Consider the following 222,614-nt stretch of genomic DNA (forward strand, 5'->3'; position numbering starts at 1 on the left):
TCTTCAACTAGAAATGGAAATATTATATAATTCACAGGATTCAAAGTCAAATAAGACTGTATGTAAAAGCAATTTTAACATTATGATGAATTAATATAGATGTTAGTGTTCATTATTATCATCTTTATCAGGTCTGGGCAGCCTTCAACCAATGATAAACCATACATAATACGGCTGGAGAGAAAATTTAATTAAATTTAATAGCGTGAGATGTTGGGGTGCCTGGGTGGCTCAGTCGGTTGAGCGTCCTACCCTTGATTTCAGCTCAGGTCATGATCTCAGGGTTGTGGAATCGAGCTCGTCCTCAGGCTCCACGTTCAACATGGAGTCTGCTTATCCCTCTCCCTCTGCTCCTCCCCCCTCCCCTCTCACTCTCCCTCCCTCTCTCTCTCTCAAATAAATAAATGAATAAAATCTTTTTAAAAATAGTGTGAGATGTCATGAAATATGCTAACCTGGATCCCATATTTAAATTGTTATTTATAGTACAATATATCCCTAGTGTAAATAGGCTTTTGAAAACAAGGATAATGTCTCCATAATAAGCTTAAGAGTTTTAAGAGTGCATATATGTGAAACATTTTTTTTTTCATGGTATTCCAAGATTTATGATATGAAAAAAACACAACAGAGCTATTTCTTATAATGAAGTAGGCTAACTCTATAGTAGTTATCTTAAAACGTGTTCATTCATAGCTGCCCAGGTTTTTAGCTAAAATTACTGACAATAATCTATAACATTTGTAATCTGAAGCTTAACGTTTAGAAAAGCAAATAACAGGGTGCCTGGGTGGCTCAGTCCGTTGGGCTTCTGCCTTCGGCTCAGGTCATGATCCCAGGGTCCTGGGATCGAGCCCTGCATCGGGCTCCCTGCTCTGCGGGAGGCCTGCTCCTCCCTCTCCCACTCCCCCTGCTTGTGTTCCCTCTCTCGCTATCTCTCTGTCAAATAAATAAATAAATAAAATTTAAAAAAAACACAACACTCTCCATTATGTTCATTTGTCATTGCTAACAGACCAATTGCTAATTGGTGATAATGCAAATAAAAAAATAACATCTACTATGTACTTCTTCCTTAGCACTGTGCTAAGTGCTTTCACCTGTATTTAACCTAAGTACTTTTATCTGTATTATCTCATTTAATCCTCAGAGCAACTTTATTTGCTAGATACAGTTTTAATCTCCATTTTTCAGATAAGGAAAGTGAAGCTTGGAGAAGCTAAATAACTTTCCTGAGTTCCATGTAACAGTCAGGATAGGCTAGATTATGTTGCAAGAATAAATAACTCCCAAATCTCAAAAGGTTTATTTCTTGCTCATGTTACGGGTTCATCATGGGTCAGGAAAAGGATTTAACACATAGTAATCACTCAAGAATCCAGTGGAGCTGTTGGGAAGAAGTAATGAAGGAGTCTTGAAAGATAGGCTTTTGACAGGTGGAGAGAAAGGGAGGAAGTATGTGTGTTCAAAGCAACAACAAAGTTGTAGAGACAGAAATTGTTCTGGGAACAGTGAGGGGATCACCTTAATTGGAGTAAAGCATTTGTGTTATACATTAGTGAGAGAGAAGTGAGACAGCCAAACACATAAGGCAGCAGAAGTTAGGAAGTATTAACAGCAAGAGAAGCAAGGAGAAAAGCTTTAGGACCTCAAACACGTCAGAGAGCCCAACAAAATAACTGGATTGCTAGAATATTAGTGTATTCTGCTTTCAAAATAGACAGTAAGACTCCATGAAACAGTCTCCTGTGCTTCTTTATTTTCTGTATATCTTCATAATAGTCTTCTAAAAGTCCTTATTTTCTGTTATACTCAACTTGGAAAAGCCCAACTCATTCAAAGCCTTTGGCTTCAGATCTGGGTTTGGTCCCCACTCTGCCACTCAACTAACTGTAATATAGGCAGTGTATTTAAGCTGTGCCTTGATTTTTCTGATCTATAAAATAAGGATAAAAATAGCTGCTTCACAAGGTGTTTTAAAGATCAAATGACAGAATGAATACAAAGTCTTTAGCCCAGAACTGCAACGTTCATAAATGGTAGCAGTTGTTAAAAAATAATCATCATTACACTGAAGGAATATCATAATGGGATTGAAAAGAAAAGTGATTCCAAGAACTATTTCACAGAAAGAGCTGGGAGAACCTGATAGTTTGATTCCTAGATAGTCAAGGAAACAGATTAGTCAAATACAGTTACAAGATTTTTAACCTCAGAAACTGAGATTAGATTATCTGCTAAAAGTTTTCTTATTCCCTGTTTCATTTAATTTTCAGGTATTCATACAAAAAGGTGTTTTGACATATAGGAAAAGAGTTTTAGAGAGATTTACTAATTTGTTCAAAGTCTCACAGTAATGGAGCTGGAATTTGAAAATAGGTTGTTATTTAACTCTGAAGCTTAGGCCATTTTCAATATGGTAACTATCTCCAAATTAGAAAGGAAAAAAAAAGCATATTCACTCTGGCACTTAAAAAATATAAAGCACTTTCTTATGTATTTGGTTTTCATCACCAGTCATTAATCCCATCTTATAGATGGGAAAATCAAAACTTAACAAGATTATTTACGGTCACAGAGTAAGTAAATGGCAGATTGGGAATGCAACCCAAGCTTTCTGACTCCAAAACCTAAGGTCTTTCCAACATCCTTTTAAGGAGTCTGGAGTTTCTTCTGTAGACAGTGGAAAGAGCCAGTGAGCATTTTTGAGAAGAGGCATGACATAAATGTTTAAAAATATTAGTTTGGGATATCATGTGGGATGGACTGGAATGGAGAGAGACAGGACACTAGTCACTAGGCTATTTCAAAAACAAGCTAATAATGATGTAGACCTGAACAAAGAGATTCAGTGATAATAAGATAGAGGAAACAAATCAGAGGCATTTGGAAACAGAATTTATAGGACTGCATCTGCAGTGAGGTAGGAGAAGTAAATAGTACAGTCAGCGAGTATCTGGTTTGTTCATTTCTGCATCCCCAGGGCCAGCATAGTTCCCAGCACATGTTAGGCACTAAATAAGTATTTGTTAACTCTAGAAGTAGGCAAAGTCTTTTAAGGGTGGTAGAGTAAAAAAGGTGTCCAAAACCAAAAAGCCGAAAAAAGACAATTATCTCAGGGAATTCTTGATAGAAATACAAAAAGCATACTGCAAAAGAAACCATGAAGGGGATGCCTGGATGGCTCAGTCAGTTAAGTGTCTGACTCTTGATTTCAGCTCAAGTCATGATCTCAGGGTTGTGAGATAGAGCCCAGCATTGGGCTCTGTCCTGGGTGTGGAGCCCGCTTAAGATTTGCATTTCGGGGCTCCTGGGTGGCTCAGTCGTTGAGTGTCTGCCTTTGGCTCAGGTCATGATCGTAGGGTCCTGGGATTGAGCCCTGCATTGGGCTCCCTGCTCAGCGGGAAGCCTGCTTCTCCCTCTCCCACTCTCCCTGCTTGTGTTCCCTCTCTCGCTATGTCTCTCTCTGTCAAATAAATAAAATCTTAAAAAAAAAAAAAAGATTCGCTGTCTCTTCCTCTCCCTCCGCCCTCCTCTCGCTCTCTCTCTCTCTTTCTCTAAAAAATAAATCAGTTAATAAATTTAAAAAAAAAATTTTTTTTTAAGATTTTATTTTATTTATTTGACACACACACACACACACAGAGACAGCTAGAGAGGGAACACAAGCAGGGGGAGTGAGAGAGGGAGAAGCAGGCTTCCCACGGAGCGGGGAGCCCGATGCGGGGCTCGATCCCAGGACCCCGGGATCATGACCTGAGCTGAAGGCAGACACCCAACGACTGAGCCACCCAGGCGCCCCTAAAAAAATTTTTTAAAGAAACCACGAGGGAAGAGTTCCAAGAGTGTGAAATGCCAGAGAGGCATTGTTGGAAGGGGATCAAACGTAGCGTCATTGAAATAAAAGGCCAATAGGAGAGAGCAGAAGTCAACACGTAAACAGTTAAAGAGAGGAATGAGGTGAAGAACTGGAGCCAAGGAGCATAGAGCACACCTTCTAAATTTGTTGGTAAAGGGAAAGAGGGCAATGGGATGACAGCTTGAGGGAGAAGCAAGGTCAAGGAAGAATCACAAAGGCTAGAAGACACATGAGGTTCAAGGGAAAAGAGCCAGTGGAGAGGGGTAGATGGAAAATACAAGCAAAATAAGGTGTTAGGAAATGGAGGTGGATGAGCTTCAAAAAGCTCCAGTGGAGAGGTCAAGATTAGATACACATCTCTGGCACGTTTCACAGAGAAGAGAAATTGAATACAAGATTATAGGCGAGTGAAAATAGACAGTGATTGCAAAAGGAGATGAGCAGAAGACTAAGGAAATCTTTAGAGAATGATCACAGGCAAGGGCAAAGGAGTGGTCAGAAACATCGCAAGAAAGTTGTATAAATTCACGGTCACATAAACCAGTAGACAACTGACCGAATTTGACAAAAGTAAGAAGTAGCCAAAAGTGTCTAGTGTTGGGCGCCTGGGTGGCTCAGTCGGTTAAGTGACTGCCTTCGGCTCAGGTCATGATCCTGGAGTTCCTGGATCGAGTCCCGCATCGGGCTCCCTGCTTGGCAGGGAGCCTGCTTATGCCTCTGACCCTCCCCCCTCTCATGTGCTCTCTCTCTCTCTCTCATTCTCTCTGTCTCAAATAAATAAATAAATAAAATCTTAAAAAAAAAAGTGTCTAGTGTTGCAGAGTAAGGAATGAAGACTGGGAATAGATGGTGTTCATCTAGTGATATTTGTACAAGCAGTTCATGAACAGAAACCTTGGAAGTCCTTTTTGTCTATTCAGTTAAAGCTGATAAATTTCCATGGGTCAACTTTGCAACTAACTCAAACTTTTTAGGGTGAATAACAAATCCCTTTGTTTATAAGTGATACATTTAAAACATGATGCAAATAACTTTTTCTTTCAAAATGATGTGAATTTTGAAACTAATTTAATCGTGATGATTCAATTTAAAAAACTTTTGAAGCAAGTGAAACTAGGAAGCCTATTTCTGTAAATCCCATTTGTTCATTCATACATTGCTTTTATCCAACAAATGTTTATTAGGTGTCCACCGTATACTTTGCTAAGTACTAGGAACCTGGGCAATAAACAAGAAAGACACCATCCTAGCCTTCATACTGAAAATAAAAATACCAAAGAAAAAAAAGCTGTATTTGTCCCAATGTTGGTAACAGCAGCAACAACAAAATAACCTAATAATAGAGAAACTATTAATTATAGTATAACTGTTTGAAGAGCTATTACATAATCATTAAAATAATTAAGTATGAGGGCGCCTGGGTGGCTCAGTCGTTAAGCGTCTGCCTTCGGCTCAGGTCATGATCCCAGGGTCCTGGGATCGAGCCCCACATCGGGCTCCCTGCTCCGCGGGAAGCCTGCTTCTCCCTCTCCCTCTCCCCCTACTTGTGATCCTGCTCTCACTGTGTCTCTCTCTGTCAAATAAATAAATAAAATCTTTAAAAATAATAATAATTAAGTATGAATATGGTATTTCCTTCTAATATTAAAACAAAATCCAACATTGTTGTTACTAGAACTCTATGAAAATACATATGCATGTGGGTAAAGGCTGAAAAGAAACATGAAAAATTAACATAGGCATGTTGGAATAGAGAGGTTATTGGTAATTTTACTTTTGATTTTCCTTTAAAGTATTTTAAAAATGCTAAATTAGTTTTTAAAGTGTTTTATAGCAAGTAGTGAGAAATTTCATTTCTACTGATTTATAAATTTATCCAATCTTCGCATTCACAGTGGGACTCGTAAAAGCAGTCCTTGGATTTTAAATCCCTTGTTTAGCTAGCAAAGCTCTCAAGTTGGTAATCCCCAGGTGAAATTTAACTCACAAATATCGTACCAGTTATTTATTGCTACAAAAATGCGGCCTAACAACCATTTATTATTTCTTAGGAGTCAATGCGCTGTTAGTTGGGTAGCTCTTCTAGAATTAGCTGGGCTCACTCATTTTCTGAGTCAGCTGTGGGTTTGGTAGGTAGATTTTGGCTGAATGCTCATGTTTGGGGACCAGCTGTCTGTCCTTAGGTCTAGAAAGGCCTTGACTCTTTTCCATCTTTTCTCACATTCTTCAAGTAGGTGAGCCTGAACATGTTCTCATGATGAAACAGAAATTTTTACTCATTTATCCATTTACTTACTGGGTCTCCTATGTGTCAGGCACTGTAACAAGGAACCAAAGAAATAAAGTCAAATGAGAACTTGCCCCTTCAATGAAGGAGCTTGCCATCTAATGGGAGAGACAGGCAAGTAAACCAGGGACTACAGTGCAGAATGGTAAGTGCATGACTGTGGCATAATAGGCTGCATGGGCACAGTGGAGGGCCTTCCAAGTCAAAACAGATTTAAGTATGGAGTGATATGATTGAAAGTATCACAGAGGGTTGGGGCGCCTGGGTGGCTCAGTTGGTTGAGCACCTGCCTTCGGCTCAGGTCATGATCTCGGGGCCCTGGAGTGGAGCCCCTCTTTGGCTCCCTGATCAGCGGGGAGTCTGCTTCTTCCTGTCCCTCTGCCCTTCTCCCCACTCCTGCACTCATGCTCTCTCTCTCTCAAATACATAGAATCTTAAGAGAAAGAAAGCAGGAAAGAAAGAAAGAAAAGAAAGAAAGAAGAAAGAAAGAAAGAAAGAAAGAAAGAAAGAAAGAAAGAAAGAAAGAAAGAAAGAAAGAAAGAAAGAAAAAGAAAGGAAAGAAAAGTAAAGAAAGAAAGGTATCACAGAGGGGTAATCCTTGAGCAGGTTTTCAGGGAAATAGGATAAGCTCAGTGAACTAAAACATTGTGGCATTCTTGGTGAACTTTGACATTTTGGTTGAGGGTGTAGGGAAAGGAACATATGAAGAAGTAGCATGAGAGAAAGCTATTCAGGGAAGTATAGTAGTTAAGGTTCTTCTGATTACAAATAACGAATTCAGCTAGTTGACATTACCAGAATGATATCAGGGTATCGTACAGACTTTTGGGGATCGTATAACCAGGGTAATTCAGTAGTAGGAATCCAAAAACTCTTCCTGGTGGATTGTAAACAACTCCCTGTCTCTTTGCATTCTCAGCTCAAAATTTCAGTTTTCCGGGAGAGCAAGTCTGTTTGGCCAGTTTGGGTCAGATTTCTAGCCCCCATCCCTCAGCCATGACTAGACTCAAGTTATGTGTGGGGATGCTGGGAGGGAGGTGTCCCTATGAGCTGTTGTGGCTGGCCTAAGGGGAATCTGTTGTGTTTTATTATTTCTTTGCCTTTCCCCACATGTGCAATGAAAAAAAAATGCCTCCAACTTCTGTGATCTAGCCATTCTAGTACAAAAGCTTTGGGCAAGTTCTTTCCAAGCCCAAAGATACCTCCAAATGGTGGAAGGAATGTCTTGGGGTTATTGTTTTCCTGGTCCTGATCTCTGGGTGTAAAATGCCCATTCTTTCAGTTCTAGCACAGTCTCATTCAGGTGTGGTTCCTCATGGTCTTGCAATACAACAACTAAATGGTCAGTATAATTATGCCAGTATACTCTGTAAATAATTGCTGGGGACAGGGGTAGCAATGGTTGCTACAGAAAGAAAGGAAGAAGAAAACAAGGATAGTTCTTCATTTAAAAGGGAAAAAATAGAGTAATATTTTCGTCTCAGACATTCCAGCAATATATGGGCAGACTACTCATTCCTGCTACTGTTAATGAGAGTATAACTGGCCCATTCCAAGTTTCCTTGCTTGCAGCTAATGTCTCAGCTGACTGAGGATTTTGCCTACTAGGGTGATTTAAGCCTTCATTTCTGGAGGTCTAAGTCCTTGGTGATCATCAGCGTGGATTGTGTCAAACCAAACAAAGACAATGCAGCAGACTGGAGACAAGGCTGAGGTGGAAGGACAGGGAACCAATGTATATTTAGTTCCATAAATAGTCTCCGTTTTACAGATGATGAAGCCGAAGCATAGAGAGTTTAGATTAACTCTGTCTGGCTCTAGAACGACCCTTCTCCATAGTTACATTATATTGCCTCTGCACTCGGTGTGCACATTGAGTCTGGGCGCTCAGCCTTTTATACCCAGGATTAAGTCATGTCTTGGCTCTTCAACTTTAGCTAGCCTTGTGACCAAGAACAAGTTGCTTAATTTTTCTAAGTCTTTTCATCTGTAAAATGAAGATAGCCTTGTGCAGGGCACAATACTTATCATTTGATAAGTAGATTTGTAAAATGGTGGCCATTATTATTATTATTACTATTTCTTTTTAGAGAGGGAGAGAAGGGGGGAGGGGCAGAGAGAGAGGGAGAGAGAAAGAACCATAAGCAGTCTCCACACCCAGTGCTAAGCCCGATGTGGGGCTCTATCTAACGACACTGAGATCATGACCTGACCCAAAATCAAGAGTCGAATGCTTAAGGGGCTGAGCCGCCCAGGCGCCCCAGTGGCCATTATTATTAATTCAATAAAAATGTATTGAGCATACCATGGTAGGCACTGGATGTACAGTGGTGCATAAGATGGGCATAATTCCTGTGTTCCTGGATCTTTCAATAAAAAGGATCTGAACTAAGCCATTAAATGAAAATAGCAATGTGTGGTCTACAGATCTGCCTCCCTCACTTTGGATTATGAACACCAGGAGTGACATAAGGGAACATAACGAAGATTGTGAACTGAAGAGGACAGGTCAGGAAAGATTGTTCCAAGCCTGGAACAATCCAAAGGAAAGGGAGAAAGACAAGGAACAGGGGTGAAATCAGGAAAACTCCCAAGGGAAAGCATCATCACCTACTTAAGACTGGCAGGTAAATCTGGATTTTTTTTTTAAGATTTTATTTATTTTTTTGAGAGAGAGTGAGGGCAGGAGGGTGAGCACAAGTGGGGCGGGGGGAGGAGAGAAGGCGGGAGGAAGAAGCAGACTCCTTGCTGAGCAGGGAGCCCCATGTGGGCTCAATGGGGGGCTGGATCCCAGACCCTGAGATCATGACCTGAGCAGCTGCTTAACCAACTGAGCCACCCAGGCACCCCGGAAATCTGGATTTTATATGAAAAGTGGAGCGATTCTTGTCATGGAACAGAAAGTTAGAGTAGGTAAAATAGAAACGATCTGTGAGAGACCTGTGGAGCTGGAGTGGTAGATATTCTCAATACTCCATAGAAAGCATGATTAAAGGGAAGGAAATGAGAAACATTCATTAAAAAAAATAATAATAATCCTCAAGTCCTGATTTGGAGAACAGCCACAATTTGTAATTTGAGCCAACAGATAAAATCAAATTTGTCTCTCAGGGAGCGCAAAATAAGCCTTTTTCAGGCTAAATTCCCCTGGCACCTGGCTTGTTTTCTTCACTGTAAATGAGCACTGGGAAAAGAACAGGCTTTAGACATTCTGCCCGAACAATTCACAGACCATTTTCTTGGTAATCACTATGTAGCTCTTTTTTCAGTCAGGCTCACACACAGGATTTAATCTTGGTGTTTGATAGCAAGTATCATTTTTAACATTTATCAAATGTATGAAAATATCTCTAAAAGTGCCTTAGAATATACGTAAGGGAAGAAAAGTGATATATATATATATATATATATATCTCCATCTTTGAAGTGACCTAATATAAAATTATATAATATATAAAATATATAATATAAATATATAAAATATATAATATAAAATTCTGCAGATTTATCCTTATGATTGTGGTTATGTAATATGACCTAAATCACTGTCATGTTTAAAGCCAACATTTACCCAATGAGATCCTACATGGATTAAATGACCAGTTACAGTATTTTCAGGAGCACCTGATCATAACTGACTTAATTGTGGCTATATGACAGGCAAAGTAGTTGAAAAAGTCATTGTTTCCAAGTAAATCCCAGTTGACAGTGTTTACCATCAAACCTGTCATCTTTACCAAAACTAAAAGTAGGTTCATTGGTTCAATCAGAAATATGTATTGTGATTTGTGTGTGTGTGCATGTGAATTTTTTTGTTCAGACCAAAGGAACATCTATAGCACAAAAATAGATCCAACTTTTACACAGATGCTTCTCTATGTGTTTGCAACTTCAATTTAAAAGGTAGCAAAGTTGATTTCAATTTCCACGGTATAATTATGTTGATTGTATTGGAAAAACATGAACCAATACATTTAAGATCTGTGAACACCTTATAGAAAGTTACCCATGTATATGAAATTTGTTGAGCACTTGACATTCATAAATAATATTTAGCTTCTGAATGATGATGATAAATATATACATTTATGCACTTACCATGCATATACATTAAGAATATCTTATTGGCTTATTGAGCAAAATATGATCATAAAATATGTCATTACAGCCCAGATAGATAGCAATAAAAAATTTAAGATATTTAGATAAGTTTTTAGGTAAGATATTTAGATTTTTTTAAAAAGACATTTAAATTAAAATACTCAACAGCATAAATTGATTTTAGCAATGATATTGTTTTATTTTATTTTATTTTATTTTTTTTTAAAGATTTTATTTATTTATTTGAGACAGAGAGAGCACATGAGAAGGGGGAGGGTCAGAGGCAGAAGCAGGCTCCCTGCTGAGCAGGGAGCCCGATGCGGGACTCGATCCAGGGACTCCAGGATTATGACCTGAGCCGAAGGCAGTCGCTTAACCAACTGAGCCACCCAGGCGCCCCTTAGCAATGATATTGTTATAAAATACTTTGAACATTCTCTGATTAAAAAAAAAAGAAGCCAGAGATTCATTCAGTATCTTTCTGGCATTTGAAATACCATCTCTTCGTTTTCCATACAATTGCTGGTTGAGAGGGAAAATGATTAGATCTGTCAAGAAGCTCTATATTTTCACATTAAAATTCAAAGTTATTCTGACCCAAGTAGATAGATAAGCGGCATTCCTTTTTTTAAAAAGATTTTATTTATTTATTTATTTATTTATTTATTTATTTATTTATTTATTTATTTAAGAGAAGGAGAGAGTATGAGCTGTGGGAGGGGCAGAGGGAGAGGGAGAAGCAGACTCCCCACTGAGGAGGGAGCCCCCATACGGGGCTTGATCCCAGGACATGGGGCTCGATCCCAGGACACGGGGCTCGATCCCAGGACATGCTCCAACCAAGGACCCCAGGATCATGACCTGCACTGAAGTCAGCCGCTTAACCGACTGAGCCACCCAGGCACCCCAATAAGTGGCATTCTTAATCAGTAAGGAAAGTATAAATTATACAATAAGTTAAGGAGCCAGTGCCCAATTGTTTGAAGGAAAGAAAACATATACCTTGTGCCAAAATAAATTCCTGGTGGATTAAAGATTTTAATATAAAAATATAATCATAATATTATTAAAAGAAAATATAAAAATACTTATATAATCTTGGAAATGGGAATTATATTGCATTAAATATAAAGCAAAAGATTGATTTTTAAAATACCTCAAAAAAAATGGAGCGCCTGGCTGGCTTAGTTGGTAGAGCATGCGACACTTCATTTCGGGGTTGTAAGCTCAAGCCCACGTTGGGTGTAGATAGTCCATAAAAATAAAATCTTATAAAAAAATAAATAAAATACGTAAAAAACTAAAAACTATTTCAGAAGTCACCAACAAATAAAAAGACAAATCCCAAACTGGAAGAGAAAAAAATTACCCCCAAATTAAAGGACAAATGCCAAACTAGAAAGAGGAAAATGTGGGGTGCCTGCCTGGCTGGCTCAGTAGGTAGAACATGCAACTCTTGATCTTGGGATCGTGAGTCTGAGCCTGCATTGTGGGTAGAGATTACATTAAAGGGGCGGGGAGGGACAAAGGGCTAAGAAGTCTTACAAATCAACAAGAAAAAGTTAAATAGAAAAATGGGTAAAGAACTTCTGCAGGTAAAATAGAAAAGAAAGACTAAAAAGGGTCACTAAAGATGAATATTTTTCGTTTTCATCAGTAATAAAAAATGTCTATTATAATGCTAACTTTGCCTATCTAATTGATAAGGATTATTTTAAAAGATAATATCCAGGGTTAGAGAGGACACTACATCTGTTCTCAATTGCTCTTTGACAAAATGTCTGAAAAATGCATACCTATTAACCAGCAAGTCAACTTCAAAATAATGCTAAGGAAATATACACTCGGGAAGTAACTAATGATATATTCCACAAGATGTTTATTGCAGTTTCCTTCCTTGCTTCTCCCCTCCCTCTCTCCTCCCCTATCTCTCTCTTTCTATCTCCTTTTTCTTTTGGGGTTTATGTTTGATATTGGTGAAAAACTGAAGAAATTAAAATGTCCAACAAAAGGGGTATTGGTTAAATAAAATATGCTAAATTCATTCAACAAAACATCTACACTAGTCAACCAATAAAAATGACAGTGTAGTAAATACAGTTAACCCTTGAACAATGAGAGAGTTAGGGGTGCTGACCCCATGCAGTTAAAAATCCATGTATAACTTTTGATTTCCCTCAAACTTAACTACTAATAGCCTACTGTTGACCAAAAGCCAATACCATAAACAGTCAATTAACACATATTTTGTATGTTATACGTATTATATACGGTATTCTTACAATAAAGTAAGCTAGAGAAAAGGAAATGTTATTAAAATCACAAGGAAAAGAAAATATATTTATATTACTGTACTTACTGAAAAAAAATCCACATATAAGTAGGCTCTCACAGTTCAAACCTGTCTTATTCAAGGGCCAACCGTATATTTAAAAAGTGTTCACCAATATATTGGTTATTTTTTTTTGCTTTTGTGATTTTTAAATTTTATTTTATTTTAATTCCAGCATAGTTAATATATAGTGTTTTATTAGTTTGAGGTGTACCATGTAGTGATTTAACAATTCCATACCACAATATACTGTTAAATAAAAAACTTGGGATACAGAGCAAAATGTATTGGCTGGGGAGTGGAGAGTTAGGGGAGTGGGAGTGCATCTTTCTATCTCTCTATCCTTCTCTCTCCGCCACCACCACACCCACAGATATACTTAATGGAAAGGTATTGGAAAGACATAATAAACTATGGGGAAGGGAGATTACTACATTATTAAATGTTCTTTTTGCCTGTCATTATTTTCTAATTTAACTACAAAGAACAGGAATTATTTTTTATAAGCAAACGTATTTTCTGCTTTTAAAGATTTTATTTTTGGGGCACCTGGGTGGCTCAGTCGTTAAGTGTCTGCCTTCGGCTCAGGTCATGATCTTGGGGTCCTGGGATCAAGCCCCGCATCAGGCTCCCTGCTCAGCGGGAGGCCTGCTTCTCCCTCTCCCCCTCCCCCTGCTTGTGTTCCCCTCTCGCTGTGTCTCTCTCTGTCAAATAAATAAATAAAATAAATAAAAATAAATAAATAAAATAAAGATTTTATTTTTTATTTATTTTAGAGATAGCACAGGAGTGAAGGGAGGGGAGCAGAGGGAGAGAGACAAGCAGACTCCCTGCTGAGCACGGAGCCCAGCACAGGGCTCAAAACAAGGCTTGACATAGGGCTTGACCCCAGGACCCTGAGATCATGAGATCATGACCTGAGCTGAAATCAAGAGTCAGACGCTCAACTGACTGAGCCACCCAGGCGCCCTTAAACATATTTTCAAATTAAACATATAATGCTACTTAGTGGTTGCCTTTACATAATGTGTAAGAATCATCAATTAGCCAGTTAGTTAAGTATAGTTTCATTCCAATATCTTCGTAATTGGGATGCAAAATTGAGAAAAAAGCATTGAATCTTAAAATGCTATAGAATTGGCAGATCATTTTTCATTTCATAAGGTATTACTTATAATCACTATTTTTATTGTTGCTATGGGAATGTTTTATACACAACGATGCTGAAGTTAGGAATTTGTGTCCTGAAAAACATCAGAACATCAAATCTAAAGTAAATAATGATTTCCTCCTTTAAATATAACAAAGATGTGGGAAGAAGTAGTGGGCAAGAAGGCTCCGTGTTACCATGGAGATGATTACGCTCTCTCCGTGGTACAAACCACCCCCACTGTAGCTTCAGGGTCAATGACTCACAGAAAATGAGCTCACAGAAAAGTCAACAAATAAAGGCATGCCTGCTATCTGCACAAAAGAATTTTCATTATGCAGAGAAGTGCTGTAAAATAATATTCCGACAAATTAAGGAAAACCAATCTAAATTAGTGTTTTTAAAATTTTAATTGGGGAGTATTTAAGATGCATGAGAAGACAAATTCTTATCCCAGGTCACTCCAAAACAGATTAAAAATTGATTTGAACACGAATTAAAATCATTAAAGCAAAATCACAAAACCCTTCTATTAGTACTTCAATTATTTTTTAAAATCAGCATTTATTAAAACAATCCCCAGGGTAGTCTTGTAATTTATTAATTTTAAGGTTCTGTGTTAAACTCTGGGGCCAATCAAGGGAGCCAACAGTCTGGCTGAGGAACCAAGATAGCCATTCATCAATTCATTCATTTGTTCAGTAAAATTTATTGAGAACCTACTATGTGCCAAGCAATGTGCGAGGCATTGAGCATTAAAGAATACCTAAAACATGCCTCCTACCCTCAAAAAGTCACATTTAGAAGGAGAGAGATTTGTGAATAAATCACCACTATAGGGCCTATCTCAGTGACTGCCATACTGACCACTCCTTCTAGCAGAACTTTTCCCATGTCTCCTGATGAATAAGTCCGGGGTGGCCATGTTCCGCACAGAGTGACCAGTCCACTTCTCTTTTTCAGCAGCTTTCCCTGCCATAGCTAGGAAAAAGGCCTTGGCCCAAAAAATTCCGCCAGACTGGGGCAGGGTAGTGATCAGATGATTTAAGAGTTCCAGTGTGAGATACAGAGGGCAGGTTAGTAGTTGGTAGGAGGAGCAGAAGTGGGAGCGGAAAAGATTCTTAGAGAGAGACTGTTATAAGCCTTCAAGGGACCAAAGTAATGAGAAGCAGAAGCTCTGCAGTACAGAAGAGATGAAAAGGGAGTTAGAAGCAGCAGCAGATGAGGGAGGAGAATGGAAAAATGGAGAGAACCGTGGTTACCTCATGGTGAAGGATCAGTGAACTACAATTGAAGAACGGCCAACGATATAACCCAGTTCTTCGGACTATGTTGATTCCTGAATGTTTACTTAATATAAGACAACCTTCATCATATGGCATTAAGGTAGAAAAGGAGGATTCAAAATTTCATAGTGATATCTGGGTGCAGCCACAACAGAATAAAGGATTTACCTCCCACAGTAAAAAACCATAAAACTGGATAAAATAAATGAAGCAACTGTTTTCAGACAGGAGCAGTAGACAGCACAGAGCTGTGATCCTTGAGAGAAAGGGAGCAAAGAAGGTGTTAATCACAGAGTGATTTGATGTTTACTTAATGAGCAAAGAAAATATTAAACATCTCTTTAGGAATAGTTTGCATGAATCCCCTTAATGTTCACTTTATTTCTAGAATCCCCCCCACATAATCTAGAAGCTCTCATATGTAATCCAACAAATGTATGATGATAGAGCATCAGTGTAACATGTTACACACTTCCACAAGCTTCCACAGGAGAGAGGTAGTTAACATCTGGCCAGTGCAACAGCAAGGGAGTTCCTTTCATAAAAATTAGAATATGGTCACTACGGTCCACTGTGGATTGTACAACTAACTTAATTCTCTTAGTCAAGCCCTATGTCAAGCCTTGTTTTGAGCCCTGTGTTGGGCTCCGTGCTCAGCAGGGAGTCTGCTTGTCTCTCTCCCTCTGCTCCCCTCCCTTCACTCCTGTGCTATCTCTAAATAAATAATTCTCTAGAAGTCTAACCTGTAATTCTCTAGAAGTCTAACCTGTAATTCTACAAAATATTTATAGATGATCAACAGTGAGTTCATACTTGGAAATAAACAAGGAACTCCACAGTATATGCTTTAATCTGCTTGGGTCAATAATATACCTGAGGGGCGCCTGGGTGGCTCAGCTGGTTAAGCAACTGCCTTCGGCTCAGGTCATGATCCTGGAGTCCCTGGATCGAGTCCCGCATCGGGCTCCCTGCTCAGCAGGGAGTCTGCTTCTCCCTCTCCCGCTCCCCCCTCTTGTGCTCTGTCTCTAAAATAAATAAATAAAATCTTTAAAAAAAAAATAATATACCTGAAATTCAGTAGCTCACTGTAAGGAAAGGCACACTATGCATTAACACTGAAGAAACCTTGTGAAAACAACGGGTAGAGTGATTGGCACTAAAACCTAATGCACTTTTGTAATAATGGAAATTTTTCTTAAAGCAGATATAAATAATCCTTATTTAAAAATGAAATACTGAAACATGTAAGTAGGGCTGTTACAGATAATAGTCATACATAACCTGCTAATTGTAGAAAATTGATTAGTGTTCCAATGTGTCTATTACTAATAAAAATGTATTAACCCCCTCTATGCTATTGAGATACAGGCTAAGGGGCGCCTGGGTGGCTCAGATGGTTGGGCAACTGCCTTCAGCTCAGGTCATGATCTCCAGGTCCTGGGACCATGCCTGCTCTATGGAGAGCCCGCTTCCCGCTCTCCCTCTGCCTGTCCCCCTGCTTGTACTCTTTCTGTCTCTCTCTCTCTCTCAAATGAATAAATAAAATCTTAAAAAAAAAGATACAGGCTGAGATTTTTGTAGGAAAGAGACACTCGTGTAACAAATTGGAGGTGAGCGCTCCAGGCTACTAAAGGGATGGGTTTCTGCTCCATGAAGTCGTGTCGGATCCCAAGGTCCTTCAGTGTTTTTGCTCTGCCATCCCCTAGGGTGTTGTCCTCATTTACATGTCTAAGGTGGGGTTGAGTTTCAGCCTGGGAGAAGGGAGTAAGAGAAGCCCTGGAGGGCAAGCAGTTTCCTTTTAAGTAAAAGGTATGGAAGTTGCAAATCTCATGATCCAATGGTTAAGAACTTAGTTTCAGGGCCACACGTGGTGGCAAGGGGAGCTGGGAAATGCAGTCAGCCTAGGCAACCATGTACTCTACTCAAGCTCAATTATTATGGAAGAAAGGGTGGATGGATTTGGGGGACAGCTAATTGTCTACTACACTGCTACCTGGGCATCCACCACTGGCGGAGGTGTAACTAGGTTCAGGTTTTTGGAAGGAATTTTGGCAATATGCATCAAGAACCAGAACAACATACCTGTGCTTCCACTTAAGAGGAATTTGTCCTAAGAAAATAAAAAACTATGTGCCTGAAGATTTAGTTGTGAGGATGCTCATCACAAAGTAATGTTAATATCAGAAAAATTGAAAACCATCTAAGTATCTCAGTGCTTACTGTGAAGGAGCCACTTAAACATGTCCCTGGATTCCAAGTGACAGCATCGCCTCAGCTACTGGGCCAAGAGCCAGAATATTTATAGGTCACCATGCCATGATTCCATCTGTAGCCGTCAGACACAGAGTGCATACTGTGTGCTTATCCTCTCCTAGAATCTTTACATACATTATTTCATTTAATCAACCCTGCAAAGCGGGTGTTAATATATAGATAAATGGAGGTTCAGACGGCTTAAGGAATTTATAAGGTCCAACAGGGAATAAATGATGTGTTAGATCCGAATTCAGTTCTGTCCGGTTCTTCTCATTCTACTTCATGCATATTTTCTCATCTGATTTGCCCAACAGGATTGATAAGGAGCGAGGAAAGAGCAGTGTGCCCACCACAGGATGCCTGGAGGAACAACGCCTCACCATGGGGTTTGTAGGGCAGAACACTCAGCCCTCAGGATTCCTCAGGATGTGTTCTGTGTTTGGGGGTTTATTTTTAAGATTTTATTTGTCAGTCATCTCTACACCCAATGTGGTGCCCACACTTAAAACCCTGAGTTCAAGAGTCACATGCTCCACTGACTGAGCCCCCCAGGCACCATATGACTCCTCAGGATGTTTATGTTTACAAATAGTAGAAACCAACTTGAACTACTCTAAGTAGAAAAAGAGGAAACTATAAGAAAGTACAGGCGTCACTGAGCTAAGGAATATAAGCAGCCAGGTGTCAGGACTGGAATTGGAACAGGAAGGTCAGCAGAGCTCAGAGAACTCACTGTTTTTCACTTCCCTGTTTTTCTCAGCATCTAGTTTTCTCAGGTATTCGAGGCATATGGTAGCTGGCAAATGGCAGCCACAGCTCCCAAATTTACTTTTACAGATCCAGCCACGTGGAAAGACTCATTCTCTCTCTCCCACCCCTACTTCCAAATTCCCTGCGAAGGGGCTCTGCTCAGCATGAGTCAGCAGCCTAGTCCCAGTCCAGTTACTGTGGCCAGACGCTGCCATGGGTGAGGGAAAGTTAAAGGTTCATTGTGAGCCACCAAGATGTTCCAAAATGTGTCCACTACACAAGGGCCGTGCTATAGTCTTGTGGATCCTGGCAGGACTGATCTCCTCCCTTAGGGAAAGCAAATGAGCTGAGGGGCAGCCAGGGATATGATGGTCTGCAGTTACATAGATGGGCCTTCTTGATGCATGTCTTGATCTTGAAGATCAGACTAAAAGAGAACTGAGAGAGGTATTGGTAATTTTTTTTTTTGGTCTGTGACAACTTTCCCTAAAAATGTAAACAGTTACCTTTTCTACAGGTGACAATGATTGAGTTTATTCAAAAGAATTGATTTCACCACCTTCACATCTTGCCCAACTGATTTGGTGGTTAACAAGTTTGAATGCTTATAAATGGGCTGATTGAAATAATCTAGTCACTGACAAACATAGAAGTATATTCTAGTATTTTCAGTACCACTTATTGGGAAGTAGTAAGGGTTGGTTTGCTTGTTGTTTTCCCCAGAAACAGCCAGTATTCTTACACTGCACATTAGTCAGAAATAGCCCTGAAGACACATAGAGAATGACAGAACAGACTCAGGCCAGGAAAAACCTGGGATAGCATTTCTCGTATAAATAGTATGTGTAAGGGGGTAACTGGGTGACTCAGTCATTAAGCGTCTGCCTTAGGCTCAGGTCATGAGCCCAGGGTCCTGGGATTGAGCCCCGCATCGGGCTCCCTGCTCAGCGGGAAGCCTGCTTCTCCCTCTCCCTCTCCCACTTCCCCTGCTTGTGTTCCCTCTCTCTCTGTCAAATAAATAAATAAAATCTTTAAAAAAATATATGTGTGTGTCTATACACACACATATATATTTTATTTATTTATTTATTTATTTATTTATTCAGAGAGAGAGAGAGGGAGAGCAGGGGTAGGGAGAGGCAGAGGGAGAGGGAGAGAGAGAATCCTTTTTTTTTTTTTTTTAATTTAAGCTTTTTTTTTTTTTTTTTTAAGATTTTATTTATTTATTCATGAGAGAGAGAGAGGCAGAGGGAGAAGCAGGCTCCCAAGGAGCAGGGAGCCCGATGAGGGACTTGATCCCAGGACCCTGAGATCATGATCTGAGCCAAAGGCAGACGCTTAACCATCTGAGCCACCCAGGCGCCCGAGAGAATCCTTTATTTTTTGAGAGAGAGAGAATCCTAAGCAGGCTCCACACCCAGCTCGGAGACTGATGCTGGGCTCAATCTCATGACCTGATACCATGACCTGAGCTGAAATCAAGAATTAGACGCTCAACTGACCAAGCCACGCAGGCTCACCTATATATATTTTTTTCCCATTATATATATATATATGTTTTTTTAAAGTCCTCTTTATTTAAATCCAAAAAGTACTCTATTTGAAGAATATACATAAATAATTCATTTTGAAAATTATACCATCAATAAATAGGTTGTGTTTCCTAAATGGGTATGGGAATAAGTGATAAAACCTTAAGACCTTGAGCCACTATAACCCAGAAGAGTACTTAATAGCATCACACAGGAAGTTACAGGGCAGCCATTTTCTGTCAAATGAGGACAAAGAATTTTCAACTTAGACTCCAATTTGAAAGTTGTTCTTTTTACATAAAAGAGAAGAGTTTAAAAGACCTTCTCCTCACATTATGGGAAAAACACTTTGGAGAGAGAGAGAGAGACAATGGCCACACCCCAAGAATTGGCAAGGCATTTTGCGGAGAGAAATGGATCCTACTTTAGCACTGATAAGGACTTGGTACATAAAATACAAGTTAGGTTCCAGTTTAAATGTCCCTTTCTTCAGGAAGCATTTTCTCATCCCCTTAGACTAGGTTAAAAACTTCTGTCCTGAACTTCTATAGGGTTGCAGATTCCATGGGATATACTTACACCAATACATTATTATCTCTCTGAAATTCATATTTAACTGAACATCTGTATTTTATCTGACAACTCTATATTTCATCACAACCCACTGTGACTGCTTCTTTAAGAGAGAAAGCTCTGGAAGGGCTGAGACAATTTTACCTGGTTTACTTTTCATCTCCAGGGCCAGATACAGTCTGGTCGTATAACATACGTTTGATAAGGATTCGTTGAATGAAAGACAAAAGTTATTGTAAATGAATACGAAGTAGAGACTGAGCATTTTTTGTAGATGGTTATAAAGACAGATTCAACAAGGTACACATCTTAAGGTGGGATGTCTTAAGATAAAAACAGAGGGGATTACACAGAAGAGGATTAATTGAGTCTGGATTTGATTAATGCAAGAAAAGAAGACATCATATTAGACTAGAGATAAATCCATAGCTTTACTGCCTTCTCACTGCAGAGAAATAGAAATCCCCCACTGAATATTAATTATGGTTTGTTGACATATTCTGGAATTTTGCTGAAATTAACTGTCTAGTGAACTGTTTATGGTTCTCACTTCATAGTGGGGACTCAGTCTTTTTCAGCTACTTCTGGCCATGGTGGTAATAAAAGGCCCTCCTGACATTGTAAAACATGAAAACAGGTGGCTCAATTAGATACCGGAATGATCCTTGTAGTGGAGATTCACAGCTAAGTCAGAAGACCTGGGGAGACCTCCAGTAAGCCTCTTTAATTCAGTGTGGGGTGCTACCTGTTTCATTTGCAGGAAGAGAGTGCCAGGCTGTTTCTCAGCTTTCTGGGTGGACATTGGAGCCAAATGAATTGCTACTGATTCCTAGAAGCTTTTTTTTTTTTAAGTATATTTACACATCATATAATTCTAGGCACTCAAACTTTGTTTATGCTATTCAATCTCCCTAAACAAAACTTAATCTTTCATCCGTGGTTAAATTCAACTCTCTGACTGCCTCATGCTTGCATCCCCCAGCTGAACATGTACTGTCCTCGCTAGACCCACTTTAATTTTTTTAAAGATTTATTTATTTATTTGAGAGAGAAAGAGAGCGGGGTGGGGTGGGGGGACAGAGGGAGAGGGAGAGAGAGAATCCAAGCAGACCACCCGCTGGTGCAGAGCCTGACACAGAGCTGGATCTCACCACCCTGAGATCATGACCTGAGCCAAAACCAAGAGTCAGAAGCGTAACTGACTGAGCCACCCAGGCGCCCCTAGACCCACTTTAAATACACATCCCTTAGTGCTGCTCATAATCATGTTATGTTTCTTTAATGCATTCATGGTCCCACTGCTTTCTGCCTTCTCCTCTCCTCTAACCTCCATCCTCATTCTCAGTGGATGATCTTGCTTCCTGCTTCTTTGTAAAAGGAGAAACCATCAGAAGAAAATTGGCACAAAAAGGAGAACTCACAATGTTCTTTTGAGGCCTAACTCCTGAGTCTCTTCATTCATTTCCCTCCCAACCCAACTCTTACCAGATTTCTGGCCATTTTTGCCATAATCTGTTAAGACAAAGTTATGCTGATACAGGAATACAGAAGAAAAGTACTGAAGAACTAATAAGGAAAATAGTACTGTATTTGTTGTATTTATAGTTTATTTCAAATAGCTGATGTGGTCCCCGCATTGCTATGACATTTTTCTGTTTCCAGGCTATAAGGTAGTGCTTTCATTTAGAAGTAGGGCAGAATTATCACTCTCATCCCCCTCAGTCCTGAACAGCCTCAATGCTCTGGCGGAAGAGGGCCCAGAAGGTCAACCTAAATGCCATCCTAGGACTGCCAGATAGCTCCCTTTCCTACCATAAGACACTGAGTGTTCATGTCAGCAGTGGCCTTCAGGCTTTGTTGTTGCTGTTTATTTCCCACGATAAGAAATCTCTTTTACTTCAAGACGTAGTACACACACGTATACACGATCATATGTATGATTGAAACAAAAGTTTCACCAGTCAGTACTTATCTTAACAATATGCCAAGCACGCCTGTATTTTTTTTTTTTTAAAGATTTTATTTATTTGACAGAGAGAGACAGTGAGAGAGGGAACACAAGCAGGGGGAGTGGGAGAGGGAGAAGCAGGTTTCCCGCAGAGCAGGGAGCCCGATGCGGGGCTCGATCCCAGGACCCTGGGCTCATGACCTGAGCCAAAGGCAGACGCTTAAAGACTGAGTCACCCAGGCGCCCCATCACTCCTGTATTTTTTATTTTATTTTTCAAGTGCCAGTTGTGATGTAATAAATAGGTATCATTACTCACTAATGAGTCTAAGCCCATGGTTTGGAAAATATTTCATTAAGGGCTAATTAGAGATATTTTTTTTTAATAGACAAACTCTTTAAGATTCCATGAACAACTAGATGACAATTAGTCTAGGACCCATTCGAGTATAACAACCCCCGCCCCCCCAACAAAGGAGTGGCCACATGATTAGCTGTTTAGCTAAGAATAAATGACTCATATGACTATTTGTCTATGTGGTAAAAAGCACCAAGCTGATGTCAGAACAAGTAAGGTAAAATCAATTAGGGAAAGGGAAACAGTTCCTCCCTGTTCTCTTTTTGTTCTCCCCTGGCGTAAACACCACAATTAAAGTAACTTCTGCATGACAGAGGGCTGAAAATAAAGCCCTGGACTAGGGTTAGGGACTAGATGGATAAAATGACTTCTAAATTACTTTCTTTCTTTCTTTCTTTTTTTTTTAAAGATTTATTTATTTATTTGAGAGAGTGAGAATGAGAGAGAGAGAGAGAGTACATGACGGGGGGAGGGTTAGAGGGAGAAGCAGGCTCCTCGCTGAGCAGGGAGCCCGATGCGGGACTCGAACCAGGGACTCCAGGATCATGACCTGAGCGAAGGCAATCGCTTAACCAACTGAGCCACCCAGGCGCCCCCTAAATTACTTTCTAATCCTCAAACTTCATTGCTTCAACACGTATTTACTAATCGCCTAGTATATATGCCCGTCACTCTACCAGGAGATAGGGACCTAGCAGTGAACAAGGCAAACAATGCTGATCCTGTTGAGAAGCCAACAAACAAATAGAAAGTCATGAAGGACAAGAAAGTCTTGAAGGAAATAACAAAGGTCAATGATAGAGAATAATAAGGACGACGTACTATTCTTCTTATCTATTGTCAGTGTTAATCACACTACGGCTGCTATGACCACAGAAGTAGTAGCAATATAATAATTATCATTATCATAATAGGATGGGCAGGGAAGGCCCATCCGGGAAGGTGACATTTAATCTGAAACCTAAAGAGTGGGAAGGAGCCAGCTGTGGACTGAACCAGGAAAGTAGCCTTTCCAGGCAGTGGAGCTGCAAGTACAAGGTCCTAATTCAGGAAAGAGCTTGTTGGGGGCATTGGAAGGGAGAGAGCATTGTATGACTGGAGCAGAGTGGGGCCGGGGGTGGGATGGGGAGTGCAGGAGGTGAGTTTGGAGAGGTAGGCCCCTCAGGGCCCTGGAGGCCAGCGTTTGGAGTTTGGATTCTATTCTTTGTCAAATGGGCAGCATCAAAGGGATTTAAACAAGGAAGTGACAGGACCTGCTTTTAAAACAGCACTGGAGATTGTGTGGAGAATGTTGGAGGGGGGGAACAGCGGAAGTAGGGAAATTGTTTTGGGAGTCCAGGCAAGAGATGATGGTGGCTTGGATTATGGTGGTGGCAAACTCTAAAAGCCTGTTTTGTATGCAGTTCATACACAATAGGAAAGTAGTTCTGAACATTGACTTGAAAGTGTTGCCTATTTTGTCTCCAAAGCAAACATGCAAACATTTTCCCATCTTTGGAATAATTTAAATCCAAGAGCTCAAAACCTGTGTGTGTGTGTGTGTGTGTTTTCAGTGAAGTGGTGGTGGTTCTTTTTAATATCTCAGAGCTTTGTAATCACGATGTGTAGGAGTTGCTTGGAGGATGGAAGGACTGGAGTAAGTTGAAACTGGTGGAAAGGAGAAGCTGGTGCCAAGCATCACTGTGTGGAATGAGGCAGAGGCATATACCGTAGCTCCCTGGGAATTCCATCACACTTGGGAAGTGTTGGAGATGCTGTGTAGACAAGGCCCACCTTGGTCAAATAGGGGATAGAAAGATGTGTAATTTATAAGTTCACTTGGTAAAGTCTAAGATGTCAGAGTAAGAGTATTATTTGCATAAGCGTCTCAAAGCCTCAAAGCCTTCCGGAGGAAACGATACAAGAATTTGGGATCGATGGCCAGTCCCCAAAATACCCTCATTCTATTTCCTAAACCAAATAAGAAGAAAGAGGCCTTTTCTAACAATCTTTGGGGGGGAAAGGATGGGGTTGCTTCAGAAGGCAGGAAATTCTCCTTAAGATTCATCAGGAACCCAAGAGATATAGCTGTCTGCCTGTGAATTGCTTATTATGACACAAATTAATGCTTTTCTGGCCTAGTGTCTGAGAAAACTTGTTTCAAGTCCTTAACAAAAAGAACAGCGAGTCTGAAGAGAAAGCTGCCTCTGAGGGGCTTAAACTGCATTAGCCCGAGGGCTAGTTTTGTGCTGAAAGATCTGCATTGATCACCAGAAGGAAAGGGGTAGGAGTCCCCACCCCTCCCCCATCAGGGTTGAGCGGACCCCAGCAGGGGTAGGGAAAGACTGGCAGAGTTCTGGCTGCAGCCTTGGCAGGAGGCTGATCCTGGAGCAGCAAGGAAAAAGCTCCCAGGGCCCAAGAGACCACTTGAGGGCCAAGAAAATGAGAGGAAGTCAGGTGTTCTTATAAGAACACCAGAGTGGGAACTTAGAGCCAAACACCACCCATCTTGTCATCAACATACTCAAAAGCCCCCAAGTATGGCCTGGGAAAATGAAGGTTATATTTGGCAGGTTGGAGTAAGAACTGCTACAAACCACGGAATCTTCTTTGGAGATTCGCAAGAATTAGTTAAACTATTATTTATTTAATCTAGGAATAGTTTACATCCAGATCTGCTTGGAGGTAAGGAAGTAGATCAGGGAAAGTCCCAGCCCCCACCTGCTGTTCAGCAAGAGAGAACAATCACAGACCCGCATGCAGAGTGATTTTGTGTTCTTTCCTCCTGCACACGTGGTTGACCAAATATGGACAACTCTAAAAATAAGCTTTCCCTAATCAAGATTCCAGATCAGGCAGAGGCTAAAAGACGTTTGAGCAATGATTCATTTCTTAGAGCTCTTGGTCTGGAGACACACAGATGAGTAGAGGCTTGTTCCTGAAAGGCCTTGTCTGGGCTAGGTGCGAGGCGCCCTTCGAGGGCCCTGCAGGGCGCCTGGCCGCTGACTGGTGCTTGTCCGTGTCTGTTCTGGTTTTTTCGCCACACGCGTGAACCACAAAAAGGCAAGGAATTCACAAACCAGAATGAAGTAATTGACATGCGATATCACATGGAACACATTTGGCTTTCTGAAAGGTCTCAGAAATGAATCACACATGTTGCTTTCCACTTGGGGAATAGTCTAGAACTAGTTCAGCGTGTCCAGCAGGTTGATCTGGTTTCCAAAAGCTGTAGTGCTGTGTATGGATGTGCATTTCTCTAAGGAAAATAATGAACAGTGCTTTCATCCGTCAGAAGTAGTTCTTTGTTTAATTACTCTTTTCGTCACCTTCATAAATTCAGCTCTAGTTCACCACAACATTCTAGAGGAGTGGTATATGGGCGCTAACAAAAATGAACTAACGAGGGCCGCCTGGGTGGCTCAGTCGTTAAGCGTCTGCCTTCAGCTCAGGTCATGGTCCCAGGGTCCTGGGATTGAGCCCCACATCGGGCTCCCTGCTCCGCGGGAAGCCTGCTTCTCCCTCCCACTCCCTCTGCTTGTGTTCCCTCTCTCGCTGTGTCTCTCTCTGTGAAATTAAAAAAAAAAAAATGAACTAATGAAAAAGTGTCATAAAAGCCATTTTAAGGAAACATCATTAAAAAGTTGAGTAAGAAAATAAATTTTGCAGCCCAGATATACCTCGAATAGAACTTTTTGTTCAAATATAGAAAATTACAAAGACATATTTATCTATTTATTTATTTTAAAAGATTTTATTTATTAGAGAGAGAGAGTGAGCGCGCACGAGTGGGGGTAGGAGCAGAGGGAGAGGGACAAGCGGACTCCATGCTGAGCAGGGAACCAGACACAGGATCCTGAAATCATGACCTAAGTGAAATCAACCGACTGAACCACCCTGGCGCCCCTGACAAGCACATATTTAATTCTTGCAAAAGATATAGACTGCTGATGGGAAGGGCAGATAGAAGCATATTATTATTATTATTTTTTAAAGATTTATTTATTTTTTTGAGAGAGAGAGAGGCAGAGTTTTGTTTTTTTTTTTAAGATTTTATTTATTTATTTGACAGAATGAGAGAGAGAGCACATGAGAGGGGGGAGGGTCAGAGGGAGAAGCAGACTCCCTGCCGAGCAGGGAGCCAGATGTGGGACTCGATCCAGGGACTCCAGGATCATGACCTGAGCCGAAGGCAGTCGCTTAACCAACTGAGCCACCCAGGCGCCCCTGGATAGAAGCATATTAAACTATGTATTTAATTCTTGCAGAACACCTAGACTTTATTGACAGGAAATAGAGATAGAAGTGTGGGTATGGGTGCATGAATGGAATCACTTAAGGCTATAATGAAAGGCCATAAGGAAAAGAAAGCATTGACCCTGAGTTTGATCTTCTGTTGTCAGGACCAGATATAGCAGATCCTGTAAAGAGAGGAAGGAAAACAAAAACAGAAACAAAAGCAAAACAAAAACAATGGATTAAAGGAAATCAGTTCTAGGCCAGAATTGTAAAAGATGTGGGATTGATGCGGGATAAGCCAGTGTTGTCTTAAAGGGTAAAAAATCAAATTCTTTTCTCCATAGAATTAGTTTTAAAGAAGTGTTCATTAGAATTGAAACAACAGAACTTTCAACTACTGATTTAAAAAAAAAAAAACAGCACTACATTTGAGGAGCACCTGGCTGGCTCAGTCCGAGAACCCTGTGACTTTTGATCTCAGGGTTGTGGGTTTGAGCCCCACATTGTGTGTAGAGATTACTTAAAAAATAAGATATTTTAAAAAATAAAAATAAAAATTACTACATTTGAACAGTGAGAGAAGAGTCTAAAATGATTCATTTCCCTTCTGAAATCCCTGCCTGACCTGTTTCTAACAGCCAAATATTTTACGTCCCATATTACAGAGGAAAGAAGGTTTTCCTTTCTCCCCCCACTTCTCTCAACCTGCTTGCAGAGTAAAGAAATAACCAATTTATTTTTTTAAAGATTTTATTTTTTTATTTGAGAGAGAGAACAGGAGCAGGGGGAGGAGCAGAGGGAGAGGGAGAAGCAGACTCCCTGCTGAGCAGGGAGCCCAATGCGATGGGGGCTGGATCTCTGGACTCCGGGATCTTGACCTGAGCTGAAGGCAGATGCTTAACCGACTAAGCCATCCAGGTGCCCCAAGAAATAACCAATTTAAATGAACATTCACTGTATATCTATTTTGGGGCCTACAGTGTTCTGAGTACTGGAAAATCAGCTGTGAATAAAACGGACAGTAATAGCACCCCCTATTTATGTTTCTAGTTAATGTTCTAGTGAGGGAGGACAAGCAATAAACCTATTAAGAAGAAATGAATAAGAACTTCAGGCACTGATAAATGTTACGAAGAAGGTACACAGGATACTGAGCCACAGGGGGCTGGGGAGGTGTGGTACTACTTTGGCTACAGTGGTCAGGGAAGGCCTCTCTGAGAAAGTGACATTTGAGTCACTTATTACCACCTAAATGATAAAAAGGAGAAACCACCTGAAGATGCAGAGGAGCTCTCCAAGCAGAATGAGCAACAGGTGGACGGCCTGAGCCAGAAAAAAGCCTTGTGTGTTCATGGAACAGAAAGAAGATCCATGGGAACAAGGGGAAGGGTGGACACCAGAGCAGAGAAAGATGGAACAAGATTGGGGGGGGACTCATGGATCCTGATGATAAATTTGTAGGTTGTCCTGATTGCAATGGGAAGTCTTTAGAGGGTTTTAAAGAGGGAAATTGTATTATGGATGACCTTGACCAACACAGGTTTGAACTGCGTGGGTCCACTTATACATGGAGTTTTTATAGTAGGGTACTGTAAATGTATTTTCTTTCTTATATTTTCTGACTAGCACTTTCTTCTCTCTAGCTTACTTATTGTAAGAATACAGTATATAATATGTATAACATACAAGATATGTGTTAATTGTGTATATTATCAGCAAGGCTTAGGGTCAACAATAGGCTATTAGCAGTTAAGTTTAGAGGAGTCAAAAATTATATATAGATTTTCAGCTGCACAAAGGATGAGTGCCCCTAACAACAATGGCCTTCAAGGGTCAACTGTATTTGGCTTACATCTTATAGAGATTACTCTGGCTGCTATGTGGATGGAGGGACAATGGGGGATCAAGAATGGAACAGAGAGACCAGTGAGAAATGATGATGGCACTGACTTAAACAAAAAGAGTAGAGATGGAGAGAAGTGGTTGGGTTCAGGATATATGTTGGAAGTTGGAGCCAATAGGACCTATTGATGAATTTGTAGTAGATACTGATGGACTGAGTGTGCTGTGTAAGGAAAAGAGAAGAGCCGAGTAGGGCTCCTAGGTATGCGTCCTGAACAACTTAGTATATATTTGTATTATTTATTAAGATGAGGAAAGCTGGAGAAAGCAGACTTGGGTGGGGTAGAAATCAATAGCTTTGTTTTGGCCATGTTAAATTTGAGATGCTCATTAGACATCCTAGTGGATATGTTAAATAAGGAGTTGGATATACACATCTGGACTCAGGTGAGAGTTTTGGGTCTAGAGGTATAAACTTGAAAGTTATCAGCATACAAAGGTCTTTGAAGCAACAAGACTAGATGAAATCACCTAAGGACCAGTATGTAGAGAGAGCTGGGGTCAGATCTCTGGATACTCCAACATTTTGAAGTCCAGTAGAGGTGGCCTCTCTTCATATCCAAGGCAAGTCTTTTATGTGTTCTCTGATTTTATCCAACTCACCCTTTTTGTAGCAGTTTTAAAATGGCTGTAAGATCTTTGAACCACAAAGAAGTGCAGTCTAATTCCCCTCCCCTGAATCTGGGCTGAGTCTCTAAGGATAGTGACTTGTTTGACCAATAAAATTAATCAGAAGTGATTTTGGCACTTAAAAGACTAGGTCATGAGGCACCTGGGTGGCTCAGGCAGTTAAGCATCCAACTCTTGGTTTCAGCTCGGGTTATGATCTCAAGGCCATGAGATCAAGCCCCATGTCAGGCTCCATGCTCAGCGGGGAGTCTACTTGAGATTCTCTCTCTCCCTCTCCTTCTGCCCACCCCCCCTCCCCAATCTCCCTCAAATAAATAAATAAATCTTAAAAAAAAAAAAAAAAAGACTAGGTCATAAGAAGTCATGCAGCTTCTGTCCAGGACATTTGTAATATTCTTTTTGGAAGCCTGAGCTATCATGTAAGAAGGCCATCACCCTGAGACTGCTCTGGGAAAGGCCACCTGTAGGTGCCTTGTGGTTGATATTCTCAGCTGAGTCCAGCCTTCTAGGCACTCCTTCCAAGGCATTGGACATGTGAATGAAGCCATCTTGGACCTTTCAGACTAACCCATCCACCAGCAGATCCGGCAAATAACCTCACCTGACATTAGGCAAGGCAAAAAAAACTGCCCAGCTGAGCTCTGCCTGAATCCCTGACCCACAAATCATGAGATATGATAAAATAGTTGGGATAATTGTTTTGTAGCAATAGAAAACTGTAACACCTTCCCTCTTTCTCTAGGACCTTATTTTATAATCAATTCCCATCCCTTCTAGATCACCCTTCTCAACACACACATTATTGTGTTAACTTTTTCTTCCTTACTGGTTCTTTCTCCTCCACATGTAAGATGCTTAGTCTTTCCTATCTTCATAAAAATATTCATTAACCTCTAGCTGCCATTTTTCAACCTACTGCAAAATCTGGCTTTTGTCTTCACCACACCCCTGCAAGTGATCTCACTGAGTTCACTATGTCAACTCCTCATTGACAAAGCCACTGTATATTTTTCTATATTTAACTATGTATTGAAATATGTCTAAACACTCTCATCATGAATTTTTAAGGATGCGGAGAGTTGATGCGGCTAGCTGAGAAATAAGATGGGAATCAGAACCAGTTTGCAGAGCCAAGGACTTCAGGTCTTCAAAGGCATAAGTTTCTTTAGCTGGAATATGAGAAGCAACTCAAAACAAACCAGGAGGGATCCTGAAGACAAGATGGGTGCAGTGTGAGTGAACCAGGCAGAACCACATTGGATAGATGAGAGGAAAATACCAACCTTGAGAAATTATTTGACCTAGAATGCTGGTCGAGCATTTGAGCAACCAGCAGGTTCAAACTCCTGACAGTAGAGCAGTAGATTGTTAAAAAAAAGAGGGTAGGCTTAGAACAGTGTGGAGAACAGGCAGGAAAAAGCCTTTAAGCAAGTGCTTGGACTTTATTGTGTCTGTGAATAAAGTGGGGAAGTGTTATTTAAGATGCTGATTCCCCTGTCTTGCCCAAGAGATTCTGGGGTTGGATCAAAAATTTCCCTTTCAAATAAACACCCCATGTCATTCTGATACGTGTGGGCTTTAAGCCAGACTTTGAGAAACACTCCCTAAAGCAAGAGGAAGGTCTTGGTGAGGGTGTTCCAGGATGAGGCCATTTTGTTATTTCTCTTTTATTTAATTAGTTAACTCATTAATTTTCTCACGATTGCATAATCAATGCCAGGCTCAGCTGAAACAGCTGAGCTGGTTTCTTTCTCTCTTTCCATGTAATTTCATGGCCTCTTCCTTTCGACATGGCCTCTCTGTGTGGCTTCTTTCCATGTGGTCTCTGCAGCAAGGTAGCCAGACTTCTTACGTGGTGGTTCAAGACTCCCAGCAGCCCAAATGGATGCTGCTGGGTCTCCTTAAAGTTGAGGCCTGGAACTGGCACAGTGTCACTTTTGCTACATGATGTTGGTTGAAGCAAGTCACAGGTTTAATCCAGTGTAAGGGCAAGGGGCTATACATGTGTGTGAACACTGGGAGATGTGGTTCACTAGGGGCCATAATGTAACAGATTAACAGGGAAAAAGCAGGAAAAAAGAAGATAAAGCTGGGGATGTTTGCAACAGAGATGTGTAAGGTTAGGATATAATATGCACATCACAAGGCGTGCTCACTTTCTAAGGTGACGAGAAGACCAGCTGGGATTTAATGAGTTAATAAAGAATTTCAAGCAGCACAGATACACAATAAGGTATCTTTATTAATATAATAAATCACAATTATAATTATTATTATTATTATTGCAGTAGTCTAAAACAGAAATAATACACATGGGAATAAGATACCAAATACGAGGAGGCAGATTTGATTTCTAATTAGATGTGGAAAGTAAGAAAGAGAGAGAATTATCATTAATTTTATTAGGTATAGAATGGCATTGAAATTATATAGAAATCTGTCCTTATTTTTTTAGAGATGTATATTGAAGCATTAGGGATTAGCCATCATATCTATAATTTACTTGAAATGCTTTAGCAAAAATTAGAACAAATAAATATAGTAAAATACTAATAATTGTTAAATCCCAATGATTGATAGCTTTGGTTTATTATACTGTCTTCTCTGCTTTTCTGATGTTTGAGGTGCTTACTCATAAAAAGTGAAACAAACAAATAAATCCAAAATTCATGAATTGTCTTCCATATTCTAGGTTATGTTTTATGGGCTTGTGAGCATCAGCAAATAGAATAGACCAAACTCACTGCCCTCGAGGAGCTTACACTATAGCAGAGGGAGATAGACAATACATAAACAAATAAACAAGAACAGCATGCATGTACAAGGTGCTAAGTGCTATGGACAAGTAGAGCAGGGTTAGAAAAACTGGAAGTGCAAGATGGGAAGCATAGTGGTCAAGGTTAGCCTCATTGAGAAGGAGACAGTTGAACAAAGACTTGAAGGATATGAAGGAATTTTTCACTTATATATCTGCAAAGAGCCCTTGAGGCAGAGGAAACGCAAATGCTAAGGCATGGGTTTATCTGGTGGGTTCACATTCTGTGAAAGGCAAGGAGGCCAATGTGACTGAAGCAGAGTGAGCCAGCATGGAATCAGTGAAGATACTCAGGAAAATAATAAGGGGTCAGGTCACACAGGGTCTGGTGGGCCACTGTGAGGAGTTCGGGTTTTACTGTGAAATGGGGAGCTACCAGTTTTTGATCAGAGGAATGACATGATCTGAATGATGTTTTTTGTTTTGCTTTGTTTTAAAAGCAAGCTTTTATTAATCTTTTTTTTTTTTTTTTTTTTTTGCGAGAGAGAATGAGATAGAGCATGAGAGGGGGGAGGGTCAGAGGGAGAAGCAGACTCCCCGCCGAGCAGGGAGCCCGATGTGGGACTCGATCCCAGGACTCCAGGATCATGACCTGAGCCGAAGGCAGTCACTTAACCAACTGAGCCACCCAGGCGCCCTTTTATTATTCTTTTTTTTAAAAAAAGATTTTTATTTATTTATTTGAGAGAGAGAGAGACAGTGCGAGCAGGGGGAGAGGCAGAGGGAGAAGCAGACTCCCTGCTGAGGAGGGAGCTGCTGTGGGGCTCGATCCCAAGACCCTGGGATCATGACCTGAGCCAAAGGCAGAAGATTAACTGACTGAGCCACCTAGGCGTCCCTGAATGATGTTTTTAAAGGGTCATTATGGCTGCTGCCTTGGGAAGGGGCAGCAAGGAGGGCAAGGATGGAAGCAAGGAGAAGAGTTGACAACTGTAGTCACCCTGATAAGGAAAATCTGTGTCCTAAGATGGCCGACAGGGCCAGCGTGAGAGTCCCAGTCCTTGCCCCCGGGGCTCTTCCGGGTTCTTCTCCCTGCTCTGCTTCCCACGCGCACCAGTCCGGGTCCTTCCCCCTGCCCCGCTTGCGCACACACCAAAAGTGCCAAGTATGCAGAAGTAGAAGTGCAGAAATTGCCCCCTTTGTTTGTGCTCGGGGCTCAGACCTTTGGAGGTCACTCTCCTCTGAGCCCACCGACGTTAAATAAACCTCCCATCCTCCAAGATCTGCGAGCGCCACTTGGTTCTTCCGTCGGGCAATCCAGTCCAGGTTCTGTAACAATCCAAGTGACTGATGGTGGCCTTTTGAGTCAACATTGTAAAGCTGAATATGAAAACTGAAACTGTAAATGTTCAAAGAGAGAAAACGTAGAGGAAAAACTTCACTGCCTTGGCATAGGCAAAGTTTTCTTATACAGGACATAAAAGTAATTATCATCAAAATTTAAAATTTCAGTTCATCAAAATATGTCACTGAGAAAATAAAAAGACAGACTACAAACTGGAAGAAAATATTCACAGTACGTATATCTGATGAAGGATTCAGAGTCCTACAAGTCAACAATAGTAAGTCAAACAAAACTATAATTATAGGCAAAAAGCTTAAACCGTTATTTCACAAGGAAGATATTCAAATGGCCAATGAACTTATGAAAATGTGCTTGCTCAACATCATTTGTCATCAGAAAAATTAAAATTGAAACCGCAATGAGATACCACTACACACCCACCAGAATGACTCATTTAAAAGACTGACTCCACCATTCCCTTTTAAAGTTGTCCAGCCCTTCAGTTCAGGAGTTCACAGGGGGACCTAGGGGCACTGAGGGGACAGGTGGTAAAGCAGAGGGAGGCCTGGCCTCGCTCCATTCATATGTATTGGCAAGAATGTGGAGCAATCAGAATTGCCACACAACACTAGTGGTTAAATGCTTTGGAGAATTGGCAATTTTTTAAAAATAAAGTTAGACATTCATCTACCTTATTATCCAGCAATTCCATTCCAGAGATATACCCCAAGAGAAATACAGAGTTCAGCAAAAAGTCAGGTGTTATTAGCAGCTTTATTCACAGTAGCCCATATCAGGAAACAACCTGCTGTCCATCAACAGAATGAGCAAACAACTGTAGTATATTCATAGAATGGACCACTACTTGGCAATAAAAAAGAACAAACCCCTTATATATGAATGAATCTAAAAACCATGTGGGTGAAAGAAGAACATGACAGTAACACTACATACTATATTATTCCCTTTATATGAAATTCGAGAATAGGCAAAACTAATCTCTGATTGATGAAAGAAAGTAGAAAATTGGTTGCCTTTGGGTTGGGGTGAGTGGAAAGGGGCACCAGAGAACTTTCTGGGGTGATATATCTTGATATGAGTCTTAGTTACACTGGTACATACACTTGTCAAAATCAGGTTTGTGTATTTTGCTATTTACAAATTATACCTTAATAAAGCACTGGAAACATAAAGAGAGATGCTTCCATAATTCCCTTTTAAGCTTGTTCAGCATGTCAGTCAGGTGACTTGCACGTACCTGTTCGAGCTGGCACAGCTGTCTTACGGGAGTTGGGGGACAGCCCTGCTCCATCTAGGAAAGAAAACCAAGAGGGTGTAATATCTCTGAAGCCAAGTGAAGAGAACATTTCAAGGAGGAGGGAGTGAGCAACTATGAAACGCTTCTGGTACATGAGGTCGAAGAGGACCGAGGACTGACTATTGGATTTGACAATGAAAAGGTCAGTAACTGGTGACCTGGACAAAAATGGTGTCAGAGGGATGGTGGAGGTGAAAAGCCTTCCTAGAGTAGGTTTAAAAGAGAATGGGAGGAGAGGAATTAGATATGGTGAACATAGACAAGGCTTCTCAATTGTCTGGCTGTGTTCTCCGTGTCTAGCAGAATTCCTGACATATATTTAAGAGATGTTCACAAATATTTGATATTGAATGGTGTGCTTACCTTGAATAACCCTGAATCCACTCTAATTAATTTAAAATCTCCCTCTCACACATGTGATTTAGTTATTGATAGTAATAAGTTCCCCATGGCACACCTCATAAGTGAGCATTTTTTTTTTAAAGATTTTACTTATTTATTTATTTATTTATTTAAGAGAGAGAGAGCATGTATGAGCCACGGGGCTGAGGGAGAGGGAGAAGCAGGGTTCTCAATTCCAGGAGCCTGAGATCATGACCCAAGCTGAAGGCAGATGCCCAACCAACTGAGCCATCCTGGTGTCCCATAAGGGAGCATTTTTAGTAGTCACTAAAACATTTGTGTAGTCACAACTTCCATAACTAGTGACACCATTATCCTAGCCATTATTGTTGGACCCAGAATATTTGTCTTATTAGAACCTTGCTAAGAAGATTAAGGATTGAGTGAAATAATTAATAGTTTCAGGAAGAGAATTCTGTAGATCAGATTACATAGGTCAATCTGGTGATCCCCTACAGGAAAAAAAAATGCTTGATATTTGTCTCAGCTGCTCTTAAGAATGCTTTTGGTTTTCTGATAAGCAGGAAAGAAACGCCTTTCTCCAGGGCAAATACAGAGTGACTCTTCCTTTCACCCTTGACCCAGACTTCACAAAATGGTTAAGGATGAGGTCTGCAAAAATTTCAGCAAAAAGTCAAGTCCTATAAGTGAGGATTGAGGAAGAGAACAAAACCAGTAGGACATAAGTGACAGTCCTTGTCACAAATGAAGAGAGTAAGCTTTATCAGGAGAGAGACTATGTCTATTTCATTGTCCAATGTATCCTTAGTAACTATCTCCCATCCAAGTACTATCTCGATGCCTGGCACTCAAAAGAAAACATGGTAGGCACTCAAAACAAAAGAAAACAAAACAACCATCTGAGACAAAATGGTTAAGAGTTTGGTCAGTTGGGAATGCTAAGGCTGAGACATCTTTTTTTTTTTTTAAATTTTGCTGGGTAAGTGAAGATCTGAAGGAATTTTTATTTTATTTTATTTTAAAGATTTTATTTATTTATTTGACAGAGAGACACACAGCAAGAGAGGGAACACAAGCAGGGGGAGTGGGAGAGGGAGAAGCAGGCTTCCCGTGGAGCAGGGAGCCCGATGCGGGGCTCAATCCCAGGACCCGGAACCATGACTTGAGCCATCCAGGCGCCCCTTCAGTTTCCTTAATGAAATGGTCCTAAAACATGTGCTAATGACCAAATTTTGACACCTCATTAGAGTATTCCCAACAAACACTGATAAAAGATGTAATCAGATGCCAAATTTGGGAGGCAGGATTTTAAATGCCTACTTGACCCACAGCTCCTGCTTATTGGTACTAGATCGTGTGACCTCTTAACTTTCACCTCTGCCATTACTGATTGGACCCAGATTAACACCTGCCCTAAACTGGGCTGATTAGATTCCCTCTCCCAGGAATATGGAATTGGTAGTGGGAAAATCTCTGAGGACAAGGCACAAACTGAATGCACTATTTTTTGGGATAAGAAATGTTTTAAGCACTTTATAGAAGCTGGTCAATAATTTTCCATGTAAGATGAAATGCTTTTTAACATCATAAATTGACATAGATCTAGGATACTTACAGGCTATGCTTCAATTCTCGCTCTTTTTTTTTTAGATTTTATTTATTTATTTGTTAGAGAGAGAAAGAGAGAGAGAGAAGGAATAGAGGGAGAGGGACAAGCAAGACTCCACATTGAGCATGGAGCCTGACATGGGGCTTGATCTCAGGACCCTGAGATCATAACCTGAGCTGAAATCAAGAGTTGGACGCTTAACCGCGTGAGCCACCCAGGTGCCCTGCTTCAAATTTAGGTAATTGTCACAACTGTGAAATCTAGTAAATACCATTATTTATGGTTTAGTTGAGCTATAGAAAGAAGAAAAGGAAGATCTATAGGATAAAACAGGACATTCCAAAGAGGAAGACTCTTTAAGAGAGCCATTCTTAAACTCTTTTAACCATCACTCACAGTAAGAAATATATTTTACATTGTAACACATATACACACAATTGAAACAAATGTTTCACAAAATTAATCTTTAATATGTATAATATACCCAGATATTTTCAATTCTATCTTCCGTTGTTTTTTTTTTTTTTAAGATTTTATTTATTTATTTGACAGAGAGACACAGTGAGAGAGGGAACACAAGCAGGGGGAGTGGGAGAGGGAGAAGCAGGCTTCCCGTGGAGCAGGGAGCCCGATGCGGGGCTCAATCCCAGGACCCTGGGATCATGACCTGAGCCGAAGGCAGACGCTTAACGACTGAGCCACCCAGGCACCCCCTCTATTTTCTGTTTCAAAAATACTGGTGACATTCCATTAAATTGATTTCATAACTCACTAGTGAGTTGTGTCCTAGAGTTTGAATGTCACTGCTATAGGTATATGTCTTAGTCCATTTGGGCAGCTATAACAAAATACCATGAATTGAGTAGTTTATAAACAGTAGAAATTTATTTCTCACAGTTCTGGAGGCTGGGAAGCCTAAGATCAAGGTGCTGGCAGATTAGCTCCATGAGGGCCCACTTCCCATAGATGGTCATCTTTTCACTCTAACTTTACATGGTGGAAGGAGCAAGGGATCTTTCTTAGAGGAGCACTAATCCCATTCATGAGGGCTAATCACCTCACAAAGCCCCCACCTTCTAATGCCATCACCTTGCGGGTTAAGGTTTCAAAATATGAATTTGGGGGACATAAACTTTTAGTCCATTGTAGTGTAATAGGCAGGATAAAATAGTTCAGCAGATCTGTCCCAACAAACTTAAGCTTATACAAAAAGAAGCATCCAAAAGACTAAACAAAATGAAAAAAAAATTAACCCAGTTTCATTGAAAAAAATATTGCAGTTCCAAGGAGAAGTAACAAAGCATTAAGTACCTGGAGAGAACATCTACAATAGGGGAAACTAAGAAACCCCCAAATCACAGACAGGTAAGATTAGAGTGATCATGTCTATTTTGAAAGAGATAAATGTCATATTGAAGGCCCTCCAAGGCTATGATAACAAGGCTGAGGCACTCTGGTAAACACTGAAGGATGTAAAAATAGTAGTGAAAACTACCCAGTATTTAACAAGACTCACGGAATCCATGATGCCAGTAAAGCTAAAGTACAGTGGAGGTAAAACAAGACATTGAGTACTCCTCCACCCACCCCTAGCACAGGAGACCGGAAGCCACACTGGACATGTCCTGGGTGAGGAGTGAGGTTTTGGCTTCTGAGACCCACATTTTGTGACTGTGAGCAAGGGCTTTGAAGGGGGCTGCTCCCACCTCCTATCCCTGTGGCTTTTATACACATCTCTAAACATCTGTTTTCTCATGTGAAAAATAGGGATAGTAACTGTCACTGCATCATGACTCATTGGGGTTGTCACAATTAAATGAGATAATGCATTAAAAGGATTAGCAAAGTTCCTAGCATTAAAAAAAAAAAAACCAAAAAACTAACTCTGTTATTTTTGAATCAGTCACAAAACAGATGGTGAGGGATCTGGTGTCCAGACGAAAATGTGGTGGGAAAAGAAGAGCCAAGATAGGAAACCAAGAGGATTTAGCACTCAAGGAGTCATTGCCTAAGGGATGGCAGCTTCCATGAGAATCACAGCTTGAGGGAGCATTTTCTAAAACAGGGATTGCTGTTCTGGAAAGACAAAACAACAAATGTCTACGACACTGAAAAAACAACAGACACAGTAATTGAATCCATGTTACTGTGGGTCTAAAGCATGTGTTCTTAATTACTGTATTAGCCCATCTTAAGATTTTAATTGGGACATTACAATCAATAAAGTTGAACACACACAATAAAGAGAATTAAATAGATTTGCTGAAATAATTCCATAATTAAATACTGTATGTACTTATGTTTAAAAGAGTTTTCACAGTCTTAACAAAACTTGCCCTCTAGTAGGGCCTTTATTTTATTTTATTTTATTTATTTATTTATTTTTTTAAAAGATTTTTATTTATTTATTTGACAGAGAGAGATAGCGAGAGCAGGAACACAAGCAGGGGGAGTGGGAGAGGGAGAAGCAGGCTTCCCGCCAAGCAGGGAGCCCATGTGGGACCCGATCCCAGGACCCTGGGATCATGACCTGAGCCGAAGGCAGACGCTTAACGACTGAGCCACCCAGGCACCCAGTAGGGCCTTTATAAAAATAATAAAAAGCTCATGTCCTGTTCTTTCACCTGCTCTGTTATTTCCCCTTCTAAATAAAACTGCCCCACACAGTCACCTTAGAATCCATAGGCATTGAGGCTCAATAAATGTTTATTTAGTAAACCCAAAATGTCTTCCAGAAAACCATATTTCTGGATATAATACCTCAAAATGCAGCTAGCACTGAAAGATATAAAGAGATAAACAAATAGTATAGTCATAGAATCTAATACTACTTAGCAATAAAAAGGAAAGACTAGTCATGCATGTAACATGAATGAATCACAAAAACATTGTCAAAAAATTATGATTCCATTCTGGAAAAGATACAATTGTAGGGTCAGAATCAGTGGTAGACATGGGATGGAAGAAGGTAACTAAAAAGAGATGTGAGGAAACTTTGGGAAGATGGAAATGTTCTATATCTTTTTTAAATTAAGTTTTAAATTTTATTCTAGTATACTTAACATGCAGTGATATATTAGTTTCAAGTGTACAATATAGTGATTCATCAAATCTATATATTACACAGTGCTCATCATGGTAAATGTACTCTTTAATTCCCATTACCTGTTTCACCCACCCTCCTCCCACCTCCACTCTGGTAACCATCAGTTTTTCTTGGCCTCTCTCTCTCTGAAAATGTTCTATATCTTGACTATGGTGGTGGTTACATGCCTATATACCTTTGTCAAAATTCATAGAACTGTGTATGTAAAAGGATGAATTTTACCTTATACAAATTTTGCCTCAATAAACCTGACTAAAAAATTAAAAAAACAAAAAAACAAGACCAATCTATATGCTGCCTACATGAGATTCACTTCAGATATAAGGACACACACAGACTGGAAATATATTTCATATATATGGGAGCCAAAAGAAAACTGGGTACTTACATCAGACAAAATAGACTTTAAAACAAAGACTGTAATAAGAGGAAAAGAAGGCATCACATAATGATAAAAGGGTCAATCCAACAAGGGAATAAAACATTTGTAAATATCTATGCACCCAGTATAGGAGCCCTGAATATATAAAGCAAATATTAACAGATCTAAAGGGAGAAATAGATAGCAATACAATAATAGTAAGGTACTTTAATACCCCACATTATCAATGGATAAATCATCCAGACAGAAAATCAATAAGGAAACATTGGCCTTAAATGACAGTTCAGACCAGATGACGTGACTAAAAAAACAATGGAACAGGTCAATGAAACTATGAGCTGGTTCTTTGAAAAGATAAACAAAATCAACAAACTTTTAGCTAGATTCACACAAAAAAGAAAGAAAGAAAAAAGAGTACTCAAAAAAATATCATTTATGAAAGAGGAGATGTTACAACACAAACCACAGAAGCACAAAGGATCATAAGAAGACCAAAAGATCATAATAATGAACAATTTTACACCAACAAATTAGATAACCCAGAAGAAATGGATAAATTCATAAAAATACACAACCATCCAACACTGAATCATGAAGAAATAGAAAATCTGAACAGACTGTAAGGAGATTGAATCAATGATCAAAAACCTCTCGACAAACAAAAGTCCAGGATCAGAGAGCTCCCTGGTGAATTCTACCAAACAATGAAAAAGAAGAACTGATACTAATTTTTCTCAAACTCTTCCAAAAAATAGAAGAGGAAGGAACACTTCCAAACTCATTTTATGAAGTCAGCATTACCCTGATACTAAAACTAGATGAGGGTACCACAAGACAAGAAAATTACAGGCCATCAGCAAAAGTCAAATACTATATGATTTCACTCATATGTGGAATTTAAGAAACAAAACAAATGAGCAAAAGGAAAAGAGAGAGAGAGAGGCAAACCAAGAAACAGACTCTTTTTTTTTAAAGATTTTATTTATTTATTTGAGAGAGAGAGAGAAATCGAGAGACAGAGCACGAGTGGAGGGGAGGGGGAAAGGGAAAAGGAGGGGAGGAGGAAAGGGAGAGAGAGAAAAGTAAGAAGGGGAAAGGAGGAGAGGGAAGGGGAGGGGAAGAAGGAGGGGGAGAGGGAGGAGCAGACTCCCCACTGTACAGGGAGCATGATGTGGGGCTCAATCCCAGGACCCTGGGATCGTGACCTGAGCCAAAGGCAGACACTTAATTCACTGAGCCACCCAGGCGCCCTGAAACAGACTCTTAGTTATAGAGAACAAACTGATGGTTACCAGGAGGGAGGGGGTTGGGGGATGGGTTAAATAGGTGATGGAGATTATGAAATTCACTTGTCATGAGCATTGGGTGATAATGGAATTGTTAAATCACTATATTGTACACCTGAACCTAATATAACACTATATGTTAACTAACTGGAATTAAAAAAAAAAACTTAAAAAAAAAATTACCAGCCAATCTCCCTAATGAACATAGATGCAAAATCCTCAACAAAATATTGGTAAACCAAATTCAAGAATACATTAAGAGGATTATACATCATAATCAAGTGGGATTTATTCCAGGGATGCAAGTGTGGTTCAACATCAACAAATCAATCAATGTGATACACCACATTAACAAAATGAAGGATTAAAAATCATGTGATCATCTCAGTAGATATAGAAACAGCATTTGACAAAATTCAACATCCATTAATGGTGAAAAAAAACCTCTCAACAAAGTAGATATAGTAGGAACGTACCTCAACATAATAAAGACCATATATGACAAGCCCACAGCTAACATCATACCCAAAGGTAAAAAGCAGAGAACTTTTCCTCTAAGATCAGGAACAAGACAAGAATGCCCATTCTTGCCATTTTATTCAATATAGTATTGGAAGTCCTAGCCAGAGCAATTAGGCAAGAAAAAGAAATAGAAGGCATTTCAATTGGAAAGGAAGAAAGTACAATTGTCACTATTTGAAGATGAGATGACATTATACATAGAAAACCATAAAGAATCTACCAAAAAACTGTTAAAACTAGTAAATTCACTAAATTTGCAGGATGCGAAGTTAGTATACAGAAACCTCTTTCATTTTTATATATGGGTAATGAATTATCAGAAAGAAAAATTAAGAAAACAATCTCATTTGTAATTGATTCAAAAATATTAAAATACTGATGAATAAATTTAACCAAGGAGGGGAAAGACCTGTACACTGAGAACTATGAGACATTGATGATAGAAATTGAAGGAGACACAAATAAATGGAAAGATATTCTATGCTCAAGGATTAGAAGAATTAATATTGTTAAAATGTCCATACTACCTAAATCATTCTACACATTCAACTCAAATTCCTATCAATTTTCCAATGGCATTTTTCACATAAATAGAACAATCCTAAAATTTGTATGGGACCACAAAAGACCCCAAATAGCCAAAGCAATCTTGAGAAAGAAGAAGAAAGCATTATGCTCCCTGAATCCATAGTAATCCAAATAGTATTGTATTGGCACAAAGCCAGACACAGATCAATAGAACAGAATAGCCCAGAAATAAATCCACACATATATGGTAAATTAATTGTTGAAAAGGGAGCCAAGAATATACAGTGGGGAAAGAACAGTCTCTTCAATAAATCGTTTTGGGAAAACTGGACAGCCACATGGAAAAGTGTGAACTGGACCACTATCTTACATCATAAACAAAAATAAACTCAAAGTGGATTAAAAACTTGAATGTAAGACCTGAAACAATAGAACTGCTAGAAGAAAACATAAGGTAAGGTCTCTGACATCAGTCTTACAGATGATTTTTTGGATTCGACACCAAGGCAAAAGCAACAGAAGTGGAAAAAAACAAACAAAAAAGCAAGTGAGCTGACTACATCAAATTAAAAAACTTTTCCACAGTAAAGGAAAACATCAACAAAATGAAAAGACAATTTATGAAATGAGAGAAAATATTTTCAAATCATGTATCTGATAAGGGGTTAATATTCAAAATATGTAAAGAACTCCTACAACTCAATAGCAGAAAAACAATCTGATTTAAAAATTGGCAGAGGATCAAAAAAATGAGCAGAGGATCTGAATAGACATTTTCTAGAAGACATACAGATGTCTAACAGGTACACGAAAAGGTGCTCAACATCACCAGTTATCAGTGAAATGCAAATTAAAACCACCTGTTAGAATAGCTGGGATCAAAAAGACAAGAAATGACAAGGGTTGATGAGGATGTGGAGAAAAGTGAACCCTCATGCACTGTTGGTAGGAATATAAATTGGTTCAGCCACTATGGAAAAGACAGTAGGGAGTTTCCTCAAAAATTAAAAATAGAACTACCATATAATCTAGGAATCCCACCTCTGGGTATTTATTGGAAGAAAATGAAAACATTAACTCAAAAACATTAACTCAAAAATGAAAACATTAACTCAAAAAGTATCCCCATGTTCACTGCAGCATGATTTGTAATAGTCAAGATACGAAAACAACTTAAGTGTCCATTAATGGATGAATGGATAAAGAAATTGTGATATATATATTAAAATATATATATAAAATGGAATATTATTCAGACATAAAAAAGAATAAAATCTTGCCATTTGCAACAACATGAATGGACCTTGAGGGCATTGTGCTAGGTAAAGTAAGTCAGACAGAGAAAGACAAATAGTATACAATCTCGCTTATATATGGAATCTAAAAAACGACAAAACAAAACAAAAGACGTGAGCTCATAGATACAAAAAACAGATTGATGGTTCCCAGAGGCAGGGGGTGAGGAGTGGGCAAAATGGGTAAAGGAGTCAAAACTCCCATTTATAAAATAAATAAGTTATGGAGTACAGCACGGTGACTATAGTTAATAATGTGTTTCATATTTGAAAGCGGCTGAGAGTAAGTCTTAAAAGTTCTCATCATAAGAAAAAAAATTCTGTAACTATGTGTGGTGATGGATGTTGACTAGATATTGTGGTGATTATTTCATAATATATAATTATCTGTTCATTATGTTGTATTGCTGAAACTAATATAATACTGTATCAGTTATACCTCAATAAAAAAGTGCAAAAAATAAAGACCTAAAGCTCATAATATAAGACACTCTTTGATCATTTATTTTAAATACACCTATTAATTTTGATTATCAGAGTATTTCACAGAAGTCTTGAAAGCAATTTTCCTGCTCTTAGCAAAGTCCAATATATCATTCAACTATAGCATCTCAAAAATATGAAAACTATTCTACTAATTTGCTATTGTTTTTGTGAAGAACATGTCGTGTAAGCCTGAAAAGAAAGTGAGAAATAAGACATAAACCTTAATTTGGAAGAACCACCTGGAGCTGAAAAGTGAAGGGGGTAAAACGTGAGATTTCCTGTATGAAAGGTGTTTAGTTTAACTATTTTAAATATTCAAGATCTGAATGATAAAAATGTAATCACATTTTCAAAGTATACAGAAGTATCCAGCAATTGGATAGCTGCTTATCTTCATGGGCCATTTCCTTGGTTGGTTATCTCTGTCACAGTTCATACCACTGAGGGTTGTTATTATGCTGTCTTTCATGTCTTCTTATTCATTCATTCATTCATTCAATATATCATTTATTTAAAAAATGTTTATTGAACGTCTCTCTACACCAAACACTGGGGATGCAGGGCTGAGTAAGACGCATGATAGCCATGCCCTTTACCTTAACATCCTAGGGAGGAGAGAGACCAAAAAATGTGAACAAGTAAATACCTTCAGGTGATAGTAAGTCTTCTGAAAAAATAAAACAGGGTAATGGGTTATAGAATGACTTTGGGGGTGGGTAGTGGGTGGGAGCACAGTTTGGGCAGAGTGGTGAGGGGATCTGAGGAGCCAACATTTGCACAAGCAGCTCTGGGAAGTGAATGATGGGAGGGAGTCCGCCTGGGAGCGAGATCTGTGGGAAGAGTATTTCTAGCATAGGGAATAGTAAGAACAAATCCTAAGGCAGAAATGCGTTTGGCATTCAGTGAGGGCTGTAAAGCTGGCCCGTGTGCTCAGAGTACAGTGAAGAGGAGGAGAGGGGTAACAGATGAGGCTAGAAAGCTATGCAGATCTCCGAGGCTTGGACAGGAGCTGCAGTTTTATTCTAATGGAACGGGACGGGAAATCATCAGAGGGTTTTAGGGAGGTCAGTCCTGTGAGTTTCTTTTAAAATGTCTCTGGCTTCTTTAGCGGTAGGCAAGAAGATAAACATAGAGAATGTTCAGATGGCCATTGCTGCCATCCAGACCAGAGGTGAGGGTGGTTTGGACAAAGGTCGTAGCAGGTATGGTGGTGAGCAGAGGTTTGATTAGGTTCCAGTTTGCAGAAGGGCTGACAGGACTCTGATGGATTGGGTGGGGTGGCAAAAGGAAGCCGGGGTGACCAGGGATGCTTTATCCAAGCTGGAGAAGCCTGGGGATAGGAAAACACTCTGTTTTTGTCTTGTTACATTTGAGATGCACTAAGGGATACAAGTAGAGAAGGCAATTAAATATTCAAGTGTGTAGATCTGGGGAGAGATCAGAGTTAAACACATAATTTTGTAATTCATCAGCATATACATTGTATTTAAAGCAACAAGACCAGACATAATCACCTATGAAGTGAGAAGTGACTTTAACTGCAGAAGAAAAGAGGTCCTAGAAGAGAGACCTAGGATGCCTAATATTTAGAGGCAGAGTAAAGGAAGAGGTGACCCAGAAGTAATTCCCGTGATGTAGGAGGACAATTGAGAGCATACAGTAATGGAAGCCAACAATGGAATGTGTTCTAAGGAGGAGGAAATGGCCATCTCTGCCAAATCCTGCAGTGTGGTCAAATTAGAGAGGACTGAAAATTGACATTGTATTTGGCAAGGTGGAGTCACTGGTGACAGATTTGATTTGAAAGTCATTTCAGCAAATTCTATGAAAGTCTAATTGCAGTGGGTTGAACGGAGACAGAGGAGTGAGAAAGAAGAGAGTAAGTGCTGACAATTGTTGGTAAGCTTCCCAGTGAAAGGATGCTGAGAGCCGGGGCAGAAGCTGGCAAGGACGTGGACTCTAGAGAGAGTTTGCTTACAGACAACACTTAAGGTATGATGCAGAAAGGGGCAGATAATGGCCAGGGTAAAGCTTGACAGGCATGGGATCCAGAGCCCTGGAGAGAGGGGATGCTTCTTCCTTGTGAAAAGAGACAGTCCATGTATTCAGAGTTAGGTGGGTTGTAGATTGGATGGTGAGAAGATGAGGTAATTCTTGCCCATTGGCTTCTATTCCTTCAACGAAGTGTAAAGTGTGATCACCAACTGAGAGTGAGGGGAGAGGAAGTATTAGAGTTTAAGGACACAGGAGATGTGACACAAACAACGTGGAGAGTCAGGGGCAATGTCATATTCATCGTTGTATCCCAGCTCAGTGCCTGGCACCTTGTAGACACTGAAAAAAATGTGTACAGGGTGACTGAAGGTAAGAACCAGAAAAGGAAGAACCGTGATGTGCACGAACAACTTACATCTTAATAACAAGAGTGATATATTTGTTTTACAAATGGCGTAGGGTCTACTTGAATCTATTCAATAAATTCTAGAATACTAGAGGAAGGAGGTATCATTGCAAGAGGTAGTTAAGACAAGATTACTATTTGACACTTTATGTACAAGGCCACTTTTCCCACTATGCTAAACTTTTCAAGGGTAAGGGATTCTGTCTTTTTATCTTTGTATTTTCAGGACGTACATCAAACAGTTCCTGGAACAACGTGAGTGTACAATGATGCCTTTTTAAAAATAAATAAATGACTATCAACAGGAGGAGCTTTTAATCTCAAGAGGACTTACAGGCTGAAATAGAAGAGTCACCAAAAGAATTTAAATATTACACAGATGAAGAGCTGTAGTGGATTGATCATAAAGACAAACAGATGTTTTAGGGACATTTTGAGGAGGTCACAATATGCGACTACACATTCCCACAAAACTTCCTTTGTGACATTATTTCAAGAATGAAAAATGATCTAAATGGATTTTTGCTCTCACCAGTATGGCAACTCTTATATTCGCTTGAGTTTACAGACTCTTTGATCTTTTCTGTACAATAGTAACAGATTTTGTCTTGTTCAGCTAACACTGCACGTTATTGTGAACTACATTCCCAGATGCTTCAGAACCATGCATCTTGCTGACTCTCCTCTTCTAGAAAGACTTGGAGAGATGTCTTTTCTATCTGCTGATGAAGCACCACATTCACCCACTCCTGCTGTGGAAGACCAACCCCAGGGAAGTTTGGACCAAGGAGGCAGATCATGGCTCCCCTGGACCCCTATGTTAGGCTTTTCTTACTTAGAGCTTTGTATAGAATGGCTTCCCCATTTATTGTAACATCACTTTCAGGAGTCAAGTATTTGGAAAAAAAGAAATAGAGGGAAAAATGCTTGGGAATATATAAGGGCAGATAGCAAAACAGAAACAGAAAGGAAGGAAAAGAGAAATCCACCACTTTAAAGTCAGTTAATATAATTACAGCCATTCAATAAAAATACAACAGAAAATACAATAAAAGAATATAATAAACTTCACAGCCGATTTTAAAACATGACAAGAGGGCAAGGAAAGAAAAGTTGAGAAAGAAATGTAACTCTGATCTGGTCCTTTTGCCCTGTAATGAAGACCACCGAAGCTATTTTTATGATAGGGAGAAATATGGTGTGGCCATAGCTATCTCTGGTTTCATGTGTACATATCACAACAAATCACAAGGGAGAGAGAACATAAACTATTTACTAAGGCTTTTACTAAGCACACTTGGCTTTTCTGATCCAGAAATTGTTCAAAAGAAGGTGAGGAACCGTTACTCAGTCATTGTGTAAGTGGCTGGCACCCTCTAGCGGCTACTTAGAGTCCCTGCCTGTGGATCCTAAATGGCACTTCAGAGAAAAAGACCTTTGGGCAAAAAATTACTGAAATTTTTTAGGAGGGAAATAAACTACTCGAGTTTTAATGTCCTGACATAGAGGGTTCCCCCCCCCCGCCCCCGCACAGTGTTCTCTGGCAGCAAAGTTAAAATTTTTAATTGGGGAAAATACAATATTTGTCTGTTACATAATTAAAAATAAGTTGTCTTAACAAAAAGAAAAAAAAGAAGCTGTCTTTGACAAAATGAAATGGCAGTCAAAGAGACAATAGCAATTATTTCATCAAGGAAAGCTTTCTCCTACCCATTTGCCAATATCTCCATCCAACTCTAGAGAATTTGCCCAAGGGAATTTAACTCTGCAAATGGGTCAATATGATGCTATTAATTACTATTTACATATTAATGAATGTACTTGTAAAAACATTACTCAACTAGAATTCTTTTCCTTACAGTTTATATGTAAAGACTATCCTTTTATTTATGAAAATTTAGTTCTTTAAAGAGCTTGATATGAATTTTTTCTGTGCATTTGCAGCTTAATCCAGTGTTAAAGAAGATAGAAAAAAATCTTCATTTTGATTCTTTACTATGTTTTCAGTGATCAACAAAGAGTGTATGTTTGTTACAGCTGTAACAAACATGTCATAAGTTGGTTGCAAGCCTAAGTACTTTGGGCATTATTTGATAGGCAAAAGCAAGCTGTGGTATTGACAAAATTCTTTCATTGACAGATTACACTGTTGGCACCGAAGAGGATGGACCCAATCAGCGGGAGTAAGAAAAGAGGCTTGTTCTTTTTCTCTTTTCAAGTTTTTATTTAAATTCCAGTTAGTTAACATACAGTATAAATTTAGCTTCAGGTGTATAATTTAGTGATTCAACATTTCCATACAACACCCTGTGCTCGGGGCGCCTGGGTGGCATTTGCCTTCAGCTCAGGTCATGGGATCGAGCCCCGCGTCAGGCTCCCTGCTCTGCGGGAAGCCTGCTTCTCCCTCTCCCACTCCCCCTGCTTGTGTTCCCTCTCTCAATGTGTCTCTCTGTCAAATAAATAAATCGAATCTTAAAAAAAAACACCCTGTCCTCCTCACAAGTGCCCTGTTTAATCCCCATCACCCATTTAACCAATCACCCTGCCCACCTCCCCTCTGGTAACCATCAGTTTGTTCTCTATAATTAAGAGTCTGTTTCTTTGTTTTCCTCTCTTTTCTTCCCCCCTATGTTTGTTTTGTTTCTTAAATTCCATATATGAGTGAAATCGTATGGTATTTGTCTTTCTCTGACTTATTTAAAAAAATTTTTTTTAAATTTTATTTTGTTATGTTATGTTAGTCACCATACAGTAGTACATCATTAGTTTTTGATGTAGTGTTCCATGATTCATTGTTTGCATATAACACCCAGTGCTCCATGCAATACATGCCCTCCTTAATACCCATCACTGGATTAACCCATCCCGCCACTCCCCTCCCCTCTAAAACCCTCAGTTTGTTTCTCAGAGTCCATAGTCTCTCATGATTCATCTCCCCCTCCGATTTCCTCCCCTTCATTTTTCCCTTCCTACTATCTTTTTTTTTTTTTTTAAACATATAATGTATTATTTGTTTCAGAGGTACAGGTCTCTGATTCATCAGTCTTACACAATTCACAGCGCTCACCATAGCACATACCCTCCCCAGTGTTCATTACCCAGCCACCTCATCCCTCCCACCCCCTGGCATTCCAGCAACCCTCAGTTTGTTTCCTGAGATTAAGAGTCTCTTATGGTTTGTCTCCCTCTCTGGTTTCGTCTTGTTTCATTTTTTCCTTCCTTCCCCTATGATCCTCTGTCTTGTTTCTCAAATTCCTCATATTAGTGAGATCATATGATACTTGTCTTTCTCTGATGGACTTATTTCGCTTAGCATAATACCGTCTAGTTCCAGCTATGTCGTTGCAAATGGCAAGATTTCAGGTTTTTGATGGCTGCTTAATATTCCTCTGTGTGTGTGTGTGTGTGTGTGTGTATCTTACATCTTCTTTATCCATTCATCTGTTGATGGACATCTTGGCTCTTTCCATAGTTTGGCTATTGTGGACATTGCTGCTATAAACATTGGGGTGCACGTACCCCTTTGGATCACTACATTTGTATCTTTGGGGTAAATACCCAGTAGTGCAATTGCTGGGCCATAGGGTAGCTCTATTTTCAACTTTTTGAGGAACCTCCATACTGTTTTCCAGAGTGGCTGCACCAGCTTGCATTCCCACCAACAGTGTAGGAGAGTTCCCCTTTCTCCTCATCCTTACCAACATTTGTTGTTTCCTGTCTTGTTAATTTCAGCTGACTGGTGTGAGGTGGTAACTCACTGAGGTTTTGATTTGGATTTCCCTGATGCCAAGTGATGTTGAACACTTTTTCATGTGTCTGTTGGCCATTTGGATGTCTTCTTTGGAAAAATGTCTGTTCATGTCTTCTGCCCGTTTCTTGATTAGATCATTTGTTCTTTGGGTGTTGAGTTTGATAAGTTCTTAACCATCTGAGCCACCCAGGTGCCCGAGTTTGATAAGTTCTTTATAGATTTTGGATACTAGCCCTTTATCTGATATGTCATTTGCAAATATCTTCTCCCCTTCTGTCGGTTGTCTTTTGGTTTTGTTGACTGTTTCTTTTGCTGTGGAAAAGCTTTTTATCTTGATGAAGTCCCAATAGTTCATTTTTGCCCTTGCTTCCCTTGCCTTTGACAATGTTCCTAGGAAGAAATTGCTGCGGCTGAGGTCGAAGAGGTTGCTGCCTGTGTTCTCCTCAAGGATTTTGATGGATTCCTGTCTCACATTAGGTCTTTCATCCATTTTGAGTCTGTCTTTGTGTGTGGTGTAAGGAAATGGTCCAGTTTCACTCTTCTGCATGTGGCTGTCCAATTTTCCCAACACCATTTGTTTTTTGTTTGTTTGTTTGTTTGTTTTAAAGATTTTATTTTGACAGAGAGAGAGACACAGCGAGAGAGGGAACACAAGCAGGGGGAGTGGGAGAGGAAGAAGCAGGCTCACCACTGAGCAAGGAGCCTGATGTAGGGCTTGATCCTAGGACCGCAGGATCATTACCTGAGCTGAAGGCAGATGCTTAATGACTGAGCCACCCAAGCACTGCCCCCCAACACCATTTGTTGAAGAGACTGTCTTTTTTCCATTGGACATTCTTTCCTGCTTTGTCAAAGATTAGTGGACCATAGAGTTGAGGGTCCATTTCTGGGGTCTCTATTCTGTTCCATTGATCTATGTGTCTGTTTTTGTGTGAGTACCATACTGTCTTGATGATTACAGCTTTGTAATAGAGCTGGAAGTCCGGAATTGTGATGCCACCAGCTTTGCTTTTCAACGTTCCTCTGGCTATTAGGGGTCTTTTCTGGTTTATACAAATTTTAGGATTATTTGTTCCATTTCTTTGAAAAAAGTTGATGGTATTTTGATAGGGATTGCATTAAATGTGTATGTAGCATAGACATTTTCATATTTGTTCTTCCAATCCATGCGCATGGAATGTTTTTCCATTTCTTTGTGTCTTCCTCAATTTCTTTCATGAGTATTTTATAGTTTTCTGAGTACAGATTCTTTGCCTCTTTGGTTAGATTTATTCCTAGGTATCTTATGGTTTTGGGTGCAATTGTAAATGGGATCAAATCCTTAATTTCTCTTCCTTCTGTCTTGTTGGTGTATAGAAATGCAACTGATTTCTGTGCATTGATTTTATATCCTGCCACTTTACCGAATTCCTGTATGAGTTCTAGTTGTTTTGGGGTGGAGTCTTTTGGGTTTTCCACATAAAGTATCATATCATCTGCAAAGAGGGAGAGTTTGACTTCTTCTTTGCTGATTCAGATGACTTTTATTTCTTTTTGTTGTCTGATTGCTGAGGCTAGGACTTCTAATACTATGTTGAATAGCAGTGGTGATAGTGGACATCCCTGCCGTGTTCCTGACCTTAGGGGAAAAACTCTCAGTTTTTCCCCATTGAGAATGATATTCGCTGTGGGTTCTTCATAGATGGCTTTTATGATATTGAGGTATGGACCCTCTATCCCTACACTCTGAAGAGTTTTGATCAAGAAAGGATGCTGTACTTTGTCAAATGCTTTTTCTGCATCTATTGAGAGGATCATACGGTTCTTGTTCTTTCTTTTATTAATGTATTGTATCACATTGATTGATTTGCGGATGTTGAACCAACCTGGCAGCCCAGGAATAAATCCCACTTGGTTATGGTGAATAATCCTTTTAATGTACTGTTGGATCCTATTGGCTAGTATTTTGGTGAGAATTTTTGCATCCATGTTCATCCTGGATATTGGTCTGTAATTCTTTTTGGTGGGGTCTTTGGTTTTGGGATCAAGGTAATGCTGGCCTCATAAAATGAGTTTGGAAGTTTTCCTTCCATTTCTATTTTTTGGAACAGTTTCCAAAGAATAGGTATTAATTCTTCTTTAAATGTTTGGTAGAATTCTCCTGGGAAGCCATCTGGCCCTGGGCTCTTGTTTGATGGGAGATTATTGATTACTGCTTCAATTTCCTTACTGGTTATGGGTCTGTTCAGGTTTTCTATTTCCTCCTGGTTCAGTTTTGGTAGTTTATAGGTCTCTAGGAATGCATCCATTTCTTCCAGATTGTCTAATTTGCTGGCATATAGTTGCTCATAATATGTTCTTATAATTGTTTGTATTTCTTCAGTGTTGGTTGTGATCTCTCCTCTTTCATTCATGATTTTGTTGATTTGGGTCATTTCTCTTTTCTTTTTGATAAGTCAGGCCAGGGGTTTATTAATCTTATTAATTCTTTCAAAGAACCAGCTCCTAGTTTCGTTGATCTGTTCTACTGTTCTTATGGTTTCTATTTCACTGATTTCTGCTCTGATCTTTCTTATTTCTCTTCTCCTGCTGGGTTTAGGCTTTATTTGCTGTTTTTTCTCTAGATCCTTTAGGTGTAGGGTTAGGCTGTGTATTTGAGACCTTTCTTGTTTCTTGAGAAAGGCTTGCCTTGCAATATACTTTCCTCTTAGGACTGCCTTTGCTGCAACCCAAAGATTTTGAACAGTTGTGTTTTCATTTTCATTTGTTTCCATGAATTTTTTAAATTCTTCTTTAATTTTCTCATTGACCCATTCATTCTTTAGTAGGATGCTCTTTAGCCTCCATGTATTTGAGTTCTTTCCAACTTTCCTCTTGTGATTGAGTTCTAGTTTCAAAGCATTGTGGTCTAAAAATATGCAGGGAATCATCCTAATCTTTTGGTACCAGTGGAGACCTGATTTGTGACCTAGGATGTGATCTATTCTGGAGAATGTTCCATGGGCACTAGAGAGGAATGTGTATTCTGTTGCTTTGGGATGGAATGTTCTGAATATGTCTGTGAAGTCCATTTGGTCCAGTGTGTCAGTTAAAGTCTTTATTTCCTTGTTGATCTTTTGCTTAGATGATCTGTCCATTTCAATGAGGGGGGTGTTAAAGTCCCCTAATATTATTGTATTGTTGTTGATGTTGTTCTTTGATTTTGTTATTAATTGGCTTATATAATTGGCTGCTCCCAAGTTAAGGGCATAGATATTTACAATTATTAGATCTTCTTGTTGAATGGACCCTTTAAGTAGGATACAGTGTCCTTCATCATCTCTTATTATAGTCTTTGGTTTAAAATCTAATTTGTCTGATATAAGGATTGCCACCCCAGCTTTCTTTTGGTGTCCATTAGCATGGTAAATGGTTTTCCACCCCCTCACTTTCAATCTGGAGGTGTCTTTGGGTCTAAAATGAGTCTCTTGCAGACAGCATATCGATGGATCTTGTTTTTTTATCCAATCTGATAGCCTGTGTCTTTTGATTGGGGCATTTAGCCCATTTACATTTAGGGTAACTATCGAAAGATATGAATTTAGTGCCATTGTATTGCCTGTAAGGTGACTGTTACTGTATATTGTCTGTGTTCCTTTCTGGTCTATGTTACTTTTAGGCTCTCTCTTTGCTTAGAGGACCCCTTTCAGTATTTCTTGTAGGGCTGGTTTGGTGTTTGCAAATTCTTTTAGTTTTTGTCCTGGCAGCTTTTTATCTCTCCTTCTATTTTCAATGACAGTCTAGCTGGATATAGTATTCTTGGCTGCGTATTTTTCTTATTTAGCGCTCTGAATATATCATGCCAGTCCTTTCTGGCCTGCCAGGTCTCTGTGGATAGGTCTGCTGCCAATCTAATGTTTCTACCATTGTAGGTTACAGACTTCTTGTCCCGAGCTGCTTTCAGGATTTTCTCTTTGTCTCTGAGACTTGAAAGTTTTACTATTAGATGTTGGGGTGTTGACCTATTTTTATTGATTTTGAGGGGGTTTCTCTGTGCCTCCTGGATTCTGATGCCTGTTTCCTTCTCCAAATTAGGGAAGTCCTCAGCTATAATTTGCTCCAATATACCTCCTGCCCCACTCTCTCTCTTTCTTCTTCATCTGGGATCCCAATTATTCTAATATTGTTTCTTCTTATGGTATCACTTATCTCTCCAATTCTCCCCTCCTGATCCAGTAGTTGTTTATCTCTTTTTCTCAGATTCTTTATTCTCCATCATTTGGTCTTCTATATCACTAATTCTTTCTTCTGCTTCATTTATCCTAGCAGTTAGAGCCTCCATTTTTTATTGCACTTCATTAATAGCCTTTTTGATTTTGACCTGGTTAGATTTTAGCTCTTTTATTTCTCCAGAAAGGGATACTCTAGTATCTTCCATGGTTGTTTCAAACCCAGCTAGTATCTTTATAATCGTCATTCTGAACTCTAGTTCTGACATCCTACTAATGTCTGTATTGATTAGGTCCCTGGCAGTTAGTACTGCCTCTTGTTCTTTTTTTTTGAGGTGAGTTTTTCCATCTTGTCATTTTGTCCAGAGCGGAATAGACGAATGAGAGAAAAAAATGCTAACAGGGTAACAATGACCCCAGAAAAATATACACTAAACAAATCAGAAGAGACCCCAAACCGGGGGTGGGGGGAAGAAAGGGAAAGAAAAAAAAGAAGAAGAATATGATCAGGCTGGTGAATAGATCAGAGCCACACACTAGATTTTGGGTGTATTTTGGTCTGTTAGAAGAAACTGCCTCCCAAAATTTTAAAGAGAAAAACTTATATATGTACAAAAATAAGGGTAAATATGATGAAGGGATGGAATATGATTGTAAAGATGAAAATTATAAGATTTTATAAAAGGAATTGAAAAGAAGTTGGTTGAAAAAAGAAAGAAGAAAAATTAAAAAAAAAAAAGGAGAGAATGTGATCAGGCAGGAGACTAGAACAAAGCCATACACTAGAGATTTAGGGTATAATTTGGTCTGTTAGAAGAAACTGTATCCCAAAATTTTAAAGAGAGAAAAACTTATATATAAACAAAAAATAAGGTTAACTACAATGAAGGGATAGAATATGACTCTAAAAATGAAAATTTAAAAAGATTTTAAAAAGGGAATTGATAAGATGTTGGTTGAAAAAGGAAAGAAGAAAAATTCAACTAAAAAAATAGAAAAAGAAAAAAATAAAATTCAAAAAATTAACTTTGAAAGACTAAAGCATCATGGGAAAAAAGCCATGAATTCTATGTGCTGTATTCCCCTGGTGCTGGAGTTCTGCCATTCTCATTGATGGGTAAACTTGGTCTTGGCTGGCTGTTCTTGCTGATCTTCTGGGGGAGGGGCCTGTTGCCATGTTTCCCAAATGTCTTTGCCAGAGGTGGAATTGCCCTGCCCTTGCTGGCCTGGGCTAAATAATCTGCTTGGGTTTGCTCTCGGGAGCTTTTGTTCCCTGCAAGCTTTCCGTTCAGTTTTGGAGGACGAGAGTGAAAATGGCGGCCTCCCAATCTCCGCCCCGAGGAGCTGAGAACTCAGGGCCCCACTCCTCAGTGCGCCCCCAGAGAAAAGCAGTCAGTCACTCCCGTCTCCCCAGTCTCCAGCCGCACTCCGTGCTCACCCGGCCTGTGACCGAGCGTTTCTATCTCTGGCTCATGACCCTGTGTGGAGTCTCCAAACCCAGCAGATCCCTGTGGTGCGCTCCCGCGCTGCTCCTCCCAGGGGAGGAAGGGGAGTCTCCCTGGATCTGCCGCTTGTTGGGTCCCTGATGGAAGAGCAGTGGCCCGACTGTGCCATGGATCACGGTTTATGGCAACCCCAAGTCCCTCCTCAGTTCTGTCTTTGTAGCCAGCTTCCCTGCTCCGATACCTGGGAGCTCTGCCACACTCAGGCACCCCGGTCTTCCTGTGACCCTGAGAGTCCTGAGACCACACTGTCCCAGCGAGGGTTCCACCCCCCGCTTAGCCACTGGAGCGATGTCCCTCAGCGGAGCCGACTTCTAAAAGTTCCGATTTTGTGCTCTGCTGCTCCATCACTTGCTGGTATTGGCTGATGGAGGGCCCCTTCCCCCGCTGTCTATCTTCCCGAATATCACCTCAGATTCACTTCTCCGCATGTCCTACCTTCCAGAAAGTGGTCGCTTATCTGTTCAGAGAGTTGCTGCTATTCTTTTCTTCAATCTGTTGAGTTTGTAGGTGTTCAGAATGGTTTGAGCCCTATCTAGCTGAATTCCTGGGACCAGACGAAATTTAGGTCCCTACTCCTCTGCCATCTTGCTCTTCCTCTCTGATTTATTTTGCTTAGCATAATACTCTCAATCCATCCATGTCATTGCAAATGACAAGATCTCATTCCTTTTTATGGCTGAGTAATATTCCATTGTGTATATATACACTGCATCTTCTTTACCCATTCATCAGCCAATGGACATTTGGGCTCTTTACATAATTTGGCTATTGTTGATAATGCTGCTATAACCATTGGGGCACATGTATCCCTTTAGATTGGTATTTTTTTATCCTTTGGGTAAATGGAATTAATGGATCATATGGTAGTTCTATTTTTAACTTTTTGAAGAACCTCCATACTGTTTTCCACAGTGGCTGCACCAGTTTGCATTCCCACCAACAGTGCGAGAGGGTTCCCCCTTCTCCACATCCTTGCCAACACCTGTTGTTTCTTGTGTTTGGGTGTTGAGTTTGATAAGTTCTTTATAGTTTTAGATACTAACCCTTTCTCTGATATGTCATTTACAAATATCTCCCATTCCATAGGTTGCCTTTTAGTTTTGTTGATTGTTTCCTTCACTGGCAGAAGCTTTTTATTTTGATGAAGTCCCAATAGTTTGTTTTTGTTTGTGTTTCCCTTGCCTCAGGAGACATATCTAGTAAGAAATTACTATGGCCGATGTCAAAAAGGTTACTGCCTACATTCACCTCTAGAATTTTGATGGTTTCCTGTCTCACATTTAGGTCTCTTATCCATTTTGAATTTATTTTTGTGTATGGTGTAAGACACTGGTCCAGTTTCATTCTTCTGCATGTCACTGTCCAGTTTTCCTAACACCATTTGTTGAAGAGACTGTCTTTTTTCCATTGCATATTCTTTCCTACTTTGTCAAATATTAGTTGACCATAGAGTTGACAGTCCATTTCTGGGTTTTCTATTCTGTTCCATTGATCTATGTGTCTGTTTCTGTGCCACTACCATACTGTCTTGATGATTACAGCCTTAGTAATAGAGCTTGAAGTCTGGAATTGTGATGCCTCCAGCTTTGCTTTTCTTTTTCTATGTTGCTTTGGCTACATCAGGGTCTTTTCTGGTTCCAAACAAATTTTAGGATTGTTTGTTCTAGTTCTGTGAAAAATGCTGTTGGTATTTTGATTGGGATTACATTAAATGCATAGATTGCTTTGGGTAGTATAGACATTTTAACAATATTCTTCCAATCCGTGAGCATGAAATGTTTTTCCATTTCTTTGTGTCTTGCTCAATTTATTTCATAAGTGTTCTATCGTTTTCATAGTACAGATCTTTTACCTCTTTGGTTAGGTTTATTCCTAGATGTCTTATGGTTTTTGGTGCAATTGTAAATGAGATCATTCCTTGATTTCTCTTTCTGCTGCTTCATTATTGGCATATAGAAATGCAAGAGATTTCTGTCTGTTGATTTTGTATCCTGTAACTTTACTGAATTCATATGTAAGTTTTAGCAGTTTTTGGGTGGAGTCTTTTGGATTTTCTACATAGAGTATCATGTTATCTGTGAATAGTGAAAGTTTGACTTCTTCCTTGCCAATTTGGATGTCTTTTATTTCTTTTTGTTGTCTCATTGCTGATGCTAGGACTTCTAGTACTATATTGAACAACAGTGGTGAGAGTGGGCATCCTTGTCTTATTCCTAACCTTAGGGAAAAGATTTCAGTTTTTCCCCATTGAGGAAATATTAGCTGTGGGTTTTTCATATATGGCCTTTATTATGTTGAGGTATGTTCCCTCTAAACCTAGTTTGTTGAGGGTTTTTTTTTTTTATCATAAATGGATGTTGTACTTTGTCAAACGCTTTTTCTGCATCTATTGAAATGATCATATGGCTCTTATCCTTTCTTTTATTAATGTGGTGCATCACCTTGATTGATTTGCGAATATCAAACCACCCTTGCATCCCTGGAATAAATCCCACTTGATCGTGGAGAATGATTCATTTAATGTACTATTGGATTGGATTTGCTAGTATTTTATTGAGAATTTTTGCATCCCTGTTCTTCAGGGATGTTGGCCTGTAGTTCTCTTTTTTAGTGGAGTTTTTTGTTTGGTTTTGGTATCAGGGTAATGCTGGCCTCATAGAATGAATTTGGAAGTTTTCCTTCTATTTTTTTGAATAGTTTGAGAAGAATAGGTATTAACTCTTATTTAAATGATTGGTAGAATACCCTGGGAAGCCATCTGACCCTGGACTTTCGTTGGGAGATTTTTGATTACTGACTCAATTTCTTTGCTGGTTATCAGTCTGTTCAAGTTTTCTGTTTCTTTCTGTTTCAGTTTTGGTAGTTTATATGTTTCTAGGAATTTATCCATTTCTTCCAGGTAGTCCAATTTGTTGGCATATAGTTTTTCATAATATTCTCTTATAATTGTTTGTATTTCTGTGGTGTTGGTTTTTATTTCTCCTCTCTCATTCGTGATTTTATTTATTGGATCCTTTCTCTTTTCTTTTTTTCCTTAAAGATTTATTTATTTATTTATTTATTTATTTATTTATTTATTTATTTAAGTAGTTTCTACACCCAGTGCGGGGCTAGAGATCAAGAGTCTCATGCTTTACCAACTGAGCCAGCCAGGTGCCCATTTTTTCTTTTCTTTTTGGTAAGTCTGGCTAGGGATTTATCAATTTTATTAATTTTTTAAAGAACCAGCCCCTGGTTTCAATGATCTTGTCCATTGTTTTTTTAGTTTCTATATCAACTATTTCTGCTCTTATCTTTATTATTTCCCTTCTTCTGCTGGCTTTAGGCTTTGTTTGTTGTTCTTTTTCTATCTCCTTTAAGTGTAAGGTTAGGTTCTTTATTTGAGAATTTTCTTGCTTCTTGAGGTAGGCCTGTACTGCAATATACTTCCCTCTGAGGACCACTTTTGCTGCATCCCAAAGGTTTTGGACCATTGTGTTTCCATTTCCATTTGTTTTTATGTATTTTTTAATTTCCTCTGTGACTTCCTGGTTGATCCATTCATTGTTTAGTAGCATGTTCTTTAACTTCCATGTGTTTGTGGTCTTTCCAAATTTTTTCTTGTGGCTGACTTCAAGTTTCATAGCATTGTGGTCAGAAACTATGTATGGTATGATTTCAGTCTTTTTGTCCTTGTTGAGGCCTGACTTGTGACCTAAGTATGGGATCTGTTCTGGAGAATGTCTCATGTGCACTTGAAAAGAATATGTATTCTGCTACATTAGGATGAAATGTTCTGAATATATCTGTTAAGTCCATCTGGTCAGTGTGTCATTCAAAGTCATTGTTTCCTTGTTGAGTTTCTGCTTAGATGATCTGTCCATTGCTACAAGTGGGGTGTTACAGTCCCCTACTATTACTGTGTTATTATCAATGAGTTTCTTTGTTTGTTATTAATTATTTGATATATTTGGGCGCTCCCATGTTGGGGGCATAAATATTTACAATTGTTAGATCTTCCTGTTGGATAGACCCCTTTATTATATATGGTGCCCTTGTTCATCTTTTGTTACATTCTTTGGTTTAAAATCTAGTTTGTCTGATAAAAGTTGCTATATGGCCTTTTTTTTTTTTTTTGACATCTATTTGCATGATAAATGTTTCTCCAACACCTCACTTTCAATCTGCAGGTGTCTTTTGGTCGAAAATGAGTCTCTTGTAGGCAGCATCTAGATGGGTCTTGTTTTTTTATCCATTCTGACACCCTAAGTCTTTTGATTGGAGCATTTAGTCCATTTGCATTCAGAGTAATTATTGATAGATATGTATTTAGTGCCATTTTATTACTTGTTCTGTCATTGTTTCTGGAGATTTTCCCTCTTCCTTTCTTGTCTTTGTCATTTATGGTCTTCCCTTTCCATTCAAAGGATCCCCTTTAATATTTCTTGCAGGGCTGGTTTAGTGGTCATGAACTCCTTTACTTTTTGTTTGTTTGGGAAACATTTTATCTCTCCTATTCTGAATGATAGTCTTGCTGGATAGAGTATTCTTGGCTGCAGATATTTCCATTCAGCAGTTGACTATATCATGCCACTCCCCTCTGGCTTACCAAGTTTCATTGAGAGATCTGCAGCTGCTACATTATGGGTTTTCCCTTGTAAGTTAGGGACTTCTCTTGTCTTCCTGCTTTTAGGAATTTTTTCTTTATCACTGTATTTTGCAAATTTAATTACAATGTGTCTTGGTGTTGGCCTGCTTTTGTTGATTTTGATGGGAGTTCTCTGTGCCAAAAGGAGACCAATTCTGAGGTTGTTTGGATAGTCCAAGTGAAAGATGATGCAAGCCTACAAGAGGGCAAAGGCAGAGAATGAAAAAGGTGGGCTAGATTAAAGATTTTTCTGAAAGGGAGTATTCAGTATTACTGACTGAACATGAGAGGGGTAAAAAAGGGAGGAATTGAGAATAACTGAGATTTCCAGCTTGGGAAAAAGGATGGATGGAGACATTATGCACTAAGAACAGGAATCTAGGAAGAGGACCAGTGTTCTGTGCATCCAGGTAGGTAATAAATGATAATGAAAAAAATATTTTATATATCCACATAAAGGTGTCCAGAATACCATTAAAAATGCAAGTCTGGAATTCAAGGTTAAGGTTGGCATTTAAGAGACAGATTTGAGAGTTAATATCTATGAATGAAGCATTAAGAACAGTTAAGGACATCAGGTAAGCACACCAGAGAGAAAAGAAGGGGTCCATGGGAAAACACAACAGCTAAGGCAGTGAGAGAGCCCAAGATAAGAAGAATGATCAGAGTTAGGAGGACCTCAGATGGTGGTATTTGAGAAGATCAGAGAGGAGAGACCACGAAGCCATGGTAATGGACAATATCAAATGGGGCAGAGAAGTCTAGTAGACTGTACTTTTTTAAAAACCAGCCATTGGGCAATGAATTCAACAAATAGAATAACTACAGTTCAAAAACAGGCAAACAAATAAGCATACTGATCAGGGTCATACAGAGTAAGCCAAAATGAATCCTGAGAGCTTGTCAAAATTCTTTTATTGAACTAGAATTTAGATATATCAAATATTGTTTGCCTGGGCTCATTACAGACACACACACACTTCTCTAGTTACAGAATTTGATCTGCATTCTCATTAAACAACTTTTATTTCAACATGAGGAAATAGCTTATTGAGCTCTCGATTCAAGGGAAAATGATGTGAACTAAAAGCTTTCTGTCTTCCTAATTGCACAGAGTGACTGTTGTAAAATGCTGAGGCTATTAACCTCTCAGTGAATCACAATATATGAAGGTATCCAAACTTAATGAAGTAAATGTTTTTGTGGCCAGACAACACAAATATTATTTAGAAATACATTTAAATCACTAAACATTTAGCTGATCTGGTTATTAGATTCAAATGGTAGAAGCCTGGGGCCCCATAATGCAGCTGGTACAAATGGGGACTGGCTGTGGCCAATTTAAAGTTGCTTCCTGTCAGGGCTGTGTAGGTGGTTGGGGATAGGCCCCACCTGCCCAAGATCAGCTGACCCATTTCTCCTGCGCCTGTGTGACACAGATCAGGTTAGCCAGGGACCTGTTACAGGAAGTGTCAGGAGACGCCTGGTGGGGGGAGCAAGCTACTGGGGGTACCTGGCATTTGCCTAATTCCAAACCCTAATCTACGCAATGCACATATTCCCCCTAAAGGCAGAGCCGGAGGAAACTGGACTGCCTGGTCAGGGTGGGGCCAGGCCTAATAGCGTGGGTATTCCGCAATTAGAAACACCTGAGTTCCTTGATGACTAGGCTCCATGGGCTGGGAGGTCTCGGCTGCCCAAGGTGGGATGAGGGGGTGCATACTGCGCATGCACGAGCCGCGCAGTTCAGCGTAGCCAAGAGCCTGGAACAGGGCAAGTGTATGGAGAGGTCAGATCACAATAGTGAGCTGTAACCTTCACAAATGCAGATATTTCTCCTGGAGTCGAAGTTAGGGGAGAGGACTGCCTCGTCTGGATGGAGTCTGGCTGGCTACCTGGTATCCTTTACCGAGAGACACGTGGGAGCCTTGATTACTGGTAAGCCTGGGACCCCATCAGGCAACCCCTCAAATGGGGACTGACTGATGCCACTATAAAGCTGCTGCCTCAGAAAGAATTTTGGGGGGTGGGTTCCCTCCACCCTGGAGGCTATACGGGTGGTTTGGAGCCAAACCGAACTCCAGCAGCCAGGAGGGCCTGGGCTGCCCTGGGAGGGCTGGCTGTGCACAGGCGGGGAGCCAGGGACCTGGAACAGGGCAAGCGTCTGGAGAGGCCAAGTCATGGAAATGGGCTGTGGAGGGTACAAGTCAGCTGCCTTATTCCAAGCCCTAATCTACACCAGTGTGCACATTCCCCCTGAAGGCAGAGCCGGGGGGAGCTGCACTGTCTTGCCAGTGTCGGGGCCCAGAAAGCCAGCCAAATATCTTCCAGTGAGAGGTACTGGGAGGGGCGCCTGGGTGGCACAGTCTGGTAAGCAGCTGACTCTTGGTTTCAGCTCCGGTCTCGCGGTTGTGAGATTGAGCCCCTGGAGGGTTCTGCACTTTGCACAGAGCCTGCTTGGGACTCTCTTTCTCTCTGCCTCCCCCCCACCCCCAGGCTTGCGCGTGCACACTTGTGCTCGCTCGCTGTCTCTCTCAAAATAAACCTTTAAAAAAGAGATACCTGGGAGCTTTGACTGCTGGAGAAGCGAGGGGACCCCATCAGGCAGCCAATCCAAATGAGGACTGACTGTCACCAGTTTGAAGTTGCTACCTCAGAAATATTTTCAGGGGGGTAGCATAGCTCTGCCCAGGAGGCTATCCACGCAAGTGGTTGGCGGCAGGCCTGAGCTCACAGGCTTAGAAGGCCCTGGCTGCCCTCGGTGGGCTGCATACTGTGCATGTGCAAGATGGGTAGCCAGGGCTCTGGAACAGGGCACATGTTTGGAGAGGATGGGTCATGAGATCAGGCTGTAGGGGGTACAAGGCATCCGCATAATTCTAGGCCCTAAACAACACCAGTGTGCATATTCTCCCTGAAGGTGAAGCTTCAGGAGTCTGGACTTCATTGTGAAGACGAGTTCTGGCCATGTGCTGGGGTATGCTTTACTGAGAGACGCTTGGGAGCCTTGATTCCTGGTAGGCCCAGGACCCCATCAGGCAGCCAGTCCAAATGGGGACTGATAGCCCCCAGTTTAAAATGGAGCCTCAGAAATATTTCCAGGGTGTGGGCTCTCTGCACCCTGAAGCCGTTAGCGGTTGGGGTCTTGCCAGAGCTCCGTGGGCCTGGAGTGCGCCCTGCAGCCCTAGGCGAGCTGACGGTGTGGGTGCTGCCCATGCATCGGCAGCACAGGTCGGGGTGGCCAGGGTCCTGACGCTGGACAACGTCAGGGGAGGTCGGCTGACAGGAGGAGGCCATTGAGGGTACCTGGCATCTGCCTGATTCCAAGCCTTAACCTACACAAATGCATGTATTCCCCCTGAACACAGAAGTGGGGAAATCTGGGCTGCTTTGCCAGGGTGGGTAGTATGGGACACCTGGGAATCTTGGTTGCTAGAGAAGCCGGGGGTGGCATCAGGCAGCCAGTCCAAGCGGGGACTGTCTGTCACCAATTTAAAGCTATTGCCTCAGGAAGACTTTCGGCGAGTGGGCACTTTCCACCCCAGAGGCTCTGCGGGTGGAGACCGGCCTGAGCCCAGCAGACCCACAGGGCCTCAGCAGCCAGAGGCTGGCTGATGGGGGGCCAACTGTGCACGAGGCAGCAGCGCAGGTCTGGGGAACCAGGGACCTGAGACAGGGCGCTGTAGGGAGAGGCCAGGTCACCGGAGCGGGCTTTTGGGGGTAGCTGACGTCTGCCTAATCCCACACCCTAACCTACACAAATGTACATATTCCCCCTAACTCTGCTTTGTTTGGGGAGGCAAATCATGCTCAGATGGATTTTTGTCTTTGCCAGCAATGTATTTAACACTAATTCACGGTGTGAATTTCACAAGCCATTAGCATATGGGATAATGTCTTTTAATTTACCAATACAGAAATAGCATACTCCAAACCAATGTTAGGTTAATCATACCATTGTTCCAGGCAAGGGGAGATGAAAGGAATAAAGCTCAAATTTAGCTGCCATTCTTCCTCTTTACAGGAGCTAGTACTCAGGTGAGACCGCTTAGCTACTCACCAGCTCAAAAGTCCAAGTCCTGTGTTGCTGGAGCGTGTTGCTGGGGCAGGAGGGTGCTGGGCTTGCTAGGCAAGGGGCCACTGCTAGTAAAAGAGTCACCTTTACCCTGGCAGGAACTAATTGCCCCAAGGTCTTTGGAAAGCTCTTTTAGATCAACAAAGAGTAACCTTATCCAGACCGAACACCTTTGGGTAGTAATTACAAAATCTCTGTATTTATAGTCAAAATGTCCCCTTGCCATAGTTGCTTCTTCGTATGTGTTTATTGATAAGCCCCCAGCAGTGCCCCTCAGCTGCTGAGCTACTGAGTTCTTAGGGGTGAGGACAGATGAGATGGTGCCATCCTGATACCACTTAATTTATTCTTGTATCAAAACAACTTTACAACTAAAAAACACAAAACCACCTTTTTTTGTCTTTGCCATAAACAAGTGGATTTGAAAGCATATCAAACAAATACACAATAATCCATCCTGTGATTTCAAATCACTCTCACTCTAATTAATACTAAGGGCCTAATGGGGCACCTGCGGTGGTGTAGTCAGTCAAGCCTCCAACTCTTGGTTTCCACTCAGGTCATGAGCTCAGGGTCCTGGGATCGAGCCCCACATGGAGCCCATTTCAGGCTCAGTGCTCAGCATGGAGTCTGTTTGAGGTTCTCTCTTCCTCTTCCTCTGCCCCCTTGCTTGTGCTCTCTCCCTCTGTCCCTCTCCCTCCCTCCCTTAACGACTGAGCCACCCAGGGGCCCCACAAGATTTTTTTAAGTAATCTCTACACCCAATGTGGGGCTTGAACTTACAACCCCAAGATCAAGAGTCACATGCTCCACCAACTGAGCCAGCCGGGTGCCCCTCCAAGTAAAGATCTTTTTTATAAAGCTCCATGGGGTATGGCTTAGTACTGTCAAGTTCAGTTGCCATAACATCAGAATTCAAGGCTGTCATTATTTTAGGAAATGCATGTTTTTGTTCTCTTTTCAGTTCCTGCAAACTATTTTGACTTTATTAGTCACATCTTCCAAATGTTCCTTTACTTGTCTTAAGTTTTCTAATGCCTGATTTACATTTATTAGATTAATTTTAGGCAGGTCAATGTGAAACATTTCTCTGGTTATTTTAATAGTTCCTTCATCTTCTGTTGAGCTCAAATAATACCCTTTTCCTTCTATTGTCACATTCATTACCTGTTCTAGTTTTACACATGCCATCATGCTGTGTTCCTTATTTTTCCCTTGACTCCAGTAGGTTAGGGTGAGGTTGGCTTAGCGCATGCTCTCATGGTCCGATTTCCTATATTAACTTGCTGAGCAGGCAACAAGGCCATAGTCATAGGTACTTGTACTATAGGCAAAGTCAAAAGTCTGGCAGTAATAAAGGTATTTGGTTCAATTCCACCAACATATCCTTAGGAACATGTTTTCCTTCTATCATAAGGAGGCTTTCTGTTGCCTATAGGCTTCACTCTGAGTTTTAATATTGGGGAACTACACAAGTGTGATAACCCAATGTCATGCTCCTCCTGGAAATGCCAATATTCTAATTTCACATTGGCTCAAAGCACAGCCATTAGGCTGTGAGGCACCCACTTGACTTACGGTTGGGCTGTTTGTTATCTCAGGCAACCAGTATTGTCTCAAGAATACCGCTTTTTTTTTTTATTTTTAAGATTTATTTATTTGAGAGAGAGAAAGCACGGCAGGGGCAGAGGGGCAGAGGGGCAGAGGGGCAGAGGGAGAAGCGGTTTGCCTGCTGAGCAGGGAACCTGAAGTGGGCTCGATCCCAGGACCCTGAGATCATGACCTGAGCTGAAGGCAGACGCTTAACCGACTGAGCCACCCAGGCGCCCGGAGAGTATCTCTGTTCTAAGAGTATTCCACACATCAGTCAATCTTAATGGCAACAATTGACAGTCTACAGGCAAAGAAACATCTTTTATGTCTTTTCTTAGTATTGTGTTATTTTTAGCATTTCCTCCAACTTAATATCAAATTTTCATTGCTCTATTTACATCCTTATGAAATTAATTGATGTTCTGTAATATATTGCTAATTTTATCCATCTGTGTACCCAACCATGACAAAGCTGCCATGGTATATATGCGAAATTGTGATTGTTTGGTTTTACATTTTTTTTTAATTACATCAATTTGGATTAAGAAAAAGCAACTGCCATTTATCCTCCAATTAAACCTCCTACCAGTCCAACAAGCATCTTTTTCTTTAGCAAATCTACTTTTGGCATAAGTTGTAAATTTGGCACAAATGAAGATGGATAAAACTGAGCACAATTAAGGGATCTATATCTGGCTTGAAAATGCTGTGTATTAAATGTCAAAGTATAGGCTACTATTTTAGGTTCTAATATGAGCAAGAGAGGTTTTATTATCAGAAGATCCTATATTCTTGGGTAGAAATCTTTGGTGTGAGGCAGAAGCCTGATGTATATCACCACAGATACTGATATGTGTGATATGCTAAGTTTTCTATGTGCCCACTATCCACCTTACAAGGTGTCCCTCTTCTTTTACTGACCAGACATAGTGTCCATAGATCTATTGTTAATTTTCTAATAGGTGAACATGGATTAAACAGTGTAACTTGGAGTATAGTAAAGAATCTTTTTTTTTTGCTTATTTATATTAAAAGATATGATTGCCCATTGTGCATACTCAGCAGCTGCTCTTATACAATGAAATGCTAGCACACAAAGCAAATCAGGAATTAAAGTGTGGTTACTTTTAGGGAGTCTGCCATGTGTCCAATGGTGCACTCAATTCAGTAAGATAAGGGAAAAGTACAAAAGTCAGTACTTGGGTCATCATATGCTCTGGGTTGTAATGCCAAGAGCCAGTTGGTACTTCAGGCCAATTTTCATCCTCTAAATCAGTGTCTAATAGGGTTGTTCAGGATTCTCATTGATTCTTATGGAGGTTGAAGTGGAGGGTTTCCACTGCTTCATCAGCTTCCCTAAGTATTCAGTTTCTCCATTGATTGAAGGTTTCCCAGTGAATAGATCATGCTGATAGCAAAAGATGGCGTCGGGAGGTTCAGCTTGGTGATGCTGGTGATGCTAACTTGTAATAAGGTGACGAGGATGGTGATCCACGGAGGAAGTAGAGGATGTCACAGACAGTGGAGTTGTATCTGGACCAAAAGTTGTCATTCCAGTTCGGACTGTGGCACAACCATGGCTGGAGCTATCGGAAGAGTATCCAAAGCTGCAATGAGAGTGCTGTTCATAGTAAGCAATAGGCAAAATAGTATGGTCAGCTAGTGCCACGCGGCACTGACCCATTTAGTAACATTGATAGGGTTAAAGATGCATACCACATTCATTCCTGCAAAATAAAGACAGTGTCCTATAAATTTTTAATTTTTTGTTGTTCTTGCTACTCAAGTTATTATGGCCATTATTCCCAATATTGTCTCAAGCACCATCACCCTGCATCATGCTAGGATAAACATTAGGCATCTAGTGATGACAGAATAAAAGATGTTCTTCAGGCCTGAAATTTCTATAGAGGCAGTATGTCATTTAAAAAAATTTTATGTAATAGGTCTTTTCCTTCGGTTACCCAGTAGGTTTCATTAGTAGCAGGTGCAATAATTTTCCCAGTACTGTTTATATCATTGTTTTTTAAATTAATACTTTCCCTTTTAATTTAGATTCTGGGGTGTTGCTAGTGCTAATTCTGATCTCTGTTGGTGCCTGCAATATTAATTCAATAGGAGTTTTTTCCATCCTTTCTATATCTATGGTTTAGAAATCTTGCTGCCTCCCAGATTGTTCTAGTTGAAGCTTTCATATATCGTTTGTTAGTAAGCAACCTTATTTTTGCTTGAGCAAGCCATTATACCTTTCAGTTGAATCAGAGATGATGGAGGTGTAGGGCAGGTGGAAGTTCCACATTATGCCTTGCTCCTTAGCCCATTCTTATACTAGGTTTCTTGTGAAGTGGTTTCCCTAATCTGATAGTATGATGATTGTGATACCAGAACAAGCAATCCAGATTTCTAACACTCTGATGGCGGGTTTTTGATCATTCTTCCTGCACCAATAGGGTGATCCTCTTCCTGACCATGTGTCTATAAGGGCACGCATATGGTTTATTCTCTGGCATAGGCAAGGATCCTATATAATCAATTTGTGTAATTCGGAAGGATCTGTCAGGTTTGATCTTATCTGAAGTACTCATCAATGGCCTCCAAGCTTTACACTTACAGCCATTCTCATATATCTTAATTTGAAATTGGAGGTATTTGGTAGGTATCCATATGTTTCTGTTTTCTAACCATGTTCTAGTGCCGTGTACCAGTGTTTGGTGAATGTGACCTATCAATTGGCATATCTGTGTATTCAGATTTTATGTTCCACTGTCTTTCTTGTTTATTTAAGGTTATGATTTGAATTGATTCCTCATTAGCCATTAATCTGTTATTTTAAAATAAATTTTAGGCATCTTTGCCTCATTAGTTTTCTTGGTAAGTTTGTCTACCTGGTTATTAAATTTGATTATTTCAGAGTTGTCCTTCTGATGGGCAGAAACCCGTGTGATGAATATGGATATATCAGCTAGTGATATTTTCTGACACATGCCCTTACCCTGTATGTTCATATTTCCTACTTTCCAGTCATTTTTCTGCCATGTTCCTGATGAAAGAGCTACTCCATTAGCTGCTGCCCATGAGTCTGAGAAAAGATAGAACTCATTCTGATTTTTCTTAACTGATTGTTCATGGTCAATTTTATGGCTATTGGTTCAGCTTATTGTGCTGCTTCTCCTGAGCTGGATTCTGTCAGGATTAGACCATCATTAGTCCTCGAGACCAGTTGGCCAGCATACTCCAGATGGTGTTATAGAGGCTGATTCATCTGTAAGCCATGCATTTTTGAATGCTGTGAACTGGGGTGGTGTCCATTGCCTGACTGCTCAAGTTTGGATGGCTCATTCTTTGGAAGTTCTGTAAAGTTCACTCTTGGCATTGCTGAGATTTCCTTAGTTAATGCAGAGGGTTGACTCTCCATCCATATGTCCTGCTTGGAAATATACCAATTGCATGTTAGGACTTTTTGGGCAGGAGTAGTTCCTCTCTGTTGGTCAGAGGTCTGCTTTACTGACTCCAGAATAGGCTTTTGGATTTTAAGTGTAATTAGTTTGTTTTCTACTAGTATATTTTGTAGGGCCTCAGAGAGTGCCTGAGTGAGCCTTTCAGTTGGTTGGTATCTGTTCTCGACCATGAGAAATTCTTTTTTTTTTTTTTTTTTTTTTTAGGGTCCATGCAATAAAATCCTGTGCTTTATTACTCAATTAGAAAGTATCAAGCATACATCATTTTAATATAGAACATAGAATTCTGATTGAATTAGTTTTGCTTTTAACCTAAATTAGTAAATGTCACAAGAAGCCAAGGCATGAGAAAGCATATCAGAATAAATATGCTCCTGGAGGGGAAAACAGTTTGACCAGGGAATCCATTTGGAGGGGGAAACACACTGTGAGGGGCAAGGGTAGTTGGAGGGGGAAACATCCTTGTTGGTTCTTCATCTTCCACTGATTCACAAGTCTCTGCTTTTTCTTTTTTTCTTTAATTTTTTTTTTAAGATTTTTTTTTTTTAAAGGTTTTATTTATTTGACAGAGAGAAGGACAGCCAGAGAGGGAACACAAGCAGGGGGAGTGGGAGAGGGAGAAGCAGGCTTCCTGCGGAGCAGGGAGCCCAATGCGGGGCTTGATCCCAGGACCCTGCGATCATGACCTGAGCTGAAGGCAGACGCTTAACGACTGAGACACCCAGGTGCCCCAAGATTTTATTTATTTATTTGACAGAGACACAGCGATAGAGGGAACACCGCAGGGGGAGAGGGAGAAGCAAGCTTCCCGCGGAGCAGGGATCCCGATGTGGGGTTCGATCCCGGGACCCTGGGATCATGACCTGAGCCCAAGGCAGATGCTTAACAACTGAGCCACTCACGCGTCCCTCTGCTTTTTCATTAGACTCAGAGGATAAGGCTTCTTCCCCATCCTTCATTTCACAAGTCTTTCTCTCAGATAGAGTGACTCCCTCTTTCTCTTCTTTCATTTCACGAGTCTCCCCCCTCCTCAAGTGGAGTGACTTTTTTTTTTTTTAAGATTTTATTTATTTATTCATGAGAGACAGAGAAAGAGAGAGGCAGAGGCAGAGGGAGAAGCAGACTCCCTGTGGAGCAGGGAGCCCAATGCGGGACTCGATCCCAGGACCCTGGGATCATGACCTGAGCCAAAGGCAGACGCTTAACCGATGAGCCACCCAGGCATCCCTGGAGTGACTTCTTCCTTTTTCATTTCATGAGTCTCTCTCCCCTCAGTTACAATGGCTTCCTCCTCCTCTTTCATTTCACATGTCTCCCTCTCCTCAGGTACAGGGATTTCCTCCTTGTCTACCTTCTGACCAGTGACCTCCCTCTCCTCGGGTAGGCACTTATTAAATGTTTGATCCTCCATGTTGTTCAGTCCCTGGTGTTGATGGGGGAAGACACTTCAGACGCAGGGCTGAACTAAGTAAGTCTCATAGGCCACATCTCCTTGGACTTGACCATGAGAAATTTTTAGTCCGAAATCCAATTGGGTAAAATTTGGCGTCCTGCAGTGGTTTAGTCCACAGTGACCATGTTGCAAACCCTTGTGATTATAGATATTCTAAATATAGCTTATATTTAGAGTCCTCATTAGCTGGTGATCATGTACTAGAAGTTCTGACATTTTTCAAATAAGTAAAGGCTGCCTCTTGAGTCTCTGTCCATCTAAATTCCCTATTCTTCCTAGTTATTTTATAAATGTGTTTTAATATATCCCCATATGTGATATGTTTGTTTCCAATATCCATGCATCATCTATCAGTTTCTGAGCTGCTGCTTTTGTGGTAGGAGTTGGTATGTAATCTGTTTGGGTTATGACTTGGTCTGGTATTTTTCTGCCTTCAGAGGACTAAATCATGCCTAAAAATTCTATAGTAGTGTGGGGTCTTTGGACCTTACTTGGGTTGATTGTCCATCCCTTGAGTGTAAAGAATTTAATTAACTCCATTTTTGATGCTAGTTTGTTCTTCCAAGTTATCACCAGAAATAGAAGTATCATCAAAAAAGGAAATACTGGTTTCTGTGTATGTTGAATTTCCTGAACAGCCTGGATGTCTTGTGTTAGAGTGTTGTGGGATATTACTAGTCTGCTAAGGTATCCTTGTGGTAACCTAGTGAACTTATATTGTCTGCCTCCCATGTACATGCAGTCATGGTTTGACTTTCCTCATCGACTGGAATAGCAAAGAACATGTCAGATAAGTCTGTCACTGTATAATAAGTTCTGGATCCAGTGGTGATATTGTTTAAGATAGCGCTTGTATCTGGGAGTGCTCCCTCAATTTTGGGGGAGTGTTTGTTTAAATTCCTAGAATCTATCTTTTTAAGGGCAGATTGGATTATTATATGGTGAAATAGTAGGCGCAATACTTAGTTCCTTTAGTGGTTCCTGAATTTTTTCCTTAATTTGAGAATATCCTATGACATCCATTCCAAGCATGTTTTCTAAATTGAGACTTATGAAACATTTAGCCTTATTTTTATTTATTTTTTTAAAGTAGACTCCATGCCCATCATGCAGCTGAACATGGGGCTTGAACTCAGACCCTATGATCAAGACCTGAATTAAAAATCAAGAGTCAGATGCTTAACTGACTGACTTATTTAAATTATTTATTGAAACCTTTAGCCTTAGTGAGTGGTCTGTCACCAGTCTATGTGCTCACATCCCTTGGGTTGATTTTTCTCCAGATCCTTCATTAGTCCCTTTTTATTGTTAAAGTTTTCCAAATTACTAGAATATCCTTGTATCGTTGTTACTTGGGGCGCTATATCTAACAACATAGTGGTATATGTATTTTTATATACACAAGGGTTTCTACTGATATAGTTAGTGTAACATATGGGCACTTGTCTCTGGCTTGGGCCGAGGGTTTATAATGAAGTTATTATATTACATACAGTGAGTGAGTTAGTGGGTCTACAAATGGGTCTCTTTTCGTAGGTCTATTTACTCTAAAAGGTTGTTTATCTCTGTTTCTCTGCCATTATAAGTAGTTTCTGGGTTTTCTTTACCTTTTTCTAAAGATTTTATTTGTTTGTTTGTTTGTTTGTTTGTTTGAAAGAGAGGCACCAAGGAAGAGGCATGGAGCCCAATGCAGGGGCTTGATCCCAGGACCCTGAGATCATGACCTGAGCTGAAATCAAGAGTTGGACACTCAACCAACTGAGCGACCCAGGCACCCCTCTTTCTGGAGTTTCTATTTTTATAAATTGCTTTACAGTGTAGTGGTCTAAATAGTTTAGGTGGCCAATAGGGCCTTGAAGATTTAGGCTTTTATGGTCCATTTTTTTTATTATGTTAATCACCATACATCATTAGTTTTTGATGTAGTGTTCCATGATTCATTGTTTGTGTATAACACCCAGTGCTCCATGTGGAAGTGCCCTCCTTAATACCCATCACTAGGCTAACCCATCCCCCCATCCCCCCTCCCCTCTAGAACCCTCAGTTTGTTTTATGGTCTATTTTGATTGGGTCCATTTACATTAGGTAAAGGCCTATTCTACCCATATATGTGAGCGTTAAAACTATAGCCTTTATCTTAGTTCCTCAGCTGTTCTTATCAAGTCAATCAGTTCTCCTGTGTTTCTGGCACCTGCAAATAACTGTCTGTTCTGTCTTGTTCTGTCCTATGGGGTATAGCTTTAAGAATGACCTTTTTATTTTATGTAAGTTTTTACGTAAAGTCCAGTTAACACAGTGTAATATTAGTTTCAGATGTACAATATAGTGATTCAACACTTCCATACAACACCTGGTGCTCATCACAAGTGCCCTCCTTAATCCCCGTCACCTATTTAATCCATCCTCCCACCAATCTCCCCTCTGGTAACCATCAGTTTGTTCTCTATAGTTAAGGGTCTGTTTCTTGGTTTATCTGTCTCTCTCTCTTCTTTTCCCCCTTTGCTCTTTTGTTTTGTTTTTAAATTCCACATGAGTGAAATGCTATGGTATTTGTTTTTCTCTGACTTATTTCGCTTAGCATAATACTCTCTAGCTCCATCCAGGTCATTGCAAATGGAAGAAGGACCTTTTTAATTTGTTCTGTCGCTTTTGCATGTAATGATGAGGGTGTCTGTCCCCTATCATAATTCATAGTTAGTAGTCCTAATTTCATTATTATATTAGTATCTTCCCCAGATATTTTCCATGGAGATGTCTTAAGGGACATCTTAGGAACATATTAGATATAAGCCATCTTAATCTCCAGGTTGCTACTATCCTGTCAAACAAAGATCTTTGTAAGTTAGTACTATTTTCTCCAGATGCTCTAAGATGTTGATTAAATTTAGCATCTGGGGTAATGGTCCAAGTTGTGCAGTCTCTATTCCTGTGAGGATCAGGTTAGTCCTACTTTGGACTACTAATAGCCACTGGGTTTTTGTGTCCAAATCAGTCTCTTGGAATTCCATTCTAATTTTTGTCATTTCTTGTCTGGAAAAAGCTCTCTCCAGTGACTGATTGTAGTTCTGTGTGTTTTCATGGCCTTCGCATCTAGTAAGTTAAAGTTACTGGGGCCAAAAGGATTTAAAAAATCATCATCCTCAGTGTGTGGATTGTTGTCCTTAAGAGCAAAAGGCTCTGGGGCGCCTGGGTGGCTCAGTTGGTTAAGCGACTGCCTTCGGCTCAGGTCATGATCCTGGAGTCCCTGGATCGAGTCCCGCATCGGGCTCCCTGCTCGGCAGGGAGTCTGCTTCTCCCTCTGACCCTCTCCCCTCTCATGTGCTCTCTCTCATTCTCTCTCTCTCAAATAAATAAATAAAATCTTAAAAAAAAAAAAAAGAGCAAAAGGCTCTGGGTTTCCTCCTACTCTGGAGATCACTTTTGAGAAAGTGAGAGCATGTGCGGAGGGGCAGAGGGAGAGGGAGAAGTAGACTCACTGCTGAGCAGGGAGCCTGACAAGGGGCTCAATCCCAGGACCCTGGGATCATGACCTGAGTGAAGGCAGACGCTTAACCGACTGAGCCACCCAAGCGCCCCTGGAGATCACTTTTTGTGCTAGTACTTTTCCTTTCTTCCTATCAGCATCTATGTTACTGAATGCACCTAATAAGAGCACTAGAATGTTTTCCTTTGTTGCTCTTTTTTTTCTTTTTTTTTTTTTTTTTAAGTTAAACTCTACCCTCAGTGTGAGGATTGAATTCACGACCCTGAGATCAAGAGTCATAAGCTCCACCGACTGAGCCAGCCAGCTCCCACTTCACTGCTTTTTTTAAATATAGGATATAACTTACTGGGTTGAGTGATCAGGCCAACATTTTGAGTTATCTTCATTTTAAGATTTGTCCAGACTAAGTCTTCAGTGGGTCTTCAGGGATCCTAAGAAGTTAACATATAATCCATCCTACCCCTAAACCACTTCTTGAGTAATTTTGGTAGGGTTAATGACTGAGGCATATTTGCTATTGTCCTCCTGCCTTTCACAACAGTGTTCAAAATATGTTTTATTACAGAGGCGTGTTAATGAGGTTCATACATTGTTGGAAGAAGCCTGGTTATTAGAGCTAATTTGGGGGTAACTGGCATCTGCCTAATTCCAAGCTCCAACGTACACAAATGCAGATAATCCCCGTGAAGGCAGATCTGGAGGAAACTGGACAGCCTTGCTAGGGTGGGGGTCAGGCAGATGGTCCCGGGCCTGTATCTTCCTGGGATTTCCTGGGAGCCTTGACTGCTGGAGGACCCCATCAGGCAGTTAGTCCAATTGGAGACTGATTATCTCCCGTTTAAAGCTGCGATATTTAGGGGTGGGCTCCCTTTATTCTGGAGGGTATGCAGGTGGTTGGGGACCAGACAGAGCTCTCCAGGCTTGGAAGGCCCCAGGTGCTTAAGGGTAGCTGACAGGGGGCATACTGGTATTTCCAAGGGGCTTATTGGCTCCATAGAGTTAACCTTAGTTCCTAAAAGCTGTCTGGTTATATCAGAATCTACGCATGTCTCTCAAATACAATATTCCAGTCTAAGCCTTGTTATATAACCAGTGTTTCTAGTTGTGTCCTGTCACTAGGAGAACAGATTCTTGTTGAAGTTATGCAAATAAATATATTGCCATGAAAATGTAAGAATACTCATTGAGAATTTCCAAATGCTGGAGGGATTAGATAGGGAGGAAAAGCTAAATTATTCAGTTCTGCTTATAAAGGTGTAATTTGCCAAATTTCTGTAAGTCATAGCTGAAGAGAAAAGGTTTTCTTATATCAGGAAAACAAAAGATTAAAAACCAGCAGTATTTCAAACAAAAAGTCATACAAATTATAACCATACTCCTCAGTTTATTCAGTCCTACATAATTAATTTTTGTTGATCTTTTGTTAGTAGTTTTATGAAGCCATCAGTTTCTCTGTTAGAGTTCTGTAAATTCTTATACAGTTGAATGGTATAATTTTTAAGTTATCAGAGACCTGTATTTTAGAGTACTTGCCAGAGTTTTTTCCCTGAATCTCCTTGAAGATGAAGCCATCTTGCCAAAATATTAGAGTAAAATAATAACTGTGTAAATGACAAAAAGACTTAAAAATGTCTGTGCTTAATGATCTGATTAGAGTTTGTTACAATGCAATTAATAAGGAAATTTGGTTATTTCTGTGACACACAGTACTTCAGGATAATAACTAGAATTATAAGTGATAACATAGCAAGACACATCAGATTTTTAAGAGTTTCATATAATTTCTAGAACACTTATATTTTAATAACATATATCTCCCCAAATATAATCTAAGATGATTTAGCATCACTTTTTTGACAATGCTTCCCATGTAACTTAACATACCAAATAAACCTAATTAATTTATTATCTCTTTTATGAGAACAAATCCTTTTAAATATTCCAGGGATCTGCTGAAAATTTCAGTTAGTTTGTGGTCAAAAGACTTCATTCCAGGGGCGCCCAGGTGGCTCAGTTGTTAAGCGTCTGCCTTTGGCTTGGGTCATGATCCCGGAGTCCAGGGATCGAGCCCTGTGTTGGGCTCCCTGCTCTGCGGGGAGCCTGTTTCTCCCTTCTCCCCTGCTCCTGCTCTTTCTCTCTCTCTCTCACTCTCTCTCTCAAATAAATAAATCTTAAAAAAAAAAAAAAAGACTTCATTTCAGAATGTGATTTGGGGAAGTTTGTTGAAAAATGTAAAAAAACTTGGACATTTGATCAAATAGGATCACAGGTCATTATGAAACAATATTTGGTTATCCATTTAACCAAAGTGGCATTTAAAGACTTCACAGGCAAATACAGACAAACACTTATAAAAAGCCTTAGCTCTTTTAATATTGAATAGAGGTATCTTAAGTAATCAAAGACCTGATAAAGACAAAATGTATGGGGTGCCTGACTGGCTCAGTCAGTGGACCATGCAATTCTTTATCTTGGGGTTGTAAGTTTGAGCCTCACACTGGGTGTAGAGATCACTTAAAAATAAAATCTTAAGGAAAAAAAAAGACAAAATGTAGACTCTTTGTTTTTCTAGGTAGATTACATTAAAGGTAGAGAAAAACATTTTTTTTATTAAAACATGATTAAAGAAAACTTTTAACAGAAAAGACAAGTTTTAATTTTGTACCAGCTTACTTTGATATTCAAACTCATTTTTAATAAGTTTATTTTAATCTTAGCTTGACCATACATTAAAATTTCTTTAAAAAATTTTTTTTAAGATTTTATTTATTTATTAGAGAAAGAGAGCACAAAGTGGGGGAGCAAAAGGCAGAGGGAGAAGGAGAAGCAGGCTCCCCATGGAGAAGGGAGCCCAATGCGGGGCTCGATCTCAGGATGTGGGGCTCAATCCCAGGATGTGGGGCTCAATCCCAGGACCCTGGGATCATGACCTGAGCCAAAGGCAGATGCTTTAACCGACTGAGCCACCCAGGAGCCCCTAAAATGCCTTTTTAAAAGTTCCTTTAAAAAAAATTCCTTTTTCACAAACGTTTTACAACTTTCTTTTCTTTTTTTTTTTAAATAGAGTTTGTCCTAAGTCTTTCCTCTTTAAGTAAACAGTCTCAGCCTCACATTAGGACAAAAGTACTCACTTTGTTTCAACAAAAATGCATCTCATTCCTCAGACCTTCTTTTACCAAAAGCACTCCCCTTAGGTTTCTTGCATAAGGAATTTACTTTTTTAAAGCCTATTTTTTTTGTCTCTTTTTTCTCCTGGGAGCTTTATGGTTTCAGATCTTACATTTAAGTCTTTAATCCATTTTGAGTTTTTGTTTTATTTTAATTCCAGTATAGATAACAGTGTTATATTAGTTTCAGGTGTACAATATAGTGATTCAACTATTCTATAGATCATTCAGTGCTCCTCAAATTAAGTGTACTCTTAATCCTCTTCACCTGTTTTACCCATCCCCCTCCCCTCCCCCTCTGGTAACCATCAGTTTGTTCTCTATAATTAAGAGTTGGTTTTTTGGTTTGTCTCTTTTTTTTTTCCCCCTTTGTTCACTTGTTTTGTTTCTTCAAATCTACATATGAGGGAAATCATATGGTACTTGTCTTTCTCTGACTTCACAACATTATACTCTCTAGCTCCATCCACATTGTTGCAAATGGCAAGATCTCATTCTTTTTATGGCATGAATAATATGCCAAAGATGTGGTATATATATATACCACATCTTTGTGCATTCATCGAACAGTGGACACTCAGGCTGCTGCCACATCTTGGCTATTGTAGATATGCTGCTATAAACATAGGGGTGCATGTATCCCTTTGGATTAGCATTTTTGTATTTTGGGGGTAAATACCTAGTAGTGCCGTTGCTGGGTCATAGGGTAATTCTATTTTTACGTTTTTGAGGAAACTCCATACTGTTTCCACAGTGACCATACCAGTTTGCATTCCCACCAACAGTGCAAAAGTATCTCTTTTTCTCCATATCCTTGCCAACACCTGTTGTTTCTTATGTTGATTTTAGCCATTCTGACAGGTGCAAGGTGATATCTCATTGTAGTTTCAATCTGCATTCCCCTGATGATGAGCATCTATCTTTTCATGTGTCTGTTGGCCATCTGTATGTCTTTGGAGAAATGTCTGTTCACTTCTGCCCATTTTTTTAACTATTTGGTTTCTTGGCATTGAGTTTGGTTAGTTCTTTATATATTTTGGATACTAACCCTTTATCAGATATTTCATTTGCAAATATCTTCTACCACTCTGTAGGCTGTCTTTTAGTTTTATTGATTGTTTCCTTTGCTGTGAAGAAGCTTTTTATTTTGATGTCCTGATCATTTATTTTTTCTTTTATTTCCCTTGCCTTAGGAGACATATCTAGAAAAATGTTGATACAGCTGATGTCAGAGAAATTATTGCCTGTGCTCTGCTCTAAGATTTTTATGGTTTCAGGTCTCATACTTAGGCCTTTAATCCATTTTGAGTTTATTTTTGTGTATAGTGTTAAAAGGGGCCCAGTTTCATTCTTGTGCATGTAGCTGTCCAGTTTTCCCAATACCGTTTGTTGAAGAGACTGTCTTTTTCCCATTGCATATACTTGCCTCTTTTGTCAAAGATTAATTGACCATGTAATTGTGAGTTTATTTCTGGGCTCTCTATTCTGTTCCATTGATCTGTGTATCTATTTTTGTGCCAGTACCATACTGTTTTGATTACTACAGCTTTGTAGTATAACTTGAAATCTGAAATAGTGATACCTCGCACTTTGTTTTTCTTTTTCAATGTTGCTTTGGCGATTCAAGGCCTTTTGTGGTTCCATACAAATTTTAGGATTGTTTGTGAAAATTGCTTTTGGTTCTTTGATAGGGATTATATTAAATGAGAAGATTTCTTTGGGTAGTATGGACATTTTAACAATATTTGTTCTTTCAGTCCATGAGCATGTAATGTTTTTCCATTTCTTTGTGTCTTCCTCAATTTCTTTCATAAGTGTTTTATAGTTTTCAGAGTACAGATCCTTTACCTCTTTGGTTAGGTTTATTCCTAGGTATCTTATGGGTTTTGGTGCAGTTGTAAATGGGATCAATTCCTTGATTTCTCTTTTTTTCTGCCTCATTGTTAATGTATAGAAATGCAACTATACATTGCATTTCTATAGTGCATTGATTTTATATCCTGTGCATTGATTTTTATATCCTGCCACGTTGCTGAATTCCTGTATGAGTTCTAGCAATTTTGGGGTGAAGTCTTTGGGGTTTTCTACATAGAGTATCATGTCATCTGCAAAGAGTGAGAATTTGATGATAACTATGCTGATTCGGATGCCTTTTATTTCTTTTTGTTGTCTGATTGCTGAGGCTAGGACTTCTAGTACTATGTTGAACAACAGTGGTGAGAGTGGACATCTCTGCTGTGTTCCTGACCTTAGGGGAAAAGCTCTCAGTTTTTCCCCACTGAGAATGATATTCACTGTGGGTTTTTTGGTATATGGCTTTTATGATATTGAGGTGTGTTCCTTCTATTCGTAAACTACAGAGCTTTAATCAAGAAAGGATGCTGTATTTTGTCAAATACTTTTTCTGCATCTATTGAGAGGATCATATAGTTCTTGTCCTTTCTTTTATTAATGTAGTATACCACATTGATTTGAGGATGTTGAACCACCCTTGCAGCCCAGGAATAAAACCCACTTGGTCGTGGTGAATAATCCTTTTAATGTACTGTTGGATCCTATTAGCTAGTATCTTGGTGAGAATTTTTACATCCATGTTCATCAGGGATATTGGTCTGTAATTCTCCTTTCTTTTAGGGCCCCTGTCTGGTTTTCGGATCAAGGTAATGCTGGCCTCATAGAAAGAGTTTGGAAGTTTTCCTTCCATTTCTATTGTTTGAAACAGGTTCAGAAGAATAGGCATTAATTCTTCTTTAAATGTTTGGTAGAATTCCCCTAGAAGGCCATCCAGCCCTGGACTCTTGTTTGTTGGGAGATTTTTGATTACTGACTCAATTTCTTTGCTGGTTATGGGTCTGTTCAGGTTTTCTATTTCTTCCTGTTTCAGTTTTGGTGGTTTATATGTTTCTGGGAATGCATCCATTTCTTCCAGATTGCCTAAATTGTTGGCATATACTTGCTTTATAATATTCTCTTATAATTGTATTTCTTCAGTGTTGGTTGTGGTCTCTCCTCTTTCATTCATGATTTTATTTATTTGGGTTGTTTCTCTTTTCTTTTTGATAAGTCTGGCTAGGGGTTTATAGATCTTATTAATTCTTTCAAGGAACAAGCTCCTGGTTTCGTTGATCTGTTCTCTTCTTTTGATTTCTGTATCATTGCTATCTGCTCTAATCTCTATTTCTCTTCTCCTGCTGGATTTAGGCCTTATTTGCTGTTCTTTTTCCAGCTCCTTTAGGTGTAAGGTTAGGTTATGTATTTGAGACTTTGCTTGTTTCTTGAGAAAGGCGTGTATTGCTATGTACTTCCCTCTCAAGACCACCTTTGCTGTATCCCAAAGGTTCTGAACTGTTGTGTTTTCATTTCATTTGTTTCCATGTATTTTTAAAAATTCTTCTTTAATTTTCTGATTGATCCATTCATTTTTTAGTAGGATGCTCTTTAATCTCCATGTATTTGTGTTCCTTCGAATTTTCTCTTGTGATTGAGTTCAAGTTTTAAAGCATTATGGTCTGAAAATATGCATGGTTAATCTCAGTCTTTTGATACTGGTTGAGATCTGATTTGTGACCCAGTATGTGATCTATTCTGGAGAATGTTCCATGTGCACTCAAGAAGAATGTGTATTCTGTTGCTTTAGGATGGAATGTTCTGAATATATCTGTGAAGTCCATCTGGTCCTGTGTGTCATTCAAAGCCCTTGTTCCCTTGTTGATCTTCTGCTTAGATGTCCTGTCCATTGTTGTGAGTGGGGTGTTAAAGTCCCCTACTATTATTGTACTATTATCAATAAGTTCCTTTATGTTTGTTGTTAATTGTTTTATATATTTTGGTGCTCCCAAGTTAGGGGCATAAATATTTACAATTGTTAGATCTTCTTGTTGAATAGACATTTTAATTATGATATATTGTCCATCTTCATTTCTTATTTCAGTCTTTGGTTTAAAATCTAGTTTGTCTGGGGGTACCTTGGTGGCTCAGTCTGTAAAACGTCTGCCTTCAGCTCAGGTCATGATCCCAGGGTCCTGGGATCGAGCCCCGCATCGGGCTTCCTGCTCAGCGGGAAGCCTGCTTCTCCCTCTCCCACTCCCTCTGCTTGTGTTTGCTCTCTTGCTGTCTCTCTCTGTCTCTCAAATAAATAAATAAAATCTTTAAAAATAAAAAATAAAAAAAATAAAATCTAGTTGGTCTGATAGAAGGATTGCTACTCCAGTTTTCTTTTGATGTCCATTAGCATGATAAATGGTTCTCCACCCCCTCACTTTCTATTTGGAGATGTCTTTGGGTCTAAAATGAATCTCTTGTGCTCACTTTGGTAGCACATATACTAAAATTGGAACAACACAGAGAAGATTAGCATGGCCCCTGCTCAAGGATGACATGCAAATTTGTGAAGTGTTCCATATTTTTATTACAGCAAAAAAAATAAATAAAATAAAATGAATCTCTTGCAGACAGCATATTGATGTTGTAGACAGCATATTGATGGGTCCTGTTTTTTTTTTTATCCAATCTGATACCCAGTGTCTTTTGGTTGGAGCATTTAGTCCAGTTACATTCAGAGTAAGTATTGAAAGATAAGAATTTAGAGCCATTGTATTACCTGTCAAGTCACTGTTTCTGTAGATTGTCTCTGTTCCTGTCTGGTCTTTGATACTTTTGGGCTCTCTCTTTGTTCAAAGGATCCCCTTTAATATTTCTTGCAGGGCTGGTTTATTGTTCACAAATTCCTTTAGTTTTTGTTTGTCCTGGAAACTTTTTCTCTCTCCTATTCTGAATGACGGCCTTGCTGGATAAAGTATTCTTGGCTGCATATTTTTCCCATTTAGCACATTGCATATATCATGCCAATCCTTTCTGGCCTGCCAGGTCTCTGTGAACAGGTCTGTTGCCAGCCTTATGTTTCTACCCCTATAGGTTAAGGACCTCTTGTACCAAGCTGCTTTCAGGATTTTCTCTTTATCTCTGAAATTTGCAAGCTTCACTATTATATGTTGAGGTGTTGACCTATTTTTATTGATTCTGAGGGGGGTTCTCTGTGCCTCCTGCACTTGAACGCCTGTTTCCTTCCCCAGATTAGGGAAGTTATCAGCTATAACTTATTCAAATAAACCTTCTGCCCCTTTCTCTCTCTTCATCATCTGGAACCCTTATTTTGCTTTATGGTATCACTGATTTCTAGAAGTCTCCCTACATGATCCAATAGTTGTTTTTCTCATCTTCCCTATTCTCCATTATTTTGTCTTCTATATTACTCACTCACTCTTCAGCCTCATTTATTTTAGCTGTTAGAACCTCCATTTTTTTTTTTATGGCATCTCAGTGACAGCATTTTTAATTTCAGCCTGATTAGATTTTAGTTCTTTTATTTCTACAGTAAAGGATTCTCTAGTGTCTTCTATGCTTTTTTTTAAAGCCCAGCTAGTATCTTTTTTTTTTTTTTAAAGATTTTATTTATTTATTTGACAGAGACAGAGACAGCGAGAGCAGGAACACAAGCAGGGGGAGTGGGAGAGGGAGAAGCAGGCTTCCTGCTGAGCCGGGAGCCCGATGTGGGACTCGATCCCAGGACACTGGGATCATGACCTGAGCCGAAGGCAGTCGCTTAACCAACTGAGCCACCCAGGCGCCCCCAGCTAGTATCTTTATACTTGTTTTGAATTCTAGTTCCAATGTCTTATCTCCATATTGGTTAAATCCCTGGCAGGGAGTACTTCCTCCTGTTCTTTCTTTTGGGGTGAGTTTCTTTGTCTTGTCATTATGTCCAGAAAAGAATAGAAGAAAGAGAGAGAAAGGACAAAAATAATAACAAGACAAGCCAGAAGAAAAAAGAAACAAAACAAAATAAAAATTCAAACAAGTAAAACAGAAGAAAACGATAAAATTGATCCTGTGTGTATTTTGGTCTGTTTGTTAAAAAAAAACTAGATCCCAAAATAGGAAAGAAAGATGTATATATACACACACACAAATACAATAAAACACAATGAAAGGAAACCAAAAATAAAAAATATGTATAATGTATATATAAAAATAAAAATTAAAAGAGAATTTAAAAAGAATTGAGGGACACCTGGGTGGCTCAGTCAGTTGGGCATCTGCCTTTAGCTTGGGTCATGATCCCAGGGTCCTGGGATCAAGTCCTTCATCAGTCTCCTTGCTCAGCGGGGAGTCTGCTGCTCCCTTTCTCACTCCATCTGTGCTCTCTCTCCCTCTCTCTCTCAAATAAATAAATAAAATCTTTTAAAAAATAAGAAAATAGCTGAAAAAAAAAATAAAACTGAAAGATTAAAGAATTAAAAAAAGAAAACCACAAATGCTATATACTGTTTTCCCCAAGAGCTGAAGGTGTGCAGCCCTCTATGATCAGAAACTTGGTCTGAGCAAGCTGTTCTTGCTGGTTCTGGGGGAGAGGCCTGTTGCTCTGATTCTCAGGTGCCTTTGCACTTGTGAAGATGCGCCGCCCTTGCCAGGGGGCTGGGCTCAGTGTAGCGGCTCCAGATTGCATTATGTGGCACTATTTTGTTCCCTGAAGGTTTTCAGCACTGAAGGGGGGATGAAAATGGCGGCGCCCTCCTCTCTAGCCCTGGAACTGAAAGTTCACATCCCCCACTCTTCAGTGAGTTCTCACAGAAAATCAGTCACTTTTGTCTCCTTGGTTTCTGGCCGATCTCTGTGTTCACCCAGTCTGTGACCTATCCTTTTTTATTTCAGGCACATGACCCAGTTTCAAGTCTCCAAATTTTACCGACTCATGCGGCACAGGAAGAGGGAGAGGGAGAGGGGAAGGGAGAGGGGTCTCACCGTGCTCTTCCTTTTGCTGGACCCGTGCCTGCGGAGAGGTTGCCTGACTGTTCAGGGGTTCCCAGTTTATGGCAACACTGAGCAGGAAGCCAGCACCTAGACTTGCTGGTTTCAGCTGGCTTCCCTGCTCTGATGCTTGGGAACTCTGCCGCACTCAGGCACCCCCATCCTTTTTGTGACCCCAGGGATCCTGAGACCAGGCTGTCCCACCTGGGATTCTGCCCTGCTTCGCCACCTGAGCACCTTTAAGCCAGGGACTTCCCCCATCATAACAGACTTCTAAAAGTTCTGATTTTGTGCTCTGCTGTGTATTACTTTGCAGTAGCTTCCTTAAGCAGGCTCCCTCCCCATGTGGTATTCTCAGGTATATCGCCCCGGATTCATGTCTCCACACCTCCTGTCTTCCAAAAAGTGGTCACTTTTCTATTTGTAGAATTGCAGCATTTCTTAGATCTCTGATTGACTTCGCAGGTGTTCAGAATGATTTGATAACTAGCTGAATTCCAGGGACTGTACTAACTTAGGGTCCCCTACTCCTCTACCATCTTAACTCCTCCCCCTATTAGATCTTCTTGTTGAATAGTCCCCATTGTTGTGAGATAGTGTCATTCTTCATCTCTTGTTACATTCTTTGGTTTAAAATCGAGTTTGATATAAGCATGGCTACTCTGGCTTTCTTTTGATGTCCATTTACATGATAAATGTTTCTCTATCCCCTCACTTTCAATCTGCAGGTGTCTTTAGGTCTAAAATGAGTCTCTTGTAGGCAGTATCTAGATGGGCCTTTTTTTTTTTTTTTAAAGATTTTATTTACTTATTTGACAGAGAGAGACATAGCGAGAGCAGGAACACAAGCAGGGGGAGTGGGAGAGGGAGAAGCAGGCTTCCCGCTGAGCAGGGAGCCCGATGTGGGACTCGATCCCAGGACCCTGGGATCACGACCCGAGCCGAAGGCAGATGCCCAATGACTGAGCCACCCAGGCGCCCCTAGATGGGCCTTTTTTTTTTAAATACATTCTGACACCTTATGTCATTTGATTGGAGCATTTAGTCCATTTACATTCAGAGTAATTATTGGTAGATATGAATTTAGTGCCATTTTATTACTTGTTTTGTCATTGTATCCAGAGATTTTCCCTGTTCTTTTCTTGTCTTTGTCAATTTTGGTCTTTACTTTCCTCTCAAAGAGTCCCCTTTAATATTTCTTGCAGGGCTGGTTTAGTGGTCATGAACTCCTTCAGTTTTTGTTTTTCTGGGAAACTCTTTGTCTCTCCTTCTATTCTGAATGAAAGTCTTGAGGGATAGAGTATTCTTGGCCACAGATTTTTTTCCATTCAGTACATTGACTATATCATGCCATTGCCTTCTGGCTTGCCAAAAGTTTCTGTGGAGAGATAGCAGTTGACCTGCTATTGTTGATTTTGATGGGAGTTCTCTGTGCCTCCTGATTTGGATGTCTGTTCCTTCCCCCAATTAAGGAAGTTTTCAGCTATAATTTCCTCAAATAAACCTTCTGCCCCCTTTTCCTGCTCTTCTTCTGGAACTCCTATGAATACGAATGTTACTATGTTTGATGGTGTCACTGAGTTCCCTAAGTCTACTTTTGTGATCCAAATTGTTCTTTTTTTCAGCTTCATTATTTTCCATAATTCTATCTTCTAAGCATATTCCTGAAGCACATTCCTGTCCTTCTCCCATCCTTGTAGTCATTACATCTTTTTTTTTTTTTTTTTGGTATTTTACTGGACTGATGTACATTTCACCATTTCTGAAAACGTAAAGTTAACATAGGACTAAGAATATAGAATAAGAAAGGGGGAGAAGCCATCCACAAATCTGAGTAAACCAGAAAGGTATGTAAAACATTAGGTTGGAATCGAGGGAAAAACCTGTTCGGAGGTGAAGGGAAGTCCTTGGTTTCTAACAAAAATCTCCTAAAGGCTCTGGTAATACAAGGGTCAGTTTATGGAAAAACTCCGAATTGCACAAAACACCATTAGGCAGGAGAAATGGGCAGGATAGAAGGACGTGGGCTGTGGGGGCAGCCGGTCTGCAGCAGGGATGGCTGGGCTGGAGGCTGAGGCTCAGGCCCAGGCCCTGTAGGTAGGAACAGGCTGGAAGACCAGAGGCATGTTCGTGCATTCACCCAAAGCTCAGCCTTTCCAGCTGATCTCTAGGATGCTAATGCTTTCCTCAGACAAGAGTCATTACATCCTTGTAGTCATTACATCCCGTTGGTTTTGAATTGTAGTTACTGCATTTTTCATTTTGGCCTGATTATTTATCCTTTTTAATCTCTGTAGTAAGGGTTTTGCATGCTTTTCTGCAGCCCAGTTAGTATCGTTATGGTCATTGTTTTAAATATTACTTATATCTGTTTCAATTAGATCCCTGGTTGTGACATTTTCTTTTTCTTTTGCGTTCTTTCTTTTGGGATGAATTCCTCCATCTTGGCATTTTGTCCGGGTCTCTGTCTTCTTGTTAGGAAGAATGTATGTTAGGAAAGCCTGTTACGTGTCCCACTCCTGAGAGTAATGGCTTTATGAAGAAGAGATCATGCACAGTCCAGGGCCTGGCACTTCAGGAAGTGTCTCTGTGCATAAATGCTGTGTGCCCTCTGCGGCTGTGTTTTGGCTGCTCTGTCCCTCAGGTCAGTGGTCTGTAGAGTTTCTTCCAGCCTGCGGTGGGGAGTGTTCGGACCTTGGCCAGAGTGTGGCAAGTTTTAACTAGGTGTGCTCTGACCTGCTTGTTAAATGAGACCTGATGGTATTTCCATTAGAGCTGAAGCTTTGTAGAGTTCTGTGGTCAGTAGACATGGTGTGGGGTTTGTGCTGGTCTTCTGGGGGCGGGGCCTGCTGCGCTGGTCCGCACACACACTTGCCCTAGAAAGGCAGCACCTGCGGGGCGCAGGGGCACGGTCATGGGGTAAGCAGGTTAGGCAGCCAGTGTTGGTGCTCGGCTGCTTCCTCAAGTTGGTTTATGCCGAGGGGCAGGAGACGGAAAGGCGCCAGCCTGCTCTGTGGAGGAGAGTGCATGTCTGCTGCTCTCAGGGAAGCAGGTTTTTTGTTTTTGTTTTTTTTAAGATTTTATTTATTTATTTGACAGAGCACACAGCAGAGGGAGCAGCAGGTAGAGGGAGAAGCAGACTCCCCAGGGGGCAGGGAGCCCGAGGCGGGGCTCGGTCCCAGGACCCTGAGCTCATGACCTGAGCCGAAGGCAGACGCTCAACCATCTGAGCCACCCAGGTGCCCCTGGGGAGCGATTAATGTCCCCTCGTGCGTCACAGGCAGTTTTCAGGTCACGGATTTCACACGGTGTCTGGGTTGCCTGCCTGCCTGGCGCGGCACCGAACACCCTGGGCTCTACCTCAGCCAGGCCTGCTGACTTCTAAAATTCCAAACTTCGGGGACCTGGTGTGGTGGGGACTTTAGTCCTCTGGGAAAGGGTTTCAGCATGCTGGAACTGCCGCAGGTTTGACCCCGGAGGGCTGTCTCGCCAGAGCGCAGGGGCCTGGGATTGGGAGCAAGCCGGCTGAAGAGCCAGCCTCCTGGTTAGGGGCCCTCAGCAGGTGTGTCTACACCTATGACAACGAGCAGGGAAGGGAAATGGTGCCCGCTGCTTTTTGGTCTCCAGAGAGGCAGTGCCATCTCTCACAGATGTGTTCCAAAACGTAGTTTCTCCCCGTGCCCCGTAGGTGACCCTCAGATTGTGCAGTCCGCCCTGAGGTGGTTTGCTGGCCTCCACTCCAGCAGGGGGACTGTGTCCTCCGGTCTCTATCCCAGCCAAGCCCAGGGCCCTCTCAAACTCCTTCTTGAGCCCCCCTGGTTGCAAACCCCACAAAATTCAGCCCCTCTCATTTTCTCAGCCAGTGGCTTCGGGGAAGTGTTCTCCTTGAGCATTCCCCTGTGCACTCCCCCCTCTCTCTTGCCTTTGTCCATGACCAGGGCTCCCTCCCCTCTGCAGCACCCACAATCAGTTTCTCCCCCAAACACATCCCTTGAAGTGGCCTCTTCTCTCCCTCTAGTTGTGCGGTTCGTTCTATCAGTCCTCAGGTTGACTTCTTGAGTATTCAGAATGATTTGATGGTATTTGAGGGCTGGGGCAAGCCCAGGGCCCTCCTACTATGCCACTATCTTAGCTCTGGAACTCTTTCCCTTTTTAGTAGGTTGTTTATGAATAACTGTCACTCTGTAATGTACTCTTTCCATTTTCTTAATGGTAACTTTGAGATAAGTTTCAAATTTTGATCAAGTCCGGTTTATTAACTTTTTCTTTTATAATTAGTGCCATTTTGGATCCTAAGAAATCTCTACCTACTCCATGGTCATAAAGTTACTCTCTTATGTTTCTTCTAAAATCTTTATAGTTTTAGTTTTTACATTTTACATTAGTCACCCTGACTTAATTTTAAGATATATGAGGTAGAGAGTGAGGCTCCTCTTTTCCCTCCTTAGATTTCTTTTATCAGGATGAGGATATTTCCTGTATCCCTTAATTTGTTAAGTCTTTATCATATATGGGTTTTGCATTTTGTTAAAAGCCTTTTCTGCATCTTTTGATACAATTGTGGTTTTTACCTCCTTTATTTCTCTTATTCTGACTTTTTTTTTTTTTAATATCAAGCCAAGCCAGACTTATGGGCTTAAGAGTCATTGGTAATTATGTAACCTTTTTATATCTCTGGATTTTGCTTGCTAATATTTTGTTGAGAATTTCTGTGTCTGTGTCAGAGGTTGACAAACTTTTTCTGTTGAAAGTCTAAATAGTAAATATTTTAGACTTTGTGGCCATATAATCTTTGTGACAACTATTCAGTTCTGCTGCTATAATGCAAAAGCAGTCATAGACAATATAGAATCAAACTTTATTTTTTTAAAGATTTTATTTTATTTGAGAGAAAGAGAGAGAATGCAATTGGGGTGAGGGATAGAGGGAGAGAGAGAATCTCAAGCAGACTCCACACCAAGTACAGAGCCCCATGGGGGGCTTGGTCTCATGACCTTGAGATCATGACCTCAACTGAAATCAAGAGTCCGTGGCTTAACCTATTGAGCAACGCAGGCACCCTTCAAACTTTATTTTCAAAAACAGGGACAGGAGTGCCACATTTGGCTTGAGGTTTTCTGACCTACAGTGGATGTTCACAAGGATATCTTCTTTTCATGTACTATTCTTGTTAAACTTTGGTATCATTGTTACAGTGGCCTCATAAAGTAATCTGGGAATTTTCCCCTCCACCATTCTCAGAGTTTCAGGTGTTCTTTTTTTTTTTTTTTATTTGACAGAGAGAGACACAGCGAGAGAGGGAACACAAGCAGGGGGAGTGGGAGAGGGAGAAGCAGGCTTCCCGTTGAGCAGGGAGCCCGACGCAGGGCTCGATCCCAGGACCCTGGGATCATGACCGGAGCCGAAGGCAGACGCTTAACGACTGAGCCACCCAGGCGCCCTCAGGTGTTCTTAATATTCCCCAATTATATTTAAAAATGTCTGTAGGATCTCTTGTCATAGCCAGCCCCTCTTTCATTCTAATTATTGGTTATTTGTATTCTCTCTCTTGGTCAACCTTCCTAGATCAGATAATTTGATTAATATTTTTAATGAACCAACTTTTAACTGTATTAATTTTCTCTATTGTTTTCTGTATCACTGATTTTTGTTCATTTTTCCCCCTTTCTATTTACTTTAGGTTTATTTTGTTCTTTTTCTCTTCTAGCTTCTTTTTTTTTTTTTTTTAAAGATTTTATTTATTTGACAGAGACACCAGCTAGAGAGGGAACACAAGCAGGGGGAGTGGGAGAGGCAGAAGCAGACTTCCTGCAGAGCAGGGAGCCCAATGTGGGGCTCGATCCCAGGACCCTGGGATCATGACCTGAGCCAAAGGCAGATGCTTAATGACTGAGCCACCCAGGCGCCCCTTCCCTTGTAGCTTCTTAAGGTGGAAATTTAGACCACTGATTTTAAACCTTTTTTCTTTATAGATTATTTATAAATTAATTACAAAGGTCATAAATTTCCCTCTACTGCTTTAGCTGTATCTCACACATTTTTACTTTTGTGTCTTTATTACCAATTAAAGATAATATCTAAATTCCCTTTTTATACATTCTTTGACCCAAAGGTTATGTGCACAATTAATTTCCAAATATTTTTCTAGGTTTTCTAGATATGTTGTTATTGAAATTTAAGGATACTGTGGTCAGAGATCATACTCTGTAGAATTTCAGTCTTTGGAAGTTTATTGAGACCTAAACTGTGGCCCAGCATATGAGCTATCAATATTCCATGTACACTTGAAAGGGATGTGTATTTTGCAGTTGCTAGGAGTGGCGGTCTATTTTTATTTTTTAAAAAGATTTATTTTATGTTAGAGAGCAGAGGGGCGGGCAGAGGGAGAACAACAGACCCCCCCCTGACCATGGAGCCAGATGCTCAACCAACTGAGCCACCCAGGTGACCCAGGAGTGGTATTCTTTAAATGTCAATTAAGTCAAATCAGTTGATGGTTATGTCCATATCTATATCCTTATTCTTTTTTTTTTGTCTCTTATTCTTTAAACTGCTAGGAAATGGAAGTTAAACTCCCACTATGATTGTGGATTTTTCTATTTCTCTCCTTAGTTTTTACTTTGTATTTTCTGAAGTCTGTTATTTGGTTATTTAGGAGTATGTCTTTCTACTGAAAAGGCCATTTTACCATCATGAAACATCATTCTTTATCTTTACTAATACTTGTTTTTGAAGTCTGCTTTGTCAGAAATTGCTTGCTGTTTGCCTGGTGCATCTTTTTCTATCCTTTTATTTCCAACCAGTATTGTCTTTATATGTAAAGTGTGTCTCACTGTTTCTGGTCAGAAATCAGCCTTCTTTTGATTCATTGTTCCCTATGTGAGACTTCTTTCTCTGTTGCTTTTATGATTTTCTATCTTTAGTTTTCACTACTATATGCCTAAGTATGATGCTCTTTGTATTTATCTTGCTTAGGGTTTGCTGAACTTAGAGGATCTGTAGATTATTTTTTTTTCTCACACCAAATTTGGTATATTTTCAGTCATAATTTTAAAAAACTTTTTTTTCCTGTCCCATTTTCTTGACTCACATGGTCTTGGTTGCTCTGTTCATATTTATCCAACCATTTTTCTCTGTCTTTCAGAGTTGACATTTTCTATTAATTAGTTTTCAGGTTAACTGACTTTTATTTCCATTATGCAGTTAAGGCCACACTGGGAATTCTTTATTTTAGATATAGTAACTTTTGGTTCTAGAATTTCCATTTGGTTCATTTATATTTTCTGTTTGTCTGCTGAGATTCCTACCCCTCTGTTCATTCATTGTGTACATCTTTTTTCTTTAAACCTTCAAAAGTATTTACAGTAGTTGCTTTACAGATCTTGTATGCTAATTTCAACATCTGGGTTATCTTGAGTTGGTTTCTACTGACTAACTTTTCTCTAGGTATGGGTCATAGTTTTTCTATTTCATTTTTTAAGATTTTACTTAGAAAGAGAGAGGGAGAGTGTGAGAGAGAGCAGGGGGAGAGGCAGAGGGAGAAGCAGACTCCCCACTGAGCAGGGAGCCCAAAGCGGGGCTTGATCCCGGGACTCCAGGATTATGACCTGAGCTGAAGGCAGACGCTTAACAGACTGAGCCACCCAGGTGCCCCAATTTTTCCATTTCTTAGGTGTAGTAATTTTTATTATATGCTGGACATTGTGATATATACCTAAAAATTATTCTGGATTTCTGAATTATTTTGCTTTCCTTTAAAGAACGTCAAGTTAAATTATTGGCAGATGCTGTTGATCCTCTCAGGCTTGGTTTCATCCTTTGGTAGGGTGTGTCTATTTTGGTTTTGCCTTAGTTCTATGGTATATGTTTATTCTAGGGCTTGGTCCTTATACTCAATGTGTGACCTTATGTGCCCAAGTTGTTCAACAGGTATCCTCCTCTGTGGGTAGGCTGAAACTCCAACAGTATGTACACATATGCAATTTCTGCTCTCTCCTTTCCACTCAGCCTCGTAGCAGCCACTATTCTGCAGATTTTCATCCTGTACATGTAAAGCCACCCTTTGCAGGGCCTTGAGGCAAACTCTGTGTCTTCTGTGCCTGCCCTCTGTACAAAGCTTCCTCAGCTCTGGTATTCTGCTCCACAAATTCCAGCCATCATAGCAACTCCCCACTCCATTATCTGCCTCAGCTCAGCACAAACACCACTTACTCAGGCTTCTTTCCCTGTATCAGAGTTGTAACTGGGGAAGTCCGTGCCCAGTGTGAGAGCCTGGGCAAATAGTAGGGTTAACTTGAATGTTTCCCTTCTTTTAAGGAGGATAGTCTTGTGCCGCCTGTTGTTCGATGCCTAAAAAGAACTGCCTTGCATGTTTTGTTCAGTTTTATAATTGTGTAGCACCTGAGGGCAAGACCAATACCAATAATTCTATTATGGCTGGATGTAGAAGGTTCCTACTCAAAGTCCATATTCTTCACCACATTAGTAAATTATCTCTGTGATGGGATTCCACATTATAGAAAAAAATGTTAAATGGGAATTTTTTTTTTAAGATTTACCTATTTGAGAGAGAGAGAAAGAGAGAGAGGGCATAAGTGGGGGAGTGGAGGGGCAGAGGGAGAGTCAGAGAATCTCAGACTCCCCGCTGAGCATGAATCCTGACTTGGGGCCCAATCCCATGACCCTGAGATCATGACCTGAGCCGAAATCAAGAGTTGGATGCCCAACCGAGTCACCCAGGTGCCCTGGAAATACGTTCTTAATAATGTGGAAAAATATCAACAGGGATAGAGAATGAGAGAGATGAAAGGGTAAGAGATTGTTGTCAGAGAGTGCGGATGCTGGAATGTAAGATTTCATAGATGAAACACATGGTAACAAGATCTTACAGGCACAGATGGCTTAAACAGAACAGTGTAATCTCTATGTTTTGCATAAAGAGAAAACAGTGATCTGTTAGCCACCAGATTATGGCCTTTGATGGCAAGAACTGGGTGAATGATGATGGAAAATAAGCAACCATCTAAACAAAAGGAAAACAGGAAAGCAGGACAGGTAAAATTTGAGAGAATACCAGAGTTCAGTTTTGGATAAATTTAAGTTTTTCTTAAAAAAAAAAAAAAAAAAATCTACAGGATATCCAAGGAACTGTCTGGGTAGGCAACTGAAAATACAGATCTGTTGCAAGGAAAATATGGTATAAATCTGAAAGTTACTACCATAAAGATTATTATTGAAGCAACAGGACTGGATGAGATGATGTAAGAGGAACATATATCTTTAGAATAGGGGTCTAAGGTAAAAACCTAGGGAATCCCAATATTTTATAGTAGGCAGGTAAGACTACTAAGAATGGATGTTCAAAGGGGCGCCTGGGTGGCTCAGTCGTTAAACGTCTGCCTTCATCTCGGGTCATGATCCCGGGGTTCCGGGATCGAGCCCCACATTGGGCTCCCTGCTCAGCAGGGAGTCTGTTTCTCCCTCTCCAACTCCCCCTGCTTGTGTTCCCTCTCTCGCTGTGTCTCTCCCTGTCAAATAAATAAATAAAATCTTAAAAAAAAAAAGAATGGATGTTCAAAGAAGTAAAAGGCGATATAAAGAGGCAATGGGCTTTAGTAGTTAAGATCATGGACTTTGGAGTCAGTTCAAATCCCAGCTGTTAAACTTATAAAACTACATGACCATGAGAAAAATTACTTAACCTTTTTGTGCCTGTTTTCTCTTCTGTAAAACACAGTGAAAAATACTAGCACTTGCCTAATGAGAGACTATCCAATAGCTCTGGAGGCTCATTCAGCCCCAATCTCCTGTCCTCTCAAACGTTTAGTAGCAAAGAAGACAGCTGGATCAACAAATTTGAGTTAGCTCAACAGAGGAACAGGAAGGTTCCCCCTCTCTAACAAGGCCACTTCATCTACAAAGAAGTTTCCATTAGTACATAACTACACAGATATTCCCTTCCCCACCTCAGTAATAAATATATAGAATATTATGGAGGCAGGGGTTCTTTCCACTGGAACTTTGAACACAGTGCAAGCAGACTATGCCAAAGCTATAGGATAAGAGTTTGAGAGATTGTGTGTACTCTCCTACTACTGTCTCTGTAAACTTTTCCTCAGTAAACTATTTTACATCTATATCATATGGTACTATGGTGCTGTGTTGCATGACCTCCTTGAAAGATATTTCCTCATAGTTGTTCCTCTATTTGTTCCTCATTACAAATATAATACTACTAGTAAAGAGTTTACAAACCTGCCTGGCACAGAGTAAGCGTTATGTAAAGGTTAGTTATTTGTTTTTAAAAGGAGAATCAGGAAAGACTAGCAGTGTTCTAGAGTCAAATCAAGAGATAACAAAGGAGAGCTGGTCAACAATGTCAAATGCTACTAAAAACTCAAAGAATGAAAATAGGACACTGGGTGTGGCAACAGAGTGGTAGAAGTCAGATTGTATTAGGTTAGGATTGGGTTGGAAGTAGAGTAAAACAGGGCATATAGAATGGTTTTTCTAAGAAATTTGGTGGCAAAAAAAAAAGACAAAGTACAAAGGTTAGTGTTTTTTTGCTTGCAAGTGACAGGAATCCAATTTGAAGGAGCTTTATAAAAGGGCTTACTATAAGAATATTGTGATGTCTCAGAAGGCAAGGTCAGTAATGTGGCAGAGTCTCAAAAGCATGTGGAACCAGGATCTTCAGCTATTCTTTTTCTTCTTCTGTGTAGGTTTGTTTCATTTTCTCTCCTCCTTTCTCCAGACTAGTTGCATTGCTGCTTTGGCCAACATGGCAGGAAAGAGCTATCAAGAGCTCTGGCGTCCTGCATTTTACAGTCTAAGCATGCAAAAAGATAGTGGAGTTTGTTTGCAGTTTGAGTTTCATAATTCCTGAGAAAAGACTCTGGCCCTTAAACTAAGTGTCTAACCCTGGATGAATCAGCAGTAGCCAGGGATGATAGAGGTGAATGGATTGGAGCATAACATGACTATTCCTATTGCAAATATATATGAAATGCAATACGATGTGGAAAAAGTTCAAACAAAGTAAGTGTGCACTATAAGGATACACAGAGTATTTTCTTGAGGAGTAGGTATTATAAAGATGGGGTTTTAGTTTTTGTTGTTTAGGCTAGGGAAGGGATTTGAACATATTTTTATGAATGGGAGAAATCAAAGGGATAGGATTAAAGATAAAGGACATGAGGAATTTTTAATCTCAGGAAACAAACTGAGGGTTGCTGGAGTGGTGGGGGGTGGGAGGCACAGGGTGGTTGGGTGATAGACACTGGGGAGGGTATGTGCTATGGTGAGTGCTGTGAATTGTGCAAGACTATTGAATCACAGATCTGTACCTCTGAAACAAATAATGCAATATATGTTAAGAAAAAAAAAAAGCAGGAGGGGAAGAATGAAGGGGGGGAAATCAGAGGGGGAGACGAACCGTGAGAGACGATGGACTCTGAAAAACAAACTGAGGGTTCTAGAGGGGAGGGGGGTAGGAGGATGGGTTAGCCCAGTGATGGGTATTAAAGAGGGCACATACTGAATGGAGCACTGGGTGTTATGCACAAACAATGAATCATGGAACACTGCATCAAAAACTAATGATGTAATGTATGGTGATTAACATAACAATAAAAAATTTTTTAAAAAGGGGAAGAATGGAATTTAGTGCACAAGTACAAACACTGGCCTTTTAGAGAAATAGGACTTTCTAAGGTAGGAAGAAAATAGGAATGCATGCTGGCATATAGGCAGGTCTAGAAAGATGAAGGAAATTGGGGGAGATTGGACCTGAAGATCTATGAAGTATGTGGATAAGTTATCTCTTGAAAGTATGGGATATGCAGTAAAGGGGGTAGTTGAAAAGAATAACAAATATTAACATTCCTGTCAAGAGGAAGAGGTTAAAGTTTGTCAAAATTAAGAGTCCAGCTCAGACTGGAAACTAAATTAATGAAGGTGTCAGAAGTACAATGTGACTAAGTAATGTTCACTAGTCTGTGAACAAGAGCTCATAAGGCAGATGGTAGAAAGTCAGGAGAAAGGGAAAAAAGGGTGCTGGCCAAGAGGACTGAATCAGTAATTCAACTCTTAGAGTCAAGTCACTAGTGAGTAGCAGTAAAAAAGATAAACTTTATTCCACTCCTGATAAGTAATTACACATTCTGAATTAGTGTTATTGAAATGGGACTGTCAACATTAATGGCTTTACTGTTTACATATTAGAAAAAATTAACTCCTAAGGACACATTTATATACACTTTAAATATTTGGTCTAAAGAAACAAATTGAACTCTTTAGAGATTTTTAAATTTGAAGATTTAAATATGTCACCTTAATTTTGCTGCATTATTTTTATTCTACCATAAAGTTAGCCATGTATAAATGGGGCCACTAGCCCAAAGTCCATCTCCTGATACTTAGAACAAATCAGTTTCTTTGGAACACATACTTCTGTCATTATGTTAAATAATTCCACCTGTAAAACAGGAATAATAATAGTATATACCTCACAAAATAGATTATGTGAGGGGTGCCCGGGTGGCTTAGTCTGTTAAGCATCTGCCTTTGGCTCAGGTCATGATCTCAGGTCCTGGGATTGAGTCCCACATCAGGCTCCCTGCTCAGCGGGGAGTCTGCTTCTCCCTTTCCCTCTGCCACTCCCATCTCGTGCTCTCTCTTCCCCCTCTCAAATAAATAAAATAAAATAAAAATAGGTTAAGTGAATTTAGTGAGTTAATATAAAGGGCTTAGAATAGTGACTGATAAATGGTAAACACTCAACAAAAGCCAGCCATTATTAGTACAATTGTGAACCTGTGGCAGAATGACTTCTAAATTCATATTACTCATTTTAAAAGTAAAGTATTACTAGAACAGTAAGCAAATAACGTTATTCTAATTGAAAATATACTCAACGTACTTATTATTCATTTTAAGTGATTTTTATATAAAAAACAAAGACAAAGCAGCAAGTTTAAACCAAAAATGAGTAATGAATTAACTTTCACAACTTTTTAAAAATATACTGAAATAAAAATTTATTCAAAAGCAATAAAACAACAGCTTCTATGAAGTATGAGCTACATGTAATAAACACTGTACCAAAAATCTCATTTTTCATCATATCAACATCTTCATTTAATTACAAATTTTCTCCCTGGAATAATGCAAAAAAAAAAAAAGATTAGCTTTTGAAATATGCTTATATTAATTCAGCATTAATGTCCACTATAATGATCAGGAGCATAACTTAAAGCAAGAGTGGGAAATATTTACTCAATTAAGAAATATGAATCAGAAAAAGTCAATAATGGACCACATGGAATAAAAAAAAGCAAGTAATTCTGGTTGGGGACATTGGGAGGGGGTGCAAAGTTAAACTAAATTGATATAAAAAACAAAAACAGAAGACATAAATATTTAGACACTGGTGTCACACTATAGTTTGAGGGCACAGTTAAGGAAGACAGATGAAGGGCTACCTGAAGATAGTGAAAAAGAAGAGAAATAAGAACAGGAAAGGGAAATGACAAGAGAGAAATGTTTAAACAAAGAAATAGCACAACATAGAGAAGTAGAAAAATATATGAAAAAGGCCCAGGAGATTTTTTTTTTTTTTTTTTAAGAGGGAGAAAAAGAGAGCAGGGGGAGAGGGAGAGAATGAGAATCTCAAGCAGGCTCCACGCCCAGCACAGAGGGGTCTCACAACCCTGAAATCATGACCCGAGCTAAAATCAAGAGTTGGACATTCAACTCACATTCAAGCCACCCAGGCGCCCCTGGCCCAGGAGATTATAAAAATACAGGTCAAATACTCTTGTTATACCCTGGTCTTTACTTGCTAGGGATTTGAAAATGTTACCATGTCCTTAGGTATTACCTGTGGTCTTGCTTCACCTTGTTTCTTTCCATCTCTGTTTTCCCTATAGCCTACTTTCTCAATTCTTATTTTTCATCTTATTGCATGGCATATGGACCACATTTGTAAACTATTTTTTCTTTTTGGAAATAAGATGGATATAAACAATACTTCTTATAACTTCCTAATAAACTGTGAAATAGCTAATTAGTATTCGCGGCACAGTATTACACCGTTCAAATCTAAAACAGGAGTTTTTAACTTGCTGTCTCTGAACTCCTTTGATAATGTGTTCAAAATTTTGTGCATGTGTAATTTTTTGTGACTTCTGAAGCTTTTGTCAGCGGCTTTATTGTGAATGGAACAGGCAACATAGTTAACTGTTAGGAAAATCATTTGGGCTACAACACAAGTAAAAGAGCTAACACTTATTAAGCACTTCTCACACAATAATTTCTAGGTTTTCTTCTGCTGTATCCGTGGACTTTAAAACTGCACATTTTGGGGGCTCCTGGATGGCTCAGTCAGTTAAGCATCTGCCTTTGGCTCAGGTCATGATCTCAGGGTCCTGGGATCAAGCCCAGCGTCGGGCTCTCTTCTCAGCGGGGAGTCTGCTTCTCCCTCTGCCCCCAGCCCCCATTCTCTCTCTCTGTCTCTCAGATAAATAAAATCTTAAAAAAAAATAAATAAATAAAACTGCACACTCTGGAGCAGGGCTAGATTAAAGCCAACTAATGCCCTCAACACAGCCTAACAATGATGCCCCATCACCCATCCATTGCTTAAAATAAAGAGCTTAAGGGTTCTTTGCACAAATCAGTGTATGACTTCAATGCCAGCTTGAGGACACTTTCAAATCAAACCTGAGTCATTCACAGATTACAATCTGTCACTGTACTAATCAAGTTTATCCTATATAAAGTTTTTTTTTTTTTTAAGATTTTATTTATTTATTTGTCAGACAGAAAAAGAGCAAGGTGCAAGCAGAGGGAGAAGCAGGCTCCCGGCTGAGGAAGGAGCCCAATACGGAACGTGATCCCAGGACCTGGGGATCATGACCTGAGCCGAAGGCAGATGCTTAACTGACTGAGCCACCCAGGCGTCCCAAAATGAATTCTATTTACCAGAAATAGACTGTTACATATCTAGGACTCTAGGGCCATTGGAATAGAGCAGATGTTCTCAAAGAAAGCAGTACTCCCCTCCTGGGGATGATTCTGAAAATTGGTGATAGTTCTTTTTGGTTGTCACTATGATGGGGAGATCCTGTTGCTGGCATATAAGAGGGACAAAAGATGCCAGATATATTTGCAGGGCCATTTCACCCAACAAAACTATCTACCTGGTAATCCTACTACACTTCCCTAGTCCTTTTATATTTTCTCATTTTCCAAGATAACTATTTCATATACCTTTCCCATTCTTAATCCTCTAGCACCTTACCCTGCCATAGCTAATAACCTTGCTAAGAAAACCTTCACTAAGAAAATAAAGGCAATCAATAAAGAAATTGCTCCCTTCTCACCAAATCTTCTACTCCATGTGTTTCTGTACCCATATGTTGTACTTTCTCTCTACAGTAGATGAACTGTCTCTTTTATCCAAGGCCAATTCTACTTCTCTGCTGGATTCTATCTGTTTCAGCCTACCTTAGGAACTTTATTTCTTCTACTCTGTCTTGAATTATCAGTTTCCCTGTCTACCACTAATCATATGCTGTTTTATCTCTTATTCTAAAAAACAAAACTCTCCCTTGACATTTCATCTCCCTCATTTCTTTACATCAAAAGAGTTGCCTGTTTTTGGTGTTTCCTTTTCTTCTCCTATTCTCTGCTGATCACACTCTAACCAGGCTTTATCCTATTACCCTGAAGCCATTCTCATAAATGTCATCAATAGCTTGCATAATACCAAATACATCAATTATTAATCCTCACTTTATTTAGCAACATTTAATCTCTTTTCTGAAACATGTGATATATTACGTTTTCCTTATTTTTTCTATCACACTGTTTAAATCTTACAGTTAGCTTTATTGGAGCCTCACTTCTTGCATGCTAAAAATAATTTAGCCTTACTAGTAAATTAGGCTTAATTTTGGGGCTGCTTTTTTCTACCTCCACTAATTCCCTGGACTTAATCCAGCATTATGGCTTTAGCAATGATCTATATGCTGATACCTAAATTTATAACTTCAGCCTCATTAACCCAGTCATTCGTTTGTCATCCTCACTTGGACATCTAATAGAAATCTCAAATTTAATATATCTAAAGTCAATCTTTTGAACTCTCCATGCTTCCAAATCTGTTCATCTCCTAGTATTCCCCAACTGAGTAAAAGCCCAACTACTCTTGCCAAAATCTTTGGAGTCTTCCTTGACTACTTCACTCAAGACCTACATTAAATCCTGTTGGCTCTATCTTCAAAATATATCCAGAAATGGAACTATTCTCAACACTTCCACATCTATCCTCCTGCCTACCCCAAATCATCTCTTGCCTGGATTATTACAAGTAGCCTCCTGGATAGTCTCTGCTCTTATTCCTTTGTCATTCATTCTTCCTAAAACAGCCAGAGTGATCCTTTAAAAACATAAATCAGATAAATGTCATTTCCCTAAGCAGAATCTTCCAATGCCTTCCCATCACACTTCAAAAAAAATCCAAAGTTCTTATAGGAGTTACAACACTGCTAGAGCACCCCCAGCCCCACCTTACAACCCAACACCTAGCATCATCTCTTATCTCCTAGTCCTCTCCCTCTTGTTTATACCAAACCATCAGTACCCCTCCTAGCTGTTTTTTGTACATACCAGGCAGGCTACCACCCCAGGACTTTAGTACCTGTTGTTCGCTTTCCTCCAATGCTCTTCCTTTAGCTATTGGGATAGCTTGCTTACTTCCTACAAGACTGATCAAATGTCACCTTCTTGAGACACCTTCCCTGACCACCCTATCTAAAACAGCACCCCCATCACACAGCATGCTCTTACATATTTCCACCTAGCATTAGAGCATATGTCTTTTACTGATGGTCTCCCAACTAAAATGTAAGCTCTGTTCGGACAGGGTCTTAGTCATTTTTGTTTATTTCTATGATTCCAGTGCCTGGTGTATAGTAGATGCTCAATAAATAAAGGCTAGATGAAAACTAATTTTATCAGGCATTATATACAATCTTATCAGGCATTATACACAATTGCCTAGTTTACTGTTTCATCTGACTTGCTATACTCTTGAAATTTCATTTGAAAATTTTATTTAGCAATAAGAATATTACATAGTTTTTTGCTTATAAGTAGTAAATTAAGCTCTTTTCAATGTGGAGAAATGAAAAGAAGGTCTATCAGTCTTTGTCTTGGATCCAATCTAAAAATGCTTTTTAAATTTTTTAGGCCACCAATGTTATTTTGAAAATGAAACAAATGAACATTTGAAAAATGTTCTATATGCAAATTAATAGATTAAATGCTTATGAAAAATGTTGAGGGGCACCTGGATGGCTCAGTTGGTTAAGTGTCTGCCTTTGGCTCAGGTCATGATCTCAGAGTCCTGGGATCAAGTTCCTCCCTGCTCATCAGGGAGTCTGCTTGTCCCTCTGCCTCTGCCCCCCCCCCCCCCCCAGTTCCTGCACACAGGTTCTCTCTTTGTCTCTCTCTCTCTTCTCTCAAATAAAATCTTTGTAAAAAATGCTGAGTGTCTGTAAGGTATGTGTAATAGGGACAGAACTGCCTATTCAGTATGATATGCTCAAGGAATAATGGAAGTAGATAAATCATGTAAATGAGATACCCTGCACTGTGGAAGTCTACAAAACAAAGGTCATCTTAATTTTTTACTAGAATGGTTTCCAGGAAGTCTAGAAACACAACTGATTTTGGAGCTCCGAAAACGTTTTCCAATTAAGCTGACCCTTGAATAACATGGGTTGACCTTTGAATAACACAGGTTTGAACTACACAGGTCTACTTATATGCTAATTTTTTTCAATAAATATATTGGAAATTTTTTTGGAGATTTGCAACAATTTGAAAAAACTCACAGAAGGCCCTCACAGCCTAGAAATACTGAAAAATTAAGAAAAAGGTATGTCATGTGCATAAAATATACACAAATCTATTATAAAAAGTTAAGATTCATCAAAATTTATACACAGACTATATATGGCGCCATCTGCAGTCGAAATGTAAACAAATGTAAAGACGGAGGATTAAATAACTGCGTAAAATTAAATATAGTACTATTGTAATAATCTTGTAGCCACCACCTGTTGTTTTGGGGTGAGCTCAAGTATTGTATTGCTTAAAACACTGTGTGACATTAATCCTCTCCACATGAGTAGTTCGTCTCTCCAGTAAATTATGTATTGCAATAAAAAAGTGACCTCTTGCAGTTCTCACATATTTTTCTGGTGTTTAGTGAAATACCATAAACTTTTGAAAAACATCAAGGGACCCATACAAAGTGCTGCTAGTAATGTTGGGAGTGCTCCCAAGAAGCAATGTAATGACATTACAAGAAAAAATTGAATTGCTTGGTATGTACTGTAGATTGAGGTGTGCAGCTGTGGATGCCCATCATTTCAAGATAAGTGAATCCAGTGTAAGGGCCATTGTAAAAAAAAGAAAAGGAAATTTGTGAAGTCATCACTGCAGTTAGGCTAGCAGGTATGAAAACCTTGAACTTTTTATCTTGTGTTGAAAATGCAACTTTTACGTGACTGTAAGAATGCTGTAAGAAAGGCATGCCTATAGACTCTAATACAATTCAAGAAAAAGCAAAATCATTGTATGACAATTTAGAGCGAAGGAAAGGTAAAGGGTCCAAAGCTGGAGAATTTAATGCCAACAAAGGATGGCTTGATAATTTTAGAAATAGGTTTGTACTAAAAAATGTCAAGGTAACCAAGAAGCAGCAGACAGTTCAGGGACACCATTAAGAAAATCACTAAGGAGAAAGGATTATCTGCCTGGACAGGTTTTTAATACAACAAAAATGTCCTATTCTGGACAAAAATACCCCAAAGCAATTTATTTTTATGACATGGACCATTCTATGATATGGGCACTGAACCTAAAACAAATGGTGGAAGAAGGATTGGTACCATATTAAAACATTTTTAAAGAAATACAAAAGCAAAAAAAAAAAAAAAATCACAGAAATTGTGATGTATTTTCCTAAAATTATACCAAATGTACCTGCCTCTCCTGTCTCCCCTTCCACCTCCTCCAGCCTTTCTGCCTCTGCCACCCTTCAGACAGCAAGACCAACACCTCCTCTTTCTCAGCCTACTCAGTGAGAAGACAAGGATGAAGACCTTTATGACAATCCACTTCCACTTAACAAATAATCATGCCGTACAGTTAATAAACTTATCTTTTGAGTGTTTCCATGTGAAAATCTAGTAATGTATGACAAGAACTGGATGAGACATTTATGTGTCACCATCATCACCTAAGTACCGATCATATAGAACATCACGTGCAAGATCTGTATGGAAGTGGACAGACCATCCTAACATGGGTGTAAGGTAATATTTAATATAAACTTCATAATGTGTTAGTTTTCTGTTTTATAACTTTGCTTTCAAAGAATAACATCACCATACAGTGTGCCCTTCTCTCTAGTAAATGAAGAAGGTGCACAGCAGCCCATCACAGGTAAGTGGTTTTTAAAAAAATATAACACTGTTTCCAATACTGTATTGTGAATATGACTAGAATATTGTTTGCCATAAAAATTTTTATAATGATTCATTCATTAGCGTTTAGGCAAAGCTACCATAAAGCATTCATCTTGCTACTGCTTCCTTTTCGATGCATGAATTATTATACCTGTAAATGAATAGGAATTTTTCACATTATCTTTTCATTTTTGATATCTGGTATTAGTTATGCATATAACATATACAGTATTTTGTGTAAGACAATATTGATGTAGGTACTGACAGACAATTCATCTTAAACAGATGATACAGACTGACAGTATCAATAAAATCTGGTACTGTAAATATACTTTCTCTTACGATTTTCTTCACATTTTCTTTTCTCTAGTTTATTGTAAGAATACAGTATATAGTATATATAACATACAAAATATGTGTTAAGTTTACTGCTTAGCTTATCAGTAAGCCTTCCAGTCGACAGGCTATTTCTAGTTAAGTTTTGGGAAAGTCAAAAGTTATATATGGATTTTTAGCTGCACTGGAGTGGGGGAGGGAGTTGGGGTCAGTGCCCCTAACCCCTGCATTATTCAAGGGTCAACTTTATTCTAGAGTTCAAACTACTTTCCTAATATGAGGCAGACTTAGTTCTGTATAGGCTATTTTAATCAAAGTTAATTTTCAAAGCTAAATTCTCAACCCTACTTACAATGGATTTTTTGAACTTTCAATATTTGCACATCACTTAATGGCATGCTTCATTTCAATATATGGATTTTCCTACAAATTATTATAACTTCAAGTGTATGACATACATACCTGAGGTAAACCAGCACCTGTTTGCATAGAAGACTTTTTTAACAGTCTCACTTCTTTGTTTATGTATCTTAGCATTCCACTGAGAGTACTGAAGTCATTACTCTCAGAACTATCATCTTCTGGGTCATACGTGAGCGGTTTAAATGAGTCTGACTGGGTGTAAGTCAGATCCTTCTGGCTTTCTTCTAATGTTGAAGGCTGTTCTAACTGCATTTTTTTTAAGTCCTGTAGCAATTCTTCAGAAAGATCTTCATCACTACGTGTCTTGACACTAAGGTCACTGGCACTAATAGAGCGACGTAGCTTTCTACACTTGAAAAAGGCTGTGTGAGAATGTTTAGCAAATTTTGGATCTTGAATGTCAGGCATAATTTCTGTTGCAGATGTAAGCAGGGCTGGTAGAAACTTGATGTCTTCTGTCCTTTCACACCCAGAAATTTTGGCTTGTAATCTGGTTAATTCTGATTCCTATAGAAAAATAGGCACATAGTAGGTGTTCAGTACATTTTTGTTAAATGAATAAGTTACTTAAATGTCATCCAAGAGTCCATGATTTTCTAAGTCAACCTTCTGCCCAGAACACAAATTCCTTTTAAAACATCCCATGAGACTCCAAGCTCTGTTTAAATCCTTCATTTTGGGACAATTACATATGTTCACTGGAAATATGTTAAAACTATGCTAAGGAATCCCATGAAAACTAGATTTACCTCACACCAATTTTTTCTTTTTAAGTGCTAATGATAGCACTTTCTAGTAATTTATATTTAAGACTGAAATCTTGGGGCACCTGGGTGGCTCAGATGGTTAAGCGTCTGCCTTCGGCTCAGGTCATGATCCCAGGGTCCTGGGATCGAGCCCCGCATCAGGCTCCCTGCTCGGCAGGGGGCCTGCTTCTCCCCCTCCCTCTGCTTCTCCCCCTACTCATGTTCTGTCTCTCTCTCTGTATCTCTGTGTCTGGAATGAATAAATAAAAAAATTAAAAAAAAAAAACTGAAATCTTACATCTAAAAATTTCTTTTCAAAGTATAATGGTACACTGTCTTTTGCTAATCTAACGTATATGTACATACAAAAAAACTACTCCCTTCAGAATCTTTTTTTTTTCAAGACTTTATCTATTTACCCGAGAGAGAGAGAGAATGAGAGAGAGCACATGAGAGGGGGGAGGGTCAGAGGGAGAAGCAGACCGCCCGCCGAGCAGGGAGCCCGATGCGGGACTCGATCCAGGGACTCCAGGATCATGACCTGAGCCGAAGGCAGTCGCTTAACCAACTGAGCCACCCAGGCGCCCTCCCTTCAGAATTTCTAATAGGAAATAAATTTATATTAACTATTATGCTTCACATGTCCTCTTTACAAGAAAGCTTCATTACACCAGAAATTTTTCAAAGAAAAACCTTTCAAAAAGTGATTTAGTAAGGACTGACTTATTAAATGTTAAACTTTTCATTCCTACTCTTTTTCCATGTCCTTCATATGGGTCCTCTGACCCAACTTTGGGATCATAAGAATGAGACTGCATATACTGAAAAACCATAAAGCCTAAAAAAATGAAGACATACGTTAAATAATGTGTAATAGTCTTCTGTTCAAATACATTTTCTGTTTCTTATAGGTATCCATAAAATATATATTTCTAGATCACCTTTAATCTAATAATATCTATTCTTTCTAAAAATACTGTGCTTACTAAAACTGTCATAACCACAGAATACATTACAAAATGAAAGTTTAACATGCTTATTTCACTTCTTTGATATCTACTACTTTATCTAAATGTTATTTACAAGCAGCTAGAGTGCCAACTTTTGTAGTAAATCTTGTATTTACATTCTGATAATCACAATAAAGTAGCTACAGAGTTAACACACACAAGGTTATGTGCAGTTGAAATATTTTTTAACTCTAGCCACAGAGTTATCTAGCCATAATTGAGAATTGTGGTATCTTAGATAAATAGGAGTCCATGTAACTTTCAGTTTAACACTTAGCTTTTATAATGAAATGTAGTATACTGAATACGTTAAACAGAATTCAACTTTTTCTTAAGACTTGAAGAATTTCACTGTTGTGGTCACTATTATAATAGTGTGCCATAATATAGTAATGCCTTTAGGGCTCTCAGCAACTGGTCTAAGCTTTGCCCTTGCTCTAGTTAACCTCAAATAACAGGGTATTTGTGAGGGTACTAAAGGAAGTGAGCTGGAAAGATCAGTTGCCTCAAACACTGTTCTTTCTTCTCCCTCACTTCTGTTTCTGTTCTCTGTCATTTACTGCTGCTGTCAATGGAATTGCTGTCCATCATTTATAGCTACTTCTAATTGTTATAGTTATGCCAACTTCTGCTCTTCTGTTAGCTTTTTTTTCTTCTATCCTCCTTAACTCTTCTTCAGTCTAGACTTTAGAGCCAGTTAGTACTGACTTTGAGAATCACTGTCAAAAACTTCTGAATAATTAAGTGCAATCCAATTCTATTTATTTCATTAGTAATAATTAACAAGTGAGCAGAGATAACTATAACAAGGAATATACAATGCAGAGTCTTTAAAATTTTAGTCAATTTTTCACAGTGAAGTTCTATAATTTTATATAAATGTTGTAAATCTCCAGAACACTAGGTATATTTATGTCTCTAAAAAAGCATATAGTGTTTGTTTGATCTAATTCTAGATTATGTCCAGCGGCGCCTGGCTGGCTCAGACAGTGTAGCACGTGATTCTTGATGTCAGGGTTGCCAGTTTGAGCCCCATGTTGGGTGGAGAGATTACTTAAAAATAAAATCTTAAAAAAAAAAGATTCTGTATATTCAGCTTTCCTTACTGTGAATAACAGGTATATTATAAAAGGAATTTGAGTGCTCAGCTTAGTAACTAGAAATATTTCTAAAATATTATTTGAATTTTTTTGCTTTTTAATTTCCATTTTGTAATAAAATCATTTATTGCTTCATAGCTAACAGTGAACTTTTTTGTAAGGTCTTAGCTAGCAATGTTAATCTCATACATATTGGTAGTTTTGAACTAATATTAAAACTTTTTATCTCTATGCATCAGTACTGATATTAATTCCAAATTCTACATTAAACTGCCATAATCAATAGGAGTGAATCAGTAGCAATGGGCTATTTGAAAAATGATGTACAGTAAATTTTTTAAAATACAAAGGAACTTTGTTCAATGAAAAATGCTCCTACTTGTAGGTACATTAAGTGTGGAACCCTCTAAAGTAAACATAATTAAGTCTGTATTTGAATAAGTTCTAGTCTGAGATGGTGACAGAGGTGATTCCTCCCATGACACACTGAATCTACAGCTACACATGGAGCAATTCCCTCTCAAAGAAGCTAGTTGAGCAACACCGACACATTGGGTTAATAATACCTACAAAAGGGCCATTCAGTGGGAGAAACACTTGACTCCCAGCTTCTCCCTGAGGAGTGAAGGGTTTGGGTCCCACATCAAACACTCCAACTTTTAAATACTGCCACTTGAGGGATGGGTGCCAAAAACCTCCCTCTAGAAAGCTAAGAGGACTTGTATTCATGAGACCTACAAGACTAAACAAAAAAACCCAGTTCTTAATGGGCTCACAACAATGTGGTATACAGGGGAATATGTTCCATACAAAAGAATAAGCTGAAACCCTAAAAAACAGAAATTCATGAGACACAGTGTGATTTACCTGACAAAGAGTTCAAAATAACAGTTATAAAGATGCTCAACAAAGTTAGGAGAATAATGCATGAACAAAGTGAGAATTTCAACAAAGAGACAGAAAATACAAGTACCAAAGAGAAATCACAGAGTGAAAATACAATAACTAAACTGGAAAATTCAACAAAGAGCTTCAACAGCAGACTAGATCAAAGAGAAGAAAGGATCAGAGGACTCAAAGGGCAGTAGAATTCAATCAGAGAAGCAGAAAGAAAAAAATGAAAAAGGGTGAAACTAGCCTAAGGGACTAATGGGACACCATCAAGAGGACAAACATACAGGGGTGCCTGGGTGGCTCAGTTGGTTAAGCGACTGCCTTCGGCTCAGGTCATGATCCTGGAGTCCCGGGATCGAGTCCTGCATCGGGCTCCCTGCTCGGCAGGGAGTCTGCTTCTCTCTCTGACCCTCCTCCCTCTCATGCTCTCTGTCTCTCATTCTCTGTCTCAAATAAATAAATAAAATCTTTAAAAAAAAAAAAAAAAAGGACAAACATACACATTATAGGGGTCCCAGAAGGAGAAGAGAGAAAGGAGCACAAAGTTTATTTAAAGAAATAATGGCCAAAAACTTCTTTAACTTGAGAAAAGAAATAAACATCCAGATCCAGGAAGCCCAGTGAATTCCAGATATGATGAATCCAGAGACCCAAACTGAAACACTTTATAATTAAATTGTCAAAAATCAAAGACAAAGAGAAAATCTTAAAAGCAGCAAGAGAAAAACTACTTCTTATGTATAAGGAAACCCTTATGGACGATCAACAGAAAATTTGCAGGCAAGAAGAGAGTGGCATGATATATTAAAAGTGCTGAAAGGAAAAAACAAAAACAAAACAAACCTGCCAACCAAGAATACTCTTCCTGGCAAAGTCCTTCAGAATTAAAGGATGAAGAGTTTTCCAGACAAGGAAAAGTTGAAGGAATTCATCTCCACTAAACTGGCCTTACACTAAATTTTAAAGGGAATTCTTCAAGCTGAAATAAAAAAAAAAAATGCTAAATAGTAACAGGAAAACATATGAAAGTTTCAACCTCATTGGTAAAAGTAAATATATAGTTAAATTGAGAACACTCTAATGTTCGAATTATAGTGGGTAAATCACTATAACTCTAATATAAATGGTTAAAAGACATAGGGGGGAGTTCCCAGGAAGATGAAGGAGGAGGATCCTAAGCTCACCTCATCGCATGGATACAACTGGATAACACACACATCAGTGTAACTAATCCAGAAAATGATCTAAGACTAGCGGAACAGACTCTCCAGTGCTAAATGTAGAGAAGAGGCCATATAGAAGAGGGCAGGAAAGAGGGAGACGCAGTTGGGAGCCAAAAGGACTAGAGGGATTGTCTGCAGGAGGGAAGGACACTGTGGGCATGGAGAAGGGAAAAGAACACACCCCATGCTAGAACTCCAGGCATGAGGACCTGCACTGGGAAGATAAATTCCTTTAATATTTGGCTTTAAAAACCTTAGGGATCCAACTCCATGAGTTCTTACAATCAGTGGGGCTTACAACCTGGAACTTTAAAAATCAGCAGGCTGGGCTCTGGGCGAGCTGGAAGGGTGGAGTCCCCACCCTTAGAGCAACAAACAGCCCCATGGAGATACAGCTTGCTAACAATGTGCCCTGTCCCTCTCCTCTGTCCTCCTGTGGACTCGCCCTATCCAACCTAGCCTGGGCAAGAGTTTTCAAAGTGGATCCAAGTCCCTTGCCGTAGCAGACTAGCAAATACCTTGCTAACACCGTGCACCCTACTGCTGTGTTCTCCTGCAGACCTGCCTTTGACAGGAGTCCATCCAAAGTGGTGGCACAGGTTAGCTGTCTGAAAGCAGCCATGATAAGGGGTCACCATCACTCCAAAGTGACTCCTGGCCCAGGAAGAGGGGAAGATAACCACACACACCAGTACAATTGTGGTCCCAGCAGTGGGGTGGGGGCAGACATCTGGTCTGACTGCAGGCCTCGCCCACCAACAAAAGCTTCTCAGGGGGACAACACAGGGAGAACACCCTGCAAATCAGGGCTACCACAGCTCTGGCAAATGCCTCGTCTGACTGGCCGACTAACAACACAGGGACCAAATTCTGCCCACAAGAGGCAAAGAGAGCCATTGCAGATGATTGGACTGAAGGCAAACGCAGCTCAGCCACAATAGTAGGGCACATATAACACACTTAAGAGACACCCCTGAAGCATGAGGTTCTGGTGAATAGGGGATATTGCAGTGCAGGGCACTACAGAATCTCTTTTCATTAGGCTGTGACTTTCAAGATCAGAAGACATAGCTGACATTCCTTTTTTTTTTTTTTTTTTAAAGATTTTATTTATTTATTTGAGAGAGAGAATGAGATAGAGAGCATGAAAGGGGGGAGGGTCAGAGAGAGAAGCGGACTCCCCGCTGAGCAGGGAGCCCGATGCGGGACTTGATCCCGGGACTCCAGGATCATGACCTGAGCCGAAGGCAGTCGCTTAACCAACTGAGCCACCCAGGCGCCCCTTTAGCTGACATTCCTAACAGAGACAGAGACAGACAAAATGAGGTGGCAGAGGACTTTATCTCAAATGAAAGAACAGGACAAAATCACAGCAAGAGAGCTTAATGAAACAGATAATATGCCTGGTGGAGAATTTAAAGTAATAGTCATACATAAAGATACTCAATGGACTTGAGAAAAGAGTTACATACAAGGGACCCTATAAGGCTATTAGCTGATTTTTCAGCAGAAACATTGCAGGCCAGAAGATAGTAGCATGATATATTCAAAGTACTGAAAGAAAAAAACATGCAACCAAGAAATAGAAAATTCTTATTTTTTTTTTTTAACTTCAATTAGCCAACATACGATGTATCATTAGTTTTTGATAAAGTGTTCAATGATTCATTAGTTGCATATAACACCCAGTGCTCATCACATCACATGCCCTCCTTAATGCCCATCACCCAGTTACCCCATTCCCCCACCCACCTCCCTATCTGCAACCCTCAGTTTGTTTCCTGGAGTCAAGAGTCTCTCATGGTTTGTCTTCCTCTGATTTCTTCCCATTCAGTAAAAGAAAATTTGAACATGCCAATTACCAACAATCAAATTGATTCAGTAATCAAATAACTCCCAACAAACAAAAGTCCAGGACCAGATTGCTTCAAAGGTGAATTCTACCAAACATTTAAAGAAGAGTTAATACCTATTCTTCTCAAACTATTCCAAAAAATAGAAGGAAAACTTCCAAATTCATTCTATGAGGCCAGCATTACCCTGATACCAAAACCAGACAAAGACACTACAAAAAAAGAACTACAGTCCAATATCACTGATGAACACAGATGCACTCATATGTGGAATATAAGAAACAGTACAGAGGATCATAGGGGAAGGGAGGGAAAACTGAATGGGAAGTCATCAGAGAGAAAATCCATGAGAGACTCTTAACAATAGGAATTGTTAAGGGAAACAAACTGAGGGTTACTGGAGGGGAAGTGGATGGGGGCTGGGTAATTGGGTGATGGGCATTAAGGAGGGCATGTGATAAGCACTGCGTGTTAAACACAACAATGAATTACTGAACTCTACATATGAAACTAATGATGTACTAGGTGTTGGCTAATTGAATTTAAATTTAAAAAATCCTCAACAAAATATTAGCAAACTGAATCCAACAATACATTAAAAAAAACATTCACCACGATCAAGTGGGATTTATTCTGGGGATGCAAGGGTGGTTTGCTATTCAACATTAGAAAGGATAAGAACCATATGATCATTTCAACAGGCTCAGAACAAGCATTTGACAAAGTACAACATCTATTCGTGATAGAAACTCTCAACAAACTTTTATAGGGAATATACCTCAACATAATAAAGGCCATATGTCAAAAACCTATGGCTAACATCATACTCAATGGTGAAAAACTGAGAGCTTTTCCCCTAAGACCAGGAATAAGACAAGGATGTCCACTCTCACTACTTTTATTCAACACAGTATTAGAAGTCCTAGCCATAGTCCTACCCATGTCCTAGCCGTGGTAATCAGACAAGGAATAAAATGCATCCAAATTAGTAAGAAGTAAAACATTCACTATTTGCAGATGACATGATACTATATATAGAACCCTAAAGACTCCACCAAAAAACTACTGGAATTGATAAAGGAATTCAATAAGGTTGCAGAATACCAAAATCAATATTCAGAAATCCATTGCATTTCCATATACTACTAATGAAGTAGCAGAAAGAGAAATTAAGAAGAAGAAATTAAGAGTCCCACTTACAATTGTACCAAAAATAATAAAATACCTAGGAATAAACTTAACCAAGGAGTTAAAAGACCTATACTCTGAAAACTATAAACACTGATGAAAGGAACTGAAAATGACACAAATGGAAAGATTCCATGCTCATGGATTGGAAGAATATTGTGGAAAAGTCCATACTACCCAAAGCAATCCACAGACTTAATGCAATCCCTGTCAAAATACCAACAGCATTTTTCACTGAACTATAACAAAGAAACCTAAAGTTCGTATAGAACCATGAAAGACCCTAATAGCCAAAGAAATCTTCAAAAAGAACAAAACTGGAGGTATCATAATCCCAGATTTCAAGATGTACCACAAAGCTGTAATAATCAAAAGAGTATAGTACTGGCATAAAAACCGACCCACAGATCCAGAGAACAGAACAGAGAGCCCAGAAATATACCCACAATTATATGGTCAATTAATCTTTGACAAAAGAGGCAAGAATATACAATGGGAAAAAGTCTCTTCAACCAATGTTGTTGGGAAAATTGGACAGCTGCATGCAAAAAAAATGAAATTGGACCACTTTCTTACACCATACACAAATATAAACTCAAAATGGCCTAAAGGCCTAAATGTGAGACCTGAAACCATAAAAATCTTAGAGCAGAGCACAGACAGTATTTTCTCTGACATCAGCTATAGCAACATTTTTCTAAATATGTCTTCTGAGGCAAGGGAAACAAAAGAAATGATAAACTATTGGGACTTCATCAAAATCAAAAGCTTCTGCTTTTCTGAGCTTCTGGCTCAGTCAGTGAAGCATCTGCCTTCAGCTCAGGTCATGATCCCGGGGTGCTGGGATGGGGCCCGTGTTCCTCCTGAGAGGGAGCCTGCTTCTCCCTCTCCCTCTGCCCTTCCCCGACTTGTGCTTGGTCTCTCTCTATTTGAGAGAGAGAGATAGTGAAAGAAATAAATAAAATCTTAAAAAAAAAGCTTCTGCACAGCAAAGTAAACAACAAAACTAATGGAATGGGAGAAGATATTTGTAAATGACATATCTGACAAAGGGCTAGTATCCAAAATATATAAAGAACTTATACACCTCAACTCCAAAAAACCAAATAATCCAGTTTAAAAATGGGTGGAAGACATGAACAGACATCTCTCCAAAGAAGACATATAGAGATGGCAAACCGACAAAATGACAGATGCTCAATGTAAATAACCATCAGGGCAATGCAAATCAAAACCACCATGAGATATCACCTCACACCTGTGTAAATGGCTAAAAATCAACAACACAAGAAACAAAAAGTGTTGGCAAAGATGTGGAGAAAAAGGAACCCTCTTGCACTGCTGGTAGGAATGCAAACTGGTGCAGTCACTGTGGAAACAGTATGGAGGTTCCTCAAAAAGCTAAAAATATAACTACCACATGACCCAGCAATTGCACTACTGGGTATTTACCCCCAAAATACAAAAACAGTAATTAAAAGGGACACATGTACCCCTATGTTTATTGCAGCATTATTTACAACAGCTAAGATATGGAAGCAGCCTGTGTCCACTGAAAGATGAATGAATAAAGATGTGATATACACACACACACACACACAATGGAATATTATTCATCCATAAAAAAGAATGAAATCTTGCCATTTGCAATGACATGGATGGAGCTAGGGAGTATAATGCTAAGTGAATTAAGTCAGTTAGACAAAGACAAATACCCTATATGATTTCACTCATATGTGGAATTTAAGAATCCAATAAAACAAGCAAAGGAAAAAGAGAGAGAGATAAACAACAAACGGACTCTTAACTACAGAGAACAAACTGATGGTTACCAGAGGGAGGTGGGTGGGAGGATGGGTAAAATAGGTGATGGGGATTAAGGAGAGCACTTGTCATGATGAGCACAGGGTGACGTATAGAATTGTTGAATCACTATATCGTACACTGAAAACTAATATAACACTGTATGTTAACTATATTGGAATTTAAAATAAAATAAACTTTAAAAAATTTAAAAAATAGATTAAAAAAATATATTCCATGTAAATGGAAATCAAACTAATACTGGAGTAGCTATACTGATATCAGAAAAAACAATATTCAAGCCAAAACTGTAAGAAGAGACAAAGAATGTCATTATATAATGATAAAAGGGTCAATCTAATAAGAGTATATTACATAAATATTTATGGGCCAAAAAACATAGAAGCACCTAAATATATAAAACAAATATTAACAGACCAGAAGGGAGAAAAAGACAGAAACATAATAGTGGTGGGGGACTCAAATACCCCATTTTCATCAATGGCTAGATCAAGGCAGAAAAATCAATAAGGAAAAATTGGACTTAAACCACACGTAATATCAAATGGACTTAACAGACATTTGCAGAACATTCCATATAGCATAAGGCCTATATACATTCTTCTCAAACATACAAGGAACATTCTCCAAGGTAAACCATGTGTTAGGTCAGAAACCAAGTCTTAATAAATTTTAGAAGACTGAAATATTAATATATTCCAACCACAATGGTATAAAACTAGAAATAAATTACAAGAAAACTGACAATTCACAAATACATGGGGATTTAAAAATATGCTAATGAACAGCCAACAGGCTAAAGTAATTTAAAAAAATTACCTCAAGACAAATGAGAATGGAAATACAAAATGCCAAAAACTATGAGATATAGCAAAAACATTTTTAAGAAGGAAGTTCATAGTGATAAACATCTACATTAGAAAACAAGAAAGATCGCAAATAACCTAACTTCACACTTTAAGGACCTAAAAAAAGAACAACAAACTAAGCCCAAAGTTAGGAGAAGGGGAAATAACAAAGATCAGAGCAGAAATAGAGACTAAAAAGACAACAGAAAAGATCGATGAAACTAGGGCGCCTGGGTGGCTCAGTTGGTTAAGCGTCTTCATGATCTCAAGGTTCTGAGATCCAGCCCTGCATCGGGCTCTCTGCTCAACATCGAGTCGGCTTCTCCCTCTCCCTCTGCCTATGTGATCTCTTTCTTTCAAATAAATAAATAAAATCTTTTTAAAAAAAAAAGATCAATGAAACTGAGAAGGGGGCTTTTAAAAAGCTAAACAAAATACACAAATATTTAGCTAGATTTACCAAAGGAAAAAAGGGCCCAAATAAATAAAATCAGAAATGAAGGAGAAGACATTTCAACTACTACCAAAGAAATACAAAGAATCATTACAGACTGATGCAAAGACTTATATGCCAACAAAGTGGACTAGAAGAAACAGATAAATTCCTAGAAACATAAAATCTACTGAGACAATCATGAAAAAATAGAGTATCTGAACAAACCAATTAATAGTAAGGAAATTGGATCAGTAATCAAAAACTTCCAAAGAAACAAAAGTCCAGGACCAGATGACTTCATTACAAATTCTACCGAACATTTAAAGAAGAATTACTATCAACCCTTCTCAAACTCTTCCAAAAAAAAAACAGAAGAGAAGGGAACCCTTCCAAACTCATTTTATGAGGCCAGTGTCATCCTGATACCAAACTAGACAGGGAAGCCACAAGAAAAGTAAAGGCCAGTATCCTTGATGAATACAGATGCAAAATTCCTCAACAAAATAGCAGAAAAGCTGAATTCAATAATACATTAAAAGGATCATACACCATGATGAAGTAGGATTAATTCCATAGATGTAAGGATGGTAGGTTCACTATCTGCAAAAAAATCAGTGTGACACACCACATTTACAAAATGAAGGATAAAAATCTTATGATCATCTCAGTAGATGCCGAAAAAACATTTGAAAAAAATCAACATCCTGTAAGACCAGGAACACTCTTGCCACTTTTTTTTTTTAATGTTTTATTTATTTATTCATGAAAGTCAGAGAGAGAGAGAGAGGCAGAGGCAGAGGGAGAAGCAGGCTCCCCGCCTAGCAGGGACCCTGATGCGGGACTCGATCCCAGGACCCTGGGATTCATGACCTGAGCCGAAGGCAGACGCTTAACCATCTGAGCCACCCAGGTGCCCCACTCTTGCCACTTTTATTCAACATAGTACTGGAAGTCCTACCCAGAGCAATTAGTCAAGAAAAAGAAATAAAAGAGGCACCTGAGTTGCTTAGTTGGTTAAGCGTCTGACTCTTGATTTCGGCTCAGGTTATGATCTCAGGGTTGTGAGATCAAGCCCTGTGCAGGCTCCACACTGGGCATCGAGCCTGCTTAGGATTCTCTCTCTCTTTCCTTCTGCGGAAGGGAGGGAGGGAGGGAGGGAGGGAGAAAAAGAAAAAAAAAAGTATCCAAATTGGAAAGAAGCTGTATTTGCAGATCACATATTATAGATAGAAAACACTAAAAACTCCATTAAAAATCGTTAGAATAAATGAATTCAGTAAAGTTGTAGGATACAAAATCAATATACTACCCAAAGCAATCTACAGATTCATTCAATCCCCAACCAAATTCCAATGGCATTTTTCAAAGAAATAGAACAATCCTAAAAATCTATATGGAACTAGAAAAGACCCCGAATATCTAAAGTAATCTTAAGAAAAAAGAAGAAAGCTGAAGGCATCACACTTCTTCATTTCAATCCATATTACAAAGCTATAGTAATAAAAACAATATGGTCTGGTATAGAAATGTATACACAGATCAATGGAACAGAACAGATAGTCCAGGAATAAGCCCATGCATACAGAGCAAGTTAATTTATGACAAAGGAACCAAGAATACACAATGGGAAAATGATAGTATCTATATAAATGGTGCTGGGAAAACTGGACAGTCAGATACAAAAGAATGAAACTGCATCACTATCTTACAGCATATACAAAAATCAACTCCAAATGGACGAAACACTTAAGTGTAACCATAAATCTCCTAGAAGAAAAAATAGGGGGTAAGCTACTTGACATCAAGCTTGGCAATAATTTTTTGGATTTGACACAAAAGCTAGGGCAATGAAAGCAAATATAAACAAATGGGACTATATTCAACTAAAAAGCTTCTATACAGCAGTGTAAACTATCAATAATAAAATGAAAAGGCAACCTACAGAATGGGAGAAAATATTTGCAAATCATATATTCGATAAAGGGTGAATATCTGAAATATATAAAGAATTCATTCAACTCAAAACCCTAACAATCCAATTAAAAATCAGCAGAGGAACTGAACAGCTATTTTTCCAAATAAGACGTACAAATGGGCAAGATACAGGAAAAGGGAAAAGGTGCTCAACATCACTCATCATCAGGGAAATGCAAATCAAAACCACAATGAGATATTACCTCACACCTGTGAGAACAGCTAGTATCAAAAAAAACCCACAGGGGCGCCTGGGTGGCTCAGTTGGTTAAGCGACTGCCTTCGGCTCAGGTCATGATCCTGGAGTCCCGGGATCGGGTCCGGGATCGGGTCCCGCATCGGGCTCCCTGCTCGGCGGGGAGCCTGCTTCTCCCTCTGACCCTCCCCCCCTCATGTGCTCTCTGTCTCTCTCATTCTCTCTGTCTCAAATAAATAAATAAAATAAAATCTTAAAAAAAAAAAAAAAAACCCACAAAAAAACAAAACAAAAAACAAAAACCCAGAGATAACAAGTATTGGTGTGGGTGTGGATACAAGGGAACCTCTGTGCACTATTGGTGGAATGTAAATTGGGACAGCCACTGTGGAAAACAGTATGGAGGTTCTGCAAAAAATTAAAATTAGAACTACCATATGATCCTGCAACACCAGTTTTGGGTATATACACAAAGGGAATTAATACAGGATATCAAAGAGATATAAGTATTCCCAAGTTCATTCCTGGCAGCAGTATAGCCAAAATAAGCAAACAACTAAAGTGTTCATCAGCAGATGAATGGATAAAGATGTGGTGTGTACATACACACAATGGAATATTATTCAGCCATGAGAAAGGACATCTTGCAATTTGTGACAACATGGATGGACCTTGAGGGCATTATGCTAAATTAAATAAAAGAGAGAAAGACAAATAGTTCATGGTATCATTTATATGTGGAGTCTTAAAAAGAAAAGAGAGAGAATCAAACTCAGAAACAGCAGATAGAAAAGGGGTTGCTAGGCAGTAGGGGAAATAGTGAGAGGTTTGTACAACCTTTTAGCTAGAAGATGAATAAGGTCTGAGGATCTAATATATAACATGGTGACTACAGTTGGTAATACAGGTATTGTATAACTGAAATTTGCTAAGAGAGTAGAACTTAAATGTTCCTACCAAAAAAATAGAAATAAATTTAAAAAATTTTAAGTTTGTGTTCAAACATTTATATAAATTATTTCTCCTATGGTAATATGATATATACATCATACTTATAATCCCTACATCCAGTGTCTTCTAAATAAAATGCTTTTTATTCAAACTGGTCGACATTTGGTCATATTTTCCTTTATGAACTATAAGGATGGGGAAAAAAGTCATAAATGTACTTTTTCATTGATGTATTTTATGTACTTTTGTATGTTTACTTACTTTAATAAGTAATGCTTCATTTGTAGCTTCAATTACTTCATTCCTATCTTGGACTTGTTGATGCAAATTGCTTACGGTGTCCTGAGCTTCTTCTAATTCCAGTTTTGCCTTCTCTAACTGTTCATTTAGTTGCTGAACAGAACTCTTTTGAGAGTCAGCAGAAATCTTCCACTTTGCATGGTTCTCTTGATGTGAAATCATCTACACAGCCCCAGAATTGAAAAAGAAAAGAAAAAAATAGGGTGGGGTTGGTTTCAAAAACATTCTAATACTTTTCACTTCCATTTATACTGAAGTAAATTCTGTTTTTAGCTACAAACATCTGATTTCTCAACAAATAACCTATTAGAGGAAAAAAAGGAGAAGAAGAAACCTATGGTCTTAAATTACCTAATAACAGTTAACCAAATACAATGGGCTGTTTTTTTTTTATCCTAATTTGCACTTAACTATATAGACATTTTTGTGATAATTGGGAAAATGTGAACAAATGATGGGGAATTGATAATATTAAGGAATTACTGTCAATTTTTAATTGTAGTAATAGTATTGTGGTTATGTTTTTAAAAAACACCTCTTATCTTTTAGAGATACTTATTGAAATGTTTACTGATGAAATAATGATGTCTGGGATTTGCTTCAAAATACAATGAGATATGTGGGGGAAGGGAAGTGAGTGAGGTTAAAGATATGGTGGACTGGCCAGGTTTTATGCCTCGTGTCCTGGTGTAGTTATGAACAGCACCCTTTTTCATTCTCAAAAGTATTTATTCCCTTTTAAAAAGAAATGGTCAACATAAGTATAGATGAAATCACATTGGCCACAAATTGATAATTACTAAAGTTGAATAATAAATCTAGGAGGATTCATACCATTCTTTCAAAATTTTCCATAATAAAAACTTTTTTTCTTTTTTAAGATTTTATTTATTTATTTGATAGAGGGAGACAGTGAGAGAAGGAACACAAGCAGGGGGTAGTGGGAGAGGGAGAAGCAGGCTTCCTGCAGAGCAGGGAGCCCAATGTGGGGCTTGATCCTCCCACCCTGAGATCATGACCTGAGCCGAAGGCAGACGCTTAACAACTGAGCCACCCAGGCGAAAAAAAATAGATTTTTAATCAAAAATATCAGGGGAGGTGCCTGGATGGCTCAGTCAGTTGGGCGTCTGCCTTCAGCTCAGATCATGATCCTAGGGTCCTGGGATCAAGTCCTGCATTGGGTTCACTGCTCAGCGTGGAGTCTGCTTCTCCCTCTCCCTCTGCCTGCCACTCCCCCTGCTTGTGTTCTCTCTCTCTCTCGTAAAAATAAATAAAATCTTTAAAAAAATATCAGGGCTTTTGCAATTATTATTAAGTGACTTTTCTGACAATTCTGAAACCTGTAATTTTTTAAATGCTGTTAAAAATTATTGATCCTTTTTACTAACTGTTACTTTAATGACTTATTTCTTCATTTTTATATTCAAACAACATACATGCTTTAAAAATAAATCTTTGTCAAGTACCAAAGAGGATAAAAACATATTACAAATTTTTATATCTTACATATAAAACAATACCAAATATTAAACAGTAAAACCTATTTTTACAATTCATTTTATGTACTATCTGCTTATAATTTCAGAGGGCTTACAAAGCTTAAAGTAAAAAATTAGATAATAAGAAATAAAAGTAGAACAGAGACCACATTATTAAAAGTGCAAAGAATACTTGCTGGTAAACACTTGAGCTGGACTAGTTATTACTGATGGTCACCTGGGTTGAGTAGCTAATATTTATTTATTAAATAATTATGCTGAATCCAACAGCATTCCATTTGTCTTTAAAGACCAAGGATTTAAATCTCTTAGCCTGCTAACTGGATTCAGCTTGCAAACACGTTTTGTTTGGCAGACACAACGTTTTCAAAGAGATCAGAATCTAAACGCACTTAACCAAGACATGGTGACTACAAGCCCTACCAATCCCTCACAAAGATAGTCCCAAACTCCTTTGAAAGGAGTTTAATATAAATATAGTTGTAATCCTTGTCATATAGAAAAATGTTTTATTAGAAGTCCCTAAGTAGTTTAAGTCTAATACATACATTTTAGATATCTTTAGATGTAATTTTTAAAAAGACAAAAAGACAAGAAATGTAGCCGCACTGGGAAATGTGAACCATGGGAATATCAGTGACACTGATGAGAATAAACTAAACGCCTTTGTAACAACAACAAAAAAGACAAGAAATGCTATTCTAATTGCTAACACTGCTCATTTCTATAAAGGCTCAGGACCTGCAAGTAGATAAAAAGCATCAGGTTCTAATTTTGCCTCTCTAACTTACTATCAGAACAAATATTGTAAATTGCAAAGCATTATAAATTCATATCACATGAAACTACTTATGTTGTTTACAAAATATCTCCAGTTAGTTTTGACAAGCGCTATTTAATAACTGATGATGATGATGATGAGCCAACCTCAGGTCTAAGAACTTTAACTATATTCATTTAATCCATTTAATTCATTTAATCCAGTTCTATGAGGTACATATGATTATTATGCCCATTTTAGACAGAGATGTTAATTGCTCAAGGTCACATAAGTGCTAAATGGTAAGCTGAGATTTGGAACCAGACTGCCTGCCTCAAGAATTTAAGCTCTTAACTCCACAGTGTATTAGCTCACTGGATATGAAGTGAAAGTTATATTAAGCTACCAGAAATGAAGACCACAATGAGTTATTCTCTAATGAACATTTAGAAGCTAGACTTATACTTTTGTTCAGATAGTCCACTTTAGCAGGGAGTACTGGAACAAATTACATTTTTCTTTACCTCCAGATGATAAGCTTCTTTGAGAGATTCTACTTCTGCTGACAATTTCTTGATTTCTGCTTGCATTCTTGCTTCTAAATGAGCTTCACGTACTTGAGAAGCCCCCAATTCTTCAGCTAAATGGTGTCCATGAGCTTCCTTAAAAATGACATAGTAAGGAAAGGTTGTTTGTTTGGTTATTATAGCTAAACCAATCAAGTGCATTTATGGAAGTATTTTCATCTTTTTTTTTTTTTTTTAATTTATTTGCCAGAGAGAGAGTGAGCACAAGCAGGGGGAGCGGCAGGCAGAGGGAGAGGGAGAAGCAGGCTCCCCGCTGAGCTAGGAGCCCAATGTGGGGCTTGATCCCAGGACCCTGGGATCATGACCTGAGCCGAAGGCAGCTGCTTAACTGACTGAGCCACCCAGGCACCCCTGTATTTTAATCTTTTATAATACTATATAAGTGTTCATATACAAAGTTAACTTATTAAATGGTACACTTTAAAATCTAGACATTTAAGAGACTACAAATGGGACTGTATTAGTATATTGTTTATCATAATATAATACTTCACTAACCAATGCATTCTGTAAAACAACCACAGCATGTTGAACTTTGGTTGAACTTAGTCTACTCTAAGGTTTGCCTGTGCATTTTGTTCGCCAGATGCACTGTTTGCTTATCAAGAGTCAGTTGTGGGGTGCCTGGGTGGCTCAGTCAGTTAAGCATCTGCCTTTAATGATCCCAGGGTCCTGGGATTGAGCTCTGTGTTGCCAGGCTCCCCGCTCAGAAGGGAGTCTGCTTTCCCCTCTGCCCTTCTCTCCACTGGTGAGTGCACGCACACTCTCTCTCAAATAAATACATAAAATCTTTAAAAAAAAAAGAGTAAGTTTTGTATTTGTCCAAACCTATTTATGCTAGTTGTGCTTGTGATTATAATTATGCAATTCTAATATACATTATGTATGAACATTGAGGAAATATACATGCAAAAAGAAAGTTTTTATATGAAAAGAAAGTTATATGCTTTGAGACAGCTTAATGAATGAGTCATAAACATTTTTTACCCAATTAGAAGCAGCCAAATAGTTGTAAAATATTGTGGGAAACCCCATGTAAAATATAAGAGATGTTGAATTCTAACTGATTTACAAATGTCTTTTAATTCTTCTTCTACTTTAAAGAAACCAAAATTGGAAACAATAGATGAGGGAACAGGAGTATGGTTAATGCGAAAAGATTAGGTGGAATTCTAATCAAAGACCCTGCCCATACACACAAAAAGCAAGATTTGGTCCTAAATTAAAAGATTTACACATGAATATATATTTAGAGTTTTGAGTTGAAATATTTTGTTTTAAACTATCATTTTAACAAATCAGAACTACAGTGAGATACTACCTTGAAATGGCCAAAGATAACACAAGAAACAAGGATGCAGAAAAAGGTGTTGGCAAGGATGCAGAGAAAGGGGAATCCTCTTACACTGTTGGTGGGACTGCAAGCTGGTGCAGCCACTCTGGAAAACAGTATGGAGGTTCCTCAAAAAGTTGAAAATAGAGCTACCCTGTGACCCAGCAATTGCACTACTGAGTACCCCAAAGATACAAACGTAGTGATCCGAAGGGGCACCTGCACCCCAGTGTTTACAGCAGCAGTGTCCACGATTGCCAAACTATGGAAAGAGCCCAGATGTCCATCGACAGATGAATGGGTAAAGAAAATGTGGTATTTATATACAATGGAATACTACTCGGCCATCAAAAAAAATGAAATCTTGCCATTTGCAATGATGTGGATGGAACTAGAGGGTATTATGCTAACTAAGGGAAATAAGTCAATCAGAGAAAGACAGTTCTCATATGGTCTCACTGATATGTGGAATTTAAGAAACAAAACAGGATCATAGGGGAAGAGAGGGAAAAATAAAACAAGATGAAACCAGAGAGGGAGACAAACCGTTAAGAGACTCTTAATCATAGGAAATAGAGGGCTGCTGGAGGGGAGGGAGGTGGGGGGATGGGGTAACTGGGTGATAGACATTAAGGGCACATGATATAATAAGCACTGGGTATTATATAAGACTGATGAATCACTGACCTCTACCTCTGAAACCAGTAATACATTATATGTTAATTAATTGAATTTAAATTAAAAAATGGAGAAAAAAGTAACTTTATTTTCTTTTTCAAGTTTCATTTAAATTCAAGCTAGTTTCAGATGTAGAATTTAGTGATTCAGCACTTACAACACCCAGTGCCCATCACAAGTGCCCTCTTAATCCCCATGACCCGTTTAACCCATCCTCCCATGTACCTCCCCCTCTGGTAACCATCAGTTCTCTGTAGTTAAGTGTCTGTTAATTGGTTTTCCTCTCTTCCTCCCCAACCCATGTTCATTTATTTTGTTTCTTAAATTATACATATGAGTGAAATCATATGGTATTTGTTTTTCTCTGACTTATTTCACTTAGCATAGTTCTCTCTAGCCCTAGCCATGTCATTGCAAATGGCAAGATTTCATTCTTTTTTATGGCTGCATAATGTTCCATTTTATCTATATACTATATCTTCTTTATCCATTTATCAGTCGATGAACATTTAGGCTCTTTCCATAATTTGGCTATTGTAGGTATATTGGTATAAACATCAGGGTGCCTGTATCCCTTTGAATTAGAATTTTTGTATCCTTTGAGTTAATACCAAGTAGTGCAATTGCTGGATCCTCAGATAGTTCTATTTTTACCTTTTTGAGGAACCTCCATACTGTTTTCCAGAGTGGCTGCACCAGCTTGCATTCCCACCAACAGTGTAAGAGGATTCCCCTTTCTCTACATCCTCGCCAACATCTGTCGTTTCCTGACTTGTTAAATTTAGCCATTCTGACTGGTGTGAGGTGGTATCTCATTATGGTTTTGATTTGTATTTCCCTGATGCTGAGTGCTGTTGAGCATTTTTTCATGTTAAACTGTCACTTTAAATAATTCCCCACTTTCATTCACTTTTTTGATTAATTGAGCTTACCTTATCCACATAAAATCAATTGTACTATACTTAGATACTACTGATAAGGACAGAGATGAGATAAAAGTAGATAGCTTCCTAGGAGCTTTTCCTAGGAGACTTCCAAATGCCAACATATTCTAATAAAAATTCCTTATATATTCTTTTTTTAAAAAAAAGATTTTAGAAGGGCCTGGGTTACTTAGTTGGTTGGGCGTCTGCCTTTGGCCCGTGTTCCCAGGGTCCTGGGATTGGGTCCTGTGTCAGGCTCCCTGCTCAGTGGGGAGTCTGCCTCTCCCTCTGCCTATCCCCCTGCCCATGCTCGCTCTCTCTCTCTTAAATAAATAAGATCTTTCAAAAAAAGATGTAATTTATGAACCTATTAAAAAAAAGATTTTATTTATTTGAGAGAGAGAGCACGAGCATGAGTGGGGGAGGGGCAGAGGTAGAGAGAGAGCAGCAGACCCCCCGCTGAGCAGGGAGCCTGATGCAGGGCTCGATCCCAGGTCATGACCTAGTCCAGGGCAGACGCTCAACCAACTGAGCCACCAAGGCACCCCCCCTTATATATTCTTTTTTTTTTTTTAAGATTTTTATTTATTTATTTGAGACAGAGAGAATGAGAGAGAGAGCACATGAGAGGGGGGAGGGTCAGAGGGAGAAGCAGGCTCCCCGCCGAGCAGGGAGCCTGATGCGGGACTCGATCCAGGAACTCCAGGATCATGACCTGAGCCGAAGGCAGTCGCTTAACCAACTGAGCCACCCAAACGCCCTATATTCTTTATTAGTCTAACCAACCAGATGTGTGAATAAAAGCATTGTTTACCAAAATTAAATGTAAAGATACTTTAATGCAATTCCTATACTATATTAGTAAGCATAATAAAAAGCAGAAGACTCACAGGCACTTTTCTAAAACTCAATAAATACATTTTTCTCAAAGTCTAAGTAATTAACCCAAGGATATCAATCTAAGTATTTTTAAGCAAAATTGTTAACCTTCTACCAAATACTGGGGAAATACAATTTATATTATTGTTCTTGCTATTAAAAGCACTTTCTCTCCCTAAGGGTTCTGGACTACAGATTTCATAACAGTTATAAATTTAGATTTCACTTTTAACAGTAGCTACAAATGTAAAAATTTTACTCAAAAAAGATTAGCTTTGGGGCTCCTGGGTGGCTCAGTCGTTAAGCGTCTGCCTTTGGCTCAGGTCATGATCCCAGAGTCCTGGGATCCAGCCCCACGTAGGGCTCCCTGCTCTGCGGGAAGCCTGCTTCTCCCTCTAAAAGTACTTTGTAACTTAATTTATTGAAAACTAATTAGTTTGGCCAAAACTCATTTCTGAAGGTCTTCCTACTTATATTACTAGGCTACACTAAATATAACATTTTTCTTCGTAAAATTTTAGTAAAATATACATAACATAAAATTTACCACTTTAACCAGTTTTAAGTGTAAAATTCAGTAGTATTAAATACATTCACTGTGTGTAACAGTTAATATAATCTACAATTTAAAAAAGTAAATGCTAAAATTTTAAAGATTTTTAGTAAGGTAAAATTATTTAGAATAGGGATTACTTTTTCTTTAGAGAGTTGTTTTATTTCCTCCAGTTCACTTGACAGCCTTTCTACCTCTCTCTGTGCTTGGACTTGTTGACGACGAGCCTCCAACAATTCTGCATGAGAGTTCTGCATCTGCTCTCGAGTTAGCCTCAATTCTTGCTCCATATCTATGGCCTCCTTGTACTGAGTTGCAATGTACTGTTCCTGTTCTTTCATAACCTGAAATACACAAGATATTTGTAAGTTTTCAAAATGAAATGATATAGATAACCTATTTCTTATTCTGATTTCTTTTAATTAATTTCCCCAACCCAACTCGATCTCTATAAAATTTAACACACAATATCATCCACTGTGAAACTGATACTCAGAAAATGTTTTTTTTTTCCTTTTTAATGATAAGAAAATGTACTATAATAAATCTGGGACTAACTGGTATATTTTGCATGACTTATGTGCAAGCTGTATAAACCTTTATCATTATGACTATAACGTGGCAGAATACATAATAATATAAAGAGACAAAAGAAGCTAATAACTGATTATCCATTTCACAGATGGAGAATATATTGGCACGAATAACCAAAACCCACCATTAATCCACAAGTTTGGGTTAAGGTCATGAGCTTATTCTCTGTAAAAGTAAAATCTGCCACTGGGACTGCTACTCCTTCTGAAACATTTCTACATTACTCAGTTAAATCCCTAGTAAAGTACTGTGTTCTTAGAGAAAAAAAAAAATCAGTGAAAAGTTAGTTCTAAATTAGCTCGGTGAGGGATATTAGAAGATAGGTAATTGACTTTAGGGCTGATAAGAAGGAAAGAAATGAGTACAAATCATTAGGACCCTGATGTCTGGAATGGGGACATTGGGTCCAACTGTATTATATATCAGTATAAATCTCATGTAAATATTTTTAGTTGGCCTTTGTTAGGGAACATGAAATGACTGGGCCAGTAATCATTTTCTTTTCCTTGGGGCCCAAACTTGCTCGCACAGACCCTGCTTAATTTATGTATATAATTCAACAAATATTTATTCATGATTACTATGTGATATGTGCTGTTTTAGGTATTGAGGACTTAGGAGTGAGCAAATGAGACAAAGTGGCTACCCTTAAGGATTTTATATCCTACTGGAGGAGACAGATAATGAAACACAATAAAGAGCTATATGTGAAGTTTTAAAGTTGAGTATAGTATTTAAAAACAAAAAAGTTACATATATGAGAGCTCTTGGAAGCAAATTCACTTTTTAAAAAGGCAAGTGGGTAGAATGGGTTCACCAGTCAACACACATGCAAACTGATAACACGAAGTCATCAAACTTCATCTGGCAACTAACTCAATGTATTTGGTCTCAATAATGTACAATTATTATCTGTTCATTCATTCTCTGAGTTCCTTGAGTTCCTCAAGGACAAACGAGTGTATCTTATTAATATCTGTATCTCCAGCTCTATTACATAGTAGGTTCTCAATAAATAACTGTTGACCAAGTAAGCACATATCGTGGGTTTACTATGTGAGAGATACCATGCCAATGCCTGTAGGCAGTATAAAGTAAGATGATGTCCTTGCCTATAACTGGAACATCAGAGTAAAATATTTAAAAAGATCAAAGAAACCAATAATTATCTGACACAAATAATTAGCCTAAAAATACTTATGGCACAGTTTCTATATTTTAAAACCAACCAGTTTAAAACAAAGATTTATATCACTTTTTAGATAATATTACTCTGTTCCTTAGGCAGAAAATAATGTGCTTACATTTTCCATTTCTTTCATCTTTTGTTGTGTTCGTTCATTTTCTTTTTTCAGTTGACTTATCTCCTGTTCATTTTGTAGTATTATAAACTCTTTTTCTCGAAGCTGTTCTTTGGAATTTTGCAATTTTTCATTCAGACTTTCTATCTGAATTTTAAACAGAGCAATATCAATGTAACTAAGGAAAAATAGCTGTTTAATCATAAATGCAGTCCAAGTAAGTCAAACACATATACAATAGCAAAATATAAAAATGTGTTTTTCTTAAGACCACCATAACTCAAGACATTAATATCAGAATTCTTATGCTTAATAAGATATACCTTGTATACCTAAAATATACTAAAAGAGATGAAAATCTCAATCACATTTGTATAAGAAAGGAAAATTAGAGTACATTAAAACAACAGATGTTACATGACCTCACAAGTAATTTTACAGGTAATATGTACAAGAGGTGAAAAATATAGTTAGTGAAAACAAAGTCCTCTTCCCACTGGGTTTCTTCCTTAGGGGCAACCACAGTTAAGAGAATTACAAATCCTTCCAGAGATACTTTATACATATTCAAACATGCACACATGATGATAAATATGTGGACACACTGAGACAAGAAAAACTACATTCAAAATAACATGAAGAGGGTAATCATCAGGGGCTAGGGAGTGAGGAAAATGAGGAAATGTTGTTCAAAGCATATAAGGTTTTGGTTATACAGGCTGAGTAAATTCTGGAAATCTAATGTACAGCATATGACTATAGTTAGTAATACTGTATTGTATACTTGAAATTTGCTAAGAGAATAGACCTTAAGCATTCTCAGCAAAAATAAATAATTAAAATAATTGAAGTGACGGATATGTTAATTAGCTTGATTGTGATAACTACTTCACAGTGTAAATATATATCAAACATGTTGTACACCTCAAATATATGCAATTTCCGTCATTTATATGTCAATAAAACTGGGGAAAATTAAGAGGAGAAAAATGAATTTACTTATTTATTTTTTAAAGATTTTATTTTTTTTTGACGGGAGAGAGAGAGACAGTGAGAGAGGGAACACAAGCAGGGGGACTAGGAGAGGGAGAAGCAGGCTTCCCGCTCAGCAGGGAGCCCTACGCAGGGCTCAATCCCAGGACCCTGGGATCATGACCTGAGCTGAAGGCAGACGCTTAATGACTGAGCCAGCCACCCAGGTGCCCGAGAAAAATGAATTTAAAATAGCATGTACAAGGTGATTAAAATTATGTAGTATTGGGGTGCCTGGGTGGCTCAGTCATTAAGCGTCTGCCTTCGGCTCAGGTCATGATCCCAGGATCCTGGGATCGAGCCCCGCATCGGGCTCTCTGCTCCGCGGGAAGCCAGCTTCTCCCTCTCCCACTCCACCTGCTTGTGTTCCCTCTCTCGCTGTCTCTCTCTGTCAAATAAATAAATAAAATCTTTAAAAAAAAAAAAGTATTTTTATTGTATGTATTCTATTTAAAAAAGCCGTATTATGTGAATAATAGATGCTTACAGTTGAGTTATTTTCCAAAACAATATAAAATATGTAATTTTAAATAATTTACCTGTTTGTTGCATTCTTTAAGTTCCAATTCTGATTTCTCCAGAGTACCCTCTAATTTAATTATTTTCTGTTCCATTTCTCCCCTGTGTTCACGAATAGTCATATCCAAATGTGTAACCTAAATACAAAAGTAACATTTTTTTTTTATTAACATAAAATGCATTATTTGTTTCAGGAGTACAGGTCTGTGATTCATCAGTCTTACACAATTCACAGTGCTCATCATAGCACATACCCTCCCCAATGTCCATCACCCAGCCACCGCATATCTCCCACCCTCCTCCACTCCAGCAACCCTCAGTTTGTTTCCTGAGATTAAGAGTCTCTGATGGTTAATACAAAAGTAACATTAAGGGGTGCCTGGGTGGCTCAGTCATTAAGCGTCTGCCTTCAGCTCAGGTCATGATCCCAGGGCCCTGGGATCGAGCCCTCCATCGGGCTCCCTGCTTGGCAGGAAGCCTGATTCTCCTCTCCCACTCCCCGCTTGTGTTCCCTCTCTCACTGTGTCTCTCTCTGTCAAATAAATAAATAAAATCTTAAAAAAAAAAAAAGTAACATTAAGCTATTACTCGACTTTATTCTAATGTGAAAAACTGTGTGCTTAGAATGTGTCTTAAAATTGTTTACAGTAGGTATAACTGAAACATAAACTCACCTCAAATTATTTTACAAAATGAAAAAAATATTCATTGCTTATTAATACTGAATCTTCAGGCTCATATGTATTACAGAAACTTAAAGAAAAGATACAACTATGTTCATAAATAACAAATAAATGATTTAGACTCCATTTTATGCTAAATAAAAGCTGCTAAATACAATGCAACATAACAAAAATTGTGGAATGCAGAAAAAGCAGTGTTTGGAGGAAGATGTACATCACTGAATGCATGTATTAGAAAAGAAGAAAGACCTGAAATCAATCACTTAAGCTACTACTTTGGGAAACTAGAAAAAGAAGAAGAAATTAAATCCAAAGTAAGCAGAAGAAAAGAAATAATAAAAATTAAAGCAGAAATCAGTAAAATTAAAATTAGGAAATCAACAGAGAAAATTAACAAAACCAAAAGCTGATTCTTGAAAAGATCAATAAAATCAATATGCCTCTAGCCAGGCTAAGAAAAAAAGAGAGAGGACACAAATTACTAATATCAGAAATGAAAGAGAAGACATTACTAAAACTCTCATAGACATTAAAAGGATAATAAGGGGGCGCCTGGGTGGCTCAGTTGGTTAAGCGACTGCCTTCGGCTCAGGTCCTGATCCTAGAGTCCCGGGATCAAGTCCCATATCAGGCTCCTTGCTCAGCAGGGGGTCTGCTTCTCCCTCTGACCCTCCCCCCTTTCATGTGCTCTCTCTCATTCTCTCTCTCAAATAAATAAATAAAATCTTTAAAAAACGATAATAAGGAATACTATAACAACTCTCTGACCACAAATTTAATAAAACTAATGAAACGGACCAATTACTTAAAAGATAGAATCTACCAAAACTCACACAGGAAGAGACAATCTAAATAAGCTTATATATATATATTAAAGAAAGTAACGATTAATAACTTTCCCAAACAGAAAGCAGCAGGTCCAGATGGGCTCACTGGTGAATTCTACCAAAATCTAAGAAAGAAATTATACCAATTCTCTGCAATCCAATTCAGAAGACAGAAGCAGAGGAAATACTTCTAACTCATTCTATGAGGCCAGTATTACCCTAATACCAAAACCAGACAAAGACATTTCAACACACCTTCATGATAAAAACTCTCAGTAAACAAGGAATAGAAGGGAACTTCCTCAACTTAATAAAGAGTATCTATAGAAAAACAACAGGCTAGCATCATACTTAATGGTGAGAAACTCAAAACGTTCCCACTAAGATCAGATACAACGCAAGGATATTCTCTCTTACTACTGCTTTTCAACACTGTTCTAGCAGTCCTAGCTAATGCAATAAGACAAGAAAAAGAAATAAAAGATACACATATTAGAAAGGAATACAAAACTATGTTTGTTTATAGATGACATAATCATCTAGGTAGAAAATCCAAAAGATTTGACAAAATAATTCCTAGAACTAATAAGTGATTATAGCAGGATTGAAGGATACAAGGAGTACACAAAATCAGTCACTTTCCTATATACCAGCAATAAACGAGGAATTTGAAATTTAAAACATAATATGATTTACATTAGCACTCCCCAAAACAAAATACTTAGGTATAAATCAAGCTAAATATATCAAGATCTATAAAGAAACTACAAAACTCTAATGAAAGAAATCAAAGAATTAAATAGAGAGAGAGTCCTTATTCATGGATAGAAAGACTCAATATTTTCAAGATTCAAGATGTCAGGGCGCCTGGGTGGCTCAGTCATTAAGCGTCTGCCTTCGGCTCAGGTCATGATCCCAGGGTCCTGGGATCGAGTCCCACATCGGGCTCCCTGCTCGGCAGGAAGCCTGCTTCTCCCTCTCCCACTCCCCCTGCTTGTTTCCTGCTCTCACTATCTCTCTCTCTGTCAAATAAATAAATAAAATCTTAAAAAAAAAAAAAAAAGATTCAAGATGTCAGTTCTTCCCAACTAAATCTAAACATTCGAGGCAATTCCAATCAGAATTCCAGCAAGTTAATTTGTGGATATTGACAAACTGATCCTAAAATTTACATGGAGAGGCAAAACACCCAAAATATCCAACATGATAACTGAAGAAGAACCAAGTTGGAAGAGTGACATTACCTGACTTCAAGACACTAAAAAGCTACAGTAAACAGACCTTGGTACTGGCAAAACACAGGTGAATAAATAATTGTACAGAATAGAATCCAGAAACTAAATATGTTAATTAACCTTTGACAAAGGAGCAAAGGCAATACAATGGAGAAAAAATAGTTTTTTCAACAAATGGTGCTGGAATAAGTGGACAACGACATGGAAAAAAATGAGTCTACACCACACCCTTCACAAAAATTAACTCAAAATGGATCACAGACCTAGATGTAACTTGCAAAACTATAAAACTTCTATAAGATAACATAGAGGAAAGCCTTGGATGACCTTGGGTGATGACTTTTTAGATGCAAAGCCAAAGGCATAATTCATGAAAGAAATAATAAGTTGGATGTCATTAAAATTAAAAACTTCTGCTCTGTGAAAGCCAATGTCAAAAGATTGTGAATTAAAGCCACAAACTGGAATAAAATATTTGCAAAAGACACATTTGAAAAAGGACTTGTATCCAAAATATACAAAGAACTCTTAAAATTCAACAGTAAGAAAACAAACAACTCAATTAAAAAATGAGCCAAAGACTGTAACAGACACCTCACCAAAAAAGATATAAAGAGAGAAAATAAGCACAGGAAAATACCCTCCATATCATATGCTGTCATCTAAGAAGTGCAAATTAACCAGGAGATACCACTACACACTAATGAGAATGGCCAAATCCAAAACATTGACAACACCAAATGCTAGCCAGGATGTGGAGCAACAGGAATTCACATTCATTGCTGGTAGGAATGCAAAATGGTACAAGGCACTTGGGAACACAGTTTGGAAGTGTCTTATAAAACTAAACATACTCTTACCATATGATCCAGCAATCATGCCCCTTGGTAATTACCAAAAGGAGTCAAAAACTTATGTCCACACAAAAACCTGCACACAGATGTTTATAGCAGCTTTATTCATTTAATTGTCAAAACTTGGAAGCAACCAAGATGCCCTTCAGTAGGTGAATGGATAAGTAAACTGTAGTACATCTAGACAATGGAATATTATTCAGTGCTAAAAGAAATGAGCTATCAAGTAACAAAAAGATGTGGAGAAAACTTAAACGAATATTATTAAGTGAAAGAAGCCAATATGAAAAGACTATGTACTATATGATTTCAACTATATGACATTCTGGAAAAGGCAAAATGATGGAGACAATAAAAAAGATCAGTGGTTGCTAGGGATGGGGGAAGAGGAAGAAGGATAAAGGTGGAGCAAAGAAAATTTTTAGGGCTTGAAAATACCCTGGACGATACCATAATGATGGATACATGTCATTAAACATTTGTCCAAACCCACAGAATGTACGCACCAAGAGTGAATTGTAATGTAAGTTATGGAGTTTGGATGATTATAATGTGTAGGTTCCTCAACTATTATCAAACGTACCACCTGGGTGGGGAATGTTGATAATGGGGAAGGCTGTGCATTTATTTATTTATTTATTTATTTATTTATTTTTTGGAGTAAAACAAGATTTCATTGTTGACAAAGTTACTTTTGATTTGCAGATATTCTTTTGGTTTTTCCCTGCACTCCCCCATTCAATCTTGACTGCCACAATGAGACAGACAGAAAGTGTGAGGACACTTTTTTCTTGCGTCTCTAGTGGAAACCTTAGCAGCAGATAGGAACTGCTCCAAGGGCTGTGCATTTATGGTAGCAAGGTGTATATGGGAAATCTCTGTACCTTCTGCTCAATTTCACTGTGAACCTAAAACTGATCTAAGAAAGTCTTTAAAAAAGATGCCTTTTGAATAGTTTTGTTCCTCCAACAAACACACTATTAAAGGAGTTACAATAACTCCTTTAATCCCGTTGTCTTGGGATATGCAATAATGTAAGAGATCAAAAAGTTCAGATACTAAGCTAACCTTCATTCTCAAAAATTGACTTTCTATAAAAATAGCAAGATGGGGGCACCTGGGTGGCTCAGTTGTTAAGCATCTGCCTTCAGCTCAGATCATGATCCCAGGGTCCTGGAATGGAGCCCCGCATACGGCTCCCTGCTCAGCAGGAAGCCTGCTTCTCCCTCTCCCACTCCCCCTGCTGGTGTTCCCTCTCTCACTGTCTCTCTCTGTCAAATAAATAAATAAAAATCTTAAAAAAAAAATAGCAAGATGAAGAAAGATGACATATTTATAATTTTTTATATATTAATGTGCACAGAAAAACATATATGCTTTAAAAAGGTCCATTTTACCAAAAAGTGGCGATCTCTAAAACCCTGCATGATTGTACTGTAAAAGAAAATTTCATTAAATATAATTAAGAAAACCAACTTGAGCTGCTCTTTGCTTTAGTTCCCAATTTCTCTCCTTAAGTGCCTGATCCATTTCAAGGAGTTCTTGCTTTTTATCTTCATTCTCCATCTTGCATTCTCTGCAATTTATCAAAGGAAAAAGATCAAAGCAAATAGTAGGAATATTATAGTTTTAAAAAATTAAGTCGATTGGGATAGCGTCCTGTAAGCTAAAAGTGATAAAATATATGCCATTATTTCTGACCTTTGAAAGGGCTCAAATTAAAGAAATACTGAATAAAGAAAATGGTATCAACAGTTACTTTAATAAAGTATTCTCAAAAGGCAAAAGTTAACTCAAACACTACTACTGTAGACAATTTAAGCTAAATGTTAAAGTACTCCCAAGATATAAAACTGAATCAGTATAAGAATTTTTAAAATATGTCCATATTTTTCATTTACAGATCAGGGGAGCATTTGAAAGTCGTTTCCATATACTAGCTGTGAGTTTATTACATTTGAATGAGGCATTTATCTCATGGTTGGTATCTCTGATATCCACAGCTCAGTCAATGACCACTGTGTTTCTCATGGGGATTTTACTCAAATGACGCCTTACATATAGTGAAGTATTGAAGTCTAATATAGAAACATTTTTTTTTGTAAACTCTAGCTCTCCTAAAACCTTATTTATAATTTTATATTATAAAAATGCTTAATACTGACACAACTTTAAGACTTCTACTACTCAGATCAGAGAATGCAATCAAAGAATTTTAATTTGGAACTCTATGTTTTGATATGACAAAGGCTAAAAATGTTGATCTCAAAAATCTTTCATATAGTTTTCCAGACTTAAATATGAACAATATTGAACAAAGGTACTGATTTTAAAAAGTAGATTGTGAATTTCTTTAATGAACTATTTACTATTCTCTTAAAAGTCTCAACAGTTAGGGGGTGCCTGGGTGGCTCAGTCAGTTGAGTGACCAACTCTTGATTTAGGCTCAGGTCATGATGTCCAGGGTCATGGGATCAAGCCCCTCATCAGGCTCTGCGCTCAGTGCAGAGTCTGCTTGTCCCTCTCTCTCTGCTTCTCCCCCCTGCTCACAGGCTCTCTCTAAAATAAATAAATAAATTAATTAAAAAAATCTTTTTAAAAAAGTTTCAGCAGTTATAAAATACAAGGCTACATTAATAAGTTATTATGAAATGAATTCTAAAGATAATTGTATAAGTGAATAGCTGAGTTTCCAAAAATTCAGCTATCAGCTAGAATTTAAGATTTCATTTTTACTTCTTTCATCTACTCATTCACTTAACCATTTAGCAAATATTTATTGGATGCTTCCTATACATCAGGCCTCTATGTACTGTGAGTTTAATAGCCAACAAGATGTCCTTCATCACATGGAGCATACATACTAATAGGTCCAATAGAGAAGACAGACTATAAATAATAAACAAAAAAAATAAATAAATTGCTATGTTAGAGCATTAAAGACAGTGATGAGATAGTGCCTGGGTGGCTACTTGAGAGTAGGCGGTCAGAAAAGGGCCCTCTGAGGTAATATGAAGGGCAAGAAGTTGGCCATTCAACCATTATTTCAGGCCAAAGAAACAGCTACAGCAAAGTCAAAAGGTAGGAAAAATTTACTAAGTTTTAAGTACCAACAAAAAGGCCAGGAGAAAAGGGAACAATATGAAATGAGGCCAGAGAAACAGGCAGAAACCCTATCATCTAGGGCTTTGTATTCCATGATAAGGAGCTTGGCTTTTTTTTTTTAATCGTGGTAAAATACATATAATATTTACCATTTTAATCACTTTAAAGTGTACAGTTCAGTTACGTTAAGTAAATTCACAATGTTGTGTAACCATCACCACTATTTCCAGTACTTATTCATTACTCCAAATGAAAATTTCACACCCATCTGCAGTTATTTTCCATTGTCCCACCCCCTAGTTCTCAGCAACCATTAATCTGCTTTCTATCTCTATGTATTTGCTAATTCTGGATATTTCATATAAATGGAATTATATAAACATATCTGGTTTATTTCATTTAGCCTAATATTTTCAAGGTTCATCTATGTTGTAGCAGATATCAGTACTTTATTCCTTTTCATGGCTGAATAATATTCCCTATATGGATATATTACATTGTGTTTATCCATTCAACTACTGATGAATATTTGGGTTGTTTCCATTTAGTGGCTACTGTGAACAGAGTTGCTATGAACATTTATACATCATTTTTTTTTAACAGGATGTTTTTAATTCTTTTGGGTAAATAACTAGGAGTAGAATTAATGAGTTACATGGTAATTCTATATTTGACTTATTAACTATGCCAAACTGTTTTCCACAGGCAACTGTATCATTTTAGTTTTCCAACATCAATGTAGGAGGGTTCCAATTTCTCTAAACACTTGCTAACACTTGTTATTTTCAGTTTTGGGGTTTTTTGTTTATTTTTATCATGGTCATCTGAGAGGGTGTGAAGTAGTATCTCACTGCAGTTCTGATTTACATTTCCCAAGAAGCTTGGATTTTATTCTGAGTATTTTGGGAAGCCATTGTAAGGGTTAAGTAGGGACACAATATAATCTGATTTATGTGTTAAATAATAAACTTAAGTCCATTTCTGTTATGTTTTAAATCATAAACTTACTCCATAAACTGAAATGGACTTTGGGGAGGGTCTGGCATTTAAGCTGGGAGACCATTAGGGAAACCACAGCAACAGACCAGGTGAGAGATGATGATGGCTTATGCTAAGGTGGTAACAGAAAAGAGGCCAAGAAATCAATGGATTTCAGAATATGTTTTGGAAATAAAGTTGACATGAATTTCTAATAGGTTGGAAGAAAAAAAGAGACAGGCAAAGAGATAAGACTAATCTTTCAGATTTCTGGTTGTGCTCCAACTGCATGATTCTGAGATGGAGGAAGGGTAGGGTTATGGAGAAAAAAAAAACAGTCGTGTTTTGGCCAAGTTTAAGATGCCATTACTAGAGGTCATTACTAGAGATGTGGGTCTGGAAGTCTGACACACAGTATTTAAACTTATATGAAATTCACTAAGAATGAATTTGTGGGTAGAAAAGAGACGGGGTCCTGCACTGAGTCATGGGATACATCTAAGTTCCTGGGTCCTCTTGCTGCTCTCTGTCCTGTCATCCCACATTTCACATCCTGGTTTGTAATTCTGTTTTCCTTTCTGGAATCTATTTCCCACACCTTGGTTCTCGTCTGGCTCTCCACCCCCACTCACCATAGATGTGTGCTGGAACAGCATTTTATGCTATCATTGCTAATCTAAGAACCCAGATTTTAGAGTTGGACAAACTTGTGTTTAACTCCCTTCTCCGGACCTGATTATGTGACCTTGGGTATTTTACTTAATTTTTCAAGCCTCAGTTTTCTCAAGTATAAAAAGGTGGTAATATGTATATGATAGGTTTATTGTAAAGAAATGAGTCAGATCATATAGGAAGCCCCTGGCATAATCCTGGCACAAAATAAGGTCTTAATACAAAGAAAACATTGTCATTACTAACATTATTTTGCTATTAACCACTGCTGTATGCTGTTCCAATCATTTTTTACCACTATATAATATAGGAGAGGGTGAAATATATAATGTCCAAAGACCAAGGATAGAAATATTAGTCATGAGGAATGGCTGAATTAGTTAGATGGAGCATGGGACAGGCTGACTGGGATGAACAACACAGAGCCAAAGACAGTTGAGAAATTTAGACATCTAGGATTAAACAGTAAACTTTACTGTATGACCCAAGAAGTCAGAGTAATAAAGTGAAATACCTGTAATTGTGATATCATTTCTTACTATTTAACGCACCTAAGTTCAGCTGTGAGATCCTTTATAGTAGTGTATTTTTCCTCTAATGATAATTGAGCCTTCTGTAGTACATCTCTCAATTCCTGAAGTTGTCTTAAAGTACTTTTTAACTCTCCATGCGCATTTTGGAGTTCAGACTCTAATGCTTCCTGTTTCTGCAAAGCTTCTGTTAGTTCAGTTTCAGTGTGGTGCTGTAATTTTTCTAATTCCTTCACTGTTAAAAGGAAAAAATAATTTTAGAACTACATAAAAACAATCTGTTATTAAAAATTTGTAAATAATTATAATTAAGAATATCCAATTTTATTCATCTACAAGAGGCAAAAACTGACCACTCATTGTCCCTTCCAGTCCTACTAACCCAAATTCTCACTTTATTATTCTACTTTTTAAATATAAATATACAGGCAGATAAGCTCAGCTAACATGTTGCTTACCAGAATTTGTCTTCTTATCTAGTTCTGTCTTTGTCTGTTCTAAGATCATGTCTAACTGAGAGAGATGCATTGCTTTATTTTCTCCATCTCTTTTTAGGTACATTATTTCTTTTTCCATTTTAGAGAGTTCTTCTCTGTACTGATCCATCTCAAGTTTTACTTGCCTAGTTAAAAACAAAAAATAAAACAATTAATAAACGATAATTTGGAAACCTAAAAGCCAACTGACTTGTCTCTGACTAAACAAAATCTGCAAGTTATATAAGGGCAAATATCAGCAAAACATCTAGTCAGAATACTAGGTCACACTTAGGTCATATTATTAAAAATGCTCCAACTAAAAGATTGTAATTCTGCACCAATTATGTACCACTAGGTACGACTGTGCTACCTGGTAATATTTAGCAAGGCTAGCCGTCTTTTCAATCTAACTACAGTTAGCTTGTGAAAAGCTTTGTATACTGAGAACATCCATGGATAGGTATCTCATTCATCTGGAATTTCTGTTATCTGCAACACAGAAACTAAGGAAGCCAAGCAATCAAAATATTCACCATAATGACAATACTACTCATAGGAGAATCAAGTCAGTTATTTTTATTCAGACCTTTATTATTTATGTTATCCTTTTTAGCTTTACAAGGGACTAGAGATTTCCAGAACTAGTGCAACTTTCTTGCTTTACAGATGAGGTAACTGGAAGGTTAGTGACTCGTCTGGGATAAGACAAATAGTTATTAACAGTGAGAGAATCAGGTTTACTAACTTTCAGTCAGTCCTGAGCTTATTCCAACATGGAAGATCCTCTACCTATAGACAAATCAACATAGTGAAAGAAAGTTTTAGGTCCATTTGTTGGTAACTCCAAAGTGATATTCACTAAGTAAACAAGTGCTAATATTAGCCTCAATAGAACTGATTCTCTTTGAATCAACATTTTTTGTTGATGTTGAAATAGGAAGAAAAAGAAAAAGTAACATATTCATTTTACCTGGCAGTACCAGTAAGCTCAATAACTTTTTGCCTTTTCAAATCGGCTTCATGTGTGGCTGCTTCACATTTCTCCTCCATTTTTCTCAACTTTTCAGCTGAACTTTCCCTTTGTTTTTGAAGCTCTTGTTCCAGTTTCGATACCTTGTAAAAATAAGTTTAAGTATTTTAAGTTCAGTCACATTTTTTGGAATGTGTCACATAATAGTCTTTGGAAGAAAAAAATATATATAAATATGTAGTCTAGCCTATCATTCAGTTTCAAGATGTATTATAAAACTCAAAGTACAGACCAGAAAGCAAATGTTTTGGAAATAAAAAAGCAAAACTTAACTTCGTGGAAGATATTTCATTCATATACCTATTTATAGAAGTAGCCACATCGTAACACTAAAATAGGATTTACAAGAATTGAACAAAATAATGGTTAATGTTTCCCCTTTCATTATCCCCATGTGAAATGTTTTCTTCGCCTGTCAAACTATGTTGCTTTCCTTCTTCACAAACTGGCTCATTCACTGAAGGATTTCTCAATTCCCAACTGCCCTCAAATGTTACCACTTGCATTTGCTCCTATTCATTATTTCCTCTGTTTGCCTATAGTGAGGGAGGTATTTTTCCTCCTATATAAGTCAAATTGCTTCACTGGTGTCCTGGGTTCATTTTCTCAGGAACCTATCCACTTTCTCAGGAACTCATACTACTGACTATCACTACTCTCTCCTTCTGGCTTCTTTATATTAGCATTTAAACATGTTCAAGACATTTCCATCATAAAAAACTACCCAAACCTCTACCTCCTCCAACTACCACCACCACCCTTTCTTTCCTCCTCTTCAAAGCCCAATTTCTCAGTTTTCTATGCTTGTTGTATCATCTTCTCACTTTTCATTCATTCCTCAACCCAAAGCAATGTAGCCATTTTCTAAAGAAACTGAGCAATGTCACTAATGACCTTCATGTTGGTAATTCTAGTGGACATTTCTCAACCCTCATTCTACTTGATATTGATCTCAGCAGCCCATGACACCAATGACCATTCTTAATTTCATGAAATACTTACTTTGGCTTCTATGTACCGTATCTCACAGACATCTGCCCAAGTCAATCTTCTCACCTCTCATTCTGTATTTTCTCCCTAGTTAATCTCAGCCACTCCATGTTTTCAATGAACATTTACATGACTGCTCTTCAAGTTAATCTCTGCCTAATGACTTTAATATCCTCTCTGCTCTTCTAAAACCTCTCACTAGAGAACTAAATACAGATTATAAGTTATTAATATCCACACCTCTAACTCAAGTTTCAAGAATAAAATTAAAATAGTACCCAGTGTTAAAACTAAAGGGAATCACCAAAACCCATCTACTCTGTGTTTTATTAAATAGCACACTCATAAGCAGAAAGAATCTAAAGATGAGTAATAATCTGAAAGAATCTAACATGGAATCTATGCACAGAGGAATATGAATGAAAGGCACAAAGAGAATACTGTATACAATGGAAAACTTACTCCAAATACTACAGAAATTTTTAGATATAAACTTCTTTAGACCCTCAAAGAAGTTAAAGAACATACAAAAATCTCTTAAAACAAAGATCAAGAAGAAAAAGAATTTACCAAATGAAAAATATAAATGAACTGGTAGATTTAAGGGGGGAAAAAAAGAGAGAGAACCATAAAATCATTATGGAAATGAAAATGACTTCAGAAAGAACAAGAATTTTAATCAATTCTACAAGCCAGAGACAACAACAAGGGACTTAGGAAGTGGGAATCAAACACAGATATGAAGAAATGCTTCCAGATGAAGCTGAACAACAAGCATAGCAAGCAAGAGGTCTAGACTTTAACAAAAGGGATGGAGAGCCACAGAACAGCTGTCTCTAAAAAAAAAAAGAAAATAGAGAATACCTGCCTGATATGTTTGAATGTATTGAGGGATTCTTTAGTTGCACTGGAGAGGCTGAGGATGAATTCAGAATATGTAGATAAAAAGCCATCCAAATGACAAAAGGTGAGGTGTTGTGAGATTACAGGGAACTATCATTTCCTAATTTATACATTTTTGTAAAGTTTGAAAAAGAAAAACAACTCAAAAAATAGGAATTATCTGTCTGAAGATTTCAGATGAACTGGTAATGAATGAAAGAGGAAAGATTCGATTCTAGTATAAAATTCCTAGGATTCTTTCACTGGAGTAATAACATTTTTAGAAGTAAGTAGTTTCCTTTGGGATTTTTCTTGTAGTGCACTGCTTTAGCATATCCTTAAGGATTATCATGCATCCTGATCCAAAAACATGATGGAATGAAAAAGTCTAAATTATAACTAAGTTCTATGGATGACAAAAATGTGCCCATGGTATTAGAGATGCAGGTTAGAACACACTCAAATAGAACTTCACCCATTTTTCAATGTTAACACAGAATATTTCTTATAATATGAAACCTGTGAGGTAAATAGCAATATAACAAAATACTTATTATCGATTTTTAAAATTTCTATTTCATATAAGTGAAACTATGTTGACCAATAAGATATACCTGTTTTTCAAGTTTAGTTTGAATGTCTTCTAGCTCTCCGTTCCTAATTGTCTCTTGTTGTAACATTTGCTGCTGTTGCTGAAGAGTATGCTGTAGAATAAGATTCTGCTCAGCAGTCTCTTGAAGACTATGATTTTTTATCTTTAGTTCTTTCTGTAAACAATATACCTAACAAATACATACATTTCTCATTAAAATGACATTTCAAAAAAAAAGTCATAAAATGTCAATGTTGTCTTCCTTATTATCTTCATTTGTCATGTGGGATAATTGTATTTATGGCTATTGTTTGTTATATGGAAGGGCAGGTTCACTTTTATGATGGAAGGGTGTGTTAGAAGGGCCTGCTTATAAGGCTGACTCTCGGGGCACCTGGGTGGCTCAGTCATTAAGCATCTGTCTTTGGCTCAGGTCATGATCTCAGGGTCCTAGGATTGACCCCACATCAGGCTCCTTGCTTGGCGGGGAGCCTGCTTCTCCCTCTCCCACTCCCACCCAGGTGGCCTCAAATCCAATTTTCTAAACCCTAGCTATATATGATGGAAACCTCACAAGTCTGATATAAGATAATACAGTTGACTCTTGAACAATAAGGGTTTGAACTGCATAGGTCCACTCGTGCAGATTTTTTACAGTACAGTACTGTAAATGTATTTTCTCTCCCTTATGATTTGCTTAATCACATTTTCTTTTCTCTAGCTCACTTTATTGTAAGAAAACAGTATATAATACATATAACATAGAAAATATGTGTTAATCATCTATGTTATGGTAAGGCGTCTAGTCAACAGTAGGCTATTCCATAGTTAAGTTTTTGGGAAATCAAAGGTTATATGGGGATTTTCAACTACATGGCAGGGAGGGGGTCGGCACTCCTAACCACTGCATTGTTCAAGGATCAACCTTAATTATATTAACCAGCATTGATACTAAAATTTGCTCTAAAGACAAATAATTCAAAAGTAAATAAATGTATGGGGTGGTACTTAAGAAAACAAAGTAAACAGTAATTGAATTTTTCTCCATTTCTTATCGATATATGTGAAAGAGTGAAAGATAACCTGTTAAGTAAGCCAAATACATGTGCACTGAGATAATAATTCAGCAGCGAAAAATGCAAATCTTTCTAATTTACTTACTTATTCCCTAGTACAGTTTACATACTTGACTACTACTTCTATTTTCTAATTCAGTTTGGAGCCTAGGTTTTTATTTCCAGTCGTTTTGGAAATGATTCTAAGTTCATTTTAGGTAAATGCCTACTATCCACCCTAGTCTCTGATGCGGTTTCTGAGAGCACAAAGTGTAAAGCTCAACAAACTCTCTTGTTACGAACACTGCTTGTCTCCAGATTCCATCTCTGCCAAGTCCATCTACACTGAAGGATAGTGAGGGCTATCAAAGAAATGTTTAAGTAATGTTTGAAGAAGTTCATAGTAAAATAAAAATAACATTTCTATTTTAAAAAGTCAAAGTATCCATAGTTGAGGTAATTTAAATTCCATATACTGCAGTAGAGAAATATATGCCTGTCTGTCAAAGATGCTATAAAAGCCTTCATGAAGACACATGGAAGGAAGAAGACAGGACCAATAAAATGTGAAGAGTTCCTTTTCTCAATCTCTAAACTTATATAATTATGTGATACACCTAAGTCTGAAGTGCTAGTCAACTATATATTTGCTTTTAGATCTATGCCTGCCTTCCCCCTGCTCTGCTCCAGGTATTGCAAGAAATTCCCTTTTGGATAACAGAAAGATTTAGCCAGTGGGAGGGACCTGGAGCAGTTCTCCTCCTCTACGGCCTCAGTTTCAATTAGACAGATTCCTTTGTGGACTTCATTCCACTAGGCAGCCCTGCTTCTGGACTATAATCATCACATCTCTTCCTGATATTCCTCTATCCCTGATGATGGTAGTAGGTCCTTGCTTATGATATCTGAGTCACCTTACCATGCTTTGTTTGCTTCTCCCCTCTTCCATCACCTGTGTATCTAATTCTCTGCATAAAATTCTCTCCATTTTAAAGATATAGAAAGGATTCTATTTTTTGGTTGGGACTTTCTGATGCATTCAAGTCAACTTTGATGAACATTTTTGGGGGACTATTTCTAAACATGAATTTAAGGTTTAAAGCTTATATTTAATTTTTAAAATAGAATTTATTTTAAATTTGTATTATAAATTCTAACAAAGAAATAAAGGAACTCTTCACTAAGGTTATACCTTTGAGCAAAGTGAATACCTATTATGTTGAAAGCAAAGTGGTAGACACTGAGATATAGAATAAGATATGAATAAGATAACTTGAGTCATCCATCCAGTATCTCAGAAACTCATCTCAATAGAGAAAGTTGAATTTCCAAACCTAATTCTCAATCCTTCAGACAACTAGAAGGAGCAAAAATAAAATGAAAAAATTTGAAGATGGGGCGGCTGGGTGGCTCAGTTGTTAAGTGTCTGCCTTTGGCTCAGGTCATGATCCCAGGGTCCTGGGATCGAGCCCCGCATCGGGCTCCCTGCTCCATGGGGAGCCTGCTTCTCCCTCTCCCACTCCCCCTGCTTGTGTTCCCTCGCTAGCTGTGTTTCTGTCAAATAAATAAATAAAACCTTAAAAAAAAAAAAGAAAAAGAAAAAAATTTGAAGAATTTTACGCCTCTAAATCTAAAACAATATTCTAAGTCTTAATCATTTTATATTAGAATTACTTTCTGTGATATTAACAATAATCTTCCGATTTCTTAGAAATAGATAAAAGAATCAGAATTTTAAGGTGTCATATTTTGTATTGCACAGAATTAGTTTGTTATAAACAAAGAATATAAAACTGGAATTCACATTTTAATGGAAAGTTTTTTTTAAAAGATTTTATTTATTTGAGAAAGAGAGAGTGCGCACAAGTGGGGGAGGAGGGGCAGAGGGAGAAGCAGGCTCCCCGCTTAGCAGGGAGCCTGATGGGGGGCTTGACCCCAAGACCCTGGGATCATGACCTGAGCCCAAGGCAGAAGCTTTAACCGACTGAGCCACCCAGGCACCCCTTAATGGAAAGTTTATCAGCTACATAAAGATGTACTTTTAAAGAATCTTAAAAATAAGATCTCAAAAAGAAATCATGTGAAAAATGTTTTTTAATAAAAATGCTAATTTACCTCTTCAGATTTCTTCTTTAGCTGTTTTTCAAACTTTTCCTTATTTCCTTCTAATTGATTCAAGTGCAAGGCAAGTTCTTCCTTACAAATTTCCAGTGCTGAATCTAGTTGTCTGACCTAAGCAGGAGAAAAGCAAAAAAAGAAAAATCAACTAATATTAATGAGTGCTTATTATATGTTCAATATTTTACAGGTTTATCTCCTAATGTTACCTAACTGCTTAAAACTGAATACACAGCCCAACTTAGGACACAAAATGCTATTACAGAAAAAATTTATTTAGAAAACTGATTTTTTTTTTTTAAGATTTTATTTATTTATTTGAGAGAGAGAGAATGAGAGACAGAGAGCATGAGAGGGGGTAGGGTCAGAGGGAGAAGCAGGCTCCCCGCTGAGTGGGGAGCCCGATGCGGGACTCAATCCCGGGACTCCAGGATCATGACCTGAGCCGAAGGCAGTCGTTTAACCAACTGAGCCACCCAGGTGCCCCTGATTTTTTATTGCAAATTAGGAAATCAGAGTCTGGCGTCCTAAAGAATAAACCGAACATGAACAAGTGAAGAAGGGCATTCCAGGAAGAGGGAGTATGTCCAGAGACAAGACAATGTGAAAAGGAATGGTGCGAAGTTGGCAGTTTAGGGTACGAAGAGTATTAATTTACAGGAGATGGGTATTTGGGAGATTAGACTGGAAAGACAGACTGGGGCCAACCATCAAGAACCCGTAGACCAAACGCCCTAAGACATTTACCTAAAATAGTAAGCAACATTTAAGCCTATTTCTTAAGTTCCCTTGATCAAGAAAAATAGTAAAGTGAGTACACACTAGTGTACTGTGCTAATAATGCCATGGTGTGAATATTCTGAATGTGCTCAAGTCACAAAGAAAATGAAAATACTTTTGTTAGCTAGAAAAAAAACTTAACAGGCTGCATTTGCTTTGAATCCAGGAAAACATTTTCAGAAAGGCAGCACTGTAACTTGGTCCAAGTGTTCACAGAGCTGCAAATGCTTTACACCACCTTAATATTAAACAGCAAACGAGCAAAGAGCAACACAAATTCAGTAAATTTTTTCACAAAAATTAGTTCAAGGGCCACAATTTGCACACATGCTCCATATCCCATCTGTCAAAAAGATGCTTGTCTTGCTTCTTTCTTAGTGTAATTTTGAGCTTCTCAGGAGTGGTTCCCCCCCCCCTTAATCAAGTAGCATTCTCGTAAGTCATCTTGAAGGTGTAAAAGAAATCTCAAGATAAGAAAAAGAGAAAAATGCTCCCTGTTGCAGATACTATTTATTCTATATCATGAGATTATCTTTGCAACTCATATTTCTAAATAGAGAATCCTGAAATACAGTTTTCAAAGACTGTCCTTATAGCCTGTGAATATAACCATTAACAGCTAAAAAGCTGGTAATTTTGAATTATGCTTGTTAATAAATTCACATTAAATTAACACAAATTAACATTTGTTTTATGAAAGGCATAAATACTTGAGTTTTCTTTCCTTCTTTTTTTTCTGAGGGTTGTATTTTTTTAGTTTTCTTTCTTAACCATGAGAATGAGCACTGCTGCTTGTATCATCTCCCACACACAGAGAAAAAATGAAATCTGTGACTGTCAGAATATCGCACCTGATAATTAATAATGTAAAAACGAATTCAGGCAAGCTTTATCATGAGATGTTAAAACCATCGGTTATAGGTGGTTGAGGAGCAGTACATTCACATGGCCTGAAAGAATCACCGCACGTTTTATTAATTATAAAGGAAAAAAATGTGCCCTTCACATGGAGAGATCTGGCAGTAATCGGCTTACATAAGGTGCCAATATTGGCAGTGACAGTAACGGGGTAGTCTGACATGTGCTTCCTGATGGGAAGCAGAAGAACACAGTATAACTCATGTGGTGTTCTAGCTGACCTAGACTTTCAGAAGATTCACTATCAGAAGAACAGAAGGAAAGAGTGAGTTTAGGGAAACCGAAAGTGCCAAATGCAGCATGTACTTATAAATGAATCCTAGATTGTAAAAAGAACAAGAACAAGCTGAAGTAGTGTTTCTGAAGGTTTTAATGGGCATACAAATCAGCTGGGCACCCTATTAAAATACAGATTCTGATTCAGTAGAAGGGCAAAAAGGTAAGACAGGAGACATGGGCTCAAAATTTAAGGAGGCACTCACTCGCAGGGTCATGCCAAGTGCCAACGCTATACTTATACAACCCCAAGAGTAAGCATCTCCCTAAATTTTGCACCAGAAGCAATTCACTTCCTTCACCTTAATTCCAATTCTGTTCAGTAGGTCCGGGGTATAGCCGAAATTCTCCAAGTCAAACACGTTTCTAGGTGATGTTGATGTTGCTAGTCCACAGACCATGCTTTGAGTAGCAAGGCTATATAGAACGATTTTAAATAATTGGAAAAATTTTAGTATGGACTGTGTGTTGAATGATGTCACTGAATTAACTTTTACTTTCTCTGGTGTGTAGAGTGGTGAGGTCATGTAGGAGAAAGTTTCTGTTCACAGGAGATGCAAGTTTAAATATTAAAGGTGTAAAGTGTTACGACATCTGCAACCTTCTCTCAGGTGGTCTGGCAAAAAGGAAATGTGTACGTTATGAGATTGGGTGGGTGCGTGCACAAGTGGGTATGTATGTGTAGGGAGAGATGAAATGAATGTAGCTAAACAGACAGTAAATCGAGGCAGAGGGTTCACAAATGTTCTCTGTACTATTCTTTCCATTTTTTTGCAGGTTTGGAATTTTTCAAAATAAAATTTAAAGTTTTTTTTTTTTTTTAATAGAGACACAGCAAGAGAGGGACCACAAGCAAGGGGAGTGGGAGAGGGAGAAGCAGGCTTCCTGCGGAGCAGGGAGCCCCATGTGGGGCTCGATCCCAGGACCCTGGGATCATGACCTGAGCTGAAGGCAGACGCTTAACGACTAAGCCACCCAGGCGCCCCCAAAATAAAATTTAATTAAAATTAATAAATCAATTTAAAAAATAATAAAACCCCAAACATTTACTACTCTGTTGGATTCATTATTTGAACAGGAGTTTGAGAGTCTAAATCTCATATGGATAAGCATCATTCACCTCATACAAACCACCTATAAATACACACGTATATATATGGACATAAATGAATGAAATGAAAACAAAGACACTGCTTTGTTGAACCAAAGAACTTCCTCAGCAGTACAGTCTGGGGGTAACCAAGTATGGGCTCTACTCTACCTATTTTCAACAAAAGCAGCTAAGTTCTTTTTTGTTGTTGCTTTTTTCTACTTATGACTTTCTTTGGGAAAAGAAAAAAATCCAGAGTGGAATATAAAAGCAAAACAAAAGAAAGTAAGTAAACAAAATCTCTAAATCTAACAGGCACCTTCTCAATATTCTATTTAACAACACGTAATATAATTGCTTTAATTTATTGGTTTCTTATTCCTGTTCAGAATTTCCCATCAATCTTCTAGTTCTCATTAATCATACTTTCATAAATGGTATCTTTAAATTGATTCTTATAACTCTCCTGCAGATAGAAAATTCAGAATTTTTGTGATTTCATTCTTTTTTTTAAATATTTTTTTTTTTTAAAGATTTTATTTATTTATCTGAGACAGAGAGAATGAGAGAGACAGAGAGCACATGAGAGGGGGGAGGGTCACAGGGAGAAGCAGGCTCCCCGCCGAGCAGGGAGCCCGATGCGGGACTTGATCCAGGGACTCCAGGATCATGACCTGAGCCGAAGGCAGTCGCTTAACCAACTGAGCCACCCAGGAGCCCTGTGATTTCATTCTTAACTATATTTGTATCTCCTTTGTTAATGGTTGAATTGACTGCATTTTCCAAGACTTTACCAATTGTAAGAATATATTCTTTGACTGGTTACTTTAAAAAAATTCATTATTTTTTATGCAAAGAACAAATAGAAGTACCTACATAGAGGGACATAGCCAAAGTCAAGAGGGGAAGGTGGTAATGACGTATCAGGAAGAAACTAGGTTTCAAACTTCAATTTTGTTGCTACAAATATCCTGTATGTTAGGTTTGGTATAGCTTGAGTCATAGGAATGTTGTTTCTATATTTCTTCCTCATTTTGGTGTTTGCCCCAATAACATCAAACCTAAAGCCATTAAGGGAATAAAACCCAGTAACATAATTTCTTCTCTTACTGATTTTAATATCTGGTTATTAACATATGGAAATAAACTACTAGATGTGTTAGGCAGTTTAATAAAAAACAGGAGGTAAGTGGCAATATAGATTTTATTTAATGAAATTATTTCATGCCTACAACTTTTATAATGATTTTTTCATGTTAATGATCTTAGAGGTTATTGTTACACGAGGAAATGAACTGACATGGCATTAAATGTTAAAAGTTTTGGGGAAACTTTTATAACACTGAATTAACACTGAAAATTTACTGAATTAACATATTCCTTATATTCAAGCCATATATGACAGAATAAACATGCTGTTACCTATTTTTAACACTAAAAATGCAAAGGAGAAATATCGAAATAATAACAAAATAACACTGAATTAACATATTCCTTATATTCAAGCCATATATGACAGAATAAACATGCTGTTACCTATTTTTAACACTAAAAATGCAAAGGAGAAATATCGAATATACAGTAAGTACTTATGAAACTTTGAGTAACTGAGTATGTGCCAAGCATTATAGGTACCTCATTTCATCTCCTCCTCATACTGACCCTCCTCCAGAGTATTGTTATCTGTATTTTACTGATGAAAAAGTTAAAGTTCAGAGACTTAAAATAACCTAGCCAGGGTTAAAGCTAACTAGTAAGCACTCTGAAATCAGAACTGAACCTCAAGTCAACTTAGCTCCAAAACCCATTCTTTTAACCATGAAGACAGAGTAGCCATAAAACAAAAGTATTTTTGTATTTTATCTGAAAATTCTGATTTTCTCCCCTAATTAATCTTATCGTAGAACTGGTAAAAAGAAGTAAAATTCGACTGCTTGTAGATTCATCTCCTTTTACTTCCTCTGTTAATTCTTTACTGGTAATGTTAGTAAGTAGCTACAATTAAAAAAACATTTTTTGTTAAAAAAGAAGCCTTTCTTTTTTTTTTTTTAAAGATTTTATTTATTCATTTATTTGAGAGAGTGAGAGAGAGAGAGCACATGAAAGGGGGGAAGGTCACAGGGAGAAGCAGACTCCCCACCGAGCGGGGAGCCCGATGCGGGACTCGATCCCGGGACTCCAGGATCATGACCTGAGCTGAAGGCATTCGCTTAACCAACTGAGCCACCCAGGCGCCCAAAAAAGAAGCCTTTCTTAAGGCAAAAAAAAAAGGTTAGACAATCCACAAACCAGATTATCAACAATCAAATAATTAAGATTATAATTCACAATGAAGAAAAAATACTTATAGAAACTAAGTTCACTGACTCAGGTAAAATCTTTACCTGTGAGTTTTTATCTAAATAATTTTTATAATTTTTAGAGAAAAGTATAAAAGCTACAGAATGTCTCTATTAAAAAAAAAAGTTTTAAAAAATTAGCATACTAGCCTTGATTGTTTCTTCAGATACTTGGTTCTGTAATGTTCTCAAAGCTTCATCTTTCTTCATGTTTTCCTTTTCCATCTCCTAAAAACACACAGATTGGTAGCAAAAATATGAGTACATGTATAAATATTTTAATTTTAGCATTACTAATAGGCTGTTAAGTAACTGATTTAATTAGAATTAAAGGTAGGTTATAGAAATGTAAGTATTAGTCAGCTGTTAAACAGCACTTTCAGGGGCGCCTGGGTGGCTCAGTCAGTTAAATGTCTGCCTTTGGCTCAGGTCATGATCCTGGGGTCCTGGGATCGAGCCCCGCATCGGGCTCCCTGCTCAGCGGGAGTCTGCTTCTCCCACTCCCTCCCCGCTTGTGCTCTCTGTTGCTATCTCTGTCTCTCTCAAATGAATAAGTAAAATCTTTTTTAAAAATGAATAAATAGATAAAATAAACACTTTCACAAAGATGATTTTACCCCTTTGCTTTCCGTCAGGAGTCTGTCTAGTGATTCAAGATGATGTTGTTTACATATTATATCTTGCTGCAAAATGGACATAGTCTTTTCTTGTTCTTTAAACTGTTGGTCTTTTTTCTCTAGTTGAGATTCAAGCTAAACATAAAAACATGATTTATTAACTTGCATATAATTTTTAAAAAATCATGAAACATGTTAAATATACATAAAAGAATATAATACTCCTATGTTAAATTACTATTAAAATTACATAGATTTTTCATTTTGCCAAATTTCCTTCAGTTTCTCTCTCTTGAGAGAAGAAATGAAATCACATGGCCAGGTCTTACCTGTCACCAATACAGTTGATTTCCTCCCTCATCAATACAGCTGACCCTTGACCAACACAGGTTTGAATTGCACAGATCCACTTATATGAGGATTTTTTACAGTATGGTACTGTAAATGTATTTTTTCTCTTCGTTATGATTTTCTTAATCACATTTTCTTTTCTCAGGATTTATTGTAAGAATACACTATATGATGCATGTAACATACAAAATATGTATTAGCTGACTGTTTTGTTATCAGCAAGGCTTCTGGTCATGAGTAGGGTGTTCAGTTTTGGGGGAGTCAAAAGTTAGATGAGAATTTTCAACTGTGCAGGGGGACCGTGCCCCTAACCCCTAAGTTGTTCAAAGGTCAAATGTACTATGCTGAAATTGGTCTGCATCATTCTCTGGTATGTTTCTCACACGTTTTTTGTGTTTACTACATATGTAGATCTATGAATAATATGTAATGTATTTTTGTTTTGAAATTTTACACAGACAATATCAAAACATCTGCAAGTTGTAGCGACTTGGTTTTTTTACTCAATATTGTTTTCGATATTTATCCCTGGATATTTATCCATGTAACCATATGTAGATCTAATTCATTACTTTTTCTAACAGTACAGTATTCCATTGTAACAACAAATTACAGTTGTCTTCTCTTCTACTCAAGAACAGTTTAATATTCTATTTTTCACCATCACAACAATGTTACAATACATCCTGTGTGCACTTCTCTTTGTGTTAGAGTTTCTTTAGAATAGATCACCTAGAAGTGGACTTTCTGTTTGTAGGATATGCACATTTCCAATTTCATTAGGTATTTCTCTTCAAAGTGCATCAAAATTTATGCTTATATTAGAAATGTATAAGATTCTCATTCCCACAACTTCAACAATAATTGGTGTTATCAAAATTTCAAAATACCTTTGTGAAGACAAAATAGGAAATTACTGATATGTGTATATGCATATATGTGCATATTACATACAAATGTGCAAAATTATATGATATATATAACACACATACATATATAATAAAAATATGACAGAACAAGGTTAACTAGAAAATATTAAAACTAAGTAACTCTGAAAACACTCAAATGAAAATAATCAAATAACAAATTAGAGGAACAGAACAAATAAAGATGGAAGAAAAGTGAACAGAGCCTAAAAGACTTGTTGGACGCCATCCAGCAGACCAAAACGCAGATCATGGGAGGAGAGGAGAGGGAAAAAGGGACACTGAGAATATCTGAAGAAATAATGATTGAAAATGTCTAAATTTGGGGCACCTGGCTGGCTCAGTTGGAAAAGCATGCAACTCCTGATCTCAGGGTCATGAGTTTGAGTCCCAAGAAAATGTCTAAATTTAATGAAAGACATGGAAATAAACATCCAAGAATCTCAACTCCAAGAAAGATGAACTCAAAAAGGAATCACACAAAGACACAGATATAATCAAAACTTTCAAAAGACAGAGAAATCAGCAAGAGATAAATGAGTAATCACATACAAGGATCCACAATAATATTACAAGCAGATTCTCATCAGATACTTTGGAAGCCAAAAGACAAATGTGTTGATTTACTGAAAAGAAAAAAATGTCCACCAAGAATCCTACTATCTGGCAAAACTGTCCTTCCGAAGTGAGGCAGAAATTAAGACATTCCCAGATAAATAAATGCTGAGGGGGTTGTGACCACCAGATATGCCCCACCAGAAATGCTCAAGGGAGTTCTACAAAGCGAAATGAAAGGACACTAGACAATAATTCAAAGCCATATGGAGTATTAAAACTCTCAAAGATAACAGCAAGGATAATTATAAAAGCTAGTATTATTCTAACAATGGTTTATAATTACTTTTTGTTTTCTATAGGATTTAATATATTTAATGAAGAAAAAACCAGTTAGTGTAATTTATTAGTATAAATTTGGTTTGTAATTCCAAGTCTTCTTTTCTAAATAGTTTGAGAGACTAATACATTTGAACGAATTATTAGCTTATGTTTTAGGGCACACAAGGTATAAAGAAATAATTTTGTGACATTAACATTAGAAAGGAGTAAAAATGGAGCTGTAAAAGGACACAATTTTTGTATATTACTGAAGTTAGGTTGGTACAAATTCAAATTAGAATGATAAAACTTTAGGGGTGCCTGGGTGGCTCAGTCGTTAAGCATCTACCTTCAGCTCGGGTCATGATCCCAGGATCCTGGGATCAAGCCCCACACCGGGCTCTCTGCTCGGCGGGAAGCCTGCTTCTCCCTCTCCCACTCCCCCTGCTTGTGTTCTCTCTCTTGCTCTCTCTCTCTGTCAAATAAATAAATAAAATCTTAAAAAAAAAAAAGAATAAAACTTTAGAATGTTAAATGTAATACCCATGACAACCACACGAAAAATAACAATACAATATTCACAAAAGAGAATGGAAACAAGAAAAGAATTTCAAAATTTCACTACAAAAAAAAAACAAAACCTGAATTCAAAAGAAGACAGTAATGTAGGAAAGGAGGGACAAAAAAGCTGTAAGGCATATAGAAAACAAACAGCATCATGACAAAAAGACAGTCTCTATCAGTATTTACTTTAAATATAAATGGATTAAACTCTCCAATCAAAAGATAGAGACTGGCAGAAGATAAAAACACATGATCCAAATACAGTTGACCCTTGAACAATGCAGAGGTTAAGGTGGCTGACCCCATGTGCAGTTGAAAATCTGTATAACTTTTGACTCCACAGAAACTGAACTACTAATAGCCTATTGCTGACCAAAGCCTTACCAATAACATAAACAGTTGATTAACACATATTTTGTATCTTACATGTATCATATTCTTATAATAAAGTAAGCTAGAGAAAAAAATATTAATAAAATCATAAGAGAAGATACATATACAGTACTGTTGTAAAAAATCCACAAATAAGTGGACCCATGTTGTTCAAGGGTCAACTGTATATGCTGTCTACAAGAGACTCACTTGAGATCCAAAGACACAAGCGTGTTAAAAGTGAAATAAGTAACCAAATAAGTAACCAAAAGAGAGCAGGGGTACCTACACAAATATCAGAAAAAACACTTTATATCAAAAAAGGTTTTAAGAGACAAAGAAGGACATTATTTACTATAAGGTTCAAAATAGTAGTGAGATATAATAATTATGAAGTTTACTCATGTAATGACAGACCATCAAAATATATGAGGCAAAAATTGACAGAACTGAAGGGAAAAATAAACAGTTCTACAAAAATAGTTGGAAACTTCAATACCCCATTCATAATAATGGACAGAAGACTAGACAGAATATAAGTAAGGAAACAGAGGACTTAACAGAATAAATCAACTAGATCTGACAGACATATACAGAACACTCTACCCAACAACAAAATACACATTCTTCTCAAGTGTGAAGGGGACATTTTGCAGGATAGACCATGTTAGGCCACAAATTGAAGTCTCAACAAATTTAAAAGGACAGAAATCATTCAAAGTATCTTCTCCAACCACAACCAGATGAAATTAGAAATGAATAATGAAAGGAAAATTAAAAAATTCATAAGATTGTGGCATTAATTAAACAACAGATTTTTAAACAATCAATGAATCAAAGAAGAATTCACAAGGGAAATTAGAAGATAATTAGGAGACAAATGAAAACAAAAACACCACTTACCAAAACTTAAGAGACACAGCCAAAGTGGGGCTAAGGGGTAATTTACAGCTATAAATGCTTACATTAAAAAACAAAAAAGATCTCAAGTCAATAATTTAATTTCAAAACATAAGGAACTAGAAAAAGAAGAACAAACTAAACCCAAAGCTAGTTGAGGGAAGGAAATAATAAATATTACAGTAAAAATCAACAAAACGGAGAACAGAAAACAATAAAGTAAATCAATGAAATGAAAAGTTAGCTCTTAGAAAAAATAAACAAAAGTGACAAATCTTTAGCCGAATAGATTAAAAAAACAGAGAAAAAATTAACAAAATCAGAAATGAAAGTGGGGATAGTACTGCCAATTATACAGAAACAAAAAAGATCATAAGAAAGCCTAATGAATAATTGTATGCCCACAAATTGAATAATCTAAATGAAATGGACAAATTCCTAGAAATACAAAGCCTACAAAGACTATATAATGAAGAAATAGATCATATGAATGACCTAAAACTAGTAAGAAGTTAAATCAGTAATCAAAAAGCTCCCAACAACTCTGAAAAACAAACTGAGGGTTCTAGAGGGGAGGGGGTTGGGAGGATGGGTTAGCCTGGTGATGGGTATTAAAGAGGGCACGTTCTACATGGAGCACTGGGTGTTATGCACAAACAATGAATCATGGAACACTACATCTAAAACTAATGATGTAATGTATGGGGATTAACATAATAAAAAAATTAAAAAAAAAAAAAAGCTCCCAACAAAGAAAAGCCCTGAACCTGATAGCTTCACTAGTGAATTCTATCAAACATTTAAAGAATACCAATGTTTAGGGGTGCCTGGGTCAGCTGAGCGTCTGAATCATGATTTCTGCTTAGGTCATGATCTCACAGGTCATGGGATCAAGCAACACATCAGGTTCTGTGCTCAGCACAGAGTCTGCTTGAGATTCACTCCCTCTGCCCCTCCCCCCCCACTCTCTCCCTCTCTCAAATAAAATCTAAAAAAAAAAAAAAAAAAAGAATACCAATCTTTCTCAAACTTTTCCAAAAAAGTTAAGAGAGAACACTTTTTTTTTTTTTAAAGATTTTATTTATTTGACCGAGAGAGACACAGTGAGAGAGGGAACACAGTAGAGGGAGTGGGAGAGGGAGAAGCAGGCTTCCTGCTGAGCAGGGAGCCCGATGCGGGGCTGGATTCCAGGACCCTAGGATCATGACCTGAGCCAAGCGCAGATGCTTAATGAATGAGCCACCCAGGCGCCCCAAGAGAACACTTCTTAACTAATTCTGAGACCAGTTTTAACCTGATACTAAAACCAGACAAAAACACTAATGGAAAACTACAGATCAATATCCCTTACGAACATTAAAGCCAAAATCAATATAATACTAATAATCCAAATTCAGCAGCGTGGTAAAAGGATTATATACTATGACCAAGTGGGATTTATTCCTGGAATGCAAGGGTGGTTCAACATGTAAAACTCAATCAATGTAATACGCCATATCAACAGAATGAAGAAAAAAAAAAGTATGATCATCTCAATTGATGCAGAAAAGTTGACAAAACTCAACACCCTTTCATGATAAAAACACTCAACAAACTAGGAATAAAATAAAACTACCTTAACATAATAAAAGCCATATATGGAAAACCTACAGCTAACATCATACTGAAAATGGTGAAAGACTGAAAACTTTTCCTCTAAGATCAGGAACAAAACAAGGATGCCCCCTTTCATTTCTATTCAACACAGTACTAGAAGTTCTGGCCAGAGCAATCAGTGTCCATTGATAGATAAATGGATAAGCAAAATGTGGTATATACAGACAACAGAATATTCATTCTTATAAAAGAAGTAAATTCCGCAATATGCCACAACATGGATGAACCTCAAGGACATTATGCTAAGTGAATTAAGCCAGTCACAAAAAGACAAATACTGTATGATTCCACTTACATGAGATACTTAGGGTAGTCAAAATCACTGGGACAGAAGAAAGTAGAATGATGGTAGCTAGGGGATGGGGGGAGGGCATAATGGGAGGTATTGTTTAATGGGTATAGAGTTTCAGTTCTGATATTATCCCACACGTCCCTTAGGCTCTGTTCTTTTTCTAAATCTTTTTTTCTCTCTGTTGTGCAGTTTGAATAATGTTATTGCTCTATATTTCAAGCTCTTATTTTTATACACACACACACACACACACACACACACACCCGGTAGAGTATTATTCAGCCACAAAAAAGAAAAACATAATATCTTACTCTTTCAATCTGCTTTTCCATTTCTTTATGCTGTTCAAGATGAATTTTCTTAGCCTTTTCAAAAGCTAAACAAATTTTCTCATGTTCTGTATTGATATTGGTTTCTAGACTTCTTATCTTTTCATTCTTTTCCTAGAAATACAAAAAGACTTTAAAAGAACATAATTGAGAACTAGTTTTACATAAAAGTACATAAGTAAAGCATTAAATTTGTCATACTCTATTCTTTGAAGAATCACAGTAGGTAATATGTAAAACTTCAAAAATTAAACATTTACTGAAGAGACAAAATGGTTATTTTAAAAAACCACATCAAAATGAAAGATTTAACTATTTTAAAATACTGAAAAGCCTATCAAAGAAGTATACTATTTCCTTCAATTCTACTAGAATAAAAATCAGAAATTGCAGATAACAACTTGCCATATAAGCCTATAAACTTAAAAATACAGAAGCAAAAAAATGAATCATCAGGAAAGTTTAGTATAATTTATACTTTCCTATTCGGTATACTGTACAACAATGATACTAAAACAAACACGCTGTCACAAATCAAGTGCCTTAAAGTCACAGTGAATTTGTAGCCAAACAGTAATTTTTACCATAAGCTCCTGCTCTAGTTCTGCATTTTTTGCAGCAATAGAGGAATAAGCAACTATTTTTTCTTCTAGCTGTTTCTCGAGAGTTAAAAGTTGAGAACACTTCTTTGTCATCTGAAAACATATTGAAAGAAATTAAAAATTATTTTTTAAAAAATTACTTTTAAAGATAAGTGACAATTTAGAAGAAAAATAGTGAAGGGAAGGCCAGGTATATGACAGATTGTTCCATCTATGTAATACATAAGTAGTTTAACTCTGACCCCTATGTCCAAATATGATTGCATCCTAACCCATTTCTTAAAAGTAGCTGTTTAAGACTGAAATTAGTATAATAAAATGTTAACAGTAGCTATTTCTGGTGGTGGAATTATCAATGGTTTATTTTCTTCTTTGTCCTTTGTGTATTTTCAACAAGACTGTAATAATTTTGTAATTTGAAAAGTTATTAATCTCAGTACTAGATAATTTTCTAAGTAAGCTGATGGCTATAATTTAGATTTAGACTGACTAAATCTCCTTTTCCATTACTTACATAATGTAAGTTTTTCCTTGGTGTAGGCTACAGATTTTAAAATGAGAAATCAGACCTTTTAAAAGTACTCCTACAGACAGCATCAGCCTCAGTTTTAAAGTGAGTATAACATATACACATGTGGTCCTGGTCTATAATTACCTAAAAAGGCATCCTTATTCTATCCTCAATAGAAATGAAGATCAAATACTCACAAAACACACATTATGCACTTTTCAAAATGTAATCCAAGCATATCTGCATCATAATCACATGCAGTTGTTCACAAATGCAGATTTCTGAGCATGACTCCATACCTACTGGATCAGAATCATTAGAACAGTACCCAGAAATCTACATGTTTAACAGGCTTCCCAGCCGGTTCTGCTGTTAGCTAACATTCAAAATCCTCTATTATCACTCCTTTTCTTCCAATTACATAATCCAAATTCTTGACTTGTAAATGTGTATTAGCCATATTAACTTATACTTGGAAGAAATAACAGACTGCAATACATTAGAAGGTCCACCATATTTGAGACCTGTTAGCCACTAGAGAGTAATTTCTCACTTTCAACATAGGTTAAAACCCAAAGGTTTCCAAATATAATTTTAAAAGAATTTATAACTGATGTATAAATCTGGACTTACACATACAACTTTTACACAACTATAGTGCCTTTTTTCTTGTCTCCAAAGTTAGTACATATAAACAGCTAATTCAAGCTTACTTCACTTTCTAGTTTGCTAGAGTTTGAAGCTTTCTCCAGCAGCTCCTCTTGTATCAGCTGAAACTGACTAGTTCTGTGGGCCATGTTAACCTTCAAATCAGAATTCTCAGCTTCTATTTGCACCAACTTAGCACGTAGTTCTTCTATTCCAGAAGCAAGTCTCTGCCTTTCTCTTTCATATTGCTTATTCACAGTATGTTGATTTTGGTCTTTTATTCTTTCTGCTAACAAACATAAAAGGAAAATTGTTCTGTATAAAACTTAAAGAATAAAAACCTATTCAATGTTGAAAGTTTTAATCATAAACAAAGTTTAATTTCTCATCTGAAGAATACTAAAGGGAATGGAGAAAGACATACGTTAAGGAAAATATAATGAAGGAACATGGTAAGGTACTTTCTATAATTAAGTACATAACAAAGTAGGAATAAAATCTTCTGAATCATTCACTTTTCTAGACTATTCCTTCACACCAGAAAGAGCCCTTCTCTCACTATAAAATTTTTTGGAAAGAAAACATTGTAAAAAAAAATCACTGTTTAAAAAAAAAGTTGTTCTGTTTCCTTAAACTGAAGTTGACCATAAAATTTCTCTGGATAACTTGGCATCATTAATATTTTGATGTAGGGGCACCTGGGTGGCTCTGCCTTCGGCTCAGTTCATGATCTCAGGGTCCTGGGATTGAGCCCTGCATCAGGCTCCCTGCTCAGCAGCGGAGTCTGCTTCTCCCTCTCCCTTCTTCCCCTCCCCCCACTTGTGTTTTCTCTCTCTCATGTTCTCTCTCTCTCAAATAATCTTTTTAAAAAAAGAATATTTTCATATATTGTATACAGATGCAAGTTCAAAAGCTGAAGACGAATCCTTCCTAGTCTAAACTAGCTCATGAGAATTCAGTGATGCTTTTTGAACTACTAAGGATTATCAAAGATAGTTGTTCAAACATATCCTTTCTCCACTACAAACATATAAACTTACTCCCACCTAAAAGTGACTGAGCTTTCAGGAGTGCCTTAAAGAGGCATAATGTATATGATTGCATAAGAACACACACAGGTATGGAAATATGTAGAGATGTACTATGCCTTCAAGGGTTACTTAAGTAGCCATTTCCTATCAGTTCTCCATATCCCTAATATTTCACTTTCTAGGCTATCTATCTATCATTAGCTCTATACTCTTTGATGTAAGAGAATTTATAACATATTTATCAACACCTCTAATAACTACCGTTCATTCTACTAATAATCTCATCACTCATCCCTATTCTCTCTAATCACTTAGCTATCTAATTCTGCTGTCATTTTCCTGCCACCAGCCAATCATACTTGAAGACAGACAATGATAAGTTAAAGATACATATGTTAACCACTAGGGCAACCATTAAGAAAATAAAGAGGTATAGTTAGCTAATCAATAGTGGAGACAAAATGGAATACTAAAATATAATTGATCCAAAAGAAAGCAGGAAAGATGAATAAAGGGCATTAGAATAAATAGCAAACAAATACCAAGATGACAGTTTCTTTCTCCCTCTCCCTTTGCCCCCCCCCCAAACTCTCTCTTTCAAATAAATAAATCTTTAAAAAAATAATAAATAAAAATGTACTTGACTGATGTAAAATTTACTTACAATAAGATGCACCCATTTAAAATATAAAGTTTGATACGTTTTATCAAATGTTTTTTTATATGTTTATACCTTTGTAACTATCACCACAATCAAGACATCTAACATTTTCATCAGTAGACAAATGGCCAACAGACACATGAGAAAATGTTCGACATCACTAATTATCAGGGAAATGCAAATCAAAACCTCAATAAGATATCACCTCACACCTGCCAGAACAGCTAAAATCAAAAACACAACACTGTTGGTGGGAATGCAAACTGGTGCAGCCACTTGGAAAACAATATGGAAGTTCCTTAAAAAATTAAAAACAGAATTATTATATGATCTAGTAATTCCACTACTGGGTATACATGCAAAGAAAATGAAAACACTAATTTGAAAAGATATATGCACCCCTATATTTATTGCATTATTACTTATAATAGCCAAGATATGGAAGCAACCCAAGTGTCCATCGATAAATGAATGGATAAAGGAGATGGGGTGTGGGTGTGTGTGTATAAAATGGGATATTACTCAGCCATAAAAAAGAATGAGATCTTGCCATTTGCAGCATGAATGGACCTAGAAGATATAATGCTAAGTGAAATAATAATTCAGACAGAGAAAGACAAATACTGTGTGATTTCACTCACATGTGGAATTTAAGAAACAAATGAACAAAGAAAAAAAGAAAAAAAAATTCATATATGGAGAACAAATTGGTGGTTCCCAGAGGGAGGGGGAAAGTTAAATAGTTAAAAGGGATTAAGAATACACTTATCATGATGAATGCTGAGTAATGTATAGAAATGTTGAATTACTATATCATACACCTGAAGCTAACATAACACGCTATTTTAATTATACTTCAATTTAAAAAAACCCAAAAACCAGAAAAACATTTCCCTCAGGATCAATTATACTCCTTCTCAATTTTCTTTGGGTTTAATTATATCTTTAATTTTTCTTACAGTGAAAGCTTAGATTATTGATTTTAAACATTTCTTCTTTTCTAATCTAAGTATTTAAAGGTATAAACTTATCATTAGGCAATGCTGTAGCTCCCACTAATTTTTATATGTTGTATTTTCATCTTATTTACTTTAAAATATCCTACAATATCTCCTGAGTTTATTTCCAAATATTTAGAATTTTCCGGGTATCTTTCTGTTATTAGTAGTGGACATTAGGTTGTTTTTCTTAAACAACCTAATTCATGAATGAACCTGATTTCAGTTGTTTAAAATGTTTTGAGACTTAGTTTATAGGCCAGCATATGGAGTATTTTGATGAATATTTTAAATACATTTAAGAAAATTGTATATTCTGGTGATTATTGTGTAGAGTGAATGTCAATCATATTAAACTTCTTTATAGTACTTAAGTCTTCTTTCCCCTTAATGATTTTCTGTGTACTTGTTCTATCAGTTACTGAGAAAGAAGTTTTGAAATCTTCAAATATGTATGTGGGTTTGTTAATTTATCCTTCTAGTTCTGTCAGTCTCAACTCTGCTTTGTCTGAAATTAATATAGTTATTCCATCTATTTTTATTGATATATAATTGACAAATAACATTGTATTAGTTTCAGGTGTATGACATAATGAATTGATATATGTATATATTTTGAAATGATTACCACAGTAAGTCTATTTAACATCCGTCATCACATATAGTTACAAATTTGGGGGAGGGATGAGAGCTTTTTTTTTTATTTTATTTATTTGAGGGGCACCTGGGTGGCTCAGTCATTAAGTGTCTGCCTTCGGCTAAGGTCATGATCCCAGGGTCCTGGGATCAAGCCCTGCATGGGGCTCCCTGCTCAGCGGGAAGCCTGCTCCTCCCTCTCCCACTCCCCCTGCTGTGTTCCCTCTCTCGCCTTGTCTGTCTCTGTCAAATAGATAATTAAAATCTTTAAAGAAAAAGAAGATTTGAGAGAGATTGAGAGAACGAGCGGGGGAAGGGGCAGATGACATATATATATATATCATATATATATATATATATATATATGTGCAGACATATATAAGACATCTTTTCAAGATAGTGATTTCAGGGGGGTGGGGGGATGGGGAAGCCGAGTGATGGGTATTAAGGAGGGCACGTGTTGTGATGAGCACTGGGTGTTATACGCAAACAATAAATCATGGAACACTACATCAAAAACTAATGATGTATTATATGGTGGCTAACTGAACATAATAAAAAGACAGTGATTTCAGATGTCGGGTAAATACTCAGAAGTGGAATTACTGCAACATATGGTAGTTCTACTTTTAATATTTTGAGGAACTTCCATACTGTTTTCCAAAGCGGCTGTATCAATTTACATGCTCACCAGCAGGGCACAGGGTTCTCTTTTCTCCACATCCTCACCAATGCTTATTTCTTGTTTTTTTGATGATAGCCACTCTGACAGATGTGGGGTGATAGTTCATTGTGGTTTTTGGGGGTTTTTTTTGTTTTGTTTTTAAGATTTTATTTGTTTATTCATGAGAGACAGAGAGGGAGAGAGAGGCAGAGGCAGAGGGAGAAGCAGGCTCCCCGCAGAGCAGGGAGCCCGATGCGGGACTCGATCCCAGGACCCTGGGACCATGACCTGAGCTGAAGGCAGACGCCCAACCGACTGAGCCACCCAGGCATCCCTCATTGTGGTTTTGATTTGCATTTCCCTGATGATTAGTGCTGTTGAGCATCTTTTCATGTGTTTGTTTACCATCTGGATGTCTTCTTTAGAAAAATGTCTATTTAGATCCTCTGCCCATTTTTAAAAAATATTTATTTGAGAGAGAGAGCTGGGGGAAGAGCTGAGGGGGAGGGACAAGTGGACTTCACACTGAGTGCCAAGCCCAACCTGGGGCTCGATCCCACGACCCTGAGATCATGACCTGAGCTGAAATCAAGAGTTAGATGCTCAACCGACTGAGCCAGGTGCCCCGCCTCTGCCCATTTTTTAACTGAATTATTTTTTTGTATTGAGTTGTATGAGTTTTTATGTATTTTGGATATTAACCCCTTATCAGATATGATTTACAAATGCTTTCTCCCACTTTATAGGTTGTCTTTTCTTTTGCTGGACAGAAGCTTTTTAGTTTGATATAGTCCCACTTGTTTACTTTCTTGCTTTTGATTTTGGTGTCAAATCCAAAAGAAAATCATCACCAAGACTGATATCTAGGAGCTTTTTTCTTATATTTTCTTCTAGAAGTTTTACGGTTTCAGGTTTTATATTAAAGTATGTAATCCATTTTGAGTTGATTTTTGTCTGTAAGATAGTAGTCTACTTTCACTCTTTTGCATACAGCTATTCAGTTTTCCTGACACTGTTTATTGAAAAGACTATCCTTATCCTATTGTTTGTTCTTGTCTCCTTTGTTCTAAATTGATTGACCCCATATGCACAGGTTTATTTTTGTGCTCTCTACGCTGTTCCATTGATCTATATGTCTGTTTTTAATGCCAACACCATACTGTTTTGATTATTATAGCTTTGTAATATAGTTTGAAATTATGAACTGTGATGCCTCCAGTTTTGTTTTACTTTCTCAAGATTACTTTGGCTATTTGTGGTCCCATACAAATTTTAGGATTGTTCTACTGTTCTATAAAAAATCCACTGGAGGGCACCTGAGTGGCTCAGTCAGTTAAGCATCTACCTTTAGCCCAGGTTATGATCCCAGGGTCCTGGGATCAAGTCCTGCACTGGGCTCCCTGCTCAGTGGGGAGTCTGCTTCTCCCTCTCCCTCTGCTCCTTCCCCCTGTTTGTGCACTCTCTCTCTCTCTCATGTTCTCTCTCAAATAAATAAAATCTCAAAAAAAAAAAAAGAAATATATTTTTGTTTTAAAAAGAAAGCCATTGGAAAGGAGCTAGAAAAAGAACAACAAATGAAGCCTAAAGCCAGAAGAAGGGAAATAATAAAGATTAGAACAGAAATAAATGATATAGAAACAAACAAAAAAAGAAACCCAGAACGATCAATGAAACCAGGAGCTGGTTCTTTGAAAGAATAAAACTGATAAACCCTGAGTCAGACTTATTAAAATGAAAAGAGAAGGGCATTTGGGTGGCTCAGTCAGTTAAGCGTCTGTCTTCAGCTCAGGTCATGATCTTGGGGTCCTGGGATTGAGCCCCACGTCAGGCTCCCTGCTCAGTGGGGACTCTGCTTCTTCCTTTCCCTCTGCCCCTACCCCTGCTCATGCTCTCACACACTCTCTCTCAAATGAATAAATAAAAAATCATAAAAAAAAAAGAGAGAAAGGACTCAAATTGATAAAATCATGAATGAGGAGAGATCACAAGCAACACCAATGAAATACAAATAATTATAAAATATTATGAAAAATTATATGCCACCCAGTCAATCTGGAAGAAATGGATGCATTCCTAGAAACATATAAACTACCAAAACTGAAACAGGAAGAACAGAAAACTTGAACAGACCGATAACCAACAAAGAAATTGAATCGGTAATCAAAAATCTCCCAACCAAGCGCCTGGGTGGCTCAGTCGTTAAGCGTCTGCCTTCAGCTCAGGTCATGATCCCAGGGTCCTGGGATTGAGCCCCACATCAGGCTCCCTGCTCTGTGGGAAGCCTGCTTCTCCCTCTCCCACTCCCCCTGCTTATGTTCCCTCTCTCACTGGGTCTCTATCAAATAAAGAAAATCTTTAAAAAAAAAAAAAAAAAATCTCCCAACCAACAGAAATCCAGGGCCGGATGGCTTCCCAAACATTTAAAGAACAGTTAATACCCATTCTTCTCAAACTGTTCCAAAAAATAGAAATGGAAAGAAAACTTCCAAATAACCCATTGTAGGGCTCGATCTCATGACCCTGAGATTGGACTTGAGCCAAAACCAAGAGTTGGACATTTTAACTGACTGTGCCACCCAGGTGCCCTAAAATGCAAAGTTCAACAATTTTGAAATTTTTGCTGTCTTACCAACCCAAACTAGTACTAACAGATTAAACTTTTGATAATCCATTTCTCTAAAAAACTATCATAAAAGACTTAGAATTAAGGGGCGCCTCGGTGGCTCAGTTGGTTAAGCATCTACCTCAGGTCATGATCCCAGGGTCCTGGGATCGAGCCCCACACTGGGCTCCCTACTCAGCGGGGAGCCTGCTTCTTCTGCCCCTTCCCCACTCATACTTGTGCTCCCTCTCTCTCTCTCTCTGAAATAAATAAAATCTTAAAAAAAAAGACTTAGAATTAAAAATTTCAATTTTATACACTCACCTAATTGATTACCTCCTAGTTTTACTGGTTCTGTCTCTAAACTATTTAATTTGCCACTTTCTTGTTTGTCATTACAAGCAAAAAGACTCTTAGATAACTGATTTGCAGCCAGGTTTGCCTGAAGCTTTTGAATTTCTGCCTCCTTTATTGCAAGCTTAATCCTGGAACAAAATAAAATACACCAAAAATTATTAGAAAGATCCTATATATATATATCTCATACCATTTTTACCTTTCAAGTTAGCAAAAAATTTAATGTAGATTGATTCAGCTACTTTAAAAACTTGATAGTACCTAGTAAAACTAAAAATGTACACACACCATGACCCAGAAATTTCACTTTTAGGGATATACACTGGAGAAACTGGCATATTGTAAAAGGAAACATGTAAAGGTATGTACTTTGCAGCACTGTTTGTAATAGAAGAAAACTAGAAACAAGGTAGCTATCAATAAATAGTGATACAGTTATAGGATAGACTCCTATATAGCTATCAAAACTAACCATACTAATCCACCCATTGATTAGTCACTCTAACTACCTACCTCAACATGTATGAATTTAAAAAATGCTGAGTGAAAAAGCAAAATTACAAACAATATAAACACATAGTATATTTTCCATGTGTGGATGTAAACATATACAAAATGGATTGAAGAATATACATCCAATTCAGGATGGTGGATACTTAGGAGAATGAAACTAGTGGAAAGAACATCCCATAATGTTTTTAGTTTTTACTTAAAAACATTTGAAAAAAATATCACAGAATGTTAAGAATAATCAATTCTTAGTTATGGAAACACAGATATTTGTTATAATACTTGCAGAACTTTTCTGTACATTTTTCATCTTCTCAAAGATTTTAATTACCAATTAAAAAAAAATTGTATTTGCTACAACTTCAGCATCTGAAAACCATACCTCAATTCTGAAATCACCATTTTATTTGCCTCACAGCAGCCAATGTAATTGTCTTCCTTATTTGACAAACTACTCATCTGGTGTTTAGAAAGAGATGACTTAAAACCAAACATTTCTCTTTTTAACTGCAAATTTAAAAACAAACATATATAAACTTACAACATCTATGATGCAATTGTTTCATTATTCAGAACTCCAATTTTTAAAAATTGTGTGAATAAATAGAAATAACCTAGTGTCCATCAATAGGATAAATGTATAAATACATTATGAAACATTAAGGTAACAGGAACACCACAAGAGTTAAAATAAACCTGAATTATATAAATCATTTGGAGACATCGTATAACACTACATTAAGTGAAAAACAACAGAGGCACATGTAGTATTCCAAAATATATTAGTTATGTATGTTTTTCTAGAGCATGCATATGTGGCAACATTTAAAATATAGACAAGAAGGATACACATGCGTTTCGGAATAGTGCCTACCTCTGTGGAGAGATGGAAAGAATTGGGATCTAACACAGTATATAAAGAGGCTTATTTATCTGTAAAACTTTATTCTAAAAAAATATGAAGTGGATATCACAATGTTACTCAGATATAGCAAATGGTGTGCTGCATTGGTCTGTTTTTCTGTATGTTTGAACAATAGAGAATTTTTTAAATTAGTTATGAAAAGGGGCAAGATAAGCACTTAATGACTACTATCTTCAAACTATAACCAAACCAAGCTTTCTAGAAATGAAAAAAATTCCCATTTCCAAACCACATTATTCTTAGCATTGCACGAAACACAGGCTCAAACATATTACCACACCAACTTCAGAATCACATACAAAGTAATTCTTGATATTGAGTCAAATGAGAATATCAGTTTAAAATGAATGCTATCGGGGCACCTGGGTGGCTTAGTCGGTTAAGCATCTGCCTTTGGCTCAGGTCATGATCCCAGGATTCTGGGGTGGAGCCCTGCATGGGCTCCCTGCTCAGCAGGGAGCCTGCTTGTTCCTCTCCCTCTGTTCCTCCCCCCACTTATTCTCTTTCAAATAAATAAAATCTTTTAAAAAAATTTTTAAAAATGAATGCTATCTGCATCTAATTACTATCAAATTTCAAAAGTAAACAGAACATTTAAAACCTAAGCAAATAATCAGGATCCTAGGAAAGTAGATATAGCAGAGGGCTGGGAATCAAGAATCATACATTCTAGTTTTAATTCTGCTGCTAGCTAGTTATAAAAGTTACTTATTTCCTTGGCACTACATTTCTTTGTCAATAAAATGATGGTGTTGAATCAGATGATTTCTAAGTTCCCTTTCAGCTTAATTCCATGACAGTTTAAAATTGGTTAAGAGTCTACCACCCATTCAAATATATTTGAAACCAGCCATGACGCATTTATATACACTCTTCTCCTGATCTCACCTTTATTTTACACCTATCAATTATGGACTTCTGATACAGTTATACTTACTTTCTTCCTAATCTCACTTATATATGGTCATATGTATAACTGAAAGAGAAATGGTGGCCAGCTGCTATCATAAAAACATTTTACTGTTCTGTGCATTCTAATAAGTACATGAAAATTTGCACATTATTATTCATTAGAAAAATGCAAATTAAAACCACAATGTGATACCACTTTATACCCACTAAGATGGCTAAAACCTGAAAGACAGATAATAAAAAATGTTAGCTAGGATACAGAAAAACAAGAACCCTCGTACATTCCTCATGAGAACAAAAAATGGTATAGCCACTTTGGAAAACAGTTTAACATAACTTCACTATATGACCTAGAAATTCTACTCCTAGGTATCTATCTACTCAAGAGAAATGAAAGTATGTCCACACAAAGAGTTGTATGCAAATTTTCACAGCAGCATTGTTCTTAATAGTCCAGAAGTGGAAGCACTCCAAATGTCCATCTAATGGTGAATAGATAAATAAAATGTGGTATATCCATACAATGGACTAATATTCAACAATAAAAAGAAATGAAGTACTGATATATGTCACAATGAATGATCCCCCCAAATTTTTAGAATGCAAGAGACCATACATTGTATAATTTTATTTATATGAAATGCTCATAAAAGACAAATCTCTAGAGACAGAAATCAGATTAGTGGTTTCCTAGGGGTGGGTGTGGGTACAGGGACTAATTATAAATAGGCACAAGGGATCTTTTGGGGATGATAAAAATGTTTGAAAACTAGATTGTGGTATTGTTCCAAAACTTGTAAGTTTACTAAAAATAACTGAATAGTACAATTAAAATGAGTGAATTCTATGGTATGTCAATGTTACTTGAAGAAAGCTATTTGTAGAAACAAGAGAGGCCGTGCGCGCAGAGCGAGCACCTGTAGCCTCCCCATCCCTCCGGCAACACTCGACCCCGGGATCCCCCCCGGCTTGCCTGCCCGCCATGGCCAACAAGGAAGCAGCCTTTGATGACGCAGTAGAACGTGTGAGCAACGAAGAGTACAAAATATGGAAAAGAACACCCCTTTTCTTTATGATTTGGTGACCCATGCTCTGGAGTGGCCTAGCCTAACTGCACAGTGGCTTCCAGATGTAACCAGACCAGAAGGGAAAGACTTCAGCATTCTTCGACTTGTCCTGGGAACACACACGTCAGATGAACAAAACCATCTTGTGATAGCCAGTGTGCAGCTCCCTAACGATGATGCTCAGTTTGATGCTTCACAATACAACAGTGAGAAAGGAAAATTTGGAGGTTTTGGCTCAGATAGTGGAAAAATTGAAATAGAAATCAAGATCAACCATGGAAGAAGTAAACCGGGCACGTTATATGCCCCAGAACCCTTGCATTATTGCAACAAAGACTCCATCCAGTGATGTTCTTATTTTTGACTATACAAAACATCCTTCCAAACCAGACCCTTCTGGAGAGTGCAACCCAGACTTGCATCTGTGTGGACATCAGAAGGAAGGTTATGTACTTTCTTGGAACCCAAATCTCAGTGGGCACTTACTTAGTGCTTCAGACGACCATACCATCTGCCTCTGGGACATCAGTGCTGTTCCAAAGGAAGGAAAAGTGGTGGATGCGAAGACCATCTTTACAGGACATACAGCGGTAGTAGAAGATGTTTCCTGGCATCTGCTCCATGAGTCTCTGTTTGGGTCAGTTGCTGATGATCAGAAACTTATGATCTGGGACACTCGTTCAAACAATACTTCCAAACCAAGCCACTCAGTTGATGCTCACACTGCTGAAGTGAACTGCCTATCTTTCAATCCTTATAGTGAGTTCATTCTGGCCACAGGGTAGCCGACGAGATTGTTGCCTTGTGGAATCTGAGAAATCTGAAACTTAAGTTGCATTCCTTTGAATCACATAAGGATGAAATATTCCAGGTTCAGTGGTCGCCTCACAATGAGACTATTTTGGCTTCCAGTGGTACTGATTGCAGACTGAATGTCTGGGATTTAAGTAAAATTGGAGAGGAACAATCCCCAGAAGATGCAGAAGATGGGCCACCAGAATTGTTGTTTATTCATGGTGGTCACACTGCCAAGATATCTGATTTCTCCTGGAATCCCAATAAATCTTGGGTGATTTGTTCTCTATCAGAAGACAATATCATGCAAGTGTGGCAAATGCCAGAGAACATTTATAATGATGAAGATCCTGAAGGAAGCGTGGATCCAGAAGGACAAGGGTCCTAGATATGCCTGCACTTCTTGTGATTTTAGACTCCCCCTTTTATTCCTCTCAACCCTGAGATTGATTTAACACTGGTTTTGAGACACAGACTTTGTTTGGCTATCCCTCTATGATAGGTACCATCAACAATGTTATTAGCCTAAACAGAGGGTGTTTTCTAAATATTAACTGGGGGACTTGATTCAGTAAAGCCACAGACTTATATTTAAATTTTCTTTAGGAGTTTTCTAGTAACAAAGGTCTAAAGTAGCCACAGAAAGGGGAATATTATGTGTGGTTATTTTTCTTCTTAGGCTATAACCCCAAGTTTTTCAGACTCCTTTAAGTAAAGGCTAAAGGAAGGAAGGAGTAGAGACAAGTGAGGTAGATGTCTGAGCCATGAGGTATAAATACCACAAGATGTCGTTTTTATTCAGGAAATGGGGGAGATTCAAGTCATATAAATTCCTGTTGTAAAATTTTCACACCTGACTTTCCAGGATGCACATTTTCCTATGTAGACCAGTCTCCTCTCAGTTTCTTCAGTTAAGTCAAAACTATGTGTTCCTCTTTCCCCCATATTTTTTTGCTTGTTAGTGTATTTCTTGAGCTGTTTTCATATTTCTTTCCTTTCTGTGAAATGGTTTTTTAAAACTTGGGACTACCAAGTTGTAAAGATGTATGTTTTTACCTGACAGTTATACCACAGGTAGACTGTCCAGTTGAGTTGAGAAGAGTGAATTGATAGCTTGTATTTGTTTTTAAAATTAAATTAATCCTGGATAAGAGTTGCTTTTTTTTTTTAGGAGTTAGTCTTTGACCCCTAGTTTGGTACCATCTCTATTTTGGGTGACCTGTTTCACCAGCAGGCCTGTTACTTTCGATGACTAGCTGTGTAAGTGCTTACAATGGAATAAATTGCTTTTCTACATTAAAAAAAAAAAAAGCTATTTGTAAAAAATCTTGTGTTGTTCTTACATATGGCACCTCAGAGACTAAGAAAGGGTGGAAGAGTAGACAGGTTAAGTGCAGAAAAACAAAAGGGATTAGACAGAAAAGAAATTCAAGATTGAAAGTACAGATATGTAAAAATAAATACCCACATACATACATACTAATAAAGCAAACACAAGATGATGACCTTTTAAAAAGCACTTCAGTAAAATTTTCTTTTTCACCCATACTTACTGGCAACTGGGACATAACTTTTTCCAAACTTCTCAGTTCTACCCTTGAACTTTCTATTTCTTGTTGACACAAATCCAGTCGCTCATTCTGTGCTACAACACGGACCTTTAATTCTCGGTTTTCATTCATTAGAGAAAATTTTTCTCTAAGTACTTCTTCTTTGTCCTCTAATTCACTCTCTAGCTTCAGAATACTTTGCCTAGACTCAGTTAGTTGTGCCATAACTTCTGAATTTTTCACTGCCATGATCCTTAATTTTTCTTTTCCATTGTTATTTTCTTCTTTTAACTGCCTATAAAGAAAAAAGCATAAAAATGAAAATAAAATATACATTCATTTTCAGTAGTTATATTTAGTTAAACGCACTTTTAAAGTATTTTAAAGCCTTAATTCTAGAACTGTAACACCTGCTCACATTTACTGAATGCCTACTTTCTGCACACCAGAAACTCACAACTTTATGTGGGCAGCACTATTATCATTCTCTGTTTATAGATAAGGAAACCAAGGTATAGAAGGGTTATGAAACTTTGCCAGTGTCTCACAGTAAGTAGGAGGGCAGGATAACTCCATTATCTTCAAAGCCTTCTGCTCCCTTTTGAAAAGTGTAAGACAGGAGATCTAACTCCAAAATCCTAATTCAACATATTGCAACATGAAGAAAGTTTTAGACTATATAAGGAAAAATCATGAACTATTAGCCACAACTCTAAAAAATAGTAATCAACCATTAACTGATTACTAGGCAGTATTATTTTCAAATATATACATATATAGCTATAAAAACATGTCAAACATTAGAACAATCTATAGAACTGTTGGTGAATGGATAAATGGATAAAAAAATGTGGTACATCCATACAGCAGAATAATATTCAACAATAAAAAATGAAATACTGATATACATCACAATGCATTCACAGTGTCCTTTTTCACATTTTTAATGTCTCTGAAATGAGAAGGCTGGATTAGGTGATTCATATGATTTGAAGAACACATATTTTACTAACCAGCTAATGTCACACTACAAGAACATTATGTGTGTGTTCATTTTCTCTAAATATATGCAAAGTAAATATGGTGATCATATTACTCTGTATTTACAAGTATATTAATATCAACATGTTTTATTGGTTAAAAACCCTAATGTTATACCTAGAAAACAATTTCAGTCATGAAACCTATCTTTCTATGTAATTTAAGGCCATAACTAAATACACAAAATATTCTATCTTAAAATGTTGCAGTTCTTTCTCCATTTCCACACAAAAATCCTTTTTCCACAACAAGATACTGTACCTTAATTTCTCTTTCAGAATTTCAAGGTCACTTTTATATAGACCACACTTTTCCTGTAGCCTTTTATTTTCTTTTTCACAGCTAATTAGATTTTTCTCTAATATTTCTTCTTCAACTTGAACCTAAAACAATAATTTGTTTTAAGTGGACATACTACTGTGGTCATAAATTTAGGTGTTTCAAACTAAAAAGTAGTGATTTCAGAAATAAACAGGAGAGTAGAGTAAGTATTCCACATGTGTAAGTTCCTGATCTTGTAGTGAAAGGAGCAAAGTAAACTTCCTGGGCAGTGACATAGGACAGGTAGGGAGACTCTACCACCTGTCCAGATATGGTTAAGAGCCTATGACGAGGGGCCACGGCACTACCATCTGAGAGCTAGTGTTCTGGCCTCACAGGGGCAAGGCAAGCGACTCAGGTAGTGACGCTGCATCAAGTTACTAAAGGCTAACTATACTGCAAACGTTCTAGAGAAATAATTTTTGAAATTTTAGCCACTGAATACTCCCACTGAAATCACAGTTCAAATCTAAAACAGATAAAAGTCAAGTGCCCAGGGGGCACCTGGGTGGCTCAGTCGGTTAAGCGTCTGCCTTCGGCTCAGGTGGTGATCCCAGAGTCCTGGCATCGAGTCCCACATCAGGCTCCCCCTGCTCAGCGGGGAGCCTGCTTCTCCCTCTGCCCCTCCCTGCTGCTCATTCTCTCTCTCTCTCTCTCAGAGAAATAAATAAAATCTTTAAAAAAAAAAGATAAGCACCCAGGTTGGAGTGGTAGAAGAGGGCTCAGTAGATCTGCCCCACTTTCTCTGTTACATCTACCTAATTATAGGGCTCTGCTGAGCATGGTTTGAAACTGATAATCCTAAGGAGAAGTGTAAAAAAATCATCCTACATTTTCCTCTCTTTCCTGTATAAAGTCCTCCCTCTCCACTGAGTATTCTACCTCCCCCTACAGATTACCTTATTAAAAATCCCTTCTATGCGATTTCATTCCCACAGGGACCTTCTCCAAGGCTTTCAAAACTGTGATCTGATTAATTTACACTGAAGACCAGTACGTAATAGGATTCTGATTTTTAAAATTTTTCATTGAAAAATAGTTGACACACAATGTTACATTAGTTTCAGGTGTACAACACAGTGATTCAGCAACTCTATGCATTATGCTATGCTCACCACAAGTGCAGCTCCCATCTGACACCATGCAACACTATTACAATACCATTGACTCTATTCCCTATGCTGTGCCTTTCATCCCTGTGACTTATTCGTTCCCTAACTGGAAGCCTGTACCTCCTACGGGTACAGCCATTTTGCCCTCCCCCTGCTCCTTCCCTCTCTGTGAACCATCAGTTTGTTTTATTTATTGGTCTGATTTTGCTTTTTGTTCGTTTTTTAGATTCCACATATTAGTGAAATCATATGGTATTTGTCTTTCTTATTAAATTTTTATTTAAAAAAATTTTTTTAAAGATTCTTCTTATTCATTTGAGAGAGAGGGAGTAAGAGAGAGCACAAGAGCGGGGCGAGGGACACAGGGAGAAGCAGACTCCCTGCAGAATGGGGAGCCCGATGTGGGGCTTGATCCCAGGACCCTGAGATCATGACCTGAGCTGAAGGCAAACACTTAACCAACTGAGCCACCCAAGCGCCCCTCTTATTAAATTGTTTTTTAAAATTTCATTTATTTGACACAGAGAGAGGCTGTGCGAGCACAAGTAGGCAGAGCGGCAGCCAGAGGGAGAGGCAGAAGCAGGCTCCCCGCTGGGCAAGGAGCCTGAAGTGGGACTCGATCCCAAGACCCTGGGTGGGATCATGATCTGAGCCAAAGGCAGACGCTTAACGACTGAGCCACCCAAGCAACCCTCTTACTAAATTTTTAATATTTCTTCTACCCTTCTACATTCCTTTGAACAGAATCATTAACTCCCTCTGTTTCAATTATCTCAAGATGAAAGTCTCTCACATTAGTATCTATTGACCAGACCTCTCTTCTGAGCTCAACATCTGAATATTCAGCATGTGGCCTCCTCCAAACAGGTTTTATTACCCATATGGTATTACTTGAAAATATTAAATGAATGTAATAAAGCCACTATACTACTATGCAGAATCTGTTCAAGGATCTTCCTTCTGAGAAGCAGAAGACAGACCCTCCCAGGGTGGTAGGTCCAGGGAGACCAACTGAAGGCTATACAATCTACTCTGCCTTCATTTTCATCGAGGTGATGGGAACAAATTCAGCTCCAACCTCTGCTCACTCACCTCATCTTTCTCTGCATTTTTTTCCCTTTTTCTATATATTGTTCTTCCCCTTGTCTCCATTCTTTTCCCACTTTGGATAAAAAAAAGTTTTTTGCTCATTATAAGAAGATTATGAACACCAGTCTTAACCAGTATTTATAAATTCTTTATTCCAACAATTTTTATGAGATCATAAAAATTACTCACTGCTTTAACTCTAAACAAACATATTCTATTTATGTCTATTTTTATATTTAGAATATAGACAGTAACACAAAACACTGAATTGGCACATCTGCTTCTTACCTTTTCCAGTTTTTCTGCCACTTTTTCTTTATAATGTTGGAAAGCTTTACTTAGCTCTTCAGCATTATATAGTGCTTCATTCCTTTGTCGTTCAGCTCTAAAATTTAAAAAGGGATGATTAATAAAAGTAAAGAATGCTCTGCATTTGACTAGTGAAACTCCAAAGTAACCTGTATTTTATTAGAAGGAAAAATTAAGAGATGAGCAGTACTAAAAAAGAATAGTAGGCTTAAACTGCAAAATGAAGAAGAGAGACTACAAGAATTTCCTCACTATTATCAATATGAAAAGTAAGATGTAAAATACATAAACTTTGAAACATATATACATTCGTATGTGTTGGCAATTTTTTTTCTTTGTCTGGAAAAGACAGATTAAGGGAAGTGGCCTAGGCTGTATAAATTTTCAAAGATCAGTTATTACAGAATCAGTCCACTGTCTAATATATTAAAAATACTCAGTAAATCCTGTGACCTTTGCAAAGGGCAAGTAAATTTTCAAAAAGGTATTTCAGAAGACATATCTAAAAATCTGAACAACAAAATCCAACCACTACAAAGCACTGCCTTAGTTAACCCTGACCTCTCCTCATACTTAGACATTGAACTGAGACTACTGGGCTGAAATGTAGTCAATATCATACCCACACCTAAAAATTTCTCTATTATTTAAATAAACCTCATCATATTCTTTCCAGTGTAAAGGAAATTAGTGACTCTCTGCTTATCAAGGGTGAATTCTTCTTTTTTTTTAATATTTTATTTATTTGACAGAGAGCACAAGTAGGCAGAGCGGTAGGCAAAGGGAGAGGGAGAAGCAGGCTCTCTGCTGAGCAGGGAACCCCAAGTGGGGCTTGATCCCAGGACCCTGAGATCATGACCTAAGCTGAAGGCAGCCGCTTAACCAACTGAGCCACCCAGGTGCCCCTTGTTATAGTTTTAATCTGCATTTTTTTTTTTAAAGATTTTATTTATTTATTTGAGAGAGAGAGAATGAGAGACAGAGAGCACGAGAGGGAAGAGGATCAGAGGGAGAAGCAGATGCCCCGCCGAGCAGGGAGCCCTCTTGGGACTCCCGAGGATCGGGACCTGAGCTGGGAGCCCTCTCGGGACTCCAGGATCATGATCTGAGCTGAAGGCAGTCACTTAACCAACTGAGCCACCCAGGCACCCCTTAATCTGCATTTTTGATCAACTGAGGTTGAGCAAGTTTCTAAGTTTCAATGGCCATTTGGATTTCTCGTCCTTACCTGTTCAGATCCTTTGTCTTTTTTTTTTTTTTTATTAAAGATTTTATTTATTTGACAGAGAGAGACACAGCGAGAGAGGAGAACACAAGCAGGGGGAGTGGGAGAGGGAGAAGCAGGCTTCCCGCCGAGCAGGGAGCCCGATGCGGGGCTCGATCCCAGGACCCTGGAATCATGACCTGAGCCGAAGGCAGACGCTTAACGACTGAGCCACCCAGGCACCCCCAGATCCTTTGTCTTTATTACTAGATTTTTCCCTCCCTTTTCTTACTGATTTGTTAGAGTTTTTTATGAATTCTGGATACTAATCTTTGTGAATTAAATTATTTGCAAATATTTCCCCAAATATCTGTCTTGTCTTTTTCATTTTTAAAATGATGTGTTCTATAGAAGAGAAAGTTTTTATTTTAATGGATTTTAAATTTAGCCATCTTTTCCTATAGTATTTATGCTTTCTGGATCTCATTTATTTATTTATTTTAATTCAATTAATTAACATATATCTGAATCTCATTTAAAAACATTCTTCCCCCTTCTATGAGACATCATGAAAACTATTCCTCTACACTTTCTCTAAAAGTTTTACTTTTCACAATTGGGTCTTTAACCCATCTGGAATAATTTTTTGTATACAGATATAGTATTGTTAGAAGGTAGAGGAGGGACAGTAAAGTATCCCCCAAACTAAGAAGGCACTTTGAGACCAGAAAATGAAGCACACCACTCCATACAGTTTATACAGTTTTATTCAGGGTAACTTAAGTGGTGGGGGGGCCATATCCGTGGTCGTCAGCAAAAAACCATCAGCAAAAAAACACATAGCACCATAGCTATTCTCTATAAAGTCCAGACTTTAGCCTATAGATTTTATAAAGCAGGGGGACACGTGGCAGGGAGGAGAGGGGGACACTGTAGTGAGATCAGAGGGTTTGCATGCACCTGACAGCTAACCATTAATTAGATTTTGTGGCCTACCTATGCATCAGAAAGGGGAAAGACTAAGTTATTTCTAACAGATTCCTGGGAGGCCAAAGCAAACCTCCCCCTATCCCTACCTTGATGGGCATTTCTAAGGTATGTATACTAATCTCAAGGGGCCCAGAACAAGTAGCCCCAAGAGAGGTAATCCAGTGAACATGAACAAGATGAAGAGCCAAAAACAGAGTCAGTATTGTCAGCACTCCTACAAGTACAAAGCAGGGATTTCATTTCTTTTTTTTTTTTTTTTAAAGATTTTATTCATTTGACAGAGAGAGAGCGAGAGCAGGAACACAAGCAGGGGGAGTGGGAGAGGGAGACAGAGGCTTCCCGTAGAGCAGGGAGCCCGATGCAGGGCTTGATCCCAGGACCCTGGGATCATGACCCGAGCCGAAGGCAGACGCTTAACAACTGAGCCACCCAGGCACCCCTAATTTAATTTTTTTTAAATCAGTAATGAATTCTCCCAGCAACATTTTTTGAACTTTTTGTTTTTTAAATTTCAAATTGGTACCCCTTAATGCAGATTCACCAATTTTTGATATTTTGCTACAATTGCTTGTGTCTCTCACCTGAGATGTTTTTGTACTGAACTACATTCTAGAGAAATTAGTAACCTTCAGCCTTGAATACTTTATCATGTATCCTAAGCAAACAGACATTGCCTCATACAACCACAACTATCAAATTCAAGAAATCTAAAATTGTTACAATACTATTATCTAACATATAATTCATATGTAAGTTTTATCAGCTATTCTAATAATGTTCTTTATAGATCTTTTTTTTTTCTTCTGATCCAGAATCATCACATACTGCTTTTATTTATTTATTTATTTATTTATTTCACATACTGCTTTTAGTTATCTTATATCTTTAGTTTCTTTAATCTGGAATATCTCAGCTTTTTTTTAAGTCTTTCATGACACTGACTTTTTTTTTTTACAATAATAGCTTGAATTTATTCAACATATATTACGTGCCACAGACAACTTTAGATGCTTTTTATACCTAATCAAATGGTCACAACTCAGTTAATCGGACATTATCCTTATTTTATCTGTAACTAGCACCCAGAAAGATTAAACAGTATGCTCAAGGCATGCCCTCACACATACTAAGTAGTAAACACAATGTATGAATCTAAGAAGCAGGTGGGCCCTTGCTCTCAACCACTGGGGTACACGGACTACTGATACAAAATTAAATGTCAAATAAGGCACACAAAAAAAACATGTGCTTTTAGAATCATGCTATGCAGGGTGCGTGGGTGGCTTGCAGTCATTAAGCGTATGCCTTAGACTCAGGTCATGATCCCAGGGTCCTGGGATAGAGCCCCATATCGGGCTCCCTGCTGGGTGGGAGGCCTGCTTCTCCCTCTCCCACTCTCCCTGTTTGTGTTCCTGCACTCGCTCTCTGTCAAATAAATAAATAAAATCTTAAAAAAAAGAATCATGCTATGCAAGTAATTTTTTCTTATATAGGGAAATATGAGCATTCTCTGTTTAATAAGTAGAAAAAACCTTTGCACACACACACACACACATATACACAAAGGTTACTCAAAGGTCTATTCTGACATTGCCATTGAAGAGTCACACAGATGAGATCTTCAACTGCCAGAAGCTGATGGTCAATTCTATGTTGACTGTGAACCCCCAGATTCAATGACTCTACCTTCTTTTACTTCCTAATGTGATCAAGTATAAAGTTAAATGACCTATGACTAAAGCTGCCAGAAATGTGCTGCAGCCACTCAAGCTATCTGAAGTAGATTATCACTACAACATGTTTTTCTCATCCTGCTTCCCTCTTTTTTCTCAACTACCTACTATTTCGTAAGCCTTTCTTAAGCTTCACCATGAGAGAAACACATCAAACTAGGGTTTTCTTCTGTTCTCTAGATGGTTGATGTGTACCAAGTGAGAAATCCAGTAATTCAATGAATGCATGCTGCTAAGTATCTGCTTAACCTTGCCTGTTTCCTTATGAGTAGATTCAGACTATTCATTCTTGTGAGCATACTACATAAGTGACATTGTACCCTTTCCACTATACCACATATGAAACACATGATGTCAGTCTGTCCAACACCTTAACTTATTGATTCCTCCATTCTTTCCCCTGATCTGTTATGCCACCTGTTACATATCAAGTTTCCCCTGTGTGCGTATTTGCTAAAGAGGGTCTGTTCCATACAACTGATTTTTTTTGTTTGTTTGTTTATTCCTATACCAACATCACACTAACTTAATTCATATAACTTCAGAAGTCCTGGTATCTATACGCATGTTCTCCACTTTGGTCACAGCTTCAAAATTGCCTCCCTTATTCTTAGACCTTGTTCTTACATATGATATTTAGGGTCACTTCAATATGTTTTACCAAATATTCTGTATTTGATCTGGATAGTAGTTATGTGGATGTATACATACACAGACGTTCATTCACTTAAGACTTCTGCACTTTACTCAGTAAAAAATTAAAATAAAAACTAAATAAAAATTCTACAGAAAATATGTACAGTCTTAATGAATATTTTAAAATGTGCTCAGGATTTGTTTTAATCAGGTATGGTGAGACACACAGACATGGAAATGAATGTCATGAAGAAGGAAGTTATTAAACTCACAAATCCATAGAAACAGGAGACATGACAGGCCATGCAGGGGGCCGTGCAGGGAAGCATCAGGGTTGGTCAGGAGACAGAGAAAGTTGGGAGAAAAATGTGAGCAAGAGATGTTACTGTGGTGTCTGTGGGAAGGAACAGTTAAGGCAGGGTCAGCAGGTTTAGGTTTGGTAGTATGAATAATTTCAGTGGGCTGGAGTGTAAGACTGTCCTGAGTTGTCTACTACTTGGTCCTGAGGTAATTAGGGCACGGGATTATTGGCCCTGAGTGTAAGAGCCAAAGATTGGATACAAAATATTTCAAGCACCCAAAAGGGTTTCTACCAATTTACACTCCTACTAGAAATATATGAAAATTCCAGAGGCTCCACAACTTTGCCAAAACTTGATATTGTGAGTCATTTTCATTTTAGCCACTGTGGGCCATTATGGTCCTCTTTCCTTTTGTCACCATTGTTTTGTTTGGTTTACTTTCTTGTAGGCAAATTTTTAACAACTGATTCAATACCTGTAATGGCTATATATCTATTCAGGTTTTCAATTTATTCTTAAATTCTGTTAAATTATATTTTGTTGAAAAATCACTTATTCAGGGGCGCCTGGGTGGCTCAGATGGTTAAGCATCTGCCTTCAGCTCAGGTCGTGAGCCCGGGGTCCTGGGATCGAGCCCCACATTGGGCTCCCTGCTGAGCTGCTGCCCCCCTGCTTGTACTGTCTAATAAAAAATAAATAAATAAAAAATCTTAAAAAAAAATTTATTCAGTCTAAGTTTTCATATTTACCATTCTAAAATGGTTCATAGTATTTGGTCTTATTTCTTAAATCATAGCTAAATCTGTAATTTAGAAGTCCCTTCTCAATCCCAATATTGCTTTTGTGCCTTGTCTCCTTGATTAATCTTATCTGATACCCATTAGTTTGGTGATTATGAAAAGAACCAGACTTAGGTTCTGGTGATTCTATTGTTGTGATATTTTTTATATCACTCCATTTTAAGAGCTTTCTAATCTTTATCCTAATTTCTTCAATGCTCCATAAGTAGCAAGAAGGCTGGCTTTAAATTTCCAAACACACATGATTTCGGGGGATTACATTCTAACTTAATTGTACAACAGTCTGAGAAGGTGATATGTACAACATCAATCGTTTGGTGTTTGTTGAAACTCATAGTTTCTGGCACAGTGAGGTGAGAGATTATATATGTTCTAGAAGTGCTTGAAAGAATTTGAATTTTCATACTGTTGGGTATAGGGTTCCATATATACACACGAGATCAAGATTGTTGTCATTCAACTCTTCAACTTCTTGCTTTCTTGTTACTAATCTAATAATTCCTAGTAAATGTGTAAAAATGTTTCCTGTATGATTACAGATTTGTTCATTTCCATTTGAAATTTTACTATTAGATTCATACAAGTTTAGAATCTTTAGGGCTCCTGCTTAAGTGTTATTTAAACATTATGTAAGTCTTTTTTTTTTGAGAGAGAGAGACAGAGAGAAAGAGATGTGTGGTGGGTAGAGGAGCAGAGGGAGAGAGAATCTTAAGCAGGCTCCACACCCAGCACAGAGCCCAACATGGGGCTGGATTTCACAACCATGAGATGATGACCTGAACAGAAATCAAGAGTCAGACACTTAACCAACTGAGCCACCCAGGTACCCCTATAAGAGTCATTTTAACTCTAGTAATGCTTGCTGCACTTAAATCTATTTTGTGTAATATTAATATAGCTATATCTACTTTGTTTTAGTGACTATTGGCCTGAAATATTTATTTTAATTCCTTTGCTTTCAATTTTTCTGTGTCCTTATATTTTGGGTATGTCTCTTATAAACAGCATAAAGCTAAACAATCTCTTCCTTTACACTAGCTTTCTAACCCATTATGATTATGATTAATCTTCTGCACCCCAAAAATGTCTTTGCAAAGGTTTCAATTTCAGAATGCCAACACCCATTCTAGATGGATGGAGCTTCAAAAAGCTCTAAAAAATTTAGATGTCGCATCTCTACCTAAAAATCTCAATTGCCTATATATGCTCTCCAGATTAAAATACAAATACTTTGGCAAAACAAAGCCATTTACAGTCTAGACCAAGCCTGTCTTTCTGTCTTGCCTCATTTCCTACTACACCTATCCATTTATAAGTACAAAAAACTCCCTAGTGTTCTTCAGCAGTGATGCTTTTATACTTCTATGCCTTTGCACATGTTGTCCAGAATCTGTGAAAAGTCAACACCCTACCATAAAAATTATCTCTTATTTAAGTTTTACAGAGATAACTAGTCACTCGTCCTCTGCACTTTTTCTTAGCTATATTATGAAGCTAGTCTTTGTGTATTATCATCTCACTTTTTCAAATAACCATGCACAAAATGTTTATCTAAGTAAAAATTTATCTGAATATGTCTTAATTTCAGAATATTTAACCCCACGGTTTATACTTAAAATAGCTACCTTTGTTAGTGTTTGTTTATTAAGAGGCACCCTACATTTCTTTTCTCATTTAATCCTCACATAGATATAATATCATCTTGATTTAATAGATGAACAAACTGAGGCTCAAGAAGGTTAAATAGTTTGCCCAAGATAACAGAGCCACTGAGAAATAAAATCTGGTTAACTCCAAAACCTAAATATTTTCATAAAGTAATAGTGCCTTCCAAATATATACTAAAACTTGAACTAGACTAACCAAATACTGCTGGGAAAATGTTCTTCCAAACTCATTTTTTTTTTAAGTTTTTTTTTTTTTTTTAAAGATTTTATTTATTTATTTGACAGAGAGAGAGAGACAATAAAAGAGGGAACACAGCAGGGGGAGTGGGAGAGGGAGAAGCAGACTTCCCGCTGAGCAGGGAGCCCGATGTGGGGCTTGATCCCAGGACGCTGGGATCATGACCTGAGCCGAAGGCAGACGTTTAACGATTGAGCCACCCAGGCGCCCCATTCCAAGCTCATTTTAATGAAAAATGACTTAGGGATTTTGAGCAGTTTTTAGAAGTTTAAATGCACATGCAAACAAATACTTAACCTATTTATGACAACTTTTCAAAAAATACTTTCTTAAAAAAAACTTTCTCATAACCTTACTTTATGATAGTATACATTTTTTGAAAATAAAAATTTTTTTGCATTCCCACCAACAGTGTAAGAGGATACCCCTTTCTTCATATCCTTGCCCAACTGATTCAGTCACTCTGGAAAACAGTATGGAGGTGCCTCAAAAAGTTAAAAATAGAGGTTCCTGGGTGGCTCAGTCAATTAAGCATCTGACTCGTGATCTCACCTCAGGTCTTGATCTCAGGGTTGTGAGTTCAAGTCCCGTGCTAGGCTCCACACTAGGCATGGAGCCTACTTAAAAAAAAAAAAAAAAAAGTTAAAAATAGAACTATCTTATGATCCAGCAATTGCACTATTAGGTATTAACCCAAAGGATACAAAAATACTGATTTGAAGAGATACATGCACCCCAATGTTTACAGCAGCATTATCAACAATAGTCAAATTATGGAAAAAGCCCAACTGTCCATCAACTGATAAATGGATAAAGAAGATGTGGTATGTACATACAATGGAGTATTAGTCAGTCATCAAAAAGAATGAAATCTTGCCACTGGCAAAGATGTGGATGGAGCTAGAGAGTATTACTGCAGATGAAATAAGTCAGTCACAAAAAGACAAATACCATATGATTTCACTCATATGTGGAATTTAAGAAACAAAATAGATGAACGTGGGTGGGGTGGGGGGAGGCAAACCATAAAGCAGACTCTTAACTACAGAGAACAAACTGAGGGTTGATGGAGGGGAGGTGGGTAGGGGATGGGTTATGGGTATTTAGGAGGGCACCTGTTGTGATGAGCACTGGCTACTGTATGTAAGTGATTAAATACTAAATTCTACACCTGAAGCTAGTATTAAACTGTATGTTAACTAACTAGAATTTAAATAAAAACTTGAAAAAGAAAAAAATTTTTTTAAGATTTTATTTTATTTTTTATTTGAGAGAGACTGAGCACACAAGCATGCGAGTGGGGGAAGGGGCAGAGGGAGAGGGAGTGAGAGAATCTCAAGCAGGCCCCCTGCTGAGCATGGAGCTAGACGAGAGGCTCAATCTCACAACCCTGAGATCATGACCTGAACCAAAACCAAGAGTCAGATGCCTAACTGACTGAGCCACCCAGGCCCCCCAAGAAAAAAAAATTTTTTGAAGATCAAACTGCAGATTATCATTTTACCCTGTGTAAAAGCTGCTATAATTATATTATGATATTAGAAAATATTATTAAACTAAAAAAATTTAAATCTTTATTAGTTTAAAAGTTAATTGACATTCAGAGTTAATGGTTCCTTACTCAAGGCTACCTACAAAACTTTATCTTAAAACATGTTTTATATAAAATAAATACTTTTGGGGGCGCCTGGGTGACTCAGTCGGTTAAGCATCTGCCTTCGGCTCAGGTCATGATCCCAGGGTCCTGGGATCAAGCCCCGCATCGGGCTCCCTGCTCAGCGGAGAGCCTGCTTCTCTCTCTCCCTCTGCCTGCCGCTCTGTCTACTTATGCTCTCTAGCTCTCTGTCAAATAAATAAATAAAATCTTAAAAAAAAAAATACTTTTGCATTACTCATGTATTCCTAAAGGAAGACCCAACTACACTTCCTCATGAATTTTATGTAGGTCATACAACTTAATTTCAGAAATAAGTAAATATCATTACACTGATTATCATTATCAGGCTTCTAATCCCAATCCAGATGCCAGTAACATGAAATTTTTAATAGAAAATGAAAAATAATTAATAGACAAAAAGAACATTAAATTATCCTACTACTAGGTTTCTGAAATTCTTTTCACTTTAAAAATTAGCTATAATTTTAAATAGGTAATATATTTTTTTTCCATCTACAAAAACAATTTGCTTTGAAAACACATACCTCTTTCCTTGTTTACTTTGTTCAAGTAAGTCCACCTTTAACTTTATACATTCCTCTTGGGATTTCTGCAAACTCTGTTCCTTTTCAATCACCATTTTCTGGCTCTGCTCTAATTTATCTTCTGCCTCTCTATTAAATAAAGAATATATATACATATTTTAAAGATTGATTTATTGAGAGTGTGTGCGTGCATGTGCAGGCAAGTGGGGGGAGGGGCAGAGGGAGAGAACCTTCAAGCAGACTCCCTGCAGAGCCCCACAGGGGGAAGGGGTGGTGTTCATCTCACGACCCATGAGATCATGACCTGAGCAGAAACCAAGAGTCTGACGCTCAACACCCAGGTGCCCCAGTAAAGAATATTTTTAAAGGCTATTAAAGAGATTATTCCAGGTATGCAAGAATAGCTCAATATTAGGAATTCTATCACTTTAAATCACTGAGGTAAGAGAAACCAATATTTAATAAAAAATAGACAAAATTCATCCCTTGCCTACTAAGAGTCTTTATAAAGAATGAAATGATACATATATTTGAAATAACAGCTTATATCCTATTTCATAGTCAGATACTAGAAGCATAACCATAAAGTTCAGAAACTAGTTAAGGATGACTATTATCACCCCTATATTCAATGATTTCTCTAACAGTTACAAAAAGAAAAATGAAAAAGTAGTAATCATAAATATTGAAAAGACAATATTTTCTTTTTTTTGCTGATAATATCATTAGCTGCCTGGAAAATCGAGGAGAATCAAAATGAAAAATTATTAGAATAAAAGAGTATGACAAATAGTCTAATTATAAAATAATTATATTACACAAAAAGCAACAGCCTTCCTATATACCATCAATGAACAGAACATGAACAAATTCACAACAACCAAAAATATAAAATACCTAGGAATAAAATTAAAATTACATGTAATACAAAGAAAATTACAAAATTCTGATGGTCATGAAAAATGACTTTAGTGTACATGAGAATCACCTGCAGGACTTATTAAAACACAGACTACTGACCTCTTAGAATTTGTAATTCAGTAAATCTGAGATAGAACCTGACATCTACAAATTTTTAAAAAGATTTATTATTTATTTATTCTAGAAAGAGAGAGAGAGATGGGGGAGAAGGAGAGAGAATCTCAAGCAGAGATTCTCCACTGAGCGCAGAGCCCAACACAGGGCTCAATCTCACAACCAAGATCATGACCTTGAACCAAAACCAAGAGTCGGATGCTCAACTGACTATGCCAGCCAGGTGCCCCTGAGACCTACAATTTTAACAAGTTCCCAGAAGATGCTAATACTGCTGGTCCCAGAACTACACTTTGAAAATCATCAAAATGGAGTAATGGGCTATTTAGTATACATATATTTCTCATTTTACTCAAAGCAGAAGAAGGGGATAAATTATAAAGTGCCTGATTCCTTCTATTTTATTTCTTGAACTCCCACTGAAACACCAGCATGTACTACTCTGTAGGGCAAGAAAGGAACTAGTTCATTTTCAATAAAAGCATGTAAATAAGCATCTCAGCTAAGATTTAGTCTTTTTTTAGCCCCCTTAAACTTCATGCATCCTGGAGCCAAGAGGAGGTATGATGGATTGGGGAACAGATTTCCTAAGTTCTAAGACAGTCTACAGGACACTACAGATTTACTGGGGTAGGGAACAAGATTTCACTAGATACACCAAAAAGCAAAAGAAATAAAAATTTTAAAGCCATAAAAAGTATTCTTACCTCAAAACTTTATCTTGGGCTGAAACTTCTGCTTCCAAATTTATAATCTGTTCTTCTAAGATTGGCACACTGGCTGCCTGTTGTTGAACAGATTCAAGCATAGAAACCTAAAACAAAACCAAAAAAAAAAAAACTTTCAGAGCACTTCCTTTCAGAAGATAAATTAATCTAACTGGTCCTTTGTTTCTTTTTCTGTCTGATGAGGGTGTCCGATATAACTCCTTAATCACTGGTCAAATGTGAAGCTCACCCTATCTATTCCTTTGATCAACAATTTACATGGGCGTGTCATCATCACAAGCCAGTGTCAGCGTGTAAGCTCTTGCCATTACCCTCAACTTAATATCCCAAGATAATTGATTAGCTTTTTGTGGGTGAAAAAAGAATCTCTACTGACAACATCCAAAAAGATAAATTTCACATAAATCAGAAAATTAAATATAAAAGATCAAGTCATAAAAATGTAAACAAAAAAACACCTATTGAATCTTTTTACAATTGAAGACCTTATTTTAGAATATATGCTTACTAGAAAAAACCTAGAAAATACAGAAAAGCATAAGTCCAGGAATGAAAGCCTGGAATACAGCTCAATATCTCTGTTGGTAAATCAATACTCTTTTTCCCATTCCTAAAACACCAACAGTCAAATGATGGCCTATCAGGAAGAGATAGAAAATTTATTATCTGGAGAAACTGAACAGGAAGGGTTTAGAACTCTGGGACACTATGTATTATGATAAGCAGGGATGAAGTAGTTATAAACAAATTGATTAATATAAAACAGTCAACTTCCCACTAGTATTTCATCTCATTTAGGGCTATCCCACAGGTGGGAAATCAAAGGATTCTTTGCTGGAGAAACTCAACAGCTCCAAAGAAAAAGACTTCACATACTGATACTGGATGAAAGAGACAAGGTATCTCCCTACAAAAGAGCCATCTCCCTAGGCATCACCAACATATGAAGCTTACTGGACAACAAACTTCACCTTTGTACACAGAGGTTCTAAACAGCATTTAAGTGCCTTTCTCTTTTTTTTAAAAAAAACATTTTTTTTAAGATTTATTTATTTGAGAGAGAGTGAATGAGAGAGAGAGAGAGAGCACATGAGAGGGGGAAGGGTCAGAGGGAGAAGCAGGCTCTGCGCTGAGCAGGGAGCCCAATGTGGGACTCGATCCTGGGACTCCAGGATCATGACCTGAGCCGAAGGCAGTCGCTTAACCAACTGAGCCACCCAGGCACCCCTAAGTTCTTTTCTCTTAAATATAAATAGCTAAAACACTAACATCTGCAAAAAAATCCTGCTAACATAAAAGTCAGAGGCCAAAACAAAGAGGCAACTGGCAGCAAGCAAGGCAAGTATGCACACACGCATTCACACACATCATTAAATCTTCAGAAAGCTAAGTGAGGACACTGCATCAGGATATTATTTAATACAAAGCAAAGAATCAGAGGACATGGGAAAGCTCTGGAAAATGAAAAAAATATGACAGCTAAAATAAGATTCAACAGAGGTGTGGATGATAGTGTTAAGAAATCTCCTAAACAGTATCACAGGAAGACAAGGAGATAGAAAACATGAAGAAAAAAAAAAAAAAAACCTTAATAGATTAAAAGGTTGAAAGAGTTAGAGGACCAATCGAGGTGATCTAATATTCACCTAATAGGAAAAATAGAAGAAAACAGAGGGGGGCGCGGGGCGCCTGGGTGGCTCAGTCGTTAAGCGTCTGCCTTGGGCTCAGGTCATGATCCCGGTGTCCTGGGATGGAGACCCACATTGGGCTCCCTGCTCCGCGGGAACCCTGCTTCTCCCTCTCCCACTCTCCCTGCTTGTGTTCCCTCTCTCACTGTGTCTCTCTCTGTCAAATAAATAAAATCTTTTAAAAAAAGAAGAAGAAGAAGAAAACAGAGGGAAGAAAATTATCCAAGAGATTGCATAAGAAAAATTTCCAGGACCAAAGAACACAAGATTCCAGCCTGAAAGGGTCCTCATGTACCTACTACACTGAATAAAAGGTCTATTCAAAGATATGTCATTCTGAAATTTTGAAACACCAAGGAAAGAGGGAAGATCCTTAAAACTACCATAAAAGGAAAAACAAATGGAAAAAAGTTACATACTAAGGAATTGATTCACAATGGCATTGGACTTTTCAGAGAAGCAGCAGAAGATGGAAAACAAGAAAGCAATGTCCTAGAAACTCTAAGGCAAAATAATTTGGGGGAGAAATGTCAGGGGAGAAATTAGGACATTTCAGACAGGCAAGGGGGTTACTAGAAAAATATGTTCCACTTAAAGGAAGACTAAACCAAGAAAGAAGATGACACAGGATCCAGGGAACAGTAGATCAAACCCAGAATATCAAAGACAAGTCCCAGGAGAGCAGCTGGACAGCAGGCCTGGAGAGCAATAAGCTTGGGAAGAGCTGAATGCCTGGCTCCAAAGTGTAACTACAAACATTGGGAAAGATAAATTATGAATATACTGGTTGATACAATGAGGAATTCCAGCACAAGATTTCCAATAGTGGTATATATGCAACAGCAAAAGCTGAGACCTGCCCTAGAAAAGGGAATCTCCCTAAAAATATTTTGTTAGGCAATGTAGAAAATGCTGAGATGGGAAGTAAAATATAAATAACTGTCCTTTTGCCTAGAATAAATAACCACTGATGTGTCTATATACTAAAAGAAAGGAACAAAATGCTATCATTAGTTCAGTAGTTATTAGTAAAATTCTCTTAACATCTCTTTGCCTTTAAATAATTAAGCTTCTATGACTTCAGAAAAAATCTATAGTTGGTAGAAAAATTAAATCAATAAACAAAAAAGGTGAACAAATTACACAGCAAACAAATATACTGAAAAGGTAAATCTTGTGAGAAATCAAGAAAAACAAAATATTTTTCCCTCAAAAAAATAAAATGTTTTAAAAAAAAAAACCTCAGGAGAATGCAGAGTACAGTAAATTCTGGAAAAAAAAAAATTCCCTGTGATTTGGTCATTCTAAAATTCTATCCTAGAAATAATCCCAAATACAAAGAAGTTTCTTGTTCACTGGAGCATTTTTTTCTCCTTAGGCTGGAATTATCTCCAATAGCACTTTGTTTTGTTTAAAACATACAGAAGAGGTGGCTCAATCGGGCAAGCGTCTGCCTTGGGCTCAGGTCATGATCCTGGGATAGAGCCCCGCAGATGACTCCCTGCTCAGTGGAGAGCCCGCTTCTCCCTCTCCCTCTGCCCCTCCTCCCTGCTCATACTCTCTCTCGCTCACTCTCTCACTCTATCTCAAATAAAATCTTTTAAAAAATTAAAAAAATAATAAAACACACAAAAGAAAAAAAAAATCTCCCATAATCCTACTACTTAAAACAATACATCTATAAAAGTAAACAGTGAAAGCCTCACCACAAGACATTCCAATCCCTCTCAAAATTAACAACAATGTGGAGCACAGTCTTTCTGTTCTTACATATGTTACATATATCTATATACATACACACAAACATACAGACACATTTGCTCTTTTATAAAAAGCGAAACTGGGATCACTGCCTATGTGTGTTGCTCTGTAATGTTCCTCTACCACCCAATATATTAGTGCTATATGCAGACATCGTTCTAGGTGACTTTTCACATATTATTATTGAACCTTACAATGTTTCATAAAACAACCTTGCATCTTAGAACTGATATATTTACCTCAAAAAAAAAAAAAAAGCTCTGTAGCAATCCCTTATATGGATATATCATACTTTACCATCCCTCTATTATTGGACATTTTGGTTTCTAATTTTTTGTATAATTCCGATCATACAGCAAAAAATAGGAAACCATTAGGGGTGCCTGGCTGGCTCAGTTTGTAGAGCATGCAACTCTTCATCTTGGAGTCATGAGTTCGAGTCCCATGTTGGGTGTAGAGATTACTTAAAAAAAATAAAAATAAAAATAGCCACTTAAAGAGGAGAGTTATTAATTAAATTATGGCATAATCACATAAAGGAAACAATGTTATGATAAAATGATCATTGGAAAAGCTGAGTAAATGTATCAGAAAATGCTGAGACGATGTAAAAGTAAAAAACACAAGAAAAAAGAAAACTATTCAAACAGTCTGGATTCAACAATGTAATAAACCAATAAAGTAGCTTCTCGTTGGTGGAAACTGGGTGATCTTTCTCCCTTTCTTCTCTATTTTCAAAGTTTTCAACAATGAGAATGTATTAGTTTAAAAAGGGGCGCCTGGGTGGCTCAGTTGGTTAAGCAACTGCCTTCGGCTCAGATCGTGATCCTGGAGTCACGGGATCGAGTCCCACATCGGGCTCCCTGCTCAGCACGGAGTCTGCTTCTCCCTCTGACCCTCCTCCCTCTCATGCTCTCTGTCTCTCATTCTCTCTGTCTCAAATAAATAAATAAAATCTTTAAAAAAAAAAATTAAAAAAAAAAGGAAGATAAATAAGCTGTATTTTCTTTATAAAAAGAAAACCACATAAATTTGTAATCTTAAGATTTTAAGAAGCTTTGACTTATGTAAACACACACAGTATACAATTTCTCCTAAATCATTTGCAGATTTTAAACTCATGTTAAATTGATTCCATAACATGTTGATCCTATATTATCATAATAAAAATTATTATATATAACACATTAAGGCAATACACAGAACATATTTCCAATTATAAATCTTAAAATGATTCAAATTGCTTTTTATTGGCATAGGCACCACTTCAAGAAACATACTTTTGCTCTTGACTGTGTTAATTCAAAGTGGACAGATTCCATTTTAGTCATTAAAGAATGATTCTGTGAGACCAAACAAGCATTCTGTTGCCTGAGTTTGTTAAGTTTCTCTCGAAGATTTCTGATCTCCTGGTCCATGGGGGCAAATGAAAAAGACATCTGAAAAATGAGAAAGAGCAAGTTATTTTGGATTATTTCATTAAGCACTATATGTAATGGAAAATGATGAACTGTCAGTAAAATGACTAAGTAGCTCAGAAAATGAGTTAAGATATTTAGTGAGTGCTGGTGAGGATGTGTGGGACAATCAGCACTCTCCTCCACTGCTAGTGGATGTATACATAAATAAGTACAGCTTAAAAAACAATGGTACACTTTGGGAAAGTTCTTGGTATTATCCAGTAAAGTTGAAGATGCTAACACTCAACAATATTACTCCTGGGTGTAAATCTAAAACTTTTACACCTGAAAATATAAAAATATTCATACCTACTACATTTGTCCATAAGAGACAATAAATGGAAAGAATCCAAATGACCATCAACAACAAAATGGATAATGAATAAATTCTTTAAACTATACACATTTTTATTATACTTTTGAATATATATTTTATAATAAATTATTTTAATTTTCCTGAGGGTTGAGGTTTTTAAGATACGATTTTTTTTTTTAAAAAGTCATATGCAATTCAGAACTCAAAACTATAAAAGATACACACAGAAGCCTCATTCCCATTTTTAGTAGGTAGGTAACCATTTTTATAAGTTTTAAGATTTTATTTGAGTGAGAGAGAGGGAGGGAGAGCGAGCACAAGCAGGGGGAGGGGGCAGAAAAAGAGGGAGGGGGAGAAGTAGAACTCAACATGAGGCTCATGAAGCTCCATCCCAGGACCCTGAGATCATGACCAGAGCGGAAGTCATATGCTTAACTGAGCCACCCAAGCACCCCTTTAAATTTCTTATTTATAAATTTTTATATAACACCAATCATACAGCAAAAAATAGGGAATTGAAGCACCCAGGTGGCTCAGATGGTTAATCGTCTGCCTATGGCTCAGGTCATGATCTCAGGGTCCTGGGATCGAGCCCCGTATCAGGCTCCCTGCTTAGCCAGGAGTCTCCCACTCCCCCTGCTTGTGCTCTCTCTCTCTCAAATAAATAAAATCCTAAAAAAAAAAAAAAAAAGGGAACCTGCCTATATAGGGAAGCTAAGTTATGGTCTTCAACACAGTCTTCTAGTGTTTCCACTTTCATTTGCAAGCAATACAAATTACCCACCCTCACAGTGACTTATGCAAAAACTAGCATTCTATATGTCATTCTATACCTTGCATTTTTTTCTTAAATATATCCTGCCAATCTCTCCACAATCAATATAGTTAGAAACTCCTATTCTTTCATCTCCCCACCTCAGCTGCAGTTTCCACTGCATGTTTATTCAACCAATCCCCTACTGATAGGCACTTGAGGTATTTCTAACCTGTTAAGACAAACAAAGCCTCATTTTGTACTCATGCAGGCATACCTGTCATGTTTTCTTCTACAAGAGGGATTTCCATGTCAAGGGTAAACGCGTTTGTGATTTGGGGAAACATTACCAAATGCCCCTCCATATGGGGTTGTATCATTTTGCACTGCTACCAGCAATGTATGAGAATGCCCATCTCCTCCTAATTTCACCAATAAAATAGTGTCAAATGTATGATAGGTACAAATTGGTACCTAAGTATAGTTTCATTGTGAATTTCTCTTATTATGAATGAGACTGAACACCTTTTTATTTGTTCAAAGATCATTTTAATTTCTTCTTTCACACATGTCTTTTGTCCATTTTTCTACTGGGTTGTTGATCTTCCTAGAAGCTCTTCCCATATTAGATATTAGCTCTTTGTCTTTAATAGGCATTACCAATATTTTCCCCACCAATTTGTCATTAGTCTTTTGATTTTGTTTAGGGTAAAACACAGTGATTTCAATTAAAACATATATGTAACAAAAATGATCAGCAATTTGAGTTAGGATACAGGTCAAATTTCCCAGAATTACACAATCTTTGTAGAAATGAAATTTGAATTTATTTTCTAAATTGCAGGCACACATAGCTACATTAAGCAGCTTCCTTACAAAAAGAAAACCTTTCAATTGTTAGCTTTCTGAAGTGGGAAGAGCACATTTTTTTAATTTTTTTTTTTTTTAAGATTTTATTTATTTATTTGACAGAGACAGCGAGAGAGGGAACACAAGCAGAGGGAGTGGGAGGGGGAGAAGCAGGCCTCCCGCCGAGCAGGGAGCCCGACGCGGGGCCCGATCCCAGGACCCTGAGATCATGACCTGAGCTGAAGGCAGATACTTAACGACTGAGCCACCCAGGCACCCCGGAAGAGCACATTTTTATGAAAGAAGATTATGATGTGCATATGCAACCATATGCAGGCATGCATGCTGGTGGTGAGGTAATAAAGAATAGGAAGAAGAGAGCAGAAAGGGAGATTGAAGAGCTGAGTAAGGAAGAAAGGTAAACACAACAAGGTAGATAATAGGACGGAATAAAAAAGACAGAAGGAGAAAATTCCAGACCAGTAAAGATGTCTAAGATCATCCAGAAAATTTAGGGATAATGAAAAAAGAACAGTGCCATGCCATCATACAGCACTTGATCCTGGCTAAATATACTAAATACATTTTAACCACTTAATAACTGATTACCTATTACGTATAGTGCCCAAAATCACAGGGGTTACAATTTACTTGGGGAAAGCAAGACATTTAATTGCAAAAAGGTAATAAATATAGAAGTTTAAAAATAGAGTAATACACTAAAGCAACTACTTTCTTGTGAGGACACAACAAGAACCATAATATTTAAATTCAAGAGTCTTAAGCACAATGGTAAAAGACTATGGAAAACATAAACAGGCATTTAAAGAAAAAACTCAAAGAAAAAGTATTTTAAGTAGACAGGTCTGAAACTAAAGCTACTTTTAAGTAGACAGGTCTAAAAACAATAACCTTATCTCTTGGCTTTTTTTGAAAATCAGTACTGCCAGTGGGCATTTTACAAACTTTTTTATAAGGTACGTAATTCAAAAGTCCAAGCTTAGGATGAGAAAGATCTTCCAGAATGAGTTTTTCAGATCTTGAAAGATTAGAGGCATAATCGGAATTTTCACTTGGACTAACACTAGAGAAAAAATAAAAATACATTTTAGTTCCTAATTTAAGTATTCACTCCAAATTTCTATACATTAAATAAGAAAACAGAAAGAAAAGCACCTGAAGTTCTGCTGGAAATCACATTCAGTTATGAACTTAAGGCAATGTTTCAACTAAATTTCTTAATAAATTGTTATGAGTTTTAAACTAATAATCTGTTAGTTAGAAAGAGACTCTATGGTAGGATTACTTAAGATTCAAAAAACAGTCATAATAAAAGATTAAGCCCAAACATATATTTTATACTGAGTCCTAATATAGCAAAGGTGTTTACTTAATGTATAAACATTAACGTATAACACTTCTCTAACATTTCTATTTTTTTCCTAAACCAAGAATTACATTAAAAATTACAGATTATTTCGTATTCTATTCTATTAGAAACACAATATATAATAATGAAATCCATACATTTTACATTCATAAAGTCATATTCTGAAGTCCATATGTGATTTTACTTACGTACCTGGATAGCTCTTCCCCTAAACTCTGCAAACTCCATTCCGTTATCTTCAGTTCATGTCTTAAGGAAGCAACATTTGCAAGCAAACTTTCTTCTTCATTGTCTTTATTACAGTAGTCTGATGAACTAGATTCCATTTCTTAAAAAAAGAAGTGTATTTCTTGTACCTTGCCAGAAAGAATCTGTGGTGTCAAAATACTCTCACATTAATAGAAATTTTTCTCATTATTATTTTTCTGTTTATCTCAAATGTTGTGCAATCTTTCATGGTAATTTAAGACAAAACAAAACAAAAACCCAGTAACAATGAATTTCTCTGCAGTGTAAAGCCAAGGAAATAGAAAGTTCAATAGTTCCCCCTTTTCTAAGCACATTTAATCTTTCTAACAATAGTGCACATTAAATATTGTTATTCCATGTTAAAGTTAAAACAAACTAAGAATAAGGCAAATTAAAGAATTTGCTCAAGGTCACAAAAACTGTAGATGGTGGAAACAAGATCTGAACCTAAGTCATCAGGATCCAAAGACCTTTTAATTATGTCACACTGCAATTTCTAACTTATAGATCAATTTCAAGATGAGCTTTTGAACTTACATACTCAAGTTACAAGCTCTGGAAATCTGATAAAATTGGTATCATTACAGTCACTCATATTTCCTTAATGGCGATTTATTACCAAATAAAGGTTATCTCCTCCTCCCATTCACAATAGTTATAAAATTTAAAAAACACACACCTTCACATCACAACCAGAGATCAAAATGGCATTTGGCAAGTTAACTCAGAAATACATGAAGAAAAGTTTTTCTTTCTTCAACTGATGAGTATCTCTAGAGTTGTGAAATTCTCTACTAAATAACCTTTACACATAAAAATCGTGATAAAGGGCCACATTTTATTATTAATAATTAACACATATAATCATTATGTATTAAAATACATATTAAGGGGCGCCTGGGTGGCTCAGTTGGTTAGGCGACTGCCTTCGGCTCAGGTCATGATCCTGGAGTCCCAGGATCGAGTCCCGCATCGGGCTTCCTGCTCGGCAGGGAGTCTGCTTCTCCCTCTGACCCTCCCCTCTCTCATGTGCTCTCTCTCATTCTCTCTCTCTCAAATAAATAAATAAAATAAAATAAAATACATATTAAGAATATGTACATATACATATTAAGAATATATTAAGAACTAAGGCTTTAAAATCTCTACTACTGTAGATCTTTTTGCATCTTAAAGTTACATTCCTCTTTCAGATCCCATTTACCTTTGTCATTGTAGCACCTCTCTTTCATCACCCTTCTAGAATTCTGACCACATCTCAAGCTCCAAAAGGTTAGGAATCTTATGTATTATGTTCAGGACTATTAAGGCCACTTACAGAAAGTCAGTATGTTCAGTGAATAAATGATGGTTGCTGAATTGCCCCTCCTTCCCCTCATCCAGCTCAAATAGAGAGGCAAATTTATTCCCCACTCAAAATTTCTCAGATATAAGAAGGAAGATTAAAAAGAAACCCCTCACCTTATTGGAAGAAACTGTGGCAGGAAATTAAATGAGACGCTATGTAATCGCAGAGAAAATGTTTCTTTTTTCCCCTTTCGTTTGCACAAATTTGCTTCTGCTTAAATGAGAAGACTCTCCCATACAAAAGTCAATGGATCAGGTCCCCATTCTGCTTTATTTTTTCAACATTTCTAGCTTCCTACAGAATGGTGAAGGAAAAAAGGGTACAGACAATTTGGGTGAATTCTAAAATGTCATTCGATATTACGTTTCAACTAAATCAGGTTTTACGTCCAACATCTTCTGTGTATTTTAATGTAACAATCCCTAACACTTACGTACTAATGAATACATTTGCTTTTAATTTTTTTTCCTCCTGAGCCATGAAAACTTTTCTTCCCTTCAACTTACAGTAGGTTATAAAAGTCTATCTTCACTGCCTGTACATACGTGGAAAAGTGCATCATGCTACTACCGACAGGCCCTGACCTTATCACCTTCTGCTGCTAATTACGCGTTGGTAGCTTTACGCGCACGCGCACCCGCACCCACCAACACCGAAAAACCGGTGTGGTTTATAAACCTTGTATGTAATAGGATGGGCTGTAGTCGAAAAAAAATTCCTCCATTTGGAAGGAGGTTATAGATTTATGCTGTATGGTCCTGTTATTAAGAACTCTCAATTTAACAGAATCGATCCCACGTTCATCTGAAAGAAGCGGAGGAAAACATGACGTCTCCCTCACTTTTTTCTCAAATAAAATACAAGTCTGCAGAGCAGCGTACGCAGCAAGGGTGAAGACGATGCGAAGCGCGTCCGAGGGTGCTGGGAAGGAAAGGAACAAAACTCCGCCAGGTAGGCCTGTTCTCACCCTCCAAGGAGCAGTCACTCACCACCCAAGTCGTAGCTGGGGGACAGACCCACCTGACAACAGCGCACGCCGCCCTCTCGTCCGCGTTCGGAAGCCTCGGACCCTCTCCTGAGCTCGGGGCGTGGAAGCATCAGACACTCCACGCGGGGAACAAGTGAACTCCGGCTGCACCGAGTTCGAACCGCCGCGGGAGCCGTTGGGGACGCGCCCCCCGCCCCGCGCAGGCTCTGCGTGAGGCGACGCAGAGGCGTGGGGCCTGTCGGGGATCGTGGTCTGCGAGCGCGTACAAGCCCGCTCGCCTGGAACTACATTTCCCATAATTACCGCTAAGACGCCCATTGGTGGGGGAGAAGCCATGGGAACCTGCCGCCCTGGTGTGAGGCGGAGCGCGCTCATTCCAGGCCTGAGGGGGCCGAGACCGAGAAGGGTGCGGAAAAGGCCTGCTGGCCCCGCCCCTCGGCCCCTACCCTGCGGAGGCCGGCGTTTCCCGCTCTGAGGGATCCTGTGCCGCCGCCGCCGCCGCCGCCGCCGCCGCGGCCGCCACCTGGTTTCTTCAGGCTCCAGGTTCCCCTGCCAACCACGAGGAGTCCAGGGAGGAAAAGCGGAGCCTAGGCGCCAATAACCCACACTTCCCGCGTCTCTTCCAGCCCGAGATCGCCCCGGCAGGGATGGGCGACAAGATCTGGCTGCCCTGCCCGGTGTTCCTCCTGGCCACTCTGTTCTCAGTGCTGCTGCCGGGGGCGGCCGGCTTCACGCCCTCCTTAGACAGCGACTTCACGTTTACCCTTCCGGCCGGCCAGAAGGAGTGTTTCTACCAGCCCATGCCCCTGAAGGCGTCGCTGGAGATTGAGTACCAAGTAAGTGCGGAGGGTGAAGCAGCCTCCTTCCTCTATCCCAGCCGCCCGCGTCTTCGCCTCTCACCCGCTTAGAAACTTCTTGTGGACCGCGAGGGTGGCGAGGAGACGAGGGCCGCCGCCGCAGCCGGCCCGTTCCGCGCAGGCGCGCGAGGCTCGGCTCGCCTGGGGCCGGGGACCCAGAAGTTAGGCGGGACCTGGAATTGACTACCCGCCCTCTCCCCTTTCCTCCCGTCGGAAAGAGGCCAGCACTGGTGATCTCGGTGGTTTTTCCTTTTGTTTCATAATTCGCCCATCGCCTTGCTAACCAGCACACGCTCTGATACTGGGAATTTCTCAATACAGGACTGGTAACACGTTCTCCTTCATCATTGGAGGAGATGATGCCACTTGTTTTGTTACCCCGACCACGCTCACCCAATTCCGGTATTATAAATCTTCACTCTCATCGCTTCATTTAAGGATTTTTTGAACTGTGAACTTGTGATTATCCCTAAATCCGATTTTGGAATATTTTGAAAGGAGCTCTTGGTGTATTTAATGGGTACATTTCCTTCTCAGTTATATATTTTTAAACCAAGCAATATTTAATTGTATATTAAAACTTTGTAACTTTTCGTTCATCATTATAAGCATTTCTCCCATATCATTGTTTTCTTTTTAGTATCTTCATAATATTATGTAGGGATTTGCCTTAATTTATATAGTCATTTTGGTAGAGGGTAATTTCTTAGAAGAAATCTTGTTAGTTCCACACAGCTAATTTTGATGCTTCTGGGTAGCACTGCAAAAAAAAAAAAAAAAAAATGCGTTGGTGTGGTTCACCTTTTAATTTTTCCCAGATTATTTAATTTATAATCATAATTTTTTAAGTTGATGCAAAGAATTATTTTCAACAGTTACTGTCGCCTATAGAGCAAAGTAAGTTATGTAGAATTTTCATCGGAAGGAACCTTAGAATTAAATTATTTCTAGATATTTAAGGAAAGCAATAGAGAGCGCAATATCTGAAGTCATATAGTGAGCAAAACTGAGGCTAGAACGCAACATTTATTGATCTCCAGTGTAGTTCAAAAGTTCATTTACCATGTGCAGGGGTGGAAGGGGGATGGGAGGAGTGTGGATGAGATGACCAACTATGACATGGACAAAAAAAGAGTCCGTTTTCAAGGATCTTATTATTTAAGGGATACTGGCTAATAAACAGCTAATTTCAATAAAGTATCGTTAAGTGCTGTTAGAGGACAACCACTTCTCTGGTGTTTCAGAAAAGGATTCCTGGAGAAAATAAATTTGAATCCTGAAAGATGCTTAAGTGAGACAAGAATGCAAAGAAGGCGGGGCATTTCAGGAAAAGGAACAAAACACGAATAGTTATAAAATGCATAGTGTGTTTTGTTGCTGGGCAGTATGTGGACACTACAAGTGCTTAGTTTTTATTAGACCTGAAGACTAAAGTCTAGGGTGCGAGTAGAAGTAAAATAGATTGGAGAGGTCAGGAGGCTGGATCATGGATCATGGATCATGAATCTTTAGGCTTGTGTGCCATGCTGAGTGGCTTTGCCCTTGTTCTGTACAAGGGCCATTGAAGATAGAAGCAGCATGGTAACAGAAATGTTTTCCAGATAGATCACTGGATACAGTGTGGGAAAAGGAGGGCAAAATTAGAGGCAAGGAAACCCAACTGGAGGTTAAGAAAACAATTTGTATTATTTGAAAATTCCTTAGTATTTATCCAGGTATTGGTATTAGGGAGGAAATGTATATGAACTACTGGCCTCTTATGATTATGATATAAAATCTGTAGAGATAAAATGCTTGGGTTGAAATCCTAACTCTGTCACTTACTACCTCTGTGATTTGAACAAGTTATTTAACCTCTCGCTTGTAAAATAGAAATAATAGTAATTACCTCACAGAGTTGATTTTAAGAAATGTGTTAATATGTGTTCATAGACCATCCCTGACACTAGTAAATAAGCAGTGAATGTTGGTGTTTCTACATTTACACTTCTAGAGTTATATAGCTGGCTTGGCTTAGCTTTATGCTCTCTGCATCTTTAGTCACTCTTAAAGGACTGTTCCCCCTGAAGTAATCCCCCTAAACAACTTAATTGTTTTGATTGAAGAAAGAGGTAAAATGATTTAATGTCTGTAGTCCTAGACAACATTGAGGGGTTTGTAGAGTAAGAGGTAATCTTCACCTTTTTGTTTGCATTTTCCAATTCCAGGATTAATTTTCCAATAACACCAGCTACTGCTTTTTGTCTTCATTTTTAAAATGTCAGGGAACAGACATTCCAGACATTGCCCTTGGGTCACTGTGACATACTGAAAAATTTTAACCATTTCTTACTTTCCAGCTTTAGGGGGACACTTTTAGAATAATTGACTAGCCCCACATTATATTAAAAGTTCTTGAAAATTTTAAATGTCAATACATATATTTTAGGAATAAACTAGATCGTTCAGTTAACTTTTTAAAAATCATTGCTAAGTGCTTAATTTGTTGGGGCACTATGCTAAGTGCTACGGATATAACGGTGAGTAAAAATATAGTCCATGTTCCCATACAATCTATTATGGAAAGAGTAATCAAACTGTTTCCAAATAAATGTAAAATTGTAACTCTAATTTAAGTGCTATGAAGGTAGGTATATACAGCTATGAGAAGATTTAATAGGAGGACTTAATTTCATCTGGGAATTGAGAGAAGACATTCCAGAAGTACAATTCAGATCTGTAGAAAAATCAGCCTTATTAGGCATAAGGGGGTGATTTAAATTTGCATTGAGGAAGAAAGAAGAAAGCCTTTGAGGAACTGAAAGACTGTTACAACAACAGTACAGACTAGGGAGAGTGGCACTCATCATCTTCTAGTGAAATCATCAGGAAGTTTAGTTTCAGATTATGGTGTTTTTTATTTTTATTTATTTATTTTTTTTTAAGATTTATTTATTTGAGAGAGAGAGAATGAGAGAGAACACATGAGAGGGGATAGGGTCAGAGGACAAAGCAGACTCCCTGCCGAGCAGGGAGCCCAATGTGGGACTCGATCCCGGGACTCCAGCATCATGACCTGAGCCGAAGGCAGTTGCTTAACCAACTGAGCCACCCAGGCGCCCATGGTGTTTTTTAAATAAATATTTTTATGCTTTAAAATTGTGTTTTATATATTTTTAGTTATCTTCTGTGTTCTTATCATTTTTAACAATTTCATTAAGCCTGACAGCCACTTCCAATAATATCTTTTAAATCTTTTACTGAAATCTTTGTTTAGTTTTGTTAGATCTCTTATTTTCTGATTTAATAGGTATCTTTTTTTGGCTTTTTTAGAGGATAACTTTGAGTAATTCTTTTAAAATGCTTTGAGTCCTGTGGCTCTTGATCTCGGGTTTGTGAGTTTGAGCCCCACGTTGGGTGTAGAGATGGCTAAATAAATAAATTTTTAAAAAATAAAATAAAATGCTTTGAGTCCTTGGACAAACTTTTTGCTTTCACTTTAGTAAATATAATTTTCTTTTACTTGGGATCATTGAAGACATGGCTGTATTTTTTTTTTGTATCTAGTATTGTATGTAAGAATTCTGATGCCAATCCCAATTCTTGTAAGTAGTAGTTCTCTACTACTTAACATTGGAAGTTTCTAGGTTGTTCTTTTTAAATCCTTTGGAAAGTCAGTAGGAATTTTTTTATCTTTTACATCTATTAGCCCCTCCCAGTCTCAAGATTTTTATCTTTTGAAGCAAGAATTTTTGTTCTATTTGATGATTTCTTCCCTTCATTTCTCTTGGTTTTCTTCTTTGAAATGCTTGTTAGATATTTGAAATCTTTAGCTCTGTCCTTCCCAAAGGGTCTTACCATTTTTCTCATACTTTTCATCTGTACTTTTTTCACCTTGTTCTGAGAATTCCTTGGTTATTTCCAGTTTGCTGATTTTTAGTCTCTATCCATATTCATTCTGCTGTCATTGCATTTGTTAAGACTTTATTTTGGCAACATTTTTTATCTTTTTTATTTTTCATACCAGCAACCTCATTTTTATGGATTACACATTCTTGAATTTCTCTGAGGATATATACTTATGAAGAAACATTTTGAAGTCTGTTTATATTAACTATTTTTTCAGAATTTGATCCTTTCAGTAAAACCAGTAACATGAAAAAGAGGGCATTGATTTCAACAAATGTGTTTCTCTAGTCTGTTTCAGTGAGAATTTTGAGATTGATAGGTATTGTTAGCTAGATATATATATCCTTTGCTCAGTGGACTATCTTCCAGAAATTCCTTACTCTTCATGTCTGTTAACAGTCTTCCTAGATTTCCAGTGTTGTTATTTGTATCAATATATTTTCTTCATTTTTGGGGGGATTTGAAGATGAAAGAGAATTATATATATTTAGCTGGCTATTTGAAACTACTTTTGTTGATAAGTAAGTATAGCACAGGAACAGGTAATTTTTTGTATCATTCCATTAAAGCCACCAAGAAAAATAAAATGGAGTGTTAAGTAAGAAAAAGAGCAGTTATCAGAGGAAAACTGCTGAGTTCAAATTTTGACATTCATTGACTATATCTACCTGAGAAAAGTATTTCTCTGTGCCTCATTTTTTTTGTGGTTTTTGTTTGTTTGTTCTGTTAATTGGTTCTTCTATTTTACTGAGAACAGTAGTAAGACCTACTTCTTACAGTTGTTTTGAGGAAATTAGCCCAGAGAAAGCACTTAAAACAATGTGTGGCATACACTATAATTGTTAGCTATTATCATCATCATTTTGGGATTGTAAAGGAACAGATTGTGTTCACTGGCAAGTAAAACAATAGCCTACTTGGCATATTTAGTTCATATTGGGGAATAATAAGTGTATGCACTGAAGAAGTCAATTGGAGTCAGATCATGGTAGTTTTGAGTTCTGGGTTAAGAAATAGCTAATTACTATTTCATTGAAGAGGAAACAAACTCAGAAAAGTTATATAGCATGTATTGCTATATTTTGCCTAAGTAAAAAGGTTTACCATTTGAACTCCCTTCTGTGTTTCCTTCCACTCTACAGGGCTTCTCAATCAAGGCATCATTTTAGGAAGATTATTTTAGTAATATTTATAAGGCCTAAAGTTAGGTGATGGCAACAGGAATTGGCAAGAAAGTTCCAAAATGAATAGAATTGAATTGGATGATCTTTGTGCTCCTTTCTAGCCCTTAAATGCATCTTGTTGACTTTCTTTACCTCTCTAGATTTAGAAAGAAATTCTTTTCATCATATGATCTACTTTATATATTTTTTATTTTCAGAATTTATAATGTGCTCTTTTCTTTTGTGCTTTTCTACAGGTTTTAGATGGAGCAGGATTAGATATTGATTTCCATCTTGCCTCTCCAGAAGGAAGAACCTTAGTTTTTGAACAAAGAAAATCAGATGGAGTTCACACGTAAGTGATCTCTTAGTTGAGTTCCTTGGGCTGAGTAATACCAATGGGCTATCTGCAGGGCAGGGAAATTTAGCACATTTGATACAAACATCAGTATTAAATGATTCCATTTGAACATTTTAAATAGTCCTAGATAGTGGTCTATCATAAACTAAAATGTCTTCCATTAACTTTTTTCTCTTTTTTTTTAATAGTTTTGTATTGATCCTAAATTTTTTCTTTGCTTTGGTTAAATAAGATGAGTATGCCCTAGGTATTGCATTCAGTCTGTTGTGGCATTTTAAACCTGTTTTTCTGACTAGCACAACCTTTCCATTTTAAGTTACTGTTCCAGGTACGTATCCTATAGTTTGAGCTGCTGGCTTTATCATCTTTGCCCACTATTTACTATCTTAAAAAAACAAGTACATCTTTGTGCGTATGTGTTGTGTGTGTATGCCTGTAAAAGTTGGGTTTTTTTTACTCAGACCTCATTCTTTTTAGATAATTAGAAGATGTGATAGTAAAAGATCTGCCCATAGGAAACCAGAAAGAAACTTGTTAGAAGTTTACAGTTTGACAAAAGGCTATATATGCTCCCTTAATTTCACTTCTTTTTCATATCTCAGTAGTGTGTTTCCCTATTCATTCTATCATTTTACTACAGCACTTTGTTTACTTATTGCATTAAAACTAAACTCGGAATTTACAGGTAGAAGAAAAGCAAATACAGTCTAATATTTGCCATAAACGAGGCTTTCCATTGTATATGCTTCAAATTAATCATTCCAACCCACTATGAGAGATTCTTTGATTCCCCAATTCCCATTTTACAGACAAGGAGGCTCAGAGAAGTTAAAATAAGTCTGCAGGGATATACATTTATTAAGAGGAGGAGGCAGGATGGATCAAAATTCTTGCTTTCTACCATACGATGCTTAGAACATCTCTGGCACATAGCACTATGTAAATACTAGTTATTATAGTTACTGGTCTTTGTTAACCAGCATACTTGGCATGTAATTGATAGTAAATACTAAACACATGTATGAATGAATGAGGGGGAAAATATCTCAACTATAATACTCTTTTCAGAGTGCTTTATTTTATTTTTATTTAATTTTTAAATTTTTTATATTTTAATTTTTAAAGTTTAAGTTTTTATTTAAAAATTTTTTTAATTTCTTATTTTTTATTTTATTAAAGTGCTTTTTAAAATGGCATTTTACCTATGCAGAGCTCAGAAAAAAACATTTGTATAAACTATTAATAAAATAGAGAAACAGTAATTTAAAAAGTCAGTTTCTATTGATATACTTGGAACTATGCTTTCTCTTTGATAGTTATATGAACAGGAACTAAAAATGTAGCTCATCTTTAAATTTCAGAATCTAGAAAATCTGTAGAATTTCTGTCATTTTTTCCTCCAATTTTCTCCTTTCCTTTAGAGATAAATTAAGATTAACTGTTGGGAGAAAAGGTATCTTATTGGTTTCTTGCATAGAATTACCTCTCATTAAACCAATGGGAAAAAAGAATGAGTTTATAAGAGTTCACATTTATTGAGTTCTTTTGATGTGCCAGGCTACTGTTCTAAGCACTTTGTGTTTATTAATTTTTTTTCTACTTTACCACAGTCCTATGAGGTACATGATATTATCATTTTATCAATAAAGAAATTGAGGCATAGAGCACTAACGTAAGTTAATGAAAGTTACACATCTAGTGAACAGCAGACCCAGGATTTAAAAGGAGGCTGTCCAACTTACTCTTAATCACTACACCAAATTTACAAATCTGCTTTCTAAAAAATGAGATTTAAGCAAAATTTTATCTTTAGCTATATTAACTTTTTAAAGGCAGGTTATAAAATATCTCTGTTATGGCACTGAAATAGTTTTTTTCTTCAATTGAATCTTTAAATACTGTCCTTTCAGAAGGCAGGGTTAGTAAAAATGTCTCCAAACAGAACTATAAACAGCTTAAGTAATACCTATTTGCTGGCACTTCAAGGAATGAGAAGTCTGTGTGTTTGTATTTTTTCTAGACAACTGAATTAACGTTACTGTAACTCACGCCAGAATTTATCCATTCTGGACTACTGTTGCTCTTTATTCTACTTGAAGGGAAAATTAACTCTGCAATTTTTATTTGGATAATATTTTGTATCATTTATAGTATTAAAGTTCCTTTCTACTAAAAGCAGTCAACAGATTTAGAGATTAGTATAGGAATGACTATAAAGTAGTAAAATATCTTTTTTTTTCTATACACATGCTGAAGCTCATCCATGTGAGTCAGTGCTTCTCAGACTTTTTTCATTTTTACTCTTGTCCCCATGCAACCTTTCTAGACTTTTCTGCCTTATCATCCCCCCATGAAATTTTAAAACCACAGTTTTTGTATTGTATGTAGATCTGTACATGTAAAAAGAGTAGGTACAAAGCTTCCCCTTTTTATCCAGTACAGGGTTAAGAATGGCTAAATAAAGTTGAGTTAAATAAAATTAAGACTAAACAAAATTAAGAGTTAAATTTAAAAGTGATTAATTGAACTTAACTTTACATAATAGTCATATCATTTTTTTTCCTTTTAAAATTGTTCCCCACTGTATTCGCCAGTATATTCTTCAAGCTTCCTCCAAAGGTTAAATACATCCTCAAGACAAAGATTTGTCATGACTGAGGAGATTACAAGGAATGCAGACAGGCTCTGAGCAGTACTATAGAAAAGAAAGATCAATTAACATGAGAGTCAGAAAACCAAGCTTCGTCTGTGCCTATGACAGGCTGTGTGATCATAGGCAAGTATTTTAACTTATGTGAACTTTATTTTACTTACCTTGAAAAAGTCAGTTATGCCTACTTCAAAATACGATTATAAGGATTAAAAGAATTAAAATATGTTAAAGTAGTGTGTAAATTATAAAGGGGTATATAAGTATTGGCTATATATTTATGTTAAGATCTGATCAAATAGCTGAGTACTCTCTCTTATGCTTAAACTAAATAAATTGGATACAGGGGTGGAAAAGAAATGGCGATTGACTTAGAAGAATCACATGTTGTAGGCCAGTTATCTTGAATGTGAAGCTAATGAGACCAAGATACAAGTTTAACTTAGATGTGAGTGGCATTTATTCAGTAAAGCTAATGCCACTGAGTGTAAAGCTCGTTTGTTGTCCACTGATCCCGAATCTCTGTAAACCTGTGTTATAAAGATAGTCTTAACCTGTAGGAGGCCTGGAAGAAAACATTTAGAACAATCCATTACTGCTTTTGAAAACAAGTCACTTTAGAAAGTAATCTAAGTTAAAGGGGAGGTTTGTGGTTATATTTGCATATGAATTGAACTCATGATAAATTACTCTTAATATATAAATATTAAAGATCATTGTGTGGTATCATGTATCTGTGTTTTAGTGTTTTTAATCCTATCCTTTTCCAAAAATTAGGTCAAGATCTTTTACCGTATTTCCTGAGTAAATGCCAAGCACATCTAAGTTGCAACTACTTAAATATTTTACATACGTATTTCCAGGTTGCCTCTTTCCTAAGAAATTATAAATTATCTTTCAATACTAAGTACGTGTTTTTATCAGCAAACTATCCAATTACTATAAACCATGTTATTTCTTACCTATAGTAGTTTTTCCTTTGATCCCAAATAGAGGTACAGATAACTGAAGACATGTACTTTTTTTTAATACAGGGTAGAGACTGAAGATGGTGACTACATGTTCTGCTTTGATAATACATTCAGCACCATTTCTGAGAAGGTGATTTTCTTTGAATTAATCCTGGATAATATGGGAGAACAGGAGCAAGAACAAGAGGACTGGAAGAAATATATTACTGGGACAGACATGTTGGACATGAAACTGGAAGACATCCTGGTCAGTATGGTCTTTTAATAAATAAAAATTATCCAAAGGCCTGTGTGATAGGCACTGAAATAATCATTTTCTCTGCATTATCTCATGTAATCTTTACTTAACTCTGAGGATTATTTATCTCCATCTTTCCAATGAGGAAATTGTGGTTTAGGGGAGAGTAAGTAATGTTTGTCACATAACCAGAAACGGGGGGAACTAGAACTTGAACACAGGCTCTTCTTAACTATAAAACTCCCTTAGAATGTTCACAAATAAAGAAGGTAATGATCTATAGCATACTTGCACATAGAAAAAAAGTGAGCAATTTGTAAACACTTAAGATGTTATAGGCATTTTTCTCACAGCATAATTTTTATAACATGAAATTTAATATTACTTAATTTGGGAACACTGTTTACATTACTTAGACCAGACCTAGCAGTTATCAGAAACTAGGACTACATTCAGGAGTGAAAACTTTTAGAATATGGCTTGTTTGAATTGCCTTATCATTTACATGCATAATGAAATGTGCATGTGTAAGAACCTATTTGTCCATAATAGTATTGGTGATGGGGGAAAAGCTCATTACCCTTCAGCCACAGGTAGATGTAATAAAATGACAGAATTTACTGAGTGGTATTTGTAAATAGCATATATAGCTGTATTATAGAAATTCCTGCAGGAGAAATAACATGGTCATTGCCAACTGAAACTGTGTAATCTCTAATAGTCTTATAACCTGAATTTTTTTTTTAATAATGTGGTATTTTGATCACTTGAGGTTTTTTAGGAAAGCAGCTGTCAAACAGCAGAAGAGACATACTATATGTAGATTGGTAAGCTTAAGAAGTCAGAAAATTAGACGATCATGTATTATCATGTGTGACTGCTTAGTGAATGAGCCCTCACAGCCTTGGTTTCCTCACCTGCAAAATGGGGATAATACCTCTAGAGTTGTTGTGAGGATGAAATAAGAAACATCATGTCTCTAAGTGCTTTAAACAGTGTGTGGCATAATAAATATTACTTTTCTTACCTTTTCCACTGGTGTTACTATGAATGCAAACTGAAAGGATTAAGTTTGATTGGTATGAATTTTTACCATGACAGTTTTTTATCTCCATAATTTCCTATGTATATATCTTTTAAGTTTCAATCATCTTAACTTATTCTTCCATTTTAAATTTATTTTGCCAATAAGACTAAAACACTAGTATTTATAAACCTTATTAGTACTTCACTGCATTCTCAAGAGATTGAATTCATTCACATGGTTCAACAAAATGACCAGTAAGTTCAGATTTAAATATGGCTTAAAATACTTATAAGCCCTTTTTAAAGGAAAATGTCTTCCAGGAGCTTTATTTCCCCCCAAATTTTGTATCCTAACAGCAAACTTTGATAAATAATTTTGTATTTGGCTATCATTGCTGTAATATTGAAAAGAACTATGCATGATTTTTTTTTTTTTAAAGATTTTATTTATTTATTTGAGACAGAGAGAATGAGAGAGAGAGAGCACATGAGAGGGGGGAGGGTCAGAGGCACCCTGCCGAGCAGGGAGCGTGATGCGGGACTCGATCCAGAGACTCCAGGATCATGACCTGAGCCGAAGGCAGTCGCTTAACCAACTGAGCCACCCAGGCGCCCCTGCATGATCTTTTTTATTTGGGGATCTGAACTCCTTTATTTTTCTAGAAAGTATTTGCATTACTAGGTTACTGTTGCTTTACAAATATGCCCAAATGATAAATATTACACTTTGTAGTTTTGTAGGTTTAGCAGAAAGTCTGAAATTTTAGTTTTTGCTTAAATAAGGATTTTAAGCAAGATGACTATGCAGGAAAATCTGTTTCTAGTATTTTCTTATTTTTGCCATAAGTACAACTGACCCCTGAACAAAGTGCAGTTGAACTCTGCAGGTCTACTTAATGCACAGATTTTTTTCAGTAAATATATTTTCTCTTACAATTTTCTTAGTAACATTTTTCATTTTGCTAGCTTATTTTATTGTAGGAATACAGTATATAATGTATGTAATATATGTAACAGAAAACAATGTTTTGACTGTTTATGTAAGGCTTCTGGTCAACAGTATACTATTAGTAAAGTTTCTCGGGAATCAAAGGTTTTATGTGGATTTTTAACTGTGCAGGGCGTTGGCCCCTCTAACCCCCATGTTGTTCAAGTGGTCGACGATGTACTTTTGACATCATTTCAAATCTCAACTTAATTTTAACTGATATTCATATAGCCCTCTTATAGTTTTCAAATCACCTCTCTCACCAGGACCCTGCTATAAAAACAGGTTTTTCAGAAGATGTACAACTTAAAGAGTGCATCTTGATAAGCTTGTTTTACAAATGTAATCTTGGAACATTTTTGTATTAAAAATAGATTATACTTTTGGATGTATAATATGCATATCAAAAATTGGAATATTTTCTAATTTCACTATTATTTTGAGATGAAAACATTGGGTGTTTTGCTAGACACTAAATTGGACAAGATTAACATTCAAAGAAAATATTATAAAGACAGTGCATTATATAAAGATAAATATCTAAAAGCTGTTAATGGTTTTTTTTTTTTCATCAGTTAGGTTTTTAAAAACTAGTCTTTTTCTTATGGTTGTGAGGGCTAAGAAATAGTGTATATAAAATTCCTGGCACTATGCACTGAAATATATTTTCACATTATTTATTTTCAATTTATATTAGCTTTGTTCCTCTGTTAAGTAACTATTTGTAAACAATAATTTAAATATATCAGGAGAACTATTACATAAACTTACAGATCTTTAGGTGATCCAAGTAGTACCTGTCCCTTAATTAAAATCGTGTTTGGATGTAAAACTAATATGAATGTTAGGGTATTGTGAATCACATGTTCAACTTAAAATTACTGAGCATTCTTTGATAGTAAAATTATTTTATTTATCTCCAGGAATCCATCAACAGTATCAAGGCCAGACTAAGCAAAAGTGGTCATATCCAGACTCTGCTTAGAGCATTTGAAGCTCGTGATCGAAACATACAAGAAAGCAACTTTGACAGAGTCAATTTCTGGTCTATGGTTAACTTAGTGGTAATGGTGGTAGTGTCAGCAATTCAAGTGTATATGCTAAAGAGTCTATTTGAAGATAAGAGGAAAAGTAGAACTTAAAACTTTAAACTAGAGTAATTAACATTGGGGGAAAAAAAAGACGGAAAAATGCAATACACGGTTATAATCAAGACCATTAATAAATAGTCTTTTCAAAAAATGTTTTCAGGCATTACCACAAGTGTGAAACAAGTATAGTTATAAGGTGAAAGGAGTCTTCACTTTCGTCTGTGCAAGTAATCTTATTGCTTCAGTTGTACTTAAGTGTATAACAGAAATATTTCACAGAGTATAGGTATAATTGAATGAAGCCATATTAATCAGCATTTTCCTAAGTTTGAAAAAATCTTGCAGATGTCATAGGTGATTTAAATAAATGAACTTTGGGCCTAAATGCAACACCAAACATTGTTTTTAAAAGATTGTCTTACCTAGAAGTTTCTTTGTAAATGTGGCAATTACAAATTAGAAGTTTTCAGTATATTGAAGTTTCTTTGTAAATGTGGCGATTATATAATTTTTCAGTATAGTAAGTTATAAATCATCTGAGAATTACCTAATCATGGATTGGATATATCTTTAGAAGACAAAAACTCAACTTTTCTTTTTACATATATATCTCTCCTATAATGTAAATAGAAGCAAAGCTGTGAAAAACAGATTTGTGAGATTTTTATAACCAAATATATTTCAATTTAAAATATTAGCAAAAAGTATTAAATACTTAGCTTATATTCCCCAAAGGCCAACATTTTAATAATTCTTAAAAATGCTCAGTCATTATTAAAATTGGAACAAATTTTCTCTTTGAAATGAAATAGCTAAAGGCTGCTCACAGTCTCCATAAGGACACATTTGGTCTAGTCCTTAACTCAGAACTAGAATTTTGAAATTAAATGTGAGGAAAAATAATTTTATTTTTATATTACCTATCAGCAGTGTTGTTAGTTTTAACATGATTAATGACTTGGATAATACATTATTAACAGCAGTTGTGAAGGAAATACTGCTTAAAAATCTGGGCCTTACATAAATAAGTATCTCCTTTTCGGAGTTCTCAAAATCAACAACAACAATCAATAAAGAAGAATTTAGGTAAGCTTGAGAACATCTGATCAAAATTAAGGTCACTTAAATAAACTCTTAAGTATCTGGAATCTGATTGGTTCATCATAATGACCCAATCCTAATACCAATCACGAAACTAAATTCCAGATAACTGAAGAAACTATACTTGGCTAGGGTTTTATTTTTTACAGTTGTTTTATTCTGTTTTTAATTGTCTTAAGTATTCAGGTACATTTTATGAAACAAACTACTGTAAGGTTTAGCACTGGGTACATACATTACAATTGTTAAAACTTTCACTAAATGACCTTTCTGATCACTTTATTTATTGACATTCAAGTAAGGATTTGAAAGCCCACAGAATCCCAAATGTAAAGTCGGTATGTGAATAACTCTATGTAAAGTCTCTGCCATCCTTGCTTATTGCGATCTGGGGAGTATTAAATACTGGTAATTTAGCTACATCATGAATTAAATAGAATTTTTAGGTTATACCCATTTGTAATATTAAGACAAATATGAGAAATCAACTTAAAAATTTGAGTATAGAACCTGTCTGTACATTAGTACTGCTGGAATTCTTAATAAGCAATGATATTGAGAGAATGGTTTCATTTACTAATTTACAGTCAGAGTGGTACAAAAAGAGATTTATTTCCCTCCTTATGCCCTTGGGAGAACAAAAAGATTAGCTATCCCTATATGAAACTTTTAAAAAATGAGGTAAATGCCATATATAATTACCTTAACTGGCCAAGAAAATGTTTTAAGTGTCCAGGAGTAGTGCCTACAATACATGCAAAACAAGGGCCAACAATCACCTATGAAGAGACCTCCCTTTCCCCCCTTCTGTTAAACTCATAATGAGAAGCAACCTTACCATACTATAACTAGCAAAACAGTACAGATATAAACTACTGCATCTTTTCTATAAAACTGTGATCAAGAACTCTACCTCTGGCTGGTTACTGTACTATACTCTGATTCCTTACCTAACAATGAACTTGTTACATTATCTACAGATGATTTGCGCCACCGATTTTAAACCTATGATTCAGTAACGTCTTATAATGGCCTTATCTGGAAAAAAGGAATTTAGGAATACTGAGGACATAATTTTATTTTTATAGGCACAAAATGAAGAGTGGGATTAAGAAGGATGTTACTTGTATTAACCAAAAAAAGTATAATTAGCAAAGAACTAAATTCTTTAATATTTCTATAGGCATATAGTTTATCTGCCTGATGGTTTTTTAAATGTCAGTATTCAATTTTGAAATTAAAATTACGCTAAGATTAAGCAACTTACCATTTAATGACTGATTTTGTCTTCAGTTTTTAGTTATATAAACTCTTAAATTACAATATTTAAGGCCTAGAGTTTTACTCTTATTTGCATTTGGGTCATTAATGATGTGCTGTTCTTTCATGTGAATGTCAAGGTATAGAAGGTAAGTGAATGTCAAGGTATAGAAGGCAATTAAGTGGTTGAAATAGCATGGAAATAAATTACAAATTCAGATGTAATTTTATGTTAAGTGTTTTTATCCTTAAATATTGTTATTGTCTTAAAATTAACAAAAAATGAGTACCTATAATTGTAAGCCTCCCCAAGTAATTCTTTATCTTAAATTTAAAAAAAAAATGATTCAGCATGTAATAACTTTTCATCTTAATACGCAGTGTTGCTCAAATTTCTTTAGAGTTGTGAATAGCCATATTAAATGAGCAATGAATACTGTTCTGAATATATATAATAAAAATTACAATCAAAGAAAATCTTACTGATCTACCAGTTATTGTAAATGCTGTCTAATCCTTAAAACCTTCACTGATCTCATCTTAGCCAGGTGTGCTCTCCCATTTGAAAACCCATAGTTCTTTGTACTTCTGATTGTGTATCATTCTACCTTGCATTGGAGTTCTGTTTACATGTGTTCTTATTCATCTGTTGCCCAAATATGCATTGTAACTATAAGGTGCTCAAAATACAGAAGCAGGGGGGAAAAAGGCAGAGATCACCTCCAAAAGTTTGGAATGCTAAATAAGCCCTCAAAGAGCTTGTTCCACTCCTCTAACCCCACACCATAAATTGTTTAGGTCTCTAATATGGCTCTAGAATCTTAATTTTTAACCAACACAACTTGGGATTCTGGTGTCTATTATCTTTGGACCATCTGCTAACTGGGTAATACTGGGAAATCAAAATTCCTTTGAGCCTATTGTGTGTAGAAACATTTTAGATAGCATCTTAAAACTTGGTTAAAATCACATATAAGAGAGTCCAGTGCTTGGTGGAAGTTGGTTATTGGTCATTTCCTTCATACCATCCAGACAAGACACTCTTCCCCTACAAGCTGATAGAATTCCTTAGGCACCTTTCTGCTTCTGCACTCCCATCACCTTTAGGTGTCTGAGTTTCTGGAAGGTTTGTGTCATTAAAAACTAGAGCTACGCTACACTTAATGTCTCTCTGGAAAAGGGGCACAGAATAAAGAATCCAGACCATCATTTTATGATGTTACATGAAAAGAGGGCACATTGAGGTGGGACTCTGGATCCCTGTATCTGAAAGAAAAAGGCGAGAAAATGCCAAGCAGGGAAAAATGTGGAGGTCTTCAATGACCGTGAGTCAACAGCAAAATGAACAGAGAATCAGTATCCATCACTGAAATGAACTCCTTTCTATATTAAGAGACTACTCCCCAGTCCTGGAAGTTTTCAAGTGGCAGTAATGATCACATGTCAAAGGGTTTATTTTTACATTGGATATCAAGTGGGAGGAGGGACTAAAAAACATAACCTTTCTACCCTTACTTAAATTCTAAAAGGACTAGTAACGCTATTTGTAGGAGAAAGCTGAAAGAAAAGGCGACAGCTTAAAAAGACACATTTCAGGGTTCCATTTTGCTGGATTCTTGCTTGATATTCAAAACGAAATTGGAAACAAAAAAACCACAATACCATTGACAATCACTCCAACGGAAATGATAGTTAGGTGTAAATCTAAAAAAACATGAATAGACCTGTATGCTGAAAATCACCAAAGTTGGTGAAAGATTAAATGCCCAAGTAAGTACAGAAATGTACCACGTGCCATGGATTGGAAGGTCAATTCTTCCAAATCTATAAATTTAGCATAATTCCTATCAAAATCCAGCAAGATTTTTTTAAAGCTTTTTTTTTTTTTTTAAGATTTTATTTATTTATTTGAAAGAGAGAGACACAGCAAGAGAGGGAACACAAGCAGGGGGAGTGGGAGAGGGAGGAGCAGGCTTCCCGCAGAGCAGGGAGCCCAATGCGGGGCTCAATCCCGGGACCCTGGGACCATGACCTGAGCCAAAAGCAAACGCTTAATGACTGAGCCACCCAGGCGCCTCCAGCGAGACTTTTTTTTAAGATTTATTTATTTTTAAAGAGCAAGTGCAGGGGCAGAAGGAGAGGGAGAGAATCCCAAGCAGACTCCCCACTGAGCACAGAGACTGCTGCAGGGCTTGATCTCACAACCCTGAGATCATGACCTGAGTCAAAATCGAGTGGGACGCTTAACTGACTGAGCTACCCAGGGACCCCCAGCAAAATTTTCTTGTAGACCAATACAAGCTTACTCTAAAATGTATATGGAAAGGCAAAACACTAAGAACAGGACAAAAGGACTAAGACAATTCTTAAAAAGAATAAAATTTACAGTAATCAACACTGTGATACTGGTGGAGGGACATATAATGGAACAGGGATTCCAGAAATACACCAAACAAATCCAACCGATTTTTGACAAAGGTGCAAAAGCAATACAGAAAAGATAGCCTTTTAGGGGCACCTGGGTGGTAAAGTCGGTTAAAGCTCTGCCTTCGGCTCAGGTCATGATCTCCGGGGTCCTGGGCTTGAGCCCCGCACCGGGCTCCCTGCTCAGTGGGGAGTCTGCTTCTCCCTCTCTTTTTCTCTCTCCCTCTGCCCCTCCCCACTGCTCATTCTCTCTCTCTAATAAATAAAATCTTAAAAAAAAAAAAAGGCAGCCTTTTAAATAGTGCTATGGCAATTCGAATAAACAGGTAAAAACATGAATTTAAATGTAAGAAAACTGCAAAGCTTTTCAAAAAAATTAAAAAATCTTCAGGACCTAGAAGTGCTAGGGCTAGACTAAATTTTCACACTTGACAGTAAATGCATGATGCATAAAAAGAAAAACTGATAAACTAGAACTCATCACAAGTAAAAACTTTTGCACCACCAAAGACCCTGTTATGGGGTTGGAAAAAGCAAGCTACAGAAAAGGAGAAAATATATGCGAACTACCTATCCGAAAAAAGGACTAGATTATACTGTTGACCATGTACAGCTCAAACTCGTGTTGTTCACAGGTGAACTGCATAAAGAATTCTCAAAGCTCAAAGTAAAAAAACAGATCAGTTATAAAATGGGTAAAAAACATGAAATACGTGGAGCATGTGAAAAGATGTTCAACATCATTAGCTATTAGGGAAATTCAAGTTAAAACCAATGAAGGTGTACCTGGGTGGCTCATTCAGTTAACCGTCTGCCTTCGGCTCAGGTCATGATCCCAGGGGCCTGGGATCTAGTCCCCCATCGGGCTCCCTGCTCAGCGGGGAGGAGCCTGCTTCTCCTTCTGCCCTTCACCCCACTTGTGCACATGCTCACAAATGCTTGCTCACACTAATAAAATCTTTTTTTAAAAAATAAAACCATAATGAAGTATCACTACCCAAATGGCTAAAATAAAAGTTACCAACAGCTGAAACTAAGGTAACATTTTACATTAGCTAAAATTTTTTAAAAGTCACCTAATGCTGGCAAGGATGCAAGAAAAATTAGATCACTCATGCATTGTTGGTGGGATATAAAGTGGTAGTCACTGGAAAATATATTAGCAGTTTCTTATAAAATTAAACATGCACTTACCATGCAACCCAGCATTTATACTCTTGGACACTTACTCTGAGAAATAAAAGTGTGCACATAAAAAGCTATACACAAGTTACATATAGCAGCTTCATATTTAACAGCCTCAGACTAGAAACAACCCACATGCCCTTCAAAGAGTCAATGGGTAGGGGGCGCTTGGGTGGCTCAGTCAGTTAAACATCTGACTCTTGATTTTGGCTCAGGTCATGATCTCAGGGTTCTGAGATGGAGCCCCACGTCAGGCTCACACACTGGGCATGGAGTGTGATTAAGATTTTCTTTGCCCTGCCCCCCCTTAAAAAAAAAAAAACAGTGAATGGTTAAATTCTCATACATCCTTACCATGTAATACTATGCAGCAATAAAGGAACTATGGATACATGTAATAATTTGAATGAACCCCAAGGGAATTTTTAGTGGGGGGAGGGGGATCTTAAAAGGTTACATACTGTATGATTCTTTTTATGTAATATTCTTAAAATAACAAAATTAGATGGAAAAGAGATTAGTGATTGCCAGGTGTTAGGAATGGAGGGAAGAAAGGGAAAGTGGCTATAAAGGCAGCCTTGTAATGAAACAATTCTGTAACTTGATTGTGGTAATTGCACAAATCTATGTATAAAATTACATGTAACTATATAAACACACAAATAAATGTTTGTAAAATTGGTGAAATCTGAATAAACTCTGGATTGTACCAACATCAATTTTCTGGATTTGATATTGTACTATATGCAAGATGTTACCATTGAAGGAAACAGTACACAGGGACTCCCTGTGTGTCTGTTTATGTGTGTGTATATTTTGCAACTTGTGAATATATATTCCAAATAAAACTTTAAAACAAAATGGTACAGATGGATATACCCGAAACAGACATTATTAGTGTATTGTTATATATATGTACATATTTCTGAATGAAGACAGGAACGAGTGATATAATTTAATTCCTTTTAAAAAAAATTCTCAGTTAAAAACAGATTGTTGTTTTAGGTGTTACCTCAATCCTTAAGAATTATTAGTAGAAAGGGGAAACTCTATTTCAGGGAACTTAAGGAATCGAACTTGATTGTTTTTACATGAAATATGAAAGAAAAGTCAACCTTTTTCTTTTGGAATTCTATATTCTAAAATATGTGTCCAGAGGTTATACTACAATGAAGTGGTGATCAGAACACCACCTTGGGAAAGCCACATCTATTTGCAATGTTGCAGGATCAGCATTCAGTGAATCTCAACAGAGGAGCGAGCTATCCTTTACTTTTTCAAATGCTGACTTTTCAGTGGACAATCCGGGTATACAGGTATATAATGAAAATCTTGAACAGAGAATGATTGCTTCCTTCACCCATGAAAGTAACAAAGTCTTTTTGCTGTAAAGGATCTTAGAATTAAGGTATATGGCAGATATGATTGAGAAGCAACTTATTAAATATAATACAAGCTACTGCAAATTCTTAAATGCCAAAAGGACATAAATTTAAAAACATATGCTAGCAATTACTACTCCACTATCCCTTATACATACAGCAAAGAAGAAAAGGATGAACAAAGACCAGTTTGTTTAGACAGGGAAACAGGGAAAGATTAGAAAACATTAGCAAATGGCCCATATATTATCAGAGTATTTCCTTTTTGGCACCCAAGGGAAGTTCAGGATGCAATACTTTTATATCCTCAAAGCATCTAATACAAGTTGCAATTATCACAATATTCTAGGGCAAGGTTTAATATTTTAGAATAAGAAAAATTTGAGCATTACTATGTCTAGTACTTTGAACACAAAAGCAAAGAATCTGCCCCTCAAGCGGTGACAGAAACTGGGGAGAAAGACTAGTATTCAGGACTCACCAATTCCTCATTTTTCTAAGTCAGCTTTGTCATTCATTGCTCCAAGAATTTAGCCAGATCCCTCAAACTTAGGTTGTATCCTTCTTATGTGCTCTCTCTACACTTCTGTTTCAAAGCACTGACCACAATATATCATAATTAATGTATACAAACCCTCTACTAGACTCTAATCTCTGAAGGCAGAGAGAATGTCTATTCTATCCACTACACCCAGCCCAAGGCCTAAAACACAGTATTTGTTAATGCAAAGATGAGGCCGTTTATTAAGTGAAATGTGAAGTTTCAAAACATAACCTTAGAGTAAAAATAAATAAGTCTACAAGTTTAAGGCTATATTTATATACCATTATCTCTGGACTGTAGAATGAAAGATTTTCAGAGTTTTGTGTTGTACGAATTTACTTTTATATCATAGTTAGAAAAGAGTAAAGCTTTTCCTTTTAAGGAAAAAAACTGATAGAAGATTTCCTCCCTTGTTTTTCTCATCTACCACATCCAATGCCCTTTTCTTCTAAACCACAGCTTCGTTCTCTTAGGACTACTTCATTAATTCTCCCTTTTGGTGCCAGCTGAGAAACAATTTGGGGTTAAGCAGAAAAGCAATACGTTAGAAACATTAGCATTATTTCCTCCAAGTCAGGCTTAGCTATGGAAAAGGAGTACTCTTCACCCCAAGTGAGAATAATTTCTATAACAGGAAAATCCAGAATCGGAAACTACTCCAGGTTACGTATAAAAGGGATGAATTACTTGTTAATTGTAATATTTAGTTAATTTTTAAGGTTCCCTATTACCGGGCTATGGCAACATGCTTGTCATTTTCTAAACCTAAATTTATACTTCTCAATACCAAAGAAAAAATAGTGTAATTTTTCAATGAGGTCAGATTCAGTAATTACTTGAAATATTTTAATGCTGCTTTTTAGTGTTAGCCAAGAAAACCACCTGACACTTTACTATCACTATGAATATCTTATTAATATTTTAAGTATTATCATTAATTTTTCTTTCCAGTACACTCTTTTCCTCATTCATTTAAAAAATCAAACTATTTGCACATTATTTTCAATATTCTTTTCAGAAATTATTTCCAATTACGATTTTTATTACAACCTTTTTATGCAACACCACTTTAGAGCACAAAACGGGCTTCCAAATCCACAAGTGTCCACCTAAAAAGCCCCACAAAGTATTCTCTTGGAAAGACCCCCAAGTGCTTTTGCTTCAGAATAAATCACAAGTTTCCCACGATATATACAGGTTATTACTTGCTTTTGTTCAGCTAACACCATAAATCTGCTCTAAACTAATTATTTCTCTATGATAATACCTAAGACAGAAAACTCTCATATTTTTATTGAAAATTTTCTACACACCTGCCACAGTACCACCATAAAGGAACTTACTCAAGTTTTAGGTCTTTGCTTAATGAATGGTAATGAACAAATTTTTAATAATAAAGAACATAAGCTTCTGGGAAATGCCCAGTAACATGGTCCTAACCCCACCTACTTCTTTACTTCTTCCATTACTTTCAAGCATGAACTTTTTATTCCAACCAAGCCTATCTTCCTTCTTTGCTGTTAAGTAGGCCTGCTCCTCTCTGTTCCATTTAATATCACTAGGCTTTTCAGGTTCTCAAAACTTAAAAAGACCCCTTAGCTGCTCAGTCATCAAGTACTGTCAGCTCAGCTCCCTAATCACTCTCATATTTCTAGCATTCCCACTGCTTCTACTACCTCAAATTCACCTCCATGTAAATCTAGGTTTGGCATTCACACCATTTTCCTCTAAGTGATCCTACATACCAGTGCCAAAGTAATCTCAAAACATACTATTGCGTGGCAGTCCCATCACAGCAGGCCCATCAGAATCCTCATCTTTTCCAGCCTCACCCACATCAGATCACAACCCTTTTGTGTATGCTTCATGACCTCGCTTCTTCCTCCTGCACTCTGTAATGCCCTATTGTGCTCCCTTTTCTACAGGTTCAGATCATTCTTGTCCCAGTTTAAACTCCTTCATTAAGTCTTCCCTAGTAATTCCTTTCTCTCAAATGTCCTCCACAGCCAGGCCCCAGGAAAAAACCTCTCCCTTCTCAAATCCTCTTGCCACTCTGACCCCTTTCAATAGCTGAACATACACATTCCTATCTTCCCAGGAAAGAGAACACTAAGGGATGAAGGTAACTCTATTTCACATTTTCCTCCCAGTAGTCTCTTGAAATACAACAGACACCAAAATACCAAGTGAGATGGTTCAGTCTCAACTCCAGGCCTATTCTTACTCTGCTCCTTCATTTTGAACTGCTGAGATTTTCTCTCCCTTAGCCTGTATATTTAAGCTAACCCACTCCTCAAGGTACAAC

At 37.8% G+C, this 222,614-nt stretch overlaps 2 protein-coding genes, 1 non-coding gene and 1 pseudogene across 7 annotated transcripts; 3 read left to right on the top strand and 1 right to left on the bottom strand.

Moving 5' to 3' along the window:
• Positions 1-82,177: 82,177 nt before the first annotated feature.
• LOC118020539 lies at positions 82,178-82,284 on the top strand. Its single transcript, XR_004681946.1, has one exon. It is a non-coding gene; the product is annotated as a U6 spliceosomal RNA (small nuclear RNA).
• Positions 82,285-102,596: 20,312 nt separating this feature from the next.
• Positions 102,597-199,593, bottom strand: CCDC18 (coiled-coil domain containing 18). Of its 5 annotated transcripts, none has more exons than XM_035018013.1 (29): positions 199,213-199,593; positions 196,788-196,923; positions 196,118-196,289; positions 193,107-193,265; positions 188,357-188,463; positions 186,615-186,743; positions 176,822-176,918; positions 174,273-174,394; positions 172,974-173,265; positions 168,104-168,228; positions 167,179-167,339; positions 160,328-160,551; positions 159,086-159,196; positions 158,484-158,615; positions 152,236-152,370; positions 151,769-151,846; positions 146,213-146,329; positions 143,065-143,232; positions 140,519-140,661; positions 139,528-139,691; positions 139,091-139,304; positions 135,261-135,360; positions 130,206-130,322; positions 128,638-128,781; positions 126,880-127,083; positions 122,311-122,448; positions 119,489-119,689; positions 105,024-105,491; positions 102,597-104,376 (listed from the first exon to the last, which is right to left on the bottom strand). In XM_035018013.1, exons 1-29 carry the CDS (start codon positions 199,553-199,555, stop codon positions 104,371-104,373), a joined length of 4,707 nt encoding a protein of 1,568 aa, XP_034873904.1. In that variant the 5' UTR covers positions 199,556-199,593; the 3' UTR covers positions 102,597-104,370. The 5 variants fall into 5 exon arrangements, with proteins under 5 accessions (XP_034873904.1, XP_034873907.1, XP_034873906.1 ...); XM_035018016.1 differs by lacking the exon at positions 102,597-104,376 and adding an exon at positions 198,306-198,486 and having other exon boundaries at positions 104,388-105,491; positions 196,788-196,966; positions 199,213-199,367; XM_035018015.1 differs by lacking the exon at positions 102,597-104,376 and having other exon boundaries at positions 104,388-105,491; positions 198,306-199,458.
• LOC118019132 lies at positions 170,541-171,944 on the top strand (annotated as a pseudogene).
• Positions 199,594-199,647: 54 nt separating the features above from the next.
• TMED5 (transmembrane p24 trafficking protein 5) lies at positions 199,648-214,551 on the top strand. The gene is made up of 4 exons (XM_035018018.1): positions 199,648-200,016; positions 205,346-205,443; positions 209,134-209,317; positions 212,246-214,551. Exons 1-4 carry the CDS (start codon positions 199,828-199,830, stop codon positions 212,462-212,464), a joined length of 690 nt encoding a protein of 229 aa, XP_034873909.1. The 5' UTR covers positions 199,648-199,827; the 3' UTR covers positions 212,465-214,551.
• Positions 214,552-222,614: the final 8,063 nt, after the last annotated feature.

The sequence above is a fragment of the Mirounga leonina genome, unplaced genomic scaffold (assembly GCF_011800145.1).
Source record: "Mirounga leonina isolate KUSES-001 unplaced genomic scaffold, KU_Mleo_1.0 Mir_173, whole genome shotgun sequence".
In the NCBI taxonomy this organism is placed as follows: Eukaryota; Metazoa; Chordata; class Mammalia; order Carnivora; family Phocidae; genus Mirounga; species Mirounga leonina.

Coding starts and splice junctions, on each gene's coding strand:
- CCDC18 (XM_035018013.1), bottom strand. CDS start 199,555: ATGAGCGCGCTCCGCCTCACACCAGGGCGGCAGGTTCCCATGGCTTCT. Junction 128,782..130,205: donor TTAAAGAATGCAACAAACAG/GTAAATTATTTA, acceptor TTTAAAATTCAG/ATAGAAAGTCTGAATGAAAA. Junction 122,449..126,879: donor AACAACTCTCTAAAGAAAAA/GTAATCCCTATT, acceptor GTCATTTTTAAG/GAAGCTCATGGACACCATTT.
- TMED5 (XM_035018018.1), top strand. CDS start 199,828: ATGGGCGACAAGATCTGGCTGCCCTGCCCGGTGTTCCTCCTGGCCACT. Junction 205,444..209,133: donor AAATCAGATGGAGTTCACAC/GTAAGTGATCTC, acceptor TTTTTAATACAG/GGTAGAGACTGAAGATGGTG. Junction 209,318..212,245: donor TGAAACTGGAAGACATCCTG/GTCAGTATGGTC, acceptor ATTTATCTCCAG/GAATCCATCAACAGTATCAA.